Raw genomic sequence first — 256,627 nt, forward strand, 5'->3', positions numbered from 1 at the left:
TTTGTTCTGTAAACATTTCTGTTCTTGTATCCTCTTTGCCCCCAGGGCTCTTACAAAAGCTCCTCATGTGTGCAAGTGGACAGATTTCGGCTCTGCACTCCTGGATTCTCCCTTTTATCCTGGTTCTTAGCCTCCCAGACACGTAAGGGGCTTTAAAATGTCCCTGGGCTCCATCCAGCTCCCACTCTTTCTTCATGCAGAGCAGCTCCACGTTTCCTGCTTGCGGACACATCAGGGTCTGCACACAGAGTCTGCCTGGCAGCAGCGTGCCCGGCCTCTTCTCTCTGGTTCTCCTCCTCAGAGTTTGGTCCTGTCAGAAGGAGGCCACCTTCCTGACTCTGTTTCAGAGTTAAGAGTACCTCAGCCCCCCCCCGCTCCCTAGCTTTTGTACGTGCTGTTCTCTCTGCCTGGAACACCCTTCTGGAAAATACCACCGGGTCTGCCTGACTCAACTTTCAAAGCACTTTTGCAGGATTTTTTTGTCCATGGGAGATAGTTTCATTTTAGTCTCATGTGGATCGTGAATGACTGTTTACTGGCCTGTGTCCCTCTTCTTGACCACGAGCTCCTTGTGAGCACGGACCCTGGTTTATTTATTTCGGTATCCTCAGCATCTAACAGAGTACACAATTCAATAGATGTTTTTGCTGAACTGAACCCATCCTTCTCGACTGAGCCTCTGTCTGCATCTGACAGGTAGGTGAGCTTGCACAGCTGATAGGCAGGCACTAATTAGCAACAGGTGAATAGCTGTGCTCAAACCCACATGCTTTCCTTACATAACAGCCCTCCTGGTTGGCTGGCTCCAGGCATCACACGAAAGCCCCTGTCTTCTCTTCCTCTCTCCGTGCCAGAGGCTGCAGGGATCACACATCTCGGCCTCCCTGACAGATACCTATCTTTGGCCTCACCTATCTTGCTTGACAATGTGAGCCAGGCAGGAAGAAATCGCCTCTGTCTTGGAATGTTCTGGCAGGCCCAGAACCCACACGGAGAGAGCCAGACTGAACGTGTGGCTGGAGGGAGGGAGGGGAGAGGGGCTAAAGGGTGAGGATGGAACTGAGTCTCCAGGGCTTTAAATTCCATTTTCTCCCGGTGGGTGGGGTGTTGAGAAATGCTAGGATAAATGAACCTGAAAATGAAAAGGAACTGGGGAAGCCCTGAGTGATCTCAGCTGTTACTCGCCTGTCACGTGCCGCCCTCTGAGTTCTGGTTTCCAAAGGGAAGGACCAGCTGGTGCAGGTCCTAAGGACACTTCTCAGTTGCCTGGCCAATCCAGACAGCTCAGAGGGAGCCAAATGCAGCCACAGCTCTTTGTTTACTTTGCTGCACTTTCCCCAGTCTAGAAAAGAAAGCAGATCCAGTGGATCCAATTACAAATTTGGCCTGTGTACCTCCTCCTCACCCCCAAGGTTAAAATAGTTGACTCAACAATGTACATAATAACCCTGGAAACATTGAGCTACATGTCATTGCAAGTTTAAGTACAAAAGCCACACAGAGATCGATAAGTAGTGAAAAGGTGAACTATTTAAGACTTTTATAGCTCAGTGGGCCTGCATTCTGCTGAGGAGTGATTCTCAAACAAGCTGGCATCAGCTTCACTGGAACCGGTTGCTGGCCCCGCCCCTAAAGTTTTTGCTGCTCTAGGTCTGGGGTCAGGTAGAGCATCTGTAGTTCTAACAAGTTCCCAGGAGATGCTGCTGCCGCTGGTCCAGGGGCCCCTGCTTTCAGAACCACCGTTTTCTTTAACAGCTAAAGAAACTCATTTAGAGAGAAATTAAACCAACAAACATACACAAGAGAGTACTGGGTAAAAACCTGGCCTCAGGGCAGTTGCACATAGAAGGCTTCCGGACACTTCTCATTTCCCCCTTGTATGGTAGTTCATGCTCTTCCAGAACTATCCAAGGTGGAGGAGAAATGGCTTTTCCAAAGGGGGTACCCTGGGATTCACAGCCTTTCCCCCTTGCCTCCCACGATGTCCCTCCCACATGGCGTCTATGCATCCAGCCTCCTGGTGCACAACCAAGTGAGGACAAATCTCAGGGGACAGTACGTTTAAGACTGTGGGATTTGGAGGTTAGAAGGCTCAGCTTGTACTAACCAAAAATATTACTGTTATTTCCAAACCTTTCTAGTCTCCTGTTCCTCTCTCTACTCCCCTAGCCCTGACTTCTGAGTCCAGTATCTTCTAAAGCTGACCTTAAATGCCAATGTTTCTCCCCCTTGTTTTTCCAAGAACATAACACACACTTCTCTGTGGAAACTGAGTTATTGCTTTTGTCCTTAATTTCCTGGATGAATCAAGGTAATTTTCTGATTGGGCTCCATGTCTACCCTTTGATTGCACTCCAATATCATTCTCCCAGAGGCTGGAACAGCCTAAGTTCCCTTTGACGAGACTTCCTGAGTTGGACTGTGCCATCTCTTCCCCACTCCAAGATTACAGCCTCAAGCTCAGCTCCTCCAGAGAATTCTCATCCTTCTCCCAGTGAGCGGGCTTGCAAATGCCACGGCCTACTTTAGACGACTTTGCAGTGTAAAGAAGTCTCTTTCTCTCTCTCTCTCCCCTGAGGATGATCTCTCACTTCCTAGGCAATAACTTCACTCAAATGCAACCCGTCCCTACCCCCACCCCACTAGGTAAGTTTAAAAATTTGGTGGAGGGAGGAGGGTGGAGGGACGGAGATGTTTTGCTAGTGAAATATTCATTGTGGGGAAAATTAGAGCCTCGTTTCTGACCCTTTGCACTTTAAAAAAATGCAATTTAGTGCTCTTTTTATTGGGGGTGAGATTTCTTAGTCGGTTCTGTATTTATGGTCTCTAAAGGTCTTAATCGGGTTCTAACCGCTACCACCGAACCATCAAATCTTGTGACTACAGGCTGTGTTTTAGTGAGAGAAACTTACACATCGCTTCGCAGACTGTTTTAGTCTTAGGCTGGTGCAAATATTTGCTGAAGGAGAGAATGAATACGCTCCTGTGATTCCATGGGCCTTAGCATAGTTGTATGATGGGATTCATAATAATAATATCATACCTCACGTAGACTTTGCCTCAGAAAATACTGAAATTAAAAAAATACTTTTGGGCTTCCCTGGTGGCGCAGTGGTTGAGAGTCCACCTGCCGATGCGGGGCGCACGGGTTCGTGCCCGGGTCCGGGAGGATCCCACATGCCACGGAGCCGCTGGGCCTGTGAGCCATGGCCGCTGAGCCTGCGCGTCCGCAGCCTGCGCTCTGCGGCGGGAGGGGTCACGGCAGTGAGAGGCCCGCGTACCGGAAAAAAAGAAAAATTAGAAAAAAATACTTTTGAGATTAGAAAAGGTAAAATCTGCAAAAGGTTTTTGACCTCCACAGAGAAAACCTCAGTGCCTACGCCCCTTACTTACGTAAAGAGAGTAATTCTCTGCTGGAGGAAGATGACAACAGTCACAGGTCAGGGCCTGTGCAGCTGGGTCACAACGCAGGAACTCTCAGTCCTTATTTTCTAACCTAGAGCTTTGCTGGGATTGTGTGTTGGCATCCTTGGTGAAGCTCCAGAATAGAACTCTGCAGCTTCTTACCTCTGATCACACCAGTCCATTGCTAGGACTGACTCATGAAGCAGCTGTGGAAGCCAGGCCAGTAGAGTCCACGGTTTGGCTTGGGATCTGATTCAAGGACAAAGGCCTTCATGCCATCTGAGCAAATCCCAAGAACTGGTCACTGCTGCATGCCATTCATGGCTCACATCTGGGGTTTAGGACATCCAGACTTAGAGCCAAAGATGTCATTCTGGCTGTACAAGAAGACTGTCATTGACAGACGCTGTGGCCAGTGTGACAATCCAGCCAGCGGCTAACCCGACACACAAGAGCCACTCAAAATGCAGTGGGACCCTCTTCCTCTCCAGTCTTTCTGCTCCAGAGGAGACCCTTCTCAGGGTCACCGGATGATCGTCTCTGGGCAGTTTACATTAGAACCACTGCAGAAACACTGAGTGATGCGTGGGAGACCCCCAGCCCTTTGCTGCCCGGAGTGGTCAGCTCGGGCCAGGCCCCCAGGGTTTGGGGCTCATTTGCTCACGTTGCTCCCTTGGAAATAGCAGAGTGAAGTCACTTAGGCTGGGTGCCTGCCTTCCCTGTTCCCGGCCCACCAAGGGGGTCAAGGACGGCTGCGCCCAGTAAAGAGCTCTGCAGAGAAGAACAGGCTGCGTTTTGGAAATTAAACTCCTTTTTTTTTTTTTTTGCGGTACGCGGGCCTCTCACTGTGGCCTCTCCCATTGCGGAGCACAGGCTCCGGACGCGCAGGCTCAGCGGCCATGGCTCACGGGCCCAGCCGCTCCGCGGCATGTGGGATCTTCCCAGACTGGGGCACGGACCCGCGTCCCCTGCATCGGCAGGCGGACTCGCAACCACTGCGCCAGCAGGGAAGCCCTAAACTCCTTTTTTAAAAGGTCCACCTCACTTCTAACTCAAGGTGGGGGGTTTCTTTGTCCCGAGCCAGGAAAATGAAAGGCAGAGGAAAAGCTGGGCAATCCCATCTTTAAAGGTGTTCAGGGTAAAGACGATTCTCTGTACTTTTCCCGGGGAACTCTTTAGGGAAAAGAGTTGTTTCTCGTCCTAATTCCATGACATGTATGTGTTCATGCTCCCCCCACTGCAGTCGGGGGCACACCTGGGAAGTCGTGGAGTATTGGGCTCTTCTGGGACCCTGCAAACGAAGCAACCCCAATGATTGTTTGGGCGACAGGTCATTACAGTGGCCTTTCTCTTCTGGGGGAGACTAAGGCTCTTGGGCAGGATGGGGCTGATGAGGCCCCACGGTGCACATGCAACAGAATGAGGGCCAGGCCCCGCCCCTGAGGGAGGAGGACCTGCCCAGCTTCCCTTCCCAAGGACCCCAGTAAGGGCTTCGTTCCCATGTGCTCAGGAGGGCTGTGGGAGCCTGCACAATGTGCTTCTGGCCAGGGGAACATGTTGCTGTTAATAATAATAAACATTTATTGAGCATTTACTCTATGCTAGGCAGTGTTCTAAACACTCGACATGCATCAGCTTCATTAACAACCCTGTAAAACAGATGCTATTATTATCATCCCCATTTTACAGATGAGAAAACTGAGGCACAGAGAGGCTAAGTCACTTGATTGAGGTCACCTGTGCAGGAAGTGCCAGAGCCATGATCTGACCCCAATCAAGTCTCACTCCAGAGCCAGCGCTCTTAATGCTCACATCCTGCTGTCCCACGCCCTTCACTGTTTGGGTATTAAGGACAGGTATTTATCTCACAGTTGTTTATGCCTAAGTAGGTTCACATACTTGATCACATTTGATTTCTTTCTACAACAGCCCTAGGAGGTGGGTGGATTGAATAATATTGTCCCCACCAGATGCTGAGGAGACCGAGACAGAGGTCAAGCACCTTTGGCAACGTCGCCTTACTAGTTAGTAATAAACTATTCAGGGCTCCTGATGTTGAAGGAATGTTTGCTCCATTGACCCACAAGGAGTTAATCCGGCGTGTTGGATTAGGAACAAGTCGTGCACCAAACGGAACTCAAGGTGTCAGGTGATTTATGACTCAGGCCTTACCCATCATGACCAGCTTATAGAATAGAATGGAATAATTGCTCAAACCAGGAGGCCTGGCTCTCCTCAGGTGATGGATGTTGACGACAAGGCCACAAGAGGAAGTACGGAGCCCTGGAAAGCATCTCACAGTGCTGCCAACTCTGGCCATGGGAGTGCCTTGGAGAAGTGGAACAGTGGCCAGTCCTTGTTGAGAGCACCCTGTCTTCCTGTGGTCACTCCGACGTGCTCTCTGTGAGACCCTCATATTCAACCCCTGACACAGGAGGGCCTGAGGATCTGGTCACCATCAATAAGGAGTGTCCCTTTTGGACGGACCACCTCCCTGGTGGCAGCCTCACTTGGTCCAGTGTGTGGATTGCTTTAGGTCTGGGCATATTCTGTCTTCCAGCTGGTCCTGGGAAGGACACTATCCAAAATAACTTCACCGAAAGAGCCTCCTGGACCCCTCTCCTCAGAGCAGGATTAAGGGGTCGCCGGGCAGTAACCATCGGTGGCCTGTTAAATGCGATGCTAGAGCTAGAAGAGACCTTAGAAACTAACTTTTAATTTTATTGAAAGGCCAAGTTTAGTGAGTCAAGGCATTTGCTCAGGACCACTGGGACTGTTCAAAGCAGAGCTGGAAGCAGAGCCCGGCTCCTGACTCCGGGTCCAGCACACCTTCTGCTGCCCCCAGGAGAGGCCAAGGAGGGGTCTTCCATCTGCCCCACTGAATGCTTGCTAAGTGCTGCCCAGCAGGTTAAAAAGAAATAAAAGCAAGACTGTCTTTGTCCTAACATTGCCATACCTTCTCTTCCCCCACAAATCCCTGCCGTGTGATTTGGGGCAGACTTGGTACAGAAGGGGTGAGAAGGCATGAGGAAACCCCACACAATAAGACCCAGGAATCCGTCTGCTAGAGGGAGAGACGTGGGAAGCATCAAGCAGGTGGGCGGGTATCAGACGCCACGTATCTTCGATCCAGAGGCACTGCCACCCAATGCTGCCCAGGCTTCCTGGCACTGTCGGCCGCCTGCCCTGCCCCATCCCCCAGAGGGATAAAGCAGCCAGAGGCCACACTAGAACCTGTGAGGCATGGAACACCAAGTAAACAGCCCCCAGGAATTTCTCTTACTTGAATTTCAGCTCATTTACTTGGAAGCATCTGTCCTCCCATCTGGCTGGGGAAAGGGAGAGTAGGGGAGGGAAAGGCTAGGATGACAGTGTCCTTCTGTCTAAAGGAGGCTGCTGGTCGAGAGTACCAGTGGTGCCCTAACACCCTTCCCAGCATGTTTGCTGGGGGTATTGCAATGACAGAGGGTGGGGAAAGGGCTGCAAGGTCAGGGGCATGGTCTGGGCAGACTACCTTCCTCAGAAATGTTCTCAGTCTTCCGCCTATTTTATACATAGTGGTTTGTGTCTGTTGATCCCATACCCTGAATTTGTCCCTCCCCCCTTCCCTCTCCCCTTTGGTAATCACAAATTTGTTTTTTATGTCTGTGAGTCTGTTTCTGTTTTGCATATACATTCATTTGTATTATTTTTTAGATTCCACATATAAGTGATATCATACAGTATTTGCCTTTCTCTAACTTATTTCACTAAGCATATTATTCTCTAGGTCCATCCATGTTGCTGTAAATGGCAGAATTTCATTCTTTTTCGTGGCCAAGTAGTTAATATATAAATATATATATAGGTATATAATATATATATATATTATACCTATATCTATTATATATGTATACCTATATATATTTTATATATACCTATATATATTAATCTATGTATTAACTACTATAATATATAATAATATTATATAATAATATTATATTATATATTATTATATGATATAATATATATTATATAATAATTATATATAATGTGTGTATATTTATATATATATTTACATCTTCTTAATCCAGTCATATGTTGATGGGTACTTGGGTTGCTTCCATGTCTTGGCTATTGTAAATAGTGCTGCTGTGAACATTGGGCTGCATGTATCTTTTTAAAAAAAATTAATTTATTTAATGTATTTATTTTTGGCTGTGTTGGGTCTTCGTTGCTGCGTGCGGGCTTTCTCTAGTTGCAGTGAGTGGGGGCTACCCTTTGTTGTGGTGCACGGGCTTCTCATTGTGGTGGCTTCTCTTGTTGTGGAGCACGGGGGTTTAGGCATGTGGGCTTCAGTAGTTGTGGCACATGGGCTCAGTAGTTGTGGCTCACGGGCTCCAGAGCACAGGCTCGGTAGCTGTGGCGCACGGGCTTAGTTGCTCCATGGCATGTGGGATCTTCCTGGACCAGGGATCGAACCCATGTCCCCTGCATTGGCAGGCGGATTCTCAACCACTGCGCCACCAGGGAAGCCCCAGGCTGCATGTATCTTTTCTTTTCTTTTTTTTTTTTTTTTGCATGTATCTTTTCAGATTACTGTTTTTGTTTTTCTCAGATATATACCCAGGAGTGGAATTGCTGGGTCACATGGTATTTCAATATTTAGCTTTTTGAGGAACCTCCATACTGTTCCCCAAAGTGGCTGCACCAATTTACATTCCCACCAACAGCGTATGAGTTCCCTTTTCTCCACATCCTCACCAACATTTGTTATTTGTAGATTTTTTGATGATAGCCATTCTGAAAATCTGTCTGCTTTACATGGTGGATTCTGCCTAAATTTTGTTTCAGGTGAAGATCCTGTTGCTAAAACGTTTTGAGAAGTACTAATCTAGTGAGAAGATGTAGGAAGGGAGAAAGCACGGTTTTAGGCAAATACCTGCCACTGGCTTTGGAGTGACCTTCGTCAAGGCAGTTCATCCCTTGGTCAGACCTTGGTCATTTCCGCTGGGAGAAAGGCTCACCTGGGCTCTTGTCTCTTCCCTCACAGCCTGAGTAGGCTGCCTTCCTCGGAGACGTTCTCAGTCTTCTGCCTGTGCCCTTAGGCCAGCCCCACAGCTCCCTGCCCTCCAGGCTCCCCCACCTGCCTGCCACCCCATCCCTAATATCTTTCTTAGATGGGCTCAAGGGTGTGACACTAATTGAAAAGATTAAAGGTTAAAAGATTAGAAAAATGATTCCAGATCAAGGTGTTATCATCACATAAATTGACAAGGAAGAAAAAAATTGGAGGGGGTGAGGGAGGGGGTAAGAAATGGGAGGAGGGCTTCTGAGCCTGTGAACACTTCCAGGGCTACTTTTAGCAATTAGCATTTACTGTCTAGTCAAATGAGCCTCGTAAATCCAGTAGAAAGGGATGCAGAGAGTTTGAGGCAGCTCCTGCTGGCTCTGGTTAGGTAGAGTACACTAGTTAGAATTGGGTGGGAAGCCAGAAAAGACATAATTACTCATCTGATTCCAAATGAGGCTCGTTGAACCAATGGGAAGCTTGCCACGGTAACACTCTGTTGGAAAGGTCAAAGTCATCAAATGAAAACTGCAGGCAGATCAGGAGTGTACTCTTACAGTCAATGGAGGACTGACAGGTCTCCATAAAAAGGACTGGCACCTTTGCTGACTGTTGAATTCCCAAACGCAAGCTTGCTCTCCAAATTCCATGACTAGCAAAATACTCCACCTCCCCCGAGTGCCTCCTTGCTGTTCTGTGCAGTTATCTATTAAAGGAAAGATGACTTTTCAAAACAGCACTCCCTATGTAGTAGGTGTTCAGGTGGGGGGAACTTAAGTGATTTGGGGAGTAATGATGATGACGAAGAAGATAAAGATAAAATGGGGGGAAAAAAACCTCACCAAGATTATAAACAGATCAGCAAATCTGGATTTTTAGAAAATGGTTTTTGGAGAATACCTATTCTCCCCAAAATAGAGGATACGGAAAAAAACCAAAAAAAAGACCTAACTTTTCCATTAAGATTCTTAGGATCGGGCTTCCCTGGTGGCACAGTGGTTAAGAATCCACCTGCCAATGCAGAGGACATGGGTTCGAACCCTGGTCTGGGAAGATCCCACATGCCGTGGAGCAACTAAGCCCGTGCGCCACAACTACTGAGCCTGTGCTCTAGAGCCCGCGAGCCACAACTACTGAAGCCCGCACACCTAGAGCCCATGCTCTGCAACAAGAGAAGCCACTGCAGTGAGATGCCCGCACACCACAACAAAGAGTAGCCCCCGCTCGCCACAACTAGAGAAAACCCGCGCGCAGCAACGAAGACCCAACGCAGCCAAAAATAAATAAATAAATAAATAATTTAAAAATAAATAAATAAAGTGGGTGCTTACTCTAGGTTGCTTGGATACTGAGCCATCTGAGACTGGATGGGAGTTCCTGCCTTCTCCCTATAGGAGGTGCTGCATCTCAGGTAAGCCTGTGGGCCCAGGGGTTCTTTCCCTGACAGGATAGCCTCTAATGTCCCACATTGGTGTCTAATATCCTAAGATCTGGGCAGTTGGCATTTTCAGACAACTCCTGTAGACAGCTGGCAAATACAGACTGCCTGGCACCTCTGTCAAGTTTGTTCTGGCACTTGTACTACGTGAAGAAAGAGTGACGGTTGGGGTGGGAGCCTCCGTTGCCACACAGACCCACAGTGTGGGCCCTGAAGCTTCCTGGCCCCTGTGTGTCTCTCTGTGGGAGGCTGGGTAGATCCAAAGGACCTTAGCTTTCACTTATTTGGTAGATCCTTGCTTGATTCATTTACCCTGTCCCCAAGGTAGCGTATTCCTTAGCCCACGCCTGTGACATCATGGAATTTGTCTTGGACCCTAGTAAGAGGGACCCATCTAGCGTGACACCTTGTTTGCAGAGATGGGTTAATGACATTCGCCTTAAGGGATTTGGGTAAAAATTCACTTGATGAGCCAGGCCCAGCGGCAACAGCCTGAATAAAGGCATGAGATTGTGCCTGGGCTTGGCATACTCAGGAAATGACAAATGCAGTGTGGCTTTAGTGCTGAGTGCCTGGCGGGGTGGGGATAAGAGGTGACAGATGACGCTCGAGAGGGAATGTGGGGCTAAAGAAACTTTTCTTTCCTTGAGAGGAACTGAATATCTATAAAAAGACTTCTAAGCTTGGGAATGACAGGGTCAGCCTCCCCTCCCCCCAAACCTCTGGTCCCCTGGAAAATACTTAGGGCAGGCAGTGTGCGAGTGCGCTGGAGGAGTAGGGCATGGTTGTTAGGGAGTGAAGGCAAACTCTGATGAGGCTCAGATAGAGCCATGGAAGTGGGGATGGAGAGAAGGGGTCTTTCTTTTTTAAAAAATTTATTTTATTTTTATTTATTTAATTTTGGCTGAGTTGGGTCTTCGCTGCTGCGTGTGGGCTCTCTCTAGTTGCGGCGAGCGGGGGCTACTCTTCATTGCGGTGCGTGGGCTTCTCACTGTGGTGGCTTCTCTTGTTGCAGAGCAAGGGCTCTAGAGCGCAGGCTCAGTAATGGTGGCTCGTGGGCTCTAGAGCACAGGCTCAGTAGTTGTGGCGCACGGGCTTAGTTGCTCCGCGGCACGTGGGAATCTTCCCGGACTGGGACTCGAACCCATATTCCCTGCATTGGCAGGTGGATTCCTAACCACTGTGCCACCAGGGAGGCCTGAGAGAAATGGTCTTTCAGAAGAAGAATTAACAGGATTTGATGGCCATTTCATAGTGGGGAGGGATGCATTTGAGGAAGGAGTTGAAAGGAAGAGGAAAAGCAAATGATGCTCAACAGATGTTATTTTTCTTCCTTTCTTTCCCTCTAGAGGACAGAGGTCAGAAGGTCTTGTCTAGAGAACAAGGGCTAGAAGGTCCTTTCTGGGGAAAGGGCTGACTGGCTAGTTTTGAGAGACCAAGATGGAAGCCTTGGTTCTCAGGCATTAAAAGGTCCCCTGAGCCTTTTCATGTGGCCTGATGGCCCTGTTTGCCCACTTGCCCACAACTGTCCATGTTGGGCCCCAACACGCATCCCTGTCCTCCTTGTTAAAAGACAAAGAATACCAATAACCATTGCTATGTTGAGACCTTATATAATTTATCTAAAAGAAGACTCTGTTTTCAAGAAGAAGAGGATCAACCATTAAATACGGAGCTGAGGTTTGGCCGGCACCACAAATCTATCTATCCAGGTATTTTTCAGTACAGGGCTTTTCTTTCATCTTTAAAATATCACAGATAGGCCTAAGGAATCATCCGGCATCTTTTTGTGTCTGTAGTTGGACAACTTAGATCTTATTAATCAGCCTGCTGAACGGCTCCTTTTTCAGACACATAGATGCTATCCAAAATTTTTCTGGTATTTTTGTTTTTAACAGCCATGGCTTGCTGAATCAATGCAGCTGAATGCAAGTTAAATGTTTCCTTCAAGAATTAACTCATCTTTATGGCCTTGAGAACTGAACAAGCAACTCCTGGCCTTATCTGAGCTCTGTGGATGTACTGATATTTTGTTCCCAAGAAATTTTGGAAATAATGTTGATGGGGAAGTGAGTGTACACAGACCTCACCTTGTAATGAAAGCCCAGGGTAGCATCCTTGATTGTGTTCTGTTCATGGCTACAGAGTACGAACAATAGCCAGTCCCTTTCTAGTTCCCTACAGTTTGTCAACCTGGAGCTGCTTCTTTTTCTTTCCAAGGAGACTGAGTTCTACATTTATGTCACTGAAGTCCCTCAGCAGGGTTCCTCTGGGGTCCTTCACAATAGCTGTGCTTCCCTTCAGAGTGATGTCGATATTTTCTGGAATGTTGACAGTCTAATTGCTGAGAATGGTCTTCATTCTTGCAGTAGATGCAGCAAAGAGAGCTGTGTGTTTAGGTTAAACCTGGTAAGCAAGTACAAAGCATGGTGAAGCTGTGTAGGGAGAGATGGGACAGGTTCAGCATTTGCTGGGAAGAGGCCTAATGCTTTACATACCTGTAAACATCTCATTTAATCCTCCCAAGACTTTTTAGGCATTGGTGTTCTTTTTTTTTTTTTTTTTTTTTTTTTTTTTTGTGGTACGTGGGCCTCTCACTGTTGTGGCCTCTCCCGTTGCGGAGCACAGGCTCCGGACGCGCAGGCTCAGCGGCCATGGCTCACGGGCCCATCTGCTCTGCGGCATGTGGGATCCTCCCGGACCGGGGCACGAACCCGCGTCCCCTGCATCGGCAGGCGGATTCTCAACCACTGCGCCACCAGGGAAGCCCCGGCATTGGTGTTCTTGTTTCATAGTCCAGGAAACTGTGGCTCTGAGGTTAGACAAATGACCATATCTATCTGAAGCTGAAGCTCTTGACCTGCCCCCAAGATGCATTCCTGGGATAGGCAAGGGGGTCAGCGGTCCTGGCTGTGATTCCCAAGGGGTGCTCCCTCTGTCTAGTGGTTACTTGAGACTGATTTCCTGAGAATCCTCATGTGGTCTTGAACCCAAACCAATGGACCCTTTGACCATCCTCATTATAACCACTGTTAGGATAATCAATATGAAATTGAAGCAAGATGGTTAAATATATCCCCCAAATCAAAATACATTGCATCACAATTTTTATCTATCAGTAGTAAATTAAAGCAGGCAGCCTCACAGAGTACTGGATTCTCCTTTGGCCCATGTATAGTTACTGGTTTTCTTACTACAAGCACAGTGCCACTTCTTGATCACTGTGACTATATTATGAAAAGATGTCAAAAACTAGCAGTATATCCAGGCTACAGACGTGTATTATTAGGCCTGGAAGGTGGCTTTAATTTTCTTGTTTTGAAAAATTGAGATAGTTATCAACAATGAAATAAATATTAAGAAATTTCACCTAAAAACCTTATTCTGACTTCTCTTGAAGACCCAAGATCTACTTTCCCCCCATAGCAGCAGTTGGCTAGAACCAGCAGCTAACCCCACAGCTGTCCCTGTGCCTGGCCTGTTGGCCACATTCCCCTGGAGCTTGCTTCATTCACCTAGGTTTCCTGCCTGGCCCTTCTAGGCATCTGGGTTATGGCTTCTGTATGATGCTGATCGAGTTCCCTAATTAATTACTTATGTTAGATTGACTTACCGGTATGAACACTATGAGAAAAGTGTCTGCCCCAGGACCCGAGGTCTATGGTTATGGATGTGATGGTGTGGATCCTAATGTTAATCAAGAGAAGTGTTGTGGACCTGTAAAACATGAACGTTCTTACTTCCCAGGGCAAATGCTCCACAGCCAGCCCAGCAGACTCCAAATCCTGTTGGGAGGGAGAACTTCCCCTGGTCCTGACCCCCAGCCCCACCCATACCCAGAGGGCAGCCTCTCCAAGGATTAGCCCTTCTCTGCTCCAAAGGCACGAGCTAGTCAGATTAACACCAATAGCATCTGTTCCCGGCCTGCCCTACCCTGGCGGGGGGCTTCAGCTGCCATATGAAATGACAGAGATCCTGAAAGAACACTGTCTGCAACAAATCCAGATTCCTGAGATGGCAGCCTTGCAGACTGGCTCTGGGTGCCAGGGGGAGGAAAGTCCAGAGGGAAACCATACCTGAAAAATTCACATCTCTTGTCCAGTTATGGATTGGGTTTTCTTGTTTTTTTCGGTCTTCGACTTTATATAGCTCTTTGAATTTGCCTCAGAATAAACAATTATAGTAAACATCATCTATTTTTACAAAGTTTTATTGAGAAGTAATTCATATATTATACAACTCACCCATTTAAAGTACAATCCAATGGTTTTTGATATATTACAATATTAACTTTTTAAATATGTGGTAAAACATATAACATAAAATTTGCCCTTTTAACCATTTTTAAGTGTACAATTCAGTGGCATTGATTACATTCATAGGCTGTGTAACCGTCACCACTATTTTCAAAATGTTTTCATCATCCTAAACCGAAACTCTGTGACCATTAAACAATAATTCTTCATTCCCGCCCTCCTCCCCGGCCCCAGGTAACCTCTAATCTCCTTTTCTGTCTCTATGAATTTGCCTTTTCTAGATATTTCATGTAAGGGGAAATCATATAGTATTTGTCCTTTTGTTTCGGGCTTATTTCACTTAGCTTAATGTTTTCAAGGCTCATTCGTGTTGTAGCATGTTTCAGAACTTCATTCTCTTTTATGGCTGAATGCTGTTCATTGTGTGTACATGCCACGGTCTGTTCATCTGTCAATGGGCACTGGGGTTGTTTCCAACTTTTGGCTGCTGTGAATAATGCTGCTGTGAACATTGGTGCACAAGTGTCTGCTCGAGTCCCTGCCTTCAATTCCTTTGGGTGTGTATGCCTAAGAGTGAAACACCATCCCCTTTAGACTTCCTCTCCCATCCTGGCTGCTCACACCAAGAAAATTAACTCTGATCCTAAAAATAGACAGAGATTTAGACATTCTAGGGGAAGCTGACCACGGCGTGACCAATTAGGGGTACCTGTGTGAGTCCTTTGTCTCTTCAAAGCCACAAATGAGGGACTTCCCTCGTGGCACAGTGGATAAGACTCCGCGCTCGCAATGCAGGGGGCCCAGGTTCGATCCCTGGTCAGGCCACTGGATCCCACACGCGTGCTGCAGCTAAGAGTTCGCATGCCACAACTAAGGAGCCCACGTGCTGCAACTAAGGAGCCCTCCTGCTGCGACTAAGACCTGGAACAACCAAAAAAAAAAAAAAGTCAACAAATGATATCACTCCTCTGTTTGCAAATAGCCAAGCCCCCATGGAGGGCAGTGTGTGGGGACTCAGACACCCTCAAGGGGACTCTGCTGCTCCCCTCCTCCCTGAAAGAGCAGAGAAAGAACAATCACCCCTTTGTGGGGAGAGCGGCTGTTTAGGAGGAAGGAGAGAGGAAATTGGCATGTTGAGCTTTTTCAGGGGACCAGGTGCTGGAACAGGTGTTGCACATCTGTTTGCTTATTTAATCCTCTAGAGTATCATTGTTCTCCTTTTCTAGCTCAGGAAACTGGCTCAGTGGCAGAAACTGCACATGCAACAACTAGGAAATGCAAGCAGATGACGCATGCTGGAAGGGGTGGAAGGGAGAGAGCACTCACTGCTGCTGGGGCTCAGGGAGTTTTTGTGGAGAAGGTGGGCCCTGAAGCTGGACCACGAAGGATAAATTTTATTTCCACAAGAAGATGGAGCAGGGAGGGGGCAGCAAGAATAGATGCTGTCGAGCAATATGGAAATTGGTTTGGAATCCTTTCCTGTTATAGCTGGTTAAATCTCACGGTCTAGAAACTCCTGCCCTAGACTACAGTGCTGCAGAGGCAGGGGTTCCTGGGACACAGACTCAGATGGAGATTACAGAGCAGGATGTTGACTGGGCAGTGCCACTGGGTCCAACCCTGTGGAAGGGAGGGGGAGGGGAAGGGGAAGGAAGGCAGCAGGAGTGGCTGGAGGCGAAGCTGGACTATAGCGCCTGCCCAGTGAAGGCCTCCCCTCGCTCATGGGGAGCTCTGGAGCTGGGCGGGCCCTTCAGTTGTCCTAGGTGGGCCCAGGGAGCCTGGCCTTTCTTTCCTGCATCGATCAGTCACTGGATATGGGCTGCCCTTGGGAAAGTGGCGTGAGCTTGAGTGAGATGGTAAGCTTCGACCAAGATAATCCCCGAAGAGGGTTGACAGCTGAGACCTATCATCTGACAACCTTCCCAGCATCTGGGGAATCAGCTTTCCAGTTCCAGAGGGGGATCTGGTGGCACATCACAGGGTCCCCATGAGCTGACTCTTCAAGGGTCCCCTTATCCTGTCATGCACTGCAGGGTAAGGACCGTCAGATTCCTTGGGCCTCTTGTCTCTCCTCATCCAGGCAGTGGTTTAAAAAGAATCAGCTTAAATGGGTTGAGCGGTTCATATGTGCAAACGTCTTTGATACTAGAAAAGTGTAAAAGTTCTTATTGATTAGTTTATTTGATTGATTTTAAAGAATATGTTTATTCATCCAAAATGCAAGAGTTAAATGTATATATTTAACATATATTTGAAATATAAAATTGTGTTCTGATATTATTATTACTTTTAAATGGGATCCCCAAGGAAAATGTTAAGACCCCCATAACCTTTCCAAACAAAATGAACAAATCCCCAGCCCACTGGGGATTCAGAGCAGGAGTGGTTTTTATGTCAACGGAGAAAAAAACAAAACCTGCAGCTGCTCACATCTTTCCATGTCTCTGGACTTTCTCACTTCCGTGTGAGTAGTCAAGTCTTAAGGACATGGGGAATTAGTCTCAGTAAGCCTGTAGGTGCCTCCTATGTGTTCAGAGGAATGAGCAAAGCGGGTCTTTGATAACATTCTATATCTTTTTTTTTTTTTTTTTTTGCAAATGGCAATTAAAATTGACTTAAACAAAAAGAGAAGATACTGACTCATGTGCCTGAAAAGCCCAGATGATTTCAGGAATGGCTGGATCTGGGTGTTAAAATGTCATCAGATCCCAGCTTCTCTCTGTCTTTTGGCTTTGTCTTGTCTCAGCTGGCTTCATTTTCAGATAGGGTTTTCTCTTGCAATGGAAGAAAGATGTAGCAGCTCCAAATCTTCCAGGTTCACGTTCAGCTGGAAAGAGCAAGCTTCTTTCCCAGGAACTTGAGCAAAAGCCTGGCGGTTTGATCAGCTTGAACAGCCCTAAGTCATGAGTCTGTCAGAGCCAATTACTATGGCCAGAAGAGTGAGATATGCTGATTGTCATGTGCTACATCCCCATAATCATAAAGAGACCTCCTCTTCTTCTCCTCTTGAACATATGGACTGACCTAATTAAAGTTAGAAGCTATAGCCAGAAGAAGAGTGTGGCAGAGTTGGTTGCTGTGGGTGATTTAGTGGAGTTGGAACTTAGTATCTTCCATCTTTCTTCTGGTGTGCCTTCCTGTACTGCAGGGGATTGAGAGCTAACCATTACGTTTCCCAGACTCTCTTTCAGCCATAATTTCTGCTGTGATTTGACTCTGCCCCTTGGATGCTCTTTTATAAAGTTGGACCACTGAACTGGGATGGGGCCAAGATTCTGCCAGAAAATTCAGTTGGGAAGGTGCTTGGTTTTCCTGTAGTAGCTATGGTGGAGATCTCAGTGCCCAGTTCCTGGCCTTGTGGGTGTCAAGAGGCAAGGTGGGCCATTTGTTGAGCTGGTGTGGTCCACAGCAGACACCATGTAGTCAAGGAGCTGGCAGCAGTACCCATGGCTTCCTGACTGTGGCCATGGCAGTGTGGTCTGGGAGCCTTTGGCTTTCTGAGTACAGACAGGCAGCAGCTTGCTTGGTGACCCAGTTCTGCAGGTGACTTTAGACCTTTTTCCTGAATGCTCAGCCCAGAATCTGCTTCTTCAGCCTGATTTTGTTGGCCAGTTAATACCCTGAAACAAATTCCTTCTGCTTCATTTAGTGAATGAGCTTTCTCCTCTCTACCCGAACCCTCTTGCCAATCCTACAGCTGTCTCTTCCGTGCCACCCCCTTGTACCACTGCCTCCTACTTCTTCCCGGCTGGCAGTGCCCAATCCCACTAGAGAGTCTGAAGATCTTTTCCAGCCTCTTTTGCAGCTGGGTCTGTGTTGGACGTGTGTGTGTGAGGAGGGGAGCATTTGGGATAAGTTTTCTGCCCTAATAAAAAGACATTTAAGAGAAATCTTCCCACCTGCTTTTGGATGTGGTTGGGAGAGAAAGTGCTGTGTGGTACTGAAGTGGCTCTTGTGCAGCCCTGTGGCAATAAGTCTGAGGACATAAGCCAACCCCTGTGCCACTAAATTAAGACGCCTTGGAATGGGAAATTGTACGAGAATTTTCTAAATTTTCTATTGTTTAAGCCACTTCCAGATGGGTTATATGGTTACCTGCAGCTGGAAGCATCCTGACTGACTGACATCTATCTGTCTATCTGTCTATCTATCTATCTATCTACCTATCTATCTATCTATCATCTATGTATCATCTGTCATCTATCAAGACATCTAAAGAGAATAGAGACGGGAGGTGGAGGGGGATAAATTCCAATTCTGCCAATGCCCCTGGTGGAATTAATAGCACCTGTGGGTGTAGGTAGGAAGCCAGTCTTCACTGTGGGGGAGATTCGGACACTACTCTTTCGGCTTCTTTAGTGCTGAGTATGTCAAGCTTGGCAGAGGGGAGGTGGTAGTGACTTCATTGCTGGTTGACATGGATGGTGCCACCCTCATAACCCCCATCCTCATTTACATTTCATGAATAGTATAGCTCTTACACGTGCTTTTCCAAGGCTGCTTCTGCCTATTTTTATGTGATCTTCACAAAAAATCTTCAAGTTGGTAGGTCAGGTATTATTTGCCCTGTATTTCTGATGAGAAAACTAGGACATAGACTTAAATTGCTTGGCCAATCACACACAGTTAATTAATTAGGTACAGATTTTGTGACCCCTTGCTCTAGTTTTATTTCTACGGCACCATATTGCTGCCTCAAAAAACTGATTCGTTAGAGGAAAAAAAAAAAAAAATTAAGTGCCCAGCAGGGAAACGGAGCTTATGGGTTCACCCTCTGTGTTCCCAAAGGGCAAAGGGCCCTATGAAGTCAAGACTTCATCCTTCACAGGGAGACCTTACTGGTTTCCTGGGGACCACATCATTTTTGGCCTTTTATGCTCAGCAGAGGCAGTGGATCTCTTGCAAAACTGCCATGTGGCTCATTTGTTGGCAGGAACACTCAGGTAGGGGAAGTTTTGGGTAAGAGTGGTAACGCTCCACACAGAGCAATAAGAGGCATCTCACATTATGCAAGGCAGCAGCCAGCTGGGGTCAGGACTCAAGAGGAGGGTCTGAATGGGTGGCTCTGGATCCTGTCTGGCTCCGGGGACCCTGAGAGGGCTGTGGCGACCTTCATTCCAGGCTCGTCCATGTGACTCGGCCCCCCTCTGTGTCTGCTTCTTTCTGTCCCGCCATTGGCTTCCTCATTGTTTCTCTCCCTAATCACTACCTCTTGCCTTTGGCCATCCACGACCTGTTTGGCCTCTAAATCGCCAGGAGAAAGGGACATTCAAGAGAGCAGGAGTGAAAACAGCAATAGGTGAAAACTGAAATCCTCGTTGTAATACCCAACCAAGTGAGGCTGCTTCACCAATTGCTGTCGTTGCCATGAAAGAGGCCAGGTGGCCCAGCCTTAGGTCCTGGGTCGCAGGCCAGGCAGACAGCTGCAGTGGTGGAAGGCATGGCAAGGGCACAGGGTCAGATGGTCTAACACCCGGGACCCTGGGCCCAGCCCTTTGTCAGGGGGCAGTTTCTGTAAAAGGGTGGAGGGTACGAGCCACGAGGCTTGTCTACCATAAGCCCTTTCCTGGGTTCTTATCCAAGTGACCTCCCATCAAGAAAGTCCTCCCAGTGGACTTTCTTGGGCAGCTGCGCCTTTGCCAGACTCTTGAATGAGCTTTGAGGATGGGTTTTGCTTCCCAGGACCATTGACCTGGGTTACGGCTGAGTGCGATTCGACCTTCTCCACTCTGGGGCCTTGCTTCCTGCTCCTTTACATCTTTTGCATCAGGCTGTATGTGGGCCTGGCACACAGGAGATGCCACATGTTCTGGAATTTTACAGATGATCCCGCTGTGGTCTTAACTTCATTTGTTTGAAGGGAGATGAATCAAATGGAAGATTTAAAAGACTTACTAACTTTCCTTTTAAATCACTCCAAACCTTTCCAGCTCCTGACACCTCCTTCTGGCCTCTAAAAGTCTAAGTTCTGTGCTCAGCTTTGGAGGATAGGCCGGTGTGTGGTTGAGGATAAAGATCACGGAGAAGAAACTCTTCACTTCCAGTGTTGGCTACAGACAAACTGTGAACCCAAGTGAACACGAAATCTAATAGGGTTTGGCCACTGGGTGGAATTAGAGTATTTTTAGATGAACTATTTTAGTATTATCCCCACCTGCTTTGCATTCATATTTTTAATACTTCCCTGAAACTTCCATTTGTCAATATTCTGTCTCACTTAATTCCAAACTGTTGTTAAAGGTGTGATATGAGCACCTGCCCTCTGAGTTATTGTGGGGCCGACTGCTGATTCATAGACCAGCTCTCTTGCTGTTGAAGTACCTTTGAGTGCAGTTTTATCTTGCTAATCGACCTGGCTAAATTCCTGTTTTATATAGCAACACTTGGTACTAAGTCCAGAAGTAGAATTAAGGTGGGGATATTGGAGCTTAATAAACACATTTTGAATGAAGAAATAAATGACTAAGGGAATGGGGAAGTAGCTTTAGTTTAGGTCCTCTGTGGTGCTTTGTCTCCCCTCTCTGGACTCTTCTCCCCTCCACCCATGGATGCCACCGCGTCTGCTTGGTGCCACCTGGCTACCTCCAGTCTCTCCCCTTTGGCACACCATCCAGGCCTGCCCTCCAGGATCCTATTTTCTGGGAGATAGGATGGTTTAACCCAAAAGGAAGGAATCCTCTAAAGGTAGACTTCCAGACAACGACCAACTGGTCCGAGGACAATTTGCTGGGGGTGTGGGGCAAGGAAACTTTTCTGGGATTCCAGCTCGTAAGGCTGCTCCTGGATATCTGAAACCCAAACCCAGGGAGTGGAATCAGTGATACTTGTTCTTCCCCAACCCGTTATCCAGATGAGCTAAGCAAAGGGAAAAATACACTTGCGGACAGGGAAATCTGAGACCCGGAGAGCTGTCCCGCGTGGAGAGGGGGTAGAAGCAGCAGGAAGTGCCACGTTGTTGGGTTGCAATCTAGGCTACAGGGCCTGCCTGCAAAGCTTAAAAACACGTGTTCTAAGACGTGCATGCCCACCTGAGGGTTGTCCTGTAATGGGGGCAGATCACTTGTTTCAGTGATTCTACCATAATTTTTTTTTACTTTTTTAAACGAAGAACAACCAGCAATTGAGAATTGCTTTCAAGTCAGTCTGGGAGACATACAAGAAAAGTATTCTCTTATATTTTCATTAAAAAAAATAAGAAGGGGGATTTCTTAGCAGGATGATGAACCTTAGTTATTATTCTTTGTAACAAACAACTTTTAAAAAACAGCTTTATCGAGATAATAGTTGACATACAGGAAACTGCTCATATTTAAGTGTACATTTTGATGAGTTTTGACATGTATGTACCCATTCATGAAACCACGACTACAATTAAGACAATAAACACACCCCTCACCCCAAAAAGTTTCCTTGTGCCTCTTGCATTCCATTCCTCCCATGTCCCCACGTACTCTGTTCCAGGCAACCACTGATCTGCTTATAGCAAATGACATTTCGTCTTTTCTAAATATCAGATTTTTCCTAAAAAGATGAAGATTTTCTAGTTCTGGGGATATGGTCATGAAGGGAGGTCCTTCGAAGAAGTCCAAAGTAGTTCTTAGCAGTGACAGCACTGTAGGAATGAATGTCTGGCTTCTAAGGAAGGGATAATATTCATTTAGCCTCCAAGGAAGGGATCATAGTCAGACAACTGGTATGGCTGTTGAAGAATTAACCACACTATTTTACATTTTATCTTGTACTTTATGATATTCTGTAGTTGGAATCTACTAACCCAAATAAATTGGCCAGTTCTATAACTGCATGTTCATGCAGTCATCGGTGAAAGTAGTAATCCTTGTCTTTATTACAGTGGTGTCATTTGAGGAATCCTGAACAGCCTATAGAACATAGTTCTTCTCTTCTTGCTCTGTCTTCTATGAGGGAATAACGCCCTATTGCACTGAACTTGTTTCTTGAGCCCCAGTATAGATTCCATCACCAATTTGTGTCCGTTTCATCCCCTTCTCTCTGTGTCTTCCATCAGTGTCTCAGGGCAGGCCGTCTGCATTTCTCACCTGTATAACTCTGGACCTGTCAGCCTCTTCACCCTCTTGACTGATTTTCCTGCTTCCAGTCTCTCCTTCTTTTTACCCTCTAGGTATCAATGGAATCTTCATAAAAGGCAAATCTGATCATATGATTCCTCTGCTTCAAATATTAAAATCGGTGACTCTGATATGGCCCCTATATACCTCTTCAGGGCCTCCCTCCTCAAAGCCCCTTCACCCTTCCACAATGCTTTCTCGGTTGCAAACAGGAAAGATTTTAATAGTATTACAGAGAGTAGAGTGGCATCCACTTTTATGCCTAGTTCTATCCCCACTTCCTGAGACTCACCTTCCAGTCATACGAGACAACTTGAGGATCCCTGAATGCACCATTGCTGCCTTGCCTCCGTGCCTTTAGGCATGTGGTTTCTTCTGCTTGAAATCCCATTAGACTTTCATGTGGTTACCTCCCTCCTTTGAAATACTCTTACTACCATCACACCTCTGACCTTTGTGAATAGTAATTTTTTGATTGGTCACTAATCTTGAGGGCAACGGATCATCTCTATCTTTCATTACAGAATCCCTGAACTTGGCACTTACACTGGTGGATGGAATGAACCAATGCAACTTATCCTTAAATCAACATCTAATAACCTCTAGGACTGTGTCACTGGTGAGGAGGATTTAACAAGTCAGAAATATGCTGGACAGTATGGGTAGCCTGACACTTACAAACGTTGTTCGCTTATTGCTTTTTTTCTCTGCCAGGAACTCTCTTCCCCCAGAGAGTGACATGCCTCACTCCCTTACCTTCCTTCAGGTCTCAGTACCTTGATTAGCAAGACCTCCCCTGCTCACTCTGTGTAAATAGTAATGACCCACCCCTAGAAACCCCTATTCTCTTACATCCTGCTTTTTTTTTTTTTCCTCCTCCACACTTATTACTGTCTGACAAACCATATATTTACTTGTGGATTTGTTTACTGTCTGTTTATTTGTTATCACTAGAAGGTAGACTCTTTTGTTTCCTGTTGCATCCCTAGTACCTGGTACAGTGCCTGGCACGTAGTAGGTGCTTGTATATATGTGCTGAAAGATTGAATGTGTGCAGAGCACAGCTCACGTCACCGGAGGACAGTGTGAGGCATTTCAGTTTCTAAATGATAGATGCATTAAATAATAGCTTGTATGCAGAAACAGTAGTAAACTGTGGTCATAGGGATGGCTCAGAGAATTCCAAGAGTGAAAAGAGCCTCTCTCAGCCTCAAGCAATATAAAAAAAATGTTAAAAAAAAATAAAAGGTCTCACCCTGTGTCTGGAATACTAAAAATGTATCTGAAGAAACAAGAGCAGAGAAAACAAAGAAAAATGAATTCTAATAAATCAGAGAGAGACAGAGAGAGAGAGAGAGATGCTTGACCATACCAACCTTTTGATACTAGCAGCAGTTCTTTGGTGTTTGCTCTAAATTCTGTAAAACCAGTTACACAGACCTATGAGAAAAAGCAAATGGCCAAGACAAACTGAAGCTGGGATTTTATTTTGAGAAGCAAGCCCAGGTGTTATGGATGATTTTACTGAGATTCAGCTCGATCTCAAGGGAGCTTTGCGCAGGTGGTTGGTGGGCCTGGGTCTTGGCTTTTCCCCCACGTGGCCCCAGAGCTTGTGGTGAGCTGCCTCTTCACTCTATGCCTCAGCTTCTGCCAGCAGGAGAGTGAAGGAGTTGGTGAAAACAGATTTCCAGGGTCTTATCCACCGATTAAGTTCTATGATTCTGCATCCTGATAAGGATTTTTAATTTGTCCTCATTAATGCAGAGATTCAATTAACCAGGACATTAAATTCTCTGAGCATTCTGGTTAATTGGATCTTTACTAAAATAGCCTTCAATTTTGTTTATGCATTAAAGAAAACCACAAAAGTATTTTGTGTGTGTGTATTTTACACCTGTACGGAATGTAAAAGCACTTAACTGTAACAACTAGAGGTTTGGCGAGAAGTGGTTCCTTCAGGCAGAGTTTCCAAAACATTTTTGACAGTGACCCATGGTTAAAAAAAAAGAATTAACCTTTTACATCTCACACACACACCACACAGACACAGCAATAAACGTTTTGCAAAACAATACTTAACCTTACCATGTAATGGAGTGTGAGGTAAGGTTATTTTCTATTCTATTCAAAAATGCCCATCAACATACTAATTGATTTCCTGATCTTCCCGATTCCACAGCCTTAAAGTTCTACAGGCCTCTACCTGACCCTCATGGAGCTCTTTGGGTATCTGCTAGTAATAAAATGCCCAAGACATTCAAGGGCTGCCATTTTGATAGCTGTCCTATGGTTCTGACACTGAGGGTGCTATAGCCACCTGGCTGGTTTTACAACCTAATTCACACCTACATTGTCTTTGGCATTTCCTGAGAAGTGATCCTAGGCAGAAGAGTGGAGAGAAAAGAGCCCTGGACTAGGCAAGAGAGTTTCTGACTTCTAGTCTGGGTTCTGCTACTCTCTGGCTGTGTGATCTTAGATAATTCACTTAACCTCTCTGTGCCTTGGCTACCTTCAAACAAGAGAATGGCTGCCCTATCTACCCCACAGGGTGGGTGTGAGAGTCAGAAGCAACAAATCACTTTGAAAAATATAAAGTATGATAGATATAGAATGTGTTATTAATAATAGCCTTTCAGATCCTAAGTGAGAATTTTAAGTGTATCTGATTTAAATCATTTGAAGCTGGGATTTGAGGGAAAGATTTGAGGAGATAGTGTATAGAGTTACATTGTGTGTCAAGATAAGGTTGGTATTATTACCCTTCTTGGGCTTTACTTTCCTTATAATGCTAATTTGTCTGTGTCCACGTTATATCTGAGATTCCTTTCTTCTTTCTTTCCCCCCTCCCTCCTTTCCTTTCTGTCTTAAGATTGTGCAAGGCATCTTATTATCTTGGAAACTCAATTTCTCCTTTCTTGAAAAGAGCAAATCAAGAAGGGCATCTGCAGTATGATTCTTTTACAAACACCAGACTTCCATGTAGTTAAACCTAACGTGTGGCTGGGAGTTAAAAAGCGAGCAGATGATTCATTCATGGGCACACGGACCCTTTAGGCCTCCCTGTTGTGGGCAAGGTCCTTTGCTCCTTGACCCTGCTCAAGTAGAGGGGAAAAGATTTCTGATAGACACTGCCTATCATCTCCACCCTGTTACAGCCAGACCTTTTGAGAGCAGAGGGGCTCATCCTCTTGGGGGGCTGGCAGAGCTTCTGCTCACTGAGCCAAATTAAAATAATCCACAGTGATTTCTTCCTTTTCAAAGATAAACAAAGGAGCCAGCAGATGAATTCAAATTTCAGATTTTTTTTTAATATCCCCATAAATTACACTTATTCCATGATGAAGAAATCTGGTATGACAGAAGGTTAAAAATCCTCCTGGTCTTAGTGAGGTGAACAAGAAGTATCATGTACCCTATGCCCTAACGAGAGGTGCTAGGACTTGCTAAAACATATCCTCGAAACCCTAGCCCAATATTTACCTTCGTCCTATATACAAGAGAGGGAGAAAGTGACAGAAAGGTGGATGAGAGCTGCTGGCCCAGTGGGAAGGGACTGTGTTCTTGTCCTCCCCTCCAATGTACCTCCAGCCTAGCGATGGGGTTTGAGAAAACCATTAATATAGAAGGGTATATAACCTTAGGGGGAAGCGGACATCTCCAGCTGCCTTTCTCCTGCAGCTCAAGGGAGATGTAGCAACTTGCTATTACTGGAGAGACCTTGAGAAAGTTCTTGGGGGCAGCTTGCAATTCCAAAGTGTGTTGGACACCAGTGGAAGGGGGTCTGGCTTGAGTTGCCTTGAAAGGTCTGTCCCAAGAAGATGGCCTGTAAGGACAAGGTGACCCCAGCAGAAAGAGATTGTTGGTGTGCTTTCGGAGGAGGAGATGGATGAGGAGGAATGGAGAGTAAATCAAAGGGGAAGGTCTCTGAAGAACCCACAAAAGCTCTTTGAGTAAGACCCAGTGTCTGGGCACTGGCCACATGGACAGATTATAATGGCATTGGCTAAATGTGACCATTTGGCCCACTTATCTTCCGTGCATCCCGAGCTCCTCATTACTACCCTGGAAGATCCAGGGGCATTATAATCTTTGGGTGAAGTAGAGGAAGGGAAAGGTGCCAAAAGAATGCAGAACCACCTTAGTATACTTGCCCACCGCGGGTCTGCAGAATTTGAGGTTCAGGATCAAGCTGGAGATAGGGTGTGCTTTAAACTGGATGTGAGATAGACATTTTGGTTTAGAACGGACCGTACTTTTTCAATATCTGAAAATGGGATGGTTACTTAACATCTGAAAGTGACCAGAAAACGAATCGGTCTGCTTGAGCTGTCATTCGGGGCTGGGGAAGGAGGTCCACAGAAGGTTTCAAAGGCAATGGTGAGGAAGAACAAAGTTGTTTTCTGCTTATACTTCATCTAATAAATCAGTGACAACGGGTATTTATCATCTTTTCTTCTAGTCAAATAGTCTGAAAGGCCCACTCGAAGGCCTGTCAGTCCTCATAGAGCCTGAAATTCTTTTAACTTGTATGACATGCAGGCTGTGACTGTGTGACATTTTGTAGCTTCAGTTACACTTGGCCTGTTTCATATTTGTGAGACCTGCCTTTCCAGCATGCAGTAGGTCACCACGCTTAACTCATTCCTTATAACGGGACATGTAGTGATAGAAAAAATACTGAGAAGCAGGTGTCGCAGGACCAGATTCTAGTCCCAGCTTTGTAACTCATGAGGCGACTTTTAGATAAGTTACTTAATCTCTCTGGACCCCAGTTTTCTCCTCACAGAGCTGGGAGGTTGCATCGACTCTAACTTTGAAATTCCACTTCTGATATTTTCTGAATTCCTTTCATTTTGTCTAGCTTCATATTTTGAGTACCCAGAGGATAAAAATTAATACCAAGTTCCACCATATTTACACCTGATATGTGCCAGGTATTTTCACAGATGTCAACGTACGAATCCACGTGCAGGCTCATTATCCTCAAATTAAGATCCAGCTGAAGGCTATGGAGTATAACGAATGAGAGACACAACTGTGGTTTGAATCCAGGTCTTCTGATTCCAGGTCTAGTGCTCTTCCTACTAACTCTCAGTTTTTGTCAATTGTGACTTATTTAATAGTGTTCGCAGTCTGGGCCTGAAGCTGAGGGTGAGGAAATGGGTCTTAATCTTCCTCAACTCCTGCAAAACATGTGCTCTCAGATATGCACTTGTCTCTTCCTTCGATTGAGGGAGGAAAAGAAGGGAAAGAAAGGAAGGAGGAAGGAAAATAATCTGGTGTGCTCTGAGTGGGAGCTGGGTGCTAAAACTCAAAAGAAGTACAACCCTCTCTTGCAGCTTCCCTGTTCTAGTTTTGACCTCACTCTTACCCAGCTGAGAGGACCAGCCCTGAGCCAGCCGCCCAATACGTAACATTCCTTCATCAGTATCAGTCGCTACGATTCCTTGAGCTCAGTGCCACATACCAGGCACTATAGCCAGGGGACTGCTTGGGGGCTGGGACATGGGAGAAGCAGAAAGGAAAAAAGAAAAAAAGAGTCAAATGGGAGGTTTCTCCCCTTTTTTCTGAGCATTAGGAATTCCCTTTCCTCCTTTGAGCCAGAACTAGAGTGCTCCCCCTGGAGCTCTCACAGTCTGTGCCCCACTATCCACCTCTGGGTTTTGACTGCTTTGGGTTCAGGCAGGGAGGGGCCGGAGGAAAAAATAATGGCAAGCTCATCACCGGTTTGGTAGTGCTTTGAATTCTGGGCTTTTCCTCCAGTTCACCTGCTGCTCTTTTCTTTTCAGGGTTCTCAGATACCTGCCCAGGCATTCGGCAGGAGAGACACAGTTGTCCCTACCTGAGTCAAAAGAGTGGGGCTTTCACGTTTCCCCATCCTCATTCATTAGCTGAGGGCCACAGGGTTGGGGGTTAAATTGCCAGCCACTTTCAGCTCTTCTAGTTGTGGGCAAAGTGGGCTTCAGGAGCCCGAGAGCAGCCCTGTAAAACAGAGAGAAAACACACGGAAGGGAGGGCACAGAACCTGTCAAAAGAGATCTGAGAGAACCTGGGAGGAGTACCGAGATAATCTACTATAGGGGCATGCGCAAGTTGGGCAGATCCTAAAACAGACTGTGGCCAGGTGAGCCGAGAACCCCTAGGGGTGGGGCTGGAGCAACCTGCTGATGTGTTCCATCCGCTCCAGGCACCATGATAGTGACCGTAATCGTGCTGTGTGTTCACCTTCAGGTTGAACAGGGACAGTCAAAACACCCACAAAGGGCTTTTGATTTTTGTGGTAAAACAGTTTAAAAGCCCCTTCTGGCTTTAAAAGAATTATTTCTGGATTGAATGTTCCCTGGGAGACTCTTGTTATTTCTCAGAGCTCTTTGCTTAATGCTTCTTCCTATCTTTTTTTTTTTTTGGTATGCGGGCCTCTCACTGTTGTGGCCACTCCCGTTGCGGAGCACAGGCTCCGGACGCACAGGCTCAGTGGCCATGGCTCACGGGCCCAGCTGCTCCGCGGCATGTGGGATCTTCCTGGACCGGGGCACGAACCCGCGTCCCCTGCATCGGCAGGCGGACTCTCAACCACTGCGCCACCAGGGAAGCCCCATCCTATCTATTTTTATCAAGCACATCGCCAGCTATCCCAGCTGCTGTCAAAAATTCTTCTTGGGACTTTCCTGGTGGCGCAGTGGTTAAGAATCCACCTGCCAGTGCAGGGGACACGGGTTTGAGCCCTGGTCCGGGAAGATCCCACATGCCGTGGAGCAACTAAGCCTGTGCGCCACAACTACTGAGCCTGTGCTCTAGAGCCCACAAGCCACAAATACTGAGCCCACGTGTCAGAACTACTGAGCCTGCGCTCTAGAGCCCGCGAGCCACAACTACTGAAGCCCACGAGCCCTAGAGCCCGTGCACCACAACTACTGATCCCACGTGCCGCAACTACTAAGCCCGTGTGCTGCAAAGCATGAAGCCTGCGCTCCTAGAGCCCGTGTTCCACAACAAGAGAAGCCACCGCAATGAGAAGCCCGCGCACCGCAACGAAGAGTAGCCCCTGCTGACCGCAACTAGAGAAAGCCCTTGTGCGGCAACAAAGACAAAAAAAAAAAAAAATTCTTTTTGGAGTTTGTTTTGCTGTTTAACTGTTTTCCCCTCCAAATATGTAGGTTACATTTGGGTGTGGGACAAAAGCCCTTCTCATGGTATCACAGGCACTCTGAGTGATGTACCACAGTGGAAACCCCTGGTGAAGAGGGCTTCGGCAAGCCTTGTGTGAGGTCAGAGTTGAGGCAAGTGTGGCACGAGTGTCCCCCAAGCAAAGCCGTTAAGTTGATACCTGAGCCATGGCAGAAAAGAGGGGAATGACCGTGACCACGGTGCAGTGACCTCAGACCTCCCATTTTGCTTGAGATTTTTGGTTTGGTTTGGTCTTTGCACCAACATAAATCTGAAGGACTGATGACCATTCTTCAAAAACATCCCTAAAAACCAGCTTTGCAGTTTAAAGGTCAACCTTGATTCCAGCTTTCCGCAGCTTACTAGGGCTAAAGGATAGAGTGTTCATTTTCTTTCCAGACATGGAAACACAATTACAACCAGCTTAGGCAAAGAAGAGAAGCCAGGGATGGGAGTGAATAACCAACTGTAGAAAGACAGGACGCAGCCGGGCCCGGGAACCCAGCAGGCAGGCACTGAAGTACTGCCGGATTCTCGTTCCTGCTTCTGTTCTACTGTTGTTCTCTGTGTCTTAATTTCATCTCTGTCACCACACACTGGCTTCCGCCCCAGGTGGTACAGAGGGTTGCTGACAGCCCTGGTGAAGGCCATCTTAGGTTTTGCACTGGAGATATACTGACCCCCTTTTTTTTTGTTTCAAGATGAAAAATGCTAGGAAGGACTTTGATTCTTCCAGCTTGTGTGTCAGGTGCTTTTCCAGCCCCTGGACAAATCAGTTGGGGAGGTGGGGTCCCTGAAGAATGTGGTAGCCCTTGAGGTAGATGTGTGGGTAGGGAAGGGCAAACCATCCATCTGATAGATTTTTTTTTTTAAACGATTCTTTTTTTAAAACCCCACATTTATTTATGTATTTATTTTTGGCTGTGTTGGGTCTTCGTGTCTGTGCGAGGGCTTTCTGGAGCCGTGGCGAGCGGAGGCCACGCTTCATCGCGGTGTGCGGGCCTCTCACTTGTTGCGGAGCACAGGCTCCAGATGCGCAGGCTCAGTAGTTGTGGCTCACGGGCCTAGTTGCTCCGCGGCACGTGGGATCTTCCCAGACCAGGGCTCGAACCCGTGTCCCCTGCATTGGCAGGCGGATTCTCAACCACTGCGCCACCAGGGAAGCCCATTCAATAGATTTTTATTGAGCAAAACTGAGAGTCTGAGTGAGGGGCTAGAGTCTTCATGGATTAGAGAGTGGTGACCTGGAGGTTGGTAGATGAAGATGAATAAAAAAGGCAGAGAGCGCCAAGTGCTCCGCCAAGCGCCAGAGGTAGGAAGAAATGGGGAGTTTGTGCCAGAAGTTAAATTAATTGCTCCTTCCCAACCGAGTCTCGCTATGAAAAAAATGCCAGCTGAACTACACAGTGTACTTGGTAATGCAGTTGCCTGACATCCTGATGCAATCTCCTTGTTGTAAAGCAGTGGTAGTTTGAGTACCAGCAGTGGGTCTGCAGACCAATCTCCGAGTAGCTCTGCCCTAGGAAATTCTCTCACATATTCTACAGGAGACACGTGCAAGAAGGCTCATAACTGCTTTGTTTATAACAGCCAAGAGAGGAAATGATCCAGATGTCCACAAACAGTAGAAGAGAGAAGTAATCACGGTATGGAATTCTATAGAGCAGAGAGAATGAGTAAACTACAGCTACACACATCAACCTGGATGGATTTCAAAACTACTGTTGAGCATAAAAACAGATTGAGACAATGACAGTTAGTATGGATACGTTGTAGGAGGTTCGAAACCAGGTGCCACTAAACAATATAGTGGTTAGGGATACATGACAAATGGATTGAAACAGTAAAGAAAAGCAAGGGAGTGGATAGCACATGTGTTAGGTCAGTGGCTGGCCGGGGGTGGGAAGGGAGAGGGAGACAGCTGGGAAGGGGTGGGCACAGAGGAGCCTTCAATGTATTGGCAATATTTTATTCCTTACACTGGGTGGTGTGTACATGGGTGCTTGGTTTTTATTACTGTTCTTTAAACTGTACATATATGTGACACACGCTCTTTTGTAAAGATGACCTATTTCACAATGAAGAAAATTTAAAAATATAGTCAGAGGCAAAGGCTCCCCACTCCCCCAAAGCCAATAGAAGGTAGAGGGTAGTGTGGCTAAATGGTGTGCGCCTCAAGGGAATGAGGACTTTTCCAAAGGTGGTGCCTTGAAGGTCTGGGAAGGCACCAGGGAGAAAGGAGGAAGGTAGCTGCTGCCCACCTGTCCCCCCTTCCCACCCTGGGCACCAGCAGCTGGGTAGAGGTGTGTCCTGCTGTCCTCAGGACCTCTGGCTCACATGCCCTGGGTCCACAGCTTGCCCCCTTTATACCCCTTTCTTCCTGCACCACAATCCTCAAGGTTTAGCCTGTTTTGCTTTCCTTTTCAGAGCTGCCACCACATACTCCATTTCTTGCCGCTTCCCCAAGGCTGCCTGCCATATAAGATGCAATAATCCTAACTTTTCAATTTTTGACCACCCCCCCGCCCCCCGCCTCCAAAACAAGTGCACTGACCCATTTGGGGTTAAAGTGTGAAAACATTTTGGATGATGTAGAAAACTTTCCTAATACCACTTCCAAAGTTTGGTCACACACCATCTGATTACCTTTTTAGGGAAGGTTTATCATTCGCCGACTGAAGTTTATTTTAAATTCTGTCTGGTTTGCAAACCCATGCTTTGTTGACAGCTCTTGTTTGAAATGTTTGGGCTCACTTTGCTCTGGGTAAAACAGGTTGTCAAGTCTTTTTTAAACTCAAGTTGTTAGATGGCTTTTCTTGTCGTACAATTTGGTGTCCATGAACCTTAGAGTCATAAAAGCTTAGAGTTAGAAGGGACCTTGGAAGTCACCCATCTAACTTCCCGCCCAATACAAGAAGTTTTCCTGAAACGTGCCTGATCACCAGCCTCTGAGAGCTTGCTTTTTAAGGGCATATGCTGTAGGGACAGAGAGTACCATAGGTTACAAACTCCCCATAAAATTTTGCATCAGTTTGCATTTTGTCTTTGAGAATCAGAAATCAGAGTGAACAATTCCAAGTTTGCTAACTGAATTAAAATGAACACAGACTCTTGCAAAACTGGTTCTAGATGTAGGTACATGGCCCACACGTCCAAAACCTTACATGGTCCAAAATGTCTTTAATCTACTTAATATAATCATATCCTGGACTAGGAGGGACAGAGAAAACAGAGGAGTTGGACGCATCCACACACTTGGAAGTAGGGGCAGAGTAGCCAGGGTGATTTGGTTAATTGCTTGGGAGGCCCGTGTGCACATTTTCTCTCTGTCCCTTTGTCTCTGCTTTCCTGCCTGCTTAAAGGTACAGAAACGTAGACATTGCCTCTCCTCAAAAACGCCACTCAGGGGGCTTCCCTGGTGGCGCAGTGGTTGAGAGTCCGCCTGCCGATGCAGGGGACGCGGGTTCGTGCCCCGGTCCGCGAAGATCCCACGTGCTGCGGAGCACCTGGGCCCATGAGCCATGGCCGCTGAACCTGTGCGTCCGGAGCCTGTGCTCCGCAACGGGAGAGGCCACGACAGTGAGAGGCCCGCGTACCGGAAAAAGAAAAAAAAAAAAAAAAAACGCCACTCAGGGAATTCCCTGGCGGTCCAGTGGTTAGGACTCAGCGCTTTCACTGCCAGGGCCTGGGTTCAATCCCTGGTTGGGGAACTAACAGCCTGTAGTCTGTATCGTGTTGCCAAAAAAAAGAAAAGGAAAAAACACTACAAAACAACAAAACGCCACTTACCACTAGCCCTGTTGAAGGGACCAGGCCTGGTCTGTCACCCCTTGTCCATCCTCAGTGTTCCTTACCTCCTGGGTCAGTGGCTGCCTTTTCTCACGAGGCTGGGCCCACTTCAGTTTCTGAGCCCACCCGGAGACAGTGTTAGCAGTGGCTTTTCCACCTGTCTCCCCACCTTTTGTTCTGCTCTGCTAGAGCTTGGAACTAAGCCATGACCCCAGCTGCCGTCATAGTTCAATGGGTTTGGTCCCTGAGCCAGGCTGGGACGTTGGGGGCACAGGTCCATCAGGGTGAGGCCAGCCTGGAAAAGACCAGTTAGCCCACTGGAGCAGCAGGATCATTCTATGTCGAACCACCAATCTCATGCCAGCTGGGGAGAGTTTCTGGGTTAAAGAGGGCAGCTGAAGATGCTTTTTTGAAAATTGGGGGCAGAATGCCCAAACGCAGGTGGAGAGGGTTAAAGGTACTGACCCAGCCTGGACACGCAGTATGCAAGGTCCAGTGGGCATGGGCAGCCCAGGCGAGGTTTGGTAATGGTTATGATGAGTCCCAGGTGGGAAGGCACTGAGGCACTGGACCCTTCCCAGCAGGTTGTCCCTGTCAGACCCTGTGCAGGTGGGACTTGCTGGGGTGAGGAGTCAGGGTTCAGCCCACGGGCCAGGGGCAGGCTAGAGCCAGGCAGGACGTCAGGCCACAACCTGATGGTCAGGGCAGGACACTGTGCCCCACAGGCAACCCGAGGCAGCAGCCTCCTATGCAGGCTGTGATCCTGCTGCGTGGTGCCTCCACCCCCACCTCCCAGCGGCCCCCAGTCTAGGGGCTGGGAGGGGACTAGGGAGTCTGGGGCTGACTTCCTGAAGTGCTGGGCTCCAAGTTCTAGCCAATGAAATCAACAAATATTTGACTGTGTATTTGTGTGCAAGGGAGCTGTGCTAGTAAAGACAAGGGGTTGGGTGACCTCCTGGGAGGTGGATTGGGAAATGGCATCTGTACACCACACAGATTATATAGCAGATTACAGAGCCAAAGTACACTCCATTAGTCAATACGGACACTGGTTTGCATGAGCCTTTTGCATGGGAAGGAAGGACAAGTGTTGGGAGAGGAGGGCGGGGAGACTTTTGTACAGATACAAGGCAGTACTAGTCTCTGGCCTTATCTCCTGGCCCACTGGGAAGGGGCGGCAGGAAGGGACCGAAGGAGTCATTTTCATAGGGTCTCAGGGAGACGGAGGCCACAGTTGTCTGCTTTGCTTCCAAAGTGACTCCCAGGGACACTGAATGGAGGACGTGCATTGTCCTCCTGTCCCTGTGCTGCAAAGCATCTCTGAGTGTGAGTGTAACTCCGTGTTGCCCCCTCACCTTTGGCGTAGTGGAAACAGCACCCTTGGCAAGAGTACAGGTGTATTCCCAGAGGGCAGCCTAAGAGTACATGAGTCTCCTTCCCAGACTCTGGGAACACGGGCAGGACTTGAGTGGGGCTGGAGGGTCCCATCATGTAGGTGGAGGCGGGAGCCAGTGAAGTTCTGGATACTCCGGTTAGTTTCACTGGGTTGGTACCCACAGGCCAGTGAGACGTGGAAACCCTCCAGAACAGGAGCTAACGAAGTGCTAGATAGAGCTTTTTTTTTTTTTTTGCGGTACGCGGGCCTCTCACTGTTGTGGCCTCTCCTGTTGCAGAGCACAGGCTCCGGACACGCAGGCAGCCATGGCTCACGGGCCCAGCCGCTCCACGGCACGTGGAATCCTCCCGGACCAGGGCACAAACCCGTGTCCCCTGCATCGGCAGGCGGACTCTCAACCACTGCGCCACCAGGGAAGCCCAAGATAGAGCTTTAATCCTCACCTTCCTAACAGCCTTGAGAAATTCCACCCCCTGCCCCTCTAATTCACAGAGCTTTTCTGAGTCTGTAGTTACCTTGTTTTTCTTTCTTTAGTCCAACGGTCAGCAATTTGTTTTCTGTAAAGAGGCAGACAGTAAATATTTTCAGATTTGTGGGCTATACACTTTCTGTTACGGTGGCTCAACTCTGCCGTGGGAGCACAGAGGCAGCCACAGACACTACATCAACTAACGAATGGGACTTTGTTCCAACAACGTTTTATTTGTGGACACGAAACTGGAATTTTACATAATTTGTCACGGTTGCAAACTATGCTCCTTATAGTTTTTTCACTAGTTCAAAAATGTAAAAAATGTTTTCTAACTTGCAGCGTACAAAGACAGACTCTGGCTGTCGTTTGCCCCTCCCCGTGAGGACAGGAACCAGCTCATCGCGTGTCCCTGGTGTCCAGCACAGCGTCTGACATATACTAGGTGCTCAGTAGATATTTGTAGGAAGGGTGACCTTCTCCGCTTTTCAGACAAGGAAACTGTGGCTCGGCAGGTTAGACCCTTCTCTCAGATGTGGGGCTAGAACTCAAACTTGCGTGCTAGTTGGAGAGCTGTAGAGTTGGGTAGTTGGTAGTTCTACCAAATCCTGTGTTCCCTCTACCAAATCAGTTTCAGCTTTTGCAGAAAAAAATATTGCCACATGGAAGTTCAGTGTTTCGGATTGGGAACTTCACTTGAGCGGAAAACCAACACCATAGATTCTATAGTGGCCCCTTTCATAACGGATGAGCTGTGGAAACTTAGCTTTACTGCCTCAGGTGGTTTTTTTTTTTTTTTTTTAACCTGGGCACCATGCCATTGCTAGTCTACTTTGGAAGACAGCTGTGAAGAATAATGTCAGAGGCTTTGCAGATATTAAAAAGTCACTATGAGTATGTTCTTCAGATTGGGCATTTTCTTACAATCTAAATTAGTGTGTTTTTCAGAAACAGCCTCACAGACTTAGAGAACAAAGCTTATGGTTACCAAGGGGAAAGGGAGGGGGAAGGGATAGTTAGGGAGTTTGGACTGACATTTACACACTGCTATATTTAAAAAGGATAACCAACAAGGACCTACTGTGTAGCACAGGGAACTCTGCTCAATATTATGTAAAACCTAAATGGGAAAAGAATTTGAAAAAGAATAGTTACATGTATATGTATAACTGAATCACTTTGCTGTACACCTGAAACAAACACAACATTGTTAATCAACTATACTCCAATAAAAAATAAAAAGTTAAAAAAAAACTTAGTTTTTTTTTTTTTTTTAAACAGTGGCTCAGAGGGTGTGGAGAAAAAAGGGAACCTTCTTGCACTGTTGGTGGGACTGTAAATTGATACAGCCACTATGGAGAACAGTATGGAGTTTCCTTTAAAAAACTAAACGTAGAATTACCATATGACCCAGCAATCCCACTACTGGGCATATACCCAGAGAAAACCATAATTCAAAAAGACACAGGCACCCCAATATTCTTTGCAGCACCATTTACAATAGCCAGGTCATGGAAGCAACCTAAATGCCCATTGACAGACGAATGGATAAAGAAAATGTGGTACATATATACAATGGAATATTACTCAGCCATAAAAAGGAATGAAATTGGGTCATTTGTAGAGATGCGGATGGATCCAGAGACTGTCATACAGAGTGAAGTAAGTCAGAAAGAGAAAAACAAATATCGTATATTAACGCATATGTGTGGAATCTAGAAAAATGGTACAGAACCAGTTTGCAAGGCAGAAAGAGACACAGATGTAGAGAACAAACGTATGGACACCAAGAGGGGAAAGTCGGGGGAGGGGGTGGTGATGGTGGGATGAATTGGGAGATTGGGATTGACATGTATACACTAATATGTATAAAATAGATAACTAATTGGAACCTGCTGTATAAAAAAATAAAATTTAAATGATTAAAAAATAATAAAATAAAATAAAATTCAATAAAAATAAAAACAGTGGCTCTGTGTCAGCTAGGGGCTACCCAAGACCTAGAAAAGTCCAGTTCCCTGGTGGAAATACTGGTTCTCCTTCAAAGTTACCTGACGCCTGTCTGTATCTCTGCCCCCAGCTCCATCAACATCTACACCCTGTTTTGACTTAAGTCTCTGTCTTGATTACTGCACTTAAAAAAAAAATAAATTTATTTATTTTTTTGGCTGTGTTGGGTCTTTGTTGCTATGCGCGGGCTTTTCTGTAGTTGCAGTGAGCTGGGGCTACTCTTCGTTGTGGTGCGTGGGCTTCTCACTGCGGTGGCTTCTCTTGTTGCAGAGCACGGGCTCTAGGTGCGTGGGCTTCAGTAGTTGTGGCTCGCAGACCCTAGAGCGCAGCCTCAGTAGTTGTGGCGCACAGGCTTAGTTGCTCCATGGCATGTGGGATCTTCCTGGACCAGGGCTTGAACCTGTGTCCCCTGCATTGGCAGGTGGATTCTTAACCACCGAGTCACCACGGAAGTACCACTGCACATTTTTTTTTCCCACTCCAATGACTCACTCCCACACTTGTTCTCACTTGGCCTCAAGGCTGCCCTGCTCCTCGATAGGTGTGGTTAACCACAAACCACCCAGCCTTCCAGGAAGCAGGTCAGGATGCTCTCACCTTCTCTCAGAATCTTGAAATCCACACCCTTGTTTCACTTGTTTGGGTGGATTCTTTTTTTTTTTTTTTTTTTTTTTTTTTTGCGGTACACAGGCCTCTCACTGTTGTGGCCTCTCCCGTTGCAGAGCACAGGCTCCGGATGCGCAGGCTCAGCGGCCATGGCTCACGGGCCCAGCTGCTCCGCACATGGGATCTTCCCGGACTGGGGCACGAACCCGTGTCTCCTGCATCGGTAGGCAGACTCTCAACCACTGCGCCACCAGGGAAGCCCTGGGTGGATTCTTATACTGAAGGCTCTGGAGGGGTGGGCTGGGGCCTTGGCCACTGGCTGGGCACCACCATGGTACCTCCATAGGCCCTAGGGTGCTGTCCTGACCAGCAGTCCCAGCAGCAATGTGAGGAGCCTCCCCTCCCCTACCTCTACTTCCAGCTGCTGACAGAAATGTGCCCCACCCAAGGGTGTGTGTCTCAGGAGTGAGCAGTGGACAGCCCTTCCTGAGGCCTCTCCTTCAGAAGGCCTCATATTGCGATGCTGTTTTGTTGCCTGATTTGTGTTTTTACTTAATATGTCATGAGCACATAACCACGTCATGAGGTATCTTTTTACACTATGATTTTTAAAAAATTAATTAATTAATTATTTCTTTTTGGTTGCATTGGGTCAGTTGCTGTGCGTGGGCTTTCTCTAGTTGTGGCGAGTGGGGGCCACTCTTTATTGCAGTGCACAGGCTTCTCATTGTGGTGGCTTCTCTTGTTGCGGAGCACTGGCTTTTGGTGTGCGAGCTTCAGTAGTTGTGTCACACGGGCTCAGTAGTTGTGGCTCGTGGGCTCTAGAGTGCAGGCTCAGTAGTTGTGGTACACAGGCTTAGTTGCTCCGTGGCATGTGGGTTCTTCCTGGACCAGGGAGAGAACCTGTGTCCCCTGCATTGGCAGGCAGCTTCCCAACCACTGCGCCACCAGGGAAGTCCCAGACTGAATTTTTCAATGTGTTTTTTAGCCATTTGCATTTCTTTTGTAATTTACCTTCTGTGAACATAAATAATTCTTTGTTTATTCTGTCCTCAAATGTATTTATTAGGCGTATCTTAGGTTCAGATTTTGGCTCTACCAATTGCTAGCTTCATGACCTTGAGCAAATCACTCCACTGAACCTCAGTTTCATCACTGATGGGATAAGAAAAGTAATTCCTATTGAATAGAATTGCTGTTAGGATTTAATTAGATAACATATATAAACTGATTTCCAGTCTCTGGCACACAGGAGGTGCTCAATAAATGCTAATTTCTTTCCTTTCCCCTAATATGGGGAAAGGGCTGTGAGAAACACATAAATATATAAGACAATGTTTGTTTTCAAGAAGTATGCAGTGCCATAGGAGCAATAGAATATACTCAAATATTTGACATAGACTTCATAAGATGGGTAGAATTTTGACAGGGTGGGGAGAATTCCAGGGAGAGGTGTGGCAGAGGTGGGAAGGTATCCAACACAATGTTTGGGGAGTGGCAGGTGAAATAAATGGACTCTAGTGGAGGCTTCTTAACAGGTAAGCCTGGAGATATAGATTAGAGCCTGTACTACTGTAAGAGACTTTGAAATCCAAGCTAATGAATTTGTCTTTTAATCTGAGGTGATGGAGAGTTATTGAAAATTTTTGAGTAGTGAAATAACACAGTCAAAGGTAGATTGATGACCAATATGACAGAGAATGGAATTGGGGAAATTAGCTGAAAAAAATAGAATTGTGATCAAATTTGCACTATATATAAAATGCCATGATCAATGCTGAATTCAAGAGATGCTGTGAGACAAGAGTGAATAATATCCAGTAAGTGAGTGGTGTGGGAATCAAGGAAGAGGTAGGGGTCAGAGGTGTGTATGGAGCCTAATGCTTGGAAGACTAATTCTGGCTGATTTTTATCGCTGTTCAAAAATATTTGCTGCCCTTTTCTATAGGCCCCTCCCTTAGGACGATTATATATCCCACTTCAATTAGTGTCAGGCATCACCACAATATTATTTTGACCAATGGAATGTGAGTAGAAGTTAGGTGTGCCACTCCTTAGAAGTTTTCAGAACCATAGAATAGTCTAGAACATTCTCTCTGGTCCCCCTGTTGATCCATAGTGGATATGTAACATGATAAGAAAAAAAACTGTGTTGGGATTGACATGTACACGCTGCTATATTTAAAATAGATTCCCAACAAGGACCTACTGTATAGCACAGGGAATGCTGGTCAATATTCTGTAATAACCTAAATGGGAAAAGAATTTGAAAAGGAATAGATACATGTATATACGTAACTGAATCACTTTTCTGCACACCTGAAACTAACACAACATTGTTAACTACGCTTCAACATAAAATAAAAAAAAATTTTTTAATCTAATTTTTGGATGTCAGCCCATGTCAAAAAACAAAACAAAACAATACCCTTGTTATTGTAAACCACTGAGATTTGGGGCTTCTTTGATATAGCAGGTTAATTTAGCCGAAGCTAACTAATGTAGGTTCCATGAGAAGAACTAGAAACATCAGGAGAAGGAGGAGTTGTTTGGAAAAAAAGGGGGTGATTCAGTGTGAAACAGAATGATTCTAAGGTGGCATTTGAATACCTCAATATGGGGGTGTCAGATAGTTGACTTATAGATGATGAAACTGAGGCCTAGTAAGTTAATTTGCCTAAGATCACACAGAAGCTGGAGATGGAGATTTGGAAACTGTGTGTGTGGATATTAAATCACCGAGAGCGGATGATCACAAAGAGCAAGTATGTAGGGAGAAAGCTGGGGAGCAAGTAGGAGCCAAAGCTGGATCAGCCAGAAAGATGAGAGAGGAAGCAGCATGGGTAATCCGAGTCAGAGGAGGCAGACATGCTGAGAGAGGATAAGATGGGCCAGAACTTTACAGAAACTGAGAAAAGACCTTGGGATATGGCAATAACAAAGTTACTGGTGACCTTTGAAATAGTCGTTTTTGTAGTAAGGTTCTGTGGCTTTCTCTGGCTGTCCTCTTCAGTCTAAGAGCAGAGACTAGAGAATAAGAATGTGTTTAGGGATGGGGAGTGGGGGTGAGGGAGCCCCAGCCCCAGGTGATGCTAGCCCACTAGCATCAGACAAGAGTGAGGGACAAAGGAGTCTAAGCATTAGGGCAGAGTGAAGGGATGGTCCACGGCATCAGTACCTGACAAGGATTTGAGGAAGGCCACAGAGGGCTAACAGAATGGAGACATACGGCTGCCAGCCAGTGACTGGAAGAGTTAGCAATGCGATTAGTCCTTGGTGGTCTGGGGCTGCTATGAAAAGGAAAGGGAGATCTGTGAAGTTCCCCAAGGTCGAGGACATGTGAGGGGCAGATGTGGTGAGTTCGGTAACTACTGAAAGCCTCTGAGAACAGTGAATCCTGGTGGGCCTGAGAGAAAGAGTGTGAACACACGTAGGCTTCCTCTTAGAAGGTAGAAATGGGTTCTGGTACTCAGCAGCAGGGATTATTTGAATAGAGTAAAGGTGAGTGGACGCACAGCATACAAATGAGAAGCAAAGAGAGAGACCTTCTAGAAGAGCCACTAGGAATGTAAAGAAAGCTTGTCTCTCTGCCTTCTCATGTGGGTGATTGAGGGGAGCAGGTGTAAGGTTAGTGGTATTTTCCTTTTCTTCTTTTTTCAAGTTTGCTTCTGAGTAGGTAATATATTCACATAGACACATAGAAATTCAAAAGATACAAAAGGACTCACAGAGAAAATTCCTTCCACCCTCGCTCACAGCCAACAAGGTCTCCCCCTTTGCCCTGCTTGCCCCAGGCAATCACATTAACAGTTTTTATGTATCTCTCAAGAGTCCTGTGGTCCCGGGACTAGCAGTAAAATACTCATCTCAGAACTTGCTAGAAATGCAAATTCTCAGTCCCCACCCCAAACGTACGGAAGAACCTTTGAGGGTGAGGCCCAGAAATCTGTTTTAAAGAGTCCTCCTGGTGATTCTGGCACATGCTCAAATTTGAGAACCACTGCCCTAGATATATTCTGTGCATATATGTATACACCTATACATCAATTTCCTTCTCTTTTTTACATGGTGTTTTACATTAATATTTTTAGAGATCACAGACCACTTCAAAATATTTTAAAATTTATGTATAATGTGTAAAGTTTTGCAGATATTTTCAGGGAGTTCACAGCCCTCTTTGGGGGTGTTTGTGGATGTCATATAATAGGAATTTTTATTGAGTAGGGAAAGGTGGCAAATGAAGATGGGGATTAGGTGTATCAAGAGATACAGTGCTTTCTTTCAAGGGAGTGCCAGGTTTTGGTGAATAATAGAGGTAAGAAGAGAGTGGAGTGACTAAAATAGGTTTAGGGTGGCATATATCCAGAAAAGATGAAAAACTCTAATTTGAAAAGATACATGCACCCCAGTGTTCATAGCAGCACTACTTACAATAGCCAAGACATGGAAGCTACCTAAGTATCCACTGACAGATGAATGGATGAAGACATGTTATCTGTATATACAATGGAATATTACTCAGCCATAAAAAAATGAAGTTTGCAGCAACATGGATGGAGATTATCATACTAAGTGTAGTAAGTCAGACAAAGACAAATATATGATATCATTTATATATGGAACCTAAAAAAATGATACAAATGAACTTATTTGCAAAACAGAAACATACTCCTAGACACAGAAAACTTATGATTACTAAAAGGGAAAGGGGGAGGGGGAGGGATAAATTAGGAGTTCAGGATTAGCAGATACACACCACTATATATAAAAGAGATAAACAGCAAGGTCCTCCTACATAGCACAGGGAACTATATTCAATATCTTGGCATGATCTATAATGGAAAAGACCTGAAAAAGAATATATCTATAACCGAATCACTTTGCTGTACAACCAGAAACCAACACAATGTCATAAATCAACTATACTTCAATTAAAAAAAAATAGATTTAGGGTGAAGGGATTTTTTTTGAGGTGAAATTCACAGAAATACATTGTGCTATTTTAAAGTATACAATTCGGTGGCATTTACTGCATTCACTATGTTCTGCAACCACCGCCTCCCTAGGTGTGAAGGGAGCTTAGTCCACTTTGGAGTCAAGGTTCCTTGAGAAGACTTCTTGGGACAGCCAAGAGCAAGGTAGGAGGCCAGGGGCCAGACAGAAGGAAGCAGGTGAGAGTAGAGTGGGTAGCAGGCAGCAGGAGGTGAGAAGGTGGTCACGGAATCAGGGGTGATGGAAGCTCAGAGGAGATGCACACTGGAGGCTGGAGAACTGGGGGCCTAGACGAACAGCGGCGAGAACTGGTAGATAGGCGGGGCAAAGGGCCAGGTTTCCTGAAAGTCAAGCATACAGGGAGGGACACTGGAGCGCTAAGGAGCGTATGCACACACAACCGCGCCGAGCTGCTCCGGCCTTACTCCAGCTTCCCAATCCCGCAGTTGGCGGCAGCCATCTTATCCTCACAGGACTCCTTCCCAAGAAGAAAGGGAGCAGAAAGCCGCAGAAAGCAGCTGTTCTCTCCTAAACGTTTCTTTTATCAGGGAGGAATATCTTTCCCAGGAGCCTTGGCCAGACACCTCCTTACATGTCATTGGCCAGAGCTGGGTCACATGCTTGCCTTTAGACCAATCACTCCCGGGGGAAAGGAATTATCATGATTGGCTTAGACCAATTACCATTCATTTCCAAACCCAGTCCATTGTCACTTAGACAAAGCCTGTCTCCTGTTAGCAAGGGAGGAGAGGGGAATGGCTGTTGGGTTCAGTCCTCTGGGTTCCCTCCCAGCTTTATTCACTGAGTTGAGGGGCGATGGAAGGACAAGCTTGCATGGCGCTATAAAGCAGGTGGAACATACAGCCCCTTCAGGAATTTATCGTATAGCAGGGAAAATGGGATCAAAGGGAAATATACCTGAGGACATAGATAATGAAGGATAGAAAAGCAGAAGCAGACATAAAGGCTGTGAAGTGTAGTGGAGTCAAGTGTGGCTTGGGAGTTTGAATACCTAATCTGATGTTTCTTGAGCTGTGTGACCTTGGACAAGTCTATTAACCTCTCTGTCCATCTTATCCTGTGAAAAGGGGACTATAAGATTTCACTGGTAGAAATTAATGTTGGAGTAAGGTGCTAGCAAGAGCGTAGTTGGCCAGGACACCTGAGTATATCAAAGAAGTAGACATTTGTCATACTTTGTGTTTGAAGAGTGCCCCATCCCATCTTCTGAGCACTCACCCTCCCAGAGACTCTGTGACCTACCTAACATTCTTCACCAAGTATCTTTCCTACTTAAATTAGCCAGTTTGAATTTCTGTTGTTCAACTTAGAACTATGTCTTCTTGAGCTACCTCTCCCAGTGAGAACAAGAAAGTGGGGAGTCAGCCATTTTCCAGGGAGATCAAGCTTCAGGCCAAGACTGACTTCCTTCTGCAGCCTTCTGGATGGAAGCAAGTCCAACAGGAAGAAGGAAAGAAGGAGGAGGACAGGGTCTGGTCCTTTTACCCATTTGGACTTAAGAAAGAACCAGAAGAAAAGAAAACATACTACATATTCTGAGCTTTTAACCAGCCAGAGTGACTCCACCCACAAACACAGTGGCCACTAAAACACCCTGTAAGGGAGCAGCCCTCCTCCAGGGCAGAGAGTGACCCAATCCATCCCGGGGAGGGCACTTAGGTTCCCTCAGAGGCCAACATTCACTTGCAGGGTTGGGTTGGAGGCTGTGATCAATGCAAAGCATTTGGCTGTCGGTAGGCTTTGATTCCATAAATACGATTATTGAGTGCCTTCTATAGGACACATAACTTTTCTAGGTACTAGGAATACAGTGAATGAGTCCGATTTAGCTCTTCCCTGTTACACTAGGATCTACGAAACTCCACCCTGGGGGCAGCCCCCAGGGGCAGCTTTAGGTGGACTCTGAATGTTCTGGAGCTGGAGTCTGCAAGAACTTCATATTGAGGAGGAAAATTCTACAGCTGGATCTGGAGAGGTGGAGGTAAGAACCTCCTTCTAAAGTCAGAGAGGAAGAAGTAGTCTGGAGACATGGCTGATGTTGTTACCAAACTCAGGCTTGGCTGTTCCCGCTCAAGAAGCCAATACTGAGAGACAAGTGTTGGGTAAAGGAAAAGTAGCTTTATTTTAAGGAAGCCTGCAACGTGGGGAAAAGGTGGACTCCTGTCCGAAAGAACCAATTCCCCACTCCCCAAGTTTTAGTCAGGATTTATACAAGAAGTGAAGTAGGAAGTGGCTGCGGGCGTGCTGTAGTTACCCTTCGGAGGCATGTACATTAATAGCATCGGAACTTGGGTGTGGTCATTACATTGTCCAGGTCAGCACATCTGTTCTAGGGGACGGTGGTCATATATTTCTGGAAAAACAAGAACAAAGACAGAGCAAAACAGGCAAAGCAAAACAGGAACCAGTCCATCAAACCCCAGAGCTGTGTTTAGCTATTAACCAGCCCTTGGTTGTAAAGCAGTGTTTTCCGCTAGAAATTCAAATGATCTGTATTGAGGACTCAATCCAGTAATGCTAGAGGTAGAATTTAAGGTCGAGGGCAGAAAGAATCTGGCCTTTAAGAATAGTATCAGATCAGGCAGCCTGATGGAGAACACATTCTGGAGGCTTCCAGGCATTATCCTGGAGAGAACACATCCACCCATCTGAGCAACAGACGCTACAGAAACACTCGGGACACAGACGTGTTCTTCATTTTGACTCACTTTTTTTTCACAGGATCTTTTTCAGCAGGATCTCACTGCACTCACCTTTTATTTGCAGCTGCTTCAAGGGTGTCAAGCTGGGCCTTTAAATTCCTCTGGGTGATTTAAAGCTGACGGTCTCCCAGAGAGAGAGGCTTTCTTTCTTTTCTGGGACTTTCCTCCAGACCTCATTTCCAAGCAGAGCTGCAATCCTAAAGCAAGGCCCTCCAGTCTGGACTTGCCGGGGAGAGATGAAGAGCTGGGCCAGCCCTACCTGCCCTGCCCTCGTGCAACCTGTGTTATCTCCTTCTGCAGCAATTGCATCTCCTGGAAAGCAGCCAGGAATTTCCTGCAGAGCCAAAGCCTCAGGGGGAATTCCAGTAAGTGGTTACAACATGCCCTCAGATTCCCAGGGAGGAATGCAGCCTGTTTGGAAGGTGCTTTTTCTCCTGCATTCAGCAGCAGAGCCCCTGGGAAATCTCCCACATCTGTGAGTGCCCAGGAGGAGGTCTTCCCTCCCTTCCTCTTTCCCATGCTTCTCTCTACCCCGCGCTCCACCCCAGCCCCAGTATTCGTAGCCTTAACCTGAACACCACAACTGCCACAGGGGAACAAGTGTGCAGAGAGGCTGCTCCAGATAAAATTATTCCTTTTAGTTTCAGCAATGCTGCCCTCAAGCAGGATTCTGACTGCTGTGCTGATTCCAGGTCTCTTCCTTCAGTCACCGGCTCAGACTCAAGATTTGGACTTCCTTGCTCTAATGGGTGGCTCGAGGGGGGCTGGAATGACTCTCCAATATACCTCCCTCATGGTAGGGGAGCCGGGGTACACTGCTGAAGCCTAGTTTTTTCCCCTTTAAGTTGCTATAGCATCTGAAATTCCTGAGAATCTTCCAGCCCTTTAGAAAGATCACCCTGTGGGAGGATTTAAGATAGCAACCACGGGTGCATACCTTCAGTGTATCAGTCAATCAGAAGTTTCTTTTTTTTTTTTATAATTTATTTATTTTAGCTGCGTTGGGGTCTTCGTTGCTGAATGCGGGCTTTTCTCTGGCTGCGGCGAGCGGGGGCTACTCTTCGTTGTGATGCACGGGCTTCTCGTTGTGGTGGCTTCTCTTGCTGCAGAGCACGGGCTCTAGGCACGAGGGCTTCAGTAGTTGTGGCGTGTGGGCTCAGTAGTTGTGGCACATGGGCTTAGTTGCTCCGCGGCATGTGGGATCTTCCCGGACCAGGGCTCGAACCCGTGTCTCCTGCATCAGCAGGCGGATTCTTAACCACTGCGCCACCAGGGAAGCCCAGAAGTTTCTTTATAATACCCAGCGAAGGCACAAGATTCCTAGAGGAAGAGGTGCTTCTGGAAGATGTGAGTTACCTGAGGAGGCTGGGAGAATTGCCCAGATGACAAGGATAAGACTCATTTTTCCTGGGCAGGACAGTTTTGTCTCTGCCTTTCACTCTCTGCATGGCTAAAGGCTCTGCTGGGAGAATGCCTTGGAAGCAGTTCTCAAAGTGCAGTTCCCAGCCTCGTGGTGGTCTTAGAGAGTCTTCCCAGTGGTCCGCAGACTGGGTTAAATTACATGGGAGTAATTCCTCAGTATAATACTCCACCCTTGGGCTCCAAATGATGCAGAATTCTGAGGTGCCCTATTCTGGGGAGGGATTGCAGAATCCCATCATCATCATCGTCATTATAGGACACTTCCTGCAATTCACAAATTCGGCCTTTGACATTCATTCATTTGACGAACTTTTATCAAATATCTTTTTCCTGTGACTGTGTTAGGACAGGAGACAGTATAAGAAGACAGTGCCCCCGTTTTTCAAAAGAGCAAAAGAGCTTGTTTACCCTAGAAGGCACATGTCTAAAGCAATAATGGCTGGCAACATGGAACAATTCTCTAAATACTGACAGAGGAATGCAAAAGTGCTATGGGGACACAACCCGTGTCTGCAGGTGCCAAGGACACCTTCCCAGAACAGGTGAGTTTCAGCAGAGGTTTGAAGGGTACCGTGCAGATGAGAAGGCAGACTTCTCAGGAGGCCAGATGCAATGACCTACCCTTGGGAACATGTAGAATGAACTTGCTGAACTCCACTCCTTCCTTCAGAAGCCAGATTTTCAAAGGAATTAGCATTGATTTGAGACCTACAGGATATATCCTACATGACATTTGGCGATGGAGGAGGCATTGGTATCCTAGGCTGAGAGACCATCAGAAACAAAGGAAGTGGGGTGGGAGTTCAGGTCAGAGTATATGAAGAGGAATAGGGAGAAGTTAGGTTGGAGTCAGACCTTCTCACTCATTGGCCAACCAACCACCTCATCCTATCAATTCCATCTTCTAAATGCAATGCATCAGGGGCAGAGTTCAGAATTCAGGTCCTGTCTGTCGTCAGCCTGCAGTCCTTGTGGCCACTGCCTGGTTCATTCAGACCCTCATCATCTCTTTGCCTCCCCTCTCAACTAGTCTCCCTGCATCTAGCTTCTTCTTCTAATTCATTATCCACACCACCATTAGGGTGGTTTTCCTAAAATTCAAGTTGTATTTTGTCATTTTTCTGCATGACGTATCTCAGGGGTTCGCCATCATTTCAGGATTGTCCCCAACCCTTAGAATGGCTTAGATCACAGGGCCCTTTGGGATCCAGCCCCTGCCTACCTCCTGTATCCACTGCTCTCACACCCTGTTTTATTAAATAGATACACCAACTACAAATATGCTGTGTTGTTTCATACCTCTGGGGCTTTGCACGTGTTGTTCCCTCTCCCTGGAAAACCCTTCTTCATCTAGTCCTCTTAGCAACTCGTTCATCTTATTCATCCTTTAAATGTGGACTCAAATACCACCTCCCTCAACCTTCCCATACAGAGTTAACCACTGCGATTACTTATTTGTATTTATAGTGTTACTCTTATCACTCTGCTGCTGGCATGAGCTTTTCACAGTAGGCTCTTCTGCCAGATGCTGAGCAGCTTTAGGGCAAGAACTAAAATCTTGACTCATTTTCACTGCTCCGGCCCCTAGCAAGGGCTGGGCTCATCATGGAACAAAATGGAACAGACAGTTAAGTCAGGCTAGGCTGGGCTGCAGGGGCTCTCAGTCCTGGCAGCACACACCCATCACCCGGGCAACTGTAAAAATACCCACAGCCAGGCCCCACCCCAGGCCAATGAAACCAGGATCTCTAGCGGGTGGGGCTGGGCAGGTTTCTTTGTTTTAAAGCTCCCAGGTGAGGGAGGGAAGGGTAAATTAGGAGTGTGGGATTAACATATATATACTACTATATATAAAATAGATAACCAACAAGGGCCTACTGTGTAGCACAGGCAACTACACTCAATATTTTGTAATAACTTATAAAGGAAAAGAATCTGAAAAAAGAATATGTGTATGTATAACTGAATCGCTTTGCTGTACACCTGAAACTAACGCAGCGTTGTAAATCAACTATACTTCAATTAAAACTAATCAATAATTTAAAAAATATATTTATGTATTTATTTATTTATTTAGGCTGCTCTGCGTCTTAGTTGCGGCATGCGGGCTCTTTTAGTTGTAGCATGTATGTGGGAGTCTAGTTCCCCGACCAGGGATTGAACCCCGGCCTCATGCACTGGGAGCATGGAGTCTTACCCACTGGACCACTAGGGAAGTCCCAATAAATAATTTTTTTAAAAAAAGCTCCTAGGTGATTCTAATATGAAGCCAAGCTTGAGAACTACTGGGGAGGCGAAACAGAGGAATCTGAGAATCAGGAGACCTGAGTCCTAGGCTCTGCCACTGAGTCACTGCAGGATCTTGGACAAATAGGTTACTCCTCTGGCCTCATTTTCTCATCTGTAAATTGGGAGTCCTGAGCCCAATTTCTCTCTCTCTCTTTTATTTTAGCTGTGTTGGGTCTTTGTTGCTGCACGAGGGCTTTCTGTAGTTGCGACGAGCGGGGCCTACTCTTCATTGCAGTGTTCGGGCTTCTCATTGCGGTGGCTTCTCTTGTTGCAGAGCATGGGCTCTAGGCCACGCGGGCTTCAGTAGTTGCAGCACGCAGGCTCAGTAGTTGTGGCTCGCGGGCTCTAGAGCGCAGGCTCAGTAGTTGTGGCACCCGGGTCTAGCCGCTCCGCAGCATGTGGGATCTTCCCGGACCGGGGCTCGAACCCATGTCCCCTGCATTTGTAGGCAGATTCTTAACCACTGCTCCACCAGGGAAGTCCCCCGAGCCTGATTTCTAAGGCCCATTCCGCATCACTGACCCAGGTGGGGAGGTGCGGGCAAGGGGGTGCGGGGTGTGGGGAGTACTCCTGGCCATTGCTAGGTTCTGCTCTTTACCTGATGGGTGGGGGAAATGAGTGTCTTTCCTGATCTGCCCTGGGCTATTTCTCCTGCCCTCCCTCTCCCACCAGGCTAGGGTTTCCTGTTAGCCAGCTTCCGGAAGAAGCTGGGAGCAGTTCCCAGGCTCCCTACGACTTCACACTGCCAAGCTGAAGAGGGATCATGGAGAACCATGGACTGGGGCTGCTTTTATGTCACTAGAGATGGTTTCTTTCAAGATGAATGGGCTGTACCCACCACGTTTTCTTTTCAAAATGTCAAGAGCGCAGGCTCAGTAGTTGTGGCTCACGGGCTTAACTGCTCCGTTAACACTTTAATTATATACTCCTCCATGCGCTTCTGAGAGCACATGGAGGAGTATATAATTAAAGTGTTAACAGTGAAAAATAAATAGAAGTGGTGCTTCCCTTGTATTTTGCTGACTGATCTGGAGAAGCGGGGCTCTGGGTGGGAAACTTCACTGCTGTGATATTTGGGCTGCTGGGTTGGGCATGTGGAGATTCTCCGATATGTAGTCACTGAAAACAAGGGCAGCCTCTTGCAGCCCCTGCGAACAGTTTCTGTCATCAGCAATTCAGTGTGTCCTGATCACAGATGAGACTCTGTCTTTCAGTAATGAGCAAAGACAGAGCCCATGATGCCTCCATTTTCCTTTGAAATAAATCATGTCAGCCTGTCTCTGCAGTCAATATGAATTTGATGTCTTGCAAATAAAAGCAGCTCTAACTTGAGCAGACACAATCCATGATCCTGCCATCTGTTGTGTCCTGGTTTCCATATAGGGATAACGAAAAGATAGGGGTTTCCTGAAAGCTTGGCATTTTGGGTGCAGGGGAAAACACACTGCCTTTAAAAGATATTAAAACTGGCTCTCTTGGATTAAATACCATGAAGTCAGCCTTGGGTACATATGGTCTCCAAATTGCTGAGTTTTCTCATTTCTATTATTTTATATTCTTCATGATGATTAGGGAAAAGGAACAAAAACACTTTTTCTTTTTCAGTTATCTGTCATTTTTAAGGATTATCAGCTCCTAGCCCTGGTTTCATGTTAGAATTCTCTGGGGAGCTTTGAAAATATACTGATGCTGGAACTGCCCATCCCCCCTTCCCAGGATCTTCCCAGATTCTGATGTAATTAGTCTAGGGTTGGGGTCCAGGTTCCTATAACCTGGGGGTCCAGGACCTGTGAAAATTTCCCTAGGTGATTCTAACGTGCAGTCAAGGTAAGAACCACTGGACTAAGCATTGTAGAGCTTGGTCTGCCCTTATTTTACAAAAATATTTCATAGAGGTTGAATATGCTCTTGTGAATCTTTCTTTCAAATTCAACATTTATTGCACTGTGGTGGGTAGACATTATGAGGGATACGGTGATGAACATAGCCAGATCCTTGCCTTCCAGAAATTATAATTTAGTTTTTTTTTCCGTATCTTACTAGCATTGATGTTATATGAAAAAACCCAAATCTTAAAAAGCAACTAAAACAAAGCAAAACATAAACCTCTCTGTAGCTGTTTGGCAAAATTGCCATAAATATTACAATGTGCACAGTTTCTACTCAAGAAATTCCACTTCTAGGCATTTATACTGAAGACACTATGAAGGGTGTGCACAAGGAGAATGTTTGTCAGAACATTGTTTATTCCAGGGGAGTGGTGGAAGTTCAAGGGGACTGACAAATAAAATGGTAAGATATCCATATCTTCTAGAAAACCATGCATCATTAAAAATGGTAATGAATCCATGTCAAAAAAAAGATAATGCAGAAGATTTTTAATAGATCAAGGAAAAGTGAAAAAAAAGTAGAACAATTTCCTATTGAAGTAAAAGAACCATTATATACTTAAAAATCTGAAATGAGATATTCCAGAGTGTTAGCAGGAGCTATCTCTGGGCTATGGGACAGGTGATTTTACTGTTTGTTTCAGGAAGAATCTGTGAAAGTGGATCTTGGATAGCTAAGTGAGGCTGGCCAATTTTAAGAGTCAGAGACTTCTCCGAGGAGAGTCAAATTCCTAACTGTTGATGTTCTATAGTCTGGAAGAGCTGAGCTCCCACTCAGAATCACAACTTTCTCCTTGCTAGATTGGAGGCGGCCTCACCCTTCTCCCCTCCGCATTGCCAAAGTATGAGATCACGGACCACTTTGGTCATGGGCTGCCTCACAACATGATGGTTGCTGTGAAGAGGGTGGCTGCAGGATTGCAACACAGGAGGGCTTATGTGTGGATGGAAGGCAGTGTAGGCAGGCTGGGGGCTTTATCTTGAGGATGCTAACACCCTATACCTTAGATCATGTTCTTTAGATAGATAAAAAGAGAAACACTTTTTAAAAAACAGATGTCTTTATTCACATTGTGAAAATATCAGTTGTCTCTGTTAAAGACCCTCCTATTTTTATCATAATTTGGAGGCCTGGGGAGAACTAAGAAATTGTGTCTAGCAGGATGCAAGCAGGAAGTCAGAAATCACCCAGAGTGTTTACAGAGGGAATTGAATGGAGGGAATTGGTTATACAGGTGATGGATGAGACTGAGAAACCAACCAGAGGGCAAGGAGACAACTGGAAAATTAGCAAGAGTTGGATGTCACTACCATCCTTAGCCTGGAGGGACTGCAGAAGGGAGGAGGTGAATTCTCAGAGCCCACAGGCAGGGGTCACCTCAAATCCAAAGGTGGCCACTGCTGTCCACGCAGCCCAAGACAGAAAAGTGGTGAGAAATACCCTAGCTTCTCCTTTTCTTTTGTCTTCCAGTCTTCTGCCAGTGCTTCCCATTGGCCAAACCCAGCTGTCAGTCAGTGACATGGAAGCCTTCCTGCCATACAGAGCAGGTGGGGAGGTGGGAGGAATGGAGCCCGAGGCCGAGGTCATTCAGGCCAGGACTGGGTTATGTAAATGAGCCAAAGAAGACCTCTGTGTACTGGCCCCTAGATAGTTTATTCACTGCAGGCTGGACCCATTAGCTCAAAAGCTAGCTGGCACCAGATTCAAATTTTTACACGTCCAGGTATTTAAAAAATAGCCCAAACAGGGAATTCCCTGGCTGTCCAGTGGTTAGGACTCCACGCTTCCAATTCCAGGGGCCCGGGATGGATCCCTGGTCCAGGAGCTAAGATCCTGCAAACCACGTGCAAAAAAAAAAAAAAAAAAAAACACCCCAAAACCCAAACAAGCAGTTAGTTAAGCCGTTTAGAGCCTGTCTGCTTTGCATATCATCTAGCATTTGCTGGCCATTGATAAGATAGAGCCTGTGGTTACACGACCACCCAAGGTGGTAAGGCCCTTTGGAGTTCTCTGATCCAGAGACTCCCCACCATGCTGCTGAGGGACATTGCCTAGGTATGTGTGCCCCCTCTCGGACTCCTCCCCACCATGCCCTCCTCTTCTGGGTGGTGGCCCCCTCACCATAAGCTTCTGGATAGTCTTCCCCTCTCATGCAACCCTGTCCAGGCACTGTTCAGTAAAACTTATTATTTTTTTTCTTTTTTCAGCACTGTTGCTTTTTATTTTTTTTAATTTTTAATTAAAAATTTTTAAAATTTTTTTAATTTTTATTTTTGGTCATGCTGCTTGGCATGTGGGATCTTAGTTCCCCAACCAGGTATCGAACCTGGGCCCCTTGCACTGCAAGTGTGGAGTCTTAACCACTGAACCACCAGAGAAATCCCTTTCTAAAAAAAAATTTTTAATATTTATTTTATTGAAGTATAGTTGATTTACAATGTTGTGTTAATTTCTGCTGTACAGGTTGCAAATTAATGCCTCTAGTGGTCATAGCTTTCTTTGATCGGCCCCAAATCCCTCGAATCCTTTCCAGATTGTCCTAGAGATTACAGAAGGGAACTAAAGCCCTTCTAGTCTCCACTTTAGTCTCTAAAGCCCTTGGAGTCTCCACTGGTTTCAAAGAATGAGTGACATACTACTACACTGATAGAAACAAACTTAAATGATAAGGACATAGCTTTTATTGGTTTCACCATTAAATTGAGCTGTATGAATTGCCAATATTAATCCTGTTTTGACCCATAAAAATAGCTGTGTTATATGGGTCTACCTTATACTTTGGAGTTGACCTCTCTCCATCCCATCAATCTCTGTTTATATTGCATTCATTCATTTACCCATCCCATAAATACTTATTGTGCAGCTACTTTGTGTGACAGGGTGTTTGCTTACATGTTTCTTTACCAGTCTCCTCTTCAGTACGGGCCCTGTCTAGAAGACTTGCCCAGGCGACTGCTTGCAGACTCTAGTGTGGTCCCCAATGACCAGGAATGCAGATTCCTAGGTCTCTCCATTGAATTCAAATTCAGTAGATCTAGGGCACAGCTAAGATGATGCTTATTCATTTTAAAGCAGCATCCAGGGTGTTCTGAAAGGGGTAGGTGTTTGCTACCCTTCAAGAAAGGCTGTTGTCTTCCACAGTGCTGCCCAAGTGATCTTTCTCACATGGTATTCTTTGTCACTCCCCAGCTTAAAATACCATAATATTTTCCAGTTGACTACAAGATGAAGCCCAAATTCCTTAGCTAACAGGGAAGGCCCACCATAATGGGCTCCTGCCCCACTTTTTGGGTTGTCTTTCTGCCTCTTCACTTCCCTAAGAACACATGCTCCTGTTCTGCTGGATACTTACTGTTCCCCAAACACCCACCCCTGTGCCTGGAAACTTGTCTGTTCTGGTCCCACACTTGTAAACCAGACCAACCCACTAAGTGGTTGCCACTAATAAACAGGAGCCTGCTTCTTTTCTAGGTCTCCTCTCTCTTCCTGTTCTGCTAGCTTCTGACCCTTTGCCTCTGCTGCCAACTGATCTGGACTTTGTCGGTGATGACCTCCCAACTCTCTAAAGGGCTTGGCTGGCACTCCTCCCTGGCTCTCCCCACTCCGTATTTAGCTTGACTTCAAGGTTCATGGCCATCTTGCCTGCCCCACGCCCTGGAGGGGCCCACTCTGGCTCCCGGCAAGCAGAGATTCAACAGCGCTAGCTTTTCTTTCGCCTGGAATGCCCTTTCCTCACTTCTCAGCCAGAGGAGCTTTCCAAGACTTAGCTTAAAAGCCATGCCCTTAAAGATACCCTTTCCAATGTTCCCAGGAAGAACTAGCCACTCCTTTCTCTCGGCTCTCCTGGTACTCTGTGCAGACTTGGAACTGCCCTTGTCATACTGATGTGCACAGTTACCTCCTTCTTGGGGCCAGGAACTTAATAGACCTGCTATTGTTCCAGGTGTTCAGTGAGTGTTTCCTCAATGTTTATGCAATGAACAAAGGCTTGCTGACTTCCATTCTGCCCCAGGTTGACACCCTGGGTGCCATATGCTGGTTACCTAGGGGACGCTAACCACAAATTGCACCATCAGTAACAGAACGAAGTTTAGAAATGTGCAAATCCTAATGAGGCTGTGGTTCTTTCTTTCTGGGCTCATTCAGACCTCTTAGATGAATTTATGGCCTTGTCGTTCGTGGTTACCTTATTCATTATTTTCTATACTGCATACTTTGACATCCCTGCTCAACATCACCTGACCTCAGGAATTAGTTCACTTTTTTTTTAAGTTATGCACTCCTAAATTTTTTTAAAAAATTAATTAATTTACTTTTTGTTTTTTATTTTGCGTTGGGTCTTCGTTGCTGCACGCAGGCTTTCTCTAGCTGCGGCGAGCAGAGGCTGTTCTTTGTTGCGGTGTGCAGGCTTCTCACTGTGGTGGCTTCTCTTGTTGCAGAGCACAGGCTCTAGGGCACACGGGCTTCAGTAGTTGTGGCACAAAGGCTCAGTAGTCGTGGCGCACAGGTTTAGTTGCTCTGTGGCATGTGGGATCTTCCAGGACCAGGGCTCAAACCTGTGTCCCCTGCATTGGCAGGTGGATTCTTAACCACTGCGCCACCAGGGAAGCCCTAGTTCACCTTCTTAAGAGTTGTGCACTCTCTGAGTGGTATTCCCAGATGACAATTATCATGAGTCCCTCTGCAACTTTTAATAATTATAAGCAGGAAGAGGCTTAGCAATGTTTAATACATGTATTGTTAAAACCCAATACATAATCCTTACAGATGAACAAAGCACAGCTTATTCTCATGGTTAATTTCAGGTTTTTCTTTTATTACTCATCTCACTAGTGGTGACCTGTGAAAGAGTAGAAATCTGTGTCAGGACAGGTTACATCTTATCTGAGGGTTGTTTTTGTTGGCTATACCAGGAAGAGCTCATTATAGGAGTTTTACTTGTGACCTGATCCCACAGCATGGCCCCTAAGGACAGTGCTGGGCCGCAGTCAGGCTCCAGTGAACACTGTAAAGTCTAAAAGTCATGAGGGGTGTAAAATGTACACCCAGGTCTCCACTTGAGATGCAATACCCAAACACGAGACAAACACATATTATGCCTAGCATTATCTTATAACAGACAATGATTTGATATTTAGGAAAGAGGACTAACTTTTGCTTAGAGATGGGGATATTCAGCATCTTCTGAAAGTTAATCATGATAATGTCAGGAAGAATTTGAATGATACTTTAAAATTTTATAGGCATTGTCTCATTTACTCTCTACAGAGTTATAAAGCCTGTTTGTAGGCAAGGAAAACAAAATTAAGCATTTCGACCAAGATCACAAGACATAGGGACTTTGCAGGTAGGTTTCCAGCTTTACAATCCACTATTTTGTACACGATGCTGGATGTTGTTTCCTGTTGAGCAGCTAGATGTGCCAATTGGATTGTTATGGCCAAGGTCATGGGTTGTATGCTTAGCTGGCTCACTTAGCCACCCGGAGAAAAGGACTGTATGTTTCATCTTCATTCCTTCCAGTGCACATGGTTTCACAAATATGTCTTTGGCGTTTCAGCAATCAAACTTTATTGAACATCTGTTTTTATGCCAGGCTCTGTGCTTGGTGCTGGAAATGTAGTCTTGCCCTCAAGAAACTCAGGATTTAGAAGCAAAGACAAACAAGGAAATACAGTGTGATAAGGACTTTGATAGAGGCACACACGGGCATAAATGGAGCCAGGCGAAGCACATCTAATTCAGAATGGGGGCTGGGGTCAGCAAAAGTTTCCAGGAATCTCCTGATCACACAAACCTTGAAAACTAGTTAGCTAGGCTAGTTGGTGATAGCCAGGGGAAAGGCACTGCGGGAAGAGGGGACAGCATGTGTAGACATGCAGTAGTGTGAAAAAGCATGGCAGATCTGGGCAATAGCAAGTGGTCTGGCTTGGTGAGAGCTTAGAGTAGACAAAGTGAGGGGGGAGAGGTAGGCAGGGTCCAAACTGAGAGTGGCCTTGGGGTCCATGCTAAATAGTTTAACTTTGGCTTGACTGTCTTAATGAGTCATGCAGGATTTTAAATTGGGGTGGGAATGTATATTTCATAAAGATACCTCAGAAAATCATACATAGGAAGAGGAGGTAGGCAGCAAGCCTGGAGGCAGAGCCCTGCGTGCCCTGGGGAGTGGCCAGAGGGGGGGTGAAGAAGACATCAGAAAGGGACAGAGAATATCACTGAAGACCTAGTCTATCCAGCGTCATGACAAAGCCTTCTGTGTGCCAGGTGTCGTGCTACGTGTTCTTCACGCACTGTCTCAAATCGTCACACCAGCACCAGGTGGTCGGTATCAACCATCCTCATTTGTAGTTGGTAAAACTGAGACTGTGGCTTACATAGCTCTACATGTTGGAGCCGCATTTGAACTCAGCCCTTAATTAACTTCAGAACCAATGAGCTTAAGCTCTCTATCCATTGCCTTTTGTCTACGATTGGCCTCATCCAGAATACAAAACAAGCTCTTTGTCTAAGACACAGGGACTCTTCAGACTGGGCAGCTCACATTTTTTTCTCCATCGCATAGTGATAGAAAAGGGATCCTCTGTATTACAAGCCAGTAAGTGGTAAGGATTCCACAGTGGCTTATCTAAAACACACTGCAGCCTCTATCTTTTCATGTAGCTGAGACACAACAGAGAAATTATAGTTTTGCTAGATGGGGCTGGGATTGGTAGAGCTCAGGAACAAGTTGAGGTGATAACCCTCACTTATTCTTTTTTTTTTTTTTTTTTTTTTTTGGCGGTACATGGGCCTCTCACTGCTGTGGCCTCTCCCGCTGGGAGCACAGGCTCTGGACGCGCAGGCCCAGCGGCCACGGCTCACGGGCCCAGCCACTCCGCAGCACATGGGATCCTCCTGGACTGGGGCATGAACCTGTGCCCCCTGCATCGGCAGGCGGACTCTCAACCACTGTGCCACCAGGGAAGCCCCCTCACTTGGGGGGGGGCTATTGTGCCATGCTGCGCCCCCAACCCCATCAAAGGCCTGTAGTGGAAGCTGCCATGTTACAAAATGGACTGATGATCTTCTTCTGAAGATTTAGGATGGCAGACCAGAAGGGAGTGGGATGGAGGTCCTCTCTCCAGTGGAGGAAGCCAGGAGATGAAATCCAGGTTTTCTACCATGAGGAGAGAGCTGGACTTCAGAGAGGAATAGGAACTTGATCTCCTGTAGGAAGAAGCAGAGACTGGCAGAGATAGGGTCCTTGGTTTTAGTTGTTTCTGAGGCTCAGCTGCATCCCAGCCTTTCTTTATTTAATTTAATTTTTTTTTTTTTTTTTTTTTTGTGGTACGCGGGCCTCTCACTGTTGTGGCCTCTCCCGTTGCGGAGCACAGGCCCCGGACGCGCAGGCTCAGCGGCCACGGCTCACGGGCCCAGCCGCTCCGCGGCACGTGGGATCTTCCCGGATCGGGGCACGAACCCGTGTCCCCTGCATCGGCAGGCGGACTCTCAACCACTGCGCCACCAGGGAAGCCCTCCAGCCTTTCTTAAGATTAGATTCTCCGATTCTTCCTTGGATCCTATAAATGTCCCCAGTATCCTTCTAATACAAGCTGTTCTTCATTTAAGCTAGTTTGAGTTGGTCCTAACTAATTCATCAACTTCATCCCAAATTCTCTGAGGAGTAATTGGCCCCTAGTTTCAAAAAGAGAATGATTTGGGGGAGATAAAAAGTGACCACTAGGTGCTAAGACCACCTCAGTGTGGGCAACTACACATAAAGGTTCAAACAGGTGAGTAGGGAAACTCTCAGCAAGAGGACGTGTTTATGCCATGTTTGCAGCTCGTTTTCAAAAAGAGGGTTTACCTTAGTGGGGCTCATTAGTGTATGCAGCCTGACTGGTGAAAGAGGTTGGCTACTTTTGGTTCTCTGTGTTGCAGCTGGATATCTGAATGAGGTGGGATTGTAAGGAGGGCTCAGTAACTGCCCTTTCTGGTTGTAACAATTGACTTACTTTCCATTTTTGTCCAACCCTCCACGTGGGAAACTAGAACTTGCCTAGCAAGGGGCTCACTGGTGCCTGTAGGCTGGGGTGTGTTCCCAGGAGAGCTTTGGGGTTAGTGCAAGCCCAGTGCTGGCAGTCAAAGCAAGGGAACTGAATTAGATCATATTCTCCAGGCATCCAGGAACAAGACACAAAACCCAAAGGGTCTCAAAAAAGATGTGACACCAAAATGGAACAAAGGTAGACAATCTAAGAAAGTGCCTGCCAGGGGGACTGGTGTGCCCAAGACTCCCTTTGACTCATGTACACTGACCTGTGTATATAGGTCTGTTTTTGTTTGTTTGTTTGTTTGTTTTGGCCACACCTCTCAGCTTGTGAGATCTTAATTCCCCAACCAGGGATCAAACCAGGGCCCTCGGCAGTGAAAGCGTGGAGTCCTAACCTCTGGACCTCTAGGGAATTCCCTATAGGTCTGTTTAGATTAAAACACTGGTTGCAGGTGGACAATTCTAGCACCCACTCAGGATTAGGTTACCTAATGGACAAGGACCCATGGACTTGGGGGAGGACCTGGTGGGTGCACACAGAGAAGGCAAAGAGGAGGACAGCAGGTTAAGCAGACAGATTCTTCCATGGATCCCTAGTCCCAGGAAGCCCCGTCCTTCCCCTTTCCTTGGCCATGGAAACCGTGCAGCCATGAAATGGAGCACAATCAAATAGCGTTCCATTTTATGTCAATTTGTGTAAAAGTGACGGGGATTTCATACAACATCTTTATTTATCTAAATATTTGGCTCGTGTGGGTGAAGATAACAAGCATTATCTGGGCTCTCTGTGGAGGCTCACCATGACATAAATAGACACAGTTGCCCCAAAGCATGATGTTTGTTATAATAGCTGTCTGGCACCCACTAATCAAGACAGTTGAATAAATAATGCTTCTCACTGACATTCACTTTATCCAGCATGGTGTCTGTGTGTCTGTGTCTTTCCACAGTCAAAGAGTTTAGTCTTTGGTTTTTTTTAGGAGTTTTCAAAGTCTTTTTTTTTTTTTTTTGAATTTTATTTTATTTATTTTTTTATACAGCAGGTTCTTATTAGTTACCTATTTTATCCACATCAGTGTATACATGTCAATCCCAATTGCCCAATTCAGCACACCCCCACCCCCCGCCGCTTTCCCCCCTTGGTGTCCATACGTTTGTTCTCTACATCTGTGTCTCAAAGAGTTTAGTTTGTTTTTTGTCTTTTCCTGATCTGAGCAAATAAAGTATAGAAATGGTTGTTGAATCAACAAACCCAGGGCCTCCGTGCTGCTTTCTTTTGGGGAAGGAGGCAGCAGGTTGACCCAGACAGTGATGGGAGTCACTCTGGAGGTCTGGAGAAATGGGTTTGACCATCAAAGGAAAGCCAAAGTGTGCTGGTGGGAGGTGGGTGAGGAACTCACTCAGGTAACCCCTCACATCCCATGTGCGAAGCAGACCCCTGATATTCAAGGCTTAGCTGCTTTTGTTTTACCCTTGACTGTAGAGATAGGTAGTTTATAAGATGCATCAGAGGGCTTCCCTGGTGGCGCAGTGGTTGAGAATCCGCCTGCCGCTGCAGGGGACACGGGTTCGTGCCCCGGTCCGGGAAGATCCCACGTGCCGCAGAGTGGCTGGGCCCGTGAGCCACGGCCGCTGAGCCTGCGCGTCCAGAGCCTGTGCTCCGCAACGGGAGAGGCCACAACAGTGAGAGGCCCGCGTATCACAAAAAAAAAAAAAAAAAAAAAAAAGATGCATCAGAGGGAAGGAAGGAGAGGTTTCTGCACTGCCTGTAAATGGAAAGCCATCCTTTGTTTGATGGTAGTGAGCAGAGGAGAGGGCAGTAGAGGCCACGGTCAACCCCTCTGTCAGCTGTGGAGAAACAGTGGCTGTCGGCGAGTCAGCAGACGCCCACTTCTCTTCCTCTTTCCTCCGAAAGCAGGATGTGGCACAGGCGGCAAGGGACGTTTCTCAGAGTCTTCCACCTCACCTGGCACAGGGCCCCACGGCTGCTGGACAGATTTTCCACCTCTCATGTTACATCAGGATCCTGATTAGAATTCTTCGGGGGTCCTCATCCACTGCAAGACAAGGTCCACACTGCTAAGCGGGTGTACGCTTAGCTTGCATCCCAGTGAGGCCCCACCTGCCTCTGTAGGTCCAAGCCACAGAAGGCTCTTGCCGCATGCTCTGCGCCTGCTGTCCCTGGATTGCTTCTCTCAGTCTGCTTGACTGGGGTCCGTTCATCCTTTAAGACCTGACTCAGAGCATGTTGCTGAGAGGCTTTCCCTGACTCTCCTGACCCTTTGCCCAGGGATACCATTCTCCTTGGGGCTTCTCCTTGCTCACACACAGTCCTTTATTATCTCATGCAGTACTTAACTGTCACTTAAATGTCCCCAACCCATTTCCACACTTCCCCAGCCTCACTAGGTTATGGGCACAGATGAGGTCACATTAATATTTAAAGTCAAAGCCCACTGGCTGCCCAGCCCCACCAGGATGGTGGCAGGACCTCAAGTCACCTTGCTGGGTCCCCTTCTACCCACTCTCTTCAGTGGGTCTTCAGGTGAGGTGCCATGGGACCATCACCGTGGGTCACTGCCTGTGCTGCAGTAACTCCTCCTGCAGTTCTTGGGAAGCCACAACTGCCCTGGCCCCAGGGGATGCTGGTGCTGGGTACCATGCTAGCTCACAGGGTGGGCACAGACCTGTCCTTAGTTCTACTTCGTTGAAAGCTCTGGGAGAATGGGAAGGAAAACAGATAGCCCTCCTCCTGGCTTCTAGACATGTTGGCTCTCAGAGCCCACAGGCCCAGATCTGTTCTCATGCTTCCTTATAGGGTCTTCCTTGTCAAATGGCAGAGAGACCTCCCAGCCTTCTCCTCGTGGGCTCCCTGCTCAGAGCCAGCTTCCCTCACCACCACTGGCAAGGCCAGCTCAGTGCACAACTCTAGCAGGCGGTGTTTTCATAAAATACAACGTGCATGGCACCCACTGGAGCTGTCCAACAGAGTAACTGTGAGTGTACCTATTTCCCAGACTCCTTGGGATACAGGCTGTAGAGAGTAAGCCCAGAAAGGCCAGGCAGTTCCTGCCTTTCCCTGTCCCAGGCCCTCCTTCCAAGTTCTCCTTGGATATGTTAGCTTCTGCCTCTTCCCAGCATGCTTGCCAGTGGAGGGAGCCTGACCCTCACCCACAGATTGGGGTGCCTTGTGGGGCCTAGTAATTGACTAATACAAATTCCATGACCAACTTCTGTTATACAATTACATTTATGTGTCTGTCTCCCATACTAGACTGTGTGCTCCCTGAAGGCAGGGACTGGATCTCATTCATCTTTATATCCCTGGAACCAACCACCATCAGTGTTGGTGAGTGAATGGGTGACTGAAAAGCATTAGGTTTAAAAGGCATCAGTAGGTGATTTCTGAAAACTGGCCAAGCAAGGCTTAGCCCAGTTCTTCTCACCCTTGACTGCACATTAGATGTTAATTTTTTTTTTTTTTTTGGCCACCCTGCCCCCCTTGTGGGATATTGATTCCCCAGCCAGGGATGGAACCTTCGCCCTTGGCAGTGAAAGCTTGGAGTCCTAACCACTAGACCGCCAGGGAACTCCCTTGACTGCACCTTCGAATCATCTGGAGAGCTTGAAAAATATACTGATACCCAGACCCCACTCCAGACCAGCTAAAGCCAGCTGGAGTTGAGAACTGCCCCTTTAGGCCCCCAGAAAGCTTCTCATGGCATTCTCAGAGGAGGTAGTCTCTTCAAAAGCGTCAGCTGGTGTTCACTGCACTCAGCATCCACAGTACGTGTGGAAAGTCCAGAGGGGAGTAATAAAAAGTAGGAAGGGAATGCAAAGAATGTTTCTGTTCTGGACAAGAGCCTGCCTGTTGTAATACACTGGGCACCTCTATCGGGACTATCTACTGTGAGGTACGTCTGTACCTCTGCCCTGGGACTTTGGTCCTGCAATCCACTGTTGCCCAGCCTTCCGTGCACCTTTCGGTTACCACGTGCCAGGCTGTGACCAGTTTACTGAGGACCTAACAGCCGCTGCACAGCAGAGTCTACTGTTCACTTACCACTCCTTGAAGCCAGGCTGGCTGCCGCCCTCAGCAGGCTCAGGCGACCTCTAGTTTAATTGGCATTGGTGTCCTCCCAGGAGGTTGGGCTGAGGTTGCCGGCTGATTACCCAAGGCCTTGCATCCACTTTGGGGGGAGCTGAGGAACTGCATATAACCATTAGGGCGGCACGGCGATGGCCCAGGATCAAGCCCACTGGCTCCTGAGCGTGTGAAGCAACTTAATTTGGACTTCGGCTGCCACTGCGGCCGTGAGCCCCTGTAGCAGTTTCTATTTGAAAATTTACTCCCTAACCCTGTCATCATGGCTGTCTCTTGTTCAACCCCCTTCTGCCAGGGGGCCAAGGACTTAATTAAAAACCTTTAACCTTCTTGAAACTCACAGTCATTCTAATGGGAGCACTTGAACGGCGTTCTGTCCAGAGAAGCCAAGCCAAAAAACGGTTACCTGTTGTTTCTCAGAGGATCATAGGATGTCAGAGGTGGAATCTTAGATCTCATCTCCCGTGGGGTTCTCAAGCGTGACAACACATTAGAACCAGCTGAGGAGTTTTAAAAAGCGCTGATGGCCGGACCTGACTAATTAAATAGCACCTCCCGAGGTGGGGCTCAGGCACCCGGTGTTTTTAAAGCCCCCTCGTGATGCTAATGTGTAGTCAGGCTTAGAACCATTTGGTGATTTAAATCCCTTTTCATATGAGAAAATGAAGACTGAGGTGTTTAAGGGCAATTCTGAGGCAGTAGCCCTGCCTGGATGTCCGGGGCGTCCGATGAGCCGGAGCGATGAGCAGCCATCTGTGTGTTCTGCTCTTTTCTGCCAAGTAGATCCCTGTGGACCACGTGCCTGCTCTCTCACTTCTTTCCTAAGTCAGAAATCTCAGAGGCTCTAGCGTCTGTCTTCTTCCTCAATCCCCAGTTTCCTAAATTACAGATTCCCGTAGATGAGCTGCACCAGAGGGTGCCTTGCCCAGGCCACCCCAGCTAGTAGCTGTGCGAAGGTTCCATTTGCTGTTCCCACGGCAGCAATCTGCTCAATTTGACCTACTGAAGCCTGCGTGCCACAACTATGCCTAGAGCCCGTGCTCCGCAACGAGAGAAGCCACCGCAGTGAGAAGCCCGCGCACCGCAACGAAGAGTAGCCCCTGCTCACCGCAACTAGAGAAAAGCCCACACGCAGCAAACCAAGACCCAACACAGCCAAAATAAATAAATAAATAAATAAATTAAATAAATAAAATAAAAAGAAAACCCAGATGCCTAGGGCACACCCTGGACCCATAAAATCAGAATCTCCGAGGGTAGGACCCTAGCATTATTTTTTCTCAAGCTCTCTAGGTGGTTCCAATGTGCACCAAAATTGAGAATTAGTGAACTAGATGGTCTTCATAATTCTTTCCACTCTCGAGCTTTTGGATAGTGCAGAAACCATGTTTTTGGACTTTAGAATGCATTTCCTTATCAAGCAATAATGGGTGTGTTTGGGAATTCAGAACACTCTGAAATGAAGTCTGGAAGTCTCACATCAAAGGGCTGATATAGGAGGATTTGGGAAGTTGTTAAATTTCCTCATTCTGACTTCTTCCAGCTCTGCTTGACTCTCTTCTTAGCGTGCAGAGCCAGCATGAATTTTCAAGTGCAGAGAATCACCATGCTTCTGAACCAAATCTTTTCTGGATTAGGAGGGATAATTAAGTGGACTTGGGTAAGGCAGTAGAGAGAAAGGGAGAATTAGTGGGGTTAAGAAAGAACTTTTCCCAAAACAAATGTGACTAGTTAGAAAAGTACGTGTCCTGCTTGTATATGGAAAATACAGAACAGTACAAAGAATAACATTTAAATCACTTGTAATGTCAATTTTAGAGATACAGACTACCAACATTTCAGTTTACTTAGTTCCCTTTTAAAAATTTACATAAAAGTGGAATGATGGTGAGTATAAAAGTTTCTTATCCTGCTTTGCCACTTACTGTTAATGGTTTGCACTAGATGTTGAAATCCTGATCTGAGTGGCTACATAATATTTTATCATATGGTTGTTCCATATTTTATTTACCTGTTTTCCTACAAGTATCATAAAATATTGTTCCTTTTAAAAAAATTTCCTTTTATAAATTTCCTTTCTAAATGGATATTTTGGGGGCTTCCCTGGTGGCGCAGTGGTTAAGAATCCGCCTGCCAATGCAGGGCACACGGGTTTGACCCCTGGTCTGGGAAGATCCCATATGCCACAGAACAGCTAAGCCCGTGAGCCACAACTACTGAGCCTGCGCTCTAGAGCCCACATGCCACAACTACTGAGCCCACGTGCCACAACTACTGAAGCCCGCACACCTAGAGCCCGTGCTCCACAACAAAAGAAGCCACCGCAATGAGAAGCCCACACACCGCAACGAAGAGTAGCCCCCGCTCGCCGCAAGTAGAGAAAGCCCGTGTGCAGCAACGAAGACCCAACTCAGTCAAAAATAAATAAATAAACAAATAAATTTATTAAAAAATAATAAATAAATGGATATTTTTGTCCAAAATGCCTTAAAAATTACCTTTATCTGTTGTGTGTGTTTGCGTGTGTGTGTGTGTGTGTGTGTGTGTGTGGTTGAGCCTCCTTCAGATAACAGAGGGCTTGCTACCACACACAGCAAAGATCATGCATATTGTTTGGGAAAGTTTTGCTTGTCTTCTTAGAGAGGACCGGAGGCCCTAACAAATACCTATGGCTTCCTTCTATTCATTTCATACGTTTTGGTATAAGGATTTCATAATTCCGTCCCCACCCTGGCTATTCCCTGGGGCTGCGAGAGAAAAAGAAAAATATTTTTTTAAAGGTCAGGGATTGTAGTGTCTCCTTGGCATATTCCCCCACAAAGCACGGTGCACACTTAAGGCTCTGTCTAAATAAATAATACAAATATAGATCTTGTCGGGGAGGGCTGTTGCTTGCTCTTTCTCTTGGGGCCCAGTGTAACTGCTTTGTTCACGTTTATGGATTGAGGCTGGTTTGTGATTTGAATGAGGACCAAGTCGAGATGTATTTACATATTTGAATGAGGACAAAGTAGAGACAAGTAGATACCGACTTTCACACATAACTTGTTTTGGGAATTTGAGGAAGAAGATGATGAAAGGTGAAGGGGAGAAGAAGGAAAAGAAGGAGAACGAAGGAAAGGAGGAGATGAAGTTGCAAGGGCTCTAAAAAAATGAGGGCTTAATTTACTGTGCATCCACTTCCCTAGGAGTCCTATCAATATGCAGATTCTGATTCAGTAGGTCTGGGGTGGAACCCGAGAGTCTGCGTGTTCTAACACGCTCCGGGTGAGGCCAATGCTGCAGCCCCATGGACCTCCCTTGAGAAGCAAGGCTCTAGCTTGGGTTGTACCTTTTTGGAACTTGTGGAAAGGCGTGCTCTCTCACTGCGGTTATTAGGCTGAGCTGCTTCTCTCTCACACCTGTTAATTACCTCCTTCATCACTAATGATGCTTTTTTGTCTTCGTGTCAAAAATGAGGAAGCATTTACAAAGCTTCTCTCAACATTGCATGGGAGTCATCTTCACTCTCAAAGTCCCTCCAGTAGCTTCTCCTTCCCCTGCAGCCTGATTCTTATTTCTCTATCTCATTTCCAGTCCTTTCCTGGTTTGAGTCACTCATACATCAAATCTTCTGTCCTCCTGCCACTACCACACCTGGTTTTATTTCTCTAGAGATTTTAACGCACAGCCCTTGCACCAAGAACAGGCTTCCACCTTTTCCTTCTGGTCCTGCCTCAGAGCAAAATTACAAATGGAATCTCCTAACAGTGGATGAATTTAGCTGAGACTCAGTTTATGGCTTTGGTGAGATAGCTTTTGTTCAGCTCCCAGACCACTTCTTCATGAAGTAATGGTCACCACAGTGTATGGTTTCCAGAAAGTCTGGAGGAAGACAGATGTTTTCCCTAGAATGCAGTTTCTGTGTTACTCTGGTAAACAGGAATTTTCAGACTTGCAGGTGATGAAAGCCTTTAAAATTCTCTTTCGATGAGACTAATCACCAAGGCTGCCTAACCTCCCTGTAACTGAGAATCTTACAAGGCTTGTTGCCCAAATGTTTGATTTTCCTGCCTGAAAACAATGATTTGCATGTGAATCACTGACCAGACATAGTAATGCCTAATACCATTCCTTTACCATAAACAGTGATTAAACTGACAGAGCTGGAATAAACCTTTCCAGCCCTAAGTCTGCATTTAATTCGTGAAACCTTAACACTGTTTTGGCGATAAACTCATTAGATCTTTCCATGGTGTGTCAATTTGAAAACAATACAGTATTATTCAGAAGTTGGCTTACATACCATTCTATCAAATGGAGCTTTCTATTAACTGGTATTTTCAAAGATTTATGGTGTAACGATAAAGAATGTTTATAATGAGCCTGAAGCACTTGCTGAAATACCTTCTGAATCATCAAAGAAAGGTGCAATTTTTGCTTAATATAATATGTTTGAGGCTCATTCTTGGGAAATTGGTCAATGTATGCCTAACAATACCTTACACTGGCAGATCAATTTCTGGTTTATTTACTATTTTAAAGAACACTTTATCATTTACATTTAAAGGTGAAGGAATTGAGATGAAGTGACTTTCCCTAATTCCACAGGAGGTAGTCAGTGGAAAAGCCAGGACCCTGGACGCTGGTCTCCTGTTTCTTTTATGCTGGTTCCACCTCTGTCAGTTTAATCACTGCATGCTCACTTCAGAGAGACTGCATGATTTGGAGTCCCAAATGATATTTACCTGCTTTATTTACCAGACTTGGCCCAAATAGTCAACCACATTACTTTACGGTCAAGATAAAAAAAAAAGTAGGGAATTCCCTGGAGGTCCAGTGGTTAGGACTTGGTTCAATCCCCAGTTGGGGAACTAAGATCCCACAAGTCGCACGGTGAGGCGCTCCCCAAAAAGGTAGAGACTTCCCATGAAAGAAAACAAAGTGTGAATCCCTGTTCCAAATGCTTAGATATTCTAAGTTTTGGGGTGTACCCCTCCTTGGTCTTACAAGATTGGTGAATTTTAGACATAAGTAGATTGAGTTATGATTCCAGGAGGAAGAGAAATGATCCAGACACACTTGATGCCTAAATGGCTCCCTCCTTGGCCGTGTGTCGAGGCCACAAAGGCTTTGTCAAAAGGTGCACCAGCTTCTCTCCCAAGTAGACAATTTCCTGTCTCTGCACTTACCTCTGTCTCCCAAGTGTCCAATCCAAGGTCCTGAAGCTACTTATCACCACCTGCCACTTGGTTTCCCACCAGCCTGGTTTGGCATCGGTGGGCGGGGGTTAGGTCTCAAGATGAAGCCTCCAGGATCATTCTCCTCTGCTCTAGAAACAACACTTTGAGGGAAATTCCATCCCCTCGCTCAGCCACCCACACTCCACTCCTGCCTGGCCCAGCAGAGAAACAACCATCGCATGCCATATCTGCAAACTGTTAGGTGAATAACAAAAGCCATCTTTTGTTTGGCCTAATAGCCTGTTATCTTCTTTGTGCTTATTTGAGGATCACCCACCATCTCAACGGACTTTATACAATATAAAATCATCAATGATACGCATAGTGCTTACAACGTGCAATTATTTGACAGGCTTTCAGGGTTCTGCAAACTTTCTCATTTCAATAAGCTAAGTTGTTGAAGTAGAAAGCTTTTTTCTCCCCCTCCTCAGGGGCAACACACTAATTTATAATTTAAAGAATATGCAAATATAATTCTTATTTACCTGTGCTCCCTTCACCAATATTTTAATTATCTTTGATTCTTCCTTTGAAGGATGAAAAATTTTAAAGTACATGCTTCATATTTCTTTTGAGCCTTTTATCTTGTGCCTTTCTTGTCTTTGCTGATAGTTTTAGAGAAAGGTATTAAAAACTGTCATTGTACATACTGTAGGCTCCCAAAGGGGAGGAGGGAAAGAGTTACAACTGATGTTGAGTTGAGGGTGGAGGGGAACTAGCTGGGGGGTGGGGGGAGGTGGCTGCAGACCTATCCCCACCAGGAGCAGAATCCATGGTCCAAATCTCTAAGCTTGGGAAGTGAGGCTGAGTCTGATCCAGGCTGGGCTGGTTGGTAGGGGATTCTATCTGGGTTGGGCAGGCAGAGCACAGGGTGGCATTTCTAAGGAGAGTTTGGGTGCCCTGTGTGTATCCAATGTGTTTATCCAAGGGTCCCTTTGTCCTGGGGAAGAGACTAGAATGAACAGGGCCACAGCCAGGGGAACCAAGGTTCAGCGATGGGCCCTGGACCCAGTAGGGAGCTGGAGAGGGAACTGGAGTCAGAGATTATGGCAGAGGAGAATCAGACAGATGGGCCAAATGTGGTTATAATGATGGTCCTCCTCAGAGACTCTTTGCTCTTTGTAGGATGTGTAAGTAAATCTCCATGCCACACGTGGGAGTGCGAAAAGGTGATGATGAATTCCATTCAAGTCACAAACCAAGTCAGAGATGAGACAGAGACAGGCTGTAAATCTCTTTACTCCTAAAGTCTGTCTCTCTCTAAAATGACAGACAACATTGGAGAGTCTGGGTCCTTCTTCTGTTCAGCTGGGATCAAAGAGCTAGTTATAAATCTCCTGCAGTAAAAAGTGTCAAGAAAATGATCAAAAGAGACACGATGCTACCAGTCATTCTTTTCTCATCTCTTGGTTTCTTTTCTAACATCCAAAGCAAACGTTTTAGAGAAGATACTAAGGGTGATATGGTCACAGTGTAGGGCTTTACCAAGTACTCAGCATCACCACCTTCACTCTCCCCCTGCCTAATTCCAAAGGTACATACAGCTCTTAATCTGTGGACTTTGCTCAGGGCCCAGGTTGGGCCTCATGCCAGGATGTTGGTCATGGGATCACATCTCTGCAGTCACCTGAGCATCAGCTGCAGTGGGTCTTGGAGGCTCATGGCTTTTTGACTGTGTTTGAAAGTGGACCAGACAGGTTTTGAGATAGGAAAGAAATGACACTTTTCTTATCACTCTGTGTCTTAGGTCAGGTACCCTAGAAGCCAAGCCCCAGGCAGGGGTTCAGATGTGCATGTCTTGGTGGGACAATGCTCTAGGAGAAAGGCTGTGAGAGAAGCTGAATGAGACAGAGGGAGAAGCTAAACAAAGATATCATCTCAGTTGGAGTCAAGCTTCAGTCAAAGAAGCATAGATTTAAAAATTGTGAATCACTGTGTTCCATACCTGAAACTTATATGATATTGTAAATCAACTATACCTCAATTTTAAAAAAAAGAAAGAAAAGAAAAAGAAGAAGAAGGAGCATGGATTGCACCACAGAGCTGGTCCTACCCTGAGACAGGACTGCAGCCTTTTGTTACAGGGAGGGGACCACGCCCCATCACTCAGACATTGGTTCTCTGCCCCGCTTGAGGGTGGTGGAACAGCCTCCAGGACGAGGGGTTCCCATGCATTGGAGGGCAGTTCTCTAGAGAAGGGGAAGCTGTGAGCCTTTGCAGCCATCCAGCAGGGCACCAACAGAGCCCACTGACTACACAGGGGTGAATGGTGATCAATAAGGGCCATTTGACAGAGCTGAAGTGGTAGAGATACTTGTCGTAGTCCTGCTTTCTGGTAATTGAGCAGCTATTATTAGGAGACTGATCTAGGTTTTGTGGGTCCTGAAGCTTATTACAATTTGGGGATCCCTTTTAAAGAAAAAGGACACAGGACTTCCCTGGGGGCGCAGTGGTTAAGAATCCGCCTGCCAATGCAGGGGACATGGGTTTGTGCCCTGGTCCAGGAAGATCCCACATGCCGCGGAGCAACTAAGCCCGTGTGCCACAACTACTGAGCCTGCGCTCTAGAGCCTGCAAGCCACAACTACTGAGCCCGCGTGCAACAACTACGGAAGCCTGCGCGCCTAGAGCCTATGTTCCACAACAAAGAGAAGCCACTGCAATGAGAAGCCCGCGCACTGCAAGGAAGAGTAACCCCCGCTCGCCGCAACTAGAGAAAAGCCTGCTCACAGCAACAAAGACCCAATACAGCCAATAAATAAATAAATAAATTTATTTTTTAAAAAAAGAAAGAAAAAGCACACAAAACTGAATTCAAAATTAGGTTCACAGCCTGAGCAAGTGGCATGCCCTAAATCTAAAGCTTCGTTGGCTTCATCTGTCTGTAGGTGTTTAAGCTCCTTTGTGCAGAAAGGAAAACTTAAAGTTTAGAGCTTAAGTGAAATTGCCTAAGTACATCAATCAAGGAAGTGGTTGGAGCCAGAGCCCGTCCTTCTCAAGTCCAGAGCCTGCTGTGATAGCACCAGCCAAGCTCATCGTAGAGGACTGCTCAGAGGGTGAAGAGATACCAAATGAGAACGTGCTTTGTAAGCTCTCCCTGCAGTGTCATGTGACTATAAGGCATTATGATTAAATGGGCAATTGATCTGTGAAATGAGATGATGCCAACTTGAATAATTTGGTAAAACGGGATATATATATATATATATATATATATATATTTTTTTTTTTTTTTTTTTCTCTCCTGAGATTTCCACACTGGCTAGCTAGGTTTGTATAATAGCAGAGATCCCTAGTGTGATTCTAGCTTGTAAGCTTCCAAAACTGGCATGAATAATAAATTGATAAATCTCCCAGGCTTGTGGCTACTTACACAATTGGGAAAACAGAAAACAGGCTTTATCATAGAAGACAAGAGCATTCCTCCTTATCACTCAACCAGAATGAATAGTTGATGAACACTCAGTGGTTCTTAAGAGGCAAGGCTAAGGAGATTAAGAGAAGTGAGGGGGGAGGGGCTCTTGAATTTTGATTCAGAGCAATGACAGAGTAGGTTCCTAAAAACATTGTCTCTGTCCCAAAACTGTAGCCAATAGGCGCAGCTAACTCCAGGTCCTGGATGCTACATTTTATGCCCAATGAGTTTTCCTTCATTGAAGTTTTCATCAGCAATGGGTCGGAGGGGACCAACAATCCCCTGAAAGTGTGAAAAAAACCCTTCTTTCGGAGACCTTTTATTCACTCTGTTGGGGGTGAGGTCCAAGACTACAGGACTTTAGAATCTGAGCTGGTAGAGCTAACCTCCTACCCTATGTGGGCATCCCTTGTGAAGTGTTTCTGTCAGGTGGTCATCCAGCCTCCAGTTGAACCCTCCCAGTGACAGGAACTCACTTCTTCATGATGCTGCCTCATCTTTGGGAGCTCAGGACAGCTCTTCTTATTCTGCCCTGGAATCTGCCTCCCTTTCACTTCTACCCGCTGATATTTCTACCCAATGAAGACTCTTTCTGTCTTACTCAGGACTAGGACCCAGACTCCTTGTCATCTCCCTTTACTACCATGCAAATTGTTATACTTGCAAGGATTTCTTTAAAATCTGTCTTCCTTGCTACACTGTGTAGGTATATTTGGCTTATCTCTCACTGTTGCCCATCACCTAGATCAGTGCCTGGCACATGACTGGTGTGTGAGAAATGTTTGTTGGATGAATCGATGACTAAATGAATGAATGAACAAAATTCATTTCTTTTTCTGCAGGACAGCTTTTCTAATATTACAGCATAGTTGTTAGACTTTCTCTCCTATTCCCCATCTTGACTTTTTCTAACAGGCTGATTACCCTTCAATAGTCTCTTGCATTTTTCAGACCCGCCTAGACTTGTCAACTTCCCTCGCTGGTATCCCTATTAAATTGTGGCGCTTACAAGTGTTCACAACACCACTGATGAGGCCTCACTAGTGTGGAGTAGAGTAGGATCGTCTTGTGGACACCATGAGCCTTTTTCAGAAAGAAGGCTCCATGAGTTGTTTTCAGTATTTACGTGGAGAAAGCGAGGTAGAAGGAGTTTCCATGTCCTGGCTGTTTCCTACTCAGGCGAAGCAGTATGTCCTATCACCGCATTTGGAATAGATGTATCTGAGTTTGCATTTGGGTTCTACCACTTGCAACTGTGCTCTTGGATGTTACTTATACTTTCTGCCGTTTAGATTTGATATCTGTAAACTGGAGATAATACTACAAGTCTTTTGTGAAGATGAAATGAAATGATGTATGTAAAGTACCTGAGACATTTACTGACGTGTACATAGTAGACACTCAATTCATGGGGGCTAGAGTATTTTTCACGATCTTTGGTTAGGGTAATATCAAGGGAATCAGATTCGGGTCAGATTCACACTTAATTAGAATACATGGCAGTTAAAGCATGCTAACAAATAGAGACTGACTTTCAGAGCTTTGGATGTGAAAAAAATATTAAATATACATTCTGCATTCAAAAAGCAATGTGTATAGCAATTATAAGATCACCTAGGTCAACGTGATAATACTCTTTGAGATTTCCCAGAAGTTTTTATAATATAATCTTTCTAGGTCAAATAAGCCTGGGTACGTCTACAATGGCATATAGGCAGGACAATATAGAAGGTGACACACACTTGGGAGGTTTTGCAGCTCCTATGGGCTACAGATTAGGCCACAGAACTGTCTTGTATAATATCTAGTAGACCAGAAGTACAGGACACAGCACAATGCTCACACCGAACTCAGAGCCACCGGATGAGCAGAAATAGTGTAAAACTGGAGAACTTAGAGGCCTGTTTCCTGGGACTGGTTTTCTCCTCTTCCCATGCACTTGACAACTAGGCTCAGATCCCTGCTTGAGAGCTCTGACAAGTGCTTGCCAAGGGTATCTAGAGCTGGCGCCCTGATTTTTGCCTTCCAGCACATTGACTGGAAGGAATCGCTCCAAGCTTCAGGCCCCCATAAGACAGTGGATGTTTGGGGCTCCTTGAGTCCTCTGCTCTAAGGTACCCAAACTGAGTCAGCTGAGAGAGGCCAGCACTTGGCTGGCCTGTTTGCTAACAGAGGACAGGCCATGATCAGCTCATAAGGTCTATGGAGAATAAAGGCATGAGGGCTTGAAACTTGTCTCTCTCCTATTTATGTCACTGGCCTACTCATCTTACATGAGTAGAAATTACTGGTGGCATGCTGTTTTCTCCCTCATCTTCTAGCCTTTCCTGGTTTGCATGCAGTAAGGCCATTTCTTTTCTTTTCTTTTCTTTTTTTTTTTTTTTTTTTGCGGTACGCGGGCCTCTCACTGTTGTGGCCTCTCCCCTTGCGGAGCACAGGCTCTGGACGCGCGGGCTCAGTGGCCATGGCTCACGGGCCCAGCTGCTCCGCGGCATGTGGGATCCTCCCGGACCAGGGCACGAACCCGCGTCCCCTGCATCGGCAGGCAGACTCTCAACCACTGCGCCACCAGGGAAGCCCAGGCCATTTCTTTTAAGTGTCCCTCAGCTCCTGGAGGGATGGGAGTAGGGGTGGGGCACGTGGGTATTTTTTCTCACTCACCACTCTGTTTGCAGAGCTCCTCTCTGCTTGGCCTTGGAGAAGGTTCTTCAGGGCCACTAAGGTGTGGGAGGGATGGAGAAATGAATGTGGGTGGGGTTACTGAGTATGATGAAGCACAGAAGGTGAGGAGACTGGGTTTTCAAGATCCTGGGATTTTAGGATCTTGTGGATTCAAAATGTGATTTTTCATTGCCCAGATTGTATATTGAAGATCAACCCCTTGAAATAGAAGTGGGCCATTCTGGGACGTTCCTGCTGGCCCAGTGGCTAAGACTTCGTGCTCCCAAGACAGGGGGCCCGGCTTCGATCCCTGGTTGGGGAACTAGATCCCGCATCCCACATGCCGCGACTAAGAAGCCTGCATGCCTCAGCGAAGATCCCAAGTGCCACAACTAAGACCGCTGCAGCCAAATAAATAAAATAATAAATAAATAAATATATAAAGAAGTGGGCTATTCACTGAGGCTGAGATGGGAGCCAAAGAGGGAACCATATCTCTTTGGAATCTTCCTAACTTTCCTTTTTGTGCATCCCAGGGCTGCAACCAACAGTCCCTTAGATGTTACATTTAATGAGGCATTTTGGCTAGGAACTTTATAGAAGTAATAACGAAAGCCAGTTGCAAAGAACTCCAAAATTAGAATGTGCACTGTTCAGACTTTTGTCCATGGCATGTGAAACTGCTTGCTACTGCCGAAAAAGTACAAAGATAACCCACATTGATTTTTTTCCCTCCTTTGAAAGAAATAACACACAAACAGGGCAAGCAAGTTAGAAGGTCTGGACTTCCTGTCTGTGCTAAAATTCTCTAACATTGGCCAAGATCAGTAAGATGGAAACTGCTCTCATCAGTAAAATGGAAAGGACAATGGAAGTTACCTTCTTACCTAAAAAGAGGGATTGTGATTAGAAATAATTGAAGTGTGAGTGTACTGGAAATAATAGGGCTTTGGGTGACATCACGGGCATGGTCCCTATAGAATGGCCATCTCACTCCTCCCCACCTTTCCATTTCTACCACTGGTAGGACTGAAATCAGCCATGTGGCCAAAATACCCTGCAAAGGGCCCCTTTCCTCTCAGCGCTCCTTGGATAATATTAGAGGTGGGGGGAGCCAGTGTTTATGGAGCGCATTCACGAGCTTTATCAATATGTGTTAAGAGCGTAATCAATATTATCTCACTTATTTCTCATGATAAGCCTTTGCGGTGTCACCATTTTTTAGATGCGGAAACTGAGACTCAGAAGTGATTACACAGCAAATAGAAATATAATTCTTTCACTTCCTCTAAGTGTCTTTCTTATTCACTCTGGCTCAGATCAGCTTTTTGTTGTTGTTATTTTGCTTCTCTGGTCTTTTTCTGAGGTTTCCACCTTAGCTGCCTGTTAATTTCATTGGTGTATCTATAAATCAAGTGGATCCAGCTGGATAAATCTACCAAATTGCAAACTCTGTGAGAATAAGGAATTTTGCCTGTCATGTTCATGGCCATATCCTTTGACACATAGTAGGTGCTCTATAGATATTTGTCAAATAAGTATTTGTTATTTAATGAATGATATATCCACAAAAACTCAGATCCAGGGATATGTTTGGGCTAAGGTCAGGCTTCTTGAAGCCCTGGGTCTGGGTTGGCTGTCCATGGGAGGTGTCCTCTGCGATTTGAGAGTCTGGGCAGGCAGGTTCTCCCCAGAGCAGCCCTGATAAACCACAGATGCGGGATCCATGCAGGATATATACCTGGGTTCTGAAGACTTCGCAAGAATGCACAAAATCCCATAAGGTAGCATTATGGTTCAAGAGATGTATGTCTATCCTCAGTATTAGGACCAGAATGAAATTTGTCCTGAGGATCCTCAAAAAGAGGGTCTTGCACGATGAATACACCATGTCTTCAATGACGTTCATGCAAGAGACACCATGGAGATATTCTGTGGCGCTTTTCTATGGCTACACTCAGTAGAGGTGGATGGCAGTTTTCAGAAGTTCAATCAGAAGCCATCAGGCGCCGCAGTCATATGTTGCTGAAGAAGCAGCCCTCTCCCTGTTTTAACCATCCCTTCTTCCTGGCTGACTCATAGTATGGGTTTGCCCTCTGGGAACACTGGGTACCCTGGGAAACTTTCATTCTTTGATTGTTCTAAAAGCAGCACTAGAAATTTAAACACACGCTCTCTCTGATCCATTACTTATTTTGAAATATGCTGGACCTAAAAGACCATTCCACTTGGAGAGAGCCAAAAGGAACAAGAAAGGTCTTAGTGCTTTCTAAATCAGATGATGGAAAAATGCAAAACAACCCAGCAACAGCCTCCCAGTTTGAGGCTTGTATCCTTTGTTTTGATGCAAATCTAAGAGGGCCACTGCTCTGTAAAGAGGAAAGGGGCAGCGCAGGACCTGGTCCCTCAGAAATGCAAGTTGTCATTCTCTCCTGTGCGCTTTGCTGATGTGGCAGGATTTTGGAAAAGCCAGTTATTCAATACTAACTCTTCTAAAATTCTGAAGCCTACGGGGAGTCTTACAATTTTCTCTGGAGTGGCAAAGTAAATTTCAGACCTATCATTTTGTCGTTTAAGGCCCCCAAATCTAGAGCCAGAATGATTAGGGATGCTGGCAGAGTTGCAGGGAAAAAGCTCTTTCCCAAGGCCTCATTCCATTCCAGGGAGCCTGCCAGTTCGGCCTGTCCATCCGGCAAGAGATTGTGTAATTCCCAACACCCCTGGGAAACTACCAGTCCTGCCAGAGCCTGCCTCCTACTGTAACCTGGTCCGGCAGGTCCCTGAGACAAAGAAGCACTTCATTGTCCATAGAACCGGCTTGGACCATTCTGCTGGATTTAAAGCGCTGAGCCACCCACCTACTGGCACAGGTGGCTCAGAAGTAGCCCTTTTCTCTTTGTGTAAGTCAGGATTTCTGAGCTGACCAATGTTGTATGTCCCCAAGGAGAATAACACCAGAAGGCATGACCTCGGATTACAGCATGGCAAATATAGGTTCCACTAAAGGAAGAGTCTGGCCAGGGCAGGTGATGGACCCCAGGATGGGATTACTGGTCTCTGAAGGACGTGGTGTGGGGCATTGGGTAGCTCTGATTGCCCTTCGAGCAGCGGGTCGGAGACTGGACTGCCTCAAAGCTATCATCTAAGGGAGGTCAGGACAGCCCAGTCTCCGAGTATTTATCTGGTAAATGTGTCCACTGTCAGGACTGTGTTTCTTGTGGAAAGCTGTTGGGTGTTAAAGAGTGCCCTATTAAAATGCAGTTATCTTGGGGAGAGTTCTGCCTTAAACCTGACTGGTTTTCTAGTATTGTACTGATAATTGGGGGCGGGGGGAGGGCCGGGGGGGCAGGGGAAGGGCCACTAGGTGGGGCAAGGCTTGGACCAGAAGAGAGAGAGAAGAGGAGGCTGAAAGAGAAAGAAACATTTCGTTTCCGGACTACACTGCCTTCCAGCGCCACCAAGAAGAGAAGGCAATGGTGAAGGTGCCACCAGCGGGTTGAGGACATAGCCAGGTTGGACAAGGGAAGGAGGAGAAAGAAGAGAGAAGGAGAAGAGAAAGGAAAGGGAGAAAGGAGAAGGCTTCAGGTGGGCAGGTTGGGGGCAGGAGGCACAGCCAGTTGTCACCTCAGCCATCGATTGCCGACCGCGGGCCCATGGAGGTGTCAGAAGGTGCAGGTAGTGTGGTGGAGGGGAAGTGGCCACAGTCTGGACGTCAGCGGGTCCAGTCCTGTAGTAACTGTGAAATGGTAAAGATTTTGAAACCCCATAATTCTACCACCACGGGGGAACCATGCCTTGCCCAGAAGATGCCCTAATTAACCCCCGGGGAATGGCTAGCTGTGTAACCTCTGTCACCCCTAGTTCTCAACCCTGAGCTTCCTTGTTGGCAGAAAGTTTATAGGAAAAGTGCTTGGAAACTCTCGCTAGTCTTAATCCCTTTCTTTAACCTTGAGATAGCAACGCCTTTGTTCGAGTCTCAAGCAAGTCTCAAGTTATGTAACTCAGTCTTATTAAAACTCTCCCTGACTGTTTTATATTCAGCCTTTTCACTGCCCTGGTTTGCAGCTTTAATTGAATAGGTGGCCTTGTATTTGTGCTAAGTTTTTTTGTCTTTCTCTTTCAGATCTTGACAGGATAATCACATTGGTTTGTTTAGTAAACACTGAGGCCAGCTCTGCAATCCAGCGGCCTGACAAATGGCCAGTGACTGCTCTGGAAAAGAAAGCTTTGTTCCTCTTGGAAAAGCTTCCAGGAGAACAAGCTCTCACCAAGCCAGACCCCCTTAGAGAAGCAGACAATTTCCCCAAGGACAAGATTCATTGATCATTTACACCTCAAGAGAGGTCATCCCTTACACCCTATCCAAACTAACTCCCTTTCCCGCTCTGTAGCCCTTTTAAAATGGTCTTCATAGCACTTACTACTTACTCTCCGAGATGATCTTATTACTTATTTTTGTTCAGAATGATTGTCGTGCTCCAACTGGCACTGGAGTGTGGGCTCCTCCCAGGAACAGGGGAGCTGAGTGCCCACAACCTTTCCTGCCAGAGTAAGTGCACAACGAAAGAGTAAATAACCACTTATTGAGCACCTAGTATGTACTAGATATTGGGCTTGCTGGGATGCATGCGTCTATTAAAAACAATGAAATGAAATGAGATAAATGTGTTACATGCTTAGAGGTCTGTTGGCAAAACTAGAAGTTTCCTCAAACCCTCGTGTTCTCTCCTGCCAAGAATTTGGGAAGTTGCCATCCACTGATTCACCACTTGATGTTGTACTGGGTCCTGGGACGGGCAGGAGAAAGCAGGAGATGAACAGAATATGTTCTCAAGGAATCCACCCGTCCAGCGTGGGGTGGGAATCCAGGGGAGGACAGACGTGGAAATGAGAGCTCCACTATGTGAGATCAGTGCCTTCATCGAGTGATACACGTGGTGTCCTGGGATCAGCAATCAGAGGAGGGGGACAAGACATGACTGAACCCTCATGCTTTACAGCTTTACTCGCTTTACAGCTTTCAAGCTGAACCACGATGCCTTGCAGGGCATGAGGGTTCAGCAAGAGTGTGACAGGAGGAGAGAGGAAAGAGCCTTCAAGGCACGAGGAAGAGCACGTGCAAAGAGATGGAGCCGAGAGAGGACCTGTGTGAGGCTGGAAGAGGAATAAGTTGGTAGAGCTTCACACAGGCTCGGGGAAGGCTGTGGAGGTGGAGGAGGGAGGGGCCTCGGAGAAGCCACAGGGAACCAGGCTAGAAAGGCTAAGTGAGGCCAGACTCTGGAAAGGGTGGCTCCAGGGCCTCGTAAAGGAAAAGAGAGGTGAAATAGAGTCTCAGACTTCCTGGACTGGACGGGGGACCCTGAGGTAACCAAAGGGAGACGAAGTTCCAACCCTCAGGGTCCTGACTTGTTGCTGCAGCTCTGATGCTAGAAATTTGCCACGGCATTTGGATGCATTCAGTGGTAGGGGAAGATTTGGGGAGATCTTTTAAAGAAAAGGAGTGTAAAATTTGATGGCAAATACACCAGGGTGCCTCCCAGGGCTTTGGAAAAGCCTGGTACAAGTGAGGCGCCCTGAAGCTTATACTAATCAGCTTCTTAGTGACACCACCTCTGGAACCTGCATGATGTTTGCCCTAAATTGTGCAAGGCAGAAGGTAGGGCTGATTTTATGATTTCACAGCTATTTCCCTGGGAGGAAAGTCTTTTGCTGCCAGTTCTTCCTCTGCTATAAACAGCGCTTGGTCCTGTGCCCTCTTTTCTACCTACACCCTTTCCCTAGGGGACGCGCCCTCACCACGTCTTCTGTGGTCAAGCCCTTGCCCGCCCTCTGACCATCTCGAGCCTCTCTTCCAGCTCCAGCCACACTGGCTCTCGGGCTTGTCCTCTGACTGTCAAGCTCCCTCCCATCTCAGCACCTTTGCATCTACTGTTCCCTCTGCTTGGAACACTCCCCAGAACTTCATTGTCACATTCAGGACACAGCTTAAATGCCACCATCTCAGAGAAGCCTTCCCTGATCAACAAATAAGAAACCTCCTAGTCACTCTCTATTACACGGCTTTGTTTTAATTTTCTTCATAGCATTTTTTAAAAAAATCAAAGTCGTCTTATTTGTTTGTTTGCCCTCTTCCTGTCTGTCCTCTCCCCCCACATGAGCTGCTTGATAGCGGGGACCTTGTTTGTCTTGCTCATTGTGCTATATCCTGCAGTGGTTCCCATAGACACTCATTTTAAAAAGAACCCAACAGGGGCTTCCCTGGTGGCGCAGTGGTAGAGAGTCCGCCTGCCGATGCAGGGGACACGGGTTCGTGCCCCGGTCCGGGAAGATCCCACATGCCGCGAAGCGGCTGGGCCCGTGAGCCATGGCCGCTGAGCGGAGCCTGCGCTTCGCAACGGGAGAGGCCACAGCGGTGAGAGGCCCACGTACCAGAAAAAAAAAAAAAAAAAAAAAAAAAAAAATCCAACAGAGTTTACTGAGAGCATGTTCCCATAATTATAATACTTTGTATTTGTATAGCACTTTCTCATTTCCAAAAAAATTTTAAATACGTAATCTCACTTCCACCTCAAAACAACCCAAGGAGGTAAGTAGGAGAGGGATTGATGTGGCCCCAAATTAAAGAGGAGTAAATTGAAATTTAGAGAGGTGAGATGACTTGTCTAAAATTTTCTAGCTATTAAGTGATAGCACAAGGTCTCTTTCCATCAAAACCAACTCTCTTTCCATGCTGGCTTATATTCCTAAGACTTGTTACTTCTCCTGGCCCCTCAGAGCCAAAGAATCTATCCATGTATGGAATGAGAGAGCACCTCTCCCCACTCCTCTGAGAGGGAAGGAAAAAAGGATTTGGCTTTCACATAAAGGTTCATGGCAGACAGCCCAGTCTTCACCTGTGGGTTCAGCAGAGAATCAGGACAATTACTATGTAGTGATAATGATTAAGTTTGGACAATAACAATACATCCCTTAGGTGCAGTAGAATTTTGTTACCTATCATGAAAATGATGAGGGACTTGAATTTTCATTTTGATTTATTGTCAAAAGTACTGACTGCTGGGCAATTTCACATTATCTCACCCATAAAGGTAAATCTATTAGATGGTGAATGAAGAATGAAAGCCGACCTTGCTGTGTTTTAAAACAGAGGCATTGGAAGTAATGTTTTCCTAACTGTCTGGAGAATTAGTGACAGAACAGGGAGTTCAGAATCCTGAAATTCCTGGTCCTCGTCAGAGACTATTGAAAGTCAATTTCTACAACTCTTTTGGGCTTTAATTCTCCACTGATAGAAATCTTTAGGAAAATGTTGATGCATTTGTGATACTTGATGAGACCCTTGTATGGATTTTTTAATTGACAAATTACATACAAAAATGTGCAAATCATATAGAGTGCAATGAATTTGTACAAAGCGAACACACTCATGTAATCAGCTCCCAGATCAAGATATAGATCATTACCAGTATCCCAGCATCCTCCTCCTAGCTCTCTTCTCAATAACTACTCTCCCGGAATAAGGGTAACCACTCTTCTGAGTTCCACCACAATAGATTAGCTTTACTTGCTTTTGAACTTTAAACAAATGGAATCATATAGTACGTAGTCATCTTTTTCTGTCTGGCTTCTTTTGTTCCACGTTATGTTAGTAAGACTCATCCATATTATTGCATTCGGTTGTATAGTTTGTTTTTTCTCACTGCTCTGTAATAGTTTCTTGCCTGACTGTGCTGCACATCTATTCTACTACTGATGGTCATTTGGGTTGTTTCCAGTTTGGGGCTCTTAAAAACAGTGCTGCTGTGACCACTCTTATACATGTCTTTTGGTGAAAATATATATGGATTTCATTTGCACATAAATCCAGAAGTAGAATTGCCAGATCATAAGATATGTTCGTAGATATAGGCAAAGAGTTTTCCAAAGTGGTTTTACCAACTTATTCTCCCATCATTGATGTATGAGATGTCCAAATGATCCATGTTCTTCTTTTCTTTTTTTTTTAAAAAATATTTATTTATTTATTTGGTTGTGCCGGGTCTTAGTTGCTGCACGTGGGCTCCTTAATTGTGGCATGTGAACTGTTAGTTGCAGCATGCATGTGGGATCTAGTTCCCTGGCCAGGGATCGAACCCGGGCCACCGGCGTTGGGAGCACGGAGTCTTAGCCACTGCGCCACCGGGAAAGTCCCCGTGCTCTTCTTAACAGTTGGCATTATCTATTTTCTTGTTTTAGCTCTGCTAGAATGTGACCTATGATGGATTTTAATATATTTAAACTATAATTAATTTAATTTGTTATAATTTTGTAAATACATTTGTGAAATGGTAGATAAGGAACCTGAGATTAGGTAGACATTAGATCAAAAAAATTTGTTTTTAATTGGGGTATAGTTGATTTACCACTTTAGATTAAATTTAATGCTCAGTTATATTCTTGTGTTGTTCCCTAATTCCTTCATGTATATAGGTTCAGCCCACCCAAAAGGTGACAGGCTTCTGGAGGTCAAGGGCTTTGTCATAGGCTCCTTTCATAGTTGTTACAGCCTTAGCACAGTGCTGGGTACAGAGCAGGAGCCCAGTAAGTTCTGACTGAATTGAGCTGGACTAAGTGATGGAGGCAAACCCACCAATGTCTCTCTGGTCATGGTTCCCTGCATAGTCAATCCACTTTCAGGTATTTCCTAGGGTGATAAAAGGACCAAGAGAGAGGAATTCTAGAAAATGTCCAATTCCTTCATGTTCCTCTAGAGCCTGCATTCCAAGCGCTAAAACTTTTTAGGTAGAATGAGACCCTCTATTTTCAACAGGATTTTCCTGAGGCATGTACCTAAGTCCACTAGAAAGCGGAACAGACAGAAGACTGTCTTACCCGAGGTTGTCAGGAGAGAGCATTGTTTGTGCCCTTCCATGCTTGAAGGGGTGCTTTGGACTCAAAATGTCTGATCTCATTACACTAACCTGATTTCCCTATGGCTGCATCTAGTTTGAAAGAAATTTCTCCAAAGGCCACAGTAATCTCTAGGATACTTAGTTCCTTTTTTTGCTGATTAAAAAAAAAATCTGTCCTAATTGTTAAGAACTGTTTCTGTCATCTCATCAGCTGAAGGATCCGTACTCAGTTGTCTGTTTCAACACACTGCAGTGTGTTACATTCTGCACATTTTTGTACAGACTGAATATTGGCTCTTTCTGACTGAGATCCTGAGATGTTACGTTAGTACATTCTAACTGTTCTGATTGAGTTTGGAATTAGGCACTTATTGAAAACAATTGGTGGAAATATCCACCCTCTACCCCCTTTCTTTCAGTTTTGGACTCTCTCATTGGGAAGAGGGTTTTTAAAGGGCGTGGTCATGAAGGGGGGATGAAAGAAGGAAGAAAAGATGGATCTTGAGAAACATGTATAGCATGCTGATCAAACTAAGCCAGTTATCCAGACTTCATCTGGGCCCCCTGCTGTCAGGCATATCAAGGTAGAGAGTGTGTGTGCTTGTGTCTGGGGGATGGTGGAAGAAATGAGAAGTCCCTGAAAAGAATATTTTGGTAAGATCCCCAAAGCATATCAGATTGTAATTGTATACAGTCACTAATGGGAACAGGCTTGTTCTGCAATCTGCAATCATGATCAGCAGGTAATCAGATCTAGTGCTCTGGGGCCTCCCACGACACAGCGATTGTTGTAGACTAGACTCAAAAACAATGGGCTGTTTGACTCTCTCTTATCCGGGCTGGGCAGCTGCCCAAGATTTGTGGGGAGAGGGAGGGGGGGCTATGAGTTTCAGAATGTTTTTCCTCTGGGGATGGGCCTCATGTCTCAAATCTCCTGATAGGAGATCACATGTCACATACATATATGTTTCTCCCTTCGTGTGTGTATTTGCTTTTCAATCTCAGATTGAACTGGCTATGACTCTTGGGTTTATTAAATTCAAGTCCATTACGTTACTCCATGGGTATATTTGTTAGGTAGCCAGGTGCCATAAGTTCAAATGCTTGGGGTAGATCAAGCAGGCAGCATGAATATGAAATGGGGTTTGTAGCAAGCTGGAGAATCTATTTCTCTTCCAAAGGGGGATACACTAGTCAGCATTGGACAATGGTAACTATGTAGGTAGGCTGGCCCAGGGGGCCAGATCTTCTGATTTTTCAAGAAAAGCCTGAAATCCAGATTTTTTTTTAAAAAAGTGTGTAATTTGCTGATTTTTCCAATGTTTATAATTAATTCAAAATTTAAAGAAATCATTTTGCAGGCTAACTGTGTAACAAACAGAACAAATCTGCAGGTCTTATCCAGTTCCCAAGCCTCAGCCTCCAGGTTAAACTGATTTTCTGTTGGGAAAAACCCAACTTATTCAAGTCACTTCAAGTTATAGAGGACTATATAGATGGTCCCTGACTTGTGATGTTTCGACTTAATGATTTTTTGACTTCATGATGGTGTGAAAGTGGTATGCTTTCAGTAGAAACCGTACTTTGAATTTTGATCTTTCCCTGGGCCAGTGATGTGTGGTACCGTCCTCTCTCAGAGAAGCTGGGTAGTGGCAGTGAGCTTCAACTCCCAAGCAGCCACACCATCATGAGGGTAAACAACAGATACACTTACAACTGTTCTGTTCCCATGCCACCATTCTATTTTTCACTTCCAGTATTTAATAAATTATATGAATATTCAACACTTTCTTATAAAATAGGCTTTGTGTTAGATGATTCTGCTCAACTGTAGGCTGATACAAGGATTCTGAGCACGTTTAAGGTAGGCTAGGCTAAGCGATGATGTTCTGTAGGTTAGGTGTATTAAATGCCTTTCCAATTTAATGATACTTTCAACGTAAGGTAGGTTTATGGGTTTATCATGGATTTATTCCATTGTGAGTAGAAGAAGATCTGTATTGTAAGGATACGTGTGACAATAAGATAAACAGGATTTTCAACCACGCAGCAGGGTCTCCTAGAAAGCCAAGAACTCTATAAACATGCCAGGTCAAGGGCTGAATAGGAACAGCACATAACTGGTACTTACTGAGAATTGGAAGGTTCTTTGTCACCATCGATGGTGTAACTTACGCTTCTCAGTTGGTGGTGCGTTTCAATAGAAGCTGCCTATGACTACATTCATTTCTCTGGTAATTGTAGACTTCTTGAGTGAGTCTCAGGGCTTCCAGGCTGCTCCTAGCCTTCACTACTTCAGTTATGCCCAAATTTGGGGGGTGTGGGGCTAAGTTTATTTTCCTTGTGGCAAGTGGATTGTTGGAACAGAAGAGGAGGAGCTGCTGGTCAGGGTGTATTTGGAAGTCATGCCCCAAGTTCTGATCTATGACAGACAGAGCTGCTTCTCCATTAACCACCCCTCCTTTCAACCTTACTAACAATATCCCAACTTTGTTCAGGTATCCGGCAATTTATGTGCTTCAGAGAAATCTGTTCCCAGCCCAAAGCAGGGTAGATCTTAATTACATCAAACCAGTCATGGTAAGTCAATTTTCCTTGTCAGAGATTAGTTTAGAAATCCGCATGGGTAGCAATTCTGAGCATTGAGATTGAGAGAAAGCCTAAGGGAAATTTTTGTCCTAGATATAAATCCCCCTCACTCATTGAACTGCAAATGATCTAAAAATTATCAAAGGGTCCATGAGCCTAGGAAGTTGCCTTTTGGCTGCGATCACCAATTGCAAGCCCAGTGCAAGATGCCCTGAGGCTGTCTCCCAGATCCTAGCTCACTGTAGATCCTGCACTCGTCTCTCCGCGTTTCCCCAGCAGCACGTCCCAAGTCTCTCTGATTAAGATATTTGCTGCCTGTTGTCCTTTATATTTCCTTCCCACCTTTGCGGTCCTCATCCTTCTCCTTTCCCCTGCCACCCAAGAGAGAATAGCTGACCAGATTGCTTTGGTGGATGTTGGAGAGGATAGACTAGAAACCAAGATCTTCTTCTTCTTCATTTCCTTGCTTGTGGGGCTTGGGAACACCATCATTTAGTGAGCAGATGCAGGTCGACCAGACTCATGTGGGACTCCAGTATATCACACATAACACTCTCTCTTTTCTTTTTTTGGTTCCTGAATTTTTGTTGCCTAATTTCTCTTTCTTTGCTCTTGACCCACAATGGGCTTTGTCTCACCTTTATAAGTCTAACTTCCTCTTAGCCTCACTTTCCCATTCTTGACTGCTTACAACTAGCTCTTTTATCCCATAATATCCCTTTTCCTTTCTTTTCACCAGAGGCCCGTTATTTTCCTTCCACTCTCCTCAGAGCATCTGTGTGTGCACGTGGAATTTCTCCTGACTTAATTTGGAAAATAGCCGTGTATAGGTCTTCTGCACATACCACTTAACCTCCCCCCAGAATGACTACCAGCTCCTCAGGCCTCAAATAAGCATCATGAAACATATTAAAACCTCTCTGTAGTCATTTTCCTTGTTAACATATTACACTGAGAGGCTTTGTGTTCTCTTCTACAACTGCGACTTTTATTGTGGGAAATAGCCTGCTTATCTCGTACCCTACCTACACTCATGGTGAGCTTCCCATGGTTTTTTGCATTGACCTGAATTTGATAAATCCTATCAGTCACCATCAGTGAAGGATGAAATAAAAGAAAACATGAATGTATTCGAGGAGAGTCCCAGCATGGGATCCAGGGTACTGCTGGTCATGACCTTCAGATTTAAATATGTCCATGGGCTTCCCTGGTGGCGCAGTGGTTGAGAGCCCGCCTGCCGATGCAGGGGACATGGGTTTGCGGCGCAGTCCGGGAAGAGCCCACATGACGCGGAGCGGCTGGGCCGGTGAGCCATGGCCGCTGAGCCTGCGCGTCCGGAGCCTGTGCTCTGCAACGGGAGAGGCCACAGCGGTGAGAGGCCCACGTACTGGAAAAATAAATAAATAAATACGTCCATGATCTAAAATTTTTAAATGATGTTTCCCAGATGGACATACCCTTTTTTGGTTCTGTATCAATAAAACAAGAACAGGAGGAGAGTATCTAATCCATGCTGAAATTCCTAAGTATGTTTATTTTTAACATCTGTTACAGGGCAATTTCGCCGTACAGAGCTGGGGCCAAAATATAGTTAGTGAGGACAATATTTCTCCTTCAAATCCTTTTCAGCTTTGCACCCATTGTCATCACTAATGTGCATAGTTTTGTGCTGGGTTGGTCAAATATCCAGTGCCCTTGATGGGAGGACAGGTAGAATTAGTTGAGAGTAGGACCTGAGAGGCGGGAGGTAGAGGAGAGGCACAGCATCTGCTCCCTGCCTGTCTTCTTGGAAGCTGCTGGAGACCTTGGTTAGAGGGGTGAGACCAGAAACCGAGGAAATGGCTTCATGGGACTTTGAGGCAGCAAGAGGTGGGAGGAAAAAACTGCAAAGTCTCCCTTCAGGAAAGACTTTGGGAATCTTTAGGCACACGCAGAACTGCTTAGAGCAAAGCATGGCAGGGTTGGTTGGAGCCTGATCTCGCTGTCTCTGTATGGAATCTTTCAGCCATGGTACCTAGTAGACCAGAGGCTCTAGGAGCATCAGCAGTCTGCAGGCTTGGCACAGATCCTAGCTCTCTCTGCCAGCAAGGATATGGCTTTGTCCTCAAGAGCTCTGAAGAAAGCAGATGCTGATGGAGTGTTGGAGGAGGTGGCAAAGCTGGGCAGAGAAGAACGCTGAACACGAATACTTGCTCAAAAAAACCCAAATCAACCAGCCTATAAATGATAGTAGTATGTTGCACCCCCTTCAGTTTGGTGGAAATGAAAGTCCATAAAGGTTAAATATGTTTTCAAGGGTTCTTATCACGGAGTCAGAATTGCAATCTAGACCCCTTGCTGCTCCAGTTTCTGGGTTATCCTTAGCAAGTGTGTTTTTGTTTTTTGTGTGTTTTTTTTTACGGAACACGGGCCTCTCACTGTTGTGGCCTCTCCCATTGCGGAGCACAGGATCCGTACACGCAGGCTCAGCGGCCATGGCTCACGAGACCAGCCGCTCCGCGGCATGTGGGATCTTCCCAGACCGGGTCACAAACCCGTGTTCCCTGCATCGGCAGGCGGACTCTCAACCACTGCGCCACCAGGGAAGCCCTAGTGTGGTTATTTTTAAGGATGAATTTCCATGGGTTAAAACATGGCTGTGCTGCATGCCGCAGAGCAGCTGGGCCTGTGAGCCATGGCCGCTGAGCCTGCGCGTCTGGAGCCTGTGCTCCGCAGCAGGAGAGGCCACAACAGTGAGAGGCCTGTGTACCGCAAAAAAACAAACAAAAAAAACCACAAAAAAACATGGCTGTGCTGGAAGTGAGCATGTCTTTAAAATGCAACATAGGCTTCTGGAATGGAAGGCATGGTCAGCCACTGCCAGCATGCCCCAGTGTGGTATCCACAGGGTGGTGACAGCTGATGTGTAGTTCTTCTCCAGCAACAGGGGACCCTCCCCCGAAGCAGTCTGGGCTCTGGATTTGAGAAGCAGACTCTACACCTGATACACTGGAGCAGCAATCTTACATTCTGAGATCTGCCATTGATGTCACGTGGTTACAAGGAAGGGACATGTAGTGGAGGATAGTCAGGCCAACCCCAAGGAGCTAGTGGTATCATACACCTGGAATTCCTCAAGTTGCTACAAGAGAACAGAATTTAGTAGTTCCAAGTGTGAACTCCTGAGTTCTACCAATGGGTTCAAAGCCTAGCTCCACTATTTTATAAGCTGGGTAACCTTGGGCAAATTATTTAATTTCTCTTGGCTTCAGGCTTCTTGGTATAAAATGGAAATAGTAATAGTACCTCTGCTTTGGAGTTATTGTGAAACAAGTAAAAATAAAAAGTAATATAATATAAATATATTTATTATGGTAACATGAATTACCAGACACATACAAGTACCTGATCAATGTTACATTTTGTGTGTGCTGTGTACAAGAAATGCACTTTATTTTTTTCCTTCCAATTTTATTGAGATATATAATTGACATACAGCACTGTATAAGTTTAAGGTGTACAGCATAATGATTTGACTTAAAGACATCATGAAATGATTGTCGCAATAAGTTTAGCGGGGCTTCCCTGGTGGCGCAGTGGTTGAGAATCTGCCTGCCAATGCAGGGAACGCTGGTTCCAGCCCTGATCTGGGAAGATCCCACATGCTGCGGAGCAACTAGGCCCGTGAGCCAGAACTACTGAGCCTGCGCGTCTGGAGCTTGTGCTCCGTAACAAGAGAGGCCACGACAGTAAGAGGTCTGCACACCGCGATGAAGAGTGGCCCCCACTCGCAGCAACTAGAGAAAGCCCTCACACAGAAAAGAAGACCCAACACAGCCAAAAATAAATAAATAAATAAATAAAAATTTTTTTAAAAAATAATAAATTTAGGGAACATCTATCATCTCATATAGATACAAAATTAAAGAAAAAGAAATTTTTTTTTTCCTTGTGCTCTTATAAGTCTTAGAGGATTCCAGGGATCTTCTCCTTGAAAATCTAATTCTCATATGTTAGGCTCCATTGTTTCTACTTGCTCCAAAAGCACTAGTTAAAGGAACAAACAGGGTTGCAGACAGAGTGGAGAACTTATTCGGTTGACCACTTGGCAAGGGGAGGGTCCCAGGTACACATCTGGATCCCATTGCTCTTATTCCGGGCCTTGCTGGACTCTGCTGTGAGGTGGCTTGGCTAGTCTGGTCCCTAGGCACCTTGAACTCATCTGCAGAGCTGGAGCTGACCTGCCTGTGCCTTGTTCTTTGGTGTGTCCAGGACCCAGTGCTCTTTTTTGCTGGTTCAGGTCACCCTGGAGTGGCATACCTGTCTGAATCTCGCCTACAACCTCCATCTGACTCCTAGCTTAGGGTGAACACTCTGTACTCACAACGATGACCTCTGGTTCCCAAATCAGCTACCTTCCTAGTCCTCCATGGTGCATGTGGTGGCCTCTAGGCCCCAGCTCAGAAGGGATAAATAAGGCCTGTTTCCACTTAACCTCCGTGCACCATCGTTTTTATTTCTATTACTTATTTTTTTGGCTGTACCACTCGGCATGCAGAATCTTCTTCTCTGACCAGGGATCAAACCTGAGCCCCCTGCAATGGAAGCATGGAGTCTTAACCACTGCACGCCCAGGGAAGTCCCAGACCATCGTTTTGTTTTTGTTTGTTTGTTTGTTTGTTTTTGTGTGGCACGCGGGCCTCTCACTGTTGTGGCCTCTCCCGTTGCGGAGCACAGGGTCAGCGACCATGGCTCACGGACCCAGCCGCTCCGTGGCATGTGGGATCTTCCCGGACCGGGGCACGAACCTGTGTCCCCTGCATCGGCAGGCGGATTCTCAACCACTGCGCCACCAGGGAAGCCCCCGGACCATGGTTTTTAATCTGCTATGACCATTTCTTGAAGGAGCAAGGACACTCAGTGGAGCAGTTTGCTCCCTGAGTACTAAATGGGGGAGACGGCACAGACTCTCTCTGCTTTCTGTTTAACATCGACTTCCTGATTAAGCCCTAACAGGGCAGACCAGATCACATGTCCCCTTTGTCTGTCTTCCTACTCTCAGACTCAAAGGAGATAGGAACATGTGCAAGGTCAGGAGTAAAAGTGTCGACAGTGTATATGTGGGGAGTGGAGGGAAAATAATGTTTGAAAAGTATGTAGCCAGAAACTAGCCTCTGGAAAATTCTTCCAACCACTAGATGGGTAAAAATGTAAAAATAGGATTTTCATCAGTGATGATGAAAAATGGAATTTCTCTCATGTTAAGCCTCTAATGCGAAATGCAGCTCATACATTTGTAAATGCCCCATGCATTTTCAATTCAAAGAGTATGTGAGATTAGTCACTGAAAAGAAAACTTGATATGCCCTGACATCTGAAGCTCCTACATGAAAGAGACCTGATAGAGATTTTCCCAAATTTGACAAGAATCCTAAAAATTTACATGTCAATAATCAAATGTTATGAAGCTAAAAGAGACTTTTCTAAGCTATCAATAAATGAAAATTTTATTAACTATGTTAGAGGAAAAACTAAATTGTCTTTATTTTCTCTTCAGAAAATGACATCCCAATTCACACAATATGAAAAGCCAATCAAAGACTGTGCAGCCAAAAATGTCAGAAAAAAGGTATGAGATGTATGCTATGAGGTTAATCAATAAAAATATAAATTTTCTGTACATTTGTGGAATGTTAACTTTATACAATTTGGGATTTCTTGGGATTTCTTTTCTTATTCTAAATATTTACTTTCACATCTACTTTTTGTTTGTGTTTTTTTTTTTTTTTTTTTTTTTTTTTTTTTTTTTTTTTTTTTTTTTTGTGGTACGCGGGCCTCTCACTGCTGTGGCCTCTCCCATTGCGGAGCACAGGCTCCGGACGCGCAGGCTCAGCGGCCATGGCTCACGAGCCCAGCCGCTCAGCGGCATGTGGGATCTTCCCGGACCGGGGCACGAACCCGCGTCCCCTGCATCGGCAGGCGGATTCTCAACCACTGCGCCACCAGGGAAGCCCCACATCTACTTTTGATTCATAGTTTGTTTTCTTAAAGAAGTTCCCCACATTTGTAGATGCTTTAGACCCCACAAATCTTGGATCTGCTCCTGTTGGGAGTTGCACAGCCATTAGTCCAATCGACAGTGGCCAACAGTGGATATTTGTGCATGCCTACGGGAACACGACCTGTAAGTGAATGCCATTTATTATCTGTATCACTGTCAAATAAAACAAAACAACAACAACAAATTAAGAACCACTGCTCTAACCTAAATGTCCATCGACAGATGAATGGATAAAGAAGATGTGGCACATATATACAATGGAATATTACTCAGCCATAAAAAGAAACGAAATTGAGTTATTTGTAGTGAGGTGGATGGACTTAGAGTCTGTCATGCAGAGTGAAGTAAGTCAGAAAGAGAAAAACAAATACCGTATGCTAACACATATATATGGAATCTAAAAAAAAAAAAATGGTACTGATGAACCTAGGGGCAGGGCAGGAATGAAGATGTAGCCATAGAGAATGGACTTGAGGACACCGTGGAGGGGGAGGAAGCTGGGGTGAAGTGAGAGTAGCATTGACATATATACGCTACCAAATGTAAAATAGATAGCTAGTGGGAAGCAGCCACAGAGCACAGGGAAATCAGCTCAGTGCTTTGCTACGACCTAGAGGGGTGGGGTAGGGAAGGTGGGAGGGAGGCTCAAGAGGGAGGGGCTATGGGGATATATGTATGCATATGGCTGATTCACTTTGTTGTACAACTGAAACTAACACAGTATTGTGAAGCAATTATACTCCAATAAAGATCTATTAAAAAAAAAAACAAACCCACTGCTCTAGACAGCAAAAGCAAACGATTAACTCTACCAGAGTGATAACCACTATCCTGAATTCAATGGTTATTATTGTTATGTATTGATACTAGTTTATACTTTTCTATGTATATATGTTCATGTTCACACATCGGTAGTATACTCTGTGCATGTGGTCTGGTTATCTATTGCTTTATAACAAATTACCCCAAAACTGAATGTTAAAATAACAATCATTTCATTATGTCTTGTAATAGCTCACCTTCTTAGAGGGTGATCAGGACAAGCTTGAAAGATAAATATTTGCCAGTCAGATCATGTGGCAGTGGTGTCACCTGCAGATATATCAGCTTGAGCAAGGAACTGTTATGGGAAAAGAAAGAAGGAGCTCACTTTCTGAGTGTTTATACCTGAAGATAGACCTCAAGAAGATCAGGGGTGTGGAGAAATGGCACTGGGCTGGGGGGAAGTGTTTGAGGTGAGGTGCAGCTTTAACAGTCAAAATATGATGATGAAACTACACTGGTGGCAGTGAATCCAAGGATTAAGTAGGTTACAACAGGGACAATTAATTCTAAGGGAATCGTCACGGTGGAGTGATTTGCCTGCCAACTAGTCAGCCAGTTTTGGAGAGTTTGGAATTAAGCTTGGGTGTGAGATAGAAAGAAAGATTTCGCTGCTCTCCAGTTACAAATACAATATGTTGATTTTAATCAGGCCAAAGTGGATATTGTCTTCATCTTAAAAGAGTCTAAGATGTGTAGTTCCTTCTGTGAAGCATGGTTTTCCCACTGACTTCAAAGGCATTCCTGAGGGCCGGAGTGATGCAGGGGGCTGTTAGGTGTGTCTGGATGGGCTGTCTGGGGTGGATATCATTCACTGCCCTGTTCTCAGAGGAGTTGAAAGCACATGGCAGTGTTTGCTTCAAGCTTCTAGCACATTTTCGGTATCCCAGTGGCTACATTCACTCCCTCATCGTTATTTTTGAAAAGGTGTTATTGAATATAGTATAGTTCCTAAAGAGTTCTCGCCAGTGTTCTTTTGTATGCTGATCTTAATTTAAAAACCAGTCACTATCTACTTCTCAAAATGTTCTCAAGCAAGTCCAGTTCACGAATTGGGATTTTCGTTACTCCCACTACTAGACTATTTTAGTGACCACAAGATACCCTTGAATTCCATAGAAGTCGATCACGCAAGTAATGTTTCCATTGCGTCAAGGAGAGTGCTTGGCACGGTGCTCATGGGTGCCCTTGTGCAGGACTTTTTCTTAAAATAAATTTACTTATTTAACTATTTATATATACTTATGGCTGCGTTGGGTCTTCGTTGCTGCGTGTGGGTTTTCTCTAGTTGCGGCGAGCGGGGGCTACTCTCCGTTGCGGTGCGCGGGCTTCTCACTGCGGTGGCTTCTCTCATTGTGGAGCACGGGCTCTAGGTGCACGGGCTTCAGTAGTTGTGCCTCATGGGCTCTAGAGCGTAGGCTCAGTAGTTGTGGCGCATGGGCTTCAGTAGTTGTGGCTCGTGGGCTCTAGAGTGCAGGCTCAGTAACTGTGGTGCACGAGCTTAGTTGCTCTGTGGCATGTGGGATCTTCCCGGACCAGGGCTCGAACCCGTGTCCCCTGCATTGGCAGGTAGATTCTTAACCACTGCATCACCAGGGAAGTCCCTTGGGCTGGACTTTGAGTGGTGTTTACCTCCATTCCAGCTACCTGAAACAGTTTCCTGGATATCCAGAAGCTGTTTCTAGCTACTTAGTGGTCAGCATAAATGGTTCTTATGATTATAGCGTTTCCAGCATCTAGCGCCTAGACCATGTGTTATCTGGAGATAGACAGTTAAGAACATAGACTCTGGAGGCAGACAGAGCTGCATTTAAATCTCAACTCCTTAATTTACTAATCATGTGGGCTTGAACAAATTATGCCACCTTTTAAAGCCCCAGCTTCTTGTTCTGTAAAAGGTTGATGGTACCAATAATGCTTGCCTCATAGAGGTATTTTATAGATTAAATGAAATTATGAATAGGTATTATCATTTTAAATTATGCTCCCATTCTTCAATTTCTTCTTATACTTGATTGGAGTAATAATCATGATGGTTATCATTTATTGCCATGTGCCAGCCACTGGGCTAAACACTTTATCTATATTATCTGTAATCATCATGAAAAAATGCTAGGAAGAGACCTTTACTTTACAGCAGAGGAAACTGAGGATCAAAGAGGTTACTTAACTTTCTCAAGGTCATAAAACCAAGTGGCATAGCTGGGGTTTGAACTCCAGAGTTGGTGTTCTTTTCACTAAGTGACACTGATGCTCAGGTACCCGTTCAGATCATTACGTCTGAGGATGAATATGGATTGGAAGGGTCATTATTTCCCTCTCACATTCATGAGGGACAGCTGTCCCTTGCTTCAGAGAACAATGGACACCTAATATTAAGCAGCAAGCTGGATGGAAACCCATCTGCTCACAGTGTTCCATATGGAGCAAGTGCCTTTCAAGATGTCCACAATTCTCAACGTGAGTTCAGCACGGCTGTGTCAGAGAGGCGTGCCCCCATGTCTGGGGTGCTACTAGTATTAGCCTCAAGGAACTCTTGATGTTCTTGATTTGATCTCCTTTATAAGATGTAATTCAATGACCCTGGCATATCAGCTTTGTATATAAAAGCTGTATATAAATAACATTTATTGTATTTTATTTTGTATATAAATAAAATTTCCCTGCCAATCAATAATTCAGAGTCCCTCTTCTTGTTCACAACTACCCCAGCAAGAACTTTTGATTTCCCTCCTTCCTTGCAAAAAAAATTTCCTCTTTGGCCCCTCCCTCAAAATGGTAATCCCAAAGAAAGTCAAAGCCAATGTGGCAAATCGGTTTGTTCGCCACAAACTAACAAACTTCCACTGTACAACTTCTGGGATCAATCAGTGGCTACTGCCCCCGAGGTCAATGAGAGGAGCCTGCAAAGTCCACCAAGAGATGCCAGCGATTGGGTTAAGCTCACTAGTGCTCCCAACGCTGCCAGGGAATTTCCCAGGCTTGTTCTTTTTGTCTACTGGCCCCTGAAGCAGTCCTGCCTGTGCCCAGATCTGGTCTCACACAGCCTCCTGGAAATGTCTCATTCATCTTCTGTCAACCATTCTTGGACAAAAAAAGCACATCTCTTCACACAAAGGAGCAATGGTAGGCAAACATGGTGGGTACCTTAAACTATACTTCTAGTAAACACATCACTGAAAGGATAAGGTCTACAAAGATGCAGTTTGCCCCTAACACAACTTTTTTCATTCTCAGAGAGCAATTTATCTTTTAGCCACAGCAATATTCAACATCTTTTCTATGGTGGTCACTGTTTTATATTTGTTTACCTGTTCCCCTACTCTAACCCCGCCCTATCCATCTGATGCCCTTAAATCAAGGTAATAGTTTCCATTAATAGATACCCAAATCTCTGCCTCTTACAGGGGAGAAGATTCCTTCTATGTTACACCATTTTCAGGAAGGCGAAAAAAGATCCTAGGGTTGGTTCCAGTCACATCTCATATCCCCAGTACCCTGTGCTTTCCTCCCCTAGAAGACTCAGAAAGAAAGTCTCTCTGAGATAGGCTCCATCATATTTTTTACTACCTCATTAATTTCTGCCACAGAGATGATGTCATGGTTCGCCTTGTACCCACCCTACCCCAGCTCTGGAACCAGCCATTTCTCCAATGACAACACTTTTTTTTTTTTTTTTTTTCTCTTTTCTTTTGCGGTACCTGGGCCTCTCACTGTTGTGGCCTCTCCCCTTGCGAACCACAGGCTCCGGACGCTCAGGCTCAGCGGCCATGGCTCACGGGCCCAGCCGCTCCGCGGCATGTGGGATCCTCCCGGACCGGGACACGAACCCGCGTCCCCTGCATCGTCAGGCGGACTCTCAACCACTGCGCCACCAGGGAAGCCCTCCACTTCTTTTTAGAAGGGAATAGTATTAGAGATCAAGAGTGGGCACTAGGTATGATCATTACTACCCTGGTGTCTTTGCTTAGGCCTTTTCTGTGGACAGAACTAGGAAATATATGCATGTATATACACATCTGTACATATGCAACACATATACATGAAAGTTTACACTTGCATACACACACATATTCATACACATATTTTAGAAACCTTTGGTCGGTATCAATACCTCCAATTTAATCCATCCCATATAGTTTATCTTACCTCCCCCTTTTGTTTTTTGTATGTCCCTTCTTTCCCATCAAGAACCCCGGCTCTCAACAATAAAACACACTTACTCATTTGTTTACTTCTATAAAACGTTGAAAATAGGTTCAGAATTGCTTTGCCCATACCTCGACAAAAACAAGCCTACTAAAAAGAGTTCAGGACTTGTTTGCTGTTCTCCCTCCACCCTGACCAGGACCAAGAAATATTTGTAGTTCAATACTATGTTTGTAGGTTACTTGGATTAGTTGGCTTTCTTTTCTTCCCTCTTCAGTTTGGTTCTGTTATTCATTTAAATACTGTTAACATTTATTTGGCTTGCTTTCAGTTTTAGTACCCCCTTCCCTTTCTTGTTGATTTAATTTTATTTTTTTTTTATCACGTAGAACATGTTTCCAAAAGTCAACACGAGATAAAAAGGTGTACTGTGGGGCTTCCCTGGTGGCGCAGTGGTTGAGAATCCGCCTGCCGATGTAGGGGATACGGGTTCGTGCCCCGGTCCGGGAAGATCCCACATGCCGCGGAGCGGCTGGGCCCGTGAGCCATGGCCGCTGAGCCTGCGCATCCGGAGCCTGTGCCCCGCAACGGGAGAGTCCACAACAGTGAGAGGCCCGCATACCACACACAAAAAAAAAGGTGTACTGTGTTCTGTGTTACTTCTATCTTATTACCCCCACTCCCAACTCCTTGGAGGCCACTAACTTTATTATTTAACTTCGCCGAGTTTCTTTTTGGATAGGCAAGTAGATATTGTATGTTTTCTTATTCCTCTCACGCAAAACGTAGGCTCTACATAGGCTCTTTTGCAGTTTGGCTTTTTCACTTAAGAATGTCTCTTGGAAATCACTCTATATCAGTTCATAGAGATCTTCCTCTTCTTTCTTTACAGTTAGAAAGTGCTCATTATGAGTAATTATCATAGTTTACTTAACCAATCACCTACACTTGGATATTTAGATAGTTTCCAATATTTTGCAACTGCAAATAATGCTGCAGTGAATAAACTTCTGCAAAAAAAAATTTTTTTTTTGATTATTGGAGTTGTATCTTCAGGGTTAATGCCCAGAAGTGAGATTGCATGTCGAAGTGTAAACGGGAATGAAATTTGTTGGATGTTGCCAAGTTCTTCTCCATAGGGGTTATACCATTTTGCATTCCCAGCGAGAATGCAATGTAGGAGAGTGGCTGCATTCCTCTATATCCTTGCCAACAGAGTGTAATCGTAAGCTTTTGAATTTTTGCCAACCTGATGGGTGAGAAATGGTGTCTCAGTGTTGTTTTAATTTGCATTTCTCTTATTATGAGTAAAACTGAACAGTTTTTCATATGTTTAAGGTCCACTTTTTGGTGAATTGTCTGTGGATGTCTTTGCCCCATTATTAATAGGATTTTAAAAATTATAAAGTTGTTTATTTGGTAGAAATAGCTTTTAACACAATTTACATGAACTGAAAGCAGAATCCCAAAGACATGGCTGTGGATAAGCTATGGATGCTGCCCTCTAGGAATTCACAGTCTATAAGCTGAACACTATTATGGTAGATATGAGCATAATCTCTGGACCCAGATTGCCTGCCTTCAAATACCAGTCCTCCCACTTAGGCAAGTTTTTCACCACATGGTGCCTCAGTTTCTCCATCTGTAAGATGCGAATAGCATTAGCATTTACCGTTTAGGATCACTGCTAGGATTAAATGACTTACCATATGTAAAGTACTTTGAGCAGTAAACATTCCATAAATGTTGGCCATTTTAGAGTCAAGAAAATGCTCTCAGTACGTTGATTTGATCCCATAAGAATCCTGTTATATAGTTAGTTATAAAAATGAGGACCTGGAAGTTTAGAAACATTAGGTGAATCAGTGGTAGAATCAGGTTGTAACCCATTCATTCATTCATTTATTCATTCATTTATTCCCCAACTATTTTTTGAGACCCTGTTATGTGCTAGACACTGGCTTAGGTGCTGGAGATATAGCCTGAACAGGACAGATCTTTGAGCTCTTGGATGCTCACTTTTTTGTAGTGGGGCAGCCTGTGTGGGTGTGGAAAGAAACAAAAACCAAGGAAACCAATTTTGTCTGTCTTGTTTGTCCTTGTCTGTACAGCACACACAACAGTGTCAAAATTCATTTGTTAAATGAAAGAATAAAGGAATAAATGACAGAGTTGTGAAAAACGAGGCTTGATGCATAGGTAGGGCCCAAATCAGGAAAGGTCTTGTCAACTATTTTGAAGAGCTTGGACTTTATCCTGAGCAGAGAAATCACATGAATAGATTGCATCTAAGAAAACTCAAGCCGTCTGTGTGGAGGACCCACAGGAGAAGGGGGAACAGCAGGGAGGTTGTTAGAAGTCCAGTGGGAGATAGTGGGGTCTGAATCAAGAGGGAAGCTGAGGGGATGGAGAGATGAGCTGGAGGGAAATTTAGAAGTCAGAATTGACTTCACTGGGACTTGATGGGTGTAGAGGGAGGGAGAAGTCTGCAGTAACACTGAGGTTTCACTGTGATAAGAAATTGAAGAGGGATGGCTGACGCGAGAAAATGGAGGAAGGCCTTTTAAACATATGGATTTGAGGTGACCATGGGACAACGCTCATTCTCTTGACTGTATTTGCGTTTGGCTTCTTTACACTCCTTGGAGTCAGGAGATTTGGACCTGTCAGGGCACTGTAGTAGCATATGGGATAAACTGTCTAATAGTGGAAAGGACACTGGTTAGGAGGTCACTTGACTAGTAGTGCAGACTTAACCCTCTGGGGGTCCCTAATGGGTGTGCTCAGGGCTAAGTTAACTGCTAATTTGTAACTGGAAGTTTATTCTTTGATGGCAAAAATACTCATCTTTGCATCTTGTCTCACACCTTAGATGATACCCTGCATAAAGCAGACTGTGGCGATATTAAATAGATGCCTCATAGGGAGATTATGAAAGGAAATCCATCATCAAGCAGGGCTTATGGCTTGGGGCTTAAGTTGTCCTGGGGCATCAAACCAGGATGCAGGGAGTTAGGAAGTCCAGGAGGAGCTCCAAATACCTTTCCATTAATACAGAAAACAGATGAATAAACAGCCCCCCAAGCCCCTCTAGAATGGCACCTTGCAAGCTTTGGTGACACACAGTGCTTTTCTAGAGGTCATGCTGTATGAAAGTCTGTGAGAAGACCTGCACAAGGCAGCGATTTGGACACCTGGACACATGCCTTTACCAGAGAGAAGGAATTTCTAGTGCAGCTGGTGATCATGGAAAAAATCCAAAAGAATAGGGACCATGTTTCACAGAAGCTTCCACAGGCAGATATTTATTTTTAAAAGTGACCTGAACTTTCTATAGGATGTCACTGGATCTCCACAAGAAGGTTCATCACGGTTAGGAAAGGACCTGCTACAATTCATTTTCTGATTAGAGTGCTTTCTGGTTTGCACCTGTAAGGGGCTAGGAGCAGGAGGGTAAGGGTATGCACAGTAAGAAGATAGGAGGAGGGCCTCATAAGTAGAAGGAAGCTATGCCAAACAAAGCATAGGATGATCTCTAGATGGGAAACAGTATTAGAGACCTGTGCGAAGAAAGGTCAAAAGGAAAAGCAGGGCACCAGCAATAGCTTGGGAGTGCGGGGCGCGGGGAGCGAAGGTGGGAGGGGGGAGAATAGCAGTGGAGGAGGAGATAAAAAGGAGAGAAGGAAAGGAGCATGAAAGCAACCTCACGTGCAGTGCACGAGTCAACGATTATGGAGAAGAGCTGCAAAGAGAACTGGGTTACTCGACTGGGAAGGAGGGACTTGGTTCTCTGGAGAGCCCTTCGGGTTTTACACAGACCCGCTCAACGCTGAGGGGGTGTGGTCCTGGGTTTAGGGCGGTGGGAGTGTGAGACGACTGCGGTGGGGGCGCCGCCCAGTTTCTCCCCAAGGTGAAAGCCTGGGAAAACCGAGCGGCAGGCTGCAAGGCAAGCAGGGCGGAGGCGGAGCGAGGGAGCCGAGGGGCGGGACGAGGGAGGGCGTGGGGAGGACAAGGAGGCGCAGGTGAGGGCGGCACTAGGACCCGCCGGCGCCCCGCCGGCTCCCGGGAGGTTGATAAAGCGGCGGCGGCGTTTGACGTCAGTGGGGAGTTAATTTTAAATCGGTACAAGATGGCGGAGGGGGACGAGGCAGCGCGGAGGCAGCAGTCGCACGAGGGGCTGCGGCGCCGGAGGCGAACCAGCGACCCAAACATCGGGGTTAACCACGTCTCGTCCACAACCCTCCTAGGTACGGGCCGGCGAGGTGTAGGCTGCAGGGCCCGGGTGGGGAGAGGGCGCGGGCCGCTCGGGCTCGTTGGCACCGGCCGCAGGCTGTAGGGTCGTCGTCCGCCTCTGGCTCGGCTCTCCTCCCGCCGCCGCGTCTGGCCGCCGGGCCTAGCCCCTGCCGCGCCCCCGAGCTCCCGCGGCGCGCGGCCTGAAAGGGCGGTCCTCCGGCCGCGGCTCCCGCAGCTGTCGGGTACATGGGCGGCGCGCGCGTCTGCGCCCGGCCCGGCCCCCTGCCTTCCCGCCCGCCGCGTGGCTGTAGCGGCGTCCTCCCCCCCAGAGGGGGCGGCCTGGAGCAGTGGTCGCAGACCCGGGGTGCGGGGAGGTCGGCTGCGGCGCGGGGAGGTCCTAGGGAGCTCCGGGCGACCTGTCACCCGGCCGGCACTCGCTGTCCTGTGTCCTTCGCGCGGAAAGGGAGGAAGGGTTAACCAGGTCGTGATGGGCCCAGCAGAGGAGGAGGACGCGCAGCTCGCGGGGGGAGGAGACACCTCGCTGCCAGGTTGGAAGGTTCTCCAGACCCCCTTCCAGGAGGGAACCGCGATCCGCAGGCCAGGGCTGTGTCCGGGGGCTCGGGTTCCGGGGACCCTCGGTTGCCGAACCCATTCATGAGGATAGAGCGTGGCTAGGATGCAAGTTCAGATTTAATTGTCAAAACTGGGGTTATGAGCTGTTTACTAATAATGAGATCACAGTAAGGCCCGATCGGACTGAAAGTGTCGGTGGTGTGAAGTCACCTGATCATTCGCTCCCCGGTTTTGCTGAATGTGAGCTCCTACTGTACGTGTACAAGGAGCGCCCCTGCCCCCTGGAAGACGCATTTGCCCTGGCGGCGGAGTGTTGTGTGTCCCTCTCACTCACAACGCCCTATTTTTAGGAGTTTAGCATTTGATCCTTTACTGTGGTGTGAATTGAACGCCTGAAATCCTGATTGAGAATTTTGATGTTACTTAAAGGCATAAAGTTTTTCCAAGGCTTATAAATAGTAAAAGCCTATGGTTAGGTAAGTATGGCCATGGCATAGATAAGAGTTTATTAACTATACTAAGTATGAACTGTGTTTTTCAAATTTCTCTCCACAATCTGATAAAGGTTTTGTGAGGTAAAATGTAAAACATTTTGATAAAAGACTCACTTTAAAAGAAGAGTTTATGTGAAATATACTTCGTCATTCATGGTAGACCTTGGACGTGTGGAACGTATGTCAGAGGTGATGACAAACTATAAGTTTTGCTAAGGGAAAAAGAATAGGAAATAAAGCTGATTTTATTATTGCTTGCCAACCAAAGCACTTGACGGAACTGTTTACATAGAAGAAAATGCTGCCAGAGGAGAGAGGTTTGCCGTAGACCTATTCTGGTTGGAATTCTCAAGTAATAAGTTGTTCTGGAATGCTGATGGATTGGTTAATTTAGCTCTTTTGGACCCTGGAGAGGGGGGGTGGTGCGTATTTATTTACTTATCTATTTATGCCGTTTCAGATGTAGTTTCAAAGCGTTTTATATGTTTGCCTTATTAGGAGAAGCATTGCTTTATGACTCAGGGTTATGAACATCGTTTTAGGCTGTGGCACAGTGAGAAGAGATGCTATTCTTTTTTTAAAAAAATTAATTTATTTATTGGCTGATTTGGGTCTTTGTTGCTGCGTGTGGGCGTTCTCTAGTTGCGGCGAGGGGGGCTACTCTTCACTGTGGTGGTGGGCTTCTCATTGCGGTGGCTTCTCTCGTTGCGGAGCATGGGCTCTAGAGCGCAGCCTCAGTAGTTGTGGCGCATGGGCTTAGTTGCTCGGCGGCATGTGGGATCTTCCCGGACCAGGACTCAAACCCATGTCCCCTGCATCGGCAGGCGGATTCTTAACCACTGCGCCACCAAGGAAGCCCCGAGATGCTATTCTTAAGACTTGATAAATAGGGGTCATCGTTTATTAAATGCCCCGTCTGCTTCTCGCAGGTTTTTGTCTTTGTGTGTGTGGGGGGATTAGTCCTTCACTTGATAGCCATTCCTATCGAATGACTGCCTAAAATAGTCCCTCTCCCTGCTAATTTGCTCTGAGTCACCCATTAATACATTAAAAACCACGTAAACTTTTTGACATTTGTGTTTGAAGTAAGAGCAAACAGGCTGTGAATGAGTAGGGACTCATCCGATTTTGGCTGTAGAAACTCTTTGTCTCCCTCTGCTTTCTGGATAAAGTCATAAGAGTTGAGTTGGAGTGAGTCAGGTGCCACTCTAGTAGTTTAGTCTTAGGAAGATGCTTTGTGTCTCTTAAAGAAAAGTGCTTACTCTATCTAGGGTTATATTGTAAGACCTTTATAAAGCACTTAGGAACTCTTCTATTCTAATGACTTTGTCGGATGCTAAGAATCTGTGGATGTGATTAAGTATTTAGTAAAGTGTTTTGAAATCCTTTGAAATTCTTTATATGGGGAAGAAAGAGCTTCCTTACAGTAAAGAGGTACTTATTATAGGGCAAATAAACCATGAGTTAAAATGAGATTCTGGCCTTAAGTCCAAGGCACCTATTTTCGGATTCAGTTTTAGTTTACCTCTGTGTTTTAACTTAGGATAAAGTTTTTGAGTATTCACAAGTGAAAGTAACTTTCTAGAAATTGTTAGACTGTTTCCAAAATTGTGTCTTTTCCATTCATCTGCTATTAAGCAGCTGCTAAGAGTATACCTGGAGGACTGTCATATAGTTTGATGCTAGAGTTCAAGACATATTTAAAATTGTGAGACCTAGTAGTAAGATGCATTTTAAAAAGTTGTTTATGCTCAATTGGAAGACCTCTTTGACACACAGGATTGTAAGCAAAGCTGTTTGGCAGGTTGTCAAAGAGCCAGAAATGTAAGGGATGGGAATAGAAGTTAAACTTTTTTGTAATAGCGATTTATAGCTTTACAGAAGGAGTTTTTTCCAGAGTGGGTGCAGGGAAAGTTTTTTTTTTTTCTTTATTTCTGTTTTTTTTTTTTTTAAGTGTAATCATATTCTGATTGTCTAGCCATTTTAGGGTTGTATTGTTTACTCTCTTGGGTATTATTTAACTTCAGGAAGAGAGATGTGAATATAGAATAACTAAACTTGATCCCCCAATTAATTCATTACTCATGTAAGTTTCTTCCTATCCTTTACTCTTTTTCACCACCCATAATACAGAAGAACTATTGAGGGTTTTCTCCATAGCTTTAAAAGTGGATATCCAGAAAAAAGACCAACCTGAAAATATGTCAGTAGGATAATACTTGATACTTTATACAGCACTTTAAACACCTTGCTTTGATTTTATTCTTAAAACCTTCCTGTGAGGGAATTAAGTTATTTCCATCGAAGGGAGTGATTGTGACTGGCCTACAGTCACAGAAACTACTCAGAGGTACTCTTACTGCTCCTCACCAGACTTGGAGGAGGGTGGGGGCCTTTCTTCATTGCAAATTATTACATATCATTAGAGATAACTGGGTAAAACTTGGTTGTATGAAGTCTGAAATCATACTAATGAGAAGATGGGACAGTTAAAAAGTAAAGATAGGGCAGGTCACTAAGTGGAGTGGGAAATTTTAAAGTAGGAAGGCAAAAGATGGATACTGTAGAAAGAAGCAGAAGAATTAATAAAGTAGGCTTTGGGGTTCATCTTCTGGGCAATATAAGTAGAATCTAGGGGATTCCCTTGCTAAGGTACCAGTTTAATAAAATTATTTGTATAACTTGTATTTCTGTGATTGGCATCAAAATAAGCAGTAACTAATAACTTGGGGAAATGTGTAGCTGATGATGTTTATCTAGGCTCTGTAGCACATTTCACCTGTTTATTGTGTAATACTCTGATTGTGGGGGCAGTGTTTCTTTAATCACAGGGAATCAAGATCGCGTAGTGGAAAAAGAATGAGGAATCAAAAGCTGAGTGACTTGGTTTAAACTCTTTGAGCTTGAAACCCCTCACATACAGTAGTGATAATAATCCCATAAGGGCTGTAGTGGGAAACAAATGAGGTGATAGTGTACAAGTGTTTTGTAAATTGTAGAGCTGTGTGTAAGACAGTAATATATATATAAGAATGTGCCAGTTTGACTACTTGTTCTATTATATACGTGTATATTTGCAATCAGAAAGTCTCTTCTAATTTTTTTTTCCCTATAATGTGGACAAAGGTTTAATGTGGGTAAGGATGGTGGGTAAATTTTTAACTTTATCTGTAAAATGCTGATAATGTGTTCATGATTAGAGTTACTGTATTAAATGTGATTAAAGTGCTTAACCCAGTGGCAAACATTCTATTTGATGGTACTTATTACTATAATATGTGGTTATTTAAGAGATTTTGAACTAAACATTTAGTTTTTAAAATAGGTGATTTAAAAGGTCTTTGAAAAAAAAATAAATAAAAAAAATAAAAGGTCTTTGTTCTGGCTTCCCTGGTTGCACAGTGGTTGAGAGCCCATCTGCCGATGCAGGGGACACGGGTTCGTGCCCCGGTCTGGGAAGATCCCACATGCCACAGAGTGGCTGGGACCGTGAGCCATGGCCGCTGAGCCTGTGCATCCGGAGCCTGTGCTCCGCAACGGGAGAGGCCTCAACAGTGAAAGGCCTGCGTACTGCAAAAAAACAAAAAACCAATAAAAACAAAAACAAAAACAAAAACAAAAAGGTCTTTGTTCAGTTTTTATGAGATAAAAATAAGCATTCATGCTTCTCAGCTATCTTTATTTTAATAAAGTTGCATTTTAGAGAATCATTTAATCATGTGGCAAAATAGTCTTCTGAAATTGTTTATTTCAGTTACAGGATTCAATGTGAATTAATTTCTTAGTTAAGGTCATGGCAGTTTTCCAGTAGAGTACACTGGGTTTTCAAACAGTAAAGGTACAAAATCTAATTTACTTCTCTTATGCACAAGAATGCCTAAAAAAGTGGTTGACTTGAAACCACACTAATCATGAATCCCATAAAAAGCTTTTTTTCCCCTTCATGTAATAGTCATTTATAGAAGAGTCACGGGTAGTGATAAGAACATACTTATTTTAACTAAAGACTTAATTTTGAGTACTGTAAACTTCCTATGGCCTTCAGAATGGAATAACATTTTTTCCTTCCTGATGGTTAATATCTACCCTAGCAAGCTTTTAGGTCTTTTTTGGGGTTATTAAATAGATGATAATCTATGAAGGCACTTTAGAAACTTTAAAGCCTTCTACAAAGAAACTCTGTAAAGGGGGTGAAATTGGCACATTCAGCAAGCTGCTCTTTTTGTATTTGAATGAATGGGTTTATGAGATATTAAAAGCTGGATTAAGTTCACTTTTATTGGAATGGTGGGGGGGGTTGAATTTTGAATGATAAGTTGGAGAGATTTTGACACGAAAATCACCCCTCTTCGTAGTTTTTTTGACAAAAAGTTATTAATCATCAGAAATTGCTGTTTTATAGCCCTTTAATTTTAAGATAGATTTGACAATATGAGCAGGCTATGTGGAATTTTTGTTTAGAGTCAAGAAGCTTTTTATTGCATACACTTGGATATTGTTTTTCAAAAAATTCTGAAGTAGGCTAAAAGTCCTTGGGAAGGTTGAGCAATGTACCAGATACCAAATGTCTTACAACTGGATATTAAGACAGAAATTTACTGCCTTTTAAGTTACAACTAAACTTGTGATTTAACAGGACTTGTGATCACAGCTCTTAACCTAAGAGTAATATGGTAATTTATGCTTTGTTGTAAAAGTTTAAAATTTAATTCCAAAAGCAGTAAAACTTTGTAGACACTTTGGAAAATACAAATAAAGGAAAAAAGAAGAAAGTAGAAATCATACCAACTAGTGCTAACCACTGCTAACATTTTAGTATACATCCTTCTTAAAATGCATAGTTTAATTTTTCCTAGATTAGGATCTTACTGTAATTTTGTAATTTACTTTTTCATTTCATATTATATTTCTTTATATGATTAAATTTCTACAATGTGATATTTTAAATGGCATTATTCTACTAAACTAATCTTCCTTTTGGTTATGGAGTTGTTTCTAGTGAATAATGTTAGCTAAGCATCTTTATGGATAAACCTTGACCTATAGGGTAAGGTCTTAAAAGTAGATTTCTGGGTCAGATGGCCTGTACATTTTTGAAATTGAAGACACACATCAGCAAATCCATTCAAAAAGGTTGTATCCATTTATTCTGTCTCCATTAAGGTTAGATTTGTGCTTGTTCACAAGTGGGTGTTAATTAAAAATAAATGCCAACACAAAGGAAAAATGGGGATCTCACTCTTTGTTTCACTTGCATTTCTTCAATTACAGTTGATGTTGAAATTTTAATATGGTAATTGAACGTGAATTCTTTTTTAAATTGCATTTTTTTATTCTTTGACCAGCTCTCAATGTTTCTCTTATCTTTGTGAAAGCTCTTTTGTGTACAAGAAATTCTTTTTCATGTCTGTTTTTTAACAAACATATGGATAGTATGTTTAAAAAGTGGTATATTTATTAGTTATTATTTGTATATTATTTATTATTTTAAAAATAGTATACTAGTATATAAAAAAAGAATAGTTTGTTTTAAAAAATATTTAAAATGGTTCCATATGGGTGTTTTTCTTAAATAAGTTGGCAACTCTCCACTTATTAACTTAGTGCTAGTCTCTTTTGAATATTTAGGTATGCTGCTGGAGTTTCTTTTTTTTTTTCTTCTCTGTTTCTGTTTTTATTGTTTTAAAATCTTTGTGAGATATTGATTGTTTATTCCTATCTCGTTATAATGCCAGAGTATGGGCATCTGCTTTCACGCCCAGTAGTGTGGTAGAAGCTTCCAAGCTGAGGAGCTGGGTTCAGATCACCACCACCACCAAGCTTTGGCTTCCTTAACAAAAAAATCTACTTTAGAAATTTAAGGTTAAAAGATAATGTCTTAAAACACCTGATGTGTATTGAGTGTACAAAGAAAGTTATTCCTTCTCAAGGGTAAAGGAGAACGTGAAGGGGCTGAGATAAGTTTTCTTTTGGGAGTAAACAGATGGAGTAGGACAGGCAGATAGAGGACCTTACTTGGACAAAGAACTACCTTTTTTGTCCCCTTGATGTTATGTTGCTGTATTGAACACCTACCTTATAAAAGGGCTTCTCTGTTGCTTGTAATTAGTACCTACGTAGAAAAGTGTAGAACAGATCCCTGTTTCTAAGCTTTTATGTAGATGGGAGATCAGATGGACCTTATGCATATTTGTGAGTAAAGTTTATCCTTAAGTTTATAATTTCAGAAGTAGAAATTAATGTGTGTTAATATTGTTGAGCAACACTTCATGGGGGAGGTTGGGCTTATCAGTCCTTGAAGAATGGGTGGGTCTTAGCAGAGTTGTACGATATACCACTTGTTTGAAGATAGAAAGATAGGCAGAATGTTGGGAAGCTTTAGTTAAAGCCCTTGTTCCTGCTTTCTAAGAATATTTCTAAAAGGGATGCTTAAAAAGTATTTAAAAGCAATTAGATAGAAGCAATTGAAAGATCAAATGTGTTAGAGCATGTTTACTAAAAAAGGAATATGAGTTTTTCTGTAGCCAAGTAAAGCAAAGAATTGATTTAAATAACTGAATAATTCCTAGAAAAACTGAATAGTCCCCCAAATGTGACTAAAAATTGTAAAGATGTGTGCTCCCTGCCCTATTTTTGAGCATGTGTGTTTCTCCGCCACAAGGAATCCTGACACGTACTCTAAAATTGCCAAACTTAGGGAAAGGACAAAAGGAGAGTATAGTGAGAACCTCTGACTCTCTTATCCCATTTGTTTTTTCAAATTAGTCACATTTTATCTAGCTGGAAGGATGTTTATTTGTCTCTTTTTGGCACTATTTCTTTTTTACAACTGCTCTCTTAGTAGGAATTTTGCCTGTGTTGAGCCAAGGTTGGGATTTAAGTATATACTCTACTTTTCTTTCCTTTTTTTTAAACTGCAGCTGTAACAAGTCATCCGAGGTTGCGAGCTGGAGCAAAGTGGAACTTAGTGTCTTATTTCCAGAGTCTTGGCAGATACCTATTTGAGATTTGTCATGAAAACGCTATTCTAAATTTAAGCTTGTATGTATTGTTTTTTTAATAGCTCCTTTGTTAACTGGTTATCCCAAATTTCAATAGCTCTTCTATGAGTTTAATATCTTTTAACTTACTACAGAGTTAATTTTGGGGCCACAAAGAGAATGGTTAAACTATTTGCCTAAATCAAGGCAACATACTTACTCTGGTTTTATTGGATTCCTGATGGCTGTGTTACAAAACCTTGGAGTCACTGTACCAACAATATTTTTGGAAATGGAAATTTAGTACATTGTCGCTTTATAAAGTCCTATAGAAAAGAGAATGTATACGGAATAATTTAGTGTTATCTGTTGCCTACTCCAAAGAAGGATGTTGAAGAACTAGCTAGCTCTTGCATGCATCGCTCTCTATTTGTACTGTCACATCTTGACTTTGGGCTTTTCACCTTACATTCAGGCTCTTCCACTTGCCTTATATCTGATTTCCCTGTTTTTAGACTCTCATTATACTTCTTACTCACTCATCACTTTCAGTTTATCTCTGCAGCACAGCTTTGATCCTATCACTCTGCTTGAGAATTTTCCATGGCTCTCCTCAGGATAATGCCTAGCATTCTTAGCCTAAACTTTTAAGGTTAGCTTAATCTGAGGCTCGTGGATACAGCCTTCTCCAGGGTGTCTTCACTGATAACCCTAGTTTAAATAATCCAGTATAGCTCTTTTTCTTTGTACTGTCCTTTTATACTTGTTTGTGTCAGAACTTTGAGAGTAAGGACTATTAGTAGCAAATTGTACTTCTTTAGTATCTAGCATAGTACTTTGCTCTCTGATTACTAGTTTGAAGTAGGTAGGGTGGGAGAACCTTCCTCAATTCATGACACATTGTATAGGCGTGCTGAGCCTTGTTGGAATCAGTGAATATGAAACAATGAGTTGCACATTTATTTACATATATATGCATATCTTACTAAGTATGGAAAGTATAATTTTATTGCATCTTATGTTTTAAAAGTCTGCAATTTAAAACCTGCCCTTCTACATAGCTTATGAAGAAAAAATTGTTTCCCAAATGCTGGGGGACTGTATAAATGATTTGCTGACTCTAAATCATTAAGTTTTGACAAGGAGATTTTTGGAAAAAATAAAGAGAAAAATAGCTGTTGCCAAAATTTGTTATAAAGATGAGAAATAAACTTCTCTGCTTTATACCTAAAAAACTAAACTGTATTTTTGATAACTTTTTTAGCCTTTCTAAAAATCTTGAGCACATAAGAATCACTTCTGAGTTTAACGAACGTGCATAGTTGGAAAATGATGGATCTGACAATTACAAAGACCTGGGTGTACGTCGTGATCCGATTACTTACAAAATGTTAAATTTTGTTTAAGCAAACTGCAAGGAAACTCTTAGCTAATCCCACAAAGTGATTTTGAGGATTATATAGTCATTAGTATAGAGTAAGCACTCTAAGTGTTTTTCTCTCTTCTATAGTAAAAGGAACAACACCTAAAATTATTTCATACAGTAAATTATTTCAAGGAATGAGAAAGTTCCTAATAATGTTTTCACCTCTTCTCCCAGATAGCCACTTCTTTCAGGTCTCTGCTCAAATGTCTCCTTATTAGAGAAGACTTGCCTGACTGTTCTTTTGTAAAATGGCAACCCCGGCTTTCATTTCCCGTAGTCTGTTTTATTTTTCTCTATAGCACTTAACACCAGCTGATGTCATATATTTGTTTTCTATCTCCTCACCTTTTGGATGTAATAAATTCCTAAGGGAAGGATTTTCTTTGTTGTTTATTTTGTTTGGTACTGAATCTGCAGTTCTTAGAACCATGTTGTAGGTGTTCAGTGAATATTGAAGGAATAAAGGCTTCTGCATCCCCACTTCTAGTCCTTTCACCCCTGCATCAGAATTACCTTGGTGGTTGTTAGTGGGGTGCTTGTTACAGATGTAGATTCCTGGACCCCATATCTGAGCTGAATCAACTTTGGAGATGAGAATCAAGTCTGTATTCCAAACAAGCCACCCAGGTGGTTCTTTTAAGCTTTAGCGTGCATGGGACTCACTTTTACGGTGTGGCTGGGGCTTATTAAATATTGACAGTATAACTTGGTTTCAGACCCATGTATAATTAAGTTTCAGATGAATTGACTATTCTGTAGCAAACATTTTTTTTTCCTGTTGCTATGTCAAGGAATAGTTACGTGTTTTTGTAGTTTTGATTATTTTGGTTACTCTAGTTTTTGTCCAGAAATCCAGTTTAATCCAGACCTTAAAATCTCAAATACAGGATGTTTATCAGTCCACCTTTCCCAAACAAAACCAAACCCTTTAAACCCGTACATAATCTGTACTTGTTATTTTTTACTCATAAGAATAGATGAGCTAATATCAGGGATTTACTTTAAGTGATAAGCATCATTTAAAAATATGGACTGATTTGAACCTTCTTTCTATGGCTGTAGCACTGGGGGACAAAGATTGATCTTTATAAGAATTATCCTGTAACGCTGCAAGGCAGTTTGGTATAGAGGAAACAGCATGGGCTTAATAAAAAGACTTAAATAGAAATCTTGATTCCTATACTACTTTTTAGCTGTAGAATCTTGGAAGGATTTTTTTTTTAAACTTCTTTGAATGTCCACATTTCTTCTCTGAAACGGGGGTAATTGCTAAGTCACAGTGTTGTTGAGAGGATTCCTCTCACAGTGCCCAGCATAAAGTTATAGAGTCATTCAATAAATAAATTCCTTTCCCTATGGAAGTAAATTCTTAAGCAACTTAAAATACTTCATTAGAAACAATTATAATGTATTTCAAACTTACAAAAATGACAGAGGAAAATATAATAGATGCCCAAGTGCCCATTGCATAAATCTAATACATAATATTTGCCATATTTGTTTTGAATCCTTTTTTTAAAAAGAAATAAAATGTTACTGTACAGTTAGTGTTCTCCTGACATCTTTCTTTTTTCCTCTTCCCTCCCTCCCTAGATATACACCTATCTTGAAGTTACTATGTATGTTTCCTGGTTTTTTAATAGTCCTATAATATATATATTTATTTTTTTCCATAAACAATATATGGTATAGTGCTGTATTTAAAAATTTTTAGATAGTGGCTCAAGCTATGTATTTGTGTCTTGATTTCTTTTTTCATTCAACATTGGTTTTGAGTTTTATCTATGTGTACACATTTAATCGTATTCATTAATCTTAATTCTCTATTTCATGGTTGATTTATCCATGGATATTCAGGTTCCTTTTTTTTTTGCAGTTACAAACAATACTTCAGTGAACAAGGAACCTTGTCTCTTCTGTGCATTTGTGTGAGAATTCCTCTAGCATATAAATAACTTATCTAAAAATTAAATTCAAAAAGTTTCAGTATTGTGTACTCTAATTCTTTAAAAATCTGGACCACAGAACAAGAGTGTATCTCCCCAACCTTTGAAAAAAGGTACAAAAGATGCCAGACCCTTTGGGTGACCTGGGTGAGATTTTCTGCAAGATTTTCCTTTAGAAGAAAATAGAGAAGAATCTTACTGAGGACTCTAAGTTGTGGAACCTAAATAGAATTTTTCTCAAGTTCTGTCTTGTTTCTTAGAGTCTCCTGAGCCATTATTTATTCTATGGAGTATGCTCACTTCTTATTTAAATGTATGCTTTAAGAGCTGGTTGATATTTGATGATAAACTTTGGGAAAAATATTTTGTAATCTATTTTACAATTTTCTTCATCTGTTTAGATAAATGCGTAAAAGTATTTTTATCTTCAGTACTTTTTAAATGGGAACAGCAAAGATTCTGTGACATCAGTGCTGGTTACTGTGGAAACAGTAGATTTCAAGTGGAAAATGTTTGAATCGTATAGGAAAACAACTTTGTTTATCTCCTGATTTGATAGTAATGAAGGAAGGAAATATGAACTGCATTATATGCTCTTTAAAAGTATTTTTAAAGCTTGGTTATTTAGGATGGTCTTGTTGGTCAAGTGGGCAAAGCTGATGGGGGAAAGTATCTGATATCTGACATTATTTGTAGGTCTTCTGGAGTCTTTATAGTTTTTATTTTTGCAGTTTGCATCATAGTTCCAGTTTTATATGAGATAAATTTAACTTTATAAGTTATTAATAACATTATTTTATAGAAGCAAATAGTTAAACCCTTTCTTGTAGTAGCTGCTTCTCTCCTTAAATTTTTTTGAAGTCCAAGTTTGTGTCTTTGTCAGTATTCTTATTCCAGGAGACATCTTTTTGGGCAGGGAGAGGGAATCCTGCTATTAAAAGCTCACCCAGGTGACTGATGATGACTCCAAACCAAATTTGTACATTTATAGTCTTAAAGTAGGGATGTCTGTGTACACTGCCTCTTTTCACTTTATACAGAATCCACAGTACTTTGACTGGAGTGGTTAGTTTTATCAGAGTATTAGCAGTCTCCCGGGAAAAATGGAGGATTATAGTTTAGCTTGAAAACTTTTTTTTCCTTCAGTGAAAACAGTAGCATCACTAGAAACTACATGAAGTAAAATAAACTGAACGATCTTTACGTACTAAATACCTGTAAAATATCATGATCCTTGGTACTCTGTTCTGTTCAGAGGACCATTGATGTTGGCATCACCATGAAGTTATTTAGAAATGCAGTTTCAGGCTCCATCCCAGATTTCCTGAATCAGAATATTCATTTTAACAAGATTCCCCACGTGATTCATATGCATTTTAAAAGTTTGAGAAGCACTAATGTAGAGGAAATAACATTAAGTTAATAAGACCACGCCCAGTTCTCCTTCCAAACAGTGGTGTAGCCTTGTGTTTTCCTTATCTTTAAAAAGAGTGAATTTGGATGCATAATCTCTGAAGCCCCTGTGAGTGATATATTAGATTTAATTTTAAGTATTGAGGCTAATTTTTTTTTATAAACACTTTACTATGGAGAATTTCAAACACATACAGAAGTAGAGAGAATAGTGTAATGAACCCATTACCCACATTCAACAATTATGAACTTCAGCAATTATTAATTTATGGCCTATTGTTTGTTTTTTTTTTAATTTATTTTTGGCTGTGTTGGGTCTTCGTTGCTGTGTGCAGGCTTTTGCTAGTTGTGGTGAGCGGGGGCTACTCTTTGTTGTGGTGCACGGGCTTCTCATTCTGGTGGCTTTTCTTGTTGCGGAGCATGAGCTCTAGGTGCACGGGCTTCAGTAGTTGTGGCATGCGTGCTCAGTAGTTGTGGCTCGCAGGCTCTAGAGTGCAGGCTTAGTAGTTGTGGCACACGGGCTTAGTTGCTCCCCGGCATGTGGGAACTTCCTGGACCAGGGCTCGAACCCACGTCCCCTGTGTTGGCAGGCAGATTCTTAACCACCGCACTACCAGGGAAACCCTTTAGAATTCATCTTTTATATTGTTTTGCCTTTTTTTGGTTGTTGTTTATTTTGGTCGCACCGTGTGGCATGTAGGATCTTAGTTCCCCATCAGGGATCGAACCTGCTCCCTGTGCAGTGGAAGTGTGGAGTCTTAACCACTGGACCACCAGGGAAGTCCCTATGGCCTATTGTGTTTCATGTTTACTCCCTTTCTTCCCTGGCACTTCCTTCTTTCCCTTATTATTTTGAAACAAATCCCACACATCATGTCTTTTCCTCTACAAAGAGTACAGTATGTATCTCTAAAAAATAAGTATTGTAAAACTTCATACATTTAGAACTAACATACAGGTATGCACAATGATCAGAGATCATGTTTATTGGTTGAATTTTCTATACTCAGTTCTTTTAAATAAAAAAAAATAATAAGAAGGTAGATCTTAGAGTCAGGACATAATGGAGTTGGAAAGCAATTTAGAGATATCATCAAAATGTCCTTAATTAGCCAGTGCAATATCTTAAAGTCAAGTTGTTTAAGTGAATTCCTAAAGTTGACATGCTGGTTGGAGGTAAAGTCTAAATTAGTACCCAGGTTTATCTGGAATCAATAAGCTTCAAAGAAATATACATTTATGACTGTATGGATTATAGGATTTTGTAATGTCTGCTACTTACTACGGTGACTTGCGGTTGTGTGAGATCAGCTGAGCCAGAAACATGTTTCCTTGAATGATTTGAGTTGGAATTGGCTGAAAGAGAAATGTATTCGAGATTTAGATGGTGGAAAGGGAAGCAGCAGCCATGTTTACGCTGGGAAGATTGGCTGAGACTCAAGCACTATTGTGGCTCACAGCTTGCACATTGTCACAGATCTGCTGGGTCACCTTGGCAGTGTGGGGCAATATCCAGGCCTCTGTTCTTCCAGCTCTATTGAGGCTAGTTTTCAAGCATCTGTACTAGAACTTGAATGTCCTAAAATTTCTTGACATTCTAGGGAGTGTATGCATAGTCTCTTGATGCTTAAAACTTAAAACACTTGTAGGAGTTAAAAAATGTCCCCTTCTCCAATATACAAACATTTATGTTTGAGTTATTTGTTGTCATATGTTTAATGTCTCTTTTAAGTACCTAGGAGCGTGATTGCTGGTTGTATGGTATGTATTTAACTTTATATAATGTATTGCCAGAAAGTTTTTTAAAGTGGTTGTATTGTTTTATACTCTCACCAGAAATATATGTGAGTGCTAGTTGTTTCCCACCAACTCTATTTTTGTCAGTCTTGTAAATTTTAGCTATTTCAGTGAGTATGTAGTGGTATTAATTTGTATTTTTCCTTAGCATCTAATGGTGTGAGTATATTTTCATGTGCTTATTGATCATTCATGTATCTTCTTTGAAGCGTTTCTTGCCCATTTAAAAATTGTTCTTATTGAGTTGTAAGAGTTCTTTATATATTCTGAATACTGGATTTTTTTGTTTGTTTGTTTTTTTGCTGTACGCGGGCCTCTCACTGTCGCGGCCTCTCCCGCTGCGGAGCACAGGCTCCGGACGCGCAGGCTCAGCGGCCATGGCTCACGGGCCCAGCCTCTCCGCGGCATGTGGGATCCTCCCGGACCGGGGCACGAACCCGCGCTCCCCGCATCGGCAGGCGGACTCTCAACCACTGCGCCACCAGGGAAGCCCTGAATACTGGATTTTGATTAAGGGTTTTTATGTCTGTTCATGAGGGATGTTGGTCAGTAGTTTTGTTTTCTTGTAATGTCTTTGTCTGGTTTTGATATTGGGATAATTATATTGGCTTCATAAAATGAGTTGGAAAATGTTCCTTTCCTTTTTTTTTCTGTAAAAGTCTGTGTAGAATTTGTATAATTTCATTCTTAAATGGTTGGTAGTTCACCAAATTTCCAGTGAAGCCATCTGGGCCTAAAGTTTTCTTTTTAGGGGTTTAATGCATTTGATTTTAAACCTGATTCTTTTCAGTTCTCCCTTCTAAAGACTGAGTATATTCTTTTAGTTAGCCAACTAGTAATACATTTCTTAGAGTAGGGTTTTTTCTTCCAGCTTTTAGGAGGCAAGAATTGATATGTGTTTAGAACTGTATTTCTGGAGAAGTGGGGTGAGGGGAGTGATGGGGTAGGTTCAGAATTTTATAGTCACTTGACCTTGTATATTTTGAAAACATTTTGTTTTGATCCTTCACAGCACCCTCCTGCCCCTCCCAATCACTAAAATGCTGTGGAAGCAGAAGAAAGATTGAGAAGCAGTGTTCTAGAATATTTGAGAGACTTTTTCTTGCTTCTAATAGCTGTAGCCTGTATCTCTATCTTTCTAATCTAGATCTACTTCATTTCCTAATAAAGCCTTTGTTAGCTTCACCACTTAAAAACCCCCCACAAACTTACTCTTATGGAATTTTCAAATATGTACAGAAGTAAAGAGAACAACATAAGGAACCTGTGTATGGACATCTCCCAAATTAAACAATTATCAATATAATGGCCACTGTTTTATTTATTTTCCATAGCCAGCCTCTGTACCAGATTATTTTGAAGCAAATAACAGATTGTATGAATGTTTTGTGTCTTTAAAAGATTAAAGATTTTTAAAAACCATAGCTGTGGTACTATTATCATGCTAGAAAAATAATTCCTTAATACCAGATATCCAGACTTCATATTTCCCTGATTGTTTCAAATTTGTTATGGTTGATTTGCTTGAACAAGGCCCACACACTGCATTTGATTGATACGAGTCTTAAATCTCTTTCCCCCCTTTTTCCCCCGCTTTTCCCCCTTTGCTCTTGCAATTTATTTGTCCAGGTTTGTTTGTCCAGTGGAATTTCCTATGTTCTAGAGTTTTCTAACTCCATCTCTGTGGTGGTGGTGGTGGTGAACCTGTCTCTTATCTTTCCTTTCCCATAGTTAGATCTAGAGGCTTGATCAGTTTCATGTTTTTAAAAATTTTTCCTGGGACATACATCTTTGATGGTGTCTTGTGCTTCCTGATGCATCACATCAGGAGCCACAAAACTTTTGGTTGTCTCTTTGTAATGTTAAGACTGATTCAGGTTAGGCGTTAATTTAGCCGTTATAATCTATCCCATCCGCTTTTCGCTCAGTAGTCTTAGTAGTCATTGTGCATTGCTGCCTTTTTGAAGTCCCCATTTCTAGGGAGTGAAGACCACCTGGATTCTCTTTATGCATGACCTTAGACCTTACTACTTAATTGGTTCCTGGGTAAACAGTGTTAAGTCAGATCATTAGTTCCTGTACGTTTGCATTGTTTATCATTGAGTTTTGTTTTAGGGGATCTGTTTCATTCTATATCATGCTTTATCTTGAAAATAAATGAAAAGAAGATTGGACAAGATAATTTCAGGCATTTATTAAGAGCATAAATTAGATATCTAGCATAAATATAAAAATATTATTACTTAGTAATGATTATATACTTAATACTAACACAACCTTTCAATGACTTTTTTTCTTGAACTAGATTGGCTGAATTAATTGATTGACTTTTTTTTTTGTTTTCTTTTGGCCGTGCCACAGGGCTTGTGGGATCTTGGTTTCCTGACCAGGTTGAACCCATACCCCCTTGCAGTGGAAGGTCGGAGTCCTAACCACTGAACCACCAGGGAATTCCCTAGAGCCTCTTCTTAAGAGCAAGATAAAAATGCAAGTCAGGAGACCCTCTTTCTCTGGTAGAATTTGCTTTAGTAAGTTTAAGAGGTCTACAGTATTCCAAAGACCTTATAATTATATCCAAAGTTATTATCATCTGGTTCATATTTTGCTTGGTGATGCTTTAAAACTTTGAATAGCAAATGCTGTCTTCAGTGATTCCTTGCTTTTTCCACTTTGAAAGTGCTTTGTTGCTGAACTATTTTGAGTGAGATTCTAACAATTAGGTCAAGTTTGCCTTGAAACTATGCATTGCTGTCTCTTTCTTGGCTTTACTTATGCATTCACTTCCTGAAAAACTGTTTTGTTGGTAGTGATTTCAAATAGTGAATTCCTTCTTAACTTCCAGGTAACATTACTGGAAAATTCTTCAGTCCATCTGTAATGGCATTTAACAGTTCCCACTGAATTTTCAGTGCTGATCAATTTTCTTTCTAAACCTGTCTAATCATCTTTGAAGCTAAAAACGTATTCCTTTGATAGCTCACTTACCCAGTTTTTAAGCATTTTGAAGACTGTACATAGTGCCTTTAAGAAAATGTTTTCTTTGGTTCAGAGTTTTATGGATTTGCTGATACATTCTATCAGAGTTTTCCCACATTGTTAATCAGTCTGTCCCTTATAACAAAAATGACTGGTAATTGTATTGACCTAGAGATCTATGCTTCTTTCAGTTATATTTTCTTGTCTTTCACAACTGTACTTTTTTGAACAGGATAGTTTGAACCTGGAATATAACTCGTAGTCTTTTTTTATTCCTCACTTCTGTAGATTTAAAATGCCATGCTTTATTTCTAGAGTGATAATTTTTTTACTTAAAATTTTTTTTGACTTTTGATGATATACTTTTTTTTGAGATCATAGTTAAAGGAAAAAATTTCCAAAATTTGAAGAAAATATTAAAAAATAGAGAGCAGAATACATTTTTCTGTGCTAAGCACTGACTCCAGATTTTTCTCTATTATTAACGTCAGCTCATTAGCCAATGATCCTTAATTTCGAGTTGTTCATAGTGTTTATAGTTATAAATTTGAATTTTGACCTTTATTGTGGGACTCTTAATTGTAATAAAGGTCATGAAAGCAGGGTGGTAGGGTTACTGAAAATAAAGCCATTTCAATTTGAGGCTTTGCCTGTTTGTGCTTATAAGAGAGGCAGCGATGGGGAACCAGTTTTGCTATCTGTTGTGTGTTTATAGGCAGTTCCAGCTTTTTACCCCCATTCAGTTGAGAGAACCACATTATTCCTATAGGAAAAACACAATTTGCTTTATATTGTTAAACTGAAACAAAACGTTCCTGACTGAGCATTCTCTAAGAAGTAAATCATAGATATATTATGTAAGCAAATATATAGGAACTATAAACCTTTTTGATTAGTTTCCAGCATTAAATTATGTATTATATACAAGGTACCCCACTGTATTCTAAAATATGCAAGCAGCACATCATTTATTTTTGAAAACTATCTGCAAAATACACTGTTTAAGCATTTAATAATTTGCTACTATAGAATTAAAGGGACTTCTGGGTTGTAATTTACACTCTTTGTTTTCTTAAAGCTGCCTAGATTATGAATAGACAGTTCATACAAGAGGAAACAAAATTATATATGGAAAAATGGTCAGCCTCAGTCAATTATATGCATGTTAAAGCAAAATGGGGACGTCCCTGGTGGCGCAGTGGTTAAGAATCCATCTGCCAATGCAGGGCACACAGGTTCGATCCCTGGTCCAGGAAGATCCCACATGCCACAGAGCAGCTAAGCCCATGCGCCGCAACTACTGAAGCCGGCGTGCCTAGAGCCTCTGCTCCGCAGCAAGAGAAGCCACCACGATGAGAAGCCCGCACATCACAATGAAGAGTAGCCCCCGCTCACCACAACAAGCCGTGTGCAGCAACGAAGACCCAATGCAGCCAAAAATAAATAAATTAATTAATTAATAAATTTAAAGAAAAAAAAAGCAAAATGGATATTGTGACTAAAGAAATGAATTTTAAATTTAATTTTAGTTTATATTTAAAAAACAAGTAATTTTATCAGTATGGATGCACATATCAATGGAAAATGATCTTTAGGTGTTTGATTCAGTTACTGGAAAACTTGTATGTTTGGAACAACTTGTGTATGTGAATCTACCTCTTCAGTTGTAAATTTTATGAAATCTAAGTGATGTGATTTTGATAAGCATTTAGTGTCTGAATTGAAAGGTGCTGTAAGTGTAAATACACAGTAGATTTCAAAGACAGTATGAAAGAAGAATGTAAATATCTTAATTTTAAAATATTGATTTTGAGTTCAAATGAGAGTATGTTGGATATATTGGGTTAATTAATAAAGTAATATTAAAATTGTTTTCTTCATTTTACTTTTTAATGTAACTAAAGAAAACTAAAAATTACACGTGGCTCATGTATCATGTGGACAGGGCTATCTGTTCTATAGTCTTAGTGGTAATTTTTTGTCTCCTTATATCAGTTACTGAGAGAGGGTTGTTAATATCTCCAAGTATGATTATGCATTTGTCTATTTTTCTCATTGTCTGAATTTTTGCTTCATGTATTTTAAATCTCTTATTTAGGGTTATTATGTTTTTCTGATGTTGACCCATTTTATATCTAGAAATACTTTTACTCTTGAAGTCTACTTTGACATTCATATAGCAGCACCATTTTTCCTATGGTTATTTGCATATGTATCTTTTTTCCTACCTTTTACTTTCAACCTATCTCTGTCCTTATATTAAAAGTGCCCCGGGCTTCCCTGGTGGCGCAGTGGTTGAGAGTCCGCCTGCCGATGCAGGAGACACGGGTTCGTGCCCTGGTCCGGGAGGATCCCACATGCCGCGGAGCGGCTGGGCCCGTGAGCCATGGCCGCTGAGCCTGCGCGTCCGGAGCCTGTGCTCCGCAACGGGAGAGGCCACAACAGTGAGAGGCCCGCATACCGCAAAAAAAAAAAAAAAAAAAAAAAAAAAAAAAAAAAAAAAAAAAAAGTGCCCCTACTATACACAGTATATAGTTTTGCTTCTATTATCCAGTCTGACAATCTCTTTTTTGAATGTTTCGTGTATTTACATTTAATATAATCATTGATTTAGTTGGGTTTAAGTTTGCCATCTTCCTATATATTTTTTGTGTGTGTGGTTTTTTTTTTTTTTTGTTTTTTGTTTTTTTTTTTGCTGTACGCGGGCCTCTCACTGTTGTGGCTTTTCCCTTTGTGGACCACAGGCTCCGGACGTGCAGGCTCAGCGGCCATGGCTCACGGGCCTAGCTGCTGTGCGGCATGTGGGATCTTCCTGGACCGGGGCTCGAACCCGTGTCCCCTGCATTGGCAGGCGGACTCTCAACCACTGCGCCACCAGGGAAGCCTGCCATCTTCCTATTTTTTTTCCATTTGTTCCTTTTGTCTTGTTTTTTCTTTGGGTTAATTGGCTATTTTTTAATATTTAATTTTGGTTCCTCATTGGCTTATTTAGCTATACCTCTTTATTTTTTTAGTCATTGCTCTAGAGCTAACAATGTGCATTTTTAATGTATCAAAGTCCATTTAGAATCAGTGTTTTTACCACTTTCCACTTCAAAATCATAATAACCTTAAAATGAATTTAATTACTTATCCCCACAACATTTGTCTTAATTTTTAAAAACTCCACCTTACAATCTATTATTTTTCTTCTAAATGATCAGTTATCTTTTAAGGAAATTACTTGGGGGAAACAACCAGTCTTTTATTTTTGTACCCATTTACTTACTACTTTGCATACTATAGGAGGGAATGAAGAGGCTTTCCATTTGATATCATTTCTTTTCAGCCTGAAGAATGAAGAACATCATTTAGCATCTCATGTAGTGCACATCTGCTGGTGACAAAGTCGCTTAGCTCTTTTGCTCATTGTCTTTATTTTGCTTTCATTTTTCAATAATACTTTCACTGAATATACAAGACTGAGTTGACATTCCTTTTTTTCTTTAAGCACTCTAAGGATATCATTTTATTGTCTTCTGGCTTCCATTGCTTCTGATGAGAAGCAGTCATTTGAATTATTCCCTCCACCACACCACTTTTGTTTTTAAAAAAATAAATTTATTTATTTTTGGCTGCATTGGTTCTTCATTGCTGTGCCTGAGCTTTCTCTAGTTGCAGCGAGTGGGGGCTACTCTTCGTTGTGGTGCGTGGGCTTCTCATTGCGGTGGCTTCTCTCGTTGTGGAGCACGGGCTCTAGGTTCGTGGGCTTCAGTAGTTGCAGCATGCGGGCTCAGTAGTTGTGGCTTGTGGGCTCTAGAGCGCAGCCTCAGTAATTGTGGTGTACGGGCTTAGTTGCTCCGCGGCATGTGGGATCTTCCCAGACCAGGGCTCGAACCCATGTCACCTGCATCGGCAGGCGGATTCTTAACCACTGTGCCACCAGGGAAGTCCCCACCACACCACTTCTTTAAAAATTTTCCCTTTACCTTTGGTTTTTAGCAGTCTGACTGATGTGGTTTTTCTTTGTGTTTACCCTACTTGAGGTTTGCTGAGCTTCTTGGATCTGTAAGTCTCTATCATCAAATTTAGTAACATTTTGACTATTATTTTTCAATATTTTTTCTCTTTGTTCTCCTTCTGGGACTCTAACAACATATTGGATGTAGCTCTACAGGTCCCTGAGACTGTTAGTTTTTCTTCATTCTTTTTTCTTTTTCTTTGAATTAGAGAACTTTGGTCTGATTTCAGGTTCACTGACCCTTTTGTTCTGCTGTTTGCAATCTGCTGTTAAGTCTATCCAGTGAATATTTCGTTTTAATTATTGTACTTTTCAGTTCTAGAATATTCATTTGTTTTTTAATAGTCTATTTATTGGTTGAGGTTCCCTAAGTATTCACTTATTAAGAACTTATTTTCCTTTAAATCCTTGAACATATTTACAATGTCTTAAAAGCTTTTATCTAAGTTGAACATCTGGGCCATTGCAGGATTTCATTTATTTATTTATTTATCTATCCATCTATTTATATATTTATGGCTGTGTTGTGTTTTCGTTGCTGTGCTCAGGCTTTCTCTAGTTGTGGTGAGTGGGGGCAACTCTTTGTTGCGGTGTGTGGGCTTCTCATTGCAGTGGCTTCCCTTGTTGTGGATCACTAGCTCTAGGCATGCAGGCTTCAGTAGTTGTGGCTTGCGGACTCTAGAGCTGAGGCTCAGTAGCTGTGGTGCATGGGCTTAGTTGCTCTGCAGCATGTGGGATCTTCCCAGATCAGGGATTGAACCCTTGTCCCCTGCGTTGGCAGGCAGATTCTTAACGACTGCACAACCAGGGAAGTCCCAGGATTGGTTTCTATCAACTGCTTTTTTTTCTTGACTGTGGGCCACATTTTCTTCTCTCTTTGCATTTCTAATAATTTCCGATCATATACTTTATGTTACACATTGTGGAGATTCTGGATTCTGTTATCTAGTTTGTGTTGTTACTTGCAGTTCAGTTACTAATTGCTCTTGAGCTTTTGGAGGCTTGGCTTTATACTTTTTAGTGTGGATCTGTGGAAAGCTTAGAGGCAATCCTCCTAACCTGGGGGGGACTAAATCTCCAAACTGTCTCCCCTCTTTTCAAGTCTTAGTATTAGGCTTTGTTTGGGTGGATCATCGGTAGGCCTTACTCTAGAACATGGTCTTTGATTTGAAGATGTGGCCTTTCTGGTGTTTTAGCTTGATGCCTGAAGTGTTCATCTGTTCATCATGGCTGGGCCAGAATGCCACAGTGTCCCAGTACTGTTTGACTTCTGATATCTCTGTTCCTCTTAAAACCCTGTAGTTGCTGCTTTTTGGTAAGTTTTGCATAGTGTGTTTCCCTGTACCTGTGAAGCTTATCACCCTTGGCCAAGGACTTCTGGGCTCTACCTCTGCATAGTTCCTTTTTCTCTGTCCTGCTGCACAGCTTCCAACTGCTTTTAGTAGTCCTGAACTCAGATCATTGCTTGTGCTTTGGTTCCCCACGCTGTGTTTAGGAAATTGTTCTTAGCAGAGTGTGGCAGTGGATGGGAGGCGTGTGTGTGTGTGTGTGTGTGTGTGTGTGTGTGTGTGTGTGTGACCTTTTCTCAAGGGTTACTCTCTTCTGCCTGTTGTCCAGTGCTTGAAAAAAGGTGCTTCATATATTTTGTTCAGATTTATAGTTTGTGGCAGAGGGCCAGTCTGGTAGCAGTTACTCTAATGACTGGAAGAAGAAGCCTCAAATGTTGTTTCTCTCTCCCCCCAACTCCCAAGTGTACCTGTGTTTTTAAAAACAAGGCAAAACAGAATTGGGGAAGATTTGTACTACTTTGTGACTTGCCTTTTCTCCACTTATTTTATACAGATTTGAAGACTATCTTTGATTTTTTAAATGTGTGTATGTGGTTTAAAGCTGCATAATATGTCAACATGTAGTTAAGATATTAGACTGGGACTTCCCTGGTGGTGCGGTGGTTAAGAATCTGCCTGCCAATGCAGGGGACACGGGTTCAAGCCCTGCTCCGGGAAGATCCCTCATGCCATGGAGCAACTAAGCCCGTGCGCCACAACTACTGAGCCTGTGCTCTAGAGCCCAAGTGCCACAACTACTGAGCACGTGGGCCACAACTACTGAATCCTGCACACCTAGAGCCTATGCTCCACAACAAGAGAAGCTGCTGCAATGAGAAGCCCACACACCGCAATGAAGAGTAGTTCCCGCTCACCACAACTAGAGAAAGTCTGCGCTTAGCAGCGAAGACCCAATGTAGCCAAAGATAAATAAATAAATTTATTTTTAAAAATATATTAGGCCAATTTCCAGTTTTAAGAAGTTTAACATTAGGGACTTCCCTGGTGGTCCAGTGGTTAAGACTTCACACTCCCAATGCAGGGGGCCTGGGTTCTATCCCTGGCCAGGGAACTAGATCCCACATGCTACAACTAAAAAAAAAAAAAAAAAGAAAGAAAGATCCCGCATGCTGCAGTGAAGATCCCACATGCCACAACTGAGACCTGGCCCAGCCAAATAAATAAATATTAAAAAAAGACATTTAACATTAATTTTCACTACCATAAATAACACTTATAAACCAACTTATATATCTGTGTTAACATCTTTGTTTCTTATAATAAATATCTACAAATAGGTTTACCATGGTATAATGTTTTTAAGGCTTTTTGAAATACGTGCTGGATTAAACTTTTGAATACTTAGATACTATTTTCATTTTGTTATGGAATATAAATGTTGAGGTCCAAGTACCAGACATCAAAATATCACTTTGCTTTTGTTGAATAGCTAATTTTTATAGATAGACTGAGTGCACTGAGTCCAGGCTACTATCCATAAAAATTTGTTACAAGTTTTTATTTGGAATGTGAATAATAAATTAAAATATACTTTCACTGCTTTTGAAAAGTGAAATACTTTTTACTTGTTTCTCTTTCTACAAGTTTAGTTTTGGGTTGATGTAATCTATTGTTAGTAACATTGTAATGCAGATTTGTAGCACCTTTTTATTGTCATAGTTTATGATTAAGATTGAAGTTTGCAAATGTACCTAGGTCAGTCCTGAAGTGTAAATTTTCCTGTTGGAATAAGTGCTGAATGTATGAATTTGGCAAATTTAAGATAAAGTATGATTAAATAGCAATAAAAAAAGACAGGTGTCTTTTTTTTTTTTTTAAATAGACTTATTTTTTAGAGCCGTTTTAGGTTCACAGCAAAATTGAGCACAAAGTACAGTCTGGCCGCACGCTTGCTCACCCCCCCAACCCCTGACCCCGCACCACCGGTCCTCACACACCTGCAGCCTCTCGCCCTGTCAGAATCCCACACCAGGGTGGTACACTTGTCACAATCAGTGAACTTTCATTGACACATGATTATCACCCAAAGTCCGTAGTTTACATTAGGGTTCACTTTGGGGGTTGTATATTCTATGGGTTTTGACAAATGTATGATGATATAGCTCTACCATTAGCATCATAGAGAATAGTTTCATGGCCCTAAAAAAATCCTCTTGTGTTCTACCTAGTCATCTCTCTTTCCCCACTTTTTTACTAAGACGGTGTCTTTTTGTAGGCCTTGTGGTAAATAGGTTAAGTATACTTAGTGTTAAGGTATGGAGAAATATTTGAGGAACAGTTGATTGTCTGTAGGTGTCTTTCAGCTTTGACCCTGAAAGATCCACATCGGGGAGAACTGACTTGGAACAGTGAATTAGGAAAATCTATTGGAGGGCTGAAACCTCTTTTTCCAGCAATGTCTTGGCATTAAAGAGTGGAAATAAAATCACTATTCTCTACATAGAATTTAACTTCAGTTTAAAATCTTAAGTGATGCTAAATTTAAAAAGACTTCCAATTGTAGGTGATCAGAGTATTAATATTTATAGGTATTCTAAAGAAATTTGCATGTAATTATCTTTTATACGGTGGCCTATATCAGTGTTTGATGAATGAAGTACTTTATCTGTAGTTAGTCCAAATTTAGTAGAGAAATTATGATGGGGGAGTAAATTTAGCTGAATCACATTGTATTCCATGATACCTGTGAAACATTCGCTACACTTCCCTTTAGAGGTCTGTTGACTAGAAATAGTGACAAATATGCTGCCTGTTTATCTGCAGTATTTATCTTTATTCGTGCTAATAAAAGAAAACTGGCCACTGTAATCAGTTAATTTAAGTGAGATTTTAAGGTAACAAAGATTTCCTGCCAAATGGTTTGTTTTTATTTTTAAGAAACCAACTAATGCTTTCTTTACATTAAGAATAGACTACTTGTTGGTTTTAACAAAATCAGCAATCTCCAAATTTGGTCATTACGATACTTTAGCACTTAATTAATTTTGAGGGTTTTTTTTTTTTTTTTTCTTCGGTACGTGGGCCTCTCACTGTTGCGGCCTCTCCCGTTGCGGAGCAGAGGCTCCGGACGCGCAGGTCCAGCGGCCATGGCTCACGGGCCCAGCCGCTCCGCGGCATGAGGGATCTTCCTGGACCGGGGCACGAACCGTTGTCCCCTGCATCGGCAGGCGGACTCTCAACCACTGCGCCACCAGGGAAGCCGTTGAGTTCTTTTTAATTAAAATGTGTTAACTTGGTAGAACTTTGTACTTTGAATTGTAATTTTGTGATAAATATACTACTCTTGAGTTGCTAGAAGTATTTCCCCAAATTAATTATGTGATTGTCAGATTAGCTTATAAAATAGGTAGGGACATGTGTAAAACTCCTGAGTAAAATATGTAAATTTCATTCATTCAAGAAATACTTATTAAGCACCTGCTAGGTGCCAAGCGTGTTCTAAGTACTAAGAGAGTGGTCAGTAGGGTGATTGGGATACTTATTTTTGTGGCACATACTTTCTATGGAGGGGGAGATATAAGGCACACATGTAAACAAATGAAAAAAGTTATTTTAAATACTGAAAAGGGCTGTGGGGTTTTGTTAAAGTGATGGAGAGGGGTCTGTAATTTAGACTGAGTGGTTGAGGAAAGAAGATACCATTCGCACTGAGACCTAGATGATGGAGAGGCAAGACACGTACATTTCTAGGGACAGAGCGTTCCAGATGGGGAGAACACAGGACAAAGATTCTGGGGTGGGAAACAGGTTTGGCCTGTTCAAGGAACAGCAAGAGGGCCAGATTGCAGGGGCCAGATCACACAGAACTGTGGAGGCCATGGTAAGGAATTTAGAAGTTTTTTTTTTTCCTCTATTTTCTGGTTATGGTGGGGAACTAATTGAGGGTTTTAAGCAGAGGATTGGCAATCTAGGAGGGGAGACATGTAATAAATAAGTACTTACATAAATATTCAAATGATGGGTGGATTAAGATTGGGGGAGTGTAGGAGGACTAAATTTGGTTAGGAACCTTAGGGAAGATATTCCTGAGAAAATGACGTTTAAATTGAGACGTAAGGAATTAATTAGGGGAACAACATGGGAAAGAGTATTTCAGGCAGAGGAATATCATGGGTGAAATAAGAGTCTAGAAAGAGCTTAATAGCATAAGGATCTGAAAAAAGGTTAGCTTGTCTATTTGTAGTTTACACAGGGGAAAATAGCACTAAATGGGGCAGAAGAGATTTGGCGGTGAGTACAGGATTTTATGAGGCACGTGTAGGATTTTAGTTGTTAATGCTCTGTAGCAATGATTTTAAGGAGAGTAACTTAATCACATTTACATTTAACCGTATTACTCAGTTGCTACTCTGTGAGGATTGGTTTGGAGGAGGGGGCAAGAAGGGAGACCAGTTGGATACCACCTTAAGTGAGATAAGATGGTGGTGATGCGAATAGGGATGGTATTAGTAGATTTTGAATGAAGACAAATTTAAGGCCTTCGTTATTGGTTAGATTTAGGGGTAAGGAAAAGGAAGGATGTATCATGGACAGCGCTCAGGTTTGTGCCTGCAAATGGGTAGATGGTGATGTTGTTACACAGTTACACTGGTCAATTGAAGGTCACTGTAGAGTTTTAGCATTTTAAGGTGTAAATAAAAGCTTTTCCATAGGATTGATTATTTTAAAATTACTGTCACCTTAATGACAAGCACCTGTAATGCTTACGATGTTATCAAGCATATTTCAAATCATTTAATCCTGATGACAACTTAATGTGGTAGGTGCTATTATTATCGCCATGTTACAGATGAGGAAGCAGGCATAGAGAAGTTAAATGACATGCATCTAGGCAGTTTTGCTTCTTGGTTCATTCTTTTTAAAAAAAATTTATTTATTTTATTTATTTATTGCTTCTGGCAGCGTTGGGTCTTCATTGCTGCATGTGGGCTTTTTCTCTGGTTGCGGCGAGCAGGGGCTACTCTTCGTTGCGGTGCGCGGGCTTCTCATTGTGGTGGCTTCTCTTGTTGTGGAGCATGGGCTCTAGGCCCGCGGGCTTCAGTAGTTGTGGCACGTGGGCTCAGTAGTTGTGGCTTGTGGGCTCTAGAGCGTAGGCTCAGTTGTTGTGGCACACAGGCTTAGCTGCTCTGTGGCATGTGGGATCTTCCTGGACCAGGAATCGAACCCACGTCCCCTGCACTGGCAGGCGGATTCTCAACCACTGCGCCACCAGGGAAGCCCCTCCTAGTTCATTCTTAACCACTAATTAGGCTTGGAAGGTTTTAATCACACAATTTGCATACTGTTTGGTAATATATTAAATTGGAATTTAACTATGTTGTACTTTTCCTGGAAGGTTTACTTTTTGTGCATTCAAATAGCATACCTGGCTATATCTGTATAGCATTGAAACAAGCAGTGATAATATCCTTTTTAATTAAATACTGATTGCTTTTACTTTCAAAAATTCTCCTTGGAAATTGACTGCTCTTTATATTACATTATATTGTTACTGTTTGCAACACTTTTTGAAATAGTGTTGATTTTGCTTTGTACAGTTAAATGTGCCTTGTGATGTGAAGGTAAAGGCTCTAATAGTCTTTGCAAATCAGATAAGCTAGATGTTTCTTTCTGTAAAGAAATTTAAAATTCATTAATGTAGGTGTATAATCTTCGTGCTGAGAATAGTGTTTGTGTGGATAAGGTATTGGTGCACTAATAATGTGCCACTCCTCAGTGGACTGGCTGTCTCCTCGGTGAGGAGGGGCTGTCATTGCATTGAACACAGTAGCTACTGTAGGTCTCCTTAGATTGGAAACTGGCACTTAGTAGACAGTCTCAAGGGGAGAGTCTCTTAAAAATGTTCATGTGGGAGAGGATAAGGTCCCCAGGAGTGTTGCTAGTGGGATCAAGCAATTGATAGGGAAGAAAGGCAGACAAGGTACATAGTCTCTGAAACTAGCTATTAAGTGGGTTTAAAAACAAAAAACAGAAAACAAAACAGAAACCTAAACTTTAAAAAAACTCTCTCACCTGTTACATATTCTATAGTTATTTCTTCATCACTATTCAGTAAAGTTCTTCTGCAAAGGTTAACTTCTTTTGGTGTGCTGGGTGAACAAAGGAGTTTATATGGCTGGTTTTTAGGAGCTATATAATTTTGAAGGGGTGTCTGGTGTTTGGTGAAAAAGGTCCCTAGAGACAGATGAAACTCTGCACCTCGTTGACTGTTCTTCTTATGTCTTCCACTAAAACATTAAACCTGTGCTTTGTTTTAATAAGGAATGCTATACTTTTAGGTAACTCGTGTTAAATTAGGGAACCATTAGCTTTATCATGTGTCATTTTTGGAAATTTCTTAGGACCTTAACCCTTGAAGTTTCAGAATGAAAAATAATGTTTACAATTTATATGTATATTTTAATCTTTGTAACTTGGAGTAATTTCCAGGTGATGCCTATAGGGAAATTGGAATCTGAATTATTAGGTGAAATTGATTTTCCACTCACTACGTCTAGTTTCTGTGTGCATACAGGAGCAAAAGTTGTTTATAGAATAATAGTGTTCAAGAACAGCTGCTGCTCACATTTAGCTGTTAAGACCTGATTGAGATAGAGGCCTTACTTAGGATTCCTGCTTATCTCTCTATATAGTAGGAAACTGACTGGTATTCTTGGTCCTATTATAGAGGAAGTGAGAAATCCAGTGTGTGTTTGAGCATCACTTTTTGTAACTATTTCCAAATGACCTATAATGGAGGAGAAGTTATTTGAAATTTTGCTTTAGTTGTGATCCTTTAGGAAAAGTTTAGAATGCAGGAATTAAGGTAACCTGTTTCTCTCTTTTTTAACTCTAGGTGAGAATTATGAAGATGATGACCTAGTAAACTCTGATGAGGTTATGAAGAAACCATGTCCAGTACAGATTGTTCTTGCACATGAAGATGACCATAACTTTGAGCTTGATGAAGAAGCTTTGGAGCAGATATTGCTACAGGAGCACATACGAGATCTTAACATAGTAGTGGTATCCGTGGCAGGAGCTTTTCGTAAAGGGAAATCATTTCTACTGGACTTCATGCTTAGATATATGTATAACAAGGTGAATAGTGTCTTTTAAATTGAACTGAGTTAAAAACAAAAATTACCAACCAATATTGTTTAAAAATAATAGACAAAAACCAGTAAGAGCTGTATCTTTAATTTTACGAAAATACAGTTCTTGATAAGACTTCTCAGTTAAGACAGTAATGTGAGTTTGTTTGAGCTCTTGATTCTTCTTCATCTCCATAATTTCTTTTTGCATGTAGTACCTATTGAGGCATATGATTGAGTACCTGTGTTCCAAGCATTGTAGCTCTAACCTAAGATGTCTGAGTATACTCTAAAGTCTCTGAAGCACTTGTTCAGTCTCTCGCTTTTTGTTATTTCCTCACACCTTCCCCTTCTCAATCGACTTTACAACAGTGGGTGAAGTAGGCTGATAGAGACTTCTGTAAAGGTATACTTATGCTCCTCAAATAAGTCTCCTTCAGAGACGTACTTTTTGAGATAAGGTTCAGTTCCTTAAAGTGACTTCCATGGTCTTCCATGATCTCTGAGCCTCATCCCTTGTCTCTGTATGTCAGGTATACTATAGTTTTTGCAGTTCCTCGAGTATGTTGTGTTATCTCTCAAATGTTGCTGTACTGTTGGCTAATCTTTTTTCATAGGAAGCCTTCCTTGGTGTCTAAGACTGTTATGACCGTATGGCACAGGTCCTATGTTTCATTGATACTACTTTAGTTACTTATTTTTCCTGGCTAGTTTACTGTCAGGAGGGGGCCTTATCTTGATTACCGTATCTCCCATGCCTGGCATGATAATTGGCCCATAGTAAGAACTTATTTTCTATTTTGACTGATGAATCACCCTTTCTCTACACATTTTCACTTTTTGATGGTACCAAGACAATTATTTCCCTCCCCCTCCCTAACTTTGACTTTCTCCCCTGAACAAAAGCAAAAAAAAAAATTTTTTTTTTCCGCTTGAGTCAGTAGTTTTCTAACAGTTGAAAGTTGGGCTGAGGGAATGAGAGTTTGATAGAAACCAAGAAGGAGGAATTGGACGTTTGTCGTGGAGCGCTTAGGGGGAAGGGCTTTATAGGAGGAGGCTTTAGACATTCAGAAGGCCACATGAAGGTGCTAGAAATAACACTTTGACAGAATTATGTAATTGTCTAAACATCTGTCAGGGTGTTCACCTTTACGAGTTCTGTAAATCTGTAACTGGATATGCATCCTACTTGAGATAAGTAATAAGGCAAACATTCCTAGTTGATTTTCAGGAAGCTTTTCAATATTCTTTCCATAGGGATCTCTTCAGGCATGTTCGAGCATGCCTGAGTATCAAGAATGTAGTTCATGATGAAGAACACTATTTTACACAAGTTGGAAATTGAGAAAGATATAGTATTTTAAGGTTTTTCCACTTAGACTTGATTATTTTCCAGAATTTTACATCTGAAATAGAGAAATGTATAAATAGTGACTTATTCTTTAAAAAAAAGTCTGTACATTTAAAGATGATAAAGAATTTCTGTATTTTGAGGCTCTAACTCCTTAAGTTAGCTTGTGTATATTGTTTCTGTCTGTGTCTGAGCTGTTCACTGCAAATGTATTTGATTCCAAGTAGGTCACAGACAGAATGTTAGAAGGGGAAGGAAGCTTAGATCACTTGTCTAGCAAGTTTCACCTTAGGTGCCATTTCTTATTTGATCTCTTATCAATTAGTAGTGGCTGTTCAGAGGGGGAGTAGTAGCCCACACGTGTCATATATTTGTAATCTCTGAACTAATAGAATTTCCACGTTTGTGGGGAAGATACTGAAGCCACAGAATGGTAAGGAGGGCCTGAGGCTACACACCTAGTTAGTGGTTTCTAAGTTAAATGTCTTTATTAATTTTCATTCATAAGGTTTCCATATAGGATTCCTGATGTAAATAATCTTATTCTGTCAATTGAAAATCACATTAAATAGTGTTTAATTTGGAGGAATAACAGGCTTCTACTTATACTGACTTAGTAGTGGGTCATGCTTTTCCTAGGAGATGAAAGTAAAGGAGAAAAAACAGTGGGATAGTTTTGGAATATTTCATTAACCTATATGCTTGCAAAGATGGGATGGTAGTTGAAGAAGGTAGGAGATGAACAGTGGCTTTATACAGTCGTCCCTAGATATCCCAGAGTGGGGGCGGGATTGGGGGGTGGTTATTGATTCCAAGACCTCCAGTGGATGCCAAAATCCCTGGATGTCCAGGTTCCTTATATAAAATGGCGTAGTACAGTCAACCCACTGTATCTGTGGGTTTCACATCCGGAGGACCTACTGTACTGATTTCGTATGTCTTCGGTATTGACCTGAGTCAATTTATGTAAAGCAGTTCACTAAAGGAGCCAAATGTAAATATTTTACTTCATGATTTAGAAATAGATATGTGTTTTAATTTTGATTTGTTAGTAAAGGAATCATAACAAAGCTGAATGTGAGCTCTTTTCTGTTGGATAAAAACAAAAACTTCAGTAGCTAAGTTCTTAAAACCAAGAATATTCTGCGATTGTTACCAAACATTTCCAAATTATAGGAGAAATTCTGATTTTTAGGTCTCATTTTCTTGCAAAGTAAATAGCTTCCTACACTTTTTTTTTTTAAGCTACTACTTGTATTATGAAAATAGGTTGTTTTTGCTTGAAATATGGAAGGAAAGAAATCAGTCTTTTGTAAACTTGAGAAGTGAGTTAAAAGTTTTTCTAGAATAAAATTCCTTCATGTCATGTTGGAATTAATTGGTTATTTATTTATTTTTAAAATAAATTTATTTATTTAATTTATTGATTTTTGGCTGCGTTGGGTCTTCATTGCTGCGTGCGGGCTTTCTCTAGTTGTAGCGAGCGGGGGCTACTCTTTGTTGTGGTGCATGGGCTTCTCATTGCAGTGGCTCCTCTTGTTGTGGAGCATGGGCTCTAGGCACGTGGGCTTCAGTAGTTGTGGCACATGGGCTCAGTAGTTGTGGCTCATGGGCTCTAGAGCGCAGGCTCAGTAGTTGTGGTGCATGGGCTTAGTTGTTCTGTGGCATGTGGGATCTTCCCAGACCAGGACTCGAACCTGTGTCCCCTGCATTGGCAGGTGGATTCTTAACCACTGTGCCACCAGGAAGCCCAAGACTGAATAATATTCTATTATATACATATATTACATTTTATTTATCCATTCATCATTAGTGGGCATTTGGGTTGTTTCCACCTTTTGGCTTATTAATAATGCTATAATTCTATGAATATGTTAATATAACATATATTCACTCATTATATATAATACATTAATATATAATACTGAATGATAATGGTATGAGGTAAGGGTTCAGCTTCATTTTTTTTGTATGTGCCTATCCAGTTGTCCCAGCACCATTTGTTGGGAAGGCTGTTCTTTCCCCATTGAATGGTCTTGCCACCCTTGTTGACAACTAGTTGGCCATAGATGTGGCTTTATTTCTGAACTCTCAGTTCTGTTGCATTGGTCTATATGTCTGTTCTCATGCCAGTACTAGACTGTCTTGCTTACCTTTGCTTTGTAGTAAGTTTTCAAAACAGGAAATGAGTTCTCTTATTTTGTTGTTTTTTTCAAGATTGTCTGTTCTAGGTCTCTTGCAATTCCATATGATTTTTGGACTTAGTCTGTCAGTTTCTATGGGAGGTTAGCTGGGATTCTGTTGGTGACTGGATTGAATCTAAAAGGTCAGTTTTGGGTAGTGTTGCCATCTTAATATTAAACATTTCAATCTTTGAACATGGGATGTTTTTCCATTTATGTGGATCTTCTTTAATTTCTTCCAAAAATGTTTTATAGTTTGCAGAGTATGTTTTACACTTCTTTTGTTAAGTTTATTCATTTTTTGTTGATGTTAGGAACAGAATTGTTTTCTTAATTTCATTTTCAGATTGTTCATTGCAAGTTTACAGAAATACAATTGATTGTTTTATATTGATCTTGTATCCTGCAACCTTGTTCAACTCATTTATTCATTCCAATAGTTTTTTTAAAATCATTTTAAGTGGACAATTTTATTTATTTATTTATTTAAATTTATTTATTTATTTATTTTTGGCTGCATTTTGTCTTCGTTCCTGTGCTCGGGCTTTCTCTAGTTGCCTCGAGCAGGGGCTACTCTTTGTTGCGGTGCACAGGTTTCTCATTGCGGTGGCTTCTCTTGTTGCGGAGCATGGGCTCTAGGCGTGCAGGCTTAGTTGCTTCGTGGCATGTGGGATTGTCCTCAACCAGGGCTCAAACCTGTGTCCCCTGCATTGGCAGGCGGATTCTTAACCACTGCACCACAGGGAATTCCCCGTTCCAATAGTTTTTTTTTAGTGGACTTTTTAATGTTTTCTATATATAAGATCATGTCACCTGTAAATACAGTTTTCCTTTTTCCTTTCCAATCTGAGTACCTCTTGTCTCTCTCTTTCTTAGCTAATTGTCCTGGCTAGAGTCTCCAGTACAATGTTGAGTACAAAGTGATAAGAGCAAATATCCTTATCTCTTTCCTAATCTTTAGGGAGAAGCATCTAGGTTTTCACACTATGTATGTTGTTAGTGGTAGAATATTTCTGTATATGTTTTTAAATCAAGTTCAGGAAGTTCTCTGTTTCTAGCATGCTGAGAGGGTTTTTGTTTTCTTAATCATGAATGGATGTTGGATTTTGTCAAATGCTTTTTCTGCATCTGTTGATGTGATCATATGATTTTTCTTTAGCCTGTTGATGTGATGAATCACACTATTAATTTTTTGAATGTTGAGTTAGCCTTGTGTCCCTGGAATAGTTAGTTGTGGTGTATAATTCTTTTTACACAATGTTGGATTCAATTTGCTAATATTTTGTTGAGTATTTTTATATCTATGTTCATGAGATATATTGATCTTTAGTTTTCCTTTCTTGTTATGTCTCTATCTGTTTTTTTTTTTTTTTTTTTTGCTGTATGCGGGCCTCTCACTGCTGTGGCCTCTCCCGTTGCGGAGCACAGGCTCCGGACGCGCAGGCCCAGCGGCCATGGCTCACGGGCTTAGTTGCTCCGCGGCACGTGGGATCTTCCCGGACCAGGGCACGAACCTGTGACCCCTGCATCGGCAGGCGGATTCTCAACCACTGCGCCACCAGGGAAGCCCTGTTATTTGTTTTTTTAAAAATTTTTTTATTTTTGGCTGTGTTGCGTCTTCATTTCTTTTTTTTTTAAGCATCTTTATTGGAGTAAAACTGTTTTACAATAGTGTGTTAGTTTTTCCTTTACAACAAAGTGAATCAGTTATACATATACATATGTTCCCATATCTCTTCCCTCTTGCGTCACCCTCCCTCCCACCCTCCCTATCCCACCCCTCTAGGTGGTCACAAAGCACAGTGGTTATCTCCCTGTGCTATGCGGCAGCTTCCCACTAGCTATCTAATTTACATTTGGTAGTGTGTATATGTCCCTGCCACTCTCTCACATCGTCACCGCTTACCCTTACCCTTCCCCATATCCTCAAGTCCGTGCTCTAGTAAGTCTGTGTTTTATTCCCGTCCTACCACTAATCTCTTCATGACATTCTCTTCACACATTCTGTGCGAGGGCTTTCTCTAGTTGTGGCAAGCGGGGGCCACTCCTCATCATAGTGTGTGTGCCTCTCACTATCGCGGCCTCTCCTGTTGCGGAGCACAGGCTCCAAACACGCAGGCTCAGTAGTTGTGGCTCACGGGCTCAGTTGCTCTGCGGCATGTGGGATCCTCCCAGACCAGGGCTCGAACCCGAACCCGTGTCCCCTGCATTATCAGGCAGATTCTCAACCACTGCGCCACCAGGGAGGCCCTCTATTTGGTTTTGGTATTAAGATAACACTGGCCTCATAGAATGAGTTAGGAATTGTTCCCTCTGCTTTTATTTCCTTGAAGAGCTTAGAGAGAGCTGATATCATTTCTTCCTTAAGTGTTTGGTAGAACTTACCAGTGAAACTGTCTGAATTTGGTTCATTCTTTTTTGAAGGTTATTAATTATTGATTAAATTTCTTTAGTAGATACAGGTCTATTCAGATGATCTATTTTTTTCTCGTGTGGGTTTGGTAGGTTGTGTCTTTCAAATAATTGGTCCATTTCAAATAAGTTATCAAAATTGTGGGCATAGAATTGTTCTTAATATTCTTTTACTATCTTTCTAATGTCCATGAAATTAGTAGTTTTGACTCCTCTTTGATTTCTGATATTATTATTTGTCTTTTCCCTGTCAAATCAATTTTATCGATCTTTTCAAAGGACCAGCTTTGGTTCCATTAATTTTTTTTTCCCTGTTGTGTTGTTATCCTGTTTTCTTGTGTTCAGCTTTATTGGTGTCTGCCGCATTTTTATTCTGCTTCTTTAGGTTATATTACTCTTCTAGTTTCCTAAGGTGGAAGTTTAGATGATTGATTTTAGATCTTTTTTCCTAATATATGCACCCAATGCTATAAATTCTCCTCTAACTGTTGCTTTCACTGCATTTTACATATGTTCATGGGTTGTATTTTCATTTTCATTTAGTTCAAAATATTTTAAAATTTCTGTTGAGACTTTTTTGACCCATGTGTTACTTAGAAGTATGTTGTGTAAACTCCAAGTATTATGGGGTTTTCCAGCTACGTTTCTATTACTGGTTTCTAGTTTAATTCAGTTGTGGTCTGAGAGCATACTTTGTATGATTTGTCCTTTAAAATTTATTTTAAGGTGTGTTTTAAGGCCCAGTATATGTCCTATTTTGGGGAATGTTCTGTATGAGTTTGAGAGGAATGTGTATTCTGTTGTTGTTGGATGAAGGATTCTATTGGGTTGGCCAAAAAGTTCCTTTGGTTTTTAAGTAAAAATAAAAGACACATTTTTCATTTTCACCAAGAACTTTTTTGAACAACGTATTCCCCTTTTTGTTCCACTACCTTCTGCCATTTTTCAGGCAACTTCACAATTCCATCCACCCAAAACTTTTCATCGTTTTGAGCAAAGAACCGTTTCAGGTGCTGTGGCGAGCATTGCCCTCTGAGGAAGGCACCATTAAGACCCTCATAAGCCTCAGGGCCCGATTGTACTCTCCTTGGTATGCATCCTGGACTTTATGGTATGAACGTAAAAAGGGAGATGGCCTTTGGCCAAATCGCTCCAGGGACCTGCTCAGTTACTGGGAGTCCCTGGTTGTTCCCTAAAGCTAGGAAAAGCAACCCTGGAGGGGAAATTGGTGCCTTTGAGGGAGAAGCCGAGAAGCCAATCAACCAGCTGATGCCGATAAGGCGTGACTAAGCCGAGAAGCCAATCAACCAGCTGATGCCGATAAGGCATGACTAAGCAAATTCCCTGCTTTAGGGGGATATATACGGCTACGCTTTGTTGTTAAACTTGCCTTGCAACCATCAGTTGTCTGTGCCCTTCTGATCTCATACCTTGGTGCGTTCAGTTCCCTACCCCCTCTCGTCGATTGTTGCTGCACTTTGAGGACCCGCCGCGGCTGGCGGCAAGTGGCGCCCGAACGGGGACCGGACGAGAGGGACATCTGAATCTCGGTAGGTGAATCCCCGGAGTGAAGAGTGAAAGTGTGGCCACATAGTAAAGTTGATAGTAACTCGGGGCAATAGTCAGAAGTAAAAAAATATGGGACAAGAAGTATCCAAGAAGCGACCTGAAATCACTGATCAAGAGAAGGAGTTGTCCACCAGTGCTTTCCAGGCTTTTACAGCTGGAAATTATGATGTCTGTCTGCAACATCTTGCCTGCCTACAAGATATAAACAAAGACGATTATAAAATAATTTTGAATACGGCAGTAGCTGAGTTTTTCAAAAGTAACCAGACAACAACAGATAGTTTAAGACAGACACTTAACCAATTGAAGAATCAGGTGCACTCGGCTGTTGAAGAAATGGATGGACTAGATGATCTTGAAAACAGTATGTTGTATTACAATCAAGCAGTCATCCTGTATCATGTCCGACAGTATACAGAAGCCATATCCGTTGGTGAAAAACTTTATCAGTTCATAGAACCTTTTGAAGAAAAATTTGCCCAAGCAGTGTGTTTTTTTGTTCGTAGACCTGTATATATTAACCTACCAAGCTGAGAAATCTTTACATCTTCTTGCTGTTCTAGAAATAATGATTTCACAGGGCAACAATAACAAAAATGGAAAGAATGAGACTGGTAAAGATACTATTTTTGTGTTGAAATATATGTAGGAGGACAAGGGACTTTACTGGCCGGCCATAGTTTAAAGGTAGTTAAAGCTGTTACAAGTTTGAAGTTTCCCTCCTTTTTTCCTTCTGATTTTCCCCAATCTGATTTTGAATTCTCAAATCTGGTGCACCTTAAATTATAATAATGGTACCATTCTAATTTCTTCAGTTTCTGTTACTGATAATAGTTTGGTTTTTTATAAGCATTGGGATTTTGGGAAGTTTGCATTGTCTTATTCTTATCAACCGGTTATTACTTGTGTTACACCCTGATATGCCTTGCTAATAGGAGATTTACAGATTGAGTTTACTTCTGGTTCCTTGGGATATAATATAACTTGTCAGAATTGTATTTTTAGTACTTGCCTTCTGCCTATGAAAGGAACTTTTTCTGTTATGATGTTAAAACAACCTTCCTATGTAATGCTGCCTATAAATATTTCTGAACCATGGTATCATAGTACTAGCATACAAGCTTGGCTAGAATTATCTGAAGCTTTAAAAAAAGACCTAAACGATTCATTGGAATAAGTGTATGGACTGATGGACACATTCGTTTGAACATACAAAAACTTAATGCGGAAATACAGGCAATTCAAGAAGCTCATCTACAAGAAGACGGGCCCCAACAATTAATTCAAGGACTCTTGGATCAGCTTCAATGGTTAAATCCAATGCATTTGGTTTTCAAAATGGACTCACAGGATTGATTACCGTGGGGTAATGTGTATTGTTGATGTTAATTGCATTACCTTGTTTATTACGCTTTATTGTTGGCCGTCTCGCTGCTCTTTGTCAGGAGGTGTATGGGTTGAAATTGCATTATCAAGCTTTAAAAAATAAAAGAGGGGGGAATGTGGCGAGCATTGCCCTCTGAGGAAGGCACCATTAAGACCCTCATAAGCCTCAGGGCCCGATTGTACTCTCCTTGGTATGCATCCTGGACTTTATGGTATGAACGTAAAAAGGGAGATGGCCTTTGGCCAAATCGCTCCAGGGACCTGCTCAGTTACTGGGAGTCCCTGGTTGTTCCCTAAAGCTAGGAAAAGCAACCCTGGAGGGGAAATTGGTGCCTTTGAGGGAGAAGCCGAGAAGCCAATCAACCAGCTGATGCCGATAAGGCATGACTAAGCAAATTCCTTGCTTTAGGGGTATATATACGGCTACGCTTTGTTGTTAAACTTGCCTTGCAACCATCAGTTGTCTGTGCCCTTCTGATCCCATACCTTGGTGCGTTCAGTTCCCTACCCTCTCTCGTCGATTGTTGCTGCACTTTGAGGACCCGCCGCGGCTGGCGGCAAGGTGCCTTTTACAGTCTTCCAGGGAATTGAAAATTTTTCCATTAAGAGAATTTTGTAAAGACCAAAATAAATGGAAATCCGAAGGTGCAATGTCTGATGAATACGATGGATGAATGAGAACCTCCCAGCCAAGCTGTAACAGTTTTTGCCTCGTCATCAAAGAAACATGCAGTCTTGTGTTATCCTGATGGAAATGTATGCATTTTCTGTTGACTAATTCCGGATGCTTTTCATCGAGTGCTGCTTTCATTTGGTCTAATTGGGAGCAGTACTTTTTGGAATTTTCGTTTGGTTTTCCAGAAGGAGCTCATAATAGAGGACTCCCTTCCAATCCCACCATATACACAACATCACCTTTGGATGAAGAATGATGTTTGATGTGGTTGGTGGTGGTTCATTTCACTTGCCCCACAGTCTCTTCTGTTCCACTTTATTGTACAGTATCCACTTTTCATCACCGGTCACAATTTGTTTTAAAAACGGAACATTTTCCTCATGTTTAAGTAGAGAATCACATCAGAAATATGGTCAAGAAGGTTTTTTTTTTTGCTTAACTTATGTGGAACCTAAACATCAAAGAGATGAACATAACTAAGGTGGTGCAAATGATTTTCAACACTTGATTTGGATATTTTGAGTATGTCAGCTATCTCCCGCATGGTATAACGTTGATGGTTCTCAATTAATGTCTCGATTTGATCACTGTCAACTTCAGCCGGTCTACCCGATCATGGAGCATCGTCCAGAGAGAAATCTCCAGCATGAAACTTCGCAAACCACTTTTGACATGTCAGATCAGTCACAGCACCTTCTCCATACACTGCACAAATCTTTTTTTGCATTTCAGTTGCATTTTTATGTTTCTTGAAATAATAAAGCATAATATGCCAAAAATGTGGCTTTTTTCCTTCCATCTTCAGTATTAAAATGGCTACATAAAAATTAACCAACTTTGATAAGTTTTTTTTTAAAGGCATGCTGGTATGACAGCTGTCACAATACAGTCTAACAAAATTGTTTCAAATGAAGTTAAAGACAACTAAGCACTACTAGAACCATCTTATGGAAAAAACCAAATGAACCTTTTGGCCAACCCAATATAATGTCAATTAGATCCACTTGATTGTTGGTGCTGTTCAGTTCAACTGTATCCTTACTGATATTCTATCTTCTGGGTCTGTTGATTACTCATTGAGGGGTGTTGAAGTCTCCAAGTATAATAGTGGATTTATCTTGTTTCTTCTTGCAGTTCAGTTCTTGCCTCACGTATTTTGATGCTTTGTTGTTAAGTGCATACACATTAAAGATAACTGTTAAGTTTTTCTGGAGAATTGACCCCTTTATTATTATGTAATACCACTCTTTTTTTTTTTTTTTTTTTTTTTGCGGTACGTGGGCCTCTCACTGTTGTGGCCTCTCCCATCGCGGAGCACAGGCTCCAGATGCGCAGGCTCAGCGGCCATGGCTCATGGGCCCAGCTGCTCCGCGGCATGTGGGATCTTCCCAGACCGGGGCATGAACCCATGTCCCCTGCATCAGCAGGCGGACTCTCAACCACTGCGCCACCAGGGAAGCCCAATACCATTCTTTATCCTGATAATTTCCTTATCCTTAAGTCAGCTCGGTTGGAAATTAGTATAGCTACTCTAGCTTTTGTTTGATTAGTGTCAGTATGGTATATCTTCCTCCATTCCTTTTCTTTATGCTTAAACTGGGTTTTTTGTGGACAACAAATATTTGGGTCTTTTTTTTTTAATCCACAGTGACAATTTCTGTCATTTATTTGGTTTATTTCAATCATGCACATCTAAAGTGATTTTTGATAGGATTGGATTGTTATTTCTTATGTTTGTAATTTTCTATTTGTTGTAATTGTTTGTTCTTTTTTATATTTTTCAGCCTTCTCTAGCTTTAATTGACTATTTTATATGATTCCACATTCTGTTCTTTCTTAGTATATCTATTATGCTTCTTTAAACATTAAAAAAAAAACTGGTTGCCTGGAGTTTGCAATATACATTTACAACTAGTCTAAGTCTGCTTTAGAATATTACTATACTGCTTCATGGGTAGAGCAGGTACATTATGACAGAGTATTCCCAATGCCTCCCTCCCATGCCTTATGATGTTGTTAATTTCCTCTGTTATGTACCACAATCACCCAATACATTGTTGCTATTAGCACTTCATACACATAGTTGTCTATTAGATGAATTAAGAGAAAGAAGAGTAAAAGATTTACTTACTTTCTTGTCTTTCTTTGACATTCTTTTATATATATGTCTGAGTTTCTGACCTATATTATTTTCTTTCCCTTGGAAGAACTTTTAACATTTCTTTCAAGGCAGGTGTACTGGTGACAATCTCCCTCAGTTTTTGTCTAAGGAAGACTATTTTTCCTTCACTTTTGTAGGATAACTTTGCTGGGTACAGAATTCTAGGTTGGTGGCTTTTTTCTTTCAGCACTTGAAATATTTCACTTCATTCTCTTTCTGTTTGTGTGTGAGAAGTCCAAAGTGATTCTTATCCTTCCTTGTTCCTCTACAGGTAAAGTGTTTTTTGTTTCTGTTTTCTTTCAGGATTTCCTTTTTGTCTTTGTTATTTTGCAGTTAGACTGTGATATGCCTGGTATAGATCTTTTGGTATTTATCCTATTTGGTGTTCTCTGACTTTCTTGGATCTGTTTTTTAGTATCTGTCATTAATTTTAGAAAATTCTCAGCCATTATTACTTCTGATGTTTCTTTTACGCTTTTCTCCCTTTTCCTTCTGGTATTTCCATTACACCTATATTACACCTTTTGCAATTGTCCCACAGTCCTTGAGTGGTCTGTTCTGTTATTCTTATCCTTTTTTGTCTATGCATTTCAGTTTGGGAAGTTTCTATTGATACATATTCATGTTCACTGCTTCTTTCCTTGGCTGTGTCTAGTCTGTGGATAAGTATATTAAAGGCATTCTTTATTTCTATTACAGTGTTTTTTATATCTAGCATTTTCTTTTAATTCTTTGAGTTTCCATCTCTCTGCTTACATTCCGTGTTTTTGCACATTTTCTGCTTTTCTCAATAGAGCCCTTAAGATATTAATCCTAGTTATTTTAAATTTACTATCTCATATTTCAAAATCTGCATCATATATGAGTTTGGTTCTGATGGTTGCTTTGTCTCGTCAGTCTGTTTTTCCTTACCTTTTGGCATGGCTTGTAATTTTTCTGTTGAAAGTCAGGCATGAAATATCAGAAACTAGGAACTGACAGTTAAGTTTTTAGTGTGAGGTGTTATGTTAATCTAGCTCTAGGTCAGAGATGTGTTTAATGTTTTCTGCTGTTTTAGGTCCCAGAGACTTCAGTTTTCTCCCCCTCCTCCATTATCCTTGGGTTTCTCTAAGAACTCCTTAAATAGAATGTGTCTTGCAGCTCTCTCAGTTGTAGTCCACTGTCATCATAGTGGAGCCTGGTTGATGTAGTGATAAGGTGTGGGAGAGGAAAGCTATATCATTTTATGATTAAATCTCAGTTTTGTAAGTGGGCCTGAGTCCCTGGGCTGTGACCTTCAGAAGTGTTTCTTAGCCTTAACAATTTTTTTCTCCCCTTACTTGAGATAGGAAGGATAGAGGGGGCTGGAGTTGATGAATTGCCCTTTCCAGGCTTAGATAAAGCTCTGATACGGTAGTTTGTCTTGGAGGGCAGGCCTTTGTTAATGGGGACTGCTCCCAGTGCTTACTTTCCTGAGTGTATTTAAAAATGGTTGCAGGGGGCTTCCCTGGTAGCGCAGTGGTTGAGAATCCGCCTGCCGATGCAGGGGACATGGGTTCGTGCCCTGGTCTGGGAAGATCCCACATGCCGCGGAGCGGCTGGGCCCGTGAGCCATGGCCACTGAGCCTGCGCGTCTGGAGCCTGTGCTCCGCAACAGGAGAGGCCACAACAGTGAGAGGCCCGCGTACCACAAAAAAAAAAAAAAAAAAAAAGGTTGCAGGGAATTCCCTGGCAGTCCAGTGGTTAGGACTCAGTGCTTTCACCGCTGTGGCCCATGTTCAGTCCCTGGTCAGGGAACTAAGATCCTGCAAGCTGTGCGGCACGGCCAAAAAAAAAAACAAAACCTCGGGGAGCTCCTTGAGGTAAAACCCAAGAAAGTTGGGGCCTATGAAGCCTGAACCTCCACAAGAGGTCTTAGGTCTCAAGCTAGTCTACTCTTAGCTTCCAGCAGTTTGTCCAAATTACCATTTAAGTGTTCTTCCAGTTGCTCCAGCAGCTTCTGCTCCTTGGTAACTGACCTCAGCTTGTGATTCTTTGTATTTGCCTGTCTCTCAGATTTTGATGTGCATTTTGCCCTGTGACCTCATTCTCTGATCTAAGAAAGAAAGTTTGTTGATTTTCGTATTGAGCTTTTTTCTTGTTGTGAGGCTGGTGTGCTTTTTACATTAGCTTTATATATGGGAGCACTGAGGCTGGAAGTCCGGTGGAAGACTGTGAAGTCAAATCTCCATGCCAAACCTTAATTTAATAACTAGAGGTGTTTTGCCTTTCTGTTCTAGTAGTACTCAAGTACACTTACAAAAAGCTGTGGTTAAAAATTACATAACAAAATTTACCATTTTAATCATTTTTAAGTGTACAGTTTAGTGGCATTAAGTATATTCATATTATTGTACAATCATCATCACCAGTGCATCTCCAGAACTTTTTCCTTCCCAAACTGAAACTCTGTACACATTAAACTCCTCATTCCTCCCCTTCCTCCAGCCCCTGATAACCACTTTTCTACTTTCTGTATGAGTTTGACTACTCTAGGTACCTCATATAATTAGAATCATACAATTTTGTTATTTTGTATCTGGCTTATTTTACTTAGCATAGCGTCTTCCAGGTCAAGGTCACCTTTTAACCAGAACCTTAAAAAAAAAGGCTATTTAAACTTCTTTGGTGTGTACCTAAGTTGATATAGTTGTCCTTGTTTGAGCTAGTGCCTTGGGTCAGTCATAATGTCATCTGTTTGTCCAGCCCCAAAAGGGAGGAGTTGGACATGGGGGTGGTTAAGATGTTAACACAGTTTTAAAACTGTTTTAAGAGTCTAATGTTGCTTCATTTGTTCCAGGACTTATACAGTATTCTTACCTATTCAAATGAAAACTGTAAATTATGTTTGATGGTCAGAATGTTTATATTAACTCATTCTGTCCACTGATTTGTGTGTTTAATGTTAATAACCTATCTCCAGAATTAGGTACTAGTTTTATACAGATTAAGATTTTCATCTGTTATGTTTTTAAAATTTATTTATTTTATTTTTGGCTGTGTTGGGTCTTCGTTGTCTTCGTTGATGCACGTGGGCTTTCTCTAGTTGCAGCAAGTGGGGACTACTTTTTGTTGCAGTGTGCAGGCTTCTCATTGCGATGGCTTCCCATATTGCATAGCATGGGCTCTAGGCACGCAGGCTTCAGTAGTTGCAGCATGCGGGTTCAGTAGTTGTGGCTCATGGGCTTAGTTGCTCTGTGGCATGTGGAATCTTCCTGGGCCAGGGCTTGAACCTGTGTCCCCTGCATTGGCAGGTGGATTCTTAACCACTATGCCACCAGGGAAGCCCGGGTTCTTTATTGTTGATAATTATATTACACTGGTAAGTCTTCTTGGCAAGGGTTTATGTTTATTCACTATATTTGACTAAATGTAAAGTTCAGGTGTTTTCATATTGCCTTTTACAACTGAGATTTATTCAATAAGGTTTTTTTATTTTACTGGAGGATTAAAATCATTTTAGAAATTTCAAGTTTTAAGGCCGTTTTTGTCCCTACAGTAGTAAATGGTATCAGATTACTGTTTTTCAAGTTCTTAAGTTTGCTTTTACTAACTTATAACAGCAAATAGTATCTGTTATCAGCAAGGCTGCTTCTAGAATTCATTAGAATGCTCCTTGAGGGCAGGAATGTTTGTTCTTTTTTCACTGCTCTATCCCTAGAACTTAAAACAGTGGCTGGCACATGGTAGGGGTTCAATAAATATTTGTTGAATGAGTACATATGAATATATTAAATTTATCAGTATTCAATATATTAGAGAAATAGCAAGACTTCTTTTTTTTTTGTGGTACGCAGGCCTCTCACTGTTGTGCCCTCTCCCGTTGCGGAGCGCAAGCTCTGGACACGCAGGCTCAGTGGCCATGGCTCACGGGCCCAGCCGCTCCGCGGCATGTGGGATCTTCCCAGATTGGGGCACGAACCCGTATCCTCTGCATCGGCAGACGGACTCTCAACCACTGCGCCACCAGGGAAGCCCAGCAAGACTTCTTAATTTCATGTTTTGAAATATCAAAACTTAGTGGTTTTAATTAGCTAGGTTCTCTGACTTACCTTTTCTTTCGTCCTTTTATTGACTAATCAGTTTAGTAAACATTTCCATTACAGGGTAAACTAAGAAGAGATGATATATAGTCAATAGATGTTTTAAATGAGACACCAGTTCTTTTTAAAGTTTCTTTGGAGAGGATAAGGTTAACAAACATCTTAGCCTATGATATCAGTCATCTATACTTTCTAAAATTTATTTTTACTTTCTTGTTCATGTAATTGTTTCTAGGAATAATTAAAAGGATCATATTTCTTTTTTTTTTTTTAGTAAACATATTTATTTATGTATGTATGTATGTATGTATGGCTGCATTGGGTCTTTGTTGCTGCACATGGGCTAGTTGTGGTGCACGGGCTTAGTTGCTCTGAGGCACGTGGGATCTTCCCGGACCAGGGCTTGAACCCGGGTGCCTTACATTGGCAGGCGGATTCCCAACCACTGCGCCACCAGGGAAGTCCCTAAAAGGGTCATATTTCTTAGGTATCTCTTACACATGCTCAAAAGGGAACACATTGAAGCTTAATAATTAAAATTTTTAATGTATTTATTTATTGAGCAAATATTTTGAGTGCCTGCTGCAAGCCAGGCACTATTCTCTCTTCTGGGAGTACTATTCTATGTTTTGAGAGAAAAAAAAGACAAAACTTCCTTTCTTCATGGAACTTACATTCTCATAGGAGAGATAGGGGAACAAGATGTAGAATAAAAACAAATTTCTCTAATAAGGTAGATTCTTTTAAGTTACTTGTGTAGGTTGGACCTTTTAAAAATAATCAGTTCAGGGCTTCCCGGGTGGCGCAGCGGTTGAGAGTCCGCCTGCCGATGCAGGGGACGCGGGTTCGTGCCCCGGTCCGGGAAGATCCCACGTGCCGCGGAGCGGCTGGGCCCGTGAGCCGTGGCCGCTGAGCCTGCGCGTCCGGAGCCTGTGCTCCGCAACGGGAGAGGCCACAACAGTGAGAGGCCCGCATAACGCAAAAAAAAAAAAAAAAAAAAAAAAAAAAATCAGTTCATTAAATACCACTTTGACATTGTTGGGGAATAACATGCCACATGTGAGAGCCTAGAATAGGGCAAGGCACATTGGTAGGAATAGTTTTGTAAACAAAAATGGAGTTTACAGCCCGTGCTCTCAGTATTCACACAAGAACTGCAGTGCAAAACTATTTAAAGATAACCACCTGCAGTGTCGGTAATATGCTTTAAGAGTCCACAAAAGTCGGAGTTTCTTGACAGCTGGCTCAGTCTAGGCAGACAGCAGGTGGTGCAAAGGTATAGAGATGCTAAACAACATATGTATTTGGGAATAGTGACCTTTTTGGAGTGGTAGAAACTGGAAGAGGGGTGTGTGTGTGTGTGTGTGTAGTGTAGTGTAGTGTGTGTGTTGGGGGAACTTATGAGTACTATCAGGAGCAGACATAAAAAAAATAAGTTAAAGGTGGATTGTATGCAACAGGTCTCTAGATGGTCCTGTAAATAAATGGGGAGCCACAGATGACTTTTTAGTAGGACAATGGCAAGATTACATTTCTTGTTGAGAAAATTAAGTGGCTATGGGAAGGATAGGTTGGAGAGTACGACAGGTAGGTTCCAGGCTATTTGGGGCATCTAAAATGTAGCCCAGGGGCAAGACCATAATCCCTGTAAGGGTGCCTCCTGAAGCACAAGTCCATAGTATATAATGTGAATAGAATCGTGCCATGTGGCAGGCAGCCTTGTGACCAACAGAGGGATGAGGGTCAAAAGTCACAGACACTGAAAGTGAAGAAGAGAATCCAAGAGAATTTTGTAGTTAATAGGATTGGTAACCTACTGGGGGATGGGAGTTTTGTGGGATAATAATAATTTTATATGGTTTGAAGTTTAAGACGGATCTTCACATAGATAGTGATGGTCTGGACAACACTTTTTTTCTCCCATCTTGTATGTCGTTTTCATAAATTGCTTCATCCCTCATTGAGCCTACCATACCCATCTTTTTTCCACCCCTAATTTGAGCTTTGATCTCTGTTTTGGACTATATAGTAAAGCTTATTAGAAGTATTTCTGAAACAAAGGAATTTTTCCTGTGGGGGGAGGTACTTTGAGAAAAGGGTATATGGGCTTTAAGTATACTTAAAGTATAGGGCTCTTTTTAAAAATTTTTATTTATTTAATTTATTTATTTTTGGCCGTGTTGGGTCTTTGTTGCTGCGCATGGGCTTTCTCTAGTTGTGGCGAGCAGGGGCTACTCTTTGTTGTGGTGCACGGGCTTCTCGTTGCTGTGGCTTCTCTTGTTGCGGAGCACGGGCTCTAGGCGTGCAGCCTTCAGAAGTTGCGGCTCGTTGGCTCTAGAGCACAGACTCAGTAGTTGTGGCACACAGGCTTAGTTGCTCCGCGGCATTTGGGATCTTCCCAGACCAGGGCTCAAACCCATGTGCCTTGCATTGGAAGGCAGATTCTTAACCACTGTGTCACCAGGGAAGTCCCTAGGGCTCTTAATATATGTCAATGTTAACTCATTTATTATATTCCAGATTTAATTTTCTAGATAAATTACCTTATGGTATAGTAACTTTTATATAATTTTATAATATTTAATTATAACAGTCTAGCCCTGTGAGGTACGTGAAAACATTTTATTATGGAAAAATTTAAATATACCCCAAAATAGTAGAGTATAATGAACCCCAGTATACCTATCAACATTTTGCTGGTCTTGTTTCATCTGTTTTTCTCTCTGCCCTTTTATTCTTTTTTTTTTTTGCTGAAATATTTTAAAGCAAATGCTAGGCATATTCTTTCACCATAAATACTTGAATATTTAACAGTTAAGGACTTTATTATTATTATTAATACAACCACAAAACCATTATCACACCAAGCAATCACCTTTACCCCAAATTAACACCGTCTAATATAATACCCAGTCTGGATTCAGATTTCCCTTTTGGTTTCAAAAGAGAGTTTTATAGCTGGATTGTTTGAATCAGGTTTCAAACAAGTCTTGTGGTTATTTTTAAAGTTGATATTTTTTAAAGAGAAAATTAAGGCAGTGTGAAAACATTTTAGTATAAGCTATTCTAAGAGAGCAGCGCTGTTTTGACAGCCATTCTGTTTGGAACTTAGTTTTGTACAAGGAGGTATCGAAATAGCTAGTATCTATTTTTTATGATTTTTAAACATAGGAAATCTTTCCAAAATGGGGAAAATGGGCGTGACCCCACTTATCTAGAAGCCTAGAGTATGAAAATGTGAGTTATTCAAGAAGTTTCAAGTTTGGAGGAAGACGACATCTCTCTTAGTCAAAACACCCTAGATGGGATTTGGGACTGTTTTTGTAACTACTTGTGTAATGTTACAGTATATTTTATCTCCCTGGATGTACCTTCCTCATCTGTAAAATGAGTGGATGATTTCTTTTTTTAAAAAATTTTTATTGAAGTGTAGTTGATTTACAGTGTTGTGAAGAGTGGGTGATTTCTTATATTCCTTTTGAGTTCTTATTTTTGTGTGTCTTATTTTCTATTTATGCTTGACTTTAACAGGATTCTCAAAGTTGGATTGGTGGAAACAATGAACCATTGACTGGCTTTACATGGCGAGGTGGTTGTGAAAGAGAAACAACAGGCATACAAGTCTGGAATGAAGTGTTTGTGATCGACAGACCTAATGGAACAAAAGTGAGATTCTCTTCATAGTTTTTTACTATTTTTTTCTTCCATATTCTTTCTTGAGCAACACAGAACTATTAATATCTGATAAGTTTAACATATGTGGATTATTATCAAAATGTGTGAGATACTTAGAGGACTTTTCTTGACTTAATTACTGATTTTGATATTAACCATTTTATATTTGACTTTTATAGTCAGTATTGGTGAATTTTTTACTGAGTATTTTAAACTTTTAAATTCCTAGGTGGCTGTGCTGCTAATGGACACCCAGGGTGCCTTTGATAGCCAGTCTACTATCAAAGATTGTGCAACAGTGTTTGCTCTGAGCACTATGACTAGCTCTGTCCAGGTGAGATACAGAGATGCTGTGGTATGTTCAGGTCAGACAATCCTAATACCTTTGCTCTTCCTCAAAATGCCTTTTGATTGAAGAAAAAAAAGGATTAAAATTAGAGAAACTATTTACATTTAGTATTGGTCATTTACATTGCTATGCTTGCTGTTCTGGCTTACAATGTGAAATTTCCTACTTTTAGTGCTTACCAGGGAAGCAGTGAACCAATAGCCAGTCCTTTTGGTATTTCATCATAGCATCTATGCTTTTTTCTTTTTAAAGGAATATATATTATTGTATGTTATCCTTAATTGAATTCAAGGATATTCAGTTGATATTGAATTCAATTGAATTCAGTCATATACAGTAAAATATAGAGTGTTTATTTTTTGGCTAAACCAACCAAACAAACAACAAAACCAAGTAATTAAATTTAGTTTTCTACTTGATATGTATGACAACTAGTACATGATTATTTGAACTAATGGAGGTAGAGGCATAATAATTAACTTGTATTTAGGAAACCTTAATGATGTTTATATAATAAACTAAGGAGTTAAAGCACCTGTTTCATTTAGAAAGGGGTAAAATCCTTTCTGTTTTTTCACTTATGCTGTACCCTAGTTATGTTTGGTGTTCTATCAAGTTCTAGTCTCTTCAAGCTAGGCCATCTCTTTTCTGTATAATTTAGACTAATTGCACTTAATTAAACCACCATAGGTCATTTTTTATTTCTTTACTTTCTGTTTCCTGAGCTCATCTGTGGTTGATACTTCTCTGGCTGAAAAATGAATTATTGAAGTATGGTGGTTAGGTCCAGCTGGTGATTTATCAAGATGTATATTTGCAAATATTTTAAAAAGTATGTGCTTCTCCTGAGATAAGAAATATTTCTTATGGATGGTAGATTATAGGTGATACTGTCACAATGTCTTGGAATTTTTGTGCTTTCCATTAATATCTAGAATGTATGACCAGTTTCTATTAAAGTTCCCATTTCCTTTCTTTCTCAATTCGAAGTATCTAGCTGTCAGAGTGGAAACAAGTTTTGGAATTATTATGAGAGAAAAGCGAAGTGGCTTCTTTTTATCATAGGGATGGGAATATCTGTCACTACAAACTAAGGGATGTTATTGGGGACCCTCAGAGTCTCTCTTTTTCAGTTTGTCCTACCTCTTTTTCCTCTGATCTTGCGGGGCAGCACAACTGCCATTTCTTGAGGCAAGCAGAAGCCACATCTTTGTGTTTATATTATCACATTATAGCCCTTCAGATTAGCTGTCTCTGTGGCTTGCATTAAATTATAAGTTCTCTGTCCTAAAACTTATACCATGGTGTTCTCTTGTTTATTCAAGTTTATGATAGCAAGAGAACTGGTTTTGGACAACCACCTAAAGCTATTCAGCCACTTTCTTATTGTAAAACAAAGATTTTGCCCATCTTGCCTATCTCACATGTGGTTTTGTGTGTAGTCAGAAATGAGATCCAAATGAGATAATGCATAAGAAAGTGGTTTGTAAACTAAATAATCAATAAGGTTAATTTTTTTTTCTTTTTTAAGGCCACACCCTGCAGCATATGGGATCTTAGTTCCCCAACCAGGGATCCGAACCCGTGCCCGCGTGCATTGGAAGCGCGGAGTCTTTTTTAAAAAAAAAATAAATAAAAATAAATAAATTTATTTACCTATCTAGTCTATCTATTTATCTATTTCTTTATTTATGGCCGTGTTGCTGTGCGTGGGCTTTTCTCTAGTTGCGGCGAGTGGGGGCTATTCTTCGTTGTGGTGCGTGGGCTTCTCATTGTGGTGGCTTCCCTTGTTGGAGAGCACGGGCTCTAGAGCGCAGGCTCAGTAGTTGTGGCACACAGGCTTAGTTGCTCTGTGGCATGTGGGATCTTCCCGGACCAGGGCTTGAACCTGTGTCCCCTGCGTTGGCAGGAGGATTCTTGACCACTGCGCCACCAGGGAAGTCCCAGGAGTGCAGAGTCTTAACCACTGGACCACCAGGGAAGTCCCTAAAATTAGTTTTTATTATTGCTTCTTTCCTGATTCTTGAGGCTAGATTTCTCTCCTTCCTTACATAAGTTATCTGGCTGATAGATCAATGACAAATTGATCCCTTTGTCATTTATTCTTTCAAAAAATAATTACTGAGTATCTATTAAGTACAACACAGTATGCTATGCTAAGTACTAATGATCTACAATAAACAAATCTTCTTTTCTGTTTGCTATTTACAACCTGGCCCTGACAATGGAAGGATCTGGTCCTATTTTCTAAAAGCTAAGACCCATATGGGTGAGAATAGGTTGGTTATGCTTTCAGTTTTTAAGTTTAAATCTAGAGTTTAATCACCTCATCATTAATTACTTTTTAAGAACCTGTTTGGAATTAGTCAACTGAGAATATCATTTTAGGTTTGCTGGGCTATATTGGCTGTTTATATTCTTGACCTCCAAGTGATTAAGTTAGATTATCAGTTATTTGCTGTTAGAACAAATTGTTCTATATTTGGAGTAACCCTATTTTCTTAGATATAAGTTATTTCCTAGCAGAGGTGACAACTATGGACACCCACTTTTCTCCTTTGGTGGTCTAGGTCATCTTTTAAAGACCTGACTCAGAAGGATTGGACCTAGTGAATCTTCTCCAGTTGCTGTTTCTTGAGAGTACTTAAATTTCTGTTATCAGCTCTGGTCTATGGGCCTTGGAAAGTGGAAGAGTGCTACCTACGTGTGTGTGTGTGTGTGTGTGTATTTTAGCTACCACAGTCTGGTAAAATTTTCATGTTATTTAGACTGAGTTTGCTTAAGTAAAACGATAACCATAATATTAGAGTCAAGTTAGTTGAGGCACCCACTGAATAAAACATAAACTATATACTATGAATGCCACAGGGAGGAATTTATCTTTGTATTGGGTTGGCCAAAAAGTTTGTTTGGGTTTTCTGTAACATCTTACAGAGAAAAACCCGAACGAACTTTTTGGCCAAACCAATAGAACTATGCCCTTCACATTCATTGACTTAGAAAAACAGTTGGGTAGTTGGGGTAACTCTTCACTTAAAAAAAAAAAATCATGTCATAACATTAAAGAAACTTACTATGTTATATACTTTTTTTTTTCTTAATGTCTGCTGCCTTCTTGGCCCCATATGCGTATATTCATGATTTTTACATAGTTTACCACCACTGCTTCCCCCTTAATGTTTTATCCTGAGTGTTAGGAAAAAAGAAAATTCTTTTCATGGACCACTGGTTAAGATAGTGACTGAGTCATTCATTTGTGCTCAGGTGTAAAATAGCCTTCATTTCCACAAGTAGAGTTATACACAGTTGTGTATTCAAAGTAAAACAATAATAAAAACAAAAATTTGTTTTAACAGGTGTATAATTTGTCTCAAAATATTCAAGAAGATGATCTTCAACACTTGCAAGTATGTATGTCTCAAAGAACGTATGCCAAAGTATTGAAAATTTAATTCCCACTTTGTTGTGACTTTACACCAAGAACCTGTAATATTGTAAGAAGATTGACTATTATATGGTTTTAAACAGATGTACAACTTCTTAACTAGAAGAAATTTTAAAGTATACACAGTCTTAAAAAATTAAATGCTTGGCTTTCAAATGATTTTAAAGGCTTTGACATCTAGTCGTCTGATATAGAATAGCTTTACAGATGTCTTCTTTCAACCTCTTCGGGGGTATTATTTTAAATAATTTGATTTAATAGTTATTTACAGAATATGGCAGACTTGCAATGGAAGAAATCTACCAGAAGCCATTTCAGGTAAATAAATATTTTATCATTTAAAAAAAATTTATTCAATGAAATGCTATAATCTTGTATCTCTGGAGATATGACAACATTATGCGAAACTCATTTTTAGCAACAGATCTAGTGGAATTGGAACTAATTTATGGTAATGTCATCACCATCTTATCAGTAGCAGCTTACAAGATAGGAAATAGAATAAATGAATATAGACTGCTTCTTAATACTTTTACTTAAAGAGGTTAATAACATTTCTCTTAACTGGATATTACTTCCAAAACTTGAGACAGTCATGTAAATTTATTTTATATGTGATAAACTATTAGAAAATGTTATTGGTTGTACATGTGCGTGTGTGTGTGTGTGTGTGTGTGTGTGTGTTATATTACAAGTTGAGGTTAGACCTGTTATTCTTTATTTTTGTTTCATATAGAAGAGTTTCAGAATTTATTATAGCTCTCTCCCATGTGTTTTTTCATTACTTTTAAATGCTAGGTACAGAATATTAAGTCAGAAATTAACCTTGATTTGAGAAACATATGCTCTGCTTGCTTCTGTGGAGTCTTATCATTAGAGATTAAAAAAAAACAGAGCTAATTTCAGGTAGATTCTTTTTTGAAATAAGTGTAATTTGTAAGTAGACACTGTACTGTTTGGTTAGTTGTGTTATAGTAGGTGAGAATGACTCCACCCTGTTTGCTCATCAGTGCGTGAAGTCCTTCCTGTGTGATAGCATCACTGGTGATTCTGTTAGTGGGTTACATTGATTCTGACTCAGTCTTGTCTGGCTCAAGTGATCACTTTTATGAAATATTTGGGCAGGTTATGGTGTCATTTTGTGTATATGATGAAATATACTCTATTTGGCTGATATAAGTTTTTCTGAACTGGGGTAATTTTGCCACCCAGAGGGCATTTGCCAGTGTCTGGAGACATTTTTGGTTGTCACAGTTTTGGGGAGGAAATTCATGCCATTGGCATCTAGTTTATAGAGGCCAGACATGCTGTTCAACATCCTACAAAATGTAGGACAGCTGTGCACAACTAAGAATTATCTGACCCAAAGTGTCAGTGGTGCTGAGTTGAGGAACTTAAGCATATAGGAATAAAAAATTCTGTGAAATGAACTAATTGGTCTAGAATTAGGTTAGTTGGTCTTCTAGTTACACAATCTTGACTTAAAATTATAATCTGTATACCCTGATATGTCTTTTGTTTCTTTTTAAAATATCCCGTATTATTGCTTGTGGTGACTATATACACAGTGAGGTTCTCAAATGGAGGTAGTTTCTTGGTATAGGAGCTGGGAGTATTGTTGGCTTATGTAGGTTCTTGATACAACTATGAGTAGTATTAAGCCATTTGGTTTCTATGACTTTTGATAAGGATTGTTTCTGGGGAGTAAGGGGTGCTTCAGTTATTAAAGTAGTAATTTTTGGTAAAATTTTATAAGAAATGATTTCAGTTTTTTTCCCTTTCTGTAGACACTAATGTTTTTGATTCGAGACTGGAGTTATCCTTATGAACATTCATATGGTTTGGAAGGTGGAAAACAATTCCTTGAAAAGAGATTGCAGGTAAGCCCCCATTTCTTAGAGAGGAGAGCATAAGCACCAAGCCCCAGGTGCAGGTGTGGACTCTCTGGACTGCTGCTTAGACTGCCAACCTCTAAATGTCATTGGAACAAATTGAGTATCCCAAGTTAACCCAGATAACTGCATACATAATTGATGAGAAGTAAATTGGTAGCATTCCTGTGAAAGAGGACAATAGAAATGCCCTCAAGTAGAAGTTAAGGAATGGATATTTCTCTCCAGAGCCAACTGCCCCTTCAGTAAATCAATATTCAAAGGATAAAAGTTTGAAGTAAACTAACTTTTTGATCTGCTCACGTTGCATGCATTTCTCTTTCTGGCCCAGCTGAGCTTCTGAGCATTTGGGACAGGCTGGATAATCTAGTGTGGATGCATTGAACACAGATGATGTGAGACTCCCTTTCCAAGGAATACCATCTCGTAGAGTCACACACACACACACGTACACACACACACACCCCAAAACTGGGACCCAGAAACACACACACACACACACACCCCAAAACTGGGACCCAGAAACACACACACACACACACCCCAAAACTGGGACCCAGAAACACACACACACACACACACACACACACCAAAACTGGGACCCAGAAACACACACACACACACACACACACACACACCCCAAAACTGGGACCCAGAAACACACACACACACACACACACACACACACACACACACACCCCAAAACTGGGACCCAGAAACACACACACACACACACACACACACACACACACACACACACACACACACACACCAAAACTGGGACCCAGAAACACACACACACACACACACCCCAAAACTGGGACCCAGAAACACACACACACACACACACACACACACACACACACACACACACACACACACACACACACACACACACACACACCCCAAAACTGGGACCCAGAAAAGTGACTTGCCTTTGGTCACTTAACTAATTATTGATAACTGGGAGTAGGACCCAAATTTCCAAACTCCTGGTCTGGCCTATGCAAAATGCCACACCAAGTCATTCCTGGAAAATAACATCACCAACATGATCCTTTATTCCTAAAGGTACCCTCCTATGGACGTACTTCAGGAAACCCTCAGGTCAGATACTACCTACCTACTGACGTCCACAAAAGATACATAAAAATACCTTTATTCATAAGTAGGAGGTTTAGCTCTTTGGGGTAAAAAAATTTTGTTTGTTTACTATGGAAAAATGCATTTAATTTTGCAGCCACATTCAAAGACTTAGGGTATAATGTAATTTTTCTTAATCCTAAAATGAGGTCAAAACCAACTCCTCATTTCTTGGATTATTTGAAAGGCATTTCTAGACTTGTCAGAAATAATTTCATTCATGAGCGTTTTCTCTGGTTTGTTCAGAAGAAATTAACCCACAGTACATCAGGCATACTAACTAAATTCAGAATTATGTACTTCAAAGATAAGGAGGTTTTTAAATATATTATTGAAGCGATGCAGAAAAGTACTCAGATCATAAGTGTGCAGCTTGAGGAGTTTGTAGAAATTGAACATAGCCATGTAACCACCCAGAAGCAACTGCCTGTATCCACTAACTCCCGCACGCCTCCCCCCCACAAACCCTTCATTACTCTTTTGACTTCCAACAGGCTTTGTTTTTGGATCTTTTTATGAAAGGAATCATATACAGTATGTATTCTTTTGTGTCCAGCTTCTTTAGCCCAGTATTACATTTCTGAGATTAATCCATATTGTTGCATGTAGTTTAGTTCACTTATTCTCATTGCTATTCCATATTCCATTGTATGAACAGGCAACAGGTTTCCATTCTACTCTTGATGGAGATTTAGGTAGTTTCCAGATTTTGTTGACTACAAATGGTGCATGTTTTTTAGAATGGTTTTTGAGAAGAGTTTGGGAGAATATGTGCGTTATATTGGGATAAGTAGTTATTAAAAATCTAACATTAGGATTTCCTTCCAGAAAATACATAGCAGTTTCTCTTCTGCAAAACATTGATAAACTAGCATAAATCATAAATAATCATTTAGAGTGAGTGCCGAAATCCTAATAAATTTTTAAGGCTCTTTGGACTGCATTGGAGCTTTTCGCCTTACCTGTTGTTTTGCTCAGGGGCTGACCTTTTTATTTGTAGGCAAATTAGTACTGTGTTTTTCTCTTTGCCATTTTAAATACTTTTTTTTCCCCCAAGTTTGAGGAACACTGCTTTATGTATTTATTTATTTATTAACATCTTTATTGGAATATAATTGCTTTACAATGGTGTGTTAGTTTCTGCTTTATAACAAAGTGAATCAGTTATACATATACACATGTTCCCATATCTCTTCCCTCTTGCGTCTCCCTCCCTCCCACCCCTCTAGGTGGTCACAAACCACCGAGCTGATCTCCCTGTGCTATGCGGCTGCTTCCCACTAGCAGTCTATTCTGTTTGGTAGTGTATATATGTCCGTGCCACTCTCTCACTTTGTCACAGCCTAGCCTTCCCCCTCCCCACATCCTCAAGTCCATTCTCTAGTAGGTCTGCATCTCCATTCCCATCTTACCCCTAGGTTCTTCATGACCTTTTTTTCCCCTTAGATTCCATATATATGTGTTAGCATACGGTATTTGTTTTTCTCTTTCTGACTTACTTCACTCTGTATGACAGACTGTAGGTCTATCCACCTCACTACAAATAACTCAATTTCGTTTCTTTTTATGGCTGAGTAATAGTCCATTGTATATATGTGCCACATCTTGTTTATCTATTCATCTGATGATGGATACTTAGGTTGCTTCCATGTCCTGGCTATTGTAAATAGAGCTGCAATGAACATTTTGGTACATGACTTTTTTTTTTGAGGTACGCGGGCCTCTCACTGTTGTGGCCTCTCCCGTTGCGGAGCACAGGCTCCGGACGTGCAGGCTCAACGGCCATGGTTCACAGGGCTAGCCGCTCTGCGGCATGTGGGATCTTCCCGGACCGGGGCATGAACCTGTGTCCCCTGCATTGGCGGGCGGACTCTCAACCACTAAGCCACCAGGGAAGCCCCATGACTCTTTTTGAATTATGGTTTTCTCAGGGTATATGCCCGGTAGTGGGATTGCTGGGTCATATGGTAGTTCTATTTGTAGTTTTTTAAGGAACCTCCATACTGTTCTCCATAATGGCTGTATCAATTTACATTCCCACCAGCAGTGCAAGAGTGTTCCGTTTTCTCCACACCCTCTCCAGCATTTATTGTTTCTAGATTTTTTGATGATGGCCATTCTGACCGGTATGAGATGATATCTCATTGTAGTTTTGATTTGGATTTCTCTAATGATTAATGATGTTGAGCATTCTTTCATGTGTTTGTTGGTAATCTGTATATCTTCTTTGGAGAAATGTCTATTTAGGTCTTCTTCCCATTTTTGGATTGGGTTGTTTGTTTTTTTGATATTGAGCTGCATGAGTTGCTTGTAAATTTTGGAGATTACTCCTTTGTCACTTGCTTCATTTGCAAATATTTTCTCCCATTCTGAGGGTTGTCTTTTGGTCTTGTTTATGTTTTCCTTTGCTGTACAAAAGATTTTAAGTTTCATTAGGTCCCATTTGTTTGTTTTATTTCCATTTCTCTAGGAGGTGGGTCAAAAAGGATCTTGCTGTGATTTATGTCATAGAGTGTTCTGCCTATGTTTTCCTCTAAGAGTTTGATAGTTTCTGGCCTTACATTTAGGTCTTTAATCCATTTTGAGTTTATTTTTGTGTATGGTGTTAGGGAGTGTTCTAATCTCATACTTTTACGTGTACCTGTCCAGTTTTCTCAGCACCAGTTATTGAAGAGGCTGCCTTTTCTCCAGTGTTTATTCTTGCCTCCTTTATCAAAGATAAGGTGACCATATGTACGTGGGTTTACCTCTGGGCTTTCTATCCTGTTCCATTGAGCTATATTTCTGTTTTTGTGCCAGTACCATACTGTCTTGATTACTTTAGCTTTGTAGTATAGTCTGAAGTCATTTAAAATACTTTAAAGGCAAATTCTTAATTTATTTACTTGTTTGTAAATCACAACCACACCTGTTGTTCTGGTGTTAGATCTTATGATTAATTATTATTTGTATTTATTCATATCCTTGGCAGCTAACATGGGAAAAAAATCTTTTTTGGTTTAAGACAGAGTGGGGTCTTATCAAATGGTTAGAAATGGGTCTTTAGTAAAATTTTATTGTCAAGAAACACACATCTAGACTAGCATATGAGTTAGTGTGCATGCATGTGAGTACGTATGTGTGTTTTCTTTAAAAAGTGTGTTTTTCTCTTGTTTGCTCCTTCACCTTGTCTCCTTCTGTCCCCAGGTAAAACAAAATCAACATGAAGAGCTACAGAATGTAAGGAAGCACATTCACAATTGTTTCTCAAATCTTGGTTGCTTCCTTTTGCCACATCCTGGTCTTAAAGTTGCAACTAATCCTAGTTTTGATGGGAGATTGAAAGGTGGGAATTCCCATTCTTGCTAAAATCAGAACTTAAGTTTTAGAGGCTGAAAGTTAAAAAAAATACATGGTTCCTTAAATTTTTTCTTTTATGCTGGAGGACATTTTGATGCATTATTAATGGTGTGATTGTAATGTATTGGTTTGTTGCAAACACCTGGCATATTGATTAACATTTTATAAGGTGGTCTGTTGCTCAGCACTGGTGTCCTAAAAATACTGAAGGCTAAGAACATTTCAGTATTTCATCTGATTGCAGTCTGCTAAAAAGCATTACCAATGTATTATATTGATGTAATTAGATTTAAGTCTGTTCGGGGGTGATGGTGTAATTTTTTTGTGTATGTTTTAGGATTATTTTGAGCATGATGGCAAAAGGCTTGAGGATTGACAAAACTTTTAACAGTATGGCTGGAGAAACAAAATTTAGTATTAAAATTTAATACAGTTTCATGAATTGATTGCCATTTGGAAAGGATAGTTTAGTTAAAATACTTGATGTGGAATTTGTTCTAGTAGGCCACAGTTTTATTTATTATTTGGGCTGAAAGAATTATTGGGAGATGAGGGAAGCGGGGTTGTAGAGTGGAGGGGTGATTATGTCTTTTCCTAGGAGATATGACAGTGACGTGTTTGGATGAGTTTTTTGAAATGAATCTACACTTAAGTAGCATATTTTTATTTTATGAAATAGAATTTTATTAACTCTTACCAATGGGGACTTTACCTTTTTTTTTTTTTTTTTTTACTAACATGTTGACTAATTTCATGTCCATTAGATATTGATGAAGAGTTTAAACGAGAGCTTCGAAATCTGGTTCCATTGCTGCTTGCCCCAGAAAATTTGGTAGAAAAAGAGATAAGTGGATCTAAAGTCACTTGTAGAGATCTTGTAGAATACTTTAAGGTAGGAAAATTCTTACATTAAATGGCTTTGTCTAAGTTAGAAATATAGCTGACTTAAAACTCATCTGTATGTACAAGAAATTTCTTATCTTTATTTTAAAGCAAAAAAGTAAAATTTATTTTTTTGCCTTGAATTGGATGTATCAGTATTTAAGAATATCTAAGATTGTAGGAGACAACATGTATCTTCTGTACAGTGATTTTATTTCTTTGTAGAGTTATCCTACTTTTTCTCCAGCTCTGATATGGAAAGAAGAACCATTCACCATAATATTATAATACCACTCTATCATTTGAGAATGATAATAGGTATTGGGAGCATAATTCTGTATCCTGAGTTCTCACAAAAGCCTTCTCTCAGAGTCTGGGACTTGATAAGAGCAGCTGAAAGTATCCAGACTGGGTTTGAGCTCAAATAAATTATGCATAGATTTTTTTTTCCCCCTCTGCTGTTCTGTAGTCTTTATAGCTTACTTGCCAGCACAAGACTATTGTAGAGGTTTGTATTTATTCATTGTAGTTGTAAATAGACAGAAGGGAAATACAGTTAACTAAGAGTATATTTTTGTATTATTTAATGGACACTTGATCACTTTCCTACTATCTTTGTTCAGTTATGAATTAGAGTCAGTAGAAAGTTGAGGTGAAAGATTCCTATATGGAACTTACTTAAAAACTTTCATCTTCCTTTCTTACTCTTAAACCACAAATTCAGTAATTTATTTTCCCTTGAACTGAAGTATACTTTAAGCTGGTCAAAGTAAAATACTGAGTTAAAATATTTTCTTACATATTTATTTGAAATGTTGGTAGTAGGGGAGAATTATGGATTTCTTTTCATAAAGTAGATGACATTTTATATATAACTTTTAAATACGAGATATAACTTTTATGCCAAGTTGGAGTTATATTTAGAGACATTTCTCTAGGATATTATTTAGCAACATCACACTTAATAATGTTCAGAATAGGGTTAACTCCGTTGGAATGAGAGTGTATGATTTTTAAAGCCTAGACTTTCCTTATAATAGTGTGAATCATTTTTCTATTTAATGATTTTTCTTTCTCTGGGGATGTGGAGCCAAATTGCATAACCTATGAATATAATGAGTCTTCTGTATTTTTAGGCTTACATTAAAATTTATCAAGGAGAGGAACTTCCACATCCAAAGTCCATGCTTCAGGTATTGTGTGTGTTGTACATAAATTTATTTACGAAGGAGAAAAAAAACCTTTGCTTTAGAGATAAATGCTGGAAATGGGGTAGTGTTTCTTTCCATGCAAATACATTTTAGATACTTAAGGCATGGGTCCTGAAGTTTTAATGAGTTTTTGTAACTACAGGTTGCACACCTTGCACACCAGATATGAGGGTCCTCGGTGCCTTCTCTTCAGTTGCTCAAAAAGTGTAGGAGAATTTCTGCTTCAGAAGATAGCTTCATATGGGCCTTGCCAAACCAAGGGCCTTGCTTCTGCTCTTTTACAATGAGTCGTTTGAAATGAGGCTTATTTTCTCTTGATATTAATGATTCACATCTGGTTCTAGTGAATATAGATTTTGTTTTTCTTTTTTTAAAAAAGTTGTTCTTTAGGGACAATGTTATTTTAACCTAATTCATTTTTTAAAAAATTTGCTACTTTGGGCAGTTTCTCAGTTTTATAGTGGATTAAACTGTTTTTTCATAAAACCCATACAATAAGCAGTTTTGTGGATTTAAAAATGTATCTTGTGTGTAATACTGATTATGAGAGAGAGGACCATATGAGTAATTCTTGATTCTTTGCACCTGGGGACTTGACACATTTTAGGGTTGTATCTGTTTAATTCTCTATAATTTCCTGGGCCTATGTGGTATTTTCTACAAACCCACTTTTAACAAACCTAAGCAAAACAAAATTAAGCAGGTAGTCCTATTAGAAGCAATTATTATATCCTTTATACTGGTGTTCCCTTCCATTAGAAAGGAAAACTGGAAGTTGATAATATTTTCTCTGATTCATTTTCAGACTGGGTCATTGTACATAATTTATTGTCTTAATCAGAATTTATAGTTATCAGGTATTTCACATAAAATTGGCACATTTCATTTTATTTCTTAGGCAACAGCTGAAGCTAATAATCTTGCTGCAGTAGCAGGAGCAAGAGAGATCTATTGCAAAAGTATGGAGCAGGTTTGTAACTAAAATTTAAATTTGACACTAGAGTAAGATAGATAGATTTTTATATTTAAAATAATTGAACCAATTTGTGCTCCTTATGCATTGTCATGTTACATCATTCCCAAATTTCCCTTTATCATCTCTGCTGGAAATAAATTAAGAATATAATTCCCGTGGTTAGAGTGCAGGATATGGGTAGTAAGTTATTACATAGACCACACTGAAATATTTTCTGACACATGATTCAGAGTGCTGTTATTAGTAGCTTCTGATGCAAGCAACATCAGCTTAAGGGCAATAGCAATTTCTTTGCTAAGCTTGCTGACTCAAACATTAAAGTACCTTTTTTATGTTATCTTTTACCCACTTTCTTGCCAGCAATCTTTTGTACTCTTTTGGTGTATTGCTGGGTCAGGTGAAGTCAGGTACAGATAGCAGTATAATTCTTTTTGTCTTTACTGGTATATCATTAATACCAATATAATTAATTTTGGAAAGTTTATTTTGCTTGAGTCAGTTAAACATATAAGAAATAAGTAGGTTATGATAATGTGTGAAGTATTATGAACAGATTTAAAACTAAACCATGTAGGTGGTTTGACTCTTTGAGATTAAAAATTATGATCAGGGAATTTCTTTCAAGTGTGAATTATTTCCAGCATGTAATCTGTCCTAATGTAACCCTGCCTGTACAGGTATGTGGTGGGGACAAGCCTTACATTGCACCTTCAGATCTGGAGCGAAGACACCTGGATCTCAAGGAAGTGGCGATTAAACAGTTTCGTTCAGTAAAAAAAATGGGTGGAGATGAATTCTGCCGTCGTTATCAGGACCAGCTTGAGGCTGAAATAGAAGAAACCTATGCAAATTTTATAAAGCACAATGATGGCAAAAATATCTTCTATGCTGCTCGTACCCCTGCCACACTGTTTGCAGTCATGTTTGCTATGTATATAATCTCAGGACTGACTGGCTTCGTTGGCCTAAACTCTATAGCCGTCTTGTGTAACCTTGTCATGGGGTTAGCACTGACGTCTCTTTGTACTTGGGCATATGTTAAATACTCTGGGGAGTTCAGAGAAATTGGAACAATGATTGATCAGATTGCTGAAACACTATGGGAACAGGTTGGTATCTGTCTTTTGGTTTTTCAGTGACTAATCTTATCCCTGTGACTTCCCACCCCTCCTTCCAGTCCCCCATTCCCCACTCCCAGTATTTGCACACCTGCTTTAGCTTTATATGGAGAATGGTAAAAGGATATTTTCCTTTTTGTTTAGATGCATAATTTGAGTATAAAGTATGAACTGTTTTTTTCCCCTTTAAAGTTGTAATTATAGTGTGCTTTGGTTGGCTTACATCTGTAATATCCTTTGGATAGATTCTTAGTCATAGGCCTGATTATACCAGACAAGTGGGCAGGGCCAGAGTCTTTTAAGGATTTTTTTTTTTTAAGAAAAGAAATTATAATTAGTGCAAGAGTTATATGAAGGTAAGGAAAGAAGTTTGGAAGTGTAATTCTTTTGCTTTAGGAAAGCAAAAGAAGTTTCTTACTAATATTGGCAAGAACCAAGGCATGCTTCTATTCCAGGAAAAATATTGGGTCTTCATTGCCTTCAAGGAAGTTAGTAGTGATTTACTGATGTACTACAAGGAACAGTCTTATAGGGAATTCTTACATCAAAGAAACTTTGTTTGACCTCTGTACTATGGAAACACTAATGAACAAAGCAAAGCACCGCAAACAGAGAACCAGCTTTTCTTAATCATAATCCGTTATCTCAACCAGAATTCAAATCAGGATTTTTTACCTCAAACCAGAATTCAAAGTTGGGCCTGACAAGTGTCTACTAAGGAAAGCCTTGTTGTATATCAGCCAACTGTTGTCTGGAATTGCCTGTGTGCAGAAAATTTCATTTAAGGATGTTGTCATTAAAATGATCATCGTGAAATACTTGAGCATCATGTCAAGGACCAGAATGAAAACTACAGTTATTATTGATGGACAGTTATAAAAGGTGTTTTCAGATACCATTTCTGGGCTGATGAAGTATTGGGCTTATTTGAAGATCTAAGATATGCAGGTCCATGTTGGTTTTGGCTTTAAATTCAAAGACTGAAGAAGTTGATTGGATGTTGACTTTTCTATTAATAATATCATTATTATTTTATACAGTGACCCACTATATTAATCTGGATTTTATATTTCTTCTTTGTAGAAATGCTCTATTTATTCAGATCTGATTTGGAAGCTTGTGTCTGGATATTTGTAAAATTTAAATTTTTATATCTTAAAAATAATCTCATTCTTTATATTCCTTTGATATCTTCTGACAGAAGATGGATTAAAAGCTATCACAATGTCACTTAAAATATTACCTACTTTAAAAATGTTGGACCATTACTAATTTTCTGCAACATGAATTTTTGTAGTTGTACATTGTCTTCTTTTGAAAACCACTCATCTTCCGTACAGCATTGATTCTAGGATCTTAGAGGTGCCATTATTACAAAACAAGTAAATGGAAGAATCTAAAGTGTGTAAAATTATTTTCAGTATAGTTGAGGTAAGATGATCACTAGTCAGAAGATCTGTGCTGTGTCAACACTTGTCTAAATTCTTTTGCATTTCTCTTTTCTTTTGCTTCAGAGGAGTCCCAGGAAGGTGAGAAACCTATAAAGTCTCAAATTCTTGTAGTCTTAAGTTCTTTAACTTCAAGGCACTCTGAGTCATTCTCCTAACGAATCACTCCATGTTTTAGGTGTTTTCCAAACTGTTTGAAGTTACTAGACGTCGAATGGTTCATCGTGCTCTTTCATCAGCACAGCGACAGAGACTGTCATCCAACAATAACAAGAAGAAAAATTAGACAGTATTTTTAACTTTTTTCTCTATCCGAAGTGTTCACACTTATACATGTAGGACAATAAGCAGGACCGTCTGGGCCGGTCTGCATAAATGCTGTATACATACCAGATTTGATGCTGCATATAGGGTATGGAATTGCACATCCATCTCATAGGAATTGTAAATGGTTTGAATAGGAGGAAAGTAACTTTTGTTGCATTATAAAATGTCTAACTGCATTATTTGTAGCATCATAACTTTTTTTGGGAGAAGCACCTTTTTATTTCCCACATTCCTGGTTATTTTCTTCATTGCTTTGAATTGAATTTTTATATCTATTTTTATATGTAACTCTTTTTTTACCTCATGTTTTTATTTGTTTTGCACATTTCTCATACCACAGGTATTGAAGCCCCTGGGTGATAATTTGATGGAGGAAAACATAAGGCAGTCTGTAACAAACTCTATCAAAGCAGGCCTGACTGACCAGGTGTCTCATCCTGCCAGATTAAAGACAGACTGACAGTTCATCTCCTCATGGACTCCACTCTTTCTTTGTTTCATGCTTGCTGTACAATGAGAACTCAAATAAAAATAAACCAAAGTTTACAATCAACTGTAGAAGTAGTTTAGTATAACTGGCTTCACAGATGGCTGCCACAGAGTGTGAAAGTGTTTGTTGGTTTTAAGCATTCTGTTCATGGCTCCTAAGGCATGAAGACTGGCTGGGGAGCATTAGTTTTCATGCACACTTGTACCATGTTTAATTCTCTTTTTCCCCTTTTTACTTAATCTAATGTTAGTGAAATTTGTCTTATGTAAAGGATATTTCAGGGAAATATTTTAAGAAATCTATTTAGAGTCTCTTTAACACAGTGTCCCATTGAAATTTTAATTTTTAGAGAAGCTATGAATCACTGTATCAAGAATCAGTTTGGGATGACAATGAAGCCTTTTATTGAGCCACGACATTAAAAGTATCTATTGCTTTACTGCCTTCAATACCAGTATTACATAAATGCATGTATCAGAAACTTCACAGAAATTACATGACAACTCTTGTAGCTAAGAAAGTGATTCTGAGGTGTACATTTGTCTTGCCTTTTTAAATTTATAAACCTGCCCTAAAAGGAGATGCATATCTGGGAAACTGAACTGCCTTTATGCAGTTTAGCCTTCATGTACATAAAATATGCCGTTAATTTATTGGGGGAGAAATTCCATCCAAAAATGTTGCCTATAGCTATGAGTTAAGAGTGTCTATACAGTGTGTAGCTTTTATTTTCTAAAATCACAGGTAGGGCATGTATATGAATTATAAATATATAAATACGATTTTGTATTAAAAGTTTTGTAGTTTATGACAAAATCTGGTTCTGTGGTAGGCTAATGAGTACAGTCCCTGTGAAGGAATGTTTGTGGCTCATGTCAGTGTGTGAATGCATAGACAATTTGAAGTTTTTGATATATTTGTGATATTTATCTTCTTGAGCACTGCAATCTCCCCACCCTCCCCACCCTCCCCCCAAGGGAATTCAATGGGAATGTTTATCGTGACTTTGTCCTCTGTTGCATTTTAAAGTTCCTTCCTGTAATTTATTTTCAGTACATAATTAAAAATTTGTATATATAAAATGGAACTTGTGATTTTTTTAAGGAATTATTCAAATATGTATTCCATTACATAAACCTATTTGTTTATACTGAAAAGAGCATGAGTGGGAAACACCCAAGTGAGAGCTGTAAGGTATCGTACCTCATACCTCGAATCTAAGCTTGTAAATTATTTTTCTGTGTCTGTCTCTGTTAGGGAAAACTTGTTGTGATTAGCCTAGGGGATTTATTAATTTTGTTTCTCTCTTTTTTGTGGTGTATGTAAGGCTAACATTCTGTAATACTTTTGTAGCCTTCTCTATGAACACCTATTAAAGCGTCTAGTTTGGTTTTTAAGTGAAGAGAACTCAGATGTTGAGTTGCATGGCCGAAAGCTCTAAATTTACTTTGGTTGATATATCTGCCTCCTGCTTCAGATCCTGTTTTTATATGGATTGTATTTGTTTCCATCTGTATTAAACTGGTACCAACTCATCTGTTCTTAAACAGAATCCACCTGAAATGTGTCTCTTTTTATTTCTTTTACCACCCTGTTTTATGAATGCCGTGGACTGTTTTTATTAATAGAAAAAATAAAAAGTTTGTTGTATAATAGCAACTCTTCTGAAATTAAAGACAGGTTGGTTATTTATTTATTTTTAAGCAAAAGTGTTGTGAGATCTAAACCATTGGATTTCTTAGTATTTCTTGTTGGAAAGAGTGTTTTCCCCAAAGATACGGTTCTATAAAGGATTCTAAGAAAGTACTTTGGTTTCAGCTGGAGGACTCTGAACATTGCTAAGCAAGAAACAATAAAAGGGAATAAAGACAAACTCAGAACTGTTTGCTGAGATAAGTTTTGTGTTAGTATATTTTCTGCGGTATAATTTTTTTAGTAATTTATATTATAAGGTAGGTTTTTAAAAAAGAAACTTAATAACAAACAGTCTATCTTCCTAATTAAGACATAAATAATTTACTTTTGTGGAAGGGACAATCATTTGTGACCCTACTATTGAGTATGCCTTATATGTCTCTCATGAAGATAGCTAGTCATCCTTGCTTCACTGAACATATTCTACTTGTGAAACTGAAGAGCAGTGTTTAATTTTTGAGGGTTTATATTTTTGGTGAACTTTGAGCAGGGCTTCCTTTAGTTATTTTACTTCCAGAATTGGGCTAGCTAGGGACTTGACCCTTGCTGTAGGTGTGAGTGCTGCTGGTGTTATTTACGTTGTTTCATTATTGTGGGATTAAAAAAAAATTTTTTGGTCTTAACTTTGGTTAAGAACCTATTAAAATATACCATGAAATTTCAGGAAACACTGACGTTGCTGTTAGTGGTCCACTGAGGTCAAACGGTAAACTTTACGGAAAGTTTTCTGATGAGCTGCTTCTCTGCTAGCGCGGGTTGCTTGGGTCTGTTGCACACACTTTTAGGTTTCAGCAGCTTCATTCCTGGCTTGAATTTTCCCGTACTTTGACCATAATTGATCTGTGCACCTAAATGTTTTTCCATTTGTGTCCTAGTTCTGGGGTGATGGTGAGAATCAGCTTGGAGAGCTGGCAGCTGTTTCAGGCAGCCATCTTACTTGGCCAGAGTTTACTAATCAAATGACTGTCTTACTTGGATTCACTCTGGAGCCTCTGTCAGAGAGAATCCTTCCACTTGGCTTTTGGGCAAACAAAGCTACATTAGAGCTTTCCCAAACAGGACAGAGAAATGCCACCTTCTCTACCTAAGTCTTATATCAGATCCTAGGAATTTTTCTCTCCAGATTTGCAGTTTGCTGGAATTTAGGCTGAAGAATTGATCTACCCTTGACATACTTGAGTGCAATACAGCTCCTATTATGTTCTCTTTAGGTTTGTGACTTTTTTGAATCTTCAGTGCCAAAGCTAGCAGTTGACCATGTCAAAAGTGCCTAAAGAGTGTAAAAAAGCTTAGGAGAAGAGGGGATCATAGGCTTTGCATAGCTCAATCAAGCACTTAAATATACATTAGCACTTTTTGTACAACAGTCGTGTGGTAGGAAACCACTTTATCAAAAAAGGTGTCTCGGGTATCTCAGGCTTGCAAACCAGGATTCTGCAACTCCATACCTCCAAGGGTTTGAGTCAGTAGAAGGTTTCAGACACAGATGAGTAACATTCCTAACTCAAAGCTCTGTCTTAGCTGCATTCTGAAAAGTACTAAATGTGGAGGAAAAAGATTCTGTTAATACTGAAACAAGGTGAAAATTACCCATAATACTACATTTAAAAAACAGATCACATGAGGCAAGAAGTGACAATCTTCCGGTCCTTTTGATATACCCTAGAGGTAACCATATATTTGGTGTGTCTGCTGTGGAAATCTTTCCCTGTGCTTATTGACACGTTCACTATATTGCATAAAACATACTCAATTTTTATTTTACACAAAAATAGAATTACCCTGTAATGATATATTTTTTTCATATAACTGACATTCTAGGCCATTAAGTAATTCTTTAATGCTCACATGGTTGCTTTGACCCTTCTGAGGGTAAGTGGGGTTTTGAGGAGAGAGCACTAGAGCTTGGATTTCTGCTAACAGTTTCCTTACTTTTTATGACAATTCCTGCCCTCTCACAGGATTGGTGAGAGAATCAAATATGAAAAGAAGGGGCTTCCCTGGTGGCGCAGTGGTTGAGAGTCCGCCTGCCGATGCCGGGGGCGCGGGGTCGTGCTCCGGTCCGGGAAGATCCCACATGCCGCGGAGGCGGAGCGGCTGGGCCCGTGAGCCATGGCCGCTGAGCCTGCGCGTCCGGGGCCTGTGCTCCGCGTCGGGAGAGGCCACAGGGGTGAGAGGCCCGCGTACGGCCCCCCCCCCAAAAAAAAAAAATGAAAAGAAGCAGGTGGCATAGAAAATTTGTACTCAGTTTTGCTTGTCTTAAGGCTCTATCTGCTGGCTCTATTTGGCGAATAGTCTGTCTGATAACTACTTCCTGAAGCTTTTCCATAACGATTTTTTTTTTTTTTTTTTTTTGGTGGGGCATGGGAGTAATTTGGGCTGTTATTTAAGTAACAGTTAATTTTAAGCTTCCTGACAAATATGTTTATATGGCAAACAACATGGTCATTGTGGAGGAAAATGGGTCTATAGCTACTGACAGAGCAAGCAAGAAAGGTCATCTAAAATGGCATAGTTTAGATTTCCCAAACACAAAATGTGAAGACTCCCTAAACATTTACGTAACCTAGAACTGAAAGAATACTTGAATTTCAACTCCAGGAAAAGGAGATGGACCTTGGAGGTAAAACGGAGCTTTGTTCCCAGCACCACCACTTCCAAGCTTTGTGAACTTGGGCAAACACTTAGGTAACAGCTGAGCCTCACCTTCTTCATCTATAAAATGGAGATAATACCTACCTCTCAGGGTTGTGAGGAGGATGAGATGAGAACATATATCAAAATCCTGGTAGACATTCTTCTGAATCCCTTTTATGGGGACGATATTTGTGAAACGTGCATCTATCCTTTCAAACCATACCTACTCTTAATTTTACACCCTCTGCTTCCTGGAGAGAAAAAGCATGAATCTTGGAGGGTGGTGGTCATTGTTATTTTGTCTATGGAGAAAAGCAGTATCAGTAAGTTCTTTTTTCCTCAACTGGATTAAGCTCCTTGGAAAGAAGAAACCATACTTCATGCATCTTTTAATCTTTCATATTATTTAGTATTTTTGTATATGGTAAATGCTCAGAGTATTTTTTTTTAATGAAAACTTATTTATTTATTTATTTTTGGCTGTGTTGGGTCTTCGTTTCTGTGCGAGGGCTTTCTCTAGTTGCGGCGAGCGGCGGCCACTCTTCATCGCGGTGCACGGGCCTCTCACTGTCGCGGCCTCTCCCATTGCGGAGCACAAGCTCCAGGCGCGCAGGCTCAGTAGTTGTGGCTCACGGGCCTAGTTGCTCTGCGGCATGTGGGATCTTCCCAGACCAGGGCTCGAACCTGTGTCCCCTACATTGGCAGGCGGATTCTCAACCACTGCGTCACCAGGGAAGCCCTCAGAGTATTTTAACATGGGCTGGACTGTTCAACTTCATCCCCTTCACCCACCTTCAGTATTTAAACATATACCGTCCGCTATACGTGAGCGAGGTGGTTACGTGGCAGCTATGGGCCCGAAAGTATCAGTGTTTTGCATTATTTCCCCTTGGCCTCAAAATGCGAAGGAACGTGATCATTTAGTAAAAAGTATCTGGTATAATAACTGGGGTAGAGTGAGGTTAGGTTACCCTTAAGGATTTGGATTATCTTTAGAACTTTAGTATACTGATTTGATCTAATGCAGCTTCTTAAGTATCTGCTCTTAAGTCCTTAACAGAATTGGGTTTACAGACCTGTGCAGTAAGGAGATAAGGGTTTTCATATACAGCGAGTATCTCTAGGAATGCTAGCACTGCTTAGAACAGAGGAGAGAGCAGTTAGTTCTTCCAGGGAGGATTGAAGGTTTTACAGGAGGCAAAACCCCCAAACTAACACATACAGCATCTAAACGAAATACCGCCAGTGCTGGTGTAATAATAACCTTGGGGTGGGTATTTTCCCCTCCGTTTTGATAGAGGAGTCATCTGAGGCTCACAGAGGTTGGGCACTTATTTTTTTGGTGAGAAGATAAAGGATCTTTGTTTTTATTTCCACTGCTTCCGAGCAGGCTTACAACATTTAGAGCGTTACTTCTCTCCCCTTCTAGGGCACTGCATCAGAGCGTGAGGGACAGAGCAAAGAACCAGCCAAGAAGAAAAGGAAAAAGAAGTGAAATGCCTGAGTTAGTGTGAACTTTGGGGCTTCTACTTTCTTTTTGCCCAACAAGCAACAATGCTCCCTTGTCCTACAGCCTGCACCAACGTTGGCATCTTGGTTCTGAACTCAGTTGCACCGTCAATTAGAGGCAATCATTCTTGGCAGGTACTGCTACTGAAAAATGGCTGGCCTTAGGCAAGCCCTTCTGCAAAAAGCATGGCTGAAAGCCTGAGTTTGGGAGCCTGCACCGCCCCGATGAAACTCCACGGGAGCAAATTCAGAGCCTCCAGGCAGAGCTACCATCCGGGCTGGCTTCATTATTCCAGGGAGACTTTGGTGAGTTCAATTATCTGGTAAATATCCAGTGCTTCACCCTCGGGAATCCCGTTATCTGCTTTCCATCCCGGTTGGGTTGGAAGGAGTTTTACTTACAATCCATTGTCACTTCCTTCCTGAGGCACTGGTTAATATCGGCTGTACTGAAAAAGGCGACTGACTGGGGCAAGTCATTCAGACCCAGCTTGTAGGCAAACATGCACCTGGTCAAGAGGTTGGCGATCTGCAGGGCGAGGGCAGCACGGTAGCAGTCCTCCTCCCGCACCAGGTATCGAACCTCATCATGGATGCTGATGCAGAAGCGCCCATCGATGGCAAACACCTCAAACAGCCACTTCATGGCCACAAGCATGAGGTGTAAGTAGTCCGCAGCGGAGCTTTGCACGGCTCAATTCACACAGCTGGTCATAAACTCCCCCTGGACAGCAGAGGGCTCCAGGGCTCGGCTGATGCAGCAGCCCAGCACCGGGGTACGTGGTGTGTCAGACATCGCAATGCTCTCCAGCTTATTGAACATTTCTGACTCTGTGTCCCCCATCCAGGCTTATTCAGAAACCTCCTCCCACTTCTTCCATTGTGATTTCCTAGAAGCTTCTCTCTGGATCTTGCGTAGATCCTGCAGGGAAACCAAGCCATCCTCCATCCTGTCCACGGGGAGGTCTATCCAACTCCCTCACCAGCCACTCGCCCTCATCGAACAGCCGATACCTGCGGAGGCCCTTGGTGACTGCATACATCTGTCGGGCCTTCTCAGCTGCCTCCTGCCGCGTGAGCCCGTGGTTGAACTGCATGAGGAGGCACTCAGCGAAGGGCTGCCCCGCCCCATAGATGCAGCCATAGTTGAAGACCTTGTGCTCACAGGTGATGCCCACTGTGGCAGCTCTCTTGCTGTGTAGGTTGGTGCCCCTGCTCTTCCTGCCCTGCAGTGTCATCCACCCAAAGGCCGTGCAGCCATGCACGCCAGCAAAACGGGCGTCTCTAAGCACAGCTGCAATCCACAGCTCCTGTGAGTCCACGTCAGCACCCACGAGGGCGTAGCCGGGCGGGGCCTGCACCATGGCCTTCAACTCACTGCCTATCCGGTCAGGTCGGGCGTTGCTGGCAATGAGCCACGTGGGCTCTATAGCCCGTTAAGTGATGGTGCCAGCGGTCACCCCCTGGGGCAGGATGGCCCCATAGCGGCCTTCCTCATCATAGTTTGGGTGCCTGGTCACAGCACGTGGCAGAGCTGACCGGGGCAGCCTCACCACCATCTGGGACCTGATATGTTTATGGGCATTCCTCCAAAAAGAAATCATTTTGTTGATTTCCAAGGCACGGGGCCCACGGGCACCTCCCGGGCCAGCCTGCAGGGTGCCCTCCTCCATCTTTGGCAAAGGGGCTGCCAGCATTGCAGCTGTTACCATCCTTGCAAGGCAGCTTGAAGAACCAGCAGCCGGGGATATCCACATCATTGTAGGGTCTGTTGCCATGGTGATAAGCTGGCTGGCTGGCTTTTGGGCCACCAGCAGCAGTCAGAGCTAGGGGCTGACCTGGAACTGCCACTCGCAAGTTCACCATCCTGGCCTCGGCCTCCACTTCTAAGCCGCCCATTTCTTCCACCGTCTGCCACATTGGCGCTGTTGTCGGTGGGCAGGAACTCCTCAGCCAGGTCTGTCTCCTGCAGCTCCAGCTGCTGTTTCCCTTCTTCAAGACAGTGCTTCCTGTACAGGGACTCAATGGCTCTGTAGGGGCAGGCCCCCCCAGGGTCGGCCACTTTTACCAAAGGGTTCTGGGATTGGAAGCCAGGTTTACTGGCTTTAGAGTCCAAGTAGCCAGGAACTGTCCACGCTATTGCACTGCTGTGAAAAATAAACAGTCCTGCACAGGCAGGGGAAGGGAGAGGGAAAGAGGTCAACAGCAAGGAGGAATGCAGCAGTGGGCCAGTTGGGCTCCAGGACAGGAGGTGGTTGTAGGGCAGAGATGGATGGAGTGGTGGGAGAGGAAGTTGTGAGACACCAGTCAGATTGTGAAGCGCTTTACGGACCATGTAGCAGACTTGGCATGTAGATGTTAAGGATACACAGTGATTCTTAGAAAAATGGAAGAGATCAGTTCAACAGGTTTTAATTGTCTAGATAATTTCTCAAAGTGTGGTTTTATGTATTTTTAAATCAATCATCCAGAGTGGTTGTTTTAAATGCACAGTATTGCCCCGCCCCACACTGTACAATGAACTCAAATCTGTATGTCTAATAGGCCTCTCAGATTATTCTGATGCACACTGGAGCTGAAGGATTTGAGAAGTGTTTCCTAATGAGTAGTAGGGTAATCAATTTCTGCTGATTTTATACTGACTAGGGAAGTTTTCTGCAGACAGCTGAAATTATGTTCTTATGCTGTTTACCTGAGAGGGAGGTGGAGCCTGTGTTGGAAAGGACAGCTCTTAACAGTAAATTAAAAGTATATTCTTCCAGGGCTTCCCTGGTGGTGCAGTGATTAAGAATCCACCTGCCAATGCAGGAGACACGGGTTCGAGCCCTGGTCCGGGAAGATCCCACATGCTGCAGAGCAAGTAAGCCCATGCGCCACAACTATGGAGCCTGCGCTCTAGAGCCCACCAGCCACAACTACTGAAGCCCGCGCACCGAGAGCCCATGCTCCGCAACAAGAGAAGCCACCGCAATGAGAAGCCCGGGCACCACAATGAAGAGTAGCCCCCGCTCACCGCAACTAGAGAAAGTCCACGTGCAGCAACAAAGACCCAACACAGCCAAAAATAAAATAAATTTTTTAAAACAGTATATTCTTCCATATTAAAGTGAATATTGTCTCTCCCAAATTACAGACCCATTTTTTTTTTTTTTTTGAGGTACACGGGCCTCTCACTGTTGTGGCCTCTACCGTTGCAGAGCACAGGCTCCGGACGCGCAGGCTCAGCGGCCATGGCTCACGGGCCCAGCCGCTCCGCGGCATGTGGGATCTTCCCGGACCGGGGCACGAACCCGCGTCCCCTGCATCAGCAGGCGGACTCTCAACCACTGCGCCACCAGGGAAGCCCGTACCGACCCATTTTTAACCTTAGACATTCTTTTAAAACTGCTGCTCTGCTTCCCAAGCTTTGGACTGGTTCTCTCTTAAATACTTTCCTCGAGGAACAAAGTGTTTTTAGGCACAGCTGATCATCGCAGTTGTCTTATTTCATTTCATTAGGGAAATGTTTAAGAGTAAGAGATTTTCGTAGTGTTCCTTGCTTCATCCACCTCTGACTGCAAAGAAAGGAACCCCAGGGCTAAATCGTAAATGTCTTTATGAATCAGCAGAGATTACACCTCCTATCAAAGTATAATCTTCGAAAGATCAAACTTGACTGTCATACATATATAATGAGTAATAGTCAAATTTCTTCACCTCCTTAATGAGGCAATTGATAAGATGGCAAAGCTGGTGTGAAGCAGAATTGGAGGAACAGGAATTATGCGGTCTACCAGGGAAGGGTGTCTTGAAACGAGTGTGCTGAGTGATCTGAGCCCTCCAAAGTGAACAGCAAAGTCAAGCATGTAGCTCAGCGAGTCTCAAACTTTTGTTCTCAGTATCCCTTAATACTCTTAAAAACTGAGGATCCCAATGATCTATCAATAGTAACCTTATTAGAAACTAAAACACAAATGTTTAAGTATTAGTTATAGTGGACCCTTGAACAAGGTGAGGCTTAGGGTTACCCACCCTTCCCACAGTCAAAAATCCAGGAATAGCTTTACAGTCCACCCTTCGTCTTGGGTTCTACATCTCTGGGTTCAACCAACCATGGATCATGTAGCACAGCAGTTGGTATCTACGGAAAAATAACTGTTTATAAGTTGACCTGTGCAGTTCAAACCCATGTTCAAGGGTCAACTGTATTTTAAAAATAAAAACAACAAGCCCATTATATGTTAACATTTTTAAATGAAAAATAACCAGATATATTCTGAGAAAAAAGGCATTGTTTTACACTTTTGCCAATAGAACACTTAATTGGCTTATCAGAAGACAGCTGAATCCTTATATCAATTTCTGTGTTCATATGTTGCAATATGTTGTTTTGGTTGAAATATATGAGGAAAATTTGGCCTGACACAGTTATATAGTTGGAAAGGGAGGACCTTACAAAACCCCTAAAGTGTCTTGGAAACCCTCAGGGGCCCTTAGATTACACTTTGAGAACCACTGCCCTAGATTAAGAAATACCCTGGCAGGCATGTTAAACAACGCACCAGTATGACCTTGAAAGGACATGCTGTAACTGTCTTTTGGTTATTTCCAAGTTTTGGATGATTTTTCTTAATACTTCAAGGCCTTTGTCATGCTCCTGTCACCAGAAACAGACTGGGTCAGACAGACCAAATTCCACTTGTGAACAGTGGGAATTGAGACTGTATTGTAAACTCATTTCTTTAAACAATCCCCCCCAAATAAAAACATCTTTTTTTCCTTTCATTATAAAATGCAAGAAATTTAGAAAATATAAAAACCAATTATCTTTAATACTTTGAACTTGTTGGAGATAAACACTGACACCTTCTTCCCTTTTTTTTTTAAACTTTTAATTTTATATTGGAGTATCGCCTATTAACGTTGTGATAGTTCCAGGTGCACAGCAAAGCGACTCAGCCATACATACACACGTATCCATTCTCCCCCAGACTCCCCTCCCATCCAGGCTGCCACTTAACATTGAGCAGAGTTCCCTGTGCTATACAGTAGGTCCTTGTTGGTTATCCATTTTCTAAAAGTTCCCCAGGTGATTCTATTGTGCACTTAGGACCTAGTCTAACCCCATTTTCTTCTTCTCTTTTTTAACATCTTTATTGGAGTATAATTGCTTTACAAGGTTGTGTTAGTTTCTACTGTATAACAAAGTGAATCGGCTATACATATACATACACCCCCATATCCCCTCCCTCTTGCATCTCCCTCCCTCCCACCCTCCCTATCCCACCCCTCTAGGTGGTCACAAAGCACCCAGCTGATCTCCCTGTGCTATGCGGCTGCTACTCTCTCACTTCATCCCAGCTTACCCTTCCCCCTCCCCATGTCCTCAAGTCCATTCTCTACATCTGCGTCTTTATTCCTGTCCTGCCCCTAGGTTCTTCAGAACCTTTTTTTTTTTAGATTCCATGTATGTGTGTTAGCATACAGTATTTGTTTTTCTCTTTCTGACTTACTTCACTCTGTATGACAGACTCTAGGTCCATGCACCTCACTACAAATAACTCAATTTCGTTTCTTTTTATGGCTGAATAATATTCCATTGTATATACGTGCCACATCTTCTTTATCCATTCCTCTGTTCATGGGCATTTAGGTTGCTTCCATGTCCTGGCTATTGTAAATAGTGTTGCAATGAACATTGGAGTGCATGTGTCTTTTTGAATTAAGCCTGGGAGTGGGATTGCTGGGTCACATGGTAGTTCTATTTTTAGTTTTTTAAGGAACCTCCATGTTGTTCTCCATAGAGTTTTTTTTAGATGTAAGACATTTTGTATTATTTCTGGTCTTTACAACAGTGCTTGAAAGTTTTCAAGGATGACAAAGCTGAGGCTGAGAGAGGCAAAGCAAACTGCCTTGGGCACATAGCTACTAACTTTTTTCTATTCTAATCAGACGTCTTAGTTCTAAGAATAGAATCCTCTAGCTAGTCTATGAAGGGATTCACAAAGGCTATTAGAAATTTGTGGAATTTCTGGAGAAGCTAGGTTGAGCTTCTAGGAACAACTTTCAGAACCACACCTCAGATTTGACCATGTAATGGAGCCCAGCCCAAACACATGGACTCTGCTGTGGACGGTGGAGACAGTCCCATCACCAATTGACTTCAGAACTGGCTGCCTTTGCTGGCCTGGACCTTCTCTGTTTTCTCAGAAAATTCACTTTCAAAACAAAGTCTTACACATGTATATCTGATTAGTAGACTCTAACACACCTGTTGTGTTAATTTCAAAATTTCAATGTATTTTTTAAAAGTTTTTCCAGATGAGGGAGGTAGGATTTATACTTGGAGAATTATCCAAGTGAGAAGAAGCTGTTTGAAAGATTCAGGGTAGGGACAGATATCCGCCGCAGTCACCCCCTGGAGGCCCAACATCAATGTACACCCTCCCTCCATCCTTAAATCTCTAGCCTGCAGAACACAATGCAACAATCCCTTATACAAAATATGCTACTCGCTCCTCAAAAGGGGAAGCCCCAGATTTCAGTTGATTGCATTCAGCTCCATATTAAGAATTTTGATGTTCATGCTTCTAATTTAAATACACTCTTTTCTTAATGCCCTGTTAGCCATGGATAAATTGTAAAATAAATCCACAGAGGCTATATACACTATATATCTGGGGAAGGGAGAGAATATACACTATATATTCTTATATAGCATAACTCACCTGCAAGGGGAAATATAAGGCTATAGTTGATATTTACCCACTCCATGTTACTTTTGCCTTCAGCCACAACTTGGTCTGCCTTTACCTGGTGGAGTGACCTTAACCTTTATTCCTGAGCATCTGAGTTCTTGGTGGCTCTCTACTTCTCTAAGGTTGCTCTAGTCCTGCTAACTTGCAGCATTCCGTGGGGGAGGTACAAGGAGGACCCCTCAGTTTGTGAACATTGCTCCGGCCTAAGGAAGCACTCCTATTTTCCCTAACACCCAAGATCAATGGCCTCAGCTGAAATGGTCAGCACTCCCCACTGCACCCCATCTTATTTGCTGGTTTAGTGGCGAGGTGCAAGGAACCTGAAATGGCCAAGTGCCAGTCTCAACGGGTAGAAAGATTCCCCTGGTGGAAACATTTCTCTTTTGACATTTTCTATATCACATCCATTGGCACTTAATTATCCTCCCTTTAGAACTGTTCTGCATACACTGATTTTTTGACTCATCGGAGAAGCCTAACCTTCAGAGTAGGTATGGAGGTATATCAAATGTCTCAATCTTAGCCCTAACGTGACTTCTTTCGTATTCAATAAATCCACCCCCAACTAAGGAAGATGCCTATTATTTTTGTCCTTGCCTTCACTAGTGTTTGAGAGATATACGGATAATGACTAGAGGGCTGGTAGCAGCAGGGGTCTCTGGAGAAAGGGATGAAAGAGATAACACAGCGAATTTTATGATAGCTCAACCAGTCCTCCATCTTGGAAATAATCATATTGTCTTCTAACCTCGTGGCTTTTAGAGCCTAAGCTCTCAAAGATTTATTTCTTGGCAGTAAGCAACATTTAGAAAATCTATCTTTATTGTTAAGTCTGAATATTCCAATTTATTATTTTGTTTAGCCCAGTGGAATTATTAGGGGACGTCAGTCATGCCCAGTTGCCACCAGTTTATTTCAAACACTTATGAACAGAGAATTGCAAAATATTTTTTTTTCCCCTTGGGCCTGTATGCGCTTGGTATTATGCTTATGCAAACAGAGTATGTAAGCACAGCTTCCTTTCCTGTATGTGCATGCATTCGGCACATATTAATGTCATGCCTGCTACATTCCAGCTACACTTCATTCTGGAGACACAGTGGTGAAGCCCAGGCATGGTCTTTTTGCCATAGCCTTTCTATTCTAGTAAGGGGTGCTAGTACACACCACGTCTGGCTCTGTCTCCTGCTGCTAAATTAGGATGTCCTGTCATTTACCCAGAATACAGCAGGGGGCAGATAAAGTCCATCTTTCAAAATCATTTGCGGCAGCCCAGCATTTTAGATGGCAGCAGATTAGAGCTGTCACTTCAGTTTTTGAAGGAAACTAGAATCTGGTTTTGCATTTTGCTCACTGCTTATCTGACTTTTGGTATCTCTGGTATTGAATCTGGGAAAAAGCCAAACTGCAGGTACATTTTCTCTTTGAGTAAATATTTTTGGGAAATAGTTGTGAGGGACGCTTGCTAAGTAAAGGAATTCTACTCTGAATGCTTTCAAAAACAAAGACTATTCAATGGATTTAACATGAATTCAATTTAATGTTTTCTATAAATCTGAATTTTCATTTAAGTATTTGCTTAAATTGAACTGTAGCTGTGTTTTGATTTTTGCTGAGGATGGGTAAAAAGACCATCCTCATTAGCTAATCTTATTCCTATTTCAGAAGTAGTAGCCACTCCTACATCCTTTTGGAGTGAATAAGAGGAAATTTTAGAAATGTAGAGAAAGCAAATGCACACGTGTGTGTGCGTGTGTGTGCGTGTGTGTGTGTGTGTGTGTGTTTGACACAACTGTTATGGCCACAAGAATGGCATCACAGGGGCAGAAGAAAGGAAAGGACCAAGGATGTGGGTGTTGCATTTTGGGCAAAGATGTGGAGAGAATATCCTAATTTTGGACTTTTCAGTAGTATGTTAGTTTTGCTGGTCCTTTAAAGCAATAAGTATTCGACTGAGCTGTGAAGCTAGACCTTGGAATTTCCTATGAAAAGGAAAATCGGAACTAAAGAGAGGAGAGTTACCTGAGCAGATACCTTTTATCAACCGGCACCTTACTGGATCTTTTATTAATCTATGGTTTCCCTGGGCCTCCTGTTCTATTACTCTCTACGGGACAAACACAGGAAAACTACACCAACTCCCTCTGGCAAAGGCTCCTTAGAGAGCGAGTGGGTGAGTAGAGGTAGGAGGGGAGAGGGCTAAATCAATTTCTAGTGAATCTGAGAGCCAATCAGATCTTATTATTCTGTTGAGTTATTTCTCTTCTCCTGTACATACTAAGTTCTGTGGGACAGGGTCATGTTTATCTTGTTCACCACTGACTTTCCTGTGACCATGACATTTTTCAAACACCAGTGCTTTAGGAGCAAAAATAATAGCCCTCCCACTGACCTCTTTAAGAAAAGACTAAAGAGATTAAGAAATGTGGATAATCCCAGCCGTGAGTTACTTGGAAATTGTGTATGTGTGTGTATGTGTGAGATTTCCAATCATCTGTCCCTGTTCACCTATGAATATGATGCAATGCAGAGGTACTGAGTAAGAATAGCTAAGGAGTTCTGAAATGCCTTCAAAGTTGACCTAATATTGTAGATTCTTTGAATTAGAAGAGCCTTACCCTGCCCCACCCATCCAATTCAGGAATTCTGCAATGTCCCTAAAGCGAAGTCACCGTATTCTGCTGGAACACTCACCGAATCTTGAAGTAGTGATTCCATTACGAGAAAGCTCTTCTTCCTTTTGCTTTCTTTTCTTTTTTCTTTCTTTCCTCGTTTTTATTTTTTTTTTTTTGGCAAGGGGTGTTTAAAAAATATAGAAAAAGATGGAAAAGAATGTAATGGCTTTCACATGCCCACTGTCTAAAAATAAACAAATACTAATGTTTTGTCCTTTTGGTCTCAGCTGTCCACTGTTGGGAAATAGTTCTCCATGGGTCTCTCACCTTTTTGTGCATTTGCAAGTGAACTACTGGGCCATCTTTTCCAGGATGTTTGGATGGTGAATGACTGCGGAAGGTAGAGATGGTGGTTCCCTTCAGAATAAAGGGCAGGTTACTTATGACCTTGGAAGACAGAGTGTGTCTCGCAATGGAGCAAATGGCAGGTATGCTTAGTGCCCGTTATGAAATTATCAGCTTCCTTAAACCCAGGGTTCTTCTCTCCTGTAGTCCAACCACTGCATGTGCAGGTGTCATCCGGTCCTCTTCACATTGACCTTAGGAAACTGGCACCAAAATGCTGATCTGTCACTACTGCTATTGCTGTGGGTAACAAACTGCCTTTTGTCTCTGATCCAGGAGTTTTGTGCCAGCATCCATGAAACTGTGGTAGGTTACTATTTAAACTATCATAGGCCAGAGAAACAGGTGGAAATAGCTCCCAAGTGATATTAATATTAAAACTTGATGAGGATAGAAAAAGAAAACTAGAAAATTTCACTTATGAATGTAGAAGCTAAGATACTAAACAAAAATTAGTAAGCACAATCCAGTGGAAAGTTACAAAGAGAATGAAAGGAAATTAAGTCCATGTATATTTCAGGTTTATAAAGATAGTTTAAAATTTGGAAATTTATCAAAAAAATTTACTGTGTTAGATTAAAAGAGAAAAAACCTGTATTATTGGGCTTCCCTGGTGGCGCAGTGGTTGAGAGTCCGCCTGACGATGCAGGGGACGCGGGTTCGTGCCCCGGTCCGGGAAGATCCCACATGCCGCGGAGCGGCTGGGCCCGTGAGCCATGGCCGCTGAGCCTGCGCGTGCGGAGCCTGTGCTCCACAACGGAAGAGGCCACAACAGTGAGAAGCCCGCGTACCACAAAAAACAAACAAACAACCCCCCCCCCAAAACCCCTGTATTATTATAGCAGTAGAAAGTAAAAGCATTTGATAAAATCTAGCAACAATTATTAATAAAAATTCCATGTAAGTTAGGGATAGAATAAAACTTTTTAAACATGCTGATGACTGCATCAAACTATGAAATAGAGAAGCCATTTAAAAATCTGGAACAAATAGCATTGACCACTTGTATCATTATTTAGTATTGTTTTGGAAGTTTCAAATAATGCAATAGGACAATAAAATATGTAAAATGTGAGAGAAAAACCAGTCACAACGAGGTGGTATGAGCCAAGGAAAGATTAGGAACTCGAGACACACAGACATGGATCAGAATCTCACTTTGGCTCCATTTCATGTGTGGAACTTTGGGCAAAGCTATTTAATGTTTTACAATTCAGTTTTCTCTTCAGTGAAATGGGCACAATAATTTTTGGAGATCCTGCATGGATTAAATTCCCTGCTGTCTTGCTTTTTTATTATTTTTAAAAATATTTATTTACTGGAACTTCCCTGGTGGTCCAGTGGGTAAGAATCTGCACTCCCAATGCAGGGGGCCTGGGTTCGATCCCTGGCCGGGGAACTAGATCCTACTGCATGCTGCCACTAAGAGTCCGCACGCCGCAACTAAACCTGTCTCAGTGAAGATCCCGAGTGCCTGAATATTTATTTATGTAGACTGCGCCAGGTCTTAGTTGCGGCACTCAGGATTTAGGCCCCTGACCAGGGATCGAACCCGGGCCCCCTGCATTGGGAGTGCGGATTCTTACCCACTGGACCACCAGGGAAGTCCTCCTGCGGTCTTGTTAAAGGGCCCAGCTCAGTGCCTAACACATGTTCGGTGTTCCACAAATGTTAATTCCTTCTGACACTTTCAACCTCTGAGAATTTGCAAAAGAATAAGGATTTGGATGTCTGCAAAGACTGTCACGATAGCAACCTCTGTGATTAAGAATAAAACCAGTATAGAGATGCCTAATTCTTTTTGTTCAAGCTTCTTCCAGAAACCTGAGAACTTTCAACAGTGGCAACCCAAATTGATGATTCTGCCTCTTACAGAAGAAAATCAATAAACATTAGCTCCTCTGAAGCAGACAAATTACAGGAACAACAAGTTCCACAGTGTTTCATAATCTTATGATAAACACCATCCGAGTTCCTGGATGAGGAACCTTTTCTTACCAGGATCCCACTGGCCAGTCCCAAAGTGGGCTTTGTCTCCCTCTCTTAGTTTTGTCACTTTGCTCATATGATTTGTTTGCCCTTTTGCCTATTGTGAGCTTGGCCATCTCCTGGTTTGGTAAGTTCCCAGCAATTCAGAGGCAGCCCATGTCCACGGAGAGTCCTGGGAGGCCTCCTGATCTGGCCACAAACTTTTGGGCCTCAGCTCCAGCAATAACAATGAAGCTTTATGTCTCTGGAACATTTGTAAAGCCTATGGCTCAGCCTTCTCTGCTCATCTGAGGGATGTATCTTTGAGTCAGCTTAGGGAGACACCACTCCCACTGTCAACTCTGGGATTTAGGGTCTGTCCTGGGCCACAAAAGAGCTCTCAGACCTACCCCTGCCTCAGGCAAGTCCTCATGTATGAGCTGGGCCCCATGTTCCTATCTGAGTATGTTGTCCTCAGGGCAGTTCTATCAGGAGTAGGGGTGCGGGGTATGTGAGGTTGGGGCACTGGTGGAGAAAGTTGGGCTGCTCTGGATATGTAGAGGAGGGTATAACTCGGGCTTGAGGGCGAAGGAAACAAGTCAGGAAACTGACTCTGTGGCTCGGTCATCTTTGTTTGTTTGTTTGTTTGTTTATGTATTTGGCTGTGCTGGGTCTTAGCTGCAGCATGCGGGATCTTTAGTTGTGGCATGAGGGTTCTTAGTTGTGGCATGCAGAATCTAGTTCCCTGGCCAGGGATCGAACCCGGGCCCCCTGCATTGGGAGCGCAGAGTCTTAACCACTGGACTACCAGGGAAGTCCCTCGTTCATATTTATACATCACAGAAATGTCACTGGACTTGATAGCTGAGATAGCTCAGGCTCAGAGGGGTTAGGTGATTTGCCCAACACTGCACAGCACTTGGAATCAAGACTGGATCCAGAGCCTCTGACTCCTGGTCCAGTGCTCACTCCTTTCACTCACCGTCCCGCTCCCCACAGGTTTGCTTTGGTGATGCAGCAGGTAGGACTCGACACCTGGTGTGGTCACACTCTTCAGATCCTAAAGCCTTCAAGGCTGGGGTGACGGGGTGGGACAGGAAAGGGGAGGAGGAGAAGCAGGAGGGATTGGGGGACCTGTCAGGGAGCAGGGGGGGCTGGGGCTCAGAATTCTAGCTCATGTGCCAGAGGATGTCTGACTCACAGACAGCAGGGTGGGGTGTAGAGGATAATCAGACAGACCCTCACTGTGCCTCTGGCAGGCCCATAGGTTAGGGAGGGTACAAAAGATGTGGAAGATCCTCTCTCTGCTAGCAGGACCTCTTCTGAGGTGGAATTGGCAGTGCTGGAAATTCCTGCCCAGGGGAGGCCCAGCTGCGTAGACCCGACTGGATGGCTGTGTCCAGTAGGTGACAGGGCCATGCCTGGGCAGTGACATGAATTTGACCTTGGGGAAGGGAATCCAGGGCAGCATCCTTTCCCTTCATACATCTACTTCCTTGTTGATTGGCTTCCCTCTTGACCCACACCCCCTCTTTTTGCTGCCAAATGAGTGGTGAGGGCTGTGTCATGTGAATGATAGTCACAGAGGATCACAGGCAGTTTTCAGGGTGTGCATTCACACCCTTTCCTGTTACTAGGAAACATGCAGTTTCTTTGAGATTCGACTCACCACGTTTCTTGCTCTTGCTTTCTTCCTCTTGAAGCATGGGGCCATCTGGGTTCATTTCTGCTGTAATAGAAACATAGACGCCACCTCTTTACTGTAAGAAAATCAACACCACGGACATGACCAATGGCAGCTGGTGCTGAGGCCCAGAGCTGGGGAGGCCACAGGACTGATAGCACCTGAAGAGGACGCATCCCACGGCAGGCCACAGCTTCCTGGCACCCACCTCTAACCGTCATGGAAGCCTGCAGTCACCAGCTCTTTCTATTTTTTTAAGAGAAGCTGAAAATCTAAATTGAACAACTTCAGCACAAAATTGGCACAAAATTTCTCAAAGACACAGATAGAACGAACGAAACATGATTTGATTTGAAGGTGGGTTCGTTTGTAACTTCTGAGCTACCTGTTCTTTAAAAAAAATTCCTCCCAGGTATTTCACCTCTGGGTCTCTTCCTCAAAACCCATAATTTTAGTCTATTCTGAGACAACATCAGACAACCTGAATCGAGGGACAGTGTATGACATACCTGACCAGTAATTTTCACAATGGTCAAGGTCATGATAAACAAGGAAACACAGAAAAACGGTCACAGATTGGAAGAGACGAACGAGACAAGATGACTACATGCCATGCCATGTGGGATTCTGGAACGTTAATGGAGAAATGGGTGAAATCTGACTAATGTCTGGAATGTAGCTGATGTCAGGGCACCAATGTTAATTTCTTAACTTGGACAAATGCAGCGCGGTCAGGAAAGATGTTATTAGTGGACACTGGGCTAAGGGTATATGGGAAATGTTGGCACTACATTTGCAACTTTTCTGTAAATCTAAATTTATTCCAAAATTAAAAGCTTATTAAAAAGAAAAAGTCCCTTCCATGCCTGAGATAACCTCTGGTTGTTATGGTTCAGAAAATGAAGCCAGGTTTCTAATGTCAAAACAAACGCTGCCCCACTGGTGTTCTCCCTCCCGCCCTGTGAAGTGTACTTAGTACAGTGTCAAGTTCTACTATCATTTTCTTTTAGATCAAATGGGACCAAGGACTCCTAAAATGACCTGCGGGTTAGCCCAGAAGCATGCAGGTGGTCAGGTAACTTTACAAAATGGTGTCTCTCTTTCTACTAGAAAGAGACACTCTGTTTAATGGCCACACACACTGCTGTGCTCCCACTCTACCTGCCCTATAGTGACTGGAGTTTGGAATTCAGCGGCAGAGTTCTAGGTGTACCACCAGGACTGACATTTGCCTAAGGATACGGTGGTTGGACCTGCCAGCCAGGCTGTGCCGCTGCATCACTTTCTAAATGGCTTCTGGCATTGTGTAGTAGGATCCAAGAAGAGCCCCCGCCTTTCTAAGAAAACATTCTCAGCATCAGGAACATGGGGAGACAGAGAGGGCTGAAGTGAGCTGTCAGAGAGAGGAAGGGGCCAGCATGGGAGTGAGAAACCTTGACAAATATTTTCATCTCTGTAGAGGAGTCAATTTCTCCAAATGAGTGGTTCCTCCAACTCCACAGGAATTGTATAACTCTGCAGTGTTCCCAGGCAATTATTCCTGCTTGCAAATCTGAGCCTCCCCTTTCAGGATCCAAACAAGTGACCACAAAGCAAAGAGAGCTTGGACTCATTCCACTAATAGCATGGAAAGCCATTAGCTGAAGTTGTTTGAAAAGGGAAGTGGCTCAGATATCTCTGGTCTCACAAGAAAAGCTTCTGTAATATCAGATTATGGTTACCAAATGGCTTAGGGACTGAGGCATCATGTTTCTCATAACGAGAGGTTATTTATTGCACCACTGAACCAACACTCTCCCTTGCTCACTTGCACAAGATACGATGAAGAGTCCTTTCAAGTTGAATTAAGTTTAAATGGAAAAGTAACACACATGCTCCCAGCTAATGCTTGGGTTTAGCTCTGGTGGTGCGGGCAGAGAGGGTAGAGGGCCCCCTCTGTGGGTGGTCTCGGGGGCTCTGCAAGGCCCTCTTTGCCCCGGTCTCTGATGCTTGAAGTTGAACTCATGGGGATCATTCCTTGAGGTTAGGGCTCTGTTTCCAAGAGAGTCTTTGTCACAAATGTTGAGAATCTGGGCTGTTCACGATCATTAACCTAACAGGGGCCCCCACTTTCTTTAGGGAACTATTTCTCCCAGTCCCCCTTCCCTGTGGTTCTGAGGGGCTGCCAACCCCTGAACTCCAGGCTCTTGGCCAGGGCTTAGGCATGTACCCATCCCTTGGGCCACAGTGATTGGTTCAGGGATGGGCACATGACAGAATCTGGGCCAATTGGAGGCCCTGTTCTAAGAGCTAGTGGTGAAGTCATCCTAACTCAGGGAGGTTGGAGGGATGTTTGGCAATCGAGAGCCCCCCAGGCTATGTTTTCAGTCACGCAGAGAAAATCCATCCTCACTGGAGTAATAAAGCCGAGTAGCGGTAAGGAGAGAGGGGAGGTGGAGAGAGAGGGGTCTTCATGGCGTCGAGGCCAAATTCTAGGCACTGAGAGCCCAGACATGTGTTTGGATGCTCCAGGATCTTTACAACGAAGTCGCATCTTTTTTTTTTTTTTTTGCGGTACGCGGGCCTCTCACTGTTGTGGCCTCTCCCGTTGCGGAACACAGGCTCCAGACGCACAGGCTCAGCGGCCATGGCTCACGGGCCCAGACGCTCCGCGGCACGTGGGATCTTCCCGGACCGGGGCACGAACCCGTGTCCCCTGCATCGGCGGGCGGACTCTCAACCGCTGCGCCACCAGGGAAGCCTGAAGCCGCATCTTAATTAAGCTTGTTTGTACTGGGCTTCCACCACTCTCAAGAGAGAACATTCTAAAGCTTTCATCAATGTGTCCATCTTCTACAGCGTTCCATAAACACCATTCCTGCACGGGCAAGAGAAGGCTGCCTGCTGGCCTGGCTTTAGAGTCTCTGAGGGCACACTGTAGGTGGGCTCCAAGATATCAGGGGCCCCAGCTGGTCAAGATGGAAGGGAGATAAAATCAAAACACCTTGGCTCCATAGATGCGAAAGCAGAGGGCTTTTCTTCCTGGGGTTTCATCCGTTTTGCTCATTGGGTTTTCTGGTAAGATTCTTTTGAAGAAAGGGCTCTGCAGCTAGAATAGTTTGAGGTTCACCCTCTTAGAGGATCTTTACCTGCCTCTCCAGGGCTAATGTTCTTTATGGTTTCACTTTCCTAGTCCCCTGGCCTGGACATGATTCACGTTAGAGGCCTAAGAGCTTGCTATGTTCACGGGCGGGGTAGGCCCAGGCCCAGGGGATGCGGAGGGAGGTGGGCACGTGGCTGGGGACAGGACCGAGCTCCCACCCAGGTCCTCCCAGCGGCGTCCGTTTCTGTCCCGACTCTGCAGGGCCCCGCTGAGATAAGCCTTGAGTAAGTCGGTCTTGTGGAGTTTCCGCCTCAGCTGGCCATTCTCATCCTTGGATGCTCCATCCCAGTCGGAAGGGTATGTGTGGGCGTTCCGGGTGGTCTGTGATTCCGGACTCTTGGAACAATCCGGCGGGAAGGTGGTCGCTGGCCAGCCCAGGTGCCCTGAGGCCCCCGCAAGCCGGAGAGCCTGCTGTGAGTGTGGCAGGATGTCAGGCCGGAGGGGGAGGCCAGAGGACAGAGGGAAGCATGTGGGGTGGAGAATAATAAACTCCTTCATGGCTCTGAAGGCTCGCCGAGACTGATGTTCAATTATAAATAATCCCAGGATTTGTTCAAAGCTCAGCAGCAGCCCTGAGTGCCCTACAGCTGGGCAGAGCAGCCCACGTGACTTTTCAGATCTCAGGGGTGTGACAACCTCCCTGATGGCCTTTGCAGTGATGCCGGGGTGGGGGGGGTGGGGGGGGAGTGGGGGGGTGCATTTGAGAACACAACTGAGAGACATTTATCAGACTGAAATTGAAGTTCCCACCACGCATGTTTACTGAGTTTTTGTGCAGGTATGTTAAAGAACTCTGTGCTTGCAGTGGAGAACTTTTAATTTGTACAGCTAATCTCTTTTTTTAAAAAATTTTATTTTATCTTTTTTATATTTAATTTTTTAACATCTTAATTGGAGTATAATTGCTTTACAATGGTGTGTTACTTTCTGCTGTATAACAAAGTGAATCAGCTATATGTGTATATATATATATATCCCCATATCTCCTCCCTCTTGCGTCTCCCTCCCACCCTCCCTATCCTATCCCTCTAGGTGGTCACAGAGCACCAAGCTGATCTCCCCGTGCTATGCAGCTGCTTCCCACTAGCTATCTATTTTACATTTGGTAGTATAAAGCTAGTCTTTATTGAGCACCTACATACATATTCTGAGCTAGGCATTGGGGTGGACGGGGAGGCATAGAAAAATATGTCCTTGTTCCTGAGAGGGAGAAGCAAAGATGAGGCGAAGATAATTGCTAGAATCCTGGCCTTGCTCAGATGCTCTAGGATGGTTCTGGGAGCAATGAGGGAGGCCTGAAGGCACCATTGCATTTGAACTGGTTTTTTTTTTTTTTTGGCCATGCTGGGCGGCTTTCGGGATATTAGTCCCCCAACCAGGATCGAACCTGGGCCCCCTTCAGTGAAAGCGCCGAGTCCTAATTACTGGACAGCCAGGGACTTCCCTTGAACTGGTTCTTGCAAGAGCGTGCGGAGAACTGGGCGGGAGGACTGAATTCTGAGTCCTGGTGAGGAAGCTCAGGAAGTGAATGAGAATCCTGAAGTCCAGCACACAGGAGCCGGTGGACAGAAAGAGCCCGACCAAAGCAAAGGGTCTGGTGGGAGGGCTGCGTGGGAGAGGTGCGATCCAGGCAGGGCCAGAGGGTCAGGGGTGGAGCCTGAAGCTATCCCCACAGCATGGAAACCAGAGGCTGTGAGCTTGTTTGTAAACCCTGTGGCTGGTGGTGGCTGGAAAGGACGTTCCCCAAAAAAGTATGAGCAGCCTGAAAGCTGAGAGAGGGTGTAGTGGCCCCTGACGAGGCCCTTTTCCCTTCTACACAACCCCTGTCCGAATTGGCTTTGTCACTGCATGCTAGCCATGGCCTGGGCCAAAACGTTTTGAAAGAAATAGTTTTCAGGCAACATCAAGAAATCCCAGAAAACATATCATTCGAAGAAAATGTACTTCTAGAGTTTTAATGAAGGTGGAGGGAAGGCCGGGTGGAGTTCAAAATCATGTTTCCACCCAAAGGAATGAAATGGTACATGGTGTCCTTTCAAACATTGCTGTGTTTGGGGAATGACGTGGGCTCTAGGGATGTAGGGGAGGGTAAAAATATCTCACTGTAATTTGAGGAAAAGTGTCCATTTTTTTCTTATTCCCTGTAGAAGTGAAAACAAAATGTGTGTGTGTGTGTGTGTGTGTGTGTGTGTGTGTGTGTGTGTGTGTGTATGTATGTGGTGCTGGCTGGGATATCATATGACATGACATCTGATAAAAGACTCCTGTTACATGTGTTATTCAAGCAGTTGCCAGCAAAGTAATTGTTAAATCTTTCAAAATCAGCATTTCCAAACCTCACAACAAGGATTTTACCAGAAAAACAGGAAAAGACATCACATCTTTCCCAATTCAGTCCTCCTACCACTTTCTTCATTCCCCTACTGATTTTTCTTCATAGAAAAGAAGACATTTGTCCAAGGGAGGAAGATTCAGGACACTGCATCAGGACTCCCTGTTCTCCCCTAAACCCCACCTTGAACAATTCATTTCCCAAACTTTTTTTTAAAGTATCCATTTTGTTTTATTTTATTTTATTTTACTTTAAAAATTTATTGATAGCTAGTGGGAAGCAGCCACATAGCACAGGGAGATCAGCTCGGTGCTTTGTGACCATCTAGACGGGTGGGATAGGGAGGGTGGGAGGGAGATGCAAGAGGGAGGAGATATGGGGATATGTGTATACATATAGCTGATTCACTATGTTATACAGCAGAAAGTAACACACCATTGTAAAGCAATTATACTCCAATAAAGATGTTAAAAAATTTATTGGAGTATATTTGATTTACAATAGTGTGTTAGTTTCTGCTGTACAGCAAAGTGAAGCAGTTATAAATATACATATATCCACTCTTTTTTAAGCTTCTTTTCCCATATAGTTCATTACAGAGTATTGAGAAGAGTTCCTTGTGCTATATAGCATTTCCCAAACTTTTAAAAGCCTTAGGGACTTACTAGAAGCCTAACATTGCCAAGAACAGAACACATGTCTGTTGAAAGTCCCCAGGTGCCCAGGGCTGGCGGGACACAATTGGTGGTGTAAGATATTGTCTGGCCGTTAAATGTGTGGGAGTGATGCCTAGCAGGGGAATCAAGGATGGTCAGAATGTGGCCAAAATACGCAGAGCTGCAAAGAATGCTGGGAGCTTGGCTCCACTGCCCTTGAACACTGGAGACAAGGCTGGCTCTGGGAACCCTTGGATCGTCATGGGAGCCGGTGGGTGCCAGGAAACCTGGACAAGGACTGATCGGGAGATGTGGGTCCCTCTGGATTTAGCGTGTTTCAGTAAACCCCTGGCTCACTCCTCAAGGTCTGAAAATGGATGAAGTTCCTCCCAACCTACCCTTCCCTTTTCATTTCCTGAGCAAGATGTCACTTCACTTCTCTGGGCCTCATCTTCCTTGTCCAGTGAAGGGATTGAGCTAGATAATCTGTAGGGTCTTTTCAGCACTAACCTTCTGTGCAGGGCTGGCCACCTAATTTGTTGGGCCAAGTGCCAAGTGAAAATGCAAGACTCTTGTTCAAAAATCACGGGAAAAGTGCCATTAAAGGTCCTAAAATATAAAGCTTTTCCTTTCTCCTGTGTTCTCTTTCGACTTACGATTTTTTTATTTACTAGTTAATGTTTTTGTAAGTAAAGTTAAAATTTAATATTATTAGCATGAATTTTACCATTCATCCTTATATTGTGCAATACCTGTTTTAAGTTATTAAATATAAGAGCATTTAACTTACATGCACAATCACTGAAATTACACAATTCATATTTTGTAGCTCACGCATGCAGATATATTTGGTCTTTACCAGAATACTAGAAACACTGCACAAAATGAGCTCAGCTCTTTTCACTTTACTTCTTCTTTTTTTAAAAATAAATTTATTTATCTATTTATTTACTTTTGGCTGCATTGGGTCTTAGTTGCTGCACGCGGGCATTCTCTAGTTGTGGCAAGCAGGGGCTACTCTTTGTTGCGGTACGTGGGCTTCTCATTGCGGTAGCGTCTTTTGTTGTGGAACACAGGCTCTAGGCACGTGGACTTCAGTAGTTGTGGCTCATGGGCCCTAGAGCACAGGCTCAGTAGTTGTGGTGCACGGGCTTTGTTGCTCTGCGGCTTGTGGGATCTTCCCGGACCAGGGCTCGAACCCGTGTCCCCTGCATCGGCAGGTGGATTCTTAACCACTGCGCCACCAGGGAAGTACCCCACTTTACTTCTGATATCCACACATTCTACCTACACTCTCAACTTCCTGATGAGTAAGGAAGGACTGAAAGGAAAAGAACTATGGAAGTGCCTTATCTCTCCCCTTCCTTCCACGTCACCATTTTCAGTGTAAATGGTGGACTAACACAGGCAAGTAACATATATAAGAAAACAAAAATCTAATACAGGAAAATATCACCTGCTTCTAGAAAAAGAAATTAAAAAGGAACCACCATAACATCTTGTAATGTACAAAGATATTATAAGAGGAAAGAAGGAAAGGAACAGGAAAAACAAATATCAAGGAAAGTACAAGCTCCAGAAAAATGTTACGGTCTAGCTGATAAAATCATGACATTAAAACAATATTACACACTCATTAGAATGGCCAAAATTGGAAACACTGACAGTACAGAATGCTTACCAGGGTGTGGAGCAAAAGGAACTCTCATTCATTACTGATGGGAATGAAAAGTGGTACAGCCATTTTTTTTTTTTTTTGAAGTATAGTTGATTTACAATGTGCTAACTTCTGCTCTACAGCAAAGTGACTCAGTTAGGTACAGCCACTTTGGAAGACAGTTTGGCAGTTTCACACGATTCAGCAATTGTGCTCCTTGGTATTTATCCAAATGAGTTGAAAATGCATGTCTACACAAAAACCTGCACACTGATGTTTATAGAAGATTTTTTTCATAATTGCCAAAACTTGGGAGCAATGAAGACATCCTTCAGTAGGTGAATGGATGTGGTGCATCCAACAAAGGAGTGTTATTCAGTGCTCAAAGGAAATGGACAATTAAGCTATGAAGAGATTTGGAGGAAACTTAAATGCATATTATTACTTAGTGAAAGAAGTCAATCTGAAAAGGCTACATATTGTATGATTCCAACTATGACATTCTGGAAAATGCAGAACTATGGTGAGAGCAAAAAATAGATCTGTGGTTGCCAGGGGCTAGTGAGGAGGGAGGGAGAAATAGATGAAGCACAGTGGATTTCTAGGGTGGTGGATCTATTCTGTATGATACTATTATGGTGGATACATGCCATCAGTCATTTGTCAAAACACATAGAATGTACAACACCAACAGTGACCCCTAATGTAAACTAAGGACGTTGAGTGATAATGATGTGTCAGGGTGGGTTCATCAACTGTAACAAATGTGCCACTCTGGTGGGGGATGTTGACAGTGGGAAGGCCACGCATGTGTGAGTGCAGGGGTATAAGGGAGCTCTCTGTACTTGCCACTCGATTTTGCTGTGGACCTAAAACTTCTCTAAAAAATAGAGTCTATTTTAAACAATTATGAGAAAACATTTTGGAATTAATTTCAAGAGTAATCAAGAGTCCAAGGTAGAGATACAAAAGATCAGGGGAAATATGCTGCAATGACAAAAGTTGCTGAAATGTAAACAGGTATAAGTGACCAAATAAAATTCACGGGAAGTTAGAGCCTTTAAGAGCCTTTGCTGAGTTAGACAAGGAGGCTGGCAAGTCCCCACAAACGAGGATCCTGGCTCAGCCTTCTGGTGATAGGAAAGGTCTGGAAAAACCAGGGGAGGAAGAATCACGGTACTTGAATTAGGCTGATTCGCTTTTGGATTCTTTCATCCACAGTGAAAACAAGGCCACGGCAGTCTCCTGGAAGATAGGCGACCTTGTGGAGGAGACTCGAGGGACTCCAGTTACCAGCCGGTCATCCATTCAGCTTCTTGCCTAACCAACCCAGAGCTGACCACCAACGTACAACAGAACTTAGCCAACACTGCAAAACCATCCTAAATTGTTCATGCACAGAATTTTAAGCTTAACGTGTTCCTAGTATCTTAACACTCTGTATTTCGGGGCAGTTTCCTCCACAGCAAGAGTAACTGATTCAACTCTGCAACTGCGGACTTCTTATCAAAACTCACATGGCTTCAGCCTTTTCATCTGTAATGTGTGGATAAAATCAATTTGAGGTTGTAATCATATTAACAAATGAACGTTTAAAACATATAGAACAGAGTAGGGTTCCAACAATATTTTAAGTGAATGAATAAAAGGTGAGTATTCAATAAACCTTTCCCCCCCCCAAAAAAAAGTATAATGATGATGATACCTGAGGGGCCTTCTGGGACTGGGGAAACCCGAGGTTCAGGGAAGCCATCAGCGAAGTAAGATGGAAACCGCTTGCCTTGCCAGGAACTTACTTGCCTGGGATCAGCCAGGCTGTTACTGCAGATCTAATGGAAGAGAAAGTGCTTCCACTCCTCCTTCTGCAGCCAAACCACAGATCCTGGCAAACTCCTCGCCTCTGAGGCAACAAAGACACATTCACAGGGCTTGGCTTCTTTCTTCTGAAATCCACACCTCAAGCTACAGAAGTCAGTCACGCGAGCCTGGCCTGCTGGGACCAGCTGGGAAATCCATCCATGGCTACTGCTGAGATCTCTGGCCTCCCTTCCCACAGATGCCTCCTATCTGTGTGCCCACACAGGTGAGTTCTGGGAATGCCTGCTAATGACAGGACTGAGAGTTTCTTCTGTTTTGCTTCCAGGAATTTTTTTTTTTTTTGGTTTGAAGCTCTTGAACCAGGAGAGAGAATTACCTTTTACCACTTGAGAGACACCTTGTGGACAATCCATCAAGAATTCCGTAATATCCAGTGAACAGATATTTTGAGAGCCAACAAATTGTCAGGCCTTGTTTCAGGTCTTAGAGAGGCAAAGATAAAGAAGATTAGAGCTTCCTTTTCTTTTTCTTATCCATCAGACCAAAGGAATGGCCTGGGGACTTGGTGCAAGGCAGGAAGTGTCAGAAGAGCTGGATGTGGCTCCTGCCTGTGCCAGGTGATCACGGAACGGTCGCCTATGGTTGCTGAGCCTCCGTTTCCTGATCTGTAAAGTTAGTGATGGGCCTAGATGACCTCGCTGCCCTGTCCACCTCTAACGTTAGATGTTGGCAAGCCTGTGGGCACCGGCAAAATCATCAGTTGCTGGAAGAATCTTGTTTCCGTGTTCTCAGAAAAGCCTGGCCACCTGATTTTTCCTTTTATAATTATTATGTCATAGTTGATATTGGCAAAAGAATGTAACTATCACACAGTTAATGATGAATAAGAACAGCAACAGGAAGATCTGTGGGCCTTAGAGATCACAGCCAATACCATTGCTTCAGCTTGTGGGCTCCTTTCCTGTACCACGCCCTGCCTACCCAAAGAAGTGACCAGCATTCTGAATTTTATTTCTATAAACCCCTGGTTTTAAAAAGTGAGTAAGCCCATATGCATACAACATCAAATAATATACTATTTAATTTTGCTTGCTTTATAAAAATGGTATTATACTGTACCATACCCAGTCTTCTTTTCACTTGCTTCTTTTCACTCAGTATTAATGTGTCTAAGGTTCATCAATATGGCAAGGAGTTCATTATTTTCTCTATGGTATGTAACATTTTATTGCACAAGTATGAATACATAATTGTTCTCATTCTCCAGCTACTTTGGACAAGGGTTGTCTGGTTGTTATTACAATGTTGCTGTGAACGTTCCTATACATAAATGCTGTGCAAAAGTTTCTCTAGAGTGTATACTGAGAAAGAAGTAGAATCAAATGAACCTTAGGCACGTGTGCAAGAGTTTCTCTAGGGTAGAATTACTAGGCTATAAAGTAGGTGAACGTTCAATTTATGTTTTCCAAAGGAGTTGGTCTAGTTTAGACTCCTGTCAACAGTGTATAAAAATTCCGATTGACTCACACCCTCTCCAAGATTTTGACAGTGTCCGACTTAATTTTTGCCAATCCAGTGGGCGAAAAATGGTATCTCACTGGTGTCTTAATTTGTCTCCCTGATTACTAATGAGATTGAGTGTTCTTTGATGTATTTATGGACGACTCAAGTTTACTACTCTGTGAACTACCTGTTCCTGTCTTTTGCCCATTTTTCTACTGGGCTGTTGGCTTTGTATTTATTCATTTAATTATTGGACTTTGAAGATTAAAAGAAATCCTCTTTACATATGTTTTATTGGTGATGCATATTGCAAATATCTTTTCCTGGTTTGTGGATTTTCTGATCACTTTCCTCACGGATCTATTGTGAAACAGAAGTTCTTAATTTGAAAGAGGCCAAATTTATAATTTTTTTTCTTTTGTAGTTTGTACTTTCATGTTTTGTTTAAGAAATCTTTGCCACCGTGAGGTCCTAAAGATACTCTCCTACATTTTCTTCAAATATTTTAGAGTTTTGCCTTTTACAGCTGAGTCTGAAGGCCCACCAGGATTTGATTTTTCTGTATGGTATGAAGCAGGATCTGATTAAAGGTTTTTTTTTTTTTTTCCATATAGTAACCAGTGGATCCTGTACCATTTACTGAAGAATTCATTGCTTAGTGATCCGCAGTGCCTTCTCCATCATATCTGAAGCACCCACCCCCATCTCCTCTTTCTGTCGGTGTTTCTGGGTTCTCTAGTCTATTCCAGTGAGCAGTTTGTCTATATCTGTGCCAGCAAACACTGTCTTCATTGCTTCAGCTTTGTAATAAGTCTTGATATTCCTCTTCAGGAGTGCCTTGTTTACTCTTAGATCTTGGCTTCTCCACATAAATTTGAGAATTATTGGTCAAATTCCTCAGCAATTCTATTTGACTTTTTAAAAATAGGAATTGTATCCAATCATTAGATCAATTTGGGGAGAAGTGCATATGTATGAGGTTTCCAAAAGATTATATTGTGGTCCTTGAATAGCTGATGGTCTAGTGGGGAAGACAGACACAGACACATTGGTATAATAGCATGTGGTAAATATTATATAAACATGAAACAGAGGAGGAGCTAGGGAAAGTGTTATAGAGAAGATAACATATGTGAAGGCTCTCAGTGAACAAAGATTCTGTATTCTGGCTTCAGATGTAAAAAGTCTGTCTATCCCATTTTGTCAGACCCCCTCAGGAGATAACCCCCAAGGTTACCCTCATTGAAACCCTAGAAATTTTGTGATGGTTGCACAGTGGAATATGTTTGCCCTGGACTTAAACCCAAACGAGTATGCCCCATCCATTCTTCTCTCTGTATCCAAACCTGGACATCAGCACATGGTATCTCTTTCAGTCTTATGTTCACCCCACAGCCTACATGTTGGTTACCTTCATAGGTCTGACTTGTCTTTCCCAGACAGACCTGCTTAGGGTCTCTTCAGTCTTTTTATGAAGCCAATTTGTTTTACAACTCAGTTTTACAAGTTCAACCTCCCATAGCTTTGCCTTCTAGACCATGCTTTCCTGGTGGTACTTCAAAGATCAATTTACTAATTGCACCGAGTGCCTATTGCGGGGCTGGGCAGTTTCAGGGCATGCAGAGCCAAGGGATATGGGGTCAGGCAGACCTGGGTTTGAAGTCTTGGGTCTTTATTAGCTGGGTGATCTTGGGCCAACCATTTAATTTTCCTGATTACGTGGTTCTTCGGGTATAACAAAAGATGATAATTCTGGGTTCAGATAATATATTTAAAGGATCTTGTACATATAATATCTTAATCAAAGGAAGAACAAAAAAAATATGTTAGTTTCAAAAAACTAGAACAGAGCTGCGGTGCCGGGGCGGGGCGGAGGCGCCGACTATCCCCATGGCGGCTGCGCTGGAGCCCGGGGAGCCACAGACGGGGAAGGCAGAGTTAGGTCATGTGACGTTGGAGTAGGAGGATTTATCTTGGTGACTTTAGGACGCTGGTTCCATTGTGGGTATAATTATGCAAAGCTAAGAATCCAGGAAAGACTTGCCAGAGAAGGAATTAAAAATAAGATTTTATATGAAAGTACCCACCTTGATCCTGAAAGAAAACAGAACAACAGCGGCGGCGGCAGCAATTGAGCAGTCTTGAGCACAGAAAACCCAGATACAACTCACTTCTGTGTGAACAAAGCTGAGATCAACTGTAGAAAGCATTTTATGTACCAATAAAGCTTTCAATCAAGTAAATAAGGTATGTGTAAGTTGTAGTCCTTTTTACACGTGTTTGAATGTTTACAAACTTATTCTGGCCCTGTATTGTCAGTATAGCACATAGTGGACTCGTACTTGAAATAAACCTCATGTTTAACATGTTTAGAAAACAAACAAACAAAAAAACTAGAACAGAAGATGATAATTTGCTTCTGAGATAATTTTTTCCTTGGAGGAGCATATGAAGTAGTGGGAGGTAAGACCCTCCGAGAGCACATGTACTAAGGAAAAGCACATGCTAATAAGGTCCAAATCATCACGTTGACACTCTGCTTTGATCCAGAAAAGATCGAAGCGACCACATAAAACAGATAAATGAAAGCAAAGCAACAACTTAGAAGTGATGAAAAAGCAAAGCAGAATCAAGGGTGAGGCTTACAGTGAAGGTAGTAGGAGGAAGTGCAGAATATGCACACCAGGGAGTCCGTTCCACACGCTTGCCTTAAGGGGGCACATATTCCACGCTAAGCTTTCCAGTGGCTCCACCAATAGTCACAGTGACGACTTGGAGAAAACTACGGGGAATGCCAAACACAGGAGAAGGATCAGCACGGAGACGGGCTGGATAGGGAAGGCGCCTTGACATTAATGAGGTTTGAGCCAGGTTTTGATGGACATCGGAGCTATGGATTCCAGAGGGAGGCACCCAAGCACAGTATATAGGAGGAGAATAAAGAGGTCATCCTGGGGTGTAGGGATCCTTCTGGCTGGTCTCAAGGTAGGGCAGGCAGACGACTGAGGTCTTTAATACCAGCCTTTAGATTTCACACAAAAGAGAGCCCTAGCTCTCCCTGATGAGAAAATGACCTGATGGGAGTGGTATTTGGAGGAAATTACCCTGGCACCACACAGCTGCAATTTTCCCCTTTGCAAATTATAATTCATCACGGGCATTTAGGAAAACGCTGTCATGCATGTCTCTCCTGATATGGTTCACATCTGGCTCTGCCATTGGCAATACAGAGTATTTAGGAAATCTGTGCAGCATTAGTGACTAATAACCTTTACTTTAAATACAGTGAAGCCGACCGCAAACTTAGAAATGGCACCCATTCCTCCAGAGTAATTTATTCCAGGTTCTCTATGTGACTGAGGAAATCCCTTGCTGTGGCTGCATCTAGTAGTCTGGACACCGGCGTGAGTGTTGAAAACCAGAGAGGTTGAAACTAATCTTAGAAATAAGAGTAAACCGAGTGACTTTCACTTTGCTTTCCTTGCATGTATGAAGTTTTGAGAGTTTGAGATGGCTCTAGACTGAACAGCATTCTACATAAAATAGTACAATCACCAGGATTTTCTTTTTAAAAGAAAGTTGTATTTTGTAGCATGTGGACATTATGATCATTTCAAATATTTGGATTTTAAATTTAGGCTTGAATTTTGGCTGAACAGATTTTTCCTCTGTATTTTGAGGGACTAAGGAGCTCCTTCAGTCCTTAGAAGAAGGAAATTAATAGTTTCTTAGTTGTTCAATGACAGAAATCCATAGAGGGTAGGAAAATATTTGAGGGAGCACACACTTTCTCAGCCCAAGAAGAGCTCTGGGCAAGACTGTAGGCAATCTCTTCTTGACCCCAATTAGTTGTAATCCATATGCAATCCATCCTCTGGGACAGCGGTTATGAGGCTATGCAGGCTATGTGGGGAAAGCGTGTCCTTGCTAAACTTTTGAAGGAGAAGGGGAAAGAGCAAGGCTTTATTGCTCTGACAGTCACGCATTCATATAATCCAACTGGTTGTTTTCTTTGGAGGCCGTTCCCAGCTGACTCTTGTGAAACAAGTTGAATTTGTTGAAGGGTTAGCAGTAAGATGAACCACAGACCCGACTTCCTTGATTTGTCCCTAACTCTCAGCTGGGAAGAGAATTTCATTTGTCAGTGACAGAAACCTTTGGGAAAGACAGTCCTGGTGAAAGGGTCTAGATTTTTAATTCTTCCACGCCTATGTGGATTGCTCAAGTTGGGATGGTCTCTGTAGGGAAATGTAAGTAAAATCTGGAAGGGAAATAAGGTGTAGAGTTTTGTTAAGTCAGTTTTTCTTAATGAAGTTCATTCATTCACTTAACAAATATTTGAGAGTCTTCTGGGTACTAGCTGCTGTGCTTGGAGCTGAAGGTACTAGGGGATATAGTGACAAAGAAGATAAATCATGGCGCATGAATCACTGCAGAGTAACACTTCTCAAAGTGTGTAACAAATGATGACACCCATTCCGTAAAATTCTCTTGCCCCCACCCAAACAAACAAAGTAGAGAGGGTGATTTTTTTCTCAAAAAATTTGGGACAGGGACATATATACACTATCAAATGTAAATTAGATAGCTGGTGGGAAGCTGCTGCATAGCACAGGGAGATCACCTCTGTGCTTTGTGACAGCCTGGGGGGGTGGGATAGGGAGGGTGGGAGAGAGGGTGATGCAAGAGGGAGGAGATGTGGGAGCATGTGTGTATGTATAACTGATTTAGTTTGTTGTAAAGGGAAAACTAACACACTATTGTAAAACAATTATACTCCAATAAAGATGTTAAAAAATAAAAAATAAAAAAAAAATAAATAAATAAAGACTAGACATCAAAAAAAAAAAAAAAAAACCAAAAAAAAAAAAAAAAATTTGGGAAATACTGTATACACTGTTTTGGAGTTACACATTGTATCATAGAATAAAAAGGGCTTTGATAGGTTCTGCTCTCAATAATTGTGCTCTTCTTTGTTCTATCTAGCATTTATCAAAAGCATTTAACCATGGAAATCCACCTACTGATACCTGGGGGACTAGTTTTCTGTGAAACACCCTTTGGAAAACAGGGGTAGAGGAAACTCAGTGGAAATTAGCAAGTGTTAAAAACTCTCAGGATCACAAAGCTGGCTGTGGTTAGTGGTGGTCCAGGGTTGCTGCCACTGAGTGAAATCCACTGCAGAAGCCACTGGGCTTGTCCTCTGGGGCCGCCAAAGACAATTCTGTGCAGTACCCAGGGCTCTCGCTGTGTACTTTCCCTGCAAGAAATGACCTTTCTCCACCCACCCACTCACCCCACTCAAATTCATATGTTTTCACAATCCTGGCTCCAAATTCACCTTTGCCTGGGAGTATTCTGTAAAGTGGCATCTTTAGAATAAAATAAAAATTACTCTTATTATTTTATTTTCTTATTACAACTGCAAAGCATGCGTATCATAGAAACACTACGAAATGATATGAACCAGTAAAAGGAAATAAAGCCCATCCAGAAATAACTACTGTTAATGTCTTAGTGACCATCCTCTCAAAGTTCTCCTCCACCCCTGACACATACACACACACACACACACACACACACACACACACACGTATCAAAAGTGGGATAATTTGACCTTGTTCACTTAGTACTCTACTGCGATGGGGCCATCTTGTTCTCATTGTACTTGCCATGCCTCACACAGAGAGTGACACTCTGTAAGTGTCCAATAAATATGTGATGAAAGAATGACCAATCCTAAGGTCTCTTCTAGCTCTGAACCCGTTTGATCTTTGTCATTCTTTTACTCTGTGAATCTTCCATGCATCCTCAATTTACCCTGTACTGGTTTTTTAAAAATTAGGAGACTTCAATTTTTAGAACAGTTTTCAATTTACACAAAAATTGGGCAGATAATACAGAGAGTCCCCATATGCAGTCCCTCCCCACCAAAACAGTTTCCCTATTATTAACGTCTTGCATTAGTGTGGAACATTTGGTACTGTCAGTTTTTTTGGTTTTGTTTTGTTTTTAACCATTCTAATAGATGTGTATTAGTAGCTCACTGTTGTTTTAATTTGCAATTCCCTAATGATATATGATGTCATCTTTTGATGTACTTATTTAAAGTCTGTATTTTTATTTAGTGAGGGGTGTGTTCAGATATTCTGCCTATTTTTTAATTGGGTTGTTCATTTCTTATTGTTGAGTTTTATGTGTTCTTTGTATATTCAGTGATAATTTCACTGGATACAGAACTCTAGGTTTATGGCTTTTCCTTCAATACTTTAAATATTTCACTCCATTCTCTTCTTGCTTGCATGTATTCTGAAGAGAAGTCCAGTGTAATTTTTATCTTTGATCTTCTACAGATCAGGTTTCTTTTTTCTTAAAAAAATTTTTTCTCTTTGGCTTTCTGTAGTTCAATATAGATTTTTTGGGTATTTATTCTCCTTGGTATTCTCTGAGCCTCTCTGGATCTGTGGTTTGGTGTCTGTCATTCATTTTCAGACCTTTTTCAGCCATTATTACTTCAAATATATCTTCTGTTCCTTTCTCTCTTTCTTCTTCTTCTAGTATTTCCACTTCACATTTGTTCTACCTTTTGTACTTGCTCCACAGTTCCTTGATATTCTGTTCCATTAAAAAAAATCATTCTCTCTCTTTGCATTTCTTTTTAGAGATGACATATCTTCAAGCTCACTGATTCCTTTTAGAGTTTCCATTGCTCTATTTACATTACCCATCTGTTCTTGCATGTTGTCTTATTTTCCTTGAGAGCCCTTAACACATTAATCATAGCTGTTTTAAACTCCCTATCTGATAATTCCAGAAAATATGTTATGCCTGAGTCTCTTATGCTTCTTTTGTCTCTTCAGACTATGTTTTTCCTTGCTTTCTAGAATGTCATCTCCTTTTTTTTCCTGAAAGCTGCACATGATATATTGGATAAAGAAACAGAGATAATTAGGCTTTTAGCATGAACTGTGCTATGTTTAATGTCTTCTGCCGCTGTAGGTGCCAGAGGCTCCATTTTCTTCTGGTTTCCTTGTTTTTCTTTTTCCTTCTCGTGTTGTTTTTATGTCTCCCTAAACACTTCTTAAATAGAATCTGTGTCTTGCAGCTCTTGGTTGTATGCCACTGTAATTGTAGTGGAGCCCTGCTGGTGTAGTGATTGGATGTGGGTGGGGGGAGGTATTTTATAATTTTATGATTAAATGTCAGGGTTTTAGTGGGCCTGAGTCTCTGGGCTGTGGCCTTCAGAAATGTTCCTTAGCCTTCTCCCTCCCCTTGTATGAGACAAGAAGTCTAGAGGGGGTTAGAGGTGGCTAATTTCCCTTTTCTTAGGTTGATTTCTTTTTAAAAAAATTAAATTCTTTTAAATTTTTATTTATTATTTATTTTTGGCTGCACTGGGTCTTCGTTACTGCGTGTGGGCTTTCTCTAGTTGTGTGTGGGGCTACTCTTTGTTGCAGCGCATGGGCTTCTCATTGCGGTGGCTTCTCTTGTTGCAGAGCATGGGCTCTAGGCACATGGGCTTCAGTAGTTGTGGCACGTGGGCTCAGTAGTTGTGGCTCACGGGCTCTAGAGTGCAGGCTCAGTAGTTGTGGCGCATGGACTTAGTTGCTCCATGGCATGTGGGATCTTCCCGGACCAGGGCTCGAGCCCATGTCCCCTGCATTGGCAGGCAGATTCTTAACTACTGCGTCATGAGGGAAGCCCTCTTAGGTCAGTTTCTGTTAGAGTACAGGTCTTACTTATGGAGAATGCTCTGGATTTATGTCACAAGGGTTACTTTTCCCCTGGTATAATTAAAAATGGTTACTTCCCTCCTCCCTCTGCTGGAAACAGGAGGGAATTGTCCTCCAGTTTTCACTGTGAGAACCTGGTAGGAATCTTTGAGGTCAAAACCATGAAAAGGTAGCCTAACCTTCCCCCCAAATCTGCCCTCAACCCCCACCAGGGTTTTTAAATCTCATATTGTCCACACTCAGCCTCCATTAATTCTTTCAATGGGTGACTTATATGAAGTTATTTTAAGAAACAACCATTAAGGGATTTCTGTGGCAGTCCAGTGCTTGGGACTCCATGCTTTCACTGCAGGGGGCATGGGTTCGATTGCTGTGGTCAAAAAAAAAAAAAAAGAAACAACCCTTATGGGCAGTGGTGGGGTGCCATGGGCTTATGGGCAGATTTTCCTCTCTATTGCAAATCTATTCCAGCGCCATATTTACCAGATGAGAAAGCCAGACACAGTAAGACCATGGAGCTTCCCCAAGCTCACACAGCTTTGCAGAGGTCTATTAGGCATCAAGGTCTTCTAGCAACCAGTGCAGGCACATTTGACAGACCTGTGGTTTTCAAGCCATACTCTACAGAGTCTCTTTGGGGGACCCCATTGGTGGGGGCAGTGGGCTAGGTTGGGCATGAGGAGTAGTGTTGCTGATCAGGTGAGCTCTAGTCTCCTACTTGGTTTGAATCAAAGCACTTCTGGGTTTAAATTGACATATTGGGATTGCACATATGCCTTCTTTGAAAAAAAAAAAAAGTTTCTCTGCCAAAATCCATTGCCCTTAACTCCAAGGTTCTCAGATTGCAAAGACAGTAAACTGAACACTTTCCTCGACCTCAGCACCCAAAGTGCTGATTTATCTTTAGAAAAATGTCCATAATTCAAACAAAAAGTGATAACTCGGGCTGCCAAGCTCTTGTTGCTTTGGTGTTGTTTCTCTGCTGAGGAATGCACCCACAAGGTATCTGTTTCAACAATAACTGCCAGTGAACAAGTGAGAAATATTGCTCTTGGCCAAAATATAGTCTGTTGCTAGAAAACAATACAGCTAAAGCGTTTATGAAATTATCAGAAAACACTGTCACTTAAGAATAATATTGTACAGGATGTCCTTGTCCCCAGAAACACTCCCATCATCATCCAAGACTGTCTTTAGAAGCAAAAGTTGTTTCCCAACAAAATCTAGGTTTGTTCGCAATTTGTCTTAACAAGGAATGACGTAAGTTTACCAGACAGAAGAGTTCCATTTTTCGTCGCCTATGTTTAATCTGCACGGACAGAAAGCTGTAAATATCATAAGTGGTTGTTACCGGCTGGCTTTGGAGGGGCCCCGTGCGTTAAAGACCATGGTTCGCTGGTTTCTTGTGTGTCTTCCAAGGACCAAGATGCTTGCTCATCATCACTGTGAGGTCTGGTAAACAAAAGCCGGATTCCCAGGAGCCTGTGTGGAAGGATGATGTGACCTTTGACCTCCACTAGCAAGGCCCGGAGGGAAAGAGGCAAAGTCAGACTCCGGTAACGTTTAATGACAGATCTTGTTAGGGTTAAGAAAACAGCTCTGGCGTCCAGCTGGGACTTCAGCTGGCGAGGTGCTCAGAGGGCCTTCAGAAACAGCCACGGGGCCCCATGAACAGCTTCCCCAGGTGCCCGCTAAGCAGTCTTTCTGAACCTGCTCCTGCTGAGAACCCCACCCCCAGTCAGTGTGAGTTGGGGGGAGAATCATTCATTTTTTTCCCTGTTTCCACCAGCAAGTATCACCCCTCTGGATGCTATGGTGAGGTTCTGACAGCAAGCAAGGCACAGATCCTGGTTTTTCTCATATAAAAATAAATATCTAGAAAGTGGCTGAGATTAGTGCCCTTATAAAAGAGACCCCAGAGAGCCTTCTAGCCTCTTCTACCGCATGACGCTACAGTGAGAAGACAGCTGTTTATAACCCAGGAAATGGGCTCTCACTGGAACCAAACCATGCTGGCACCATGATCTTGGAATTCCAGTCTCTAGAACTGTGAGAAATACATTTCTCTTGTGGATAAGATGGCAAGTCTGTGGTATTTTTGTTCTAGCAGCCCGAGCTGACTAAGACAACACCTTACATAAATGTAAGGAGCTTTCAGCGGGGTGTGATTAATGTTTAACTTGCAGGTTGAATGGTGTGAGATGAAGGTCTAGGATGTAGCACTACCCTGAAATATTCAAACTTCCCATTGAGAGAATCATGCCATAAACAGAAGGCCTTCATTATCTCCACTTTAGAATAATTGCTCTCTGCAATCATATATGTTTTTGGCACTTCTGAATAGATATTAATGGCCCCTCTTTTTCATGCAGAAAAAAGAAAGTGGTGTGGCATGCCCTAGACATCTCTAGATTTGGCACTAAGGTCCTCACTAATGCTTGCAGCAACTTGGCATTTTTCTGCCAAGATCTGAGCAACCCAAGACCTGGCATCTGCTTCCCCCTGAAGCAGATCCATGGCTCTTGATTCGTCCTTGGGTGCAGTGACTCTGGGAAATAAGGATGGCTCTGTGGAAATAAACATAAAGGGAAGGGTAAAAACTCCAGCAAAAGTTGAAAATGTAGTGAGGTGAACCGAAGATGTTCCAGTGGACCTGTGATTCCACAGGAAGTGTGATATGGGAGCAGGCCTGTAGGTGCACATCCATTTTCTGATATTTGGGGATTCTTGAAGGTTTGGATATGTTATTCTCAGTATCAGGTGTTTGTTACAAAAAAGAGTGTGACATAAGAAATGCTTTTTAAGACAATTATTGATTCACATGCACTTGTAAGAAATAATACTGAGAGATCCCATGTGCCCTTTCCTCAGTTTCTCCCAAAGGTAACATCTGGAAAACTACAATGCAATCCTATTACCAGGACACTGACAGTGATACAGTCAAGATGCAGAACGTTTCCATCACCACGAGGATCCCTCCTGTTGCCCCTTCATAGCCACACACACTTCCCTCTCACCCTCACTTCCCTCTCACCCTCACCTCCTCCTTAGTCCCAGGCAACCACTAATTTGTTCACCATTTCTATAATTTTATAGTTTCAGAATGGTATATAAATGGAATCACACAGGATGTAACTTTTAGGGATTTTGGCTTTTTCCACTCAACATGACTCTCTGGAGATCTATCCACGTTGTTGTGGGTATCAGTAGTGTATTCTTCTTTTATTGCTGAGTAGTATTCCATCATATGGATGTACCACAGTTGTTGTTTTTTTTTTAAAGCAGTCATCCATTGAAGGATATCTGAGTTGTTTCCAGTTTGGGGCTATTATGAATAAAGCTACTATAAACACTTGTATCCAGGCCTTTGTGTGAACATAAGCCTTCATTTCTTTGGGATAAACGCCCAAGAGTGCGATTGCTACGGTTTATGATAGATTAGTTTTACAAGAAAACTAAGTGTTTAGTTTCTTAGAAACTGTCCAGTTGTTTTCCCGAGTGGCTGTACCATTTTACGTTCCCACCGCGAGTGTCTGAGTCATCTAGTTTCTCCACGTGCTTGCCAGCGTTTGGCCTCATTGCTGGTTTTTATGTTAGCCATTCTGGTAGGCGTGTAGTGACACCCCATGTGTGATTTACTTTCAGCCTGTCTATAGGCTGTTTGAAGTGAGTTTCTTGTAGACGGATTACAGTTGGGTCATGTTTTTTAATCTACTCTGCCAATCTCTTTTAATCGGTATATTTAAACCATTTACATTTCATGGAATGATTGATGTTTTAGGGCTTAAATGTGCCATTTTGTTTTCTGCTTATTCTCTCTGTTTTTCATGTCTTTGTTTCCATTTTCCTGCCTTATTATGAAATACTTGAATATTCTAAAGAATTCTCTATTGATTTATATGTAGTATTTTAAAGTATATCTCTTTTAAAGTGGCTTGTTCTAGGTGTTCCATTATGTATATATAATGCATCACAGGCTACTAGTGTCATCTTACCAGTTTGAGTGAAGTATTGAAACTTTAATTCCATTTATGTCCCTTTACCTTCTTATAATATAATTGTCTTAAATATTTTCTGTACGTACATCTAGAACTTCATCAGTGTTATAATTTTTCTCCAAATATCGAACAATTTAGAAAACTCAAAAGAAGGAAAATCTATTATATTTACCCACATTTTTACTTACTGAGTTCTTCCTGCCTTCCTGATGTTCCAAGTTTCCTTTTTTTCCCCATTTCCCTTTTGTTTAGAAGACTTCCTTTATCTATCCATTAGTATAGGTCTTTGAGCAACAAATTCTGTTTTCCTTCATTCGAGAGTGTCTTATTTTTCCCTTCATTCCTGAAAGACATCTTCATTGGATACAGGATTCTGTGTCGACAATTCTTTTCTTTCTACACTTGAAATATATTGTAACACTTTCTTCTGCCCTCCATGATTTTTGAAGAGAGAAATGTGTGCTGTCATCCTAATTATTTCCTCCCTATAGATAAAGTGTCAGTTTTCTCTGGCTGCTTTTAAGGTTTTTTTTTTTTGTCTTTATTTTTCAGAAGTGGGTTTGTGTCTTTTGACAAATCATATGCATTTTATCCCTTGAGCAGCCAATCAGTGGCCCACTGGAAAAGAAACTTGAGATGGAACCGGTGAGTTGGTGTTTTGTGGACAATCGTCTAGGGCTCTTCTCTCCTTCCTGGGTGGGTTTTGTTGGGGAGGCTTCTTAATCTGAGAAACAGGAACTCCTCCCAAGCATCATTTCTGTAGGATAGTCATGGCTGCTTTCAAACTTCTAGGCAACTGAGAAAACCAATGATTCTTTCTGGGCCACATGCCTGGAGGTCTCTGCCTAATGGGGAACCTGGCCAACCTCTGGCCTCCACCCTCCTGGCTGGAATGTGAGTGAATGAATACTTGGGAACTGGAGAGGTTGACAGTAGTGTCGGCTGGAAAGCTGGAGGATCCACTTGCAGCCCTTTGGGCACTGGTTGCTCATCACTGGTTCACTCTTTCTGAAATCTATTTTCTCACCATACTTTGGAATCTTGCTTCTGTCCTCCCTCTGACATTACTCTGCTAACATCTCAAGTCCTAACTACTAAATCAAACATCCTTTTCTCACACTTTTCTCATCCTCTTGGAGCTCTCTGGATCACTGGCCGTTAGCCACTGTTCAGATGTATTAACCCAATGAGGTAATGTCCATTTGTAGCCCCATTTTACAGACCAGGAAATGGAGGATTCGAACCCAGATATTCTGACTCCAAAGCCCATGCTCTTAACCACTGTGCTGCATTTGTTTTTTCTTAAATTTTATTTTATTAAAAAAAATTTTTTGGCCATGCCACGTGGCTTGTGGGATCTTAGTTCCCTGACCAGGGATCGAACCTGGGCCCACAGCAGTGAAAGCATCAAGTCCTAACCCCTGGACCTCCAGGGAATTCCCTGTCCTGAATCTGCAGTTGCTGACCAGCTTCCCCTCTTCTCTCTGTGAAGCATTCTTCTGGGTTGGCTTATGTGTATTTATTTCTTGATCCTTTTCTATCTGTTTTCTTCTCTATTTTTCTTTCCCCAAGATTCCCCAAAGATAAACATTCCCCAAGATTCTTTCTTTAGTTTTCTCTCTCCTTTCTCTTTATCGTTATCTATGACTATTGTAATGAATGACAAATGCATTTATCTCCAGTTACATCCTGTCAACTCCTAACATAGACTCACATTTCCTCCTTGTTTAATATCTGTATTTCCACAAAAATTATCATTTCTAATTCTGACTGCATCATCTAACCCCCAAACTTGCTTTTTTAAGGAATACATTTTTTATTAATGTATAACAGAAGTTTATTCACATTCAAGGAATTTTCACAGAGGGAACACACCATTGTAACCAGCACCAAGATCAGGAAACAGAATATTACCAACACTCCCAGATATGCCCCTCCTGCCCCCTTCTAGTCACTACCCCAAATAAACACCCCCAAATAACCACTATCCTGATTTTTAACACAATAGATTAGTTTTTTCTATTTTTGAACTTAAATGGAATCATATTTATGTATTTTGTGACTGTCTTCGTTCAGCATCATCTTTGTAATATCATTCCAAGTTGTTACATGTAGAGATAGTTTATTCATTCTCATTAATAAATAATATTCCATTATGCAAATATACCATACTTCTTAAAATCCATTCTGTTGTTAAAAGGCATTTGGGTAGTTTCCAGTTTCAGGCTTTTATATGAATAATGCTGCTTTAAACATTCTTGTAAGTTTTTTTGGTGGACATGTGCTTTCTCTTCTGTTCTGCTTAGGAATGGAATTGCTGGGTCTCTGGATACGTGTTCATTTTTAGTAGATAATGCTGAACAGTTTTCCAAAGTGGCTATACCAATACCAACTGACCTTTCTACCAGCAATGTATGAAAATCCAATTGGTCCACACTTTTGCCAATATTTGGTATTGCCTGTTTTTTTAAAAATTTTAGTTATTTCTGGTGGGTGTGCAATGTTATCTCATTAAGACTTTAATTTATATCTCCCCAGTGACTAATGAAGTTAAGCAACTTTTCATATGTTTATTGCCCATTTGCAAAGCATCCTGTGAAGTATATATTCATGTCTTTCTGTCCATTTTTCTATTGGGTTGTTTGTTTTTTTCATATTGATTTGTACCAGTTCTTTATATATCCTGGAGATGAATCCTTTGTTGGATATTTCAACCACTCTGTGGTTTGCTTTCCATTCTCTTAATGGTGTTTTTTGGATGAATTGGAACTGTTAATTTTAATGTAATCCAAATATTCATTTCCTCCCTTTCTTGTTAGCACTCCTTTTATCCTCTTCAAACGTCCTTTTATTCTTGACTTCTGTATTTCTAATAATGGTCTTTCCATTTTTCCAGTCAAGCAAGTTTGCCACTTTGGAGTCCCTTTGATTTGTTTCTCTCCTCTGGTCCAATTTAGTTAGTCACTATATCAATTTGATGCTACCTTAAAATCAATTCTTACATACCTGTCATTCTTTCAGCCACCATCTCTGTTCAGGCCCCACTTAGCTCATCAAAAAAGCTTCTAAGTCACTCTTCCCCCCTCTCAGCTCTCCTTTGGCCATATTGCTGCCATAGTAATCCTGCTTACACACAACACGATATCACTCCTTGGCTCAAGACACACCAAAGTACCCTAATGTATTAAGAATGAAGTCCAAACTCCTTGCCTGCTATCCAAGACCTTCCAGGATCTGACTTCCTTGCTCACATGTGCTTTCACACAAACTGTGCTCCACTAATGATGCACTATTTGCTGTTGTTCTCAATGCTCCTGCTTTCTTTCTCTGTGCTATTATGTCCAGAGTTTCTTTATCCCCAGCAGCTTTTCCTGGTGAGATGCCACCATCCTTCTAGGCTCAGCTTAAGCACTATTTTGTCTACGAGATTTTTCCACGACCCTCTCTTATAATACCATATTTGCTTCTAGTTATTGCTATCTTGTGCTATAGTTATCTCTGTATATGTTTTGTTTCCAATTCTAGATTATAAGATTCTGGAGGATAGGGACTCTGTCTTATTCATCTTTTTATCTCTCTACAGGACATTCCACTGGGTCTTTCCCATAATGAATGAAAAAAGGCAGTCACAAAATACATAAATATGATTCCATTTATGCTCAAAAACAGAAAAAAACTAATCTATTGTGTTAAACATATATCAACATATATTGATTCATGTATTTATTATTAATAAAAATTAGTAAGAAAGTAATAATAATGACTACAATTTATTGCATATAATGGTAAGTACTAAACGTGCATTATCTCAAATATGATGGAGTTTAGAGAATTAAATGAGATATTGAAAGTAAAGACCTTGAAACATAGTAAGAACTCAGTAAGTGGTAGCAAATATTATTATTCTTATTCCTATTTAATGGGTGAGAAAATTAAAGCAGGTAGATATTAAGTCACTTGCTCACTGTTGCATAGCCAAGTGGAGTTGGGACTTGAGCCCAGGTGTCTATTTTTGCCTGGTTTCTTTTATTCAGCATAGTGATTTTGAGATTCAGCCATGTTGTTGTATGTATTGATAATTCATTCCTTTAATTGATGAGTAGTACTCCACTGTATGGATAGACTATAATTTACTAACCCGTTCACCCGTTGATAGATATTTGGATTGTTTCCAACTTTTCGCTTTTACGAATAAACCTGCTAAGAACATTCATGCATAATCTTTGTGTAAATATATGTTTTTATTTCTTTTGGTTAAATACCTAGGAGTGAAATGGCTTTGTCACATGATATGTGTATATTCAACTTTTAAGAAGCTGCCAAATTGCTTTGGCAGTGCTTGTATCATTTTATATTCCTATCATCAGGGTATAAGAGTTTCAATTCCTCAACATATTCACTCATTTCATATTCATTCATTTGGTGATACATTCAGTCTTTTTAATCTTAGTCAAAATAATGCATGTGTAGTGGTATCACATGGTGGTTTTAATTTGCATTGTTATACATATTTCACAACTGATGACTAACAATGTTGAACATCTTTTCATGTATTTATTGGCTATTTACATCTATTCTTTGGTGAGGAGTCAGTTCATATCACTTAAAAAAAATAAATTTATTTATTTATTTATTTTTGGCTGCATTGGGTCTTCGTTGCTATGCTTAGGCTTCCTCTAGTTGCAGTGAGCGGGAGCTACTCTTCGTTACGGTGCGTGGGCTTCTCATTGGGGTGGCTTCTCTTGTTGCGGAGCGTGGACTCTAGGCGTGCAGGCTCGGTAGCTGCGGCACATGGGCTCAATTTTTGTGGCTCGCGGGCTTGTCAATTTCGGCAAAAATTTCTATAGGAATTTTGATGGAGATTATGTTGAATCTTGGGGAGAATTTGGGCAGCATTGTCATTCTAATACTATAGAGTTTTCTAATCCGTGAACATGCTATGTTTCTCCATTTATTTAAGTCAGAGAAGTTGAGGTAGGAGACAAAATATTTTGCCATTAACGTTAAACCATCATGAATCTCACAGTTATTGTTTAACTGTTGGTGTGAAAAGTTGGAAAAAATTCTCTTCTTTCTATTTCCCTTCCTCCTCCTTCTTTCTTTTCTTCTTCTACATCTTTTTCACTGAAAGCAAATTTATCACATGCTCAGGTTTTAATTAATATCCTATCTTTGTCCTCCTCAATTGTTCAAATTTTTTACCTTGTTGTAGTTTCTGAATATCCATTATATTTAGAAACGTGTTGACAAATGAAGCATGATAACACATTGTCCAATACAAGAATGTAAAACTGGAACTAGCATAGTGGACAATAGCCATGTTTGGGGTCTGATATAACACCTTTTTCACTGGATTGCCATGAGAACCACATGAGCTAAAGTATGTGAGAAGCCATTCTATGACTGCAAAGTGCTATTACTAATATTTTTATTTAAAAGAGGTGCCCAAGGGGAGTTCCCTGGCGGTCCAGTGTTTAGGACTTGGTGCTTTCACTGCTGTGACCCCAGGTTCAATCCCTGGTCAGGGAACTAAGATCTCACAAGCCGCGCAACGTGGCCAAGAAAATTTAAAAAATAAATTTAAAAAAAGCCGTGCTCAAATAACCTTTTTGTTTTATTTAATTAATGCAAATCATTCTTTGATGTGAAAAGCAAATGAAAAATCAAACAAACTGTGGCAGAGACAGCTAGCTGATAATAATTCATGCTTCCTTTCCACAGGGCAGAATACTGTTGGGAGGTGGCTGCCCAGCTAGAAATGACATTTACCCATCTCCGTTCATCCAGGTGGGGCTGTGCGACTCATTCCGGTCAGTAGAACAGGAGCTTCCAGGCTGAGGTGGCTGAGTATGCATGTGCCTTCCCCATGCTTTATTACCTTTTATGGTGACCTTGAAAGTCTCAGGTCGAAAGGTGACAACCCAAGAATGAAAGGAGCTTGGATCTCCAAGTCACCACTTGGAGAATAGGAGAGTTACTCCACCAGGGGCATTCACATTGAACTTTCTGTGAGCAGAATTAAATTTTAATATGTAAATTACTGAGACTTTGGAGCTCTTTGTTATAGCAGGTAGTGTATTTTCATAAATAACCATTTTTGTTTTTTATGATAAGGCCTTAGAGCCAAAGAAACAGTAATAGCTTAGGCTTGTTTACCTGATAAGCAAAGAGAAATAGCCTAAAATTTAAATACTTGGCCTATGACCTTGAAACTGACTCATTCCAGTGAGCCATACAAGCTTTCTTGGATTTTATTCCAAAGAGTGAAAAAATATACACTTTTGTATTTAATAGATCTGGGCTTGGATTCTGGCTCTTCAAAATTCTTGCTGGATTTACCAGTGACTTTTATTTTAGTTTTTCTACTATCCTCTCTCCCAGCATAGGATTATTTCCATTCTCAGCCCATCAGCTGAGCTAGTCCAGGTCCATATTGATACCTTCTTTTTGGACCTCTCTACATTTTCATGTACAAGTACCTCAAACCTAAATGACCAATACTAACCTTATTACCTTACCTAAATGTGCCTTTTTCTTGACTTCATGATTTCCATTAATTGTGCTGAGAACATTCTATTACTATTACAACTACATCACTAATTAGATAATCTTTACTTCAAATATTTCAATGAAAGGAGAGACTAATATGTGTTGATAGTTGTTTGGACCTAAGTTTTAGCTCTGTATAATATATGTGGATCTATTAAATGAACAATGTTAATAGCATTTGAATTGTTACTTATAAATAAATAGCTCTTTTATTACTTTAAAAGATATACAGTAGGGCTTCCCTGGTGGCGCAGTGGTTGAGAGTCCGCCTGCCGATACAGGAGACATGGGTTCGTGCCCCGGTCTGGGAAGATCCCACGTGCCGCGGAGCGGCTGGGCCCGTGAGCCATGGCCGCTGAGCCTGCGCGTCCGGAGCCTGTGCTCCTCAACGGGAGAGGCCACAACAGTGAGAGGCCCGTGTACCGCAAAAAAAAAAAAAAAAAAAAAGATATACAGTAGACTCTTGGTATGTGTGAATTTCACATTTGTGACTTTGATTCTTCACATGTGATCCTGAAGACACACAACATAGAGTAGTTTTCCAGGAATTTGAGTCTTGAAGTTGTGGGTGAGGCCAGCTAACTACCTAGAATTCACCTATTAAATCTGTCCTAGGATTCTCTACTCATTAGTGTGCCAATAAGTTTTATGAGGTAATGAAGCAGCCGCATGGCACAGGGAGATCAGCTCGGTGCTTTGTGACCATCTAGAGGGGTGGGATGGGGAGGGTGGGAGGGAGGGAGACGCAAGAGGGAGGGAATATGGGAACATATGTATATGTATAACTGATTTACTTTGTTATAAAGCAGAAACTAACACACCATTGTAAAGCAATTATACTCCAATAAAGATGTTTAAAAAAAAAAAGAAAATTCTATTTTTTTCCTTCTTTTTAAAACAATTTATTTTATTGAAGTATAGTTGATTTACAGTGTTGTGTTAGTTTCTGGTATATAGCAAAGTGATTCAGTTATACATATATATGTATATTCTTTTCCATGTTCTTTTCCATTATTGTTGATTACAGGATATTGTATATAGTTCCCTGGGCTATACAGTAGGACCTTGTATATTCCTTCTATATATTAACATAATAGTTTGCATTTGCTAATCCCAAACTCCCAATCCATCCCTCCCCCACCTCCCCTTACCCTTGGCAACCACAAGACTGCTCTCTACGTCTGTGAGTCTGTTTCTGTTTCGTAGGTAAGTTCATTTGTGTTATAGAAAATTCTAATTTTTTGATGAAAAATCACCTAGAAAAGAAAACCAACTTCTAGTGTTGATGCTGGAAGTGAAATGAAACAAAAGCAGTCTAAGAAAATACTGATTCTTATTCAGAAAATGGAATTAAATATATATGAAAGAATGGAACATGTAATTTTGTGATAATACCAAACCAGATGAACAAGTCTACCACATTTTTTTTTTTTTAGAGAGAGAGATAAGAAAAGTTGATTCTTTTAAACTGGTTCATCAAGTGTTTGAATAAGAATTTATTTTATGAAATAAAATATTGATAAATTTTATAAATCAGTTTAGTTCTAATAAATATAGAACATATATAAATCTTGGCCACATTCCTACTCACAGGGACTCACTTTTCCTAAAAAGGTTTATCAAGTCCATTTTCCTAAAGAGTGCGTTTCTCCCTAAAATGGATTCTAGAATTAGCACTTTAGATTTTCTCCATTTTGTTACTCTTGAATTCTCCGTACCTGGCACATTGGTGAATGATTGTAGACTATTCCATAGATATCTACTGAAAAAGGGCAACTCTGAAAATTTCTAGATGCTTTAGGTCAAAAATCCTGCTCTTGAGTCAAAAGATAGTAAGTTGTTTTACAAAAAAACCTTGTTTTTTAAAAATCTACCAAGATCAGCCTCCCTTGAATAATCTCTTAATTCATCTCTTCATTTTGGCCTTATAGGCATAATATATAAACATATATTAGTATAAGAAAAAAAAGTTTTTGGTCAAATGGAGTATATTTTCTTCAGAAAATTTACCGTGGGGTTCTTTGCTTTTGTCTCTTTTGTAGAATTCTGATTGATTAGATCAACAACCATATTCTTCGTATCTTTTAATCAGGCTGGTAAAATTTATTTTTCATTTTATAAATTTATTTATTTATTTTTGGCTGTGTTGTGTCTTCGTTGCTGCGAGCAGGCTTTCTCTAGTTGCGGTGAGCGGGGGCTACTCTTCGTTGCAGTGCGCGGGCTTCTTTTTGCAGTGGTTTCTCTTGTTGCGGAGCATCAGTTCTAGGCGCGCAGGCTCAGTAGTTGTGGCTCACGGGCTCTAGAGCTCAGGCTCAGTAGTTGTGTTGCACGGGCTTCGTTGCTCTGTGGCATGTGGGGTCTTCCCGGACCAGGGCTCAAACCCTTGTTCCCTGCATTGGCAGGCAGATTCTCAACCACTGCGCCACCAGGGAAGCCCTAGCCTGGTATACTTTTAATATTTTAAATATTGAGGCAAGATGGTACCCAAAGATTCTTGCCTCCTGAGAGTCATACCCATAGGTAGTCCCCTCCCACATCGAATTGGGCTGACCTGTGTAATCACTAGGATATTGTGGATATGATGGTACATGACTTCTGAGGCTATGACATGAAAGTTCCATCTTTCTCTCTCTTGGATTATTGCTCTGGGGGGAGCTACCTGCCATGTCCTGAAGACACTCACTCAGCTCTACGGAGAGGCTGAGCAGCAAGGAACTGTGGCCTCTGTAATACAGCAGGCACTAATTTGCCAGACATGTGAGTGAGCCAGCTTGAAAGTGAATCCTCCAGCCCCAGACAAGCCTTCACATGATATCACAACCCTGGTCGTCATCTTGACTGCAACCTTATGAGGTTGCCCACAGAGACTATGTGGGATAATAAAAGTTAATTGTTGTTTGAGCCACTGTGCTTTGTGATAATTTGTTATGAGGCAATTGATAACTAGTACAACTAGTTCAGAAAGCTTGAGAAATTTTTTCCTAAATGTTATTATAAAAACCCTTGTATAATCTTATTTAACCCAGTGATAAGTGCTTTTTATGAGGCGATGTGACTATTTTTGCAAGACATGAGTGATTCTTGTCATTTTAAATGAGGTGGCAAATGAGCAGGTATTACTTCTGGCTTTGCTGGAGAAAGAGTTGAGATGAACTCTCTGAGATGTGTCCTCATCCTCATCTCTAGTAGGAGACAGGGGCAGGGCATCCATAAAAGTGGTCTCTTTTCAAAGTCCCAGGCATTAAATGGAGACCCAGAGAACTTCAGGGTTTCTTCTGTGAAATGTCTCTGTCTCAGAAAATGTTGGACAAAGCAAACAAAAATCTGATTCCATTTCTCCATTGTTCCATGGAGGCGTTCTGATGTGGCAAAAAAATCCTTCCTTTGTGCCCCATATCGGCATTGAGAATGATTAAGGTGTAGACCCTTGTAAGACTTTCATTTAATTACACAGGAAGCTCCATAGAATTTCACCCACAGAACAGTGGGGTGGTTTTGTTGAGTGTTCAAGACCTAAATTTGCCGTTGGCTCACCCCCAGCGCAATCATGCGATTAGTCACGCAAGGAGTCACAAAACTCCTTGGCCATAAAGAAATCCTAGCTGACGGCCCCACCAGTGCTCTTTTCCCAAAACATGTCTCTGGAAACTAAACTCAAACGTGCGTGTCAATTTAGACTTATTTTTCGTGTTTGTTTTGCCCAAAGTATGGACCATGTCGGAGAAGATGGAGAACACCTTCACAGCCTGTTAGTCACATCTCACCAAAGCTTCTCAATGGGCTGTCAGACAAGAAAGGAGCCTCATGTAGCCACCTTAATCAGCATCGCCCATCTGTGAGGTCATTGGGATATTTCAAACAATTTTCAGCTCTCATTAGTTGAGCGTGTTCCACAGGCAAGTCCTTATCTTTTGTAACTTTTGCTGCCACATCCTGAGAAAGCCTCTCTGCTGAATGACACTTTCCCCATGGGTCAACCCCCAGTAATGAGTCACCAATTGATGTGCCCTTTGCACTCACTAGCAGTATATGTTGATATTAACCTTTTGTGTTGTGAGATGTCGCTTTTACCCTTGGCTTCTGCCATGTAAGTCTCATTATTTCTAATAGGCTGTGGCAATTAGGGTCTTGGGGCTGTTGATCGCAGCCATTCGGAGCAGGGAAGGGGCGCTCAGGGAGAACAGTTGCTTTTTCTTTACATGAACAATGTGACGCATAGCTCAGCCCAAATCTGCACACAGCGAGGCAGTGGTGGACCTCCGGCCATGGATGGGAAACTCCTCATCGAGTCCCTTCACATGTTCTCTCCTCGAACTAGCTTCTGGCTATTTTCAAACCCCTTTTGTGCAGAATGACATACGTGGCAGAAATTTCAGCGCATTGGATTTGGCCTAACAAGGAATTCATTAAACAGAATTATTTGGGAAAGAAATGGGTGCGTTCAAAGAGGGCTTTTTTTTTTTTTTTTTTTCCTTTCTTTCAAAGATAGTTGGCTGGAAAAGGAAAAGGGTGACACTGAGACAACCAGCCATCTTGGGTGGTTCATAGGGCCTCTGAGGAGGCAGCATGGAGCCCAAGTTACCCAGGAAGGCCCCTCGGACTTGTGATTGGGAAATCTTGACTACTGATGGAATTCCATGGTAGTGAGAATCTGGTGGGCCTCTCATGGCTGTAGGTAGGTTAAGAAGCTGTTCCTTCAAGGTCAGAATGATACCCAGGGGGTAAGGGGATGAATGGGGAAAAAGTCCACAGTAAAGTAAGGACAGAAGGAAACCAAAAATAACTAAAAGCATAATATAGAGTCAGCATTCACATTCTCTCCAGTTCTTCGACCTGAAGTGCTTTCTACATTTTAAGGAAAAGAAAACAAATTAAGCCTGCATTTTATGTTTCAGACAAGATGAGACTGAAGTCTCAGGGGCAACAGCTCAGAAGAAAGATTTTAGCTTCTTTGTAGGCACTGGAGCTTGAATGTCCTACACCAGGATAAGATTTTTCCAAATGAATGCAAGAAAAAGCCCCTATATTAATCTGACTGTTTATGAAAATAACACTTGGGAAAGCCCCTCCAATAAATTAAGGACATGCAATGTCAGAGACCCCAGGGCCTGCTGCTGAAATAATCACTCTTGGTGATGCAGCAGTATGGTCTGTTTCTGAGAGCCCCTTGCTGATGTATTCTTTGCTCTGAAAAATGACACATTTAAAATGTAAGTTTGTTTCAGTTGGATGGGGCCACAGTATAAACGTATGGCAGTTGTGAGGTGAAGAGTTCAAAATGTATGACCAATAACAACTGAAACTTAATTCTTCCTTGAATAAGTATAATAAGTCTCCAGAAGAAAGCCAGAAGAAGCTCTCTTCCTCTTTTTTTCCTTTCTTCCTTCTTTCCTTCCACAAACATTTAACCTGCTTGTTCTATGAGTAGGCGTTGGGCTGGGAGCTGTTGACAATCACTAGTGAATGAAGCATAGCCTTATTTTCAGAGGACTTCAAATGGGAAAGATGTACAGAGGGTGCCAACCTAAGGCAACACAGAAAGAATGATACAAAGAATGGACAGGACAATAAGATACCAGAAGAGAGGTAAGAGTACGAGTTATTGCCAGGCTCTGAGGTCCTGGGACATACCTTATTATCACACTCTCTACCAGAGCTAGAATGTAACTCCAACAGAAGGAGCGCCTAGAATAGTGCCTGGCACAGAGAAGCTCGCAATATTTGTTAATGAGAAACCATTGACATCTTGGTACTGAAGCCTATGACTTCTTTTATTGCCCATTTTTAAAGTCTTTTTTGAATTTGTTATAATATTGCTTCTGTTTTATGCTTTGGTTCCTTGGCTGTGAGGCATGTGGGATCCTAGCTCCCAGACCAGGGATTAAACCTGCACCCCCTGCACTGGAAGGTGAAGTCCTGACCACTGGACTGCCAGGGAAGTCCCTGAAGCCTATGCCTTCTTTTTTTTTTCAGTACGCGGGCCTCTCACTGCTGTGGCCTCTCCCGTTGCGGAGCACAGGCTCCGGACGCGCAGGCTCAGCGGCCACGGCTCACGGGCCCAGCCGTTCCGCGGCACGTGGGATCCTCCCGGACCGGGGCACGAACCCGTGTCGCCTGCATGGGCAGGCGGACTCCCAACCACTGCGCCACCAGGGAAGCCCTATGCCTTCTTATTTGCATTCATAAAGTGCTTTTTTCAGACCACCTTCTCTGTTCCCCATCCCCCCATCACAACTCCATTGTTGGGAAATTGGCATGTGACCCACATCCAGGGACAGGATACAATTGGGGAGATTTTAATGAGAGTTTAAAGGCGCTTACATATTTATGTTGTTGACTCTTTGGTTTTTCTTTCTTGCATCGTTTCCCTTCCACTTGGAATCCTACTCCCCAGGCCTCTGGAGCAGTACAAAGGGCATGGAGCTGCCTCACAGGGGGGAGTATCCTGTTCTGGGAAGGCCAGGCAGGCATACGATAGGACACAGGGAATGATGATTTGGAGCAGCTGCTGTCAGCCTCAGAGAGAAGAGCTCTCGCTTCTCTCATTTCCTGGGTTCATCCTTCCTTCCTTTTCCAAGTTGTTAAGACCATAGTGCACTGCCCCACCCCCACCAAGGTGAGGGTGTGGGCCAAAGGGAAGAGGCCAAGGTGGCTACTATGCTGCTGTTGGTCTGGGCTTGTTCAAGCCTTCTGGGCAACAGAAGTCCTCCCTGTTTACATGTCTGGCCCACATCAGCACGGCTAGGGCTCAGGCCCTAGGTCCAGTTGGCAACAAGGAATTTACATCATTTTGGAGCCACCTGTTCTCATAATTCCCCCATGAGCCTTTGGAAGCAGTTGATGGATTGAAAAAAATGGGGATTTGGAGTTCTCCTCTGACTCTCTAGCTCTTTACATTTTGAAAATGCAACCCAAGTCTTCGTAATGTATCACACATCCACACAGAGACTATTGACTCTGTCAGAACAGCATTACAAAAAGGGATGCTCCTTACTTGGGTTTGCTCACTTTGAATACCAGAATCTTAATTATGATCATTCTATCTGGTCCAGATTATCTATCTATCTATCTATCTATCTATCTATCTATGTATCTACCTACTTACCTATCTATCTATCATCTATCATCATCATCATCATCAATCTATCCATCATCTATCCTAGTTTGCTAGGGCTACCATAGCAAATTACCATAGACCAAGTGGCCTAAACAACAGAAACTTATTTTCTCACAGTTCTGGAGGCCAGAAGTCTGAGATCAAGGTTGATTTCTTCTCAGGACTCTCTCCTTGGCTTGTAAGTGGCCACTTTATCTCTGTGTTTATCTGTGTCTCAACTTCTTATTCTTATAAGGACACTAGTCATTTTAGATTAGGGCTCGCTCAAAGGACCTCACTGTAAGCTAATTACCTCTTTAAAGACCCTATCTCCAAATGCAGTCATATTCTAAGGTACTGGGGTTAAGGCTCCAGCATATGAATTTTGAGGGGACACAATTCAGCTCATAATGCTTTCTATCCCTCCATCTACCTTCCCATCTCTTCCACCCTCTATCTATCTATCTATCTCTCTATCCATTCCATCTATCTATCCAGTCATCTCTCTATCACAATAGCTAAAGGGGACTTGAGAAGATAATAAAAATGATTGCAAATGACTGAACCTATTGAACAATTAACAGATGAGAAAACTGAAGCTCAAAGAAGGCAAGTGACTTTCCCAGGGTAACACACCCAGTATCTGGTGGAAGCTGCACTCAATCCTATATTTTTAGTCTTTAAATCCAACATTTGTTCCCTACAATGTTGTAAGTCTTGGAATAGCTATTGAAATTTCCCCTCTTATATCTCCCATTAGGATCCCATAAGTGACACTTATTAAGAAAAGTTTTCTAATTTCAGGAAGAGAGGACATGTGGGAGTGGGTGAATCACGGATCTGGAGCTGGAAAGAATTCAGTGGTGTGACTGTGCTACTCATACTGTTGTCAGTTATAATTCAACAGGAGCTCTTATAGAGAAATTTCTTAATTTATGACATAGAGAATTTAATTTAAAGTTTCCCCCCAGGTACTATGTCCATAAATGGCCAGATTATATGGGACCTTTTTCTTTGGTATGTTTATAGTTAGCTTGGGTCAATATACAAGGTTGAAGTATTTTTTCAGAAAATAAAATTATGTATGTTATGGTAAACTACTATTTGGAAATAAACTTGCTGGTGAATGAGCTCTTCCCAGCCGCACAGGGACCATGGATGGCAGCAAAGAGGTGATCAGCCCTCTGACCTTGGAAGAACTCTAAGGAAGAATGCTGGCACCTTACAGGAGGACATCGTTTTCTCTGTAGCTCTTCCCACAATTAACATCTGTTCCTTAGACACCATAAGATGTTTTTCAGTTTAATTTCAAACTACTTCTGACAACTGAGAGAATTTCACAGGTTTACAACCTTATCAGCGGTCTAGGCTTTCAATTATTTGATGACTTGAGTATTTCATGAAGAAGTATTTTATTTTATTTTATTTTTTTTTTTTTTAAACCTACCCACTTAAAAATTTTATTTATTTATTTGGCTGCATTGGGTCTTCGTTGCTGCTCACGGCTTTTCTCCAGTTGCGGTGCGCGGGGGCTACTCTTCATTGCGGTGCGCGGGCTTCTCATCGCGGTAGCTTCTCTTGTTACAGAGCACGGGCTCTAGGTACCCAGGCCTACAGTAGTTGTGGCTCGCGGGCTTAGTTGCTCCGCAGCATGTGGGATTTTCCTGGATGAGGGCTTGAACCCCTGATGCCTGCATTGGCAGGCGGATTCTTAACCACTGCGCCACCAGGAAAAGCCCTGAAGAAGTATTTTAGATAGAACGTTCACATTCACTTGTATTTCAACCAGATGGTCGCACGGGCAAAATTCAGTGGTGCAGCACCCCACAGTGAACAGATTCAACCTGACAGTGGGTAAATATTTGATCCCTGGGTTTCAAGTTTTAAAGTTTCAAAGTGAAAAATAAGCCTTGTATTGAAATGACTTATTGTGGAATCGAAAGGGCCTGTGAGCATGCAAAGGTGAGAGAGAGGAGGGTGTTTGGGGCAAGGAGGGAGGTTGTTTGAGGGTAAAGAAGATAACTTCCAAGAGATGGACAGAGGAAAATGCAGGACAGTAAGGCATCTGGGCTAGATTTCATTCTGAGTCAGCACTTGTTGGCTTCGTCTGAATCCTGGGGCAGAGGTGCAGCTCACAGAACTGAATTCGTGGTTCTGCAAAATCTCTGTGACTTTGGGAGGACAGCGCAGCCCTGCTTAGGAATATTGGTTCCGAGAACGATCTAGGTGTTTGTGTGTGTGTAGAAGGTGTATGCTCTCTGTCTGCAGAGGTAAGTCAGTGACATGTGGTTTGGGTTCCCTGTGACTCCAGGCAGCCAACAGCAGGAAGCAAGTCCTGGAGTGAGGGTGGCAGTAGTGGGGACCCCAAAGTAAGGCAGCATATTCTTCTGACTCTCCTCACTTGATTGTGTGGGACAATCCAAATGTTTCCCCAGTTGTTTCTGGGAGTCCCAAAGAGGTATTTCTTGAGTCTCCTCAAATTATCTCAGTCCTACCTGCACCCACCTTCTGCCCTTTTCTCTACCTCTGAATCCATTTGGTAATGTTGTCCAAGAAGCCACATGAAGACTGCATTCCAGTGGGTAGTGGCTGAGAGGACTTGTGTAAGAACACACCTAAGTTCCAGGGGAGACTCCCAGGGGGACTTGGGGAGGCTTTAGGGTCGGAGCCAGCAGAGAATCATGCTGTGTATCTGTTTGTGTAACACAGGCTATCTGTCATTTATTTCACATATTGTCACTTATTCTATATATCATTCAAGGCCCTGGAAGGATAAATCAGAAAACGACACTAAAAACAAAACTAAAACAAAGAGACAAACAAAACAACAACTTTGATTTTGTAATAACCTATAAGGGAAAAGAATCTGAAAAAGAATATATATATATATATATATATATATATATATATATATATATATACACACACACACACAAACGTATATATGACTGAATCACAGTGCTGTACACCTGAAACTAACATGACATTGTAAATCAACTATATTTCAATAAAATAAAACAAACAAACAAACCAGGGACTTCCCTCATGGCGCAGTGGTTAAGAATCCACCTGCCAATGCAGGGGACACGGGTTTGAGCCCTGGTCCGGGAAGATCCCACATGCCGTGGAGCAACTAAGCCCGTGCACCGCAACTACTGAGCCTGCGCTCTAGAGCCCGTGTGTGACGACTACTGAGCCCGAGTGCCACAACTACTGAAGCCTGCGCACCTAGAGCCTGTGTTCCGCAACAAGAGAAGCCACTGCAATGAGAAGCCCGTGCACTGCAATGAAGAGTAACTCCTGCTTGCCGCAACTAGAGAAAGCCCATGCACAGCAACAAAGATCCAATGCAGGCAAAAATAATAAATAAATAAATTTTAAAAACGAAACAAAACAAAACCCAACAACTTTGAAACATGGCTCCTGTTCTCCAGGAGCACACAATCCCAATGGGGAGACACACACACACACACACACACACACACACACACACACACACCAGGGCAACATGACTATGTGTGCGAATAATGGTGCTAGAGTCTCTCTGACATTATGTCCTGTGGGGCCATGTCAGGACTGACTCCATGGAAGAGGCGAGATTTTTGTGATGGGAACCATACTTTGAAGGATGAGTAAAATGTGGACAAGTTCAATTGTGAGGAGGAGAAGCTCCCTAGCAGAGAAATGGATGTGACAGAGACATGTATGAGGAAAAGTGAAAGCCAAGTTTGGGGACAGTAGAAAGATCAGTTTGCCAGGAGTGGACGGTCAGTGTAGACAATCCACAAAGCTAAGACTGGCAAGGTAGATGAGAGTCATGTTATGGAGGGTTTTAAGAAAGATAGAAGGATTTGGGATTTTATTCTGCAGGCACTGGGGAGCCACCAAATGTTTTCAAAAAGGCAAGAGATGTATCCACCAGAGATTTTAATAAAGTTAATCTAATAGAGGAGTTTAATATGCTCTATGGGGGAAGAAGTTGGGAGGGTGATGAGTTAGAAGCCTTTAGCAATAGTCCAGGTGTGGGCCAATAAAGATACGCTAAGGTGATGGTGGTAAGAATATAAGGGAACATATTTAGGAAGAATTGTCAAAGTAAGACCATTCAGCAAATATTTGCTGAACATCTGCTATGTGCTAAGCATAGACTAAAAACTAGAGAGTCCTAGGAGCAAGGCGGATGAACCCTGCTGTTGAGGAGCCTACACCCCAACGTGTGGAACACAGAAGCACACAAAGAAATGAAATAGATAATATTCCATAACTATAGATACCAAGGAATCACTTAGGATGCTTTCAAGTTACAAAATATCCAACTTCAAGTGGCCTAAAGGATAATCACTCACTCACACACACACACACACACACACACACACACACACACACACACAGAGACATGTTCCCAAACAAGAAACAACCCAGAGAGGGCCATTCCAGAGATGGTTAATCCATAGACCCAACAGTGTAACTGAAGACCTAGCTCTTCCATCCACTGTATGGCCACCCTTAGCATGTTGGCTTCCTCCTTGGGGTTATCTCTCATGAACCAGTTTGGTTCCTGTAGCTCCAAGTACCACCTCTTCACATAGTTATATCCCCAAACAGGAATGGTTGCTTCTCCTCATTGCATCTCTTATGACCATTGCTATGGATTGAATTATGTCTTCACCAAATTCACATGTTGATGCCCTAACCCTAATGGGGGTGGTATTTGGAGACAGGAACTTTGGGAGATACTTAGGGTTAGATGAGGTGATGAGGCTGTGCCCTCAGGATGGGATTAGTGCCCTTATAAGAATAAACACCAGAGAGCTTGCTTTCTCTCTGTCTTCCTGCATGTGCACAGAGAAGAGGTCAAGTGAGCACACAGTGAGGTGGTGGCTGAGAGCCCTCACTGGGAACCAAACCAGCTGGCACCTTGATCTTGGACTTCTCAGCTGTTAGAATCTTGAGAAAATAAATTTCTGTTGTGTAAGCCACCTGATCCATGGTATTTTGTTATGGCAGCCCCAGCAGACTAAGACAATCAGAGGTCTCACCACAGACTTCCTCTTACTGCTTGTCCGGGGGTTTATTTTATGCCCATGTTGAAATCCATCATGGTCAGAGGAGTGAAATGACTATACTGGATTTAGACTAGTCACTCTTCTGCCCCCAGGTCAGGGGTGGGCTCATTTTCTCTGAACACACAGGATGGATAAACACCCCCAAACAAGCAGGAGTCTCTATGAAGAAGAAAGAGATGGAAGATGGGAACAGCTGTGAAGAAACCACAAGTGGTTAAGGGCTGTGGAGAAGATAATGTGGGTGGTAGCATGATGGTGTATTAGTTTCCTAGGGCTGCTGTAATAAATTATCACAAGCTTGGTGGCTTAAAACAATAGGATGTTCTCTCATATTTCAGGAGGCCAGAAGTCTGAAATCAAGATGTCGACAGGGTTACACTCTATCAAAAAGCTCTAAGAGAGACTCTCTCCTTGCCCCTTCTAGCTCCTGGTGGCCCCTGGTGTTCCTTGGTCTGTGGCAGCATCACTCCAGTCTCTGCCTCCATCTTTACATGGCCTTCTCTCTGTCTCTGTGTGTACTTTTCTGTCTCCTACAAGGATACGCTCATTGGATTTAAGGCTCATCCTAGTCAGTATGATCTTATCTCAATAGTTCCCTTAATTACATCTGTTCCAAACAAGGTCACATTCTGAGATTCTGGTTAAGCATGAATTCTGGGGGGACACTCAACCTACTACAGATGATGCGTGACTGGGGCTGAGCATAGAACTGCTTTTTTTTTTTTTAATTAATTAATTTTTGGCTGTGTTGGGTCTTTGTTTCTGTGCGAGGGCTTTCTCTAGTTGCGGCAAGCGGGGGCCACTCTTCATCGCTGTGCGCAGGCCTCTCACTATCGCGGCCTCTCTTGTTGCAGAGCGCAGGCTCAGTAGTTGTGGCTCACGGGCCTAGTTGCTCTGTGGCATGTGGGATCTTCCCAGACCAGGGCTCGAACCCGTGTCCCCTGCATTGGCAGGCACATTCTCAACCACTGCACCACCAGGGAAGCCCTAGAACTGCTTTAATTGAGGCAACAAGAGAAGGCTTATTGGAGAAAGAGTATTTGAGTTGAGAACCAAAGATGAGGGGGAAGCCATCTGAAGCTCTGCGATAAACAAGCAGAAGGGACAGCCAGAGCAAAGATCCTAAGATGAGACGTGCAGTGTTTAGAAAGAATGGCAGCTTTTGTTTCTCTGTGATGTGAATTTCCTCACTAGGAATGGTGGTAAAGCAATTTCCTTTCATTTAGGCCTAAAGAGACCAAAGAGGAGATAATTGTGTAACTGAATCCACTCCATTTGCCTGATGTGTTTGCTAAGGTCAAGGCTGTACTGTTGATTAGCAAGAATTCAGCTGAAATTATTTGAATCTTATTGAAGCCTCATGTAATAGGCCAAATGATTTCACAATTCTCTTCCTTTGGTAAAATGTGTTCTTCAGAGATTAGAAGTCCAGAAGAGTAGCTCTCTCTCAGTATTCAAACTCTCTTTGGTTCCTTTATGGGAATTCTCTGACAGACAAGACACACATTTGGAGCAGCAGCAGAGCAGAGTGGGATTTATTTAGTGGAAAGAGTCAGGAAATTTGGATTCTAAATTCCAACTTCAACAGTGTCCAGCTCTGTCTTTTGGGTAAGTCTCTACATCTCTAGGCTTCAGTTTACTCATCTGTAAGGGGAGGTTGGACCAGGTTATCCCAGGGGTGGGAGAGGGTGGGGCTCTTCCAATTCAAGCTACCAGTGCTTCATACAAGGCCCCAGGAGCTGTCCTCTGGCCCTCTTAGGAGTTGCTCAGAGTTAATTAACACACTCAGCTCTTGGGCAGGCCAAGGCTCTGAGTGCAGTGTGGTTTGTAAGACCAATATTCATGAGAGTACAGTGGAATATACCTTCACTTAAACTCTTAACCACTGATATGGGGCCCAATTTCAGAGTATGGACTTACAAAGCCTTTACTTTCTACACCTTTCCCCCCTTGAGAATCTGCTCTGTTCTCACTGGTTTTTCACACCTACCTTCTATAGGGCCCTCTGAGATAGGGAAGGAAAACCAGGCTCTGTAGCCCAAAGACCAGGGCTTTTTGATTAAGAAGATTGTTCACAGCTGTGTGTTTACTAGCTTAACCAGCTCAGCTTCTTCCAGTTTTTCATGTAATTATTTTGGCTGTATGTGCTGAAGAATACTGCAGCCTGACTCTTAAATTCACATGAATATTGCCTTCCATGTAAATCCTAAACATGTTTTTATTCCATCCTTCCTTTAAGATGCTACTAAGCAGAGTTCAAAGCATCTTTTTCTCACTCTGTACAGAAGTGATGAGGTCCTTTGCCCACGGGTGATGGAAAGACCAACTCATCCTTGTTGACCCCGGACTATCCTGGTTTGAAAACAGAAAGTCCTGCCTCCTGGAAACCCTCTCAGTCTTGACCAAACCGGGCAGTTGGCACTGTATAGTGGTGCAGGGGGGCTGCTTGGAGTCAAAGAAAGAGCTTGGAGGAGTAAAGAAGCAAATTGGAGATGAAACGTTAATCCTGATAGAAAGAAACGCAGCTCTGGGAAGGAACCAGGTGGCCAGGCGGTGCCATCAAGGAAGCTGTGAGCCTCACGGCTCTCCTCTCCTGAGGACAAAGCTGTGTAACCTCGTCCTGAGGAGCCAGTGTCTCTGGGGGCCTCCGCCTCACTGCCCGGCTGGGAAACGACCTACCTTTAGGCTTTCTAGGAATATCCACTCTATTTTTCTAGAACAAGGAATAACAACATAACACATTGTATCAGGAAAATCAGTATGAACTCCTACCCTAAAAACCATCTTATTTGGCTCTGTCACAAAACAGGCCCCAAGCAGCAACGGCCAAGGGCCTAGCACTTCTCCCCTCTACAACATACCAGCGAGAAGCTTGGATTGTCATTTCTAATACTATTCTTTTCTGACTGCTCAAAGCAATCAGAATTTCTTGGAAGTTAACTGATTCCAGTTTTGGGACAGGAAAATCAGTCAGGCTTGAAACATCTCATTGCTGTGGTCTAAGAACAAGGATCTTTCAAGACTATCAGAGCAATGCTTGAGGAGTTTCTATTAGCCCAGATGTGCAGATGTGAACATCAACTAATAAAACCAGGTATGGCAAGTTGGCACAGGGTGAGTCTGTGAAAGGCTATGGGTTCATAATAATACTCCAAAATAATACATGCATAAAAATATAGTTATAAAAGAAAGGTGAATAGAAGAGTATATTAGAACATGTAGGTATTATTTTTAAAAATATTAAATACATGTCTGTTTTAAAGTATTGTATTTGTTCCTCTCTGCCCAAGCAGGAGAGAATAAACACAGGGACCTGGGAGTCAGCAAGGTGTCCCTGAAAAAGTAGAACCTGTTCCAAGAACAGAAAGGACTCATCAGCCTCTGTGATCACGTTTAATGATGAGGTAGGAAGGGGTTAGTGAACAGAAGGAGGGCTCCAGGATGTGTTCCACACTGATGAATTACCCAATATCTAGAGAGGGGAGGTAATCTTTCATTTTTTCAGAGATGGAATCTCAAGATGGGCCCACCAATGAGAATAAATGACTAATAAAGAAGACAGTCATTTTTAATAAAGCTAACAGACAAGGGAGATATATCAAAGTCATAGAGGGACCCACTAATATATCCAGTCGTGCAAATTTAATGACCACCTTATTCCTGAGAAACAAGTCACACAAAAATGAAAATCTGAAAGTGAGGGACATAACAGTGCCATGTTGTGATAAGAGGAGTATGTTAGTTATCTACAGGCACACCTCGTTTTATTGCACTTTGCTTTGCACTTTGCAAATGTCGCATTTTTTAATGAATTGAAAGTTTCTGGCAACCGGCGTTGAGCAGGTCTATGGGCGCCATTTTTCCAACAGCATTTGCTCACTTCGTGTGTCTGTGTCACATTTTGGTAATTCTTGTAATATTTCAAACCCTTCACCAGCAAAAGGATTATGACTCATTGAAGTCTCAGACAGTGGTCAGCATTTTTTAGCAATAAATTAAGACATGTACAAGGTTGTTTTAGACATAATGCTATTGCATACTTAATAGACTACAGTATAAAGTAAACGTAACTTTTCTATGCACTGGGAAACCAAAAACCCAAGAGATTCATTTGATTGTGCTTGTCTAGAACCAAACCCACAATATCTCCAAGGTATGCTTCTATTGCTGTGTAACAGACCTCCCCAAAGCTTAGTGGAAAGGGAAGAATGAGAGGAGCCAGAGGGAGAAAACCACATGTCTGGTGTGGCAGCAGAAATATTACCTAACAAGAAATAAGGAGGTCCAACGCTTCAGATATTTAAAGGTGGGACAAGAGAGTGGCTCCCAGACACAAGTACTTTTAAAGCTCCCCAGGTAATTGCATTGTGCACCAGGGCTTGAGAAGCACTGTTGTAGAGTGTGACTTGCCATTCTGAATCTACTTTAGTCACAGTAAATGTGGTTAGTGGTGGCAGGAGAGTGTTATTAATATTTATTGAGCCCCAGTTATGAATCAGTTTCCAAGTGAGGAATTTCACATGTAATTTCTCTTACTCCTCACAGCAGCTCCAGGAAGCAGACAGTGAGTCAGTATTATCACTATTTCCCAGAGGAGAAAATAGAAGAAGATTCGGTAAATCAGACTGTCATAAACAAGGCTTGTCTCTTATACCGTATCAAGCAGTATTAACAAAGACCCCAAAGAGAAAAGGATCTTAATGATAAAGCAGATAAAAGAAGAGCTGGTTTGGTAGATTTAAACCTAAGCTTGAAGTGGGTTGAAAAAGATGAAGCACTACTCTTGATAGTTCTAAACTGTGTAGAGTCTGTGTCGTGAAATTTGGCCAAGAGGAGAAATGGCACATGCTGGGCTACAGCGAACCGGCCAGCAAGGGTTGGTGTGAGGCAGGGGAGGGGGAAGGTCTGGTTCCCAAGGCTGGGGATGTAAATGTGGAGCCCTTTCCCCTACTTTGCCGCGTAGTGGCAGTGCAGAGGGACCCATACACTCAAAGGGAACATGGTGGGAACAGCCACTATTGGGCGTTGAGTAACTTTGCATGACAGGAGCAGAGAGTCTGGGAAGGAAGGCTCAGGACATGCAGACTTCAGAGACTGGAGAGGCCAGGCCAGTGAGGAAAGGGAACACCTCAGTCCCTGCTCCAGGAGGCAAACAGGCCATTTCCAAGTGGGGAGAAACAGGGGGTCTGGTTTTTTGGGATTGCTGTTGTCAGCAGTTAACAGAAAATATTTTAATTTAATATTAATAATTTATTTTAATTTTAAAATAACTTAATATTAATTTAAATATTTAATATTTTAAGGCAAATAAACTTATGGTTAACAAAGGGGAAGGTGGGGGAGGGATAAATTAGGAGTTTGGAATTAGCACATACCAACTATTATATATAAAATAGATAAACAACAAGGTCCTACTGTACAGCACAGGGAGCTACATTAAATATCCTGTAATAAACCATAATGGAAAATAATAATATATATTATTTTAGATATTCAATATATGTGTATATACATATATATCTGAATCACTTTGCTGTACACCAGAAACTAACACAGCATTGCAAATCAACTACACTTCAATTAAAAAAAAAAATAAAGCAAATATGCATGTGCCCACACATCCATGCACACACGTTCATTCCTAAATACACGCTGAACTTCTTTCTTGCAAAAGTGAACTTTATTCACTCAGAGAGTAACATGGTAGGATTCCCTTCTTGCAAGAGGTGTGTGTTCGCCTTGGAATACAAAGCAGTTGATCATGCTAGACCTATGCTAGCTTTCCCTCTTCTGAACATATGGCCTCATTCATACTTCATTTACAGGGAATCATGTGGCTGTGTCTCTCCTCATGGGGCTTCAAGACCATGTCCCTTGGGGCCATTTCTTCTTTCTGCTAATTCACAAGGCAGTTTGAGCCATACTGGGAAATGACACGAGAAAGACTTCAGAAACCACTGGTGAGCAAAGAATTGGTTGGAGTCAGGAGCCAAGACAAACATGGAATGATGGCCATGGTGCCAGGTACCAGATGAAAATAAATGAAAGCAAAACAACCATAAAATCAACCTCCCATTCTTGAATGGTGCCTCAGAGGCCACGGAATAGCAGCTCTGGCTTCCCGAAAAAGAAACCCTTCACCAAGTAAGAACTGCCCGTGTCAGAGGCTGCAAGATGCTCTTCCCCACGTGGGGTCATTATTAGGAGTCTAAGCCTGGGACCAGAGCACCTCCTACCTCTATGATACTGGGCTTGGGAACCAAACGTAATACATAAATACATATATATTAATGTGTTTTGAATCTAAGACACTTGTGGTCAAATGTTTCTCAGAAGCATGGTCCAGTGGTTGCTAAAGACTTCCTTAGACAATGGTGTAGGAAAAAAACACAACAACTGGGTAGTTTAGAGTCACTTTTAAGTAATTATCAAAGCCATACCAAGCCTTGCAACACCACTCATCATTGATGTCAGAGTGACAAGAGGCTTCATATTGTAGGGTCACCAATCAGCAAGCCAGCCCACAAATGAAGTGAGGGGAAAAGGCCCCAGCACACAGCCGCCTCAGACTTTACTTGGCTTTAGAGAATGCTGCCTAAAATATATCTCAGGGGAAAGACTTGGTTGCATTTGCCTAGAGTTTGAGCCTAATGACTCTGATTACTTTTCTTTCCCTTTCACATATTTGTTAAACCCCTGCTCCCTTTTCTCAATACTATGGTGAGTATGGAGATTCTGATTTCTGTATAATATATTTTTGAAACTTTGAGCAAACCACTTAATCATTGTATCTAACACAAAAGCTATAAACTTGATATGGAGAAAAAGAGAGATTTAGACAACCAATGTGTAACAGTCCTATAGTTGGTCCTATATCTTCTATCATTCTCTTCCTTATAACCCTCATTTCAGTTTGGGGATCCATTTGGCTCTATGAAATCTGATTCCAGGGGTGAAGCGTGTGACCCAGATCAGCATAATTGACTCCCTGGTCATTGTGATTGGTTCTGGGTGGACATGTGAGTGAGCAGATCCAATCGGAGTAAGTCTCAAGACTTTTACTTAGAATTCCAGAACAAATATCTTCTCTCCTTCCTGCTGGATATGAATGAGTAAGCCTACAGCCCAGGGACCTGTTCACATCCATCTTGGAACCATTCAGGATGTTGAGCAGAGACTAGACAAAAAGAAACTAGGTACTTAGTGACATTGTTGAGTTGCTGAACCAAGTGTCACATGAAGCTTCTGGACTTTAAAGCTATACGAGCCTATAGATTTCTTTATCTGTGCAAGTCAAATTGGGTTGGGTTTTCTATCACTTGCAACTGAAAGATTTCTAGCTTTTGCACAGGACAATTGAATGATCACAGGGCAGAAAGAACCAAGAGACCAAAGAGTCGGTATTAGTGTGTATTTCATGTCAACTGGCTGTGAAACCTTCAATGAGTCTTTACGCTCTCCACTCTGGGCCTCAGTTTTGCCTCTGAGATATCGGTACATAGAGGAAGTAGAAAGTTGGGCTTGGTGTCTTCTTTAAGATCTGTCCCAGCTTTAAGATTCTTTGAGTTCAACCCTCTTCTTAATTCATTGCTGACTGGCTCCTACTCCTGGTTTGCTGTTTCTGTCAATGATTGCATCACACTCCCAGCTCTCTGGCTAGAAACCTTGATGTCATCCCTGTATACCATCCACCTCTCTTCCTTTTTATTTTTTAAAAAATATTTCTTTATTTATTTGGTTGCACTGGGTCTTAGTTGCAGCAGGAGGGTTCCTTCGTTGTGGCTTGCGGGCTCCTTAGTTGCGGCCTGAGGGCTCCTTAGTTGTGGCACATGGGCTCCTTAGTTGTGACATGCAAACTCCTAGTTGTGGCACGCATGTGGGATCTAGTTCCCTGGCCAGGGATCGAAACTATTGGGAGCGCAAAGTCTTAACCACTGAGCCACCAGGGAAATCCTTCCACCTCTCTTCTTTATCCTCTATATCTGTTCAGTTACCAGGGCTTCTCAGTTCTTCCTAAGCATCCCTCTGCCTTGATCTTCTCCCTACATCTCCCCAGAGTGTCTACTCCCTTGAATCCATCTTCCTACTCTTGCTGGATTAATAGCCTCAAACAGACTTTTAGAACGTTACTGGATGCCCCATTAATGGAAATATGAAGTCTATATCGCTCAGCACGGCGTTCCATGTGGACCATTCACTGCAGCCATTTTAGCTCTTTAACTTGGATTACCTACAGGTTCAACTGAAACACAAGAATAGAAAGTCTTTCTTAGGGTGAAAACTTTATGTATGAACTGTGTTGATAGTCCCTTCTAAGGACTTTTTCAAGAAATGTTGGCATCTGAGAGTAAATCTGTGGCTCGATCCAAGCTGTGAGGCATATATGCTGGTGAATACCAGACCTATCACCCTTAGAGCGAACGACTCTGGGCCTTTATAAACTCGCTCAGAACTGTGCGTCCTAGGAAAATGTGAATCCCTTTCAGAAGTTAAATGTATTTATTAAGGCAATATGTATCTTGCATGTGGTCCACTCTGAAATGGTGGCTTTTAAAAACATGTGTGACTTTAGCATAACCAAAACAGATATTAGTTAATGTCTAACTGCTCTACTCTTTAAAACATATATTAATATATTAATATACTAAGTATATACTTTGTTGAGACACTCTGTAATAGGAAGCCATGGGAAAAGTGACTGTTGACTTATTGTAACCTTGGAATTAGTGTTGGATTGAGAGGAGAGAGTCTCTATTTGATTTTTTTTTTTTTTTTTAATAACAGAAACCCTGGCCCATGAAGGCCTGGGAATGTGCTGAGGCAGCCTTGTTTTTCTCCTATTTCCCGTGACAGGGCGCTCCTCCCCACGAGTCCTTGCCAAGCCCTTATGAATGTTGAGTCAAAACATTTTGAATATGAGCTCATCACATATGAAAAGGGTTTAAACAACAGCTCAACATGTAAATGTACTATGGGCTTTTTTAGTCCATGTTTCAGTTCAAATTTCCTGAAGCTTGGAAAACTGCATGTAGTTTGTACAATATCTCCGCATTCCCCCTCTGAACTGAAGTAAGGCAGTTGGCTTTCTGCTATAGACTAAACAAATGAATAAAGGTTCATTTGACGGAGTCATGTAGATAGTGTATCTATAGCTCTAGGCATTGTCTATTTAACTGACTGACTTTGGGTGGATTTATATATACAATGGTCTGTTGTGCTGATTTGGTGGTCAAAATAAGAATGAACATTTCCTTAAAATCACCTCATCTGGCCAGTTTTAATTTCAGCTGGAAATCAAGTCAGTTTGACATCTTAAAGAAGAACTAGATACAGTTATTGTCTTGTCCTTTATTTTCATGGAGGGAAGCAGGATCTGGAAGCGAATTAGGCTTCTTTTAGGACTTAGGGTCAGGGGAAACCAGGTGAGGGTGTATGAGGAAGACAAGAATGGCTTGGGAAGGGAGGATGGGGAACTGAATTGTGAGTGGGTGAAAATGGAACTTAACTGCTTTGGCATGTCATAGACTGGATATCAGCACCTACTTGGCATTCTCTCTTACTGTTTTCTCTGAGAGGTGTTTAGTCCAGAACTTAATGACCATCCCAGTTAGAAGGCCATCTTGTTGTCATGTACTTGGTACTCAAATAACTGAATTTGATTTTCTTTTGAGCTGCCCTAACTGCAACCCCTGAGATATTGATGGTGGGATTGTGAAGTATCCCTGGAGGTGACACTTCCAAGAGTAGTGAAAAGGTAAGGAAGAGGATGGTTAAAGATTGGAGCAAGTGATTCACTGACCAAGGATGTATAAACCATATTAAATTTTTTCAACTAAATTCAATTTAATTTGGTGACTATTCTACATGTATTCTGTGATAAAGCATGTAAATCACTTAGTACATTTACTGGCATATAGTACATATGCAGGAAATATTTGTTATCATTAGTTTCCTAGCACAGAAAATTAAGAGAGAGACAGGAATGAGATGTCAGGAGGAGAGAGATTTAGAGAGAGGGAAAACAAATTCTGGCCTTAGAAACACTTAAAAAATAATTGGGGTGGGGGGAGGAGAGACATATGTACTAAAACAAAACTTACTGTATGATCTAGTATTAAAGAAGGCGTTATACGAACTAGTGATACTAAGAAAGAGAAAAAGGGGAGAAGCTTGTGGGCAAGAGTTTGTGGGAAGGATTCACAAAGGAATTGAACTTGTAGTGGGACCTTAAATGAGAAACAGAGTGGAAATCCAGGCAAAGAAATCAGCATGAACAGAGGCACAGGGATAGGAATGAACATAATATAATCTAGTAGATTCTCATAACCTCTCTTCTCTCCAAGAGCCAAGAAAAGGCTGACACACTGCAGCCTGTTTATTAAGCCACATTATTTTTAATAGTAGAAAATACACAGAGGTCAATTTCCTCCTCTGAATCAGGCATGTGTATCAGTTTTATGTAGATATTAATTGCCTTTGCCATATCTAAAATTTTATGCTTTTTGGGGACTTCACTTAAAAATGTCTCTCAGTCAAAGTTGAACAAGTTACTGAGTTGAATTTGGAATATAGAGTGATAAGCCTTTCAGAAGGCAGACTTGACCTCAGTGGAATGTAGAGTCACACATGAAGAGGCTCTAAAAATGTGAGACCCCTGGAATATACTATATGTCTTTCTTTTTATCTTTGCCTTCTCTTTCAGCTGTCCAGTTTGCAAAGCAGAAAAAAAAAGCATATGTTTGTTTTGATGACTCTGAAACAATGCTTACCACCAAGGGTAGAGATAGGAGGTCTATCTCTCCTTGATAACTTGGGGTTCTCCCCAAAACCCTAAAGTGTAGGGCTCTTTGGGAGCCTGATGTGGCTAGTGCCTTTCCAAATACATGCTGGTGGGTTGAGTTTCTCCCCAGATCATGGGGAATTCTTGGCCTGGAAGGGACTTTAGCTTCCCTGATGATTATCCCCAGCTTGGTAGGATGAAATTGGAATCTGTGTTCTAATAGAAGACACTTTCTACACTGAGCTGGGCTTTCTAACTTCTTGGATCTCTTCTCTTTTTCAAATCACATTTGCAATCTTTACGGACCTCAGAAACACTTGTCTTTTTATCCAGCCCTAAGTCATTTTGCTGGACAGAATTTTTCTTTTTTTCCCTCCTTTCCAGATTAAACAAGGAGAAAGAAACACCCAATATTAGATAAACATACTTCTTCCTGCCTTCTTATACAGTTTTGTAAATAATAGTAAAACCTCACTTATTCAGACTTAAAATGATTGAAGGGCAGACCAGGTTAGTGAGTGACCTGAAATATTGAAAATGACAAAAAGGATGCATTGTTATAACTAATATGTATATGTAATGACATGAATTAGTGGCTTAAAAAGTGTCCTCAGCATTCCCAGATTAAGGTCTTTACTGATTTGCTTTAATGCACTGAGAAATCCCATTTGCATTTAGCATGTTTCTTGTTGGTATCAAATATTTACTGCTGAACTATTTGAAAATAGCTTATCCTCCTGAGTAGTTTAGAATTCCTCTTTTTTACATTGTTGCTGACACTAAAGAACATGTTATAAAATCTTTTGATGTTTTGATGGTATAAACTTTAGACCACTTTTTTTTTTTTTTTTTTTTTGCGGTACGCGGGCCTCGTCCCCTACATCGGCAGGCGGACTCTCAACCACTGCGCCACCAGGGAAGCCCTAGACCACTTTTTACCCAACTAATGGTTAGCACATTATTGAGGACTGGATTAATTAGGCTTTAGCATGGATATTGTTTGGGGAAGTTGCTAAGACTTTGCTAAGGAATAATAAAGAGAAGGAGCAAAGCAGAGTCAAGACATTCAACAAATGTTTGTTGAGTCTTTCTCTTTCCTGCCCCAACAGGACTTATGTGGTAAAATGGGCTAATATGGGTACAGTAGTTAAAGACAAAAATAAACAACACCCGCACGTTCTACAAACCACAATTTAGCTACAAGCACCTCTTCACCCCTCATATCTCTTAGCCAAAAGGCCAATGGATAAAATATAGTGATTTGAATTTCACTTCCTCTCCCTTATTCAGCCCAAACTCTGGGAATCAGGAATACACGGTAGGAGGTAGTAAGAAGAGAAACAAAATTTGAATAACCACAAAAGCAAATGGCTTGTGGGTGAATTCTAAAGTAGACCACAGGAAAGGGAAATCATTAAAATATTTTGTTTTATCTGTGTGTGAGTGTGTGTGTACCTTTATTTGAGTCCCACTTCTTTTTCAAATAACATCTAGTCTCTTTTTGCAGGTATTTCCCTGCTCATCACTCCTCCACATCTTGAATGGGCCCTGTGTTCATCTTTGAACATTATTTTCATTTGAAGTTCAATGTTTTTTCCTCAACTTAGCTAAAATAGCAACTACTTGTAAATTTCTTTACATTCTCTACTCCAGCTTCAATTTTTTTGCCAGCTTTTGAGAAGTTGGTCATAATAAAAATTCTGAACTTCATCTTCCCTATCTCCCCAATTTCCCTTTCTTATAGTTCAAGTTTTGGTCTACTGCTTTGACCCATTCTGTATACACAGAGGCTTTATTTTTTATTTTTCCTCTTTAATAAGTCCTCTGACCCAAAGGCTACACTATGCTCATCTGAAACTAATGAAGAGAGCCAGCAGAGAGCAAAGCACCATTCAACATGGTGACATTTTGGGTGAGGACAAGAGATCCTGACTCATCCAGAGAACATCAACACTATACCTGTGGATGAAAAATTGTCACACGCCATCTTGCCTCCATAAAGATGAAGTCACTAGGCACTGCAGTCATTGATTTTCAACACACTCTGAAAGGACTTCAGGGCGGAGATCAGGAATGAGGCACTCTGTGCTCTCGGAAAAACTGGCAGAACATGGCTATAGATAGTTATTTTCAGGAGAAGATTTTATGAGGCCAAATTCTTGCATCTTCTCATACCTAGAGAAGCACTAAAATCATTAACAGAGACATCTGCCCCTTATGACTAGCAGTAATCTTCTGCCAAAATTGTGTGCTTGACTGCATATATCCGCCTTCACCCAAATCATATATATACTGACCTCCCCCCTTATCTCTTCGGAATAGTTCCTCAGAATTATCTGAGAAGCTGTCTCTTGGGCTATAGTCCTCATTTTGCCCCAAATAAAACTTAACTCGCTACTCTCACGTTGTGCATTTTTTTTCAGTCGACATACCAAGCCCAAATTCAGAGAATCCAGCTAGCATAAATAGCTTTCAGCATAAAGGACTCATGGATAGGGAAAGTCAGGGAGGTAAGATCTTCCAGTCATGCCTTTCTAAACCTCATTGCTCCCCCTCTCCCTCTTTTCAGGGTCTCTGGGGATTCTGAGGGGCACACCTGTCATTTCTGTTGTGGAGAATGTGACACGAGCAGCAGATTCCCTTGTTAACGTTGGTATCAGGATCAAGAATATTGCCCCAACGGCCCTTGTCTTCCTAGGAACTACCTCTTTGAAGCTGGGAGGTCATGCTGATACCAACAGATGACTTGGTGAGTGGGTGGTAGGGCCCCAGTCTTTAACAGCTTTTAAAAAAACCACTCACAGCAAGCATGTAGCAAAGCATGTGGTCAAAATCATCATATGAACAAACACATAAAATAATTGGCTAAGCATGTGACTAAGATGCATCCCACTGTAATTTGTAGAAGGAAGACACTAAGAAAGTGCTGTACTTTGCTGTTGGCAACATTGTTTCAAAGGGGGAAATAGCCTAGATTTTGATCCTATCAAGTGCATTTAAGAAACCCTCTAGGTGGATTTGTAGCTGGTGGTGTTGGCTGGCAAGTGGGCCAGCTAGTGATCACATCCACCAAGTAAGTTCAGCTGTACCTTGATTCTCTCAGTAGTTGCCTACACCTCCCCTACGCCAGTCTCATTGCCTCCCCAAGTGTCCACCAAAAAAGCAATGTAGGAGGCTGAAAGTAAGAAAATAATTTATATGGGGTCCTAAGAATTGCAATTTGGGAGACTGATTCGGGTAAACCCGAAAGGATGTTCCAGGGAAGAGAAAGAGTCAGAGGCTTATTAAGACAAAAGGCCACAGGTTTTTAAAAGTTGCCTGGTAAGAATTGTGAACAACTCTGACGCAAGGCAGAAAATATTTGTCCTTAAGGAATCATGAGTTTTTTTTAGGATAAGGTCCAATTAGTAGATAAACTGTCATGAGTTCTTTTCGGTTAAGTGTCTGATAAGTAGATAGGCTGTCATGAGTTTCTGGCAGATGTTCTGGATAACTTCATCAGGTCCAAAGGTCAGATTCCATCCAGGCTGAGATGTGCATAAGTCACATTTCCTTAATGGCCCCCTGGCTCCATTTTAGAATGCTCTTAGCAACACCGACTCCATTTTGCTTTTCCTGTCACACAAGCTTCAACAGTGCTAGAGCCTCCACTGGCTGCAGGTGAGGAGCGCAGGTGTGTGGACCAGGACTGCGGGACACTTAGGGCAGAGAAGGACTCTGTGATGGGCAGAGGCTGAGGACCTGGGAGTCAGCTTTCATTTCTATTCCTGCTGCCGTTACTGATTGACATTTGTTCGATACTTCCTGTGCACCAGGAACTTCATATACTTCATCTGTAGTCCTTACAACAAGCTTGAATGAGAGGGGTTTTTTTCCTCTCTATTTTCTTGAGCTAAACCCATGGAACAGACAAGTTAAAACACATTGAACGTTGCACAGCTAGTAAGAGACAAAGATCCCACAAAGATGTCTGACTGTAAAGCTGACCCTTTTACCTTGTACCCATGTCTCTCCAAGGATCATGGATTGACCTGCAGTATATAGAAACCCCTGCAATTGTGAGATGTCTTATGAAAAAATTTAGCCTGATTTTATGTACAATTTCATCTGATTATTCAGAGATAAACTCTCATTTCCCTTTGCAGGCACAATAGGCCCTCTGTGCAGCCCAAAACAACATTGTAAGCTCCTATCCAATTTCCTGTCCATATATCTTTTGGAGTAATTATGGCTCATTTCTCTAGGTTTTCCATTGATATCTATGTTTTGTTGATTCTTCTCCAGATGCATTGGAGGCACATGTCCAAATTAAATATCATTTATTTCCTGCCTCTTATTTTTAAGTTTCCTTTATCCTTTACTCTCTATGGGTTCTATGTTATATTCCAATTAGTATCTTACAAATCTGGGCTGCAGGCTATTAACTACACATTCATATTACTAGACAATAAACTGAAAGGATTCAATGCTACCTGTTATTTAATCTTGGACTCCTCTCGATTAGACCCTGACAGTAGGTAATGCTTGGAATACCACATCTGACCTTTAACTTGAACACCCAGTTCACACCTCTCATCCTCCTCAGCCCCCCAGGCCACTAGGCAGGGCATAATTATCTATAGCTCATAAATAAAAGTCAAGGCCAGCAAAATTGTAAGGCTTGCCCAGGCTCATGCAATGATACAACCAGGAGCAGGACTGAAAACTCTTGTGTCATGACTATAAAAGATAAAAAACCATTCATGCCTCACATGCATCTTATATAAGAGTGATTGACAATTATTTATTAAATTGCACTTTGTTGGCATAACAAACAGCTTTCAGGTTTTGATTTTAAGTGAGTTATGCTCACTTTGGAGTGACTCTAGGCAAAGTTCCGACATCAATGAAGCATGTTTTCAACCTCTGCAGCTTCCACTTTTACTTCCTATCTCCTGTTCGGTTTCTACTACCTCACTTCTCTGGTGGGTTATCCTCCGCCTGCCAACTCCACCTTCTAGGTCCCAGCTTTGAAGCTCTGGCCTCTTGATGCTCTTCGAATCGCAGTCTGATCAGGAGGGTCCTTTGCCCCTCAAGTCAGAGGTCCAGCTTCGGGTGGATTCTCTGTCTGTGACATTTAAGCTCAAAGTTCCTTTAACAGAGAACAAAGTCTTTCATTCCTAAACCCTAGCTGAGATGCAGGCATGGGCAAGAGGTGATACTTTGATTTACAGCCACATGAAGAAGTGACTGACTCACGTCATATCTGCTCTTATGCCGGTTTTAATGAGCACAGAGAAGGGAGGGCAAGGTCGTGAAGATCTGAGGGGGGTGGTGCCAAAGGGATGTCCCTGAGAGAATGGATAAGGGACATAGCAGGGAGCCTGGGAATGTTCGCTTCAGAACAATTGGCAATGGGTGGGTTTAAAAATGTTGCTGCCTTCACCTTGGCACTGAGGGTGGGCCACCACTTCTCACACTGATCATTCTTCCCAAGAATTCTTGGCTGTGACCAAAAAAAAAAAAAAAATCAAGTTTATTATTCATCCCTGGAGAGGGTGTGGCAAAATAGATGGTAGAAATTAGTGCATCCTTTAGAAAAAAATTGTACTTTTGGCCAAGAGTCATAAAAATGTTCATGCCCTTTAATTAGTAATTCCTTTTCTGGGAATATAGCCTAAGGAAAGGGTCCCATATGTAACCTGCAAGTCTGCTCCACACTGTGGGGTACAACTACACATTTCCTAGTTGTTGCTTGAACTTCTGATGCTCTCTTAGCAGGAAGTTAAGTGTTGATTTTTTGAGGCTTCTCCCACCCCTCATCTTTATTGGTCAAGAATACTGGGAGCTTATTCAGTCCCAAGAGGAACAGAGAAGAAGAAAATTGGACTGGTCCACAGCAGATCCTCCAGTGTCAGTTACTGTTGGTTCTGTCACTACCATCTGCTTCACTATTGGAAACAGACTAGGGTATCCATGTCCAGTGTTGTACTGTAGTCCCTGTTAGCTCCGGCACAGACCACAGGAGTTCTTTGAAGCTTGATAATCTCATGCCTCAGGGCTGAGCTTATTAATAGTGTCCACAGTTTGGCTCCCAAGGTTCCAGCTTGGAGGCCTTCATTGCCAAGTTCAGTCATCCTTCCCAGAACAAGACACTGCAACAGGGCAGCTGGGTCCAGAGGAGTTTCTAGCCTCAGCTGAACACTGAGTCCAAGCATCCACCATGTTACATCTTCAGTGATCAGCTTTGTGCTCTGATAGCTCTCAGAGAGTAACTGTTTTAAAAGAGTTGGATGATACCTGAACACCAGAATAATGGGTATGTGTTTCCCCATTATTGTACAACTAATGCAACCACTCAGTGAACTTTTTTATTGAACAAAAAATGTCAGCTTTTCTATTTTAAAAATAAAAATAAAATACCTATATGTGCGTGCAGATATTCATTGCACACTTGTTTATAGAAGTCAATTATGAAAAGAATCTGAAGATGCAACATCAGGCAGCTTGTAAAGTAAATTAGGATGTTTCTACTCCATAAGACAAGGTACAGCTATAAATGGTAATTAAGAAGATTGTGAGAAAATATGGGTGTTTTCCCTCTGATTTTCTAAACTCTCTTTTAATTCATCAAGTTAAAAAGAATAAAAGACTCTTCTAATTAACTACTGACATGCAGCTGTTGCCAACAGGACTCGACAATGATTCATTTGGTAAAGAGAGGGACACAGGACTTAAAGATGACTTCTAGATGTTTGCCTTCAACAATAGGGTGAATATTGGGGCTGTTTATTGAGATGGGGGAGGCAAAGTGGGGGACTGGGAAACCAAGAGCTTTGTCTATACTAAATTTGAGATACCTCTTAGATGTCCATGTGGTGACACAGAGCAGGTGATACAGTGGCCTGTAGGGACTTGAGCTCAGGGGAGAGGTCAGCAATATCAAGACTAGAAATTTTAAATTCTAAAGTCATCAGCATGTAGATGGTATTTAAAACATGAGATTAGGTATAGGGTATAGATGGATGATAGTATAAGAAGACCTAAGACAGAGCCTCCAGTCATTGCAACATTTAGGAAACAGACAGAGAAGGGGAAACCAGCAAAAAAAAGCCCTGGGGCAATGCAGCCAGTTAGGCAGGAGGAAAAGGGAAGAACATAGCATCCTGGAGGCTGGGAGAGAAGAGGATTTTAAGAAGGAAGGAGTGGTCAACTGTGTCAAATTCTATTGGGAAGATGAGTAAGATGAAGACACTGAAGGGACCTTTGGATTGGCAAAGGAGGTTGTTCATGGTGTTGAAATGAGCAGATTCACTAGCATAGAGAGGAGGAAGGCCTGGCTGGAGTCCGCTGAGCTAAGACTAGGAGATGAGGAAGTGGGCACTGACTACAGACAACTTTTCAGGAAGTTGTGCTATAAAAAGTGGAGAGATTGGCCTTTAATGAAGTAGGCACACACACAGAGTCCTTGGCATAGTACCTGGCACATGTAACAAGAGCTCAGTAAGCACTTGCCACTGTTATTACAAGTGTCTGTCTCCTTGAATGATGAAGGGAAACAACAGTTGGCTGATCCAACTTATAGCTCAAAAGTTAGGCAGCGAATAATTGCATCAGCAGTCTATATATTCTGGCCAAAGAGGAAAAGGATGAAAAGATGGAGTGGCCCATCCTTCTCTTCTACAGCCCTGCTCAGACAGCGTAGACTCCCACAAGATGGGTGTTCATGTATGCTTGCAAAATGGAAAGATCCTAGTAATTGATGAATTGAATAACTGATATGACTGTCTTTTAATTTAGTCTGTCATTTTCTTTTTCACTGGATGGTGTTTGCCAAGTAACGAGGTTCTTGAGTTCCTGAGAGTGATAACCAGGGCAATGGGAAATGTGGGAAAAACCACAGTCTCAAAACCTCTGTTCTTGTGCAATCAAGATGTAAACCACCCTAACTGCTGAGACACACACCCAGAAGCGGTCATTTCATTGGCTCCTGCTGAGAAAACCTAACCAACTTGTGTAGCAACCCAAGAGACCCCAAGTTATAGCTGTTATTCCAGAAAGTACTGTATTTAAGCCAGGAATTCAGAGCTTTATCTACACGGAATGTTGTTTTTGATCATGTGGGCTCACTGTTGAAACAGAGTGAGTTGATGTTCCTTGCCAAATAGCTGATGAAGAAAATGTCCATATCTTCCAAAGCATTGTTAAAAAGGAAGAATTTCTACAAAAGAACACAACTCTCTGGTTACTTTCTCATTCAATAAAAATTTAGAATTAAAACTAAAGGGTATTAGGCAGCATTCATTGGAAACTAGCTAACAAATTTAAGCAGAAAAATAACTTATTAAAAGAGTAGTGAAAATTACCCTGATGTCCATTTAAATAGAATGGATAAATGAATAGTGATATAGTCGTACAATGAAATATACAATGAAAAAAGAACAGACCATCAATACACAGAACAGTATGACTGTATCTCACAGACATAATATTGAGAAAAAGAAGCCAGATATTATGTACTGAGTATGTACTATATATTTTCATTTATATAAAGTCCAGACACAGGCAAAATAAATCTATGATCGTGTTAGTGTTATGACAGTGGTTAATCTTTTGTTGTGGTGTAACTGAACAGGACCCTATGGGACCTTCCTGGGACAGACTCGCCCCATGTCCTCTGTGTGCCTCTTGCTTGTAGAAAATCTTTAGCCTCCTAGACCTTCCCTGGGTTCCAAAGAGCAAAATTAATTAGAAAAGTGAGGATGCAGAAACAAAGGAAAACAGTAAAGCAAGACAAAAATAATAGTTTAAGCGTTAAACAAAAGTCAAGAAACTTTAGTTCCTCCTCAGGGGCTATAGATAATATTCTGAGCCATATCCTTGAGTTGTTTTGCAGCTACTGTTTTGCAGCTACTGAAACCCCCACCAGGGGAAGAAGTCAGCTGCTTGTTGACCACAAGCACACAGACCCTAGACTAATTAGTAGAACCAGAAAGTTGATGATGCTGACTTCAGATTACCTCTCCACCAACTAATCAGAAGAATGTCCATGAGCTGATCACACGTCCTGCAATCCTCTCCCTCACCCTGTCTTCAAAAACCTTTCCCTGAAAGCCACCGGGAAGTTTGGGTCTTTTAAGCATTAGCCACCTGTACTCCTTGCTTTTCGCCCTGTGGTAAATGCTGCACTTTCCTTTATAACAGCTGCATGTCAGTAGACTGGCTTTACTGCATGCTGGTGGAGAGGGGGGAGCAGAGCCAAATTTGGTTCAGTAACAGTAGAGAGGCTGAACAGGGACATGAGGAGGGATTCAGGGTGCTGGTTACATAGGTGTGCACAGTTTGGAAAATTTATTGAGCTGTATACTTTTGATATGTACTCTTTCCTCTATGTATGTTTTCATGAAAGTTGCACAGGAGGAAATCAAAAGAAGGGCTATTAGCAGGTTAAAATGTCACTAGTAAATGTTGGAGACACAGGTCTGGGCCTGTAGGTCCAAGCATACTTCCTAAATCTGGCACAGAACTTGAAGGAGCACATCTCTGCTGCTGCAGCTGAACACTAGACTCTGTTGTTTGCTCTGAGGACCCTCTCTGTAGGACACGTATGTAGCACTGCCTGACATTTGATTATACATGCATTTATTTTCTGTCTCCCCAACTAGAATGTGAGCTGATTGCTGCCACATAGTAGGTACTCAGTAAATATTTATTGAATGCAGTTCTCTTGTTGATAACTGAGCAGAGCTCCCCTTCTCATGGATGCATGTTTTTTTCTTTAGATACATTAAACTCATCAATCAAGGTCCAGTCAAGTCTTGCTGTTCGAAGGACACATTTGCTCTTTAAAGTGGTTTCCCGTATTTCTTCTCTGAGTCATCAGCATTGAGTTGAAAGATTTAGTCTCATCAGGCGATCTTATTTCCTGTAGTTCCAAGTTCATAGCAGGGGAGTCGTGTCACTGTGACCCCTACTTAGCCCCAGCAGAAACATGCAATATCCTTCTGAACATGCAATTTGACCCAAAAATTGCTGAGGCAAGTTGTGAGGAAGATGGTAAACTAAGAGATGAGAAGCTGTCCGTCAGCAGGAGAGTGATGAGGTGACTTCCTTCACTTGTGTGGGACTGCACAAACTCCTATGTTTACTGTTTCACTTTCACCCCATTGACACCAAGTCATTCATTTGTTGGGCCTTCTGGGGAATTCACCAGTGGAATCTTGCCCTTCCACTGCACTTTCTATTGTTTAGGATGTTTTAGGAAAGAACTGACTCTTTAGATGGAGAATCTCAGGGGATGCAGGGCATATCCTACCAGCTTTAAGCCTCATCTTACCTCCCAAAACAAGGCACATATGCTGCCTGACCTGTGTTAGCCCCTCCAACCCTGCCCTGTGCAGCAATGCACAGTGGCTCCCTGGGACACTGACCAGGACTTCACGTCTGAAGATGGATGCCCTTGTCTTATCCTGCTGGAAAACAAATTAAAGAGAGAATGGATTGCCCCTTATACTCTTTTTTTTTTTTTTTGTGGTATGCGGGCCTCTCACTGTTGTGGCCTCTCCCATTGTGGAGCACAGGCTCTGGATGTGCAGGCTCAGCGGCCATGGCTTACAGGCCCAGCCGCTCCGCGGCATGTGGGATCTTCCCAGACCGGGGCACGAACCCGTGTCCCCTGCATCAGCAGGTGGACTCTCAACCACTGCGCCACCAGGGAAGCCCCATTATACTCTTATTTAGAATCCTCACACTTCTACTAAGCTGCCTCTATTTTCCCCCAAAATGGAAGGCCAGCGAATTATTCCATATTTTTTCCTACATTTCTCCATTTTATTCCTGAATGGGGGTGGTGGTGGATGGGTAGATAGTTTGGGAGGGAATGGCTGACAAAATTCAAAAGTCATCTCTATTCTCAGCTGAGAGAGTAGAAAAAAACAAAACCAAGAGCAAAACCCTGGGATGATTTCCTTCCACCACGCTCCTTTACCTGTTGACCTCTCCACTGCTTCCTCATGGTGTCTCAATTTCTCTTTCTAGCTCCATCTTCTCCCTTTAGCTACCAAACTATGTTTTCAACTGTCCCATAGGCATTTTCACTGGCATTTACTAATGGAATCTCAGATTCAATATAGCTAAAAGCAAATTAGTCATCTTTTATCCCACGGCAGGGTTTTCTTCTGGTTTCTTTATTTAGGTCAGTGAGGGTATTGCTCTTCCCTTCACCCAGACTCGGTATCAAGCGCTTCTGAAGGCTATTGTTTACTAAGTCTTGCCAATTCTGCTTCTCAGGAGTTTGATCCCTCCCTTTGGTTACTATCACCACCTTCTTAATTCAGATTCTCCTTACCTCCCATCCATTCTAGCCTCCGTAAGAAACAGTCACACATAGTGATTAAGAGTAGGTAAGAATACTGCCCCTCTACTGCTTAGTAACTGCATGGCTCAGGCAAGTTGCTTAAATACTCTAAGCCTCAATTTCTGCATCTATAAAATGGGATAATAATACCTCTTGCTATGAGTACTCAGTTGGAGTATATATGTATATAAAGTGGTACAAGCAAAGTACTCAGTAACAGTAGTGATTATCACTATCTGTTCTCTCAGTACTCCAATTCATTTTACTCACCACTGTTAGATTTACCCTCAACAAGGCAGCGCTGATCATTTAAAAAAAACTCTCAATGCCCATGTTCATTATCTACCTAATACCTAACATTCCCATCCTGAAATTCCAGAATTTTCCATAAAGTACTTGTTCCATCTTCTGACCTCTTAGTCCCTTCAATTTTCCCTGTGTTCCAGTCAAATAGACCTCCTGCCCTTCCCCACACCATCTCTATACTACAGCCTGTGTGTATTTGCTTGTGCTATATCTTCTATTTTATTCCTTCTTTATCCTTCAAGGTCTAACACAAAATAGCTTCTTTCTTATGTTTGAATGTCTTTTTCTCTCCTTTTAAAGTCTCAGCATATAATCACACCTTTCTACAGGATGGTTCACTTTCTTCCTGGTCCTGTAGTTGCCTGTGTGTTCATCTTAACCTCTCCAGCTGGAGAAACCTCCATTCTCCCGACCTCAAGTCCCTACATGTCAGGGTGAAAACTGGAACATTCAAGCATTCATTTCCCCCTTCTGCCAACAAGATGCAAAATAACCAATTTGAACAAATTCTCCACCACATCAGTTGGCTAGATAAATGTTTGATGAACAAGGTCTTGCTCAAATAAGAGCCAAGGCTGGGAAAATAATTGAGACTATGAGAAAGGGAAATGATCCGATTGTTCTAGCTTAAGCAAAGTTCTGTTCACCCCATTTCATTCCCTGTTATTCCCCTGCTTCTAAGCTCTCTGCTTTAGTGATTAGGAATGCAAGATTCCATGCAGGATGGGGTAGGTCATTTCCTATTTCTTGAATGTTTTTCAAACGAAACTTGTGCTTTTAGCAACAATGGATATAAATGTCAATTCTCCTTAAACTCTTTTAGGACTCTCAGAAAATATTTGTTTTTCCAGTGGCTGCTTCTTTCAGAATCCATGCTAGTTTCTTTAAAACCCTTAAATTTACAATAAAATCCTTAAAATTATGAGTAGCAGTACTTTCTTCCAGACACTAGCCACAGACGGGAGGGTGTGGGAGGAAAAGTATGAATCCTGCCAGAAAGCAATGCTTTAAAAATATGAGGTTAAATTTCATTTTGAAAAGTTTTAACACAAATTCCCTTCCCCGCAGAGCCCTACCTCACTTCATACTGTTTTTTGCTCAATTCAAGAGTGTTTTTTAAAAAATCTGTTTAAAAAATTTAAACAAAGAAATCAAGAAGATATTGTCAGTTTTAAGAGGAATATAAATTTAGGAAATATTTTATGAATGAGGCTAGGCCATTCAGGCTTAAGAGAATTATAAAAGCTTAAAATGTTTGTGTGTATGATCCTGCTTTTATAATTTTAATTTTTTGCATTGAAATATACCACACTGCACTGTTGACCCACAGTTCCACGAATGGCACTCAGACATGTCAGTTTTGCTTGATGGACTTATCTGTCTACAAAATACATTTTTAAAAAAATTAATTAATTTATTTATTTTTGGCCGCGTTGGGTCTTTGTTGCTGCGCCCGGGCTTTCTCTAGTTGCAGCGAGAAAGGGTTAATCTTTGTTGTCGTGCACGGGCTTCTCATTACGGTGGCTTTTCTTGTTGGGGAGCACGGGCTCTAGGCACGCGGGCTTCAGTAATTGTGGTATGGTATGTGGGCTCAGTAGTTGTGGCTCGTGGGCTCTAGAGCGCAGGCTCAGTAGCTGTGACGCATGGGCTTAGTTGCTCCGTGACATGTGGGATCTTCCCGGACAAGGGATTGAATCTGTGTCCCCTGCATTGGCAGGTGGATTCTTAACCACTGTGCCACCAGGAAAGTCCCAATACTTCCTTTATTATTGTTTTGAAATTCATTTCTCTGATTTATTTTTACCTTTGCTTATGATGTTCTGAGTATATTTGTATTTGCTTTCCTCTTTCTCTTTTTAAAAAATAATTTTCTTAGGAAAAATTTCAAGCATACATACAAGTAGAGAAAATGGAATAATGAACTTCAAATATCAACCACTCATATTCTAGAATTATCAGTATTTCCCCACGTTTCCTTCATCTATACCTTTATCTTTCTTCTCTTTTGGCTGAAGTATGTTAAAGCAAATCCCCAAATCCTGTCATTTCACCCCTATGTATTTATATGTGTGTTGCAAAAATATCCGTGGTTTCTTACATACCACCATACTATTATCACACCTATCAAAACCAACTAGAGTTTATTGATATTGTCTAGCACACAGTCTGAAATCAAATTTCCCTTATTGTCTTTAATGTGTTGCATTACACTTGGTTTGCTCACATCAGGATCTAAGCAAGGTCCATGCATTTTATTGAGTTGTTCGGGACTGGAGAAGAGTTTTAGGGTTTGGTAAGGGACGGCAGGTGAAGCAGGTGAAGGGTGAGGGAGTACTGTGAACTGAGGGAAAAGGTTTTGAATCATGATCTTCAAGAGGCACAAGTAAAGGTTGAAACTATTCAGCTGCTAGATAGTAGTTACATTACTTTAAATGTAACTCCCTGCAGAGACTGAAATTTGAAGGAATCCAGGATTTGTTCTGTTCATGGACATGACTTCCGGAAGAACTAGTCTACCTCCTCCAGCCCATCTTATTCCAGTTAATATAATAGAATTCCCTTCCCAGACAGAAAAAATATTTAGAGTCTTCCAGAGTAGGCATTGCTAGCTATCCATTACAAAATTAGTTATTCCTGTTTCTGAGACATATTATGTGTAATCTCAATCTCTTTACCTACTACTCCATTCTCGGTAAAATAGACATTGTGTTTGATAAGTCTGAACGTGCTCTGTGTTGATTTTAATGGCTTCTGGGTCTGCTAACCATAGCAGGATATATGTCAGCACCTCTAGTGTTAACAGTTTAGCCTATAAAAATCAATTCTAATGCAATCTGGGAGTATTGTGCAACCCACCTGTTCATTACTATTTCACCAGCTGTGGATCCTAGTGAAAAATAGGTCTCATTTAAAGGGTTCACTTCAAATATATTTTCTTTGGCTCTGGAGACAAAAGTAATTGGCAATAAACAGTGGTAGGGGCAGCTTCTGTCAATGCACAGTGGCAGTCAAGGAAGAACTCTCAATTCCTACAGCTCTTCCCAGCAGACTTCAAACACATATTTTTCATCCAACAGGGAGCCCTCCAGCCTCCTAATCACCAACCCAGTGGGATCCCAAGTTGCTGGGAATTTCATAAAGCAAAATTCCCCAGGGAGTTTCAACAGAGGGCTCAGGAAGCCAAAATCCCATTAGCTCTTTGGCCCAACTCAAAAGCCCAGCCGCAGAATAGCCTCCCACACTCTAGGCCCCAGTCACTCTCGTTCAGCAGCTGCATTGTTCTCCTCAGTGTCAACTGCTGTCCACAGCAGGGTAACTCTTGAAAGTGAGAGTGGTCTAGATGGGGCAGGGTTGGGGAGAAGACACCATCATACCCACTGTCATTATCATGTCATATGTTTCTATAGTGCTCTATGGTTGAAAATTATGTTCATGAACATGGTACTCTTGATCCTCATAGTGACCCTGTAAGGTAGAGAATGTAAGAGCATCATTAACTTTGTTTTATACATAAGCCAACTGAGGCACACTGAGGTTAAGGGCAGGGTCCAAGTCCTACACATGGCAGAACTAGAACCAAAGTATTGTCCTTAGGCCTTCATTCCAGTGCCTTGTCCTCCTCCCCATGTGGGCTCAGTCTAGGCTTGGCCCAGTCTTTGGCTGAGTTTCCTAACTGGTGGACCCAGCTCACCTGTGCAGAAGAGAGGTCTTCCTCAGTCTTTGGGAACTTGAGTGGACCTGAGGTGACACAGGTCAGTAACCTCTGCCTCAAATGACCTAATCTTTTTACCTTAGTACCATAAAATTGTTGCCATTGTCTGTGTGCACAATGACATGGAAAATGTTGTAAACCATTATCTTAAAGGAAAATTTAAATGTTCCCTCTTTCCACTGAATTTTATAGCTGACAGCCAATATGTATGCCTAGCCCTAAAGAGTCAGGTCCATCAATCAGAACTAGAAAATAAAATTTAATTGACTACTTGTCAGTGAATTTTAAAAATCTACAATATTTTCCCCAGTGAGCCTCTTGGAACATACATTGTGGGTTAAAGTGCTATTTGAATGTTTCTTTTTGAACACTTTATGGTCAGTTGCCATGGAAAAACTTTTTGTTTCTTTTCTCTCTCTCCTCCAATGGAGTAATTAGTCTCCATCTCCCCCACCTCTGTATATTTAGGCCAGGTTCCCTATCTACCCTCTACTTCCTGGTATTTAGTTCTGACACAAAATGAGTCAGTCCCATTGCTTGGAGTAATATCTTTGTTTATACAAATTGGGTTAGCTCATGTCATTACTTTCACTTGGGCTATTGTGAAAAATTTTCTTTCTCCGTGGGTTTTGTTTTTACTAGGTTTTTCAGTTCTGCTCTTTATCTGGGTCGAAAGGCCAAGTAATGGAAATATGGCCTCAGGCAAAATTAAGCTGTTCATTTTATTAATTAAAATTTTTTCTTAATTTTAAAATTTATTTTTTGTCCAATTTTGAAAGGCTACTTGCCATTTACAGTTATTACAAAATATTGGCTATATTCCCCATCCTTGAGCCTACCTTAGTCCCCATAGTTTGTACCTTCCACTCCCCTGTCCTTATACTGCACCCCCCTGCCCCATAACCACTAGTTTGTTCTCTACATCTGTGAGTCTGCCTCTTTTTTGTTATATTCACTAGTTTGTTGTAATTTTTATTTAAAATTTTTTTTAAAATTTTAATTAATTTATTTATTTTTGCGGTACACAGGCCTCTCACTGCTGTGGCCTCTCTCTTTGCGGAGCACAGGCTCCGGACGCGCAGGCTCAGCGGTCACGGCTCACGGGCCTAGCTGCTCCACGGCATGTGAGATTTTCCCGGACCGAGGCACGAACCCGTGTCCCCTGCATCGGCAGGCGGATTCTCAACCACTGCGCCACCAGGGAAGCCCTGTTGTAATTTTTAGATTCTACGTATAAGTGATATCATACAGTATATTTGTCTTTCTCTGTCTGACTTATTTCACTTGGTATAATGCCCTCCAGGTCCATCCATGTTGCTGCAGATGGAAAAATTTCATTCTTTTTTATGGATGAGCAGTATTCCATCTTCTTTATCCATTCATCTGTAGATGGACACTTAGGTTGCCTCCATGTCTTGGCAATTGTAAATAATGCTGCTAGGAACATTGTGGTGCATGTATCTTTTTGAATTAGTGTTTTTGGTTTTTTTGATATATACCCAGAAGTGGAATTGCTGGGTTACATGGTAGTTCTATTTTTAATTTTTTGAGAAACTTCCATACTGTTTTCCAAAGTGGCTGCACCAATTTACATTCCCATCAACAGTATACGAGGGTTCCCTTTCCACCACATCCTTGCCAACATTTGTTAATTGTGTCCCTTTTGATCATAGCACTTCTGACAGGTGTGAGGTGATATCTCACTGTGGTTTTGATTTGCAGTTCCCTGATAATTAGTGTATGTTCAGCATCTTCTCATGTACCTGTTGGCCAAGATGTTCATTTTCAATACATATCAATTCTTCTATTTTCACCTATTCCAGCCTCTTCCCTTAATCTTTCTAGTATACCTCAGGACCCTGTACCCAGAGCCTTACATATTTTTTATCCTCTCGCCGTTAACTCTCATATTGAGAAAGTCAATTCACACAGAGGTATATGAATATTACCTCTTAATGGTGCTCATTTTACTACAAAACTGTTTCTCACAGGCTTCTGGGTGTAGGGGTGATTTCTAGTGAAGAAGTGTTTTTGTGTTGATCTGTCCCAGAAGAGCATCTGGGTTATCTTTTGCATGAGGAACCAACCAATGATCCATGGGAAGATTGCTGTACTGGTTGTGAACCTTTTCATTCGGTGACAGAAATTCAACTCAACTAGCTTAAACAGAAAGATAATGTATTTTCTCATGTAACTGAAAAGTCCATGGGTATGTTTCAGTTATGACTGGATCCACAGTCTCAGACAGTATCATAAGGGTCCAGTCTCTTTCCAACTCTTGGTTCTGCTTTATCCTCTGTGGACTCTCTTTTCACCTAGACTCTCCCTTCCTGATGGACCAGTGGCCGTCAGCAACTTCACAATTACATCCTTGTGGCTACAAGTCCAGAAGTAAAGAGTTGGAATTTTATCCAGTTCTTTAAAG

The 256,627-nt window shown here is 42.4% G+C and overlaps 1 protein-coding gene, 2 long non-coding RNA genes, 1 other non-coding gene and 2 pseudogenes across 13 annotated transcripts; 2 read left to right on the forward strand and 4 right to left on the reverse strand.

Annotated features, from left to right (window-relative positions):
* Positions 1–11,711: 11,711 nt before the first annotated feature.
* Positions 11,712–12,254, reverse strand: LOC131765325 (large ribosomal subunit protein uL6 pseudogene; annotated as a pseudogene).
* An 88,704-nt stretch (positions 12,255–100,958) lies between these two features.
* ATL2 (atlastin GTPase 2) lies at positions 100,959–168,832 on the forward strand. Of its 10 annotated transcripts, none has more exons than XM_067007768.1 (14): positions 101,006–101,162; positions 130,938–131,182; positions 150,506–150,640; positions 150,879–150,983; positions 154,355–154,405; positions 154,705–154,761; positions 156,231–156,323; positions 160,665–160,803; positions 161,582–161,709; positions 162,836–162,892; positions 163,809–163,880; positions 164,564–164,995; positions 166,519–166,533; positions 166,631–167,113. In XM_067007768.1, the coding sequence occupies exons 1-14, from the start codon at positions 101,045–101,047 to the stop codon at positions 166,736–166,738; spliced, it is 1,755 nt and encodes a 584-aa protein (XP_066863869.1). In that variant the 5' UTR covers positions 101,006–101,044; the 3' UTR covers positions 166,739–167,113. The 10 variants fall into 10 exon arrangements, with proteins under 10 accessions (XP_066863873.1, XP_066863876.1, XP_058934802.1 ...); XM_067007770.1 differs by lacking the exon at positions 101,006–101,162 and adding an exon at positions 101,400–101,696; XM_067007772.1 differs by lacking the exon at positions 130,938–131,182 and having other exon boundaries at positions 100,959–101,162.
* Positions 137,318–196,911, reverse strand: LOC136792165 (uncharacterized). Its single transcript, XR_010835580.1, has 3 exons — positions 196,012–196,911; positions 186,505–186,564; positions 137,318–138,882 (listed from the first exon to the last, which is right to left on the reverse strand). It is a non-coding gene; the product is annotated as an uncharacterized lncRNA (long non-coding RNA).
* Positions 173,252–175,445, reverse strand: LOC131765215 (DNA polymerase subunit gamma-1 pseudogene; annotated as a pseudogene).
* On the reverse strand, positions 185,577–185,649 carry TRNAG-CCC (transfer RNA glycine (anticodon CCC)). The gene has a single exon. It is a non-coding gene; the product is annotated as a tRNA-Gly (tRNA).
* Positions 195,553–240,490, forward strand: LOC136792164 (uncharacterized). The gene is made up of 4 exons (XR_010835579.1): positions 195,553–196,389; positions 215,080–215,197; positions 237,741–237,823; positions 240,357–240,490. It is a non-coding gene; the product is annotated as an uncharacterized lncRNA (long non-coding RNA).
* The last annotated feature ends 16,137 nt before the right edge of the window (positions 240,491–256,627 follow it).

This window comes from Kogia breviceps, chromosome 11, assembly GCF_026419965.1.
Source record: "Kogia breviceps isolate mKogBre1 chromosome 11, mKogBre1 haplotype 1, whole genome shotgun sequence".
In the NCBI taxonomy this organism is placed as follows: domain Eukaryota; kingdom Metazoa; phylum Chordata; class Mammalia; order Artiodactyla; family Physeteridae; genus Kogia; species Kogia breviceps.

Bases quoted from the DNA above. Each gene is read 5' to 3' on its own strand.
- ATL2 (XM_067007768.1), top strand. From the start codon at position 101,045: ATGGCGGAGGGGGACGAGGCAGCGCGGAGGCAGCAGTCGCACGAGGGG. The intron at 150,984-154,354 runs GTGAGATACAGA...TTGTTTTAACAG, and splicing joins CTATGACTAGCTCTGTCCAG to GTGTATAATTTGTCTCAAAA. The intron at 156,324-160,664 runs GTAAGCCCCCAT...TTCTGTCCCCAG, and splicing joins TCCTTGAAAAGAGATTGCAG to GTAAAACAAAATCAACATGA.